The sequence below is a fragment of the Planococcus citri genome, chromosome 4, assembly GCF_950023065.1.
Source record: "Planococcus citri chromosome 4, ihPlaCitr1.1, whole genome shotgun sequence".
Lineage (NCBI taxonomy): Eukaryota > Metazoa > Arthropoda > Insecta > Hemiptera > Pseudococcidae > Planococcus > Planococcus citri.
The window spans coordinates 17,130,288-17,367,604 of NC_088680.1; the positions used below are offsets into that span (position 1 = coordinate 17,130,288).

The window sequence follows — 237,317 nt, forward strand, 5'->3', positions numbered from 1 at the left end:
TAACTGACAAAAAGCCCCTTTTTTGCTAAAATTTGCTAAAGTATTGCTTTTTGCTGAAAATTTTCAAAAATTGACAGAAATTATCGCTTCTTACCAAAATTGCTAAAAAGTCTTTCCCCTCGCAAAACGTTGCAAAATATGTAATGTAATACAAGTTAGCTCAACTTTTCAAAATTAAAAATCAGAACATTTATCTTTGCAGTGTTCTAGTTTTTTTTGTGATTTTTTCAGTATTTAAAATGTTTTGCTCGCGTTTTGTCACTTTTTCGGTCGCTAGGTAAAGTTATTTTTTTTGGGAAAAAATGGAGTATGGATCCATGATCCGCACGATTCAACTTTAGCACGTGAGTATTGGGTTAATTTGGACAGATATTTACGACGATTTTAAGAAAATTGAATTTATAAAAACACACTGACTCATCATATTTAAATTGAGGTATAGGTAAGTACTGCGATTATAATGTTAGCTTTCCGAATTCATGTCGGTAGAATTTTGTGAAAATATTCAAAAATCTGCTGGAGGCTCCAAAACTGCGTGCAGTGCTTGACAAGAAGGGGTTGAATGTGACGATGATACTAAAAAAACATCAAAATCATTAAAAATTACCACAACCACAAAATCTTACTTTTTTGCTGAAATTCCGATACACTCCAACTTTTTATAAAAACTGTAAAGAAGAATCAGTTTACGTTGAAGTGACGAAAAAAAGGTTTTTTTCAGTCAAATTTCCGGAAAGCCTTGCTTTCTTGTTGCAAAAAATCAGTTTTTTTAAAATCAAAATTACCCAAAATTCTTACATCTTTTGGCTTAAAATTGCGGAAAACTCCCCTATTTTGGTCAAAATTGTCAGAACCGTGCTTTTTGTCGCAAACACAATCTGCTTTTTTGGTAAAATTTCAAGAACAGCTTGATTTGCTTTTATAAATTACTTAGGTACCTACTTAATCAGAATTGACAAAAAAGGTTTGCTTTCTTCATTTGCCTAAATTGCAGGAAAATCCTCTTTTTTTTGGTCTGGAAATTAAATCAAAAAGTTTCAAGGAAAATAGCCAATTTTTTTGAAAATTTTAAAGAAGCAAAATCAACATTTCTCGAAGTAGGTAGACGTAGAGTAGAGGTTACATTTTTTGTCACGTCGAGAAAAAACGAATACAAGAGGCCAATTTTTGATCATACAGAACGAACGAGAAAAAAATCTAGTACCAGTGGACAAAAATTTTCCTAACGAAAGAACAAAATCAAATTAATAATTATGGAACGGATAAAATTGCAAATAAGTAACTTGAAAAATATCTCAGCAGAATTGAAAATTTATTTTCAACTTTACGAACACAGTCAGATTATTTTAATCTACGTTTGCATTTCAATGCATTAAAAAAATACAAAGATCCGAAATTTTTTACCATCACTCAGCGCATAATAATTAAAATTCCAAATAAAAAAACGTTAAAATACCATTTATCAAGAAAAACTTGGATTTTCAAAAATAAAGATAAAGAAAATAAACTTATTACTTAAAACAAAAGCTCAAGTCAAGACGAAACAAGCATGTCAACATGTCATTTCATAATTGTATGGACGGCAGAAATACTCTCGAAGTTATCCAATTTTTGATCGGCGATCCATTTTTTGTCAGTGGGAGAGTACAGCTGAGCTCCATTCTTGGTTGAAATGAACAAAATATCGTCAGCACGTTCAGTAAACGTAGTGAAGTCTTCATACAGATTATCAATACTACTCCAAGTTTGACTTTTCCAATGAAAAAAGAAAGTCTTTGATTTGAACAAGACGCAAAGGTCATTCTTGATAACATTCACTTTGATAGGTAAATTATCCCATTTTTCAGGTTCCTTTACCACGAGTGATGGCGTAACAGGCAAAATTGGCAACCATTTGGTTTTTTTTGTCTGGTAATCGTAAACATAGGCCCGAAGAACATTCGACCAACCTAGATTCTCTTGTTTTCTCAAGGATATTGCGAAGCGGAGTTTTCCATCACTCGTAAACCACTTTTTACCATCATCACTTCGCGGTTTCCGATGAGTAATCCATCGATTCAAATGAAAGCAATATTTATGTATATGTATCCCCGCAGAGTAAAACACTTCATCGTTGCAGGTAAAAATCGCGTACTCGACTGACGAATCCATTCTGGCATCGGTAGCCAACGAAATGAATTTTTGCGATTTCATTGCCGGAAGATAAACAGAAAAATAGAATTCTTCATCGATGTTGAAAAGTACGAATAATTTATCATCGATGATAGTCGCTGAATGACGATTAATTGAAGTACCAGGTTGTGTCGCATAAGTAGGCAAACCTTTCAGGTTTATGCAAACAATTTCGTTGAAATATTCATCCATAATGCTCAACGCTCCTTCGATTTTGACGCCAATAAAACGGGGTTTCTGATCATACTTGAAAAATGGATCGCAAGTCGATGGCACAAGAGCAGTGGACTGCAGGATCTCCGTGAAAGATTTTTTTACACAATCTAACGAATAATCGACAGAATTTTCAAGTGGTTCCGATTTTGGCAGATCAATTTTAACGGTATAATTTCGATTAGCAGCTTTGGCGATTTCGTACATGTGATGGCATCTTTTTTCCATATCGTGAAAGATCCATTTCGAACATACGTTAACTACTTCGTAGGATGTTTCCATTTCTAATTCGGGTATTGCGACAATTTCTTTCAGAACTTCCAAGGAGATGTTTTTGAAGGCATTATCTTCGAAGTTTGGCCATTCTTCAAGAATACGATTGACCACAACGACATGCAGATCTGAATTCCGTTCATTCTCATAGAGGTAATGAAATAAATCGAAAAAGTCACCAGTAATATCGAGCTCATTCTCAGCATCTAAGAGCCAGGAACGACATTTCTCATATAGATCATCTATTTTCAAAAAATCGCTAGCTTGGAGTAAATTAATTATAAGATCTTGCGAAGTGATCTCAATTTCTCCTTCGTAAATGTAGTCGATTATTTTTTCAAAAGCTACTGCGTCGATCTCATCAAATGTATGCGTCTCCATTATCGATTTATCTTTTTCAGACTTCTCGTTGACTGTGGAACCCAATGATTTGTTGTTTTTGGTGAAAAGATCGTAAAAGAACGGCGAGGCTGACAGCAATTTGATACGGTGCAATTTGCAAGGAAATCCATGGACGTCGATGATGACATCACAGAAGCGTCCTTCTTTCAGAAACGTAGCCCATCTGCTAGGTAGGTCGATGATGTTTATGATACGATACTGAAATTCGTCTGATATTTCATCGGCCAACTGTGAACAATCTGTAAACATAAACGAACAAAACTTGAGAATTTTTGTCGCAAATTTCAAGTACATACCTAAAGATACCTTATCTTATGAATTTAGGTTAATTTTTCAGTCGGCTCGATTTGCAAATCTGCAATTAAAATTTCACACTAATTTGTACAGTCAAAGTTAACGCTTGCTTTAGGAACAGATTTTCAATTTCAAGCTCACATCAATCTTCTCATTCTCAAGAGTATAATATTACCTATTGATTTTTAAAAAAAATATAAAGTGAAATAAATTTCAAAGGTTTAAAATCCAAATTTTAACAGACTTATATAACATCTATATGACTGATTCAAATTCTTTGTTTATCTGCAGTTGATTAATAAAGTAAAACATAGGTATATCCACTCACCAAACGTAATATCACCATAGTAATGATACAACTCGTTGAAATATTTTTTCAGTTGTTGCATCCTGAGATTCTCATCGATCTTCTTCAAAAAATCTATTGTAGATTGAGATTGTTCTTCATTCACATGGCAATAACGGAATACTCCATGACGATGTTTCGTTGCATTCACCAATTTAATCAACTGGTTAACACGATTTTTGAAGTCGTGACAAATCCATTCCGCACAAACACGGCCAACAAAATCTTCATCTTGGTATTTATCTTTGTTTCGATGCAACAGAATTCGGAGTAGTCCTTCGAAGGGCATGAATAAAAATTCCTTCACTTTGTACGCATCGAACAATCGATTAGAGAAATACTGGCTAACGGTTGGTAGTAAATAATCACATTTGCATTCTTCCACCACTCTTGAGCTGAGTAAAAAAAAGTACAATTCGATCATTTCGTGACAGAATTCCTTCTTCGGTATTATTGTATCCTCGATGAACTCTTTGAATACGTCTAAATCGATTTGCATCTCTAAATGACACATGTTCTTCAACAAATCGACGAAATTACTCTCGCATATCACGCTTTTCAAATCTTTTCCGTACATTACTTCGATGATGGGAGATAACATGTCGTCTTCATGAATTATACTCATAATCATTGCTCCCATGTCTACTTTTACGTTGCCTTCCGACAGCCTCGCAAGGTAGTTTGATTTAGAAGCCAAGACTGCTCGATCCAAGTAATATTTATCGCCTTTTTCGGTGCAAATCCAAGTATCGCCGAGAATACTTTTTCGTGGGGTTTCCAGTAAGAGTTTGAAATCGTGCTCGTTGTCGTTGGCATCTGTCGACTTGGTTATTTTAAAATTCTGCCACGAATCGTCGACAGGTGTGACAGCGGGGACATCGCCGCTAGAATGGTTATCGCTATCGGTTGTAGTAGTTGTATCGATCGTAGATTTATCCAACTGAGAATCCGCCATATCTGCAGATATTGCTCCTGAGAACATAACACACAATGGCATGGTTTTAGTAAAGTATAAGAAAAAGTTCGTCAAGTCACATGTTGAGCAGAGTATTACAAAATGATACAATTTATACCCTCTCATCTATTCGTTATTTTTAACAAAAAGCTTACACGATAATTGCTCTGAGAGGTAAACGCAAAAGTTACATGCCAGTTTTTAGCACTTTTCTTGGAATATCATGCCATATATGATAATATAATTATACGTACTTAAGTAATTGTTCGTACCTGTAAAACTGTGATCACCAGTTGATGGCTGTACAAGCTTAAACTCCTGTTATATATTTTCAACGAACAACGATCGATCACTTGGTAATGCGATGACTACCCAACTGCGAAAGAAACTTCTTCAACTTGCTTTACGATCTATGAAGCACGAAACAATTGTTTTCAGCGATCGGTCAAGAGTCATTTTAAATTGAACTCAAATTTTGGTAATTATTTTGATACATGCACACATAAAATCGTGAAAACGAGATGCTATGCTCATATTATGCTGTTCATGTTTCTTGAGATGGGCCAGCTGGGGCTAGCGGTACAATAAAATGCTGATAACTCTGATAAGCTAACGAAAGATCGGAGCATGCGCAGGTATTTTTCCTTCCATCCGCCACCTCACAACCGCCTGCCTGCTTCATTGAAATATTTTCTACAAAATATGCAGAACCTGAAGTACAGACGCTGCAGACAATATAGGTCTCAAATTGTATATTCAGTCTATACCTAGTATTTGAAATAAATTGTAACCAATCTTGATATTAATTGCGAATCTGTTGCGAATATTGATAGGTATTGAAAATTTGTAACTACCAAAACCACACATCCATTCATTGAGAAAAACATTGGATAAAATAAAATATCAAAAGAAATTATCAAAAAAATGTAGGTACATTATATTTTATAGCAAAACAAAATTGGTTGATTGAAATATTTCATAACTTATACCTTAAACATGGACAATAATCTCGTACTATACAAAAAAAAATCCCAACAAACACAAGAAAAACACGTGATTCCTATAATTACTCACAGGTAAAAGATACATTTCAATACAAATAGATAAGTAAGTATATAAACATGAACCAATATAAAATACCATTCAATCACATAACCATATGAATGGCTGAAACGCTGTTAAATTTGTTCAATTTCTGATCAGCGATCCATTCTTTCAGCACCGGAGAATACAAAAGAACTCCATGTTCGGCAGAAATAAACAGAATATTCTGATCACGTTCAGTGAACGTCGAGAAATCTTCGTATAAATTATCAATGCTACTCCAAGTTTGAGTCTTCCAATGAAAGAAGTAGGTTTTTCGTTTAAACAGCACACAAAAATCCTTACCAATAACATTCACACTGATTGGTAAATTATCGCATTTTTCACGTCCCTCCACATCCACGAGTGATGGCTGATCAACTGCAGGCACATCAGGTAACTCGGCCAACATTCCTTGTTTGAAATCGTAATATTCGATTTTAAGATCTTCCGACGACGAAACTTGTTGCGTAGATTTCTTAAGGAACATTTGATACATTATTTTTCCATCACTCGCCATCCATACTTTATTCGACTTGAGCTCAGAAAATGTAATCCATCGATTTAAATGGAAGCAATATTGCAGCACAGTTGCACCATCGACGTAGTATACCGAATTGTTGATATTCAAAATCACGTATTCGAAGGACGAATTCAGTCTGTCATCAGTAGCCAACGAAATGAACTTTTTCGATGCCAGCAAGTAAACATAGAAGTAAAACTTCACGCCGACGTTGAAAAGAACGAATAATTTATCATCGATCATAGCCGCTGATTGTCGATCGATCGAAATGCTCGTTTGGGTCGAATAAACAGGTAACGTTTTCGGACTTATTGAGACAATCTCGCTGAAATATTCATCCATAATGCATAACGATCCGTCCGTTCGTGTACCAATAAAACGGGGCCTTTGTTCGTTCTTCAAACCCGAATCGTATTTCAACGGTACAAATACAAGCGCAGTAGACTTCAAGATCGCGAGCAACTGTTCTTTAACCCATTTCACCGAATACTCGACTGAATTTTCAGGACTTATCAATTTCAACGGTTTCATTTTCATGGCGAAATTACGATTTATAGATTTGGCGATTTCGTACATCAGAGAGTATCTTTTTTCTATATCGTGAAAGATCCATTCCGAACACTGGTCGATAACTTCATCGGAGGTATTCATCGATAACTTGGGTAAAGCGACGATTTCCTTTAGAGCTTTCAAAGAGATACGTTTGAAAGCAGTTACGTCATATTTTGGCCACACAGCGTGAATGCGAAGAGTTACCAACTTATATAGCTTCGAATTCACGTCGTTTTCGCAGAGGAACTCGAATAAATCGAAAATAATGCTCGGAATTTTATGGCCGGAATTCAAAAACCACGAATAGCATTTTTCGTATAAATCGTCCATTTGCAAAAATTTACTGGCTTTGAGCAAATTAATCATCAGGTATCCTGAAGTGATCTCGATTTCACCTTCGTAAATGTAACGGATTATTTTTTCAAAAGCTTCAGCGTCGACTTCATCCAACGTGTATGTTTCCATTGGGATTTCGTCTGACTCTGATTTTCCGTCGATCGTGGAGTCAGGCGATTCGTTGTCTTTGGTAAACAAATCGTAAAAGAAGGGAGAAGACAACAACAGCTTGATTCGATGCAATTTATAAGGAAATCCTTGAACGTCGATGATCACGTCACAAAATCGTCCTTTTTCTAGAAGCATGGCCCATCTGCGAGGTTGATCGATAACATTTATGATACGAATTCGGGATTCATGTGGTACTACATCGTCGGTCAATTTGGAAGAATCTGTAAAAATATGAAGAATTTGAAATGATTAGTTCTGAAGTACCTAGATGGAAAAATACAATTAAAACGAATGATAATTTAACTCGAGCTCAATTAAGCTCAAAACCACGTACGAAAAATCATTACTCACCAAAAGTAATTTCACCATCGTAATAAAGCAATTCGTTGAAACATTCTTCCACTTTTTGTACTCGAAGACTTTTATCAATTTGCTTCAAAGAGCTCACTATCGATCCTTTTTCATCCGTACTGCAATAGTGGAAAATACCATAACGATGTTTCGTCGCATTCACCAACTTGATCAACTTGTCGATACGTTTCTTAAACTCGTGACAGATCCATTCGGCGCAAATACGACCAATTATTTTACTTTCGGCTTCATTTTGAGATTCATCTTCATTTCGATGCGACAGTATAAGAAAAATCCCTTCGTACGGTACGGATGAAAATGCCTTCATTTTACACGCTTCCAGTAATCGATCAGAAAAATATCGACTGACGGTTGGTAATAAATAATCGAAGCTTTCGTCGAACACTCTGCAGTTCAACATGAACGAGTACAATTTGAACATTTTACTGCAAACTTCTTTCTTCGGTTTTATGGTTTCTTCGATAAACTGCTTGAATACGTCGAAATCTATTTCCATTTCGAGATCGTACATGTTCATTAACAAATCGACAAAATTACTCTCGCTTATCACGTTTTTCAAATCCTTTCCGTACATGATTTGAAAAATTGGAGCGAACATGTCGGTTTCTTTGACTGTACTGGCAATAATATCTTCGAAGATTAATTTGTCAAAGTCTTGGGAGTATCTTTCGAGAAGATTCGATTTAGAAACAATAATTACTCGATCTAAGAAGTAACTATCGCCTTTTTCGGTGCGAACCCAGGTATCGCCGATAATACTTATTTGCGAGTCTTTCAGCGATACGTTGTATTCGTGCTCGTTATCATTTTTATGCGTCGATTTAATTATCTTGAAATTTTGCCACGATTCTTCATCATTTGGATTGGTATTGGAACTATCACCACTGGAATGTTCATCAGTTACTGTGCCAATCGCAGGAGAACCATCTAATTGGGAGTCTGCCATGTTTAACGTAGTTCCTGGGTAAAGAAAAACACAATAGAATGAGTATTAGAAACGATCAGAATACGAAAGAGTTGTAAAGCTCTTAAAACACAGCAGATTATTTCAAAATGGTTCATGGACCCGATATAGTAATACTTTTTCTACATAATGATCTGCAAATACCTGATTTCGATTTTCAGCAAAAATCCAACGAAAGGTTCTCTCGATCACGAACAATACCTTGGCAGATGACTTTTAAAGTTTCTTCTCATAACTATCCACGAAACACTATTCTTTGATTCACGAGAAAATTGGTCTATCACATATCAAAATAATTCATGCAATAAATAAATTCACAATTTGAAATCGCAATTTACGCAGATTTTACGTTTGATTTTTTATTTTTTTTTCAGAACTGTAATCTGCATGTAAACAAAAGAAATAAGCTGCATCGGCGCATGCGCAGTTTTCATTATGAATATTAAAAACTAGTTGCAACAGGAATTTTAAGTTTGAAGTTTGAACGATTTATGCAGGGAGTCATAATTTTCTACATCAGTTCTACAATAAAATTGCACTTAGGTACGTACTACGTAGGTATTTTTTAAAATTGATTCTCACTGTCTCACTGACCATGAGTCGTGAGATTTGAGTGGTGATCATGATTCAATTCACTGCGATGGGGATGGATACATTTTTTGGCTAAAACTCCCCTGCCGATCCTCCGAGACAAGATTTTTCTTAAAGGGGGAGTCCTAAGGAACATTTCTAGCCCTTGTCCTAAAAAAAAGTGGCCCTACTTACAAAATGGCGGCCATTTTGATTGACAGGTCAGCCGAAATTGTAGATTTTGCGTTCCAATATAGGACTAGCATAGAATTTTTAAACCGTACAAAGGTAGATCGAAAGAGCAGACAAAAATTCATTACCTGTCAAAATTTCAAGTGCTAAAGTGCCTTTTTAGCCTTTTTCGAGTTCGGGTGAATTTTCAAAAACCAAAGGGCCAAAAATGAGGGGAAAAAATCCAAAATTTTACCAAATTGGCTTAGCAAACTGAAATTTAGGATGTACTCTATTTTCGACCTGCCAAATCGATTGGAAACTGTTTCAAACCGTTTTAAGCAGTTCTGGAGCCTCCAGAAGATTTTTGAAACTCGAAATTCCCATAAAATTTCATCAAATGGAGTTGGAAAGTCAAAATTAATTCGACAAACTAATTTCAATACGCTATGAAGTCGACTGCAGGTAAATTTCAAGTCGTTCTGGAGCCACCAGTAAATTTTTGAAACTTGAAATTTCCCCAAAACTTCATCAAAATGGAGATGGAAAGCTGAAATTTACTAAGCACTCCAATTCAAACACACTTTGAAGACGACTTCAGGCGAGTTCAAGTCATTTTGGAGCCTCCAGCAACTTTTTGAAAATTACTGGAGCCTCCAGTAGATTTTTGAAACTTGAAATTTTCCCAAAATGTCATCAAATGAGGTTAGCAAGCCGAAATTTACTCTGCGGACTAATTTCAATACATTATGAAGTGAAGTCGACGGCATGGTGGTTTCAAAGCTTCCAGCTACTAATTAGAAATTTCAATTCTCCTAAAGACGCCATAAAACCTTTCAAAAATTCACTGGAGGCTTTAAAATTACTTCTCGCCTGAAGTCGTCTTCAGTGGGTGTTAAAATTGGAGTGCATAGTTAATTTCAGCTTTCCATCTCTATTTGATAAAATTTTTTTGCAGGGATGGAAGAGCCCTGAATTCAGGGCTCCAGCTCTTGGCTCTGGCTCAGCTCCCCACAAGTTTTAGCTCTGGCTCGCTCTTGGCTCTTGGCCCTTTTTCTTTACATGTGCTCTTTGGCTCCTTGCTCGCTCCTCAATTCCTTCTGGCTCCGCTCTTTGACTCTCAGCTCCCTCTTCCAATTTCTCGGCTCCCACTCCAGCTCCAGCTCTGGCTCTTGGCTCTTTAAATTAGAATATAAAATTCGTGAAAAATGATGAAAAAAATGAAAATATACTGCATTTATTTTCATTTTATTTCTCAATGAGAAAACAAACGTAGAAATTCTTCAATTTCTTCACAAATGTGAGTTAAAAGTTGAATTTTTGATGAAATTTTGCGCATTTTTTTACTTTTTTTTCTACTTTTTGGGAGCCAAAGAGCCTGAAAACTTTTGTGGGCTCCCACTCGGCTCTGGCTCTTTCCAGGTTAAAGACTCCTTATGATGATGGCTCTCTTGAGTAAAATAAGGAGCTCTTTTGCAAGAGAGCTCTTGATGTTTTTCTGCACTTTCATTTATTTGGCTCCTGGCTCTGGCTCTAGCTCCTAAAAAAATCCAGCTCTTTCAGACTCTGGCTCTGGCTCACTCCCGGCTCTTCCATCCCTGAATTTTTGTAAAATTTCAAGTTTCAAAAATTTTCTGAAGGCTCCAGTAATCTTCAGAAAATCACTGGAGCCTCCAATCCGACTTGAAATGTACCTGCAGTCGACTTCATAGCGTATTGAAATTATAGTTTGCAGAATTAATTTCGGCTTTCCAATTCCATTTGATGAAATTTTGTGGGAATTTCGAGTTTCAAAAATCTGCTGGAGGCTCTAAAATGACTTGAACTCGCCTGAAGTCGTCTTCAGAGTGTGTTTGAATTGGAGTGCATAGTTAAATTTCATCAAATGGAATTGGAAAGCCGAAATTAATTCTGCAAACTAATTTCAATACGCTATGAAGTCGACTGCAGGTACATTTTAAGTGGGTTTGGAGCCTCCAGCGGTTTTCTGAAGATTACTGGAGCCTCCAGTAAATTTTTGAAACTTGAAATTTCACAAAAATTTTATCAAATAGAGATGGAAAGCTAAAATTAACTGTGCATTCCAATTTGGAGGCTCCAGTAATTTTCAAAAAGTTTCTGGAGGCTCCAAAATGACTTGAAATTTATCTGCAGTTGACTTCTTAGCGTATTGAAATTGGTTTGCAGAATTAATTTTGGCTTTCCAACTCCATTTGATGAAATTTTGTGGGAATTTCGAGTTCCAAAAATCTGCTGGAGGCTCCAAAACTGTTCAAAACGGTTTGAAACAGTTTTAAATCGATTTGGCAGGTCGAAAATAGAGTATACCCCAAATTTCAGCTTTCTAGGTCAATTTGGTAAAATTTTTTTTTTCTCACATTTTTGGCCAAAATTTGATTTTTTGAAAATTCACCAAAACTTGAAAAAGGCACTTTAGCACTTGAAATTTTGAAAGGTGATGAATTTTTGCCTGCTCTTTCGATCTACCTTTGTACGGTTTAAAAAATGTTATGCTAGTTCCATGTTGGAACCCAAAATCTGCGATTTTGGCTAACCTGTTAATCAAAATGGCCGTCATTTTGTAAGTAGGGTCACTTTTTTTTTGAGGACAAGGGCTAGAAATATTCCTGAGGACTCCCCTTTTAAGAATAAAGTTGTTCCGGAGGTTCGGCAGGGAGGTGCATTTGACCCTTTTGCGAGCTCCTCGACTATAAAGAAAAAAATGCCGAATGTATCCAGCAGAATTTAAAAACAACAAACAAGATTGAGCATTTTTTTTAAATTCTTGATTCCACTCAGCAAATTGAACTGAATAAAAATTCAATAAGAATGTCGAGCTGATAAGTCAGATTTGGCTACCATAGTTCGTGTTCAATTTGTTCATTACACGAACTTTCAAGAGAAGTTGAAAATAGGTAGGTTGGTGACCCATGGAGTGTTTTTTTTCAAAAATTTCAAAAATCATGGTCCTGAAACTCTTTAAAACTGTATTAAAACGTTGATAGGATTTTTGATTTCTCCTGAAATTTTAACCTATTTTGAGATTCAAAATGTTTCAATAACGCTTAAAATCCATTTAATTTCGTTAAAATAGGTACGTATGGGATTTCAGTTTCTCGCAAAATTTTAATCCATTTTTAAAGGTCACGACACTTTTAAAAGTCTCAAAAATCATGATCTGTTGATCCGATTTTGACCTCAAAGTTCTTCAGAACTGTTTTAAAAAAATCTTGACGGAATTTTTGATTTTCTGTCGAAATTTAAACCAATTTCGATGGGTCAACTGACACCACCTTCAGCAGAAATTTCCAAATTCATGACCCAATTCCTGATTTTTTTTGCCCCATCTTCCCATCTATAAAACGCCAGATGAATTTTTCGGATTTCAAATTAGCCAGTTAAATCGACACTTTTTGCCAAGTGAACAGAAATTACTACTACTGACATACACGAAGGTAATTAAATTACAAACTAGGATATAAAAAATTCATTTATCGCGAAAAACATGCATAAAACATCGAAAGAATCAGCGCAATAAATCTTAGTATCAAAACAGAATTCAGTAAGTAATAAAAATATTTGAAAACAAAATAGATAAGGTATACTAATTAATGCAAAAAAAAATACACAGGAACTCACAAAAAAAATCAGCAGCTCGTAATAAATTTCAATATATACTTCTCGTAATAAGTATGATTATAACTTCGCTTGGACATTATTTCATGACCGTATGGATAGGAGTAATACTCTTGAAGTTATTCAGTTGTTGATCAGCGATCCATTGTTTTTGAACAGGCGAGTATAACTGAACTCCATTCTCGGCGGAAATATACAGAATATTTTGTTCACGCTCAGTGAACGTCAAAAAATCTTGGTACAAATTATCGATACTACTCCAAGTTTGAGTCTTCCAATGAAAGAAATAGGTTTTTCGTTTGAACAGAACACAGAAATCGTTCTCAATTACATTCACGCTGATGGGTAAATTTTCCCATTTGACAGGATCTAAGGACACAGCTGATGGCCGAACAGGAACATTAGGTAACTTGACCCACGTTTTCGCTTTAGCATCGAAGAACCACGCTTTCAATACTCCCAACGAATGCAAAGCTAGCTGCGGTGGTCTATGGCACGATACCTTGAACAAGATTTTTCCATTACTCGTATACCACTTCTGCGAATATCCACGTTCCAAAATTGTAATCCATCGATTCAAATGAAAGCAATATTTCAACGAAGAATAATCTTCAAGATAGGATACTTCACCGTTGAAATTTAAAATCACGTAATTGTCTAATGGATTCATTCTTACGTCGTCAGCCAATGAAATAAACTTTTTCGACGACGGTAGATAAACATAAAAATAGAATTTATCCTCGGTATTAAAAAGGATAAATAATTTATCGTCGATCATTGTAGCTGAATGTCGAATAATTGAAATTCTATCTTGAGAAGAATACACTGGCAACGTTTTCGGATTGATCGAGACAATTTCGTTGAAATATTCGTCCATAATGCTCAACGTTCCTTCTGTTTTCGTAGCCATGAAACGAGGTTTATGCTTGAATTCCAAATAACACGGATCGAAATTCGAAGACACGAGCGCCGAAGACGACAGGATCTCGGTTAAATGTTTCTTAATCGTTTCTATCGAACATTCGACCAAATTTTCAGCATCGGGTGTTTCTAATTTCATTCGTTTGATACAAGGTGCGAAATTCCGATTGACAGCTTTGGCGATTTTGTACATGTGAGGATATCTTTTTCCCAAATCGTGAAAGATCCATTTTGAACACAGGTCGACGACTTCATCGGTAGAATCCAGAGATAAATCGGGTAAAGCGACGAGCTCCTTTAGAACTTTCAACGAAATGTTTTTAAATGCATTATCGTTGAATTTCGGCCACATGCTAAGAATACGTTGAACCACATCGTCATACAGATCTGTATTCTTTTCTTTCTCGCTGGCGAACTGAAATAAGTCGAAAACAGCGCTAGTCATTTTACTAATTGAACGTAAGCACCACGCATTGCATTCGTCATACAAATCCTCCATTTTAAAAAAGTGGCTAGCTTTGAGCACGTTGATGATCAGATCTTCCGAAGTGATTTCAATTTCCTTTCCGTAAATATAGTTGACTATTTTTTCAAAAGCTGCTGGGTTAATTTCGTCAAATGTATACGTCTCAATGGTCAATTTTTCCGACTTGACGCTGACGTTGGAGTCGATCGATTTGCTGCTTTTGATGAATAGTTCCTGGAAGAACGTCGAAGACGTTAGTAATTTTATACGATGCAGTTTGTACGTAACTCCTCGAACGTTGATTACGACGTCGTGAAATAATCCTTTTTCCAGAAACATGCACCATCTGCCGGGTAAATCGATAGCATTTATAATACGATTTCTCGATTCATCGGATATTTCATCAGCCAACTGCGAAGGATCTGTAAACAAATTTGAAGATGATTAAAATCAATTTCCTCAGAGAATTTCCTTCCAAGTAAAATCAAAATACTTACCAAATTTAACATCTCCATAGTAAGAAAGCAATTCGTTGAAACGTTCTTCGACCTCTTCTACTCGATGATTTTCATCTATTTCTCTCAAAGAATCAATTATCGACTGCTCTTCAACCGCATTCGCACCCAAATAGTGAAAAATTCCATATCGATGTTTCGTGGCATTCACCAATTTAACCAATTTAACGACACGATCGTCGAAGTCGCGACAAATCCATTCGGCACAAATACGACCAATCAAGCCTTTATCTTCAGGTTCATAAACGTTCGTATTCAAAAGTATACGAAAGAGTCCTTCGAAGGGTACAGCTAGAAATTCCTTCATATTATACGCTTCCAACAAACGATTGGATAAATATCGACTGACGATTGGTAGCAAATAATCGCATCGACATTCTTAGATTACTCTGGAGCTCAACACGAATAAGTATAATTTGATCATTTCGTAACAGAATTCCGTCTTCGGTAAGATGATTTGTTTGATGAAACTTTCGAATACTTCTAAATCGATTTCCATCTCCAGATAACACATGTTTTTCAACAAGTCGACGAAATTATGCTCGTTTATCAAGCTTTTCAAATCGTTTTCGTACATTATTTGAAATATGAGAGCTAATACGTCTTCTTCTTGGATTGTTGTGCTGATTATATGATCAATATTTACTTCGGCATTGTTTTCACAGAGCTTTGCTAAAAGGTTCGATTTAGAGACTAAGATCGCTCGATCTAAGTGATATTCGTCGCCTCGTTCGGTGCAATAAATGAAAGTGTCGCCGAGAATGCTTTTTTGCGGGTGTTCCAGTAATAGTTTGTAATCGTGTTCTTTGTCGTCGGCATCCGTTGACTTGGTTATTTTGAGCGTTTGCCAAGATTCTTCTTCAGGAGTAATGGTTCTGGTACTGTAATTATGATCGTTGGTCGTGCCCATCGAAGAAGTACAGCTAACTGACTGGGATTCTGTCTCTGTCATGTTCGTAACGTCTCCTGTGAAAATAACACATAATATGGTAAGAACTAGCAGTAGACAAAGGTTCAATACCACTCGTACGAGACATTATAATTATCTGCTCTCATATTGTAAAGTTTCTGATTACTTGAAAAAAAAAACACCAATTGTACTTCTGTGATTTATTTCTGTACGATTTTGGATTTCCAGCGAAGATACCGTTGCCTTGAGGCATAATGTGGACAAACAGTTTACACAGTAAGAAATAATGAAATAAATCCAGAAGTACAAAATGTGTGTAACAAATTGAAGAGTAATAATAATTAGTATGTACCTGAAACTGTGCTAATGATAAACACCAGTTGGTATCCGTTGATAGACGAAATTCCTAGTTATAAATTGCTCACTTGAGAAATACTTTCAGGACTACGAGCTTCTGAATTGCTTTCGATTAATGCAGCAAGAATTAAGAAACGTATCTTTGATTAATCAATATACAATTTAAAATGATTAAAATATAAAAAATGCAACAAAGTTCTATTTTGTCTTATTCACACGTGTTTTGATTTTTTTATCATCAGAATTGATAAAAAATATGAGGGATTTGGAGAGAGGGAGAGAAGAGCATTGGTGCGGCGCATGCGTGAAAATTGAAATGATCAATTGCACCGGTGGATAAACTGGTTCTGCAACAACTGCAACATCTGCAAGACTTTTTATTCTTCGCATTTCCGATGGAAAAAGAAAAGAACATTGGCGTAATGAAAGTAATTCGTCAATTAAATTTTAATGGCCCATATTTCAGAATTCAGATGAAGTACTTTGCCAGTTTGCCTTTTGCCACGTTTTGGGTGTTGAGGTTAGGGTTAGGGTACAACCTTGAACCTACATGTTCACTAATCAACGAGAAATCTTCTGATATTAATTAATATTTATTTCATCAGTAGAGTAGAACTAGACTAGACTAGAACTTGCTTTAGATTTAGACTTCAGTTTTCGAATGAAATAACAAGTTTTTGAGTACCTAAAGCCTAAAGGCTAAGATCTAAATAAAATATAAGTCCAAGAGTCCAAGACACACCAATTGTTTCCAATTATTCCAATATAAGTACCTATAATACTTGAATTGAATGATTCAAACATTTACTTATTTTAGATGATTTTTTCAAAATTACTAAATTTTTTGAGTTCATTGAAGCATGTGGATGTGGCTCCTTCAATTCGCAAGATAGCAACCAGTCGTGATCATAATAATAACACAATCATGTACAATATGTATTTTGTTCGTCTCTTTATGTCTCCTCGAGTATCATCTACGGTTGTGTTGAATTTCAATTTTGGCAGACGATTTCCGGAACACCCTGTACCTATCATACATTATACACAAATGCAATCAAATTGGTTCCCATCTTATTTTTATGTATGTATGAAGCAAGCTTCCTTTATAGTGGCCATGGAATTTTTCTACAGTAAATTCAAATGTGTAGATTCAAATGGAGGCATTTAGGTATACTGGCTGTGGAATTTTATCAATTTTCTATGGAAAAGTCAACATTTTTCAACTTTTCAATAAAAAAGTGATGAATGAGATGAAGATTGAAAACGTTTTATTAAAGTGAATATTTATCAGAATTTATAAGAAATGTAAGAAATGTTATTATTTTACAAGTTTAGAGGTTCAAAAGTGCATAAAATTGAGTTTGAAAAAATTTCACGATTTTCTGTAGAAATTTTCTATTGCCAGCTTATTGCCACAGTGCCACTGTAAAGGAATCTTCATGCAGTTGAATGGATTCCGGTAGGTAGAGGGGAAAAGGAGATGGAGAGTGAATTAGTTCAGGTAAACATGAAAAAAAATCAATATTTATTTATAATAGGTATACGAGTACCTTTCTTTTTTTAACCAAATTCTAAAATGAATAGGTATATACCTGAAGATTTTAAAATTTTATTGAAAAAATAGAAAAGTACATAGACGCTATTTTTTTTATCAATTTTATCGATGGAACAGGGCTCTGAGTAGATATTTTTTCCAAGTGTTTCAAGGGGGAGGGGAGGATCAAAATGGATCTAAAACATCAGAAAAGATGTAGGATGTACCTACTATGTACCTACTTCGGATTTTCGCATTTTGTACCTGCAATAGGGCATTTGAATGTTTTTGAAGAATTTTGTGCGCAGAATTGGGTCACGAATCACGATTCTATGGATTTTTGAAAAGCAAACTGAATTTAAAATTTAAAAGAAGTCGAACCGATTAACTAGTTTTGCTTGCCATGTTTCAAACATTTGAAATTTTCAAGAAACGTTGGAAAATAGAAATACATAATTATTATTTTAATCATATAACTCCTGACTTTTCTTCATGTTACCTATTTTCGTGAGTCGCATATGACACTTTTTTGCAAGTACATAAGTTACCCGGAAAATGTTCAAAAATACTCAAAAAAACATTTTCGTTGAAATACCTACGAGTTGGCTAAAATCTCTCCAAAATTCCAATCATTTTGAATCCCTAAATCATGACCCAATTAATTTTGAACTGAAAATTCTTCAAAAGTAGGTAGGTACCTACTCCAAAAACTTTTAATGTAAATTTCTCATTTTCATTCGAAGTTTTGGCCTCATTTGATGAATCGTATGAAATCTTGGTCAAAAATTGAGAAAGACACGACCCAATTCTATGGCTTAAAATTCTTCAAAAACGCCCAAAAAACCATTTTTGTCGAAATATTCGAATCTTTGCAAAATTACAACCATTTTGATGCATCATAATATTACCTATGGCAATGTTTCAAGAAATTCTGCAAATCGTGATCCAGTTTTGGGCTCGAAATTCTTCAAAAGTTTTAGGTAGGTAGAGGTACTCAAAAATACTATTGATAGAAATTTTTGATTTTCTTCCGAAGTTTTAACCCATTTTGATGAGTCATCTCATGAAATCTTTGTCAAAAAACGCGAAAATTAAAAGACAGGTACCTTATGAATAATTTCTCTAATGGTGCAATTGCGATTGCAACAACTCAACAAGCGACAACACATTTTTTTTGAACTTGAATAAATTGGATGAAATTGAAGTACAAATTTTTTGCCATCGGAATCGAAAGTGAAAAATGATGTCTTTTGATTTGAAATTTACAATAACAAATCCTTGGGAATGGAAATTAAAATTTCAGTATCACAGCTGATGTACTTTCAAGTTTCAAGTAAATATTTCGCATTTTCGAATTTCGATTTCCAAGAAAACGAGGATATTACGCAGTAAAATCTCTTATCTTATTTCCAAGAATCGTATCTGTTCGATCTAGATAAAAACATCCTTACGCGAATGTTTGTTTACGGGTCTTCAAAGGCGTTTTATTAAACGAGGAATTCCATCAATCAAACAGTAGCAATATTTTCCACGAATCTGATTGGTCTACCGTTTACGTAATCAAAACTATAAGAACGCGCAACGGAGCGGTTTCAGGTCATAGTTTGTTTTCTGCTTCTGTTTAGTAAGTTGTGCGTTGTTTCTTGTTACGTTTTGAAGAGTTCGTGATTTTTTGTAAGTTAAGTTTTAGTTTCGTTGTGTGTGATCGTTTTAATTGTCATCATGTCTGGAAGAGGTAAAGGTGGTAAAACTCGTGCCAAGCCGAAGACTCTGGCATCGCGTGCTGGTCTCCAGTTCCCAGTCGGCAGAATTCGTCGATTTTTGAAGAAAGGCAAATACGGCAAGAAAATTGGCGTTGGTTCGTCGGTTTACCTATCCGCTGTATTGGAGTACCTCGTCGCTGAATTGTTGGAATTAGCCGGAAACGCTGCCAGTGATAACCACAAGAAGCGTATCATTCCTCGTCATTTGCTGTTGGCGATTAAAAACGATGAAGAATTGGGCCAATTACTGTCCGGTGTTACCATCTCGCAAGGTGGAGTATTGCCGTTTATCCATAAGGTGTTGTTACCGAAGAGACCCGATCCGAAGGTGAAGGAAAAGGAGCTGTCAACGGGTTCCGATTAAATTTCTACCACCGTTACCGTTAGTAATCCGATTACGAGGATGGCCTAGGTGTGGCCTGAGTTACCAAAACGGTCCTTTTCAGGGCCCATTATAAATTTGTTTCTTCGCAATGTGATGTGAAATTCACTAAGTTCAGACGTTGAGAAATCAAGGGTACTGGGTAGTAATAATTAGTATGTTTTGAGTAATTTTCTGAATCTGAGGTTAGTCTGTCTGTCTGTTCTTTTTCTTTAATCACTTATGACAATGATTATTAAATTGATATTTTTTAATTGGTAATGGTAATTAAGGAACCAGCTGGCAACTACCACATACCAATGATCGAAATTCTGAATTCCTATTTCCTAATGAAATACTGAAACAGCCAAATTATTCACAAAAACCAATGCAGGATTTCTGTCATTTTTTTCAGTTCTGAATAATTATGTCTTCTTTCTTCTTACTTTTAGTTATTTTTGCAATTTTTTTTTTTACTATTTAATAAACTTTATCCAATACAATAAATCTAAGAAGTAGATGTCTTTTCTGGGGAATTTTTTCAAGGTCACTAATTACTAATTAGATTAGACTTGAACGTAAATTTCTCTATGGTTGAGGGTTGAAATGAAATGATGACAGAGGAATCGCATTCGAGGGGGCGACTGGTGAACTTGTGAGTTAATATTGAAAATCTGAATCTGATTTAATTATCATTATAATAATCAATAAAATCAAAATTCATAAATTTTGAATAATATTTAATATTGTACGTTCACCTTCGAACCTAAGTCAAAATCGAAATTTGTTTGGCAATACCTATAATTGAGTTACAAAAAAAAAGTAATAAAAGCAATTCAAAATTTGATAATTTTAAAACGAATGTTTTCTTTTCTTTTCACCGCACCTAGGTCGGGGAGCCCGCTTGAGGATCTATTGCATCCCCCCCCGTCGATCCTCCGGGACAACTTTTTTCTTAAAGGGAGAGTCCTAAGAAACATTTCTAGCTTTGTACTCATACAAAAAGTGGCACTACTTACAAAATAGCAGCCATTATGATTGACAGGTCAGCTGAAAATCGCAGATTTGGCGTTCCAACATAGGACTTGCACAAAATTTTTCAAACCGTACAAAGGTAGATCGAAAGATCAGGCAACAATTTATCACCTGTCAAAATTTCAAGTGCTAAAGTGCATTTTTCCATTTTTGGTGAATTTTTGAAAATCAAATTTAGGCCAAACATGAGGGGAAAAAAATCAAAATTTTACCAAATTGACGAAGAATGTACGATAAATCGATCAAAATCGATAAATCTGACTCACAACAATATTAAACTTGCCTAACATTCGACAAATCGAAAACAAACTTTCAACAAAATAAATAGATATTTATTATTAACGGTCATTGACCTTAACGATCAATAAACCAGACAAATGAGACTGAGCAAAAAGCTCGATGACTTTACTTTACGACGACAAGAATAATATTAACGCGAACTAACTTAGTAACTAACGAAAACAACGAAAAAACAACGATATTTTAACAGCCAACAGTTTACGCGATTTTACGAAAAAAAAAAAAAAACAAAAATCCATTTAATACGTAACCAACAATATCTATATCGCGAAACCGAAATTTATTTTTTATTAAAAATAAAAACTAAAATTACCGAACACTTTTCGATACGTTACGGTTACAAGACCAATTTTGCCAACACCCCACCATAAAAATATTTTCCCTAACACGCGTACCACTTAAATAAACGTAAAACTTGTTGCTTCTTATCAATACCGGTGTTTGTAAACACTTTGAAACAAAATATTTTTACAGCAAAATTTCAGTTTAATTATACTTAAATTACATAAAAATCGACTCGAAAACTTAATTTAAGTGTTAAATAATGACTCACAGAGTCTGTCAAATACGGTACGTGTCGTAGCTTTGGTCAAAATATCGGCAAGTTGATCCGCCGAAGATATCTTTTGCAAGTAAATGATCTGTTTTGTGACTAAATCGCGTATATGATGATAACAGACATCTATATGTCTGGTACGTTTCGATTCGACCGTATTCGCAACGGCAATCGCTGCATTAGAATCGCAATACACCGGTACGGTGTCAATACGAACTTCTAATTCGACAAACAGATTTCGCCAAGCCAAGACTTCCTTTCCAGACGTACTTAACGCAACGTATTCAGCTTCACACGACGAAAGACTTACACAATTTTGTTTCTTGACTACCCAGTCAATTACATTGCCATAGTGCAATACAAAAATTCCAGACGTTGACTTTCTATCTAAACAATCACCAGCAAAGTCCGAATCTACGTACACTCTTACAGAGTGTTTATCGACTACTTTAGGTATTACGTAGGTAAGTTTCACGTCTAACGTACTACGTAGATACCTTAAGATACGCTTGCTGTATTCGAATAGCTCCTTATTTGCCAAGTGCTGGTATCTGCTTAGAAAGTTTACAGCAAAAGCAATATCAGGACGTGTTCCCCTTGCTATGTAACTCAAACTTCCTAAGAGACCACGCACTTTGGTTTCATAACTTTTATCGAGCTTGAGATTTGTAATCTTCAAGTTCGGTTCCATGGGAGTTGAAATACTATTCGAATTAGACAGCCCGTAATCACTAACTAATTGCTCGATATACGTGTTTTGATGAACTTCTAACTTGTCTTTACTACGATTAATTTCCATACCAATAAATTTCTTACATTGTTCCAGGTCTCTTATTCCAAAACGCTCATTCAAACGCTTGACCAACCACTCAATAAGACGATCGTCGCAACCTGTAATTAGAAAATCGTCCACGTAAACGACAAAAACGCAACGAAGAGGATTTTCAGCGTCGAAATACACACAAGGATCGACTTTACTCCTTACGAAACCGAGCGAAAGTAAGTACTCGTTCAATTTTACGTTCCACGATTTGGGACTTGTTTTTAACCCGTATAACGAACGTTTGAGAATATATACGACACCTTTCTCTTCATTAGTCCCTTTCGGTGGGTTGAACATAATACCTCGATTTATATCTCCATTGAGAAATGCAGTACTCACATCTAGCTGTCTCAACTGCCACTTGTTGACCATAGCTAGATTGAGCATCGAGCGTATTATCGGTTGATTAGGTGTTGGAGCGTATATTTCATCCAACTCATAGAAATGATTGTCTTTGAAACCACGCAACACCAATCTCGCCTTAAATTTCACCCCACCATTCGAGTTGATTTTTTTCTTTAGAACCCACTTACTGTCTACTTTCGAATAATTCTCTTTATTTACACTTTTTTCAGATGCTGAATACCAAACGTCTTTGATCTCCATCGCCTTTAACTCTTCATCTATCGCTACACGCCAAAATTTCGCCAACGCTTCTTCATACGTAAGGTCATCGACCCCAGCGAGTGCAAAGCAAGCAAAATCGTCGCTACGTTCATCTGAAGAAGATGTATCGATCAAACTACGATCTACCAAGTTATCACCGCTACGTTCGGCCTCAGTCAGCTCATCTGGGTTTATCCAATTGGAGCAACCAGGAGCTGAATCAGCGTTACCTACCGGTGTAACCGTAGGTACGATATTCACATCGCTTACACTCACTGATACCGATGTTTTTAACAAATGATCGTTAATAACATCGTGTATCTTACGCGTTTCGTCTATTTCTACACAACTCGAATTCGTAAATTTATTTCGTAAAACATCGTACAATACATAACCTGTCTCTGTAAAACCTAACAATACCATATCTATCGACTTCTCATCGGTTTTCTTTCTCTTTTCAGGCGGTACTAAAACTCGTGCAACGCTTCCAAACAATCTCACTCTCGATAAATCCGGCTTTCGGCGATTCCACAGCTCGTACGGTGACAGATCGTTCAAGGCAGAATGCGGTAAACGATTGTACACGTAGTTCGCCGTGTATGCAGCGTAAAGCCAGAATTTATTCGTTAAACCTCCTTCGTACAATAGAGCTCGCATTTTTTCTTGGATGGTTCGGAAGAAACGCTCGATGGTGCCATTATGCTGCTTTTCATAAGGCTCACTGTTCTGCATCGATATGCCTTTTTCATCAACGAACTCTTTAAAGGTACCTCCAATAAATTCACTAGCGTTATCGCACCTGATACGCTTCACTTTCGTACTCCATAACGTTTCACTAATATTTACAAATTTTTTCAGGTAGGTACCTACTTCGGCTTTACTTCTCATTCCGAACGTTACTCCCCATCTCGTACAGTCATCTACGAAGCCAATCAAATATCGCTCGCCTTCTAGTCCTTCTGTAATAGGACCCATTACGTCAATCAATATGAACGAGATCGAGCGGATTCGGATACCTATACCTACTCGAATCGTAGGTATGTTTCTTTTGTTTTGCTTTACAGCAAATTTGACACTGATTGAAAGGTGGGCAATCACATCCACGTAACTCAGGAATCTTATCTAGTACCGTTTTGCTCGTATGAGCCAACCTATGATGCCAGATGTCACCTTCACCTTTTAACCTATTTACTTTCTTTTTATTTTTCAGATTTACATCACTGTCACTGCACGTACTGGTATTTCCTATACCTACACTAGAAACATTCGAAACTACAACTCCAGAATCATTACCTATCGTCGTCGAAGTATTACCTACATTTGTCGAGTCACTACTATCGTCAGAAATTAACGCAGATGAATAATTGGAACAGGAGTACAAAATAGGAGGTATATTTATCATAAATTGAATCGTATACAATCCATTATCATTAAGTACTAATTTTGACACTAAATTTCCCGCAGGATCGACCAAACGAGGATCTTCATCGAAGAAGAAACGATAACCATTCGCTACGATTTTCGACACGGACAGAAGACTAAAAGAAAGACTAGGTACGTAGTATACCTCGTTCAACCAATAGACGTTTCCGTCATCGGCTAGAACTCTCAATCGACCTACTCCTTCTTTGATCAAAGAGACTTCACAATGAGCGGATTGTAAACTTTCGTTTATTTTCCTCTCATCGTGCAAGACTCCACGATGTTTCAGAAAATGCGACGTCGCACCACTATCGACGACAAACGTGATAAAATCGACGCCGTCGTCGTCGTTTGTCTCGACGTATGCATTTTCTTCACCGAGATTCAAAGCAGTCGAGTCACCTAAAAAAATAGTTCGACCCGATATTTACGTTACGCGAATTTCCGAAATTAGAAATCGCAACACTGTCACCGAAACTACTACGACCGACACTATTTTTAACGAATTCATCTACGATATTACGACTACGACCTTCATCTAACGAGAAATTTTCTTTTTTTCCAGATGTCGACGGAAAAAGACCTAACGCGATAGACGGACGAGGACCTGACAAACCGGACGAACCTGACGGACCAGACGTACCCGATGTACCACTCGACGAACCGTTACCACCATTATTACGCGACGAATCACCGTTCTGTGGGCAGTTTCGACCGATATGCCCAGTCAGATTGCAACGATAGCAAACGATACTTCCCCGAGGGTTGGTATCGTTTCTATAATTCCCTCCGGCGGATCGACAAGACTTGGCCATATGGCCCCGTTTATGACACTTATAGCAGGTACGATCTTTGGCTTGTACGAAGCCATTATTACCACTACGATCACCGTTACCGTTCGACGAATTACCGGACGAGTTCGAACTACGATTACGCGACTTATTACGATTACGATTACGACTATTATTATTTTTATTACCGGATTGATCGGATGCGGCCATTGCTGAACCGGTACTTGTCGAACTCTTCGAAGTCGAGGAGTTCTTCGAGGTATCTTCCAAACTCAAAAGCAACGACGAAATCACTTTTGGATTTGGGTCTCCAGCTGTGACGTGAACTAGTCCTCGAGCAGTCATACGCACTGACTCGTACTTAGGCGAGTTGCCTAACGCGTTGATCAGATACGTATAGATTTCCGATGGAGTCAATTTCACGTCCAAGCTCTCCATATCGTTGACTAGCGTATAAAATGCCTCCAAGAACTCCTTCGGACCTTTGTACATATTGATGACAATCTTCGAAATACGAGTTCGACAGTCGATAATTGCTGCTTGGTTTTCCGCCTGGTACAAGGAGTTGAGCTCCGTCCAGAATACGTACGGGTCCTCTGTCTCCTTGACCAGTCGGAAAACGTTCTCAGCTACGTGCCTAATTAAAATTTCTAAAGCTTTCGCTTTTTTACGCGGCGATAACGAATTTACTTGTACAATCGCGGTTTGTAATCCTTTGGCCGACAAAATGACCTTTATTTTTCTTTTCCAGGAAACGAAACCCGTACCGCGAAAGACCATCGACTCCATTACGCAATTATCACCGGCACCGAACATATTTTCACTCGACGAACTACTCGAATCGGATTCTACAGCTACGTCGTCGGACTCGTCGTCGCTACTTTCACTACCTTCGGACTCGTCGTCGGATGGACCAGGAGGTGGAGGAGGTGGAGGACCGGGTGGTGGATTAGACGGAGGAGGAACGGAGTCAACAGGGATCGTCGGATCGTCGGATGTCAAATCACCAAAACCTGCTGAACTTGGACCAGCTTCCGAATCGCCGGATGACTCAGATACGTGCTGTAACGTTACTTTACTTTTACCTTTCGACTTCGGTATACTTTGTTCTGGTTTTTCCTTTTCAGAAAAACCACGAAACTCGGCGCTCGATTTACGCTTATCTACACTACTGTCGTCGTCGTCTACGTTGACCGATTTTCCTGACCGCAAATAGGACAGGACTGTCGACATTTACTTCGTCGAACACTACACGAACCAATACGCTGAAGCTACACAAGCCAGAAAATTCCACACAGGACGTCGAATTGCGAAACAGAGCTTTCACGAACTACGCTCTACGCTACCATGTACGATAAATCGATCAAAATCGATAAATCTGACTCACAACAATATTAAACTTGCCTAACATTCGACAAATCGAAAACAAACTTTCAACAAAATAAATAGATATTTATTATTAACGGTCATTGACCTTAACGATCAATAAACCAGACAAATGAGACTGAGCAAAAAGCTCGATGACTTTACTTTACGACGACAAGAATAATATTAACGCGAACTAACTTAGTAACTAACGAAAACAACGAAAAAACAACGATATTTTAACAGCCAACAGTTTACGCGATTTTACGAAAAAAAAAAAAAAACAAAAATCCATTTAATACGTAACCAACAATATCTATATCGCGAAACCGAAATTTATTTTTTATTAAAAATAAAAACTAAAATTACCGAACACTTTTCGATACGTTACGGTTACAAGACCAATTTTGCCAACAAAGAAAGCTAAAATTTTGGATATACCCTATTTTCGACATGCCAAATTGATTGGGAACTGTTACAAACCGTTTTGAACAGTTCTGGAGCCTCCGGCAAATTTTTGAAACTCGGAATTCCCACAAAATTTCATCAAATGGAGTTGGATAGCCGAAATTTATTCAGCAAACTAATTTCAATACCCTACAAAGTCAACTGCGGGGGGATTTCAAGTCGTTTTGGAGCGTCCAGCGACTTTTTGAAAATTCCTGGAACCTCCAGCAGACTTTTGGAACTTTAAATTTACACAAAATTTCACCAAATGTAGATGTAAAGCTAAAATTTACTCTACACTCCAATTTTAACATTCTCTGAAGACGAATTCAGGTGGTTTCAAGTCATTTTGGAGCCTTTATTGACTTTTTGAAAATTACTGGAACCTCCAGTAGATTTTTGAAACTTGAAATTCCCGCAAAATTTTACCAAATGGAGTTGGAAGCAGAAATTTACTTCGCAAACTAATTTGTACCCATCCCCATCGCCGTGAATTGAATCATGATCACCACTGAAATCTCACGACTCATGGTCAGTGAGACAGAGATCAATTTTTAAAAATACCTACAAGCAGGTATGAAATTCGGTCACTTAAAAAGTGACTTAGTTACTCATTTCACTTGAAAATCATTTTTCATTTTGGTCTTTATTTTGGCAAAAATGGACAAAAAAAAAAGATTTGTCGTGTTAAAAAGAAACAGTGCAAAATTTTAGGAAATGATCAATATTTTTCATGAAAATCCTTCAAAATTATCATTTTTTGAAAAATTGAAAATCAACTGTTCAACATTAAAAATGTAAGACGATGTGATTGGATAGAGCCGACATTTCCTAAACCATACAAAAGTAGATCAAAAGATCAGGCAAAAATTTATCACCTGTCAGAATTTCAAGTGCTTAAGTGCCTTTTCCGATTTTTGGTGAATTTTTAAAAATTAAATTTTGGCCAAAAATGAGGGGAAAAATCCAAAATTTTACCAAATTGACCAAGAAAGCTGAAATTTCGGATACACCCTATTTTCGACTTGCCAAATCGATTAGGAAGTGTTTCAAACCGTTTTGAGCAGTTCTGGAGCCTCCAGCAGATTTTTGAAACTCGAAATTCCCACAAAATTTTATCAAACAGAGTAGGATAGCCGAAATTTATTCTGCAAACTAATTTCAATACGCTACAAAGTCGACTGAAGTGGAGTTTCAAGTCGTTTTGGAGCATCCAGCGACTTTTTGAAAATTCCTGGAGCCTCCAGCAGATTTTTGAAACCTGAAATTTCCCCAAAATTTCACCAAATGTAGATGTAAAGCTGAAAGTTACTCTACACTCAAATTTTAACACTCACTGAAGACGAATTCAGGTGGGTTCAAGTCATATTGGAGCCGAAAATTACTGGAGCCTCTACCAGATTTTTGAAACTTGAAATTCCCGCAACATTTTACCAAAGAAGTTGGCAAGCTGAAATTTACTACGCAAACTAATTTCAATACGATATGAAGTTGACTACATGGTGGTTTCAAATGGTATTTGAAGCTTCCAGCTACTTTTCGGAAATTTTAATTCTCCATAAAACGCCATACGACCTTTCAAAAAGTCGCTGGAGGCTCCAAAATGATTTGAACCCACCTGAAGTCGTCTTCACAGGGTGTTAAAATTGGAGTGTAGAATAAATTTCAGCTATCCATCTCCATTTGATGAAATTTTGTGAAAATTTAAAGTTTCAAAAATCTGCTGGAGGCTTCAGGAATTTTTAAAAAGTCGCTGGAGGATCCAAAACGATTTGAAATTCACCTGCAGTACTTCGTAGCGTATTGAAATTAGTTTTTAGAATAAATTTTAGCTTTACAACTCCAATTTGATGGCATTTTGTGGGAATTTCGAGTTTCAAAAATCTGCTGGAGGCTCCAGAACTGCTCAAAACGGGTTGAAACCGTTTCCAATCGATTTGGCAAGTCGAAAATAGGGTATTTCCCAAATTTAAGCTTTCTTGGTCAATTTGGTAAACTTTTGATTTTTTCTCCTCATTTTTGCCCCAAATTTGATTTTCAAAAATTTACCAAAAATCGAAAAACGCACTTTAGCACTTGAAATTTTGACAGGTGATAAATTTTTGCCTACCATTTTTTTTGAGTAAGTACAATTTTTTTCTAATTGAGTAGACAAGTAATTTGATCTTCTTTTCAAATTCTGGACCATGGTTGTTCAACTTCAATGTTCACTTATTTGTTTCAGTTTTCAGTTCTTTAAATAAACCTCTGAATAGTCAATTACGAGTACATTTACAACATTGCCACGAAAGCTTTTTTTTTATATTTCTCAAAGTAAGTACCTATACAGCAAAAATTTTATCATCATCGTGAGTTTTGAGTTTTCAAATTGGTTTTGACTGAGTTTTGAGTGTTTTTGTGAAAGCGCAGAAAAAGCATCAAAAACAGAAATGCAATGTGCATCACACGAACTGAAAAGGTCCTACGTGTGAGTAAAATAGATTCACGATTCAAAATTTCAAATATTTGTATATGGAACGAAAATCTGAAACTATGCTTGCGGTTGCCCCTTCGACTCTTTTTGAAAATTGAAGAGTGATGCTCAAAATCCCTGTATGATTTATTTCCATGAATTAGATTATTTTATTACAATTTGTGATAATAGTCGCATTTTAGTACATAATATATTTTATGAAGAACAAAATAACGTGTTCCTATTGGCCTTGGCCTAGTCAAAAGAACAAAGTAAAGTTTATTATTTTGAATTTTTTTAAGGGCACAAATACAAAGAATATGATTGAAATTACTTTTTTCAAATTCTGATTTTCATTTTCCAAATACGTGTATTGATTAATATTGCATGGTATCGACCGAAATAAAAACATCATTAGCGATGCATTATTGTACTGTTCTCAACGTTGTTTTACAAATCAGAAAATTCCATCAACTAATTTCAAATTTTGTAACACATTCTAGATCATATTCGTGTTGGATTATATTCAGATCAAGTTTCAAATTCTTATTATTCAACAATAATTACAAAACGGTATTCTTTTTAGTTTGAACTTGATTCATACGTTTAAAATAACATTTTCCCGAAGTCTTATTGGCTCAACTCAGAGAGTAAAGTATTCAAGGTCACGTTTATTGAAAAGTATTTTCTCAGTTTACCGCATTCCTGTTCATTTGTCGTTTATAAAACGTATAAAAATTCTTTAAATACAACCTATTGGATTATTTTCAAACACAGAAATCACACAGAGCATGCGGTGATCATTATTTTCATTTCAAATTATAAAAATTCCGAATTTTTCGAAGAATCGCATCGACCAAAATAAAAACATCATTAACCATGCCTGTTTCACTACGATCACAACGTTGTTTCGCGAAACAGATAATCCAACCAATCCCGTTACATTTTTAATTTCCACCCACGCGATTGGCTCAACGTCTGCGTAATCGAATTTGCGACCATATAAAGAGAAATCGCATCTCACATTCGATAAAATATTCATTATCGAAGTGTGTTTCAGTGCGTTTGGTAAAGCGAAGTTTACAATAACGTGTCTTATCTTATCATCCAATCCAATCTTTACTTTACATTACGATGTCTGGTCGTGGTAGAGTCAAAGGAGCCAAACTCAAGACAAAGCAGATAACTCGTTCAACTCGTGCCGGTTTGCAGTTTCCTGTCGGTCGCATTTTGACATATCTGCGTAAAGGGAATTACGCCAGTCGTATTGGAAGCGGAGCAGCCGTGTATTTAGCCGCAGTTTTGGAATATTTGGTCGCCGAAGTTGCGGAAATTGCCGGTAACGCCGCTCGTGATAATTCCAAGAAGCGTATCACCCCGAGACATCTGATGTTGGCTGTCAAAAACGATGAAGAATTGAGCGCATTGCTGCAAGGCGTTACTTTTGCCGAAGGAGGTGTGATGCCCAATATTCATCGTTCGCTTCTACCACCCAAGACTGAGAAGCTTGACAAAACGGCTCCTGCTACTGCAAGTTAGCCGCACCGGTTTCATTGAGAAAACCGATTCCCCCTTCACGTGACAAGAAGGCCGGAATTTGATTCCAATTAGCCCGAACTTCTGTTAAAACGGTCCTTTTTAGGACCCTAATTTTGTATTTCTTCATCGTTTGTGATTTAATGGTACATGTTGCGAATTATGATAATATTGGTAATACGTTTTGAAGTTTGATTTGAAATTGAATAAATTAGTGATTGTGTAGGAAATTAGAATTGGCTGAATTGTGTGAAATGAAAAGTGTGAAGTGTAAATAGTTGAGAGTCGAGTAGATCATAGCTTTAGCTCATCTGTTTAATGCTAGGATGCTACCTAAGTGAAAAATAAAAATGGCGAATAAAATAGCATGAGTGAGACAAGACAAAGAAATCAAGAACTGAATCTGAAATGTATCTCGAATGTAAATTGGCATTCTTGCGTTCATGCGTTAGATATGTTTTATTTTATTTAGACCTATTTTCAATCCAAAATTTTCGAAAAATCGAAATTTCAATTACTAATGATTACAGAATACATCTTGAATCATTAATCTTCATTTTCAACCAATCACCGAACAGTATTTTTTTGAAATGATTTTTGAGCTACATTCTCTCGTTTAAAAAATTTATTCATCATGCGAAGGAATTTATTAAAACAATGACATTAATATGATCCTTTGAATCATATTTCTGAAGAATATTTTTCCAGTTCTATATTCCAAAACCATTATAAACTTCCAGAATCCAGCTATACGTTTCAAGCTGATCTCTAACAACTTCGTGTAAAACATTTTTCAACCAATCACAGTAGAGTATTGCGTAATGAGCTTGAAAAAATTACCACGCATGTAGGATACATGTACAAGGTACATGAAAAGTATTTCTTTCTTTTCCAAATTCTGAAATTCATTTTCCAAATACGTATAAATTGATTAATATTGCATGGTATCGACCGAAACAAAAACATCATTAGCAATGCATTGTTGTATGGTGCTCAACGTTGTTTTGCAAAACAGACAATTTCATTACCCTTATTACACCTTTGTTTCGACTGAAATTAAAACATCATTAGTCGTGCCTTATTTCGCTGTTCTCAGCGTTGTTTTACAAATCAGAAAAATTCATATTCGTGTTAGGTTTTATTCATATTCAGACCAATTTTCAATCCAAAAATTTCGAAAAATCAAAATTTGAATTGCTAATGAAAACAGAATACTTACATCTTGAATCGCAATTTGCAATCATCATTTTCAACCAATCACCGAACAGTATTTTTTAAAAATGATTTTTGAGCTTCATTCCCTCGTTTAAATCATTGATTCATTATCATGCAAAGGAAGTTATTAAAACAATGACATTATAATTATGATCCTTTGAATCATATTTCAGAAGAATATTTTTCCAATTCTATATTCCAAGACAATTATAATAATTATAAACTTCCAGAATCCAGCTATTCGTTTCAAGGTGATCTCTAATTCTCAATCACTTCTTCCTCTAAAACATTTTTCAACCAATCACAGTCGAGTATTGGGTGATGAGCTTGAAAAAATTACCACGCATGTAGGGATACATGTACATGTAAAAAGTACATAAAATGTATTTCGTTCTTTTTTAAATTCTGAATTTCATTTTCCAAATACGTATATTGATTATTATTGCATGGTATCGACCGAAACAAAAACATCATTAACAATGCATTATTTTACGGTTCTCAACGTTGTTTTGCAAAACATACAATTTCATTACGCTTTTACTCCTTTAATTTTCTCCCGTAGTAATTATGGTCGGGGAGCCCACTTAAGGATACATTGAACACCCACCCCCCACCATCGAACCTCCGGGACAACTTTTTTCTCAAAGGGAGAGTCCTTGTACTAGAAAAAAAGGTGCGCCTACTTACAAAATGGCGGCCATTTTGATTGACAGGGCAGCCGAAATCGCAGATTTTGCGTTCCAACATAGGACTTGCACAAAATTTTTCAAACTGTACAAAGGTAGATCGAAAGATCAAGCAAAAATTTATCACATGTCAAAATTTCATGTGCTAAAGTTCGTTTTTCGATTTTTGGTGAATTTTTGAAAATCAAATTTAGGCCAAAAATGAGGGGGAAAAATCCAAAATTGTACGAAATTGACCAAGAAAGCTGAAGTTTGGGATACACCCTATTTTCGACATGCCAAATCGATTGGAAACTGTTTCAAACCGTTTTGAGCAGTTCTGGAGCCTCCAGCAGATTTTTGAAACACGAAAAATGGATTTGGAAAGCTGAAATTTATTCTCCAAACTAATTTTAATACGCTATGAAGTACTGCAGGTGAATTTCAAGTAGTTTTGGATCCTCCAGCGACTTTTTGAAAATTCCTGAAGCCTCCTGCAGATTTTTGAAACTTTAAATTTTCACAAAATTTCATCAAATGGAGAGGGAAAGCTGAAATTTACTCAACACTCCAATTTTAACAACCTCTGAAAACGACTTCTGGTGGATTTCAAGCCATTTTAGAGCCTCCAACGACTTTTTTGAAAATTACTGGAGCCTCCAGCAGATTTTTGAAACTTTAAATTTTCACAAAATTTCGTCAAGTGGAGTTGGAAATCTGAAATTTATTCTGCAAGCTACCTTCGATATGCTACGAAGTCGACTGCTGGTGGATTTCAAGTCGTTTTGGAGCCTCCAGCAACTTTTTGAATGGTCGTATGGCGTTTCTTGGAAAATTGAAATTTCCGAAAAGTAGCTGGAAGCTTAAAATACCATTTGAAACCACCATGTAGTCGACTTCATATCGTATTGAAATTAGTTTGCGAAGTAAATTTCAGCTGGCCAACTCCATTTGGTATAATGTTGCGGGAATTTCAAGTTTCAAAAATCTACTGGAGGTTCCAGTAATTTTCATAAAGTCGCTGGAGTCTCCAAAATTATTTGAATCCACCTGAAGTCGTCTTCAGAGGGTGTTAAAATCGGAGTATAGAGTAAATTTTCGCTTTCCATCTCCGTTTGATGTAATTTTGTGAAAATTTAAAGTTTCAAAAATCTGCTGGAGTCTCCAGTAATTTTCAAAAAGTTGCTGGAGTCTCCAAAATGATTTGAAATCCCTCTGCAGTTGACTTCGTAGCATATTGAAATTAGTTTGCAGAATAATTTTCAGCTTTCCACCTCCATTTTGGTGACATTTTGTGGGAATTTGGAGTTTCAAAAATCTGCTGGAGGCTCCAGAACTGCTCAAAACGGTTTGAAACAGTTCCCAATCGATTTGGCAAGTCAAAAATAGGCTGTATCCCAAATTTCAGCTCTTTTGGTCAATTTGGTGAAATTTTGGATTTTCCCCCCTGTTTTTTGGCCTAAATTTAATTTTCAAAAATTTACCAAAAATCGAAAAAGGCACTTAAGCAATTGAAATTTTGACATGTGATAAATTTTTGCTTGATCTTTCGATCTACCTTTGTAAAGTTTGAAAAATTTTGTGCAAGTCCTATGTTGGAACGCAAAATCAGCGACTTCGGCTGACCTGTCAATCAAAATGGCCGCCATTTTGTAAGTAGGGCCACTTTTTTCTGAGTACAAGGGCTAGAAATGTTGTTTAGGACTCCCCCTTTGAGAAAAAAGTTGTCCCAGTGGTTCGACGGGGGGGGGGGGTGCAGTTTATCCTTGAGTGGGCTCTCCGACTATCATCAACCGAAATGAAAACATCATTAGTCGTACCTTATTTTACTGGTCTCAACGTTGTTTTACAAATCAGATATTCCATTACCCATATTACACTTTCAATTTCCTCACAATTCCCATCGTATCGATCGAAATGAAAACATCATTAGTCGTACCTCAACCTCATCTTATCATTCTTAACGTTGTTTTACAAATCAGAAATTTCATTACTTATATCACACCTTCAATTTCCTACCATGGTATCGACCGAAATGAAAACTGTGTTACAAATTAGTTGATGGAATTGTCTGTTTTGCAAAACAACATTGAGAACAGCGAAATAAGGCACGACTAATGATGTTTTCATTTCGGTCGATAGCATAAAAGTAAATTGAGGACAATATGGGTAATGAAATCTCTGATTTGTAAAACAACGTTAAGAATGGTATAATAAGTCACGACTAATGATGTTTTCATTTTGATCGATACCATAAGAGGAAATTAAAGGTGTAATATGGGTAAGGAAATTTCTGATTTGTGAAACAACGTTGAGAACAGTAAAATAAGGTACGACTAATGATGTTTTCATTTCAGTCGATTCGATAGACCAAAATTAAAGGTGTAATAAAGATGATGAAATTTCCTGTTTTGCAAAACAACATTGAGAACGGGACAATTATGCATTGTTAATGATGTTTTTGTTTCAGTCGATACCATGCAATACTAATCAATATACGTATTTGGAAAATGGAAAACTCTATTTGAAAACTAGCTGTACTGTAAAACTTGGGAATTTGGGAACAATTTTGGTTACATTTCGACATTTATTATAATAGATTTTTTTTTCTGAATTTTGAAAAGGAACTTTGAAAAAATTGAGGTAAATTCTTGACATAATATCAGAAGGCGTTTGAAAACTTGAAAAAGGAGTAAACTTATGAAATATGCTATCAACCAATCACAGAAGAGCATTTTTAAATACCGAATTGAACGAAATATCTTCAACCTTCGTATCAGAAAATCGTAATTATTTGGTTTCACGTAGGTACCTCTACCTATACTTTGAAATAAATAATTGTTGATTAATGATAATCCATTTTTGAAAAATCTGTCTGCTTTATAATAAGTTCACATAAAAATAAAATACTCGAGTAGGGGAGTAGGTATAGGCGATAATTTGCTGAAATGAAGTCATTTTTGAAGTTTCACATTATTATAGCATTTGATATTCAAGAGATGACTGTTTCGATTTGAATTGAAATTTCAGAAATTGTTGACGATTTTTTTCAAACCAAGTTTGACATAATGTTAAGAATTCGTCACTATTTTTTCTACGTTTTTCAACGTCAAACAAAATATTGGAAATCAAAAGTACCTATTTGTCACTTAGTGCGAATGAAAGTAAATGCACTTTTTTCCTTACTAAAATAACTTCGGAAATTTATTCACTTTTTCCAAGTTTTTAAATGTCTGGCATATTGATCCAATTCCAAATAGGTAAGTATCAGAAGTTACTCCTATCTTCAAGTTTTCAAACTTCTGACTTGATGTCAAGAATTTACCTGAAATTTTTCAAAGTTTTCAAAATTCAGAAAAAAATTCCCATTATAGGTAATGAACGTCGAAATGTATCAGAATTGTTCCCAAGTTTATTAAAAAAGAGTCGAACAAAATATCAGTAAATTAGAAATGTACCTATTTGAGATATTAGGAATTGGTTAATTTATTTCAAAGTTTCCAAGTAGTCTGCTCGTATACCCAATTCCCATCAGGAACTCATGTAAGATGTTTTACCATCTCGTTACTAGCCAATGAGCGTATAGATACGAGATCCTTTGTGAAGACTCATTCATTAATTACAAGTTCGTAATTAAACATCACAGAAAGTTTTTTACGAAAAATAATCTAGCGAAATTAATTCAGAAAAGATGATCTTTAGTAGGTATATTTCAAAGTAATAACATGTCTAACTCGAATTTAACGAAATTATACTCGATGATTTGTATAAGATAAATGTAACGGATTGTTCAAGACCACCAAACTCTTCTACAAAATGCCTAAATACCGTTCTCATAAGCTGAATACTTGATTTCCGAAACTCAATTTAGATTCCACAATGTTAGAGGAACATGATAAAATAAATAAACTTCACGTTCATTCGTTTTATTCATCAAAAATATCAAAATAAAAGCACAAAATAAGAACATTCACGCGATTGCGTAATGGTAATTAGAAATATCGGTCTTCTATACGGTATTAGTTCGATACTGAGAATTTCGGTGGTCTTCGATACGGTATTACTTTTATCCATATATACTGCTATCGATTTCACTTTCAATCATTGTGAATTATTCGAGTGTTGCAGAATTGACGTGTTTTACGTTAGAGTTATTTTCGTTTATCTTATCGTGTTCGTCAGTTGTGTGGTCCAGTCATCATGGTTACTTCTACCGCAAAAGCCTCGTCGGCGTCTTCGCCCAAGAAAGCTGCTTCCAAGTCGAAACCTACCTCTGTGAAGGTTAAAACCGCTCCCCATCCGTCAACGGCCGCTATGGTCACTCACGTTCTTCAAATTCTAAACGAACGTGGTGGCTCTTCGCTTCAAGCTATCAAGAAAATGGTCAGCGGCACGTTTAAACTAGACATTGAGAAAATCTCGCCGTACATCAAGAAGTACGTTAAACAAGCCGTCGAGTCAGGTGAATTGGTTCAAACCAAAGGCGTCGGTGCGTCTGGTTCGTTCAAGCTTCCTCCGAAGTCGAAATCGAAAGCCAAAGCCAAAGGTGACGCTACTACGACTACGAAGAAACCCGCACCTAAGAAAAAATCCGCTTCGCCGAAGAAAGAAAAAACCGTTAAAACGACCAAGGCGAAAGTTTCACCGAAGAAAGCAAGTTCGCCCAAAGTAGCAGCTACGAAGAGGAAGGCATCTTTACCTACCAAACCGAAAAAAGCTCCGGGTAAAGCGATGACGAAATCTGCCAAAGCTCCTCCGGCGACGAAACCGAAATCGCCTAAACCAAAGACGATGACGAAGAAAGCAGCCAATCCAGCGAAAAAAACTGTGACCAAGAAATAAATTGAATTTATTTCCGTATTAAAACGGCCCTTTTCAGGGCCACCAATTTTGATTTCTTCTATACATATGTGAATTAAAAAGACGTTGTGTATTTTATTTCGATTTTACTATTACTACTAAAAGGTAAAGTGTGGTTGATTTTTAATGTGCCTATTTACTTTCAGATTCAGAAAACTTGAACCTTTTTTTTCGGATACTGATCCTTTTTAATTCATTTTCTATTTCTAGTTTTACCCAAAGATGTTTTTTGTCATTTTAATTTTCAAAATTTGATATTCAAGCTTCGAAGCCATAGAATTGGTATGTTCAAAATTACATTGTTTTTTGGGCAATGAGTGAAGTGAATTAAAATACTGGTTTGTGATTGTGATTGATTACTTACGATAAGTTTGTGCTTCATCTTTCAAGAACATTAATTATTTTTCATCATTCATTTTATTTCTTTGTGTTAGAATACAATTTAAGTATTTTTTTTTTCATCATCTTATTATCACAATTCGGGTTTTTTGAATTATTTTGATCGATAAAAATTTACCAAACCTGCAAAAAAAATGAGACTCGCAAATGCAACCATGTTTTTCATTGTCGCGTTTCTCGTACTCGTAACTTGATTCTGATTGGTCCACAGAGAATGATACGTTTCTTAGGTTTGTTTGGCGAATATTCAACGGTAAAAATACTCGCTTATAGGTTATTGGGAAAAATCTTTCAAATAGGTTCAAGTTCAAAGTAGAGAAGACTTGAATTTAACAAATTCTGAATTCTGATGTTTCGTAAAATAAATCAAAAATTCCAATTAAAATTACGAAAGGATTGACCAATCATCGACTCGATATTTCAATTTTCGATTCAATTATTGTAAGATGCGAAATGGAATGAACAAAGGTACGTAAAGTAATTGACATTCAAAGTAAGATACTCGTGTTTTGATTGGTTGCCTCGTAGCATGGTTCAAGGTCAAGGGAAAAGTGTATTCTAACGTTTGTTTTTCAACTTTTATGAGAGTATGGTTCAGATTTTCAAAATACTCGACTCTCATTGGCTAATCAAGATTTATGACAATAAATTTTGCAGGCCATAGACTTGCTAAGAAATGAAAGTATGCTCAAAAATACTCGACTCTCATTCTCTCATTGGCTAATCAAGATTTATGACAATAAATTTTCCATGCCATAGACTTGCTAAGAAATAAAACTTTGCTCAAAAACACTCGACTCTCATTGGCTAATCAAGATTTATAACGAAAGATTTTTCATGCCATATAGTCCGACATATGACAATAGGAGTAATTGCACCTCCCCCCCCCCCTCGGACGATCCTCCGGTACAACTTTTTTCTTAAAGGGGACATCCTAAGGAACACTTCTAGCCCTTGTACTCAAAAAAAAAAGTGGCCCTACTTACAAAATGGCGGCCATTTTGATTGACAGGTCAGCCGAAATCGCAGATTTTGCGTTCCAACAGAGGACTTGCACGAACTTTTTCAAACTTTACAAAGGTAGATCGAAAGATCATGCAAAAATTCATCACCTGTCAAAATTTCAAGTGCTAAAGTGCGTTTTTCGATTTTTGGTGAATTTTTGAAAATCGAATTTAGGCCAAAAATGAGGGGAAAAAATCAAAATTTTACCAAATTGACCAAGAAAGCTGAAATTTGAGATATACCCTATTTTTGACATGCCAAATCGATTGGAAACGGTTTCGACCCGTTTTGAGCAGTTCTGGAGCCTCCAGCAGATTTTTGAAACTCGAAATTCCCACAAAATTCCATCAAATTAGAGTTGTAAAGCTAAAATTTATTCTGCAAACTAATTTCAATACGCTACGAAGTACTGCAGGTGAATTTCAAGTCGTTTTGGATCCTCCAGCGACTTTTTAAAAATTCATGAAGCCTCCAGCAGATTTTTGAATCTTTAAATTTTCACAAAATTTCATCAAATGGAGATGGAAACCTGAAATTTACTCTACACTCCAATTTTAACACCCTCTGAAAACGACTTCTGGTGGATTTCAAGTCATTTTAGAGCCTCCAACGACTTTTTTTGAGAATTACTGGAGCCTCCAGCAGATTTTTGAAACTTGAAATTTCCCCAAAATTTCATCAAACTAAAATGGAGAGTAGAAATTCATTCTGCAAACTACTTTCAATACGCTACGAAGTTGACTTCTGGTGAATTTCAAGTCGTTTTGGAGCCTCCAGCAACTTTTTGAAAGGTTGTATAAAGTTTTTTTGGAAAATTGAAATTTCCTAAAAGTAGCTGGAAGCTCCAAAACGACTTGAAACCACCTTGTAGTCTGCGAAGTAAATTTCAGCTTGCCAACTCGCAACTCCATTTGATAAATTAATGTTGGGGAAATTTCAAGTTTCAAAAACCTACTGGAGGCTCCAGTAATTTTCAAAAAAGTCACTGGAGGCCCTAAAATGACTTGAACCCACCTGAAGTCGTCTTCATAGGGTATTAAAATTGGAGTGTAGAGTAAATTTCAGCTTTCCATCTTCATTCGATGAATTTTTGTGAAAATTTAAGTTTCAAAAATCTGCTAGAGGCTCCAGTAATTCTCAAAAAAAGTCGTTGGAGGCTCTAAAATGACTTGAATCCGCCTGAAGTCGTCTTCAGAGGGTGTTAAAATTGGAGTGTAGAGTAAATTTCAGCTTTCCATCTCCATTTGATGAAATTTTGTGGAAATTTAAAGATTCAAAAATCTGCTGGAGGCTTCAGGAATTTTCAAAAAGTCGCTGGAGGATCCAAAATGACTTGAAATTCACCTGCAGTACTTCGTAGCGTATTGAAATTAGTTTTTAGGATAAATTTTAGCTTTACAACTCCAATTTGATGGAATTTTGTGGGAATTTCGAGTTTCAAAAATCTGCTGGAGGCTCCAGATCTGCTCAAAACGGGTTGAAACCGTTTCCAATCGATTTGGCATGTCGAAAATAGGGTGTATCCCAAATTTCAGCTTTCTTGGTCAATTTGGTAAAATTTTGATTTTTTCCCTCATTTTTGGCCTAAATTCGATTTTCAAAAATTCACCAAAAATCGAAAAACGCACTTTAGCACTTGAAATTTTCACAGGTGATAAATTTTTGCATGATCTTTCGATCTACCTTTGTAAAATTTGAAAAAATTCGTGCAAGTCCTATGTTAAAACGCATAATTGAAATTGAGAACTTGCAACTCGACGAATCTAGATTTTCATCATTTTCTCTGTACGAAAAATTATCCTCAGGTACTTACTTGCATTTCTCGTGATGTTTAAAACCTCATATTTGAGACTGACTTTACGAAGGTTTAATTTCAATACAACGTCTAATTCTGCTACGAATATTATTTATCATCTTGCGGTGTCAATAATGAATCACATACTTCGAATATAATCTCGACTTGACGAATCTGGATTTTTATCATTTTCTCTATACGAAAAATTATTCTCAGGTACTTTCATTTCTCGTCACGTTGAAAACCTTATTATTTGAGATTCACTTCACGAAGGTACAATTTGAATACATCGTAGGTACAATTTCAGTTATACGTATATTTATTATATTGCAGAGTCAATAATGAATCACATAACGATGAAGAAAATATATTCTTTTTGAATCACATAAATATAAAGGTTTTAAAAAAGTACTATCGAAGTCCAAAATAGATAAATAAATAGGTAATTATAAAAGATATGTGTAATCTATAATTACGTCGACTCATTTAATGAAATCAAAAATAGGTACGTTTCCTTTATACTTGATCGAAGTTAAAAACTCAAAAACGAGCGAATAAATAAATAGGTAGCTATCATATTGAAAAAAGATTAGGTACTTTGCTTAAAGCTAGGTCAATACTTGATCAAAGTTAAAAACTCAAAAACGAGCGAATAAATAAAAAAGTATCATATTAAAAAAAAGTTTTGATGCTTAAAGCTAGGTCAATACTTGATCAAAGTTAAAATCTCAAAAACGAGCGAATAAATAAATTAAGTATCATATTAAAAAAAAGTTTCGTTGCTTAAAGCTAGGTCAAACTAAAAAAAAGAATAAATTACTAGACGTACCAAATAAGTTATTTAAAAAATCGTAAAATCGTTGTCTTATAAGACTAACTCGATGGAAAATTTAACGTCGTGCTATTCGATCAAAATTATACGTCGGTTTACTCTCCTCTTATCGTTCTGACTGCTTGAATATCATTTGGTCTGATTGTTACTCGTTTCGCATGTATTGCGAATAAATTAGCTGCTTCGAATAATTCTGTTAGGTATTGCTCGGCGGCTGTTTGTAAAGCTATGATCGCTTGCGATTGGAATCGAGGAGCTGCTAGAAAGTCTTGACTGATTTCTCGAACCAGCCTTTGAAAAGGTAATTTTCTGATAAGCAGATCCGTCGAACTTTGGTATTTTCGAATTTCTCTCTGAACGCGATTTTGTCTTTTTTTAATCGGCGACGGTTTAATGCGTCTTGGTCTTTTTCCATCCGGTCGCGATGATGGTTTTTTTGACTTAACGCGATCTCTTATTGGGCTGGTAACCGGCAACGCATTGGGATTATTTTGCTGATCTTCATATCCTGGAGCTTGAGGTCTAGCAGGTTCTCCTTCTCTGACCACGATCGCGTTTCTCAAATCGTAACGACTCTTCGAGCTCATGGTAAATTATTTTACGATACGAAACGAACAAAAAACACAGCCTGCTTTGTTTGATACAAAATACTACTTTTTAATTTTCAATACCGCCACCGCGCGATGAAACGAGTAACTGTCACTTAACAGACGATCAGATAGGAATAAAAACGAAGATCCGAACACCTATAGCCAAATACCTACTCGCATCATCTGCTGAATACATTGTTGTATATTTTGTATCCATTTGACCAATAGGGTTCGAGGAAAATTAACAAAGGAGGTTATCTAACGAAGCACTCGAGCTAGAGCTAGGTGTTTTTCACACAACAGAATAAACAGGCAAAAATATACTTGCATTTACGATTACTTACGTATTCTACATAAACGCTAGTTCAACTCTGAAAATGATTACAATGAGTATAAAAAAATGGAAATGCGCAGTATTTAAAACTTCTCGCCTTCTGAAAGAATGATCATGAGTTGAGTATAGGTATGTAGGTTAGGTACCTATCATAAAAAATGACGAAAAAAGTAGGTACCAATTCCAATTGAGGCTGAATTTTCAAAGATTTTCAACTCGATGAGAATTCAATTCTGTAATTTTTTTTCTTCAAATGTGAATCATACGAGTATAATTATGATATTTTTCTATGACAATCACGTTGAAGAAATTCGCCACCCAAATATTGTTGTTTTGAAGAAAAGAACGACTTACTGGTTTCTTTCTATACTCTCTCGTCTCTCTTTCCCAATGAGAGTTTACTCTTCTCAATTGTCAAAATACGTACACGTATCTTTGTCTTTTGCTCTCAAAAGCGAGATGCAAAAATATGAATTCACATTGATCGAAAAATCTATTATCGAATATTAATTACAATAATATATTAATATTAGGTACTTGATAGTTGATTTTTATTATTTCTTTTGCACTCAAAGGCGAGATGCAGAACTACGAATTCCTATTGGGAGTATTAAAGTGAAAAATTCAATATCATCACTTCATTGTAGGTAGGTAGAGGTACCTAATATTGTATAGGTAATTATGTTGGTTCTTTTCTCAACTTGATGACAATTTAAAACTCTTACTAGTTTCACTATTTATACAATAAACATAATCATTCAATGAAACCGTTGCCGATTGCAACAATTATTGATGTTGATGAAAAATACTTAACAATCTTTAATTTTTCATAGAATTTTGATCAAAATGCATACTTTTTACTTCCAAACGAACTTTTAAGTTTTAATATGACATTTTCATACATTGTTCCCATGAAAATACTTCTAGGTTTCTCGGAAAACTTGAACAAAACTTGGAAAACCTGTTCAGATTTAAAATTCAAATCGTTTCGATTTCAACTTTTCGAAAGATGTTGCTGCTGAATAAAAATTAGAAGTTCATTATCAAAATGAAACTTTCCCAAACAAAACCAATACCAGTGTTGAAAAAAAACGTGTTTTTTTGTATATTTAAAACAAATTTTTATTTGTTTTAAACCTAAATTCAAGTGTAAAATTTGACTTGTTTTAAACGTTTTTAAAACACGTTTAAAACAAAAAAAAATTCGTTTTTTCAATGCATGAATGTGGTTTCAGATTCAGTTTTTTTTCGGACTTTTTTGGTACTTTGTAACTTTGTTCGATTTTATTGTTATTGTTCAATCAAAAAATGTAAATAAAATTCAAAAAACATATTGCCCTTGGGTATGTTTTATACGTTTGACAGATATCAAATAAGTGATTTAAAGTATTATGTTTTTTACACGGATTTTGCATAATCTGGATTATGGATTGTCAGAATCTTTTTTTTTTTTTTTTTTTTTTTTACAAATAAGTAATATAAACAGTTTTTGAAAATCTGGCTGTTTTTTTTACCGGATTGTGAACAGATTAAAATTGAAAATCCATAATCTGGAATGGATTTTAGATTTTACTTCATCAGAAATAAACTGACAATCCACCCACAGTCCCAGAATTCTGATTATGGATTCTTGTAAAATCCGTGTAAAAAAACACAGTCATTTTTTTTAAAAACTTCTTGATAATTCTGTGGTCAAAAATCTCGAAATTAATTTTTAAAAAAACAAAACAAAACAAGTTTTAAACAATAAAATAAAAATAGTTTTGAATAGAAATTATTTTTTAAACACCAATGTTTTTTTCTCGGCATTTAAAATAACTGTTTTAAACAATGTTTTGAACAATCGAGTTTAAACAACCCCTCACTGACCAATACTAGTTTTTGATTGGCTGAAGAACTCAGTTTCTTATACCTACCTAGTGTTGTTTCTCAATTTTAAATACGACTTTTTCAATATTTAATATTTTATTTCCATAAAAAGGCTTTCGGTTTTTTCAAAAAAATTTATAATTAGAAAAGGTTAGAAAAACTTTTAAGAAAGATTTTATTTCAACTTTTTAAACGATGTTGCTGAAAATCTAAATTCTAAACCTTCGATTCTTCCAGACAGAAGTTCATTAGATATGTATATCAAAATGAAACTTTCCATGACTTTTTTCGGTACCTATTATTTTCTCTGCAAATGCTTTTAGTTTTTTCTGAAAAATTTAAAAAAAGCTTAGAATAACTGTTCAGAACGATTCGACTTGAATTTTTCAAAAAATAATGCTAAAAATTCTGCAGAGCTCAGATGCTTATGATAAAAATGAAATTTCTTTTTAAAATATTTGTCAACTACACTTACCTAGTGAAGAAAAGATCAGTATGCCGGATTCATCTCGAATTGGTTTAGTATCTATAAGTACATATTCAAGGAATATATTTTCTTCTTGAAATGGTATCACCCAGAAAGGTGAAAAATCAGGTAAGTAATTAGGAATCTTCATCTTTGTTATGAATTTTTTTTGTCATCTTGAAACAAGTTGTCTAGAAATGGGTGAAAAATGTTCGCAGAAAACCGGTCGATGGAGATTGGAGACATTGTTGTACAATCATTTTTTAATATAAATCGTGTAATGAAAATGTAATTTCAGATTGTTTCAATTTTAATTGGTTATACCTAATGTGGACATTGATCGAATTGCAAAAGAGCTTTTGAAAAGTACCAGATTATATCATTTTTGATTTGATTTTATTAAATACTTAGATTAGATATATGTACCTACTTACCTATTCAATTCATTGTACAATTTTTCCATCGTAAAACTGTAATTTTTCTGTACAGGTAGCAGCAGTTATCAAAATAATGCTGCAATTATGACCAACAATCAGGGAGCGTTCACCAATATTGATAAAGCTCCAAATTTTGACGATTTCAACTGACCGATGCGGAGAAGTTCGGAGAATTGAGAAATGTGCCGAATAAATTGCCTAAGCTGTCTTTCGAGTGGAGCATAATAATTGTTGCTTTGCGGTCGAAATGACGTTACGAGTATTATGACTTGAGTTATTTTTGATTGATTTGTTAAACGTTGTATCGATGAAAGATCATCAGTGCTCAGTGTCAACCGTAAAATCGATTATTTTATTTTTTTTAAAAATTGAATTATGGCAAAAAATGATCCTACTTTCAATTTTCCATCTCTGAAATTACTGCTAGTCGTTGCATAGAAATATTTCAAACTTACGTATTTTTTTTTTTTTTTTTTTTTTTGTGAGAACTGTCAACTTTTATTCCATTTTATTGCTTTATTTGCAAGTAGGAAATTCATTCAACTTTTTACTCTGTATTGATTAGAAAGATTGGTAGAGGTGAAATGCATTGTCGATTTCAATTTTATGAAGTAGGTATATGGAGTGAAATAAATTTTTCGAGGTGATTTAAATAGTTTTTTGTGGTGTTTTTAAATTAATTTTTTGACGGATATTTGTTGGAATAAAATGGACGTTTTTCTATTTTCAAAAAAAAAAAAAAATAGCTTCAAAAAGTGGTGAAATGTGAAATGAATGCTACTTTCGGAATATTCAGCAACATCGAAAGATAACAAATATCCTACAATATTCTCTGAAATAAGCCTGATTCCGTTTTCCGCATTCAAAATCAGCCAACTGGTTAGTTTGGTGTGTCATTTGAGTTGCATACCCTAACTGTAAGAGTCAAATTATGAACTTTTGAAAAAATTGAGCTTTTCGTCTTAATTAAAAGCTAATAAGCCGTACGAGGAGACGATTACTATTAATCAAGCGTCTCTGATCACGATAAGCTGATTTATTTTATTCGATGTTGCACTCTTTTATACCTGAAAGTTCAACTTTTTCGTAAAAAGCTTCATTATCCAGGAAACTCTGAGCTTTCTAGCTGAACCAACACCAGAAATGAATTCTCCGTGTTGCAAAAGTCCTCTGACAACAGATCGTGCATCGTAAAAAGCTTCCTAAAGCTCAAAAATGAATTCAAAAGTTCAAGTATTAAGAGTATAGAACACTCTAATATCCTATACTACCTACTTATACATATTCTCCTGAAGAAAAAAATCGACGAAATTGGTTTGTTCGGCACGTCGTTTGGGTTGCATACGTTAAAACTTTAAGGGGAAAATATACACTGTTGAAAAATTGAAAATTGAGCTTTTTGAGTTTTTCTGCAGAACCAACACCGGAAATGGATTCTTCGTGTCAAAAAAATGCACTTTTACACCTGAAAGTTGAACTTTTTTGTAAAAAGCTTCATCATGAAAAAAACTTTGATAGCCCTACGACGACGGTTCGTACATCCTAAAAAGCTCTCAAAATAAATTCAAAAGTTCAATAATACTCCATTAATACCTACAATTCGAATAATCTATCTAAAGATCAAAATATTACGATTTTTCATCATGAATGCTATTGCAGAAATATTCCATAGACAATTCGTATGTAAAACAAAAACATAGCTTCAACATCGAAGAAACCCATAGTTAGTACCTTCATTCAATTTTTAAAAAAATGGGCATTTTGTAGTTTTCTTTCCATTTTTTTTTTACAATTTTTCAGCCAAATCACGCCAGCCACATTATGGCCCCTTAAAAGCCAAGATCAGAACAGTGTAGTGTGATGAGTTGCATATCAACATTTTTGCAGGCATTTCGGATTTTCTGAAGTAAATATCGCTCATTGGAGTTTTTATTTCGTATTTTCAAAAGTGATTTATACGATACTTCTTCAGGAAGGCATTCGGCGATTTTGGCAGGAGCGTTTATCATCTACATACAGTAATTAAACACGTAGGTACTAGAAATGAAAAGTCGTTTAAAATAAAATACATTGTAATTTTGATATCAAAACATACATAAGTATAATATTCAACAGTTAAAATGAGTTACAGCAACCTAAAACAAAACCAAGTAAGTGATGCAAACAACAAAACAAAAAATTCATCATAAATGCAAGAAAAAAAATTATCATAAGGAAATAACGAAACCAATTAAAAAAATATGCAGTATAAAATATGTCATGTGTAGTGAAATTATTCCTCCAATATTCAACATCAACATTTTTACAATTTCAATGCACTTAATATTCACTAAAAATACATAAGTCACAAGGACGTAACAAAACTTTATGAATGGTAGGTACAAACAACAAATTTTAAAAATGGATAGTTACAGTACGTGCGAGTATGTATAGATTCATTTCTATCATTGCTTTTACTGCTTAAAAATACATGAAATATTTAAGTATTCAGCCAATATGACTGATCGAGAAACTTTATTGAAATAGGTACTTTGCACTGGCCAACCCTCATTATTGTGTGGTGCAAACAATACCTATGTGTAAAAATAAAAAATAAAATAACTTTATTTTTGTTTAAATAATGTTTAATAATATATTTTGTAAATTATGAAAGAAAGCCTATGAAAGTTTCAGATTTAGATAAATGAACGTTTGGCAAAATTTTCAACAGTATCGATCAGTATTCGACATTCGTATTGATAACCTGGAAAGTCCAGTGTGGTTAATTTCAAGTTTAACTTTAGATAGGTAATGTAAGTAAATAAATGTCTTGGTGCGTAATTTTAACGTTTTTCAAATTCTAGACACCAGTTTTCTCAAATATATCAATGTATAAAGGAGATTTGCTTGACAACTCATTCAGTAAGTAATTTTTTTATTTGCTTTCTTTGCGTCTTTTTGTTATTTAGTCTAAAGATTTTCTCTTTTTACTATTTAGTAGTTATAATTTTAATATACCTAGTTTTGATATGTATCAACTTTTTGCACATTTTCTCAAAAAAATTAACATTTCAAAATAATTATTTTAAAAAAACAAGAAGTAAAAAGCTAAAAAATTGAAAATTCAGTTTTTTTTTCTTTAATTTTTTTTTTACTTAGGTAGTTCAAATTTCAATTATTTAATTCTTTATTGTGTTGGGAAAAAAGTAAAAATATACCTACACAAAGAAATAAGAAATACTTTTTACTTTGCAACGGAATGTGAAATGTTTTTTTTTCCTGCAAAATAAACTTCCTAATATAAATGATTACTTACAAAGAATCCATTGTGCATTTAAAAAAAAAGTAATTTATACGTAGTAAAATTATATCTCCAATATTCAACTGTTTACAATTTTAATGCACTTAATATTCACTAAAAAATACATAAGTTAGAAGAAAATAACAAAACTTTGGTGCATACTTCATCATAATTTTGGAATTTTTTGATTCTACAATTACTGCTCAATTCAAGACACTACATATAATATACATATAGCTATGCACCAAGCAGATTTGCTTGACAACTCATTCAGAAAGATTCTTTGATTTGCTTTCTTTGAATTTTTCTGTTATTTAATCTAAAGATTTTCTCTTCTTACTAATGATTGCATGCTTTTTTAGTTGAAAATGTTTAAATCAGGGGCTGAAAACTGAAATTGAAATGATTTTTGATTATTGGTTTCAGTTCAGTTTTCACCTTTTGATAAAATTAGTTTTGACCGCTTTTTGTATTTGGTTTTTGGTGTTTAGCTTTTCCGTATTTTTATTTGGTTTTGTGGGTTTTTAGTTTCAGTTTTCAATTATTTTTTTTTATTGCCAATTACGGTAAGTAAATATTATTAATTCTGGGTAGTATTAGTAATATATTAATATGGTGACAATCAAGCCTTTTTTGTATTTCTTTCCAGTTTCCTAGGACCTGGCAAGTGGCCTCTCGATACAACCACATTTCAGATTTCAACCAAAAAAGTTAGCTTGACAACTCATTTAGTAAGTAATTCTTTGATTTGCTTTTTTGCGTCTTTCTGTTATTTTATTTAGTCTAAAGATTTTCTTTTCTTACTAATTAGTAATTATAATTTTCAAATTTTTTCAAATTTTTTCAATGTACTTAGTTTAAATTTAAATTATTCAATTCTTTGTTGTGTTGCGTTGGAAAAAAAGTAAAAATACCTCCGCAAAGAAATAAGAAACACCAATAATTTTACTTTGCAACGGAATGTGAAACGTTTTTTTTCTCCAAATAAACTTCCTTTGATTTTTTTAAAATTTTAATGAATTTTTGTCTTATATTTTCTAATTGGCAGCACCACTTGAAAACGCATTCTGCGAAATGTCAATAACATCAGATTTGGAGGTTTATTTTAAATCCTACAAGGCTTCGATGATAGTTGCAGTTTGTTTAGACTTTTCTGGTCTGAAAGTGAAATCCATCAAAAAATAGCTATATAAACAGAATCAAATTACCGACGAAAAATATTTAAGTCATGGATCTTATAAAATACTTAAAAATATTACCTATCTGTGTCTTCATACAACATCAGTCACTCAAACTTTCGATCAATATTACAGAATGAATCTTTAGAAAATCAACGTAGGTACCTCTACCTATATAATTATTCTTCTATGATAATATTCGAAAGGTTGGACGCTCATCCTTTTAATGGTTTTGAATCTTCATATCTGTCTTTGTGCTTTCCAACGTGAAATAATGTGTAAATTAAGTTGCAGGACGTCACTTTGTCGCATCAATAACTTAAAACTCATAAACGTATAGGTACTTCAACATCTGTCCATTTCAGTTGAGTAAATCAATTATAACCTAATTTAATAAAGCGAGCATTTCCGAGCAAATTTCCTTCAGGGTTTTCAGTATGGAACAGAACCATATCTTGAGTAATCCTAATCACATTCAAAGTGGGTCATCGTCGTTAGCTTTAGCTATCGATCATTTATTGACTTATGCTCTGAAACTAAAACAATACGTGTTACAATGCAATCGAATTATGTACGTTTATGTATAACACAAGTTTATTGGAAGCGTATTACCTCCTCGTCGATTCGACTTTTTCACCGAAGTCATATCAGGCTTTGATCTGTAGGTACATTTCATGGGCGATGACCCGAAGGAAGAGAAGAGAATAAAGGGGCCTTATCCGATTCAAATTCTGGTGGTCTGGTGAACATTGAAGAAAATAAAATTACATATACCACTTCAATAAAATTAATTACAGCAGGAAATAGAATATAGAAATACTGAAATAGTAATAAGAATTTGCTGATTGCTCTTGCCGCAACCGCCGCGAATTTGAATTTTGAATTTTAGGAAACCGGAAATGAAGTTCAAAGCCAGGTGAGCAGCAAAACCGGGCAGTAAATTAGTACCCAAAATCGTCACCAGGAGCGTGCGCTTCGTTTTCTTATCACAATCATGTTGTGGTGAAAATTGATAACAATTTTTTCAAAAATTGAACAGCGAGCACCGGTTTCTCATTTTAGTCTAATTTTCATTAAAAAATGCTGTGATATTCATCATATTTAACTCGTTAGAAAATTAAACGATGAACGTTATCAAAAGAATAAAAAAATTTATGGCGGTTTATCGTCTACCGTACGAAATCAAACCGCCTTACACTCACATAGTTCAAGCCGGAGATCCTGTCCTACGAAAACCGGCTGAATATCTCAAAAAACAAGACATCGAGACTCCTCAAGTTCAAGAAGTAATAATTTTTCATCTTTTCCACCACCATCGAACCATTCTTATTAATCTATTTCAACTTTTCGACAGCTTATAGAGCTGATGAAAAAAATCACGATAGATTACCAATTCGTAGGATTATCAGCTTGCCAAATCGGTATCCCTTTACGTATAATGACTCTGCATTTACCACGAGCCCAGATCGATAGACTTTTCACACCGGAGCAAATCCAAACGAAAGAAATAGAAGAAATACCTTTACAAGTATGTCGTTGTTCATCTAGTTCATAATTCTAGCCATACATTTTCACTGTAACAAGTTCTTCTGTATAGGTTTGGATAAATCCTGAAATGAAAGTAAACGATTATAAAAGCGTCATCGATACCGAACAATGTGGAAGTTTACTTAGTCTTTGTGCGGATGTTAAACGTTACTATAAAGTTACACTAAATGGTGAGTAGAATATTGGGGTAAAATTTGAATTAAATACCATCGATTTTCAGTTTTCACTAATGTATTACTCGATAATTTAATCGTCATGTTTCAGGGTTAGACGAAAACGGTAAAATAAAATCGTTAACTGCTCAAGGATGGACTGCCAGAATCATACAGCACGAGATGGATCATCTCAGCGGTGTACTTTATACCGATATAATGATTCCTAAATCGCTAAGAAACGTCGTGTGGAAAAAAATCAACGAATTCAACGGGTTCATAGAATTACGATACTATCCAAAATTCCAGTACAAGAAGAAAAAATGAAAACCGATCGAAATCCTCGTTGGAAACGAATACTTACCTCGTGAATCGCTATTTGTTGGAAGGATATTATGTCAAGTGTAGAATTGCCGGAAGTACAATTTTTTGTTTTCGTTTTTTAATTTTTTTATTTATATCGAAATGTATAGAGCTTTTTGATAGAACACAAATTTCGACAAGTTTTTCAACTAATGAGACGTGTAAAGTTACATTGTTTACCATGCAACATCTAAATTACTCTAATTTAAAGGTACAAGTACCTACGCGAGATGTTCGGAGGCTTGTCTCAAATTTCCATGTCAACACAACAACCAGATGAGAATGAAATACGATAAATACTGCGAATGATCGAAAATAACGTTAAAAATTTATCTAATGTCAAATTATAACGTAAACTTAGTCAACGTAATTCGACGTTCAAATTTTTTAATCAATTTTTCTACTTGTTTACTCGTATTTTTTTTTTTTCATTCTTTCGTCATTCGAGTAAAATGAGACACCCATTAGCTCGATAGCAATTAATTTGAAGCATCGATTATGCAACCTTCACCTTTCAAAATTTGGTAGTACAGGCTTTTATCGTGTATCTTGACATTTTACCCAGTATACATTGTTTTATACTCGAAGGACTAATTAGCTCAACGTTCAAATTGACGAAATTAATCATCATGTCGAAATTTAGTCACTTTAAATTATTATTCTGTGGTTTCGAAGCCTATTACAAGATGAATCATAGGGTAAGTGTACAAAGTGATTGGAAGAGCGTTAATGAATTTATTTTTCAGGGCTGCCTTTTACGAGTACGTTCCGTACATCCCGAAATCAACTTACCTTGATCAAACGAGTAGAAATGCAGTCCAATTGAAAGAGTTACGATTCGAAATTTTTTTCAAAAATTGTGATTTGATTTGAATCTGAAATCATAACAACATCACACGTGAATAATTTGTACACATATCAGAGATATTAAAAAAAAAAAATCACCTATTAATTTAGAACACAGCTATTCGTACATACGAATTCGAAAAAAGTTCATCTTCCATCTGCAAAGTTAATGTTCTTTATAAAATTGAACATCGATATTACTTTCATTTTACTATCGCTATTTTGTTGAGAATCACGAATTAAATATTCGTCTATGTGATAGGAATATGAAATTAAATGAAATGTGAAAAAATATTAGACTAATTTATAGGTACCTAAACAACTCAAACAAGATCATTATTTTTTTTTTTAAAGATTAGGAAAAATGAAAGACATTTCTTGTTTATTATTCTAGCTATGTTGTACCTAAACAATCTACTCTTTGAAACCGGTTTCAAAATAACGAAGGTATAGCCAGTTTTTTATGCAAAATTCACAACCTCAAATATGATTTTCGATACAGACAGGTGATCATGTAACCTTTTGATAATTCGGTGCACTCTTAATTCAAAATGTAGATAATCGTCTGATGAGCAAATATGTATCTATAGGCTACCTGGAATATGATGTCGAGTATGAGTAAACATATTATCTGGATAGATAAAAGCAGTTTACTCGCTGGGCGAACGAGTTGATTTATCACTTCATTTTTACGGAAAAATAAACTATAGATTTATACTATCAGAGTCAGTCCCTTATCATCCATGCACGTTTTTCCAGCTGTTTACGATTAATCTACCTATCTACAAGTATATGTATACTTGATACAGCCTTGGACTATTTTATTTAATTTGTTTACGCTTACGTACAATTAATTATTACTCGCGACGATGAATTATGGTTATATTAGACTGAACATGAGCCTAGTTAAAATTTCCAAACATTTCTAGATGTTTATGATCAAATTTTTAGTCAATGAAAACTTTACTTCTATTCCTTATTCTATTTCTCAAGGTTTGAAAAGTTGACAATTTCGTACATTTTTGGTCATTACTTCATCAGTTTAAAAAAAAAAAAAAAAAAAAAAAAAAGGAGGAGCATCAACGTTCCTCATACTGAAATGTATTGTGATTTTGAATCGTATACGCGAAATATGTAGCTAATTATTGGAAAATCGTTTCTGTATTTTCATTCCCTAAGATCGCAACAGTAGGCAACTTTATGCACACATATCATAACAAATGAGAAAAACCTCTTAATGCAGGGGCTTTTCAATATGTATGTACTTTTCATTTTCGATTTGAACACGTTGAAAACAAAAATGCAATTAGAAAACAAATTTTGGTTTTAGACCCATTTTAATAATTATGCATTTGAATTAAAAAACTATAAATTGAAATTCAAAATCAGCACCTCTAAAACCCAACTAATCATACCCCCACCGAATTCGGAATTTTTGAAAATTTGGATAGGTATTTTTGTCTGGGACAGGGGTTAGGGGATTGAATTCAAAAAAATAAGTTCCAATTTGAAATTATCGCTTCTATAAAAACTTAACAAGCCATAAGTCACCTGAATTTTGAACTTTTTAAAAGCTTGGGAGTCTCTGGGGGAGAGGGAGGGGATCCAGGGAGCTCGAGTAAAACCAATGAGTAAAAATTGGAAATCAGTACTCCTAAAAACTTGACAATCCATTCGTCACACAAATCCCTAAATTTTTTCAACTTTGAGAAAATTTTGACAATTTTCAAACAAATTAGAATTTTTTGCAATTTTTATTTTTTGGCAATTTTGAAAAAAATACAATTTTTGCACATTTGAAAAAGAAAAAAAAGAAGTAATTGATTTTTTGACAACTTTTAAATTTTTTACATTTTTTTTTAAATTGAGAAAAAATTTTAAAAAATTGCCATAATTTAATATTTTAAAAAAAATTGTTTTCCCCTGTTTCGTTTCTGGAAATTTTGTTGAATTTCATTTTGAAATTTTTCCTCTACACTTTTTTAAAAATTTGAGAATTTATGGTTACAGAAGGGGGAGGGGGTCAGGGGGACTCGAATCGAAAAAATAAAACGTAGAAATTTAGAAATTTGAAATATTAAGCTCAAGCTAAGCATTGCTAAAAACTTATCAAACCATACGTTACACGAATTTTTCGACATTTTGTGAGAGAGAAGGAGCAGCCAAACATTATTTAATTCGTTCGCGAATGATTCACCAAAAATTAATCAAAAGAATCGATTTGTTCGCGAACGAATGACTTACACAAATCGATTCGTTCGCGAATGATTCACTAAAAATTATTCAATTCGTTCATGAATGATTCACCAAAAATTAATTGAAAGAATCGATTCGTTCACGAACGAGTCACTTATACAAATCAATTCGTTCGCGAATGATTCACTAAAAATTATTCAAATTCGTTTGTGAATGATTCACCAAAAATTAATTCAATGAATCGATTCGTTCGCAAACGAGTCTTTTATACGAATCAATTTGTTCATTTCGTTCGCGAATGATTCACCAAAAATGATTCAATTCGTTCATGAATGATTCGCCAAAAATTAATTAAAAGAATCGATTCGTTCACGAACGAGAGTCACTTATACAAATCAATTCGTTCGCTAATGATTCACTAAAAATTATTCAATTCGTTCGCGAATGGTTCACTAAAAATTATTCAATTCGTTCGCGAATGGTTCACTAAAAATTATTCAATTCGTTCGTGAATGATTCACCAAAAATTAATTTAATGAATCGATTCGTTCCCGAACGAGTCTTTTATACGAGTCAGTTCGTTCATTTAGTTCGCGAACGATTCACCAAAAATTATTCGATTCGTTCGCGAATGATTCGCAAAAAATTATTCAATTCGTTTGCAATGATACATCAAAAATTAATTAAAAGAATCGATTTCTTCGCGTACGAGTCACTTATACAAATCAATTCGTTCGCAAATGATTCACTAAAAATTATTCCAAGTCGTTCGCGAATGATTCACCAAAAACTAATTTAATAAATCGATTCTTTCGCGAACGAGTCTTTTTCTATTATACGAATCGATTCGTTCGTGAATGATTCCCCAAAAATATAAATAATTCAATTCGTTTGCGAATGATTCATCAAAAATTAATTGAATAAATAAAAGAATCGATTCCTTCGCGTACCAGTCACTTAACTAAACAAATAAATTCGTTCGCGAATGATTCACTAAAAATTATTCCAAGTTGTTCGCGAATGATTCACCTAAAATAAAACTAATTTAATGAATCGATTCGTTCGCGAATGATTCATCAAAAATTAATTAAAAGAATCGATTCCGAAAATTTACGAAAATGGGATGTGACACGTCGATTCGTACTAATTTTAGGGCCCTAAATTCGAAAATTATTTTTTTTTTTGAATTCGGCCCCTCAGTGCCTTGCTGAACACACCAATTTAGAGAAAATTGAGGTACCAAAGGCCAATGGAGAACACCGGAAATAAAAACGAACAATATAAATTTTTCTGAAGGCTTCCGATCAGCTGGAATGGAAATGGTAAAATTTAATCCTGGAAAATTCATACAAGTACCTATTTATGTTCAATTATTGATTCTGGTATACGAATTTTCATTAGTTTCACTCCAAAAAGTAGTACCGGGTAACCAAAAAATTGTATACTTTCTGAACTTTTTGAAGGGCAAATTCAGTTTGGTGGTTCTGATTTGAATGCTCAAAAAAAACAAAGGGGCATATGTCGCTAAATTATTTTAATGTCACGAAATCTCAACAAAAAGTGCTGAGGGCTCTGAATTTTTTGATCATCCGGTACTTTATTTCAGAAATATCGCATTTTCGCTAAAAAAAAATCTAAAATTAACTCGAAAATTCCAAAAAATTCTACTAAAATCAAAAAATTACCTAACTAACAAAACTTTTGATCAATCGAGGAGTTTAAAACACGCTCGTTTAAAAATTCGAGCTTGAATAAAATTTTTGAGCGAATATCATCTTAAATTTCAGCCAAATACCCCATAATGAGAAGAGAAAAGGAAGCAAAAGTCAATGTTTATACCAATTTGGACTATCTTAAAAATATTTTTACATGATCTATCAAAGAATGCAAATTTCGAATCACTTGACTTGAATTTCGACTCAATTTTCAAACAGGAGCCTGTTCGATAAATTGACTTCAATACTTTCTTCAATTTTCACTTGAAAATACCTGGATTTTTTTGAAATGCATTTCCAAGTGTTTTTTGAATTTCCAAATTATTTTTACGATCGACAGATTTACCAATCAGAAACATCTAAGAAACAAAGAACAACACCAGCCTACGAAAACGTCTCGAGAACTCGCAAATTGCGACGTTTTATACGAAATGTGCACATCTACACATACAATAGCACCCCTTCCCTGCCATCGCGTATACAAATAAAATGATTATAATGGACAACAACACGAACTACTATCATATACTTTATGCGTAAATCTTTTAGTCGTCAAATTAGCTGATGAGTACGCTTCCTGTCCGGTTATTATATTGCGACTAATTCAATAACACACGTAAATTGCTAGCTGTCAAATACTCGTGACAGCTGATCTAATTACAAAATCATAACCATCGTAAGACCTGTGTACAATTCCGATGATCGTACGATACGGTCGTAAATTAGTCATCGAATATTGTAACCGATTCTATTTGTTCTGCGATGCCACGTAGGTAGGTAATCTGATCCTAAACGATGACATTAGTATAGAAAAATGGAACAGAACGTGGATAAGATAGGTAAACATCGAATAAAACAAATAGGTATACGAATAGCTAGCTCTTATGAGTCTCGAATCTCGTATCTCAATTCAATATGCAATGCAATTCTTAAAAAGCCAGTCCACTCCAGACGATGGCACCGGGTGACATGTCGACTATCGAGTCAGTTGAACTAGGCAAACCAGATATTCAAGAATCAAGATTTTCCATTATCATTAATTTTAGTTACCTTCGCGACACCGTATCCTGGCGCGATCCGTCCTCGTAGCCTTTACTTTATGGATAATCATAAATATTCGAAACTTATAATTCTTTCTTCTATATACCCGAACTTCTTCACGAGCATACGGATTAGCTTGGATTTAGTATCCGCAGAAGCAAACAAGCATGTTCGAACACAAACATCTTGGCCAAGTTTCAAATCGATAACAGATTAACATCGTCGGTCGCGATGGCGAGCTTCATCCATGTGCAAAAATCTAAGTAAACAAAACCATTCGAAAATCCATTATCAGCCTTTATGTGTAGGGATGTTTTTGCCGCACTTTTAGCCTAACGATACGTTAAAATAGCGCGCATAACTCTTCCTCTCGACTCGACGGCATGGCAATGTGCGTTGTATAAAATCCGAAATTTTGGTAAACAACCCAAGTAGGTACTACGCATTAGCAGAAGAAAATGCCACGATACTTTCGACGTTTACGTCTCATCGCACGTGAGACGTAGAAAAACTTTCACTCAACGAGACCATCCTGACTGCCATTCATGTTTAAGTATATATTCGAATCAAAAAATATATACCCGAAGTAACCATTTTATTACAATTTCAATTCGGGGCTCTTCGACGAGTAAAATTGTTTACCGAAGATTTTCCCATACGTACGACGAAGCAAATACTCGCATCGTCGTCGATTTAGTAAACAAAGAACCAATAATAACAATACACTTCGTTCTATCCTCTTTCTCGTATTTTTATACGACATTTTGAAGAAAAAAATACTCGTCGATGAAAGCAAAAAAATAATACCAATTTACTATAAGTACCTACCAAACTACGTAGTAGGTAATCTCGTTCTCATAATAGTGCTTACTTGCTCTCTTCATCGAATGTGGTGTAATTTTTCAACACATCACGATGCAAAATATAGTATCATAATATTTTCATTTTAACGCTGACATTGTAATTAGCAAACACGTTTGTTCGGCCATATTGTAATTAGTTGGCTATTGGTGTGACGTATCTACTAATGGGACTAATTTAATTTATTCTTCTAACTTCTTCCGGGTATTTTTCTCACCGTAGAGTTTTGGCAATGTTGATCGTTTGATGAAATTCATCTTCGGCGTACTCGTCGTCGTCGTCATCTTCATCGTCAACATAAAAATACGCGAGTCCTCTATTTTTGTTGTGTACTTCGATGAATACGTACTACCTACCTATGAGGTATGACCCAAGAACATAATATACGAATCATGTACCTTGAAATCGTCTAATTGGTTTCGGTGCTGTGTATCTGTAACATATAAACAGTGTTGTAGGTAATCAGGAAATTCATCTGGGATACTTTCATTTATTTTTTAATAATATTGAAAAACATTCGTCTTCGCCCGAAGAACAGCTAATTCAGAATATCTACTTACACTTCCTTTCTTTCTCGCTGAAATCCGTACGATTAGATTCGATTCGGCAAAAAAACATCTTGTTTTGCTTCTGGATCGATTTATTAACACCTGTAACATATAATTTATTATAGTCGAGTCGAAAGTGAGCAATAAACAACTAATTCTGCGGAAAGTTTAATGAAAATCTTTAAAAATTCAAATTCGTAATTACCAATATCGAAGTAATAGTTCCAATAAGGTATGGGTTTTTCTTCGCTTAGGTATTTTTCATAATAAAATATTGCACCAAATCAACTACCTAGATAATTTTAATTACTGTTTACCTTGCTGGCGATTACGTGATTATTAATTGATCGTTATTGCTGATTTGTATGTACCTCGCTACCTAACTTATTGTAACACTCGTTGATTTACGATTGTTCTTCGAGTGGGTAGATATACTTAGGTAGGTATCCGGATACGTGCGATTGAGTCAACGCTTACCTCATTTGTATCCAATCAAATTCTCACCTGCAATCAGAATAATGGATTTAAATTAATTAGTGTCGATTTTCTGCATTTATTTCTCGCTACTGATGTTTGATAAGCATTATAAGCAACGAATTAAATGATGGATTTATTGCTGCAGAACGATCTCAAAATAGAAATGGGTTACTGAAAAAAAGAAAAAAGATTAACGTACAGAAGGAGAAGGATAAGGAGATGGCTTTAGTACCGATTTTTAAGTATTTTTTTTTTTTTTTACAATTTTGGATTATTTTTACGATCTTCGAATTTGCTCATTTTTTTAAATAAATAATTATAGCTATTTTAAGAACTTGTGAAAAATTTATAATATTTTGGCACCATTTTGCTAAATTTTTAATTTTTTTTTCAATTCTTGTACAATTTTGAGCAATATTTTTGGTAATTTTCAAATGAAGTTGGGCTCTCGATTTTCATGTTGTGGAATGTTTGCCGTATCTATTCGATAGAATTTTAAAGTCACAATATTTTGAGACTGTTTACAATTATTCGTACAACAATTTTTTGTAAAAATTTGACCTTTTTAACAATAATGTTTCAATTTGCAATTTTCTACGAATTTTTTGCTCTTTTTATTCGACGTACAATTGGTGCATATTTTCAGCAATTTTACCTCAATTTTTACTCCCATTGTGGTTAACATATCCAAATTTCAGCTTCCTAGGTCATCCCCACTTCTTTTAAGGAGGAAAAAACCGAAAATAGGGGAAAAATGAGGGGTTTTCCACCTTAATTCCGCCTTAAATGAGGTGGGAATGACCTAGGAAGCTGAAATTTGGATATGTTGATCACAATGGGAGTACTGACCAATGATATGATTTTGGACCATTTTCATTCATTTGGGAGCATGTTATGGCCCTCCAAAAAAATGACCTTACCGTAATTTTCGAATCTGACCCTCCCCCACCCTAGGGGTCGACTTTAGGTCCCAAAATAATCTCATTCCCCAAGTTTGACTTTATTTGATCGATTAGAACAGGTTTCAAGTCCTAAAGTCATGAAATGTGAACTTATTGAAATCACATCACTTTGAGGGGTCGTAGCGCCCCCCTTGGGGCTAGGGAGTTGGTTGATAGCTCATTTGATAGGTATTTGAGGAGAGATTAAATAATCAGTGCTCATTTTACTCAAAAGTAATTTTTTGACAAAAAACTGATTTTGGGGGGCTTTGATCCACTGTGGGGGTGTGGGGGGATTAGCTCTAGAGGTAGGGGCGGGAGATTTTAGTATGTTGTTCACTACACCATCCTAGACAATATTCGCAAAAAAAAACCTTTGATCCCAATTATGTCCGGGTCAAATCATAATTTGACTGGGCTACTGGTATTTTTAAGACATTTATGTTGACACTTTACATGCAACGTGTCTGAAATATTTCATCAACTGTCAGTGAGTATATTATTATTTTCAATGAATTCTGGTGAAATTTGAATCATTTTTCAAACGAACTCCTCATCAAATTTTCATAGAAAAATATTAAATGAATGCAAAAAAAAAACTTACAACAATTTTCTTAGATCTTGACCATTTTTTAGAATAATTTCCAGGAATTTCTGCATCATTTTCAAAATTTTTATGATATTCGATCTCTGAGCGATACCATAAGATAAGTCGGAAATTTTCTTTTGAGAAAAGCATACTTTAGTGAAAAATTACAAAAATTATCGAACATTTTTTTTGTCGATTTATTTTCAAAGGAAAGTAAAGATCGAAAAAGATTTCAATTTTCTAAATTTTTTTTCTCATTTTATCGCATTTTTTTACGTTTTTATAATGTACCTAAACATGTTTTTATCATAAATTTAACTCATTCCATCTTATTCTACACACTTTCAGGAACCAGAATTCACTTTTACCTCAAATCTCATTTTTCAACACAATCTCAAAGTTATGCAAAAAGCTCAACTTTTAATTTTTCTTGAAAAGTTGAAGTTTAAATTCTAGCAAAAAAAATTGAACCGACGTTTTAAAGCAAATTCATTTTGGAACTTTCACACATTTGAATTTTTGCAAAAAAGCTCGACTTTTAATCGTTGCAAAAATGTCGGTCACATCGTTCAGGTTTGAGTTTTCACAAAAATAGTTTATCCTCATTGTTCAAAGTTTCACAAATTCATAACAAGTTGTAGGTAGACCTTCAACAAAAATTCAAGCTTCGAACTTTCATCAAAAGTCCAGCTTCAAACTTTCCTAAGAAAAGTTCATCTTTTAAATTTCCCGAAAGTTGAACTATGGATTTTTGCAAAAAATTTGACTGAATTTTCACATCAATGTTCAGGTTCAAGTTTTCTCAACAAGTTGAGCCTCAAAGCTCAAAGTTTGACCAACAGTTGCGCTTCAAACTTTCATAAAAAAATTGTGAGTTGGTCTTCATAGTCGGGGAGCCCGCACAAGGATTTATTGCACCCCCCCCCCCGTCGATCCTCCGTGACAACTTTTTTCTTAAAGGGTGAGTCCTAAGGAACATTTCTAGCCCTTGTCCTCAAAAAAAAAGTGGGCCTACTAACAAAATGGCGGCCATTTTGATTGACAGGTCAGCTGAAATCGCAGATTTTGTCGTTCCAACATAGGACTTGCACGAAATTTTTTATATCATACAAAGGTAGATCGAAAGATAAGAAAAAAATTTATCACCTGTCAAAATATCAATTGCTGAAGTGCATTTTTCGATTTTTGGCGAATTTTTGAAAATCAAAAGGCCAAAAACGAGCGAAAAAATCAAAATCTTATCAAATTGACCTAGAAAGCTGAAATTTGGGATATATCCTATTTTTGATACGCCAAATCGATTGGAAACAGTTTCAACCCGTTTTGAGCAGTTCTGGAGCCTGCAGCGGATTTTTGAAACTCGAAATTCCCACAAAATTTCATCAAATGTAGTTAGAAAGCCGAAATTCATTCTGCAAACTAATTTTAATACGCTACCAAGTCAATTTCAGGTGGATTTTAAGTCGTTTTGGAGCCTCCAGCGACTTTTTGAAAATTACTGGAGCCTCCAGCAGATTTTTGAAACTTGAAATTTCCCTAAAATTTCATCAAATGGAGATGGAAAGTCAAAATTCATTCTGCAAACTAATTTCAATACGCTACAAAGTCGTCTGCTGGTGGATTTCAAGTCGTTTTGGAGCCTCCAGCGACTTCTTGAAAGGTTGTACGGCGTTTTTTGGAAAATTGACATTTCCAAAAAGTACCTGGAGACTTCAAAACCATTTGAAACCACCATGCAGTCGACTTCATATCGTATTGAAATTAGTTTGCGAAGTAAATTTCAGCTTGCTAACTCCATTTGATAAAATGTTGTGGGAATTTCGAGTTTCAAAAATCTGGTGAAGACTCCAGGAATTTTCAAAAAGTCGCTGGACGCTCCAAAACGACTTGAAATGCCCCCGAAGTTGACTTTGTAGGGTATTGAAATTAGTTTGCTGAATAAATTTCGGCTATCCAACTCCATTTGATGACATTTTGTGGGAATTTCGAGTTTCAAAAATCTGCTGGAGGCTCCAGAACTGCTCAAAACGGTTTGAAACCGTTTCTAATCAATTTGGCGTGTCAAAAATAGGCTATATCCCAAATTTCGCCTTTCTAGGTCAATTTGGTAAGATTTTGATTTTTCCCCTCGTTTTTGGCCTAAATTTGATTTTCAAAAATTCGCCAAAAATCGAAAAAGGTACCTCAGCACTTGAAATTTTGACAGGTGATAAATGTTTTCCTGATCTTTCGATCTACCTTTGTATGATTTAAAAAATTTCGTGCAAGTCCTATGTTGGAACACAAAATTTACGATTTCGGCTGACCTGTCAATCAAAATGGCCGCCATTTTGTTAGTAGTGTGATAGCTGGGACTCTCCTTGGTATTCAGAGGGAGAGCCCAGTGCTATTCAGCATATAGTTAAGCCCAGGGAACCCAAACTCTACTGATGACCTTACGAAAGTACATCGAACAGCAAAGGTGACGAAACACCGCATAAATGATCATAGACCGCAAATGAAGTGTAATGCTTTAATGTATAAATCTCTGATATAAAACCGAATCGATATATTACAAAAAGACACACTAATCATTATAAAAAGACACTTGCAATGACGATTGCAAGTGGAAGCTCTGAAATGCATCCGTACCGGAACACCAGTGAAAAAATACCTAACGTTTGTAACGTCTCTAATGGCGGAAGTGGCTATACTCGAACTAAACCGACAGAGTGCACTACTTAAGCAGTGCAGCCACTCCGCAGGAACACATCTTCCCTTTAGGTGGAAGCTGTGGGCGCATCCCCTACCGTCACATATGCCCCGCTTCCATTTGAACAGCGTGGACATCGGAGATGCTGGAACATTGAAGCCAAAAAACTGGCCAACGGACAACGGACGGGAGGGCCCATCTGCCCCGCTTCATATGAACCCGCAGCTTCCAGATGTTGAACTATTGGGTCCTTCGGAATCTCATCTCAGCCTCCATCCGCTGATTTTAAAACGTCTCTGCTAATTTTTTACGGCACCAGCGACTTAAAATTACCTTACATGCGAACATTTTTGGAAAATAAATTAATTACATCCACATCTTAGTCGCTAAGTGCTACAAAAATTCACAAACACTTAAATATTTACATAAACAACAGAGAAAGTACAAAGTTCCAAAAATAAATCGAAATCCGTAATTACGCAAGTAGCTATTAGAGATGATTGAAAACCATTCCAAAACAAGGCTCCAGTACTTGAGAATAATAACAGGTACGTTGAATCACATTGAGTTCACATTGAGTTTGCTTCTTTCTCAATACTCGATCTAATTTTCATTTTTCTCTGTTATCAGCAAGCTGATATTTTCGTCAAGTTGAAGTTAGACGATACTGGAGCTGGAAACTGCTTTATTTCATCTCTACTATAGTAAGTACTCCGTTGACTAAATTGTTTTCGTGAACTCTGCTCTCATGTAGTTTCTTATTGGAGCCGCGTTACTGTCCCAGACAGCTAGCCACACGTCGCTATGTTCACACACAGCTGGGAATGTTTACGTTATTCCCACTGACAGCTGGGACGATGCTATTTTCCCAGACAGCTGGCCGGAACTGACTTTTTGCGCGTTTTCGAGTCGCATTTTCTCTGATTTTTCTGCAACGAAGTTTCAAGCCTCTCTGATTTCTGGAACTAGCTCATACAGCTTTCAACCTCTCTGTTTGATGATAAAAAAGTATTTACAATAAAATAATTCTATAACTAAGTCAAAATTAATCTAAAACTACAATAAATCAGTCATAAATTAACCATAAAAAAAAAAAATTTGCTCCGAGTGCAATTTTTCATAAATAAATCAACAATGTAAAAAATAACCAAATTGTACCACTAATTAGAAGCTAAACGCAATACAGTAATACGAATCGAACTATTCACTATGCTTTCACCAACTGTTGTGCATCAAAAGTTCTGGTAATAGATAAGTTTGCACAAAATGGCGTTTCTAGAGATAAACTTTTACGTAGCTACAGTTATCTAATTTACAATCTTATCTCTAACGTTGCACTCGGATGTTAGAATATAATTACACTGGTCTACATAAAAGTAGTTGGCCTTGAAAGTTTTCAAAGCTTCAAAACTTGCTTACTTCGTCGTTGAAACGATAACAATTGAAAGCCTGAACAAAATATGCTCTTTCGAAGTCGTCAAGCATTTCAAGCTGTATAAAATTCAAGGTTTTTCTGCGCTTTCTATTTCTCTGATTTCCAAGGTCATCCGGTGCATTCCGAGTATGCAAGTTTGAGCTTTCGAGGTTAGTAGGTACCTGCTTTGCTTTCGAACGCGTTTCGTACCTCTCCCGCGCCATCTCTCTCCTCTCCTTGTACTTTTTCTTATCAGGAAACGTCTGTTCAAGGCAATCTTCGAGCTTTCGCTCTTCGGAGGGGGGGAGTTTTCTGCGTAATCTCTTCTTTATTTCTCGGAACTCTGCATCGTGCTTTGAAATCTCTTTTTTAGGCATCTCTGATTGGCAAGTTTGGCGAATTTTTTCCAGGGTTTTTTCAGGTTGTTTTCGCGAACCTCTGGGCAAATACTCTGGATCCTTGGGGTCGTTGACCTCCTCCTCGTCCTCGCTTTCCTCTTCCAACTTCTCTGTTTGCTCGATGGTTTTCTGCTTTGAATAATCTCTGATTTTTTCCACCAAGTCTCTGTTATCGAATTTGGATCTCTGCTTCAAATCATTTTTCAACTCCTCCAGCTGGTTTTTGTTAAGATATGACGTCATTTGGCGAGTATTGACAATTTGCTCGTCAGTAGGGTCAGCCACATTTTTGACCATGTAACAATTGCTACCAACGTGCTGTTCTACCGTATAAGGACCATAGCGTTTTTGAAATAGCTTTTTGGACAGGCCTTTTTCATATGATGACAAGCGATGCGATGTTAACATGACCAATTCACCATTCTCGAAAATAGTGGGGGGCCCATGTAATTTGTTGAATGCAACTTCGTTGTTGATTCTTTGTTGCATTCTTTTTTCACGAATAAAATTCACCAACGCCTGCTGGTCAGTCATATTGTCAATATTTTCATCAATGACTTCTTGAGTATAGACTGCCTTTCTGGCCAGCTTGTCTGCTACGAAATTATTATGATCATATTTTCTCGCTCTGACATGTCTTAACTCGAACTCCTTGAATTTTTTGGACAGTTCAATGACCTGCTGGAAAGCTGCTTTATGATGAACTGGTTTTTTATTCGAATTTTTCCAGTTATTTTCAATCCACCTTTTCGAGTTGTGATTGACTGCAGTAACTAGGTAGTTGGAATCGGAAAATACTTTGAGCTTCTCTACTTCATTTTTTAAGGCAATTTCCATCGCTTTGATCAACGCAATGATTTCAGCCAAATTGTTGGAATTTTTATAATCAGGGTGCACGACTCGTTCGGAAATATTGAAATCTCCACTGGGTGTCCAACTGATTCCGATACCCGCAATTGCTTCGTCAGTGCCATTTTGAGAACAGGCGCCGTCTACTGCTACCCATACAAATCCTTTCTTATCAACAATGAGCTTTTTGGGGTCCATTTTCATTTTTAGAGCCTCTTCTGATGTTATAGATGGGACATTGTTGGCACGTTGCTCCTCTCGTAATTTTCTCAACTCGAATTTGGCATTTATGCCAACACTTGGCACTGGCAAATCCTGAGCTAAATCATCTCTGATTCCCCAAGCTTCATTTGGCTTTACTCCGAACTCCGTTGGTGTATTATTAATCTCCTTTTCGACTTGTTTGGCATATTTGTGCCAGCCATGATGAGTGTAATCGAAGTTCTCTGCTGACTGATTTATCTTGACTCTCAGTCTATCGCCGATTATTCTCATTGTTCTTTCCACTAGGCTTGATTGTGGATTATATTTTGTAGTGTGGCCAACTTTCACACCATAGGATTTGAGTAGGTCATTCCAAGCATCACTCACAAATTGAGTACCATTATCAGTAATGACTTTACGCACTTTGTGCCCCAGTTTCTTGATTTCTTCCAAGATTTCTTTCATTGCTTTAGAAACCTCTTCTTTGGTAGCCACAATCAGGGTTTTTAGCCAAACTTTGGCAGTGAATACACATTTCACAACTAACATGTATTTTGGATCACTGGCCTTGTTAGCAATTTGTCCAATTAGATCAGCTGATAGTACATCTGCTATGCCATAAGCTTCAATTTGAGCATACTCTAGCTTCTTTTTCTGCCCAAAGTTCTTGTTATGTTTACAATCAAGGCATTCGCTTGTGGCCAATTTGGCAGATTTTGGTACATTTGGCGAATAGTACATGCGTCGAAAAATAGCATCAATTTTGGCAGCTCCTACATGGCCGTATTCCTCATGTAGGTACATTATGGTATCTTTGTACAGCTCATCTGGCATACATGGCACTTTTGAGCCATCTTCTCTGATTCGATGAAGTACTCTGACACCTTCTTCTTCTTCCAAAATGACATATTTTTTCTCGAGCTGTCTCTTCGCTTTTCTCTGCTTTGAAGTCATGTCCAGTTCTTCAGCTTGAAGTCTTCGTATGACCTTGGACCAATTTTCATCTCTGTTTTGGTACAAGTCCAGCCTCTTCAGACAGTCTACCAACTGTTCTTTTACTAGGTCTTTGTAAACAACGCCAAGTGGCACCATTCTGGTCCAGTTCGTCTCATATAGGGTCAGCTCAGGTGCCTGCATTTCCCACCATTTACCAACTCTTTTTGGCAAATCATAAACCAAATCATGGCAATTGAAATGGGTAATCCATGCTGCTGCTTTGCGGTGTATTTGAGCCAAAGTATCAAATCTGTGCACAATTGACATGATATCTTTTCTGATGTGCACTTTGTAACCATGTAGCCACATTTCAAGTTTTTTTAATGCATTTGCTAGTGAATACATTTCTTTCTCTATTATAGTGTACCTCTTCTGATGGTCTTTAAATGTGTTGCTCACAAATAAAATTACATGATCTGTGCCATCTTCTCCTTTTTGGTACACTACAGCATTCATGGCATCATGTGTAAAACTGGTCTCAAGATAAAAATCTTGCCCCTCGATCGGAGATGCCAGCTCAAACTTCTTCCGGTACTCAGTTTCCAACTTCTCTAATGCATTCTGCTGCTCTTCTCCCCACTTGAAGTTTTCTTTTCGTATGACTTCATAAAGTGGCACTGCTAACTGCTGGTAATCCGCTATGAAGCGTTTGTAAAATCCAACGATGCCCAAAAATGCCATAACATCTTTTTCATTTTTGAGTCTGAATTCACCTTTCTTGTTGGTGTGCTTGGCTTTGAATTGATCAAGCTTTTCGAGTTTTTTATTCTGCTTCAATATTCTGCCAGGTTGGAGCTGGAATCCCAAATGGTTTATTTTACTCTTGAAAAACTTCGACTTCCTTGGATTAAGCCTAAGTCCATTATCTCTGATAATCTTGAGTGTGTCAACAAGTAGTTCCATCATCTCTTCGAAAGTTGCAGCTTTAAGTAGCACATCGTCAACGTACTTAGTTCTGCCTTTTTTTGCTGGCATAATTGTGTTCATCATTTTCACAAACAATGCAGATGACACCTTCAATCCATATGGCACTCTGATAAATTGGTGGACTTCTCCGTCAACAATGAAAGCACAATACTTTCTACATGCTTCATGTAGCACCATCTGCCAAAATCCTGCCACGAAATCCAAGCAGCAGTAAATTTTGGCACGTCCATCTGTCGTTATAATTCTATCAAGCAATCCAGCCTCATTGTAATCATTTTCGAGTATTGGATTTAATTCCATTGGATTGAGGCATAATCTCACGTCGCCATTTTTCTTAATATTGACAACCAATGCATTGATGTAAGGTGAACTGGAAGGTTCAACAATCTTTTTTGCAACCATCACTCTGAGAGCTTCTCTCACAAGTGGCATCTGCTTATTCGAAGGAGTGTACTTAGGACCGTGAAATCTCTTGATATTTTTAGGATCTTTAAATCTCAGCTTCATAGGTGGTCCTACCCATTTTCCTGGGTACTTGCTGAATATACAGGCAAACTCTTTAAGTATGTCAAAAGCTTTTTTTGCCTGTTTCTTCGTAATGGTTTCTTCATTAACAGCTTGCTCCAAATCTGCTCGCAGTGTTTCCAAAAATATTTCTGGACCATCGTCTACATCCTCAGGCTCGTCTGCCTGGTACTTCTCCGCAGTGTTGGCTTTTTTCGAGATACGATCAATTTGCTCAACATTCTTTTTCTTTACTCTGATTCGCCTGAGTGTAATTTTTTCTCTGTACTCCTGCTCTGACATAAATTTTAACGTCTCTGTTTTCTCCTCTCCTGGGGGGCAGCAGGTAGCTTGTTGGTTTTCCACATCAGGTTTTATTCCAAGCACTTTCATAGTTTTTGTGCCAATAATGAATATCTGATTACATCCCTTCAAGATGTAAAATGGGATTTTGAGCTCGCAATCTCCAAATTTGAGCTTCAGCACAATGACATAACGATATGACTCTACTTTTGAATCATCTGCCAAGTTACACACTATAGGTCTTTTCAGCATGATGTACTCAACATTGTCATAGTGATCTCTGAGCAGAATGTTGGCTGTTTCCTCTGATACTACGTTGGGAGTGGCACCTGTGTCGAGTTGAGCTGGATAGGCGGTGCCATTTACCGTTAGTGGCACCACACATGTATCAAATTTATCTTTTACTCTGAGAATCTGCTCTCTGACTCGAGCTTCAATTTCTTCTCTGCGCAGCGGTGGTTTCGGCGTAACAGGTGTTCTGAGCGAGTTCAACGAACTTTCGAGAGTCGGTTGCGCACCCTGCGCGTCTTCGGGGATATGCGTTGCCCCATTTACGTGATTAACATTAATTTTAATCGTCTCTGATGCCCCAGCAGGGCCTACAGGTGTTTCTAGCGTCTCTGATAAGTTTCGTTCCTCACCGGGAGGGGAGGGGATTCCTATCTTGTTGAGTAGCTTGTGGAGTGTCTGAGGTTTGATGAATTTTTTGAGCTTCTCTATTTTTTTAACAGCATCAGCGACTTCTTTTTCAATGTTTTTAGGATTCTCTGCTTTTTTCTTCTCTATCAGGGTCTTTTTTCTGATAATTTCGTATTGCAATCCATCTTCTTCTGTTACAACTTCTCTGCTCTCCTGAGTTTCAGCGCCATCTTGATCAGTGATGATTTCAGGAGGTGTCTTCTTATGCCAATCATAATTGTACATTTTATCCATTTCCTGAATCAGCTCTGTTTTGCGTGCAAATCTTGGATAATATCTACCATTTTTCTTGCTTAAATGGAATTTGTGCATCACTGGTATCATGTTGTAATGTTCATCCACTCTGAATTGACGCATAGCTTGATTTTGCTGGTCTCTTTTTAAGTCCAAAAATACAGCAGCAGGTGTCCACCAAAACGACACAATATCATCTTCGAGTGACTCCAGCGCTCTTCTGTACGCAAAGTATCTGTCCAGCGAAACTGGATTACTTGCAGCAACTTTTGGCTTAACCAGTGGAAACAATAAAATAATCTTCGTGAAGCCTTTCTTTTTTAACATCTCCAATATTTGCGACGCATAATTCTTCATAGCTTGTGAACTCATGTCAGAGTAGTTCAGCTTGTATTGAGCCAACGATACAATAGCTTTTTTCTTCGTAAAGTTGGCAGCTTTGGCAGCTTTTAACAGGTCACTGATGTTGAGTTGTTCCTTAAGGTAGGGCTGAGAAATTTCAGGCCTTCGTCGTGGTATTACATTCGCTAAAAATACAGCGAGTGAGTCTCCAATTAACTCAAATTCATCCTGCGGTAGCTCATGGAAATTCTCCACTTGTGCTAAATTGCACGCGTCAGCTACTCGTTTCCCGACGGGATACCTGTTGAATCGATGGACCCCTCTGGTGATGTAGGGGGGGTCTGTTCGTCTGAAACTTCAGTCTCTGATTGGGTTTCTTCTTTTCCAGTGACTGAATTCACTTGATGAGCGTTTTCTTTGTTAGGCTTTTTGTACCTAGGCTCATCTTTCTTCTCTTTCTGACCGTTTTTCATCGTCTCTGATTTGGACTGGTTTCTATACTTGTCGTACGATTTTTTCTGCTGATCAGTTGTGCGCTCATTTTTGCTCTCACTGTTGTTGTTGCGAGAATTGTACGAATTAGAGCGCCTATCATTGCCACCAAAACTAGCTCGACGATTTTCAGATCTCTGTTGAGTGTTTCGAGCCTGAGTAGGTCTTTCAGGTTCAGCCGGTCTCTGAGCAAACTCCTCCACCCGAGTCATTGCGTTCAGCCTTTTCTCAAAAATGTTGATATCTTGAAGTTCAATCTCAGTAAAGCGAGGTCTGAGACTGGATGTTAGCTTGTAATAAATCATCATTATTATGTCTTCGAATGGCGAGTTGGTGGTTTTCAGAACTTTCAACCAAATCATTAACTCAGAGCACTGAGTGGTGGATGATGTTTTGCACACTGACATATTCCTGAAGTGATTTCTTGCCTCATTCTGCCTCTGTGGACTCCAAGCGCAATCAATGAAATCCTTTCTGAGTTGATAATAATCAGTGCTGTTTTCCTGAAGATCTTTCCAGGGTGCCATATGTATCAGCTTATCATCGATAAGCACCATCAGAGCATCGCAATATTGACTTTGAGATACCTGATATGGCTGCATACGTCTCTCGAAGCGGTGGATGAAGTTGTAAACCTGGTACTTATTTTCTTCTGAATAACTAACACCAAATTCGCGCAATCTATCAGGCCTAATGTTGGTATTGGTACCGCCAAACTGGATTCGATAATTCAGCCTACGCTCTGGGGGGTGGTTTTGCTGCTCACGCTCAGCCTGAAGCCATCTTGGATCAATTTCGGGCTCTCGATCATCGTTTCGTCGACTGTTTCGATCATCTCTGTTGCCATTGTTGTTATTGGCATTGTAATTGCGATTACTGTTGTTATTATAATCGCTATTTCTTCGATCATCGCCACTACGATTATTTCGATCATCTCTGTTATCGCGATCGCGACTGTTGTAGCTGTCGCGTCGATCACGACGATCACTGTGATTACTGCTACCGTTACCGTCTCGCCTTTCGCGGCTGTCTCTGCTTTCGCATCGATCGCTGCTGCCTCGGCTGTCGCGGCTGTCGCGTCGCGGTGTGTTACTTCGCGAACGCGATCTACGGGATCTAGAATCTCTCGAAGATGATCTGTTTCGATTACCGTTACTCGGAGTGCGATGTCTATTGTTGTCGAAGTTGTTATTGTTCGAATTCGAGTTGCCCCTGGAGGGGGCGGGGGATCTAGATCGATCATTTGAGTCCCTTCTTCCTCGGAAGAGACCCGCTCCTTTACTGGTATTTGCACCGCTGCGACTGGCGGTGTTACCAACGATATTACTATTCACGTTGTGCACAACTGGTGGCACAACAGGGGGCTGGTAGGGTGGTTCATCCGGTTCATGGAGATTTTCGATAAATCCATCCACGTGTTCTTTCCATTCAAAATAAGCAGCGCGTTCTTCTTCCATATTTTCAATAAACTCAACATGTTGTAACTGCATCTGGTATAATAAGCCACCTTGGTACATATTTCTTTCCTTCATTTTATTCATAATGCGGACGTGAGATGTGAGTACTCTATCGGTGGTTTCTTTGTAAGCTTTAAAAATTGTTTTCATCTCTGATTTCAAATTTTCGATTTTTTTATCATTTTCTCTTTTCAACTCTGATTTCATAATCGCCATTTGAGCACGCAGCTCAAGATATAGGTTACCTACATCCTCTCTGGTTTTTGAGATGGCTTTTTCAGAATCAATGACTCGTTGAGCAATAACTTTATCGTTGCTATCGTGATTATCAGCAGATGAATAGGCCCATTTATGGAAAATTAGTTCCTCCTCTGTTAAAGTTTTCGGAAACAATTCTTCTGGCCTTTTTTCAATTTTTATTTCTATTTTCTTATCGAAATTTACCGGATCAAAATTGCAAATTTGAGCCATTTTGGACTCTGCTATATTTTTCATGTACTTATCCGACCGGGAAAGTTCACCTTCAAGTTCATAGTCAGGTTCATAGTGTAAAATCGACGCCTCAGGGATTTCTTCACCTGACGGTTGTGCACCGTTTCCAGCTTTCGCTTCATCAGCACCGCTTGCGTCGATCTCATCTTGATCATTATTCAGGAAAAATAAATCGCCTTCTTCGAGTGCTTCTTGATACTCGATCGAATCAATTTTTATTTCAGCACTGCGCCATTCTCTTCTCTGATCTAAAATATTCTCGTGCAATCTGCGCAATAATTTTCGATCCTTCATTTTAGGCTTGATTTTCGGCGTGGCTTGAATTCCCAATTGATTCCGGCGTTGAATATCAGCATTTTTTGCAGCATTTCTACTCGAACGTCGTAACTGCTGATTGTGAGTATTTTGATTTTTACAGCTTTCATGGTTTGTATTACTCTGATTTTGGAAACCATCGCTATCGTAATCTCTGTTATTTATTTCAGGTCTCAATTCGGTAACACGTGCATCCTGACTGACCAATGGGAAGCTGGATCTACGTGCATTGTCAATTCCAGGATTCGGAGAATTTCGATCAGCCGTCATCTCAAATAATCGTCGCATTCGATCAGGTAAGTGATCCAAAAATTCCTCTGATAAATATTCCGGTAACCGCATCGGCATGTCGAAGCTTTGTATTGTCTCTGTTAGGTACGTAACGTGGTACAAGCTTGCAACGAGCTTTCAACGCTTGACCTTGAACTTTGGTACGAGCTTGTTCCACTGTGCTCGGTTTTTCCAAACCAAAGCTTGTCGAACTTGGAACGAAAGCTCTAATGACGCGATTTTTCGGCACTTTTTCGCGATTCTTTCGAGAAATAAACTCTCACGTACCTTTTTAACGAACGTTGCAGTCGCCTAGTTGACTGATTGACACGATGTGGTCGCCTGGTTGACCAATTTTCGCCGTAGTCGCCTGGTTGACCAAATTTGACCGGAATTCTGGGGTTTGTAAGAACTCTGATAAGTAAAAAACTCTGGTTGGAATACGCGATTCCGCCTGTACTAGGTACAGTTTGCCTCTCTCGAGAGCAGTAATAGCGGTTAGGCTAGAGGTTAGGCTAGAGGTCGCGATACCTCGTGACTTTGCCCTAATTTGTGACACAAAAAGTGCACTGAAAAGCCCTGGGTACAGTTTACCACGTTTAGGGCGCCAAATATGTGATAGCTGGGACTCTCCTTGGTATTCAGAGGGAGAGCCCAGTGCTATTCAGCATATAGTTAAGCCCAGGGAACCCAAACTCTACTGATGACCTTACGAAAGTACATCGAACAGCAAAGGTGACGAAACACCGCATAAATGATCATAGACCGCAAATGAAGTGTAATGCTTTAATGTATAAATCTCTGATATAAAACCGAATCAATATATTACAAAAAGACACACTAATCATTATAAAAAGACACTTGCAATGACGATTGCAAGTGGAAGCTCTGAAATGCATCCGTACCGGAACACCAGTGAAAAAATACCTAACGTTTGTAACGTCTCTAATGGCGGAAGTGGCTATACTCGAACTAAACCGACAGAGTGCACTACTTAAGCAGTGCAGCCACTCCGCAGGAACACATCTTCCCTTTAGGTGGAAGCTGTGGGCGCATCCCCTACCGTCACAGTAGGGCCACTTTTTTTTTGAAAACAAGGGCTAGAAATGTTTCTTAGGACTCCCCTTCAAGAAAAAAGTTGTCCCGTAGGATCGACGGGGGGGGGGTGCAATAGATCCTTATGCGAGCTCCCCGACTATCAACAAAAATTCGAGCTTTGATCTTTCACTGGAAGTGCTTTGAAATGTCACTAAAATTGAACTTTTCATTTTTTGTAAAAATGAAAAGTTCAATTCTCAATTTTCACGTATAAAAGTTCAATTTTTTCAAAAAGCATAATTTTCAACTTTCACAAGAATGTGCTAAAGCCTCAAAGTTCTGCACAAGCCTCTCATTTTGTTTGATTCAAAAATTATTTTTTTTTTTTCAAATATTTCATTTAAATCATTTTCCTATAAATTGTGTAAAGCTATTTGAGAACCACTGAACATAGAACCTAGTTCAAAATTTTTTGACCGATTAATACTGCTTTAAAACATTCAATAAAGACTGAGTCAATCGAAGTATGTACTTTTTAAGAAAATCGTAAATTTTGGGATACCACCTCGCACGTGGTTTAAAATTTGTGACGTCATCACCATTAAAACTTTCGAGGCTCACTGTATAATGTGAAATTCTCTTAGATTAGAAAAGCTTTCATTATCATAGATAAAAATCACCGAGACAGGTAGCGGAAATCAGTAAGTTGTGCGCTCGTTTTATAGATATCTACTACCAACGCCAGCTCAGATCTCCTGCGATGATTCAAAGTAGCAACGTGGACAACACCAAAGATGTTATCGTAGGTCATGATATGTTAATCGGATCATATGTACATGTTCATTATACCTACGTAAACATATGGCTAATAGGTATAAGGCGTTAAACAAGTTTCAAATAGAGTACAGACTGATAAGAAAATAAAACCTCATCGAGTTACTTCATCGTTTGATATCTATAATTCCGCGCTCAAGTTCAATTTATCGAACACCTTGTTGGCGTATCACTCAGCCAAAGCGTGATATTTGTACCTACATTGCAAATTCTCGAGTAAAAAAAAAGGGTTTAAAAAAATCTATCCTTGGATTTCTTTATAGTTGGCGAAATGATTTTCATTCTAATCTCCTTTCTCGTATAATAACCTTGGGAACACGTTGACAGATTTTCTTTTCTTTGTGGTCCTATATATCTAAGTACCTACCTACTTACATATGTGCCATTGGTACTGAGAAATTTTCTTTCTCGTTCATACGAATTATACGAATTAAAATTTTTTTCTCCAACTACCTGGTTATACAGATGAACATGAACGATAAATATACGAAATAATTATAACTTACGAGTTTTCTTTAACATTGAATGTTTTTAATGTCCACCTTGTAACCTTATGTTAGGGTTTTATTACCTAGCGAAGAAAATTTGCAAACTGATCATTACCACACGACCAAGCTGTAATTTTCTACAGTCTTTGTATCAGTTTCAATTTGCATACTTCCGTCCGGCTTCGTTTAAAGTAAATTTTAGGGTCGTGGTAGTTTTTTTTGCGCAATTCATTTTTTAAAGACTACCTATACCTACGTCTTTGTATTATAGTCTTTCAATGAGATGGTTTTTTCGAAAGATAAAAATTCGCTCGATAACTCGAATTTTTCTATACTCCAAATGAAGAGCTCGATTTTATTAAGATTATTGTCACGTGTTTTATATCAAATTGAATGAAAAATGTAAACAATTCTCGATTCGATTTCCTTCGTAAATTCGTTTTTATTTCATTATCTTGATATTTTCATTTCGAATAAGTATACGAAGAGAAAATATTATGAAACTATACGAACCAAGTGTTTACAATGTGAAATGTACAAGTACACGTTATCAATTTATTAAATCCTCATAAACGGACAATTCAGGCGAATTGTTTTCAATTTAGAATACATTAACGATAGTCTTTTTTAAAGTGAGATTATCAACGCATACGGTACCGTTATTATACATACGTATACTATTCAATTTTGTTCATTAGTTTACGTCTTGTAGTTAGTAAATATGTAAGATGAAAAAGAAACGAGGGGGGAGAGAGGGGGGCAAAGAGAGAGTTTATTTTTAGAAAATGAATAACCATCGGGGTACCTCTACCTACAGCTATGTTTGAAACATCGACTTATGTGTTATGATTACTTTCTCGATAGACTTTTATTATGTAAATGCGATAAATGCTACACCATAGCCAAACTGTCTACTTCGTAACCTATTTTTCTTCGCAGGTAAACGATCCTTGGCCTTGGAGGTAATTCACGCTAGGCTAATTGTTTTTGGCTACTGTGATGTACTCGTATTCTCTTTTCATCGTATCATTATCGCTCAAGTTCTTATTTGTAGGTATTGTTTGATCATTTGCGCGGTAAACTGCGTAGGTAGGAAGCTAGGTAATGTACCTTGGTGGTTCTAGAGTGGTCATGTACGTACATAGGTAGGTGGTGCAGCTAACACGAGTAAATATACGTATGTGTTGGTGTGAATTTACGAGTAGGAAAATGTATTTAAAAGTACATGTGGATTGAAAAAAACCATAATATCGTTGTTTAATTGCGACGAATTTATTATTCTCATTCGTTGACGATTACCAGGCTTAAGAAGAGAACTTATGGCGAAAAAATGGCGTAATATTTTAGCTGCATATGTTGAAAATTATCAGATAACGATACTGATGTCGTTATTCGTGTATTTCGTCGTTCGTCGTCGCAAAATGTACTCTCAAGTGGGGCGTATTTAGCTGGAATTTTTTTTAAATACAAAAAAAAACTCCATTTGAAGGACGATACATCATCATAATTATGAAAAAAATTTCTAAAAAATTTCTCTGAATAAAATGAATAAGTACGTTTGGTATTTTATTTGTCAACAAATTAATTCGGATCGTCTCAAAAAACAAATATTTATGTAGGTATACGCAATTCAGAAGTATAGACTCGTTTTTACCACTATAATAAGTAGGTATCAAAAAAATTTCCAATTAATTTCATTTTCATATCACATTGATGTTTTCTTATCTCAACGAAACCTTCTGATAAAATGAGCAAATCAGAATTCGCTATGTGGTATGAGTATGACTTGGTATAGGTTAGTTGCTTACTGTATTGTGATTTGGTAGAAAAATGAAGTGCTCCTTTATTCAAATTTGTTTCATGTTTTTCACATCGATAATCATTTATTACAAACCTACTCACGAAGATATCGATAGCCATGAAATATTCCTTGGCAAATACGACAAATTATGCGAAGCGGCCCAAAATCTACTTCGTCTTCCGAAACCGATAGTACAAACATTCAATGAAAACCAACAAGCGAAAGCACTGATAGACGTTCAAATCAAAAAATTAAAGGGCAGCTTGGAAAAATAGATCCAGCAGTAGCACAACTAAACAATCTGTTTGAACGTCTATAGTTTACAACGACGGTAAGCTAGCGTAAAGTTTTCAATGTTGATAATACAAGTAGCATATAAATACATTAGGGTAAGGTAGCACAATATGGACCACGTTTTTGTTTTTGAATGACGTGGTTGCTGTTGTCATCGTTTGTGATCACAGCTCGTTTACAGGAGATGCGTACATCTGATTCTATCAGTTTATGGTATCAATCGGTTTCTAGCGTATTTAATAGTTTCTTTCAGGGTTTTGCAGGGAGAGTTAGCTGACAAGTTTGTTGTCAGCAGTTCCGGTCATCTTCTCCCTCTTGTCGTTTTTCCTTGAATTTTTCCCTATAAGTAAGTACATTGTAGTTTATCAGTGCTCCAAGGTATCTGAATTGGTTTAAATTTTCAATTTCTTTCTTGTGTTCTAATGTTGATTTTGACCTCTTCATCGTCTCCTTTTGTAAATCTCATCACCTTGGTCTTGCCTGTGTTTATTTTCATACCATATTTTAATCCTGCACTATTAATTTGGTGGATCATCTTCTGCATCTGCGCTTCTGTCCCAGCAAGGATCACTTTGTCAACTGTGTAACTTATTTAGTTTATTCTCTTGCTGTTGATCTTGAATCCCATTTGTTTGATTCACGCTTCTCTAATGGACATCCTTGCCCCGCACCTCTCTTTATACCAGATCTGTTCTCTGAGTATACTCAGTTCCAATCTTGATGTTTGCACTCTGCTCTCAGTACAGGTTCTTGATTATTTACAGGTCTTTATTGTCATAAATATTGTATTTTTTTCAAGATCTCCAACATCTTCTCACGGGTTGATACAATCAAATGCTTTCTCATAATCAAAGAAGCTGGCAATGATTTCCCTATTTACATTCAGTGCTCTTTGAATCTTCTTCCATGCTGCTTGAACCAGAACCCGGTATTGCGTATTACTAGATTGTGTCTTTCTGCAAACTCTACGAGCATTTCTCCTCTTTCATTCTGCTCTCCAACTTCTCCAAGTGTGTATCTCCCCACAACTTGGTTGCCATGATCCTTCCCAACTTTGGCATTGGAAGTCTCCCATTAAAGACACAACATTGTTGTTTTTCAAGCAGCTCATCACATTCACTTCTGACCAAGAGGTTGTTGATTGCTGCTATACTGCTTTCCGCTGTTGGCTCATAAACTTGAATTATTTATCACAATTGGTTTTGGCTTGACCTCCAATCTCACAAGTAGTATCCTCTCTGATTTTGGAATTATGGCATGGCACTGATTTTGTCACTGAATCTGGTAAGTATGTATTAATATACTTACCCACACCTAGTTTGTGTGTGTCTTTCCCAGCGTAAATCATTTCATAATCTTTATCTGCATGGTTTCTATCGGGTCTAGCTTATTCCTAATACATATGTCGATTTATAATCTCCTGGCTTCCATAATTACATTAGCAAGTTGTCCAATTTTAATTTTTATACAAAGTTCTTACATTCCAGGTTATGACATTGATGTTGTTCTTGTTTTGACTCCGCGTATTCTTAGCACCCTATCCGGCTACCTTGGCAGATGAGGATCAGCCTGACAGAGACTTGGGGCCATTGCTAAATTCGTCGTCATTGTGGTTCCTTGTCCTTTACAGGACATTGGAAATCGCATTTTTGTGGTACCCTAACAGGATGAGGCGAATGCCTATTGCCACTGCAATTATTCTGGAGAATCGACGTTGTTTCAAGCTTCCACTAGTATAGTTTCCCATTGCTTTCTAGTGACATCTACACAAGCACCTTGGAGCTAGCCGGGTAGTTTAGAGACCCTGAGCTCCTCAGTGTTGACCTCTATAGACGCTCAAACCAGTTTCAGCTTTTTGATTCTGCTAAGAGATGGTGTGCATTAAGGTACCTATCTGTTAGCTCGGCTAAACTGGTAGTCCCCTGGTACTAGGGAACTGTAACAGGGGGTATGCTGGACCGCCATTGTATTTCTTCCCAAAACGTAAACGAACGAAACGCCATAAGTACGCATACAATTTTTCGAGTAATAAACGCAATTTTTTCGATTGTTCGCGAGTTCGGGTGAACTTTTATGTGGTCTCAAATTAAAGACGATGAAATTCCCTATCGATTGATGTTAAATTTTCGTCATTTCGTGTAAAAATAACGATTTTATGAATACTTTTATTTTACGGATTTTTGCATACTACGTACGTCATCTTTAAACTAAAAATTCTCAAAATTTTCAGTGGACACATGCATGTTTCAAAGTACCAAAATGTTCGGATTTTTATCCTCTTTAAAATGAGCTATTAGCGAAAGCTCTAGATGCAACCGATCAAATCTTCTTGACGTTTAAAGTTGCGAAAACAAGCTGCGCGCGGTAAGTATTTAACTTTGAACTAAAATTACTCAAAATTTAGAGTGGACACATAGGTATTTTAATACATCAAAATGTTCGTTATTTTATCCTCTTTAAAATGGTTGTTTACCGAAAGCTCTACCTCCAACCGTTCAAAAGTTTTAGAAGATTGAAGTTGCGAAAAGTGGTTACTGATCAAAAATAGCTGACTGATAACAGTGATAACACGACTTGAACACTTTCCGCGAATTTGATCTTCAAAAACTTTTGAACGGTTGAAGGTAGAGCTTTCGGTAAACAACCATTTTAAAGAGGATAAAATTACGAACATTTTGATGTATTAAAATACCTATGTGTCCACTCTAAATTTTGAGTAATTTTAGTTCAAAGTTCAATACTTACCGCGCGCAGCTTGTTTTCGCAACTTTAAACGTCCAGAAGATTTGATCGGTTGCATCTAGAGCTTTCGCTAATAGCTCATTTTAAAGAGGATGAAAATCCGAACATTTTGGTACTTTGAAACATGCATGTGTCCACTGAAAATTTTGAGAATTTCCAGTTTAAAGATGACGTACGTAGTATGCAAAAATCCGTAGAATAGAAGTATTCATAAAATCGTTATTTTTACTCGAAATGACAAAAATTTAACATCAATCGATAGGAAATTTCATCGTCTTTAATTTGAGACCACATAGAAGTTCACCCGAACTCGCGAACATTTCAAAAAATTGCGTTTATTTCACGAAAAATTGTATGCGTAGGTACTTACGGCGTTTCGTTTGTTTACGTTCTGGGAAGAAAGAAAATGGCGGTCCAGCATACCCCATGTTACAGTTCCCTACTGGTACTTGGTGTGTAATGTTGATAATTGCACGAAAGATTTTTAATAACACGCACAAGCTTGCCTCTGTAGCTGGGTTTGAACCGGGTACCTTGTGAACGGAGGTCCGCGGCTCTACCTACTACGCCACCGAGGGACTTGCTAAATTAATGTCCATATAATTCTAGGGAAATGTAATGGTGTTGGTTTTGGTTTCACATTGCCTTTTACCATGATTTTTTGTTGGGGTTTACTCCCGTAGCCAAATTTGCTTTTTTTAGGTGCTGGTATTCACCTTCTCACTCTGAAGTTCTTGTGCTTCCCTGGGGCTGGACCAAGTCAGTTGTTGGTGTTCTGCAGCTCTTATGCATTCTAGTTCCTAATCCGTATCTATGTAGAGGCTTGGCCTTCAACTTGCCACTCCTCCCCATCCCTGTGATTCAACCAACTGGAGAATTCTGCTTTAGTCATGTTTATCAATTCTGAGTCCATTGAACAGCAACATGTTACCACCCTGCACTACATGGATGCACAGAATCCTGGTGTTGTCTTTGCCTTCTCATCTGTCCTGTCCTGGGGGACTGGCTCCTCTTGATGATCCGAGCTACTACCTAGAGAATACCTCTAGAGATAACAACCTGTGCCCTTGCGTGGATTATATTCTAAAGACCCAAAATTTTAAAGAAACTCTAAGTGGGTCAAAAAAAATTGTTTTCTGAAAAATATCAAAAGTTAAAAAGTGAATTTTGGGTTCCCTAATATGGACAACTTCAACGTGAAATTGTCTAATCCATAGCAGATTTACAGGTGGTCCATATTAGGCTACCACATAACTCTGATCTTTGAAAAAATTGTAACTACAAGTGGGTACCTTGAATAATTACTAGAATGTCTTGATCGATTCAAAAAACTGTAGCACTTTTCAATATTAAAAATAAATCACATAATAACGTTTCCCCAGAAAAATTTTTCAAGAATCGCGATTTTCATGATTTATGTGGAACAATTTTGACCTTATCAATTTTTTTTCTTCTCTGTAGCTTCGGGAATTCTGACTTGAGGGCTTTTGTTTTGGTCTCATTGTGTTTTTCTTTTTTCTGAGAAAAATAGTACCTACATCAGATTAACTTTGTTCGCGCCAGGTAGTACTCATAACCAGCGAAATCGGTCGGTAGTCCATATTAGGAAGTAGTTAGTCCATATTGGGATAGGGGATACTTTACCCTTAGTACTCAACAGTTGACATTTATTTTTTCTGATCAATTTTTCTGTATATTCTAGAGGATATCCCTGAAGCCCATGAACAGGATGTAATAGAATGGCTGAAAATAAAAATAATGACGGGTGTGACTGGACAAGGTGCTTGAATTAAAAGTTGATACCATAATTTAAAATAGTCTTAGTGTTCTGTACATACCTAACCTAATACATATACTACATTACTTACACATGTAGGTATGTACTATGTACCTTTACAGGTATTTAGGTATGTATATAGGAAAATATTCTTATGAAAGATTCTTCAGTCAAAATGGCAATGAGATTCTAATTTTATCAACATTGAAATTAATAATGCCTCATAAATTTTTAGTTTTCAAATAAGTATGTTACCATAACCTGGGGTAACATTGAAGGGTGCAGTTTTCCATTACGTTATGCTCCATGGCGGTGGAACTATGAAGTATGGAGCAATTCTGACACCGGGAATGGATAGAGTACACTTTGGCAGTTATTTTTCTTGTTTCATCATTTTCATCTAGTGGTTCCAACATCAGTAAAAAAGCAAGTGAAAAAAGTGGTGTTTTTATCAATTTTAATTAACGTGAGAAGCCTGGTGTCTGGAATTTTGAATTTTCAAATAATGAGTCAAGTGGCATTATAGATGTGTTGGTACATTTCCTGACTATAAATTAGCGCATTTGTTCATTTCATGAGCCAAAGTTCTTCCCTAAGGAGTAAGAAAATAACATTCAAACTGGGGTAACTTTGAAGGCTATAAATAAATCAAATTAGCCAAAAATGCATGAAAATGCTTGAAAACTTGTTAAAAATGATGTAAAAACTTGAAAAACAGCTCAAAATCATTGAAAAATTATCAAATTCGGTCAAATTGGTCAAAATGGTCAAAATGCATGAAAAACGACTGAAAACTAGAAAAATTTCAAATTATCATTTTGGAGCACTCTTTTGTAAATTCAATTGTGAATATGGATCATTTTGTAGGTGCTTGACGCGTATAAATTGACCAAGAAGTGAATATTCATGTTTTTGATAATTTTTGACCTTGAGTGAAGCACATTTCAAGGGGCCTTCAAAGTTACCCCAAACGCTGGGTAACTTTGAAGGGCACTTCTTTTGGCACTTGCGCTTGACAGGAAAAAGGTAGGCAACTTCTGTAACCGCCAAAACATAGTGCTGACATAGCTCTATCAAAAACACCACACACATTCCCCCTACCTCCACCATTCATACCTCTAAACATGAAAAATTCTGAAAAATCCTTCAATGTTACCCCAGTTTACGGTATAGGTACCTACCTAATTACTCGTATGTATTGGATTTTTGAAATTAGCCTCAATCACTATTCCAACACCTTATGTTTATTTTATGCAGTATGCACTGCCCTTATGGTATGACTGACGCCAAGGATCAATATTCCAAAGGGATCCTCCAATGGTATTTTTACTACATCTACTATTATGGCTAATACGTATACCAATTACCAAGTAGCTTATCAGCCACAATAGTATAAAAAAATGTCTTCAATTTCAACTTTTGGCTTGAAAAAACTTTCAATACCTAATAATTTTTTAAAAAAATAGAATTCCAAAGAAATTCAAGTCAAAAAATGTAAAATGATAAAATAAAAGCAGAGTTGAGGCGATTCAGAATCGAGAGTGGTGAATCAACAGAATTGGAGAACTGCGATTCTGAATCGCGATTTTTTTTTCATCGAATCGTCACGAGAAAGACTTTCAATTCTTTTTTTTTTTCAAAGTATCGCACTGTAGAACACTCTCAGTTCTTTTTGCGATTCGCAATTCTTTTATAGTTCTTAAGCAGGGGTGCTGTAATGGGGGTTTTGTGATGAGTAACTCATCAAATGAATTTTTGGGGGGGAAGTAAACAATTTTTCATTTTTTCTCTTCCCCCCCAAGTGAGAAAAAATATATAATTTACCATGCAAAAATTGATAATTGCTCGTAATATCAAAAAATTTTCTCACTCGCTTCGCTCGGGTGAACCATTGATTTTTCCTCATTGAAATAAATACCTATTCAAAACCTTTCGCTCGGGCTAGATCACTTCCCTTTCCTTTGACCAAAGTAAGGGGAAAGGGAAAGAAAAATTGACTTCTCCTATCAAAAATAATGATGTTTTTACTCTTGAAGAATTGCAAATTTTCAAAAGCTTCAGCCCTCGCTTCGCTGGGGCTTTTATGGTATTTGATTTACTCTCCCAAAGACAAAAAATTTTGAAGCCACGAAAACAAAGTTCATACCTCGTACATCATCAGAAATGGTATTATTTTGCACCTCATATTATTACTTTTTCACGGCTTTCGCTCGGGCTAGATCATTCTCCCTTTCTTTTTTCTGACCGAAGTTTGAGGGTAGAAAAATTGACTCCTCACACCAAAAATAATACTGTCTTACTTCTCAGGAATTGTGAATTTTTAAAAGTTTTTCCTCTCGCTTCGCTCAGGCTTTTACTCATATTTTTAAAAATATAGATACCTAAGTATATTATAATGTACATAATTTTTGAAAATTTTGAAGCAACGAAAATCAACTTTTTGAATAAAATATGACTTTGTTTTACATGTTGAATTATTAATTTTTCACAGCTTTCGCCCTCGCTTCGCTCGGGCAGATTTGAATTATACTTCATGCTCTAGTTTTCAAACATTTTCTAGAATGGAAAAAATTAACCCAAGAAATTTTAAAAACATATCTACTCCATTATTGAAAAATTTCAATTACACTTAAATAATTATTCAACATTTTTTTTCCAACTTCCGTTTTTAAAAAATGGTTCGAACAATCTCTGGCCAATTAGTTGGGAAAATTTTTGTGAAAGTATAGGGGGGTAAAGTTTTACTGAGAATAGGGGGGAGGGGGAACTCATCAAATGCTCAGGGGGATCACAGCACCCCTGTTCTTAAGTTATTGTTGTTTCTTTTTCGTTTCAATAAATCTGTTATTCTGTTGGAAATTTTGAATATTATTGTAATGTTAGAATTTTTCCAAGCCTTTTGTAGTGTACCAATTTCAACTGTCAAGAGACAATGAGGCATTTTTGGATGCAGAGTACAAAATAACCCCCAAAAATGCAGCTATAGAGCTCAATTTTTGTACAAATATTAATTCTGAGACGAAAAAAGTGCCTTTTAATGTGTTGGACCCATTTTGAAAATTTTTGGAGTCCCAAAAAGGGTAGTGCAGGGTCAATTTTCGAAATTTTAGCATCTTTGACAAAAGACAGGGTATTTGAAACTTCGCGATATTTCATCACTAGAAATCGTTCTTAATTATTCTGAAAAGCCTTTAGGTCGGATCAAAAAATCGAATTTGAAATTTGAAATAAGTTCATTTGGAAACCCAACAAAGCATAAAGAATATTAAGACAAGACTTTTTCATATTCATTTTCTTCTGGTAAATTAGAAATGTTGGCACAGTTTCACGAATGACAATGCAACAGACGCTCTCAATGTCGATTGCAGCTGCAATTTTCTAAGAAGTGTCTTAAAATTTTCATCTAAAATAATATTCCGGGTCGAGAGGCGAAACATTGTGTAAGTTTAATTTTTCACTCTTCTAACCTCCGGAAAGAAACTGGAAATATCAATTTTCCCCCGAACAATTCAAGATCCTGTTACATAAATTTTTCTTCGCAGCTGATATTCTATTCCAAACACGCCGACCGTATTGTGTTCGAAATAAAATATACTAAAGACTGAAAAAAAAACACTTCTTGGCAAATATAATAATAGAGCATTTTTGAAAAACACACTATCACGTCGTCAAGACGTACACATAATATAAAAGGCACCCAGAAACGTGCTCGGGCTCATGTTACCCTCATTTTCTCATCTCCCATTTGCAAAAAAGAGGCAAAAATACGTTCACGACTCACGATAAATTATTCGCAAGTTCTCGAGTCTCGCGAACGAAAATTTGCAAACAAATTGTTCATTGTGTAAATATTAGAAATTTTTTCAAATTGAAAATTTAATTTATTACCGAATCGTAAAATTACGTTAATCCTTTATAAAAGTGACATTCTCTTTTGTATTATAGGTTGTTGCATCTACGTCATCGTTCGCTTACAATTCTACGAATTCAAAATAAGGTATCTAAAAAATAAACAGCTCGGTATTGTTCGCTCAATTGGCTATGAAAAACTAAAATTAACGATTTAAAAAGTTACGAATAGGTACTTAAATACCGTGAAACGGATGGATTCTTTTACAAGAGTCAATTAAGGGTATAAAAAATATGGCTGCGGGTTTATTGAAGATATAGGTATACAACTACGGTCTCTGTGTAAAATTGATTACGAGTGGAGAAATTGAAATTTTTTTTTTCGTTAAAACGTCATCGAGACTGATCACATGTACAAGTTATGAATGCTACCTGCGTCAACGTAGATCGAGTGCATTACCTACACGGGGTGTAGGTACCTAGGTAGTTAGATATAACTTTGGTCGTAAAATTTCACCTACTTGAAATTATCTATCATTTCGCAAGCATATGATTGAGCTAATGATACGTAGACTCAATAAGAGTACTCACAGCATGCAGGAAATGTGCTGTTTTCAATTTGTTCTCGTGGATTTTTTATTTATGAATTGGAAAATTGGTAAAAAGGAAAATATGTAACTACAGTTCTACATGCGCCAGCATGCGGGTCATTTATTGCCGAGCGTTTTGCCCTTGGGATCGGCGATTTTTTGACAGACCCCGATGAGAGATGAGATGATAAAAGTGCATTTGTAGGAGAGATTGGAGAGGTGGTGAAAATCAAGGTTGAAGCCTTTCAAAGCACTAAAAATTGGCCAGAAAAGTTAAACAATGACATTTCATTACATCTCCAAAAAGTTCTTCAATAGCCTCATAATTTCGAAAAAGTTCCAAATTCGCAATTTCCGTCACAAAAAGTGAAACCATTTTGCAAAGGAGAAGTCCCAATAAGGCCATTTTTTGGCCCCACGACAGTTATCGACTGGACCATCTCTTAGAATATTGTAATAAATATCCAAAATACGAATCGGTGGTTGGTTAACCCAAAATGAATATTTTTTGGGCTCCAGGGGTTCCCAAAGTTGTGATTACAAAACGAATTATAGGAACCACTGAGTATTGTTTTCAAATTTTTTTTAGCGTAAAATATCTGTTTGAACTTGATAAACGTTATGCGAGGTGATTTTCCTATTTTCGACCCTCGTGGACAGAAATTGGGAGGGGGGGTGATTTTTGGAAAATTTTGGAACCACCATTTTGAACCTACCCCTTTGAGCCCCCCTAAAAAGATTTATACAGTTTATTTGTATCTGAAAGACCTTCATCCTACCAAATTTTGAGCTCAATAAAATTTTCCGATGGAACTCAAAAATCCAGTTTTCCATTTTTTTCGCAATTTCGAAATTTTGAGAATCCCTGGAAAACTAGAAACCTGCGATTTGCGCCAAACTTAACGTTTTGAGGTACTATATTCAATTATCTTGATGAAAAAGTTTAATTAGACTCCCTGTATATTCGTAATTTTGAACCCTTTTTTTAGAGCCCTCCACTTTAGGTAGGCACCCCTAAAAAAGGTGGTGAAGCAAATTTTTTCAAATGACTTGAAGAATTTACATTTGAACCACACTGACAAGTGCTCGATAATTTTTCATTTGATTTTTCCTGTAACTTTCAAAATTAAGCTTTTTTGGGCCAAATTCTGAGATTTTACTTTTAAAAAGAACGCCAAAATCACGTTTTAAAGATTTCAATTTTCGACGAAGTAAAAATGCCAGAATTTGACCTAAAATAGCTCAATTTTGACTCAAGCAATTTTTGAAAAAAGAAAGCGACTTCTTTGATCTAGAAAAAAGTGAGACTTTTCAATTTTTTTTTGTCAAACCTGCGAAAATGTTCAGCAATTTTTTGCAAAAAAAAGGAGATATTTTGATAATTTCGACGAAAGTGAAACTTTTTACTGTTATTTTGGCAGAAAACAAGGCTTTGACAATATTAGCAAACCAATTTTCAGGGTGTACACTCATTTCTGAAAATGAGTTTTCCTGACTTTTTTTTAGTTTTTCCAGACCTTTTTTTCAAAATAAAAACACCGCATTTTTAAAAGTACCCCTCCCTTGCATTGAAAAAAATCACATTTTTCAATGCGTTCGGTTCCATTCCCGAACTAAACAAAATTACCCGAGCGATGCGAGGGAAATTTTTTTCCAAAATAAATTCAATAAAACTACTAGAATTATTAAAAAATTACAGATGAACACTTTCAAAAAATTTCCAATTTCCTGACTTTTGAGGGAAAATTGCTCGAAATTTCTGAAATTCTCTGACTTTTCCAGGTTTTCCAGAAGTGTGGACACCCTGATTTTGGTAAAAAAAAAAAAGAGAAACTATTTTGAACACAAAAGCGATGCTTTTAAGAAATTTTTGAAAAAAGCAATAAAACTGAAAAATTTTAGCAAGAAAGTGAGAGTTTTTAGCGCTTTTTTTTTTACTAAAAAAATGATACTTCTGGAATTTTTTGCAATTAAGTGAACATTTTTTAGCAATTTTTCGTAAAAACACTAAACTTTTTAGCAAGCGTGAGCAGAAAAGGTAGGTAATATTTACCTTGATTGCGATTTCTGGTAATTTTCGGCAAGAGAGTCGAGACTTTTTCGGAATTTTTTAAAATCAAATACGAAGTATTTTGCGATTCCTTCAGTTAAAAAGCAAGACTTTTTGAGAAAAAGATGAGAATTTTTGGAAATTTTCAATAATATAGCGAGACTTTCTCAAATTAACCAAAAATCAGAGAGCTATTTAACAACTTCTAGAAAAGGAAAAAAACATAATATTTTTGAAAAAATTATGGTTTGAAATTTTTGGCCGAAAAGAGATAATTTTTAGCAATTTTTTTGGGGAAAACCGAGACTTTTTGGTGATTTGGACGAAAGCGAGACTTTTTGTCATTTTCCGATCGACAGAAAACGAAACTACAATGATAATGATAATTGTACCAAAAGGCAATTCTTTATAGGAAAATTTTGGCAAAACAATGAATCCTGCAGCAATTTATGGCAAAATAGTAAATGCCAAAAAAAAAGAATTATCTAAATTGTGAAATTTTCTGCCAAAAATGAGAATTTTGTGTATTTTTTTTGAGCAAAAATGATATTTTTTTGCATTATGACAGAAGGCAAGACTTTTTGCTGTTCTCGGCAGAAAGCGAGACTTTGACAATTTCAGCAAAAGGTGAAGCTATCTAGTCGGAAAACAATAGAAAAAAGTGTATATTTTCGCGAATTATCAGTTTGTTGATAATTTATTGTTGTTTTTTTCTTTGAGAGGTAAGACCAAAATTTGGAAAAATGAAATTTTTGAAAATTGTCATAAAAATTAAGTCTAGTAATTTTGGAAAAGTGACTTATGTATTCCCAATTAAATTCGATCCAATTTGAAGTTTTAACAATTTTAATTTTTCCAAAAGGAATAAAAATTCATAAAATCAAATAAAAATAAAAAGAGCCTTTCAGTATAAAAGGTAGTGAAATCCGCACTTTCTCCAATTTTAACAAAACTCACCCAAAATGTTAGTTTTGATGTAAAACTATCCCAAAATTTATTTTGAGTCGACCCCCCTCCCCCACCCCAACTTGAGAAATGTGCCCACGTGCTCAAAATTCAAAATTCTCGTTCTCTGGAGAGCATGATCCAAAAATTGTGAAACTTTCATAAAAATAGTCAATACGTAGGTACGTGTGTGGAATCTTTTTCAAAAAAATTTTCATATTTGTATTTTGGGAGGGGGAGAGGGGAGTTGAAAACTTCAAAAATTCGTAGAAAAAACAGGGGGGGTCTCTGCGAAATTTAGTTACACCCTAAGGTATAACACATATTTTTTGTGGAGCTCAAAAATCGGCGCAACATGCTCAACAAAATCAAAATCTTGCAAAAAACGTGATTTTTCGTCATTTTTTGCCGTGTTCGGAGTTTAAAATATGTAAAAATTTTTAGGGAAAAAAATGAAATTTCGAGCAAAGTAGGTAAGTAAAAATATACGTAAATGACCATTTTCCATTTTTGAGCCTCAAACGTAGGTAAAAACCGTTCATAGATAACAGGTCAGCATACCTGCATTATTATTGTCTTCAACCCTTCCCCTTTGCAACCTGAAAGAAAACAAATCCATCCTCGACACCCAGGACTACGTATTTTTCTAAATTAGGTAGTAAACAAATTCTACCATCAGATAAACATGGTGAGGGTAAAAAACTACGCGATAACCTGCCTAACGTAAAATGAAACAAACAAAACTATAAATTGTAGTAAAAACACGACAAAATGCTTCCGTGTTTTCGAACCTTTTGGGTTCGCGGTGCATGGCAAGAGCAGGAGCAAGACCAGCAGAAAATAAGGTATTTTATTATTCTCATTCATGTACTACGTCGTAGAAAATTTCGTTTCCGTAAACAACATCGTATTCAGGGTGGATTCGCGGTACAGGGCGTGAAAATTCGATAATGCGTCACAGCTAGCCATAAAGTTACGTTTTCCCTGTTTACGTATAGCTTTTTCAGCGAGATATGGTGCATAGTGAAAATTTACCCAACTACTCGTACAAGTTACTCGGGTCGGGTCACGTTGTTTCGAGAATAACCGAATCGAGACGATGAATTTTTTTCTTTGCTTAAATGGTTTGGGCGAAACCGACGATAAAATATAATTAAAGAATAATTAGCTTTATCGCTGCCTTGGTTTTATCACATATTGAGAACTGCGGAATGTGAAGATTCACCCACATATGTAGCTATATAGAGAGAGACGATTTTCAATCATGTGAAGTTCAAGTGTCTGATGGCCGATGGGGGAATTAAATGAGACCTTTGAAGCGTACAAAACCGTATTTTAAAATGAGTCAATTCAAGGTCTATGTACGCGTCTGCATTTACCGAGCGAAGGATCTATCTCGCTTTTATTTTTATTAGAAAAATGATTAAAACCTGATAAAATGGCAGAGCTATTGATAATATGAACATACTGATGGATAGAGTTTCCTTTTTGAAAACGAATAGGTCCCTACGTGTATATTTTGAAGTATGTAATTTGCAATATTGATGTTTGAAAGGTCATAGTTCAAGATGATGACGTTTTTCGAAGAATGATAAGGATACGAATCATATTTGCTCGTAATAGTTATCAGCAAATGTTCACTATTTTGTACTTACGCATCTCTCGTCAATAAATTTTTTAAGCGAGCACATCTCGTTCGTAGTTAGTTTACAGAAAAGTTATTAGTTGATGGGTTAATGTCTCGTGCGATCACGTGCAAAAATCATCTGCACGTTACTACGAATTTGTCGAAAATATTTTCATCGCACGCCTTGATTAGAGGCATCGATTTGACCACCCAGATTCCATTCGTGAAATTATAAAATGGGTAATTGAAAACGAAAAGTATGACGTAATTATTTCATCATTTTAAATATGAAAAGTAAAAGTGCGGAAATTTTGTGAAAGACCAAGAGAAATAAATTTAAAAAAAAAAACATTTAAAAATTCACTATTAAGTAATATTATAGAAATTGAACTTCATTTTGTTGATTTTTAGTGAATATTTTGAAAATTCTAGTTTGATCAACTTTCAGAACTAGAAAGTCACAAAATTATCAAATTGGGGTAAAAAGCTAAAATTTGGTTGAAAACTCATTTTTGAACTCTCGAATCGTTGGATGGGGGGGGGGGGGGGTTGAGCCCATCAAGAAGCACCAGAAGGTTTTGAAAGTAAAAAACGTACCTACTTTTTTTTGGTAATTTTTTGCAACAAAAAATTGATTGGGAGGTCTATTTTTGAGGCTCCACAATATTGATATTTTTCATTTCGGACACGATGATTATTCAAATATTGATTGTAAGGATTTTTTTTTTAAAGCTGAAATTTATTTGGGATTTCAAACATGGTCGATAATATGGGATCAAAAATAGCAAATAAATCGATTTTTCGAGGTTTGATTGGCCGAATTTTGATTGCAAAGATTTTTTTCTGAAGCTAAAATTTATTTTCGATTTCAAACAGTGGTCGATAAATGGGATCAAAAATGGCAAATAAATCGATTTTTTGAGTTTTGATTGCAAAAATGTTTTTCTGAAGTTGAATAAAAATTAATTTATGATTTCAAACACGGTCGATTTCTCGATTAGATGGGATCAAAAATCGCAAACCAATCGATTTTTTGAAGTTCGATTATTCGAATTTAAATCAAGATTGAATTTTCATTGCAAGGATTTTTTTTTTGAAACTAAAATTGATTTTTGATTTCAAACATGGTCGATAATATGGGATTAAAAATCGCAAATGAATCGATTTTTTGAGGTTCGATTAATCGAATTTAGATCATGATCGAATTTTTATTGCAAGAATTTTGTTCTGAAATCAAAATTGATTTTTGATTTTGAACACGGTCAATTTCTCGATTAGATGGGATCAAAAATCGCACATAAATCGATTTTTTGAGATTTGATCGAATTTTGATTTCAAGAATTTTTTCCTGAAGCTAAATTTAGATGGGATCAAAAATCACAAATAGATCGATTTTTGAGGTTTGATTAATCGAATTTTGACCATGATCAAATTTTAATAGCGAGGATTTTTTTCTGAAATTACAATTGATTTTTGATTTCAAACATGGTCGATAAGATGGGATCAAAAATCGCAAATAAATTTATTTTTTGAGGTTTTATTAATCGAATTTTCATGATGGTCGAATTTGGATTGAGAGGATTTTTTCTGAAGCTGAAATCGATTTTTGATTTCAAACATTGTCGATAAAATGAGATCAAATAAATCGATTTTTTGAGGTTCGATTAATCGAATTTCGATCATAATCAAATTTGGATTGAGGAAATTTTTCCTGAAGCTGAAATCGACATTTGATTTCAAACATGGTCGATAATATGAGATCAAAAATCGCAAATAAATCGATTTTTTGAGGTTCGATAAATCGAATATCGATTATGGTCGTATTTGGATTGAGAGGATTTTTTCTGAAGCTGAAATCGATTTTCGATTTCAAACATTGTCGATAAGATGAGATCAAAAATCTCAAATTAAATTGATTTTTTGAGGTTCGATTAATCGAATTTCGATCATTGTCGAATTTGGATTGAGAAGATTTTTTCTGAATCTGAAATAGATTTTGATTTCAAACATTGTTGATAAATCGATTTTTTGAGATTCGATTAATCGAATTTCGATCATAATAGTCAAATTTGGATTGAGAAAATTTTTTCTGAATCTGAGATCGATTTTTGATTTTAAACATGGTCGATAAGATGAGATCAAAAATCTCAAATAAAACGATTTTTTGGGGTTTGATTAATCGAATTTCGATCATAGTCGAATTTGGATTGAGAAGATTTTTTTCTAAAGCTGAAATCGATTTTTGATTTCAAACATAATCAATAAGATGAGAACAAAAATCTCAAATAAATCGATTTTTTGAGGTTTGATTAATCGAATTTCGATAATGGTCGTATTTGGATTGAGAGTATTTTTTCTGAAGCTGAAATCGATTTTTGATTTCAAACACTGTCGATAAGATGAGATAAAAAATCTCAAATAAATCGATTTTTTGGGGTTTGATTAATCGAATTTCGATCATAGTCGAATTTGGATTAAGAGGATTTTTTTTGAAGCTGAAATCGATTTTCGATTTCAAACATTGTCGTTAAGATGAGATCAAAAATCTCAAATAAATTGATTTTTTGAGGTTCGATTAATCGAATTTCGATCATTGTTGAATTTGGATTGAGAAAATTTTTTCTGAATCTGAAATAGATTTTTGAATTCAAACATGGTCGATAAGATAGGACCAAAACAGCAAATAAATCGATTTTTTGAAGTTCGATTAATCGAATTTGGATTGCAAGGTTTTTTTCTGAAGCTTTAGTCGATTTTTGATTTCAAACATTGTCGATAAGATGGGATCAAAAATCGCAAATAATCGATTTTTTCAGGTTCAATAAATCGATTATCAATTGTTATCGATTTTTGATAGGGAGGCGTTTTTCGATGGTATTTATATTTCATTTCGATCATGGTCCATCACATGGGGTCCAATAATTGCAAAAAAAAAATGATTGAAGTTCAATTGCCTAATTTTCGTTGTTATTGATTTTTGATCAAGAGCTCTTGACTGTTGAGCCCCTCCCCACCCTTTTTAGAACTACAAAAAAGTTAATTTTCAAGCTCTTCACATCGTGAAAAAAAATGACATTACATTTCTAGATTATCCTTCCTCCTCAAGAAAAAGAGAAAAAGTGGCAACTTCTTTCAAGAGGGTAAAGAAAGAGAATTTTTTAAAAATCGATCCATTTTTGATATACCTCCCTAAATCTTTAAATACTTCAATAACACAACAATAACACACATCATCTTATAGATTTTCCCATATTATGTTTACAATGTGTTTTTTTCTGGGTTTCAAAAGGTATAAACATTTTCCCACATGTATTATCATGATTTACGTACAAAATCGAATAATGATTCATCTGTAGCTAATTCTTCCCAGAAGAGCTCTCGAAGTCTCAAATAAGTCATTTCCTGCCTTCCATGAAATCAAATGAAAAAATACATTATTTTCAAGAACTAGGTCATTTCTTGATGTGCTGGTTAGTTTCAAAATTAAGCTACCTAACCCTATATTTCAGTTCGAATGCCATCAGCCATCATAAAGACAGAGATATAGGTAGGTACCTATCTGTCTCATAATAGAAAGAAAAGTAAGTATTCTCACAAAAGCTTATTCAAAATAGCCCGCGAACTGTCAGAACAAATTATCACGCAAACGACCTCTAAAATTTTACTTCAATATAAAATCTGTTTTGACGTAACAATGTAATTGAACCGAAACTGATTAAAGTTACATTCTAACCTAAGTATCGATGAGTCGTGTGAAGTTTGTCTCGATTCAAAAAAGGGACCCTTTTTGATACCAAGTGTCGTTCTTCGATCACGAAAAAAGTACTATAAAGGGGAAATGTGCGCTAATAACGTATTGTTGCTGACTTTTTTATTGGATAAAGGTAAGTTGACTGGCAAAATTTTATAGGATTAAATTAATTACATTTATATTCACAATTACTAATTTGCAAATATTATTATCTAAATCTAAATCAAATCCACGATAACAACTAACACCACCTTGCACCATAAAAAGGAGCCCTTGAACCGCAATACTTATCTATACAATGCTACAAATGCATAAAATCTCAAACCATAATATAGTATTACTATGCTCATATAAAAATGAACAATGCTGATTCATGCATTGTATTTAATTCACAACTCCATCCACGTGGGCCTCGACTATTCCGCAAACAACACTAGAGCATTTTAATGCCACGTTTCATTCATTGATAACTCGGTTTCTTGACCCGTTCGATTAATTTGTTTGCTTCAGTTCACATCACTCTCTCGAAGAAATATATTCATCATCACAGGCAAAATGACTCGTATATAAAATTACTCTCCAACTTGTCGAGCAATGGCGATGCATTACTCGTTCAAACAACGAGACAAAAATATGCTAAATCCTTTGTCATCAACCAATGGTAACGCGAACATTTTGCAAATAGCCAGAAATTAAGCTATTTGCATCCTCCAGGGTCATTTCCATTTCTCGTCTAATAATCCATATTTCAACCAGTTAACCTCATAAAGTCAACGAAGATAAAAGTTGAATAACGATAATCGAGCTCATTACGAAAGCTTTCAATATACAAAGTACTCTTTTTTTTGTTCAAACGTCTCGCTAAATTATATTTTGAACTGACTAAAATTTAAATACAAAATACGAGATAATTTGAAACAAATAAATCAGAAAACGCAGCAACCAAGGTACAGTGTGCCTATTACTTCCTTGTTGGTAAACTACAAATATCAACAATTGAGTCACGTTGGTTGGACTGTTGTTGGTTTTCTTGATTGTTTACATACACGTTGTTGACGGTTAAGCAAGAAGCCATAATAATAATTTTTTTTAAATGTATTACTATTCTTACAATTGACCCAAATTAGCTCCGATTACGGAAATTGAAGAAGCTGAGAAGTTGTGGGTGCGAAATTCGCTCAAGCTAATACTGAAAATGCTACGTAGGCATGTTCAAAATGGACATATTGTGTCCAGTCAGCAATATTAATCAGTTTTCTGAGGTTGTAGGGATTTGAGAAATTCCCTTCGTGCAGAAAATGTAGGATTCAACTAACTGAAGTGGAAATCCCAGTTACACAATACACATACACGTATCAAATCTGGTGGTAAGATTCCAAGAATATTCTGTATAGGGTTTTACCCAAAAGCAACCCTTCGTGTGATGAAATTGACTGCGATAGTCTGGCTTCTTCAATCACAATCTGACCATTCAATTTTCTTGGGAATTTCATTTTCAAAAATCAAATCATTAAATTTCAAATTTTTTTCCTAATTCTGATCCCTTCCAAGCTCATCACTGACCATTTCAGAAAAAATCTATCGATAAATCAACCTCAAAAATACTTAAAGAGCTTATAAAAGCAGCAAATTCGTCGAAAAATTTGCATTCACTCGACGAATTCTATATAGTTTTTCACACGTCGACGATATTTTTAGCCACATCGGATGACATTATCTAACTCGTATAAACGAATCTATTCTTAATTATCGTAAAACAAATACGGCGAATAATTTTACACTTGTCTCTTATCTGCAAACCGCCGCCAGCCAGCGCAGCGTTTACGATATTAAAAATAAAAACACCAGCGCCGGTGTAAAAACATGTGATTACAGCATGAAAGTTTTCATTTCCACATCATAATTTTCAAAAATGACATCGCGTGAGCTACAGTAGGTAGTAGGTACCTATACTTTCTGTAAACGTCAAAATATTACACAAGAACACTCTTTCGACCAATTTTGTTTCACTTTTTTTAAGCTGCTACACAACTCGAAGTTTCTCTCATTCTCTATGTCCATATAGCTTTACATAATAATATTTAAAAAAGCATATAATATTAATCCTATCGTGAGCGACGCGTAAACAAGTATATAGCGATGCTTCCCCATCCCCCATGAAATGAAAAAAACAATGTTCGAAATGTCTTCCATAAATACAACATGTCACTGAACTGTACCGGCCATCTTTGCGCGAGAAAGAGAATTTTAAATTAGCTCGGTTGTCGTGTACGAGAGAAAAAAAAACATAGTCGATATCAAAAGGAATTATTTAAATCACGTTCGAGCCAATTTTTCTATGAAGTCATCTTCTATAGGGTCTCGGGTTATCTATTTGTTGTTTTGACGAACAACATGCGATCAATCAATCAAAGTCAGACATAAAATAATGGGAAATCTTTCAAACTTTTAACAATCGATAAATAAGCTTGTTTTGCATTTTTAAAATAGGTAGGTAAGAGAGAGAGGTGAAAGACAGAAATATTTGAAAGTGAAATGGAAGGAAAGACAAAAGAGGAAAGGTAGCATAAGAAATGATGAAGAAAATAAGTTGTGATGAGAAAGATAATAAGGTAGGTAACCTTAGATTTGAGAAAGACTGAACAAATGCAAACTTTCATTCGAAGTAGTGATCATAATATTGGGGTGTTTTCCCACACTTTGATTTGCAGCGAATAATGAGGCTTAGAGCGGTGGGTGGGGGAGGGGAAAATGAGATGAGGTAAAGGCAAAAGAGACAAAATTTATAATTTTGACTCATTGAAACCACTGCACAATTTTTGAATCGAGCTACTCTTGTGGTAAAATATGAGAGAATTTTCACTCACCGAAAATTCTTTCCGCAGGAACTTTCCAAATCAAATTCATGATCCTTCTCTTGAAAGGCGACGTTGTCAGATGTTACCAAAGTTTTTCAATATCAAAGCACGATTTTCTAAAGTGAAGAAACTAGAAAAACTTGACTTTGTTTAGCTTCACAGAATACCTGAAACAAGCAAAAAATAAATTTGAAAGGTTAATAAATTAATAAAAACGAATTCAATCAAACAAAATAGGTATAGGTAGGTATTAAATATAGGCATATGTATTCATGGGTGATGCATTTTTTCTACATAGCCTACTGGTTAATGTTTCGGATAGGTATAGTATTTGGTCTTTCTGTATGTGAAAATAATTTTTTTCATTTCATCAATTTTTGAAAAATATAGTCTTCAATTTTTTTGTTTTTTTTTTTTAAATTTAAAACAGGTTGTTATCTTAGAATTGATAATGATCGGCGAAGAATGTATTATTGGTAATGATTAAGTTGATGGTTTCTCTCATAAATATCACCTTAAGGGGGAGATTTATTCGACTCCTAGCTAGCTCAGATGGGAGTTCCCTTGAGTAATCAATACGAATTCTAAGTCATCAAGTACATGAATAATCAACATTTAAATATTATTTATGTACAAAGGATTTATTCGGTCAAGACATTCACTACATTTACGTTATTTATAACATATTGTAATATGTTATTTATTCATTAAAATGTGCTCAATCTAGACAAATAGGATAGTGCTTAAGGCACTTTTCCTGGCATATCATGGCAATTATACGTGGAATTGACACCTTACTAACCAAGCAATTTACTAAAGTTATGTATGCGAATTAGGTTCATTTATGCCTAAGTGAGGAATCCATGCTCCATCCCTTACAGCGAATGACGTCATCTATTAATTACGATAAAACTATAATTAATATAGTGGAGACACCACCATGTAAGTACCCACTTACCGAACACTGCTCATTGTCACACCACCTCTTTTCCTTAGCCTACCCCAATAATAGTGGCTGTTGGTGGCTGCCTTACGAAGAGACACACATATCGCACGCATCATTCAAGATACCTAGGAATATCTTGATATGACCGCAAAAGGTAAGTATAATCGTCGGATTATCACCTCAGAGTAATAATTAATGACTACCAACGATTACGATTAAATCAAAATATTATCTTAAACACACACGTGGTGGGTTATCCTGAAAATAATACTACTTAGGCCTAGGCCTGTTTTCGTATACAAATTACTCCTTGACCACATACTTCGACGAGGATCTTGCCACGGTCGATTGCAAAAACCAAGTGAAGATACCTTTCAATCGACAGAAGCTCGTGCCTCCTTAACTATTGAAAGGTATCATTCACTCCCTATCTTATAATATTTTCCCACGTTACAGGAACCCTATTTACTAAATAGCAATAAATCACATCGCGTAAAGGGTTACCCTAAAATTTATCACCTAGCAGGTGGAGGCAGATTGCACCATAACAAGGTCACTTTCATTTTTTTCAATTTTGTCGACTTTTTTTTAGACTTTTCAAATTTTCCTATTTTCGACGCTCGTGGGCAGAAATGGGGGGGGGGGGTTGGTTTTTGGAAAATTTTGGAACCACCATTCTGAACCTACCCCTTTGAGCCCACCCTAAAAAACTTTTTACAGTTCATTAGTATCTGAAAGACCTTCATCCTACCAAATTTTGAGCTCAATAAAATTTTCCGCTGGTACTCAAAAATCCAGTTTTCCATTTTTTCGAAATTTTGGGAACTCCTGGAAAACTAGAAACCTGTGATTTGCGCCACACGTAACGTTTTGAGGTGTATATTCAATTATCTTGATGAAAAAGTTTAATTAAGCTTCCTGTATGTTTGTAATTTTGAGCCCTTTTTTTAGACCCCCCCCCCCACTTTGGGCACCCCTAAAAAAGTGTTTAAGCAAATTTTTTAAAATCAATTGAAGAATTTACATTTGAACTACACTGGCAAGTGCTCGATAATTTTTCATTTGATTTTTCCAGTAACTTTCAAAATTAAGCTTTTTTGGGCCAAATTCTGAGATTTTACTTCGTTGAAATCGTGATTTTTTTTTTAAAGAATAAAATCTCAGAATTTGGCCCACGGTGGTTCCAAAATTTTCCAAAAACCACCCCCCCCCCCCCCATTTCTGCCCACGAGGGTCGAAAATAGGAAAATCACCCCGCATAACGTCCATCAAGTTCAAACGAATATTTTACGCTAAAAAAGTTTTTGAAAATAATACTGAGTGATTCCTAAAATTCTTTTTGTCATCACAACTTTGGGAACCCCTCGAGCCCAAAAAAATGGTCATTTTGGGTTAACCAACCACCGATTCGTATTTTGGATATTTTATTACAATATTTTAAGAGTGGTCCAGTCGATAACTGTCGAGGGGTCAAAAAATGGCATTATCGGGACTCCTCCTTTTTAAATTATAGCCCTAAAATTGGGCAAGTTCTAGAAAAGTAGGCTTTCAAAAAGAGCTCAATTTCGATTTTTTTTTGAAATTTATTGGCATCCAAACTTTGAAGGTTCATCGTCACTGGTTGGACTCGAAGTAAATCGATTTGGGTGGCGAAGTGGAGTAAAGCGAAGGAGGGAAGGAGAATTGGGTTCCAAAAAAATGAATACGACATTCAAAATATAATTTTAAAAGCTCAATATCGAACTTTCATAGTAAAAGCTCAACTTTTCATATTGCAAAATTTGAACACATTGTATTTGGCAATGAAGAGCATTTACTTAAAAACAATTTTTGGGGGGAAGGGGGTTGAGAATTTCAAAAATGTATGGAAAAAATGGAGAATCCCACCACGAAATTTTTTAGAGCTCAAAAGTCGGTGCGACATGCTTAAAAAATTTCCACATACGCCCCCATCATATAGTGACAATTTTCTGTGAATTTTCAAGCCATCCCCTCCCATGGTAAAAAATATTGAAGTTTGTGCTGTGGTCAAGGGGGGGGGGGGTTTGACTGAAAAAAGTTGAGATGCTTCCACATCAAAACTAACCTTTTGGCTTTTAGACGAGAAGAGAGTGCGGATTTTCTACCTGAGACCTGAGTTGACGGATTGTTGACAACAAGTAGGTATTTTGGATTGCACATATATTTGCATTATATTAAGCTCGGAACTTGTTACTTATTTACAAATTACCAATGAAATCCGCAAAATTGTACCATCCAAGTACATATCACAGATACAGGTCAGGATTTTGATTTATTGAGGTTACAGTATCTGGTTTTCTGTATACGTAAAACTTCCCAAGTTGAATTTAGGTTTCAAGTTCACACTTAAGAGCCCAGATACACAAATCATAAATGAGTGGCCAGAGAAATAAGTAGCCTACAGAGACAACAGAGTAGATCTTTCCTAAAGAAATCGATAAATCGTATGCAAAGAGATGAAAAACAGTTTTTCAAAAAGCCCCAGCTTATGTTTAATTTTTCCTTGTTTTCAATTAAGAAACACTCTTGCTCAAGTAGGTAAATACACATTTGCCTAGTAGAAAATTGATACAGATCTTATCTTCGTCAAACATCTTATCTTTTTTCTATATTTATTTTCAAGTGATAGATGCGTGAATGATTAAACCAATCACTGAGAGAAAACATAATTTCAAAACTTCACGATCTATGTAGTAGCTTGTAAAATTTTTGGCATCTGAACAAAATTATCTACTAGAGATGTTCACGTTTGTAACCAGACATGATCACGCATCGCATCCAGGAAAACTGCCACGATAATAATTATTAAATTATTTAACCGCGAACGAAATTATCCGATCATGGGATTTGATTTACTTAATAACGTTATGTAGCTTCTATACGATTACTCGACGTAGACAAGAAAACCAGTTCGTAATCATATCAAGTATGGTGCGAAACATTGCCCTTCATGAGATGATACCTTTATATACCTATTACCTATACCGTATTCTGCATTAGACAAGACGTGAAACCGATAGAATCGTTATATAACACCTATATAATAAATATGCTAATGAGATAGTCTACTAGACGTTGAGATTGATAGCTTTGTATGGCAATAATTCGTACAATAAATATTTTGCCTTCTTGTTTTCAATGCGGAGACAAAGCTGATTGATGACGTACATTTGTCGTACGCAGATTTCTCTGCTTTATGTCTTGAAAAACGGTGACACTTCGGAGTGTAATTCGACTGTGTATAACCTTGGGTGACCTTGTTAAAAGAGCGAAAATTGAAAAAAAATTTGAATAGTTGTTTTCAAAACGTCGAACTTTAGGTACCTACCTATTTGGAGTTTGATTGCTCGAGGAAAGTTTCTCGTGTAATTAACGAACTCGAATTTACCTACGATAATTACAGCAGTGCCTATTTCGTATTTATACACATAGGATGAGAGAACAAAAATAGAGTTCAATGCGCTATGGCTAAAATGTTGACCTAAATACGAAGAGATAGCTTTAACGTGCGAAATGTAATACACATTGTACTACAATATTGGTACTTACTCGTTCCCTCTGTATTGATTTTTTCATCATGAAGTGTCAAGGATTCATGTAACAATAAAGACAATGCATCTGAAAATATTGTTGATTTTGATAAAGATTCGTATAGTCTTATGGTTGATCTTATTCCCAAGTTCTTATAATGCTTGGATCTTTTTTAAACGCAGATCTGCGTTAAGTGGTATGATTCTGTGCACACGAGTAAAAATAATTCGCTCGTAAATTCTTCGAATTGATATATACTACAAATGTCCCTACGCCAGAGCCAAATTTCTTACTTACAAGAGTACAAGACGCGAACACGTGATGTGTACATTGTAGACTGAATAATAAGACAGCATAACATATTTACTACCATGATGATGATGATGATATCGTATAGGTAGTCTATGTCTACTGCTACACCAAGTTGGTGTTTGATGCTCGGGTATGTGGGTTTTCTTCGGAAGAGAATGTTTGTTTTGAAAATCGATGAGGGCGAAGTGAGAAGAGAGCTTTGGGAAGTGGAGTAGGTCAAGAAAACGACACTTTGGTTCATACGAAGCGGAAATAATCAGGACCTGATTTTTAACTCGGGGTTTTCAAATTTTTTAAAATTAGGATGGAGTATTAAAAATATTAGCATCATTAGAAAAGGTTGAACGGACAGTTTGTTTACACTCTAATTTGGAACAGGTCATTGCTCCTGAATTTTCTCGTTCCATTTACTCGCAATCATTTCATATTCCTGGAAACATTTTTTTGATGGGGGGGGGGAGGAGGAGGGAGATACGAAGATGAAGAATGTGATTGAATAAATTTAATGGAAGAGGGGAAAACAGTTTCATAAATTTTGTACTTCTTCAGAATGCTCGAATCCAAAAAATAAATATTTGATCCCACCCAGGATTCCCCCTTCAAACAAATAAAAATGAAATGAAGGGAATCGACGTCTTATATCACACTTTCATAATTCCTCAGACGTTTTCCCCCTCAACATTGAGAGGGGGCTGGGGTAAAGAGAAGTTGTATACCCAGAAAAATTGATGATATTTGAATTCAGAGCTCTCGAAAACCTGTCAAGACGACTTCTCTTCAATTTTTTTATGTATTTCAACCATGCTAAAGGACATTGACCGGGCGAGGGGAGGATTCAGAAAGATCGGATCGAAAAAATAAACCGATATTCGTCATCAGCGCTTGCAAATTTGACCTTGAGCTTCAGTCCAAATCGAAAAAATTTAGACACAAAAAAAAATATGAAAAGGGTAAAATCGTCGAAAAATTGGAAAATAAAATCTATGAGAAATAAAACTTGAAAAAAATCAAAAAATTTAAGCAGAAAAAATTACTAAAATTTGGGGCTAAATTAGGAGAAAATTTTATAAAAAATCTCAAAAATTCAAGAAAACCGGTTTCGCCGAAATTAAGAACAACAATTCAGGCAGAGAAAAACGAATCAATAAAATTTAAAACAAAATTATGGAAATGATGAAAATAAAAAACTCTCGAAAATTCAGTTCAGCAAAAATCATTAAGAATTCAGAACAAAGAACTCGCGAGAATTAAAATTAAGTATAAATTCGGAAACGAATCGAAATTTTTTTTAGAAAAATTATCGAAAAATTTCTAGCAAAACTGAAGAGGATTCAACAGAGAAAAATAATTGCAACCTGAAAAAAAATTGCTCAAATAGAGAGGCAATCCGGAGGACTGGAAGGTAAGAGGAAAAGAGAGGAGAGAGGGATCAACGAATGAAAGATATCGAGATGCAGAAAAATCCATCACAAAAGGTGAAAAAAAAAAAAAAACAAAGTCATCAAATCTTGAAGAAGCTTCCCTCCTTTCTCGAAGAAAAAAAAAATATCGAAATTTAAAGGAAATCATGATTTTTGAAAGAAAAAAAATTACAATTCCACAAAAATGTGAGCAAAGAAATCACTTGTTTTTTTTAATTACAAAACTCAAAAAAAAATTGCGAAAATAAAAAAAATGCGGTCAAAATTCAGGTAAAAAATTACCACAATTTAGAACAAAACTATAGAATCGTGAAATTTAAAATTTAAAAAAGTCTGTCAAAACTGGAGAAACTGAAACGAGAAAAAAATGGAAATTTCGAGAAAAATCATCATAAAACTAGAAAAAAGAGAACTCGCGAAAATTCAAAAAATCATACCCATCAGAATAGGGAAAAATCTACAAAAATTCAAAAGAAAACTCACCAAATCGGCGAAGAAAAAAATTCACAAAATGCAAAAAAAATAGCCATCGAACCGAAATGAGGAGGAATCCTGACTATTTGAGCAATAAAATCACACAAGCTCGAAGCAAAATCATGGAAAAATTATTTTGGAAAAAAATCACCACCAAAATTCAAGATGTAAAAATCAATCAAAACAGGAGAAAATCCATAGTTGAAGAGCCCGCTTAAGGATCTATTGCACCCCCCCCCCCCAGTCGATCCTCCGGGACAACTTTTTTCTGAAAGGGGGAGTCCTAAGGAACATTTCTAGCCCTTGTACTGAAAAAAAAAGTGGCCCTATACTTACAAAATGGCGACCATTAGGTATGATTGACAGGTCAGCTGAAATCGCAGATTTTGCGTTCCAACACAAGACTTGCACAACATTTTTTAAACCGTACTCAGGTAGATCGAAAGATCAGGCAAAAATTTATCACCTCTCAAAATTTTAAATGCTAAAGTGCGTTTTTCGATTTTTGGTGAATTTTTGAAAATCAAATTTAGGTCAAAAATGAGGAGAAAAATCAAAAATGTTACCAAATTGACCAAGAAATCAGAAATTTGGAATATACCCTATTTTTGACCTGCCAAATCGATTGGAAACGGGTTCAAACCGTTTTGAGCAGTTCTGGAGCCTCCAGCAGATTTTTGAAACTCGAAATTTCCACATTTCATCAAAATGTAGTTGGATAGTCGAAATTTACTCTGCAAACTAATTTCAATACGCTACGAAGTCAACTGTAGGGGTATTTCAAGTCGTTTTGGAGCCTCTAGCGACGTTTTGAAAATTCCTGGAGCCTCCAGCAGATTTTTGAAACTTTAAATTTTCACAAAATTTCATTAAAATGGAGATGGAAAGCTGAAATTTACTCCACACTCCAATTTTAACACCCTCTAAAGACGACCTCAGCAGAGTTCAAGTCATTTTGGAACCGTCAGCGACTTTTTGAAAATTACTGGAGCCTCCAGTAGATTTTTGAAACTTGAAATTCCCGCAACATTTTACCAAATGGAGTTGGCAAGCTGAAATTTACTTCGCAAACTAATTTCAATACGATATGAAGTCGACTACGTCGTGGTTTCCAATGGTTTTGAAGCTTCCAGCAACTTTTTGGAAATTTAAATTTTCCAATAAACGCCATACGACCTTTCCAAAAGTCGCTGGAGGCTCCAAAACGACTTGAAATCCACCAGCAGTCGACTTCGTAACGTATTGAAATTAGTTTGCAGAATGGATTTCGACTTTCCATCTCCGTTTGATGAAATTTTGTGGAAATTTCGATTTTCAAAAATCTGCTGGAGGCTCCAGAACTGCTGAAAACGGTTTGAAACAGTATCCAATCGATTTGGTATGTCGAAAATGAGGTATATCCCAAATTTCAGCTTTTTTGGTCAATTTGGTAAAATTTTGATTTTTCCCTCATTTTTGGCCTAAATTTGATTTTCAAAAATTCACCAAAAATCGAAAAACGCACTTTAGCCCTTGAAATTTTGTCAGGTGATAAATTTTTGCCTGATCTATCGATCTACCTTTGTACAGTTTGAAAAATTTTGCGCAAGTCCTATGTTGGAACGCAATATCTGCGATTTCGGCTGACCTGTCAATCAAAATGGCCCCATTTTGTAAGTAGGGCCACTTTTTTTTAGTACAAGGGCTAGAAATGTTCCAGTTGTGGCGGAGGATCTACGGGGGGGGGTGCAATAGATCCTTAAGTGGACTCCCCGACTACACTAAAAACCATCGAGAAATTCAAAGATAATAATACCTGTCGAAATTAGAAAACCCCTCTAAGTACATTTCAAAAGAAAAATCATCAAAACTGAAAAAATAAAATTTGTAACGCTGAAAAAGCAGTGATGCCATTTAAATGATAGCCTTGTTTTTTTCTTAGAATTTTGGATCAATTTTTGAAAAAAAAAAGAAATTGGTGAAAAAAAACTCGAAAAAAGTAGGTAACTTTTAGTGACCAACATTTTCAAAAAGTAACCAAAAGTTACTATTAGTAACTTTGGTGTACAGTCCCTGTCAAAAATTGAAGGGCTCTCCTTATATCACTTCGATAAAATGTTTGCAATTTTTCTAAGAAGCAATCAGAGAAAATTTTTCCTAAAGGAGAAAATTTCGAATCATCTTTAACATAACAAAGAACGTTAGACTATACCTAATGTTCTTTTTTATAAGGAAGACATCCCTTCCCTCTCTCCTATTCTATATTCTTTCGAAATTTCGATACACCATTTCACATTTGTCATGTATCCAATATCTCTTCTTTCTTCCTTTATCTGATAAACGTAAACGTAAATCCTCGCAAAAGTGAAAATACTCGCATCTCGATCGATACCAACAAAAAATCTTACAAAAACATCTCCTCGAGAGGAGTTCTCTTTCTCGTAGAACGTCAAATACCCTCTGGTCAAAAAAAAAAGGTACACATCTGGTAATCTGAACCGGTTCTCAAAACCAGACCATCGAAGATTCCAGATCATTTGGATGAGAAGATAGGCGTATATTCATCTCGAATAGTTACATTACATCTTATTGTAAAAACAATTCGACGACAAAATTTCCTCATTCAAAAAAAAAACATCCAATCCAAAGAGGATCAATTTTTCCGCACTCGAAAAAATTCTCATTATTTTCAAAGCTCATCGGCTCAACAGACAGAGAAGACAGAAATTTGACGTAAAAATTTGGGCTTATCTTTATGGCACTTTACACCTGGGTTATCACTATAAGCCAGCGTCGAAAAATTTTCCCAACGTCGCGTCTCACGTAAGAAAACGAGTGAAAATATTCGCGAAAAAATAATCAAAGCTCGCGATAATATAATTACCTAAAGCTAAAGATTACACAGAAGCTATCGATGGTTGAATAAAAATGAAATAATACCAGCGACCAGGCATCGTAGATGGCGAACTGCGCATGCTGAATGGCGCACATCTGTACACTTCAAATAACAAATACGTCGGTCTTTCTAGCACAGTTTGGGTTTCACTTCGTAATTGCCACAAACGCTTTTTACGTTCCACATAGTTCGATTTTTTACTTACTCTTTAAATTTTCTCGGTGTTATTTAAATCAGCTGTTTATTATTTTATAATTCGATCCTCGCGTTGAAAAAGTATTATTTTCTATTATTTTTTACGGTAATATTAAAATGGTGCTTTGTTTCGTGTACAATTCGATTTTCAAATTTAATTCGGTTAAAAATAAATTCACGCAATTTATCAACAAATAACTCGACATTCCGTATTATTACGTATACGCGAGGTGGTCTGTGATCCAACTTTCGTAATAAAAGACAATATTATTTTTCATCCGTTGAATTTTCGTCGTTCGTCGCGTTAAAGTTCAACTTTCGTGTGTGAACGTTACATAGAAAAAACAGCAGCGTCGAAGGCAAAGTGGATTTTAGAAGAAAATTATCCTTCATCCTGGAATTTCTTCTGTCAAAAAATCACCGATTAGTTGTAATGAGGAGAGTTGATTTGCAATCCTTGATCAAACACACTTCTTCAGATCACTTCTCAGAATATTCAACTGTCGTTGATAAGGTTACCATAACCATACCTATAACTAACTTGTAGCCTAGAAGCTCGCAGTATCTCCTCGCAACATAGAAATTCTCCTTCATTGGCATATCCATCCATAAACACGCAAAATGGCACCTACCAGCTCGGTTATGGAATTTAGAAATCGTAAAGATTCCGAATCCGACGAAGACGAATTCAAGTATTTGAACTTGAATGATTCGCCTACCAAAACAGGTACACAACCTAATTGCTATATTAACTTTCGTAGGTAGTAAATAGGCACATTACATAAGGATTCTTTCACTCTTTTTTTTTAAATCCGTTTTGGGAATCGACTGAAATTGTCCTTATTTTGAAAAAATAGGCTTATACTAAGATTCCTTTTTGTTGGGTGTGTTATAGGACCACGTCGTTTTGGACCCCTCGTCGTGATATTTGTTGGTTTACCAGGAAGAGGCAAGACAGTGTTAGCCCATAAATTGGAACGTTATTTGATATGGACAAATAGAAAAGCTCAAGGTGAGTTTTCATCTTATATATACCTAGGTACCTATTTGTATTTCATTCTTATGTACCTACCTATTTACACACGTGAGTCGAATACCTCTTATACGTACTTTATTTTATTTGCATTTATTTCTCAATGCATCTACCGACACCAGCTTACTTTACCTACGTCATCATTCGAATCATTAATCAAGCACGTGGATTTTTTTAAGAAGCAATTATCGATAAATAAAGATAAAATTGATTCGAAATTGAAAACGAGCTTCTTTCATTAAAATTATGAAGTTGTATCGTGGTTGTTTTTTACAAACCTATGCTTATAAAGCCTTTGATTAGAATTTTGGTCTCAGCTACATATTTTGATTAGTTTCAAATTCGAGAATTGGCCTAAAATTTCAATTAATTATTTAAACATAAATATTTTTTCATTTTGAAAAAAAAAAATTGAAAAACGAAAAACAAAGTTGAATGGAGACTCTTGCTTTCCTTTCAGAATTTCATAAACAAATATTTTCAAGTAGGCCTGCTTTTGAACTGAATATTAATAAGAGGGGAAATTCTAGTGCAAAGTCAGACGAAATTTTCAGAAAAATTAACATTGACCTGAGATTATTAGACGCATAATTAATTACCTCATCTGGTTTACAAATCAATTCAAAAAATAAAAAGGAAGACGATGAAATCCCCTCTCCATTCTATGAAATATTTTAAATTAATTTCCAATCAAATAAGTTCGAGTAATATTTTCAAAAAAGGGCTTAAAATTTGACATCCTACAAAAAGTTGGATTATTTTTTCAAAAAAGGATCCTCCTAAATCCTCACCCCATAAACTGAAATAATTAAATTGAAATTAGTACCTAATTTCGACGTTTTCAAGAAATCCAAAACTGAGTTTTTAGACGGTACCTCTAATGATTTTTTCCCTCGAATGCCACGTTATTTAAATACTTAGTTGAATCAGCCTGCGTGTTCTATCGATCCGTTTTCTCGGTCATTATCGGTAATTTATCAAAGTTCAACATTGAAGAGAGTATTTTTTTTTTGAAATTAATGACTCAATTTTCTTTTTAAAAAAGTATTTTTAAAATTCCGAAAACTATTGCAATAACGATCGAAGTAAAACACTGAAAATGCAGGTCAACATTAAAATAATGTTAATGATGGGGAAGAGGGGGCAATAAACTCTTATGTGTAAATTTTAATGAATTTACCTGTTGCGATAATACTTGTTTTTATTCTACAAATTTTACAGAACATGAATAATAATAAGTAACACTCCCTTCTCTTGCCTTCCTTCTGGCTTCTATCTCACAAAACAAGTGGAAAATAAACTTTTTTTTTTTACTGAAAACTTGAAAGTTGAAAATTGATCATTTGGGAATTCCCTAATTTTAGTTGGAAATGTTCGCTTATGACTCTTGATTTTTAACTGAATGATTGAATTAAATTAATTTAAATTGAATTGGACGAAAGCGTAATCTAATACATGCTGAGCTTTTGCTTTCATAATTTCTTTGGAGATAGTTATGGAAGGGCAGTTTATGAGAAATATAAAAAAAGAACCAATATTTCCAAAAAAAGAACTCTCGAAGAAGAAGGAAGAAAAAAATTGACAAAAAAATTCAGAGTATTTACCTTTGCGAAAAATCAACTTTTGAAATTTTATTTCCTATATCTACTTACTTAATCGTCTTTTTTCTTCTAAATTTTTCAATTTTTTGCCCCTTCCATTCCCCTCTCCTCACCATCCTCTAAAATAGACGCATGATTTTCAGATGAAAAAATATTTAGATGATTCATCACATCAGAACAAAAATCGATTTTAGTTCGATTAAATTTTAGAACAATTCCTCCAATTTTGATGGTGAACTTGGACATTTCAAAAATGCCTTGAAAAAACTATAAATTTTTCATAATTTGGTAGAATTTAATAAAAGAATATTATTATCTACCTCATTTTTGACTAAAAATAAGTTTTTTTAAAAAAAAAAAGTGCAATGGATGAAAAAGTTTTATCGCAGATTCCTCTCCCCCTTCCACTGTCCTTTTCAAATTTGAACTCGATTGATGCCTAAAGATTTTTTTGAAGAGCCAAATTTCGGATTTTTTCTGAGAATGTAATCAAAATTTCAACTACACCTATTTCACCATCCGGCATCCACCCATTTTGAAAAAAAAATGAGCGATTTGAAGAACATTGAGGGACTGGATCCAAAAAATGAATAGATATTTGAACTCAGCGACTTCAAAATAGTGGAAATCGATATGTTACACCATTTTTTTCATTGGGTTTACGAATTTTTTTTTCAAAAATGGAGGGGGAGGGGCATTTTTGAACTATAATATAAAAATTAATGAATACCTATCTACTCGTAAGTACTATAAGCCCGCTCGAAAATTTGACAACATGTCACCTTAAACAATTTTTTAGCTATTTCAAATTTTTTAAAGTTACGAATCAATTCGTTCGCGAATGATTCACGAGAAATTATTCAATTCGTTCGTGAATGATTCGCCAAAAATTGAGTGAATGAATCGATTCGTTCGTGAACGAGTAACTTATACAAATCAATTCGTTCGCGAACGATTCACCAAAAATTATTCAATTCGTTCGCGAATGATTCACGAAAAATTATTCAATCCGTTCGCGAATGATTCACCAAAAATTATTCAATTCGTTCGTGAATGATTCACCAAAAATCAAGTAAATGAATCGATTCGTTCGTGAACGAGTCACTTACACAAATCAATTCGTTCGCGAACGATTCACCAAAAATTATTCAATTCGTTCGCGAATGATTAACCAAAAATTATTCAATTCGTTCGCGAATGATTCACTAAAAAATTCAATTCGTTCGCGAATGATTCACGAAAAATTATCCAATTCGTTCGTGAATGATTCGCCAAAAGTTGAGTAAATGAATCGATTCGTTCGTGAACGAGTCCCTTATACGAATAAATTCGTTCGCGAATGATTCACCAAAAATTATTCAATTCGTTCGCGAATGATTCGCCAAAAATTATTCAATTTGTTCGCGAATGATTCACCAACCATTAATCAATTCGTTCGCAAGTGATTCATCTAGAAATTAATTAATTTGTCCAATCGCCAATCGGTTGTGAATGATTCGATTCGATTCGATTCACTTCGACCAAATCAATCGTAAATTAAGGGGATCGAGAAGGGGAAAAAATCATCCATAATTTGAACTCGACATCTCTAAAATAATAGGTAACAATAAAAATGTCACTTTTACATTTTTTTTCAAAAAAGGAGGCCTCTGTTGCTCAGGGTGAAAGGATTGCCGGAAGGGAGGGGGGAGCTAGTTGAGATCTCATTTTGAAAAATATATTATTACCAAGAATATGACTAAGTATCTCCATTGTCATTTTTTCAATTTTTAAAATTGTAGTTTTCAGCTTTTGTATTCATCATAAAAAGTTGAAATTCAAACGTAAGCTCTAAAAATGTTGATCAATTATTAATTTTTAAATGAATTTTTTATTCATTTTTTTTTGTGAAATCCCACTAATAGGTTCACTGTAAATTCAACCAATTTAAGTTTGAGTGTTTTTCAAGAAATCACACATGCTGAAAATTACGATGCATTCCCCCCTACCTCTCTCCTTCCCTCCCCTCCCTTTTCGTGATTCCAAAAAAATTGAGCGACATCGAAAGGCTTAAGCTTTTTTATGCTCAGATTTGATGTGACATAAGCCAGTATTTTTAGTATTTTCCAAAAACCGGTTTTTGTGATCGAAAACTTTTGATTTTTGGAAAATTTCCCAACGAAGAAATCAATTTTTGGAGAAATAATTAGTCCCATTGAAAAAAAAATCAAAGCTGAAAATTTTCTACCATAACAATTCTCTTGTTTTCAAGACATTTTTTAAAATGAGAAACCCTCATATTTTGATCCAAAATTAGAAAACCTCAACTGCACTGAACGATTTTTCCAAGCATTGAAATAAGTACCTAAGTATATTCAAATACGATACACACAACGAATACCTATACATCAGGAATCCATAAATTGAGAGAAAAATTCTATCTTTGACAAAAGAGTCGATCAATTAAAATTCTTCTCGTATTGAAAATTTTCGAACGTAGTTACAAAGAAATAACCGACACAATAGGTCATACATACATAGGATGGGATTCAGTTTCATAATGGTTAATTTTCTATTCATGCCATTCAGTCAGGATAGGTAGAACCTTTTCAGACCTTGTATAATATTGTTGCGATATTTATATTTTTATCGAAACGACCTTCAAAGTAATATTTGGCACAACAAAGGCATCCAGACAGGGCTCATTAATAGGTATACGTTCACAATGTGTGTGCACTTGATATTGGTTCAATATCAATAAAAGAGTAGGTACATATATCTGCAAGCTGGTGAAATAGATCTCTCAATACTTCATAAATTCTTAATATTATACTCATGTATAGCGACATTGCCAAAACGAAAGTCATTTCGATAATTAACCCCGACGTCGGTTTTCTTTTTTTTTTTGTTTGCCCGCAGTTTTCAATGTGAGTTCGTACCGTCGCAAGCACATTGAATCTTACGACAGCCACGATCTATTCCGAGTCGATAACATCGAGGCGTTCGAGATTCGTCAACTCAGCATTCATGAGGCGCAACAAGACGCAGTGAAATGGCTTAAATCAGGCGGCGAAGTAGCGGTAAGTAACCCTACACTTGGGCTGCTGCAGCTAGCCATACGATTTGAGCCCATGAGCCTTGACTCTTGAGTACTCGTATATTGACTCGAGCGTGTGGTTTTGTCCTTATACTTATAGATCATGGATGGTCCACACGCCACGAATGATATACGTCAAAATGCTTATAATTATTTCTGGAAGAAGAACGGGTACAAGGTGTTATTTGTGGAATGTCTGTGCGATGATGAAGAATTATTAGAACGGAATGAAAAGGTAAGAGTATAAGATAGGCCATCGATCCTCTTCTTGAAGGATACGAGAACCACTAGAGGAAGGAAGAGAGAAGAGAAGTCAGCATATTTGACGATAACTATACTATGTATTATTGTGTATTCGCAGGAGATACTGCAATTTAGCAAAGACTACCGCCAAATGAGTACGGAAAAAGCGTCCATAGATTTTCATTATAAAATCGAGCATTACAAGGAACAGTACGAATCTATGGATTCTAAAATTGAACCGGATCATGGTTTCATCAAGGTTTTTAATGGCGGTATGTTTATTGCGATTATTTTTTATTCGCTTTGTTTTAAGTAAAATGGATATAATACGCGTGCTCGTGTCGTAATTATTTCAATTTTACGATTAGTTTTACGATCGAAAATTTTTGCAATTTACAGGTCAGAGTTTATTAGCACATCGTTTAGAAGGTCCAACCGCCAGAGATGTGCTACAGTATATTTCGTGCTTGAAAACGGAGGAAAAGACGTATTATTTCTCCAGGGTAAGCATGATTTTCCATTATTTTGCAGCTTTTTTTTCAGGGCGAACTGTGCTAAAGAATCGATATTTTAACTGAATGAAAGTCGATCTTGTTCTGTGCGAGAAATTGTTTTAGTTTGCAAAAAGGATTTGTAAGGTTGATCATTACCTATTGAGACATTGGTGAGAAGGGTTGATGCACAATTTTCAGTAAGGAACTGAGGATGGCCACATTCTGAATTTTTCAAAGTTGAGCTACCTATATGGACTCCTTTCACAACTGGGGTTGTCGAAGATTAATGATTATTGAAGTTTTGAATCTCAGACTCTGGTTTCTGATCCAAGTTCAGTGATCCATATTCTTCAAAAATTCTCCTCGTTCTCAATTGAAAAGAGCATGAGAGAGTCCTTTCCAATATAACCAAGGAGTTCTGTCAAGGATGGAGGACGGTTTAAATTGATTGAATGAGGTGTTTCCCTGGCTTTTCTTCGTGCCTCGTTTTTGTGAATGCATATAGAAGGACCCATTTCTGTGAACCTGTTCAGTGTTCCCTCCTCAGTCCTTTCTGCTGACATGATTTTTCCATTCTTTTCTGTAAAATTGAATTTTATTCATGATAAGTGTGACTCCAGAGTTCAATGACACTGCTTTTGGCTTCATGATTTATTTGATGAATTTCATTTCTGCCACTCGACCTCATTCTTGTAAAACTTCTTTGATGTCAAAAATCCACCTTCCACGTTCAATAAATAGGACTCCAGAGCTCTCGAAGGTCTTTTTATCGCTGTAAAAATCATTTAACAGTAACAACTTTTAAAGAATCAGATTCTCAGGGATCGTACTTAATCCCCCCCCCCCCCAACAAAACATTGTAGTAACCAAAAAAACTTGAAAAAAAATAACAAAAAATAACAAAACGTAAGTAAAACATTTTAGTGTAGATAAAAAGGCAAAAAAAGTTAGAATTTCAGAAATTGGACTGTTTTGTAACTGGCAAAAAAAGCGAAATTTTTTAAAGCAATTTTTGGTAACAAAGTGAGAATTTTGCAATTTTTGACCACAAAGTAAGAATTTCTGCAGTTTATAGTAAAAAAAAAACAATTTTTTGAAAAACAAAAACTGACAATTTTAGCAAAAGGAAGGGCTTTTTGGCAATTCTGTCAAAAAAAGAAAAAGCGAGAATTTGGAAAAATATGAGACCTTTGGGAATTTTTCTAGCAGAAAAACGACTATTTTTAGCCATTTTGCTAAAGAGCAATGAGAATTTTTTTTGAAAATTTGAGGCAAAAAGCAAGACTTTGACAATCGTTACCAAAAGAAATGGCTTTTTGGTGATTTCTGGCAAAAAATCTATAGTCTTCTGAATAGTTTTCGGAAAACATGAAAATCTTTTGGAATATTTGGAAAGAAAGTGAAATTTTTTACCAATTTTGCCAAAAAGTGCAAGTTTTTGTCAATTTTTTGCAAAAAGCAAAACTATTAATGACAATTTTAGCAAAAAGCAGTAACTAAGTAGAACTACTTTTTGACAATAATTGACAAAAAATTATATTTTTTTGTAATTTTTGTTTTAGTAAAAAAACAAAACTATAAAATACCTAATTTTTTGAAAAAAAGTAAAATTTTTTAGCAATTTTTTTCTAAAATACGAGCGAGGCTTTTTTCTAACTTTTTGGAAATTTCTGGCTCAAAATCGATACTTTAGGGCAATTTTAAGAAAAAATTGAGATTTTTTGGAATTTTTTTCAAAAAAAACAATGGAGAATTAGTCTTGAAACTCTTAGATTTTTTTTTTCAATTGTCAACCGCCCTCCCCTAGTTTTTTTTGCTCAAAAACATTTGATTTTTCTGCATTTCTTAGAGATGTATGAAAAATGAATTTTTGTTGCGAAAGAAGGGGGCTGCATGTTGACTGAGAAATCTAAAAAACATCGACAATTTTTTGCTAGGCTCCTTAAATTTTGACTATAGAATTTCAATTCATCCACATAACCCCCCCCCCTCCAGCATATTTCAAAACTCAAATTTTATTCCATTAAATTCATCATACATTTTTTCCAAAAAGCAAGACTTGATGAAAATTCTAGCAAACCCAACTTCTTCATGCAAAAAATACTTTTTGGCAATTTTTGGCACAAATAGGTACTTTTGGGTTATTTCTAAAAAAAATTGAGATTTTTTTGTAATTTTTTACCAAAAAGTGACACGGATTGAGTCTTGAAACTCTTGTACTTTTTCCATTTTTCAAACTCCCCCCCCCTACCTCTTCACTAGAACTTTTTTTTGCTAAAAAAAATTGTTTTTTCTGCATTTTTAGAGACGCATGAAAAATAAATTTTTGTCGCGAGAAAAATTGGGCCGTTTGTTGATTGGAAAATCTAAAAACATCGACAATTTTTTGCCAGGCTCCTTAAATTGTGACTCTAATAGAATTTCAATTCATCCAAACAAGCCCCCTATTTCAAAACTCAATTTTATGCCATTAAATTCATCGTCAACTCATCCTCATCTCTCCTAACACATCTTAAAAGAGGAAATTTACAACATAATTGAAATCCATTCCGCCATAAAACCTCCACTATTATCCCTATCCCATAACATAACACTCGAACAGTTTGGCGAATTTAATAACTCAAGGGCCACAAAATCAATCTGTAAACATCCCAATCATCTCGCTTATGAACTTTAAAATTGACGTCATTCGCAGCATTCTCGATTTATTTTATTCTGGAATGGAAATACGCGAACGAATGCGTTATAGCGAAAAAGAAAGCGAGAAAAAATAAATTATCGACCTTTGAAACCGTGGCGAGTATTTTGATTAAATATTCTAATAAGAGAATCAATAACAAACAGCACAGAATTAATAATTAATTTGTCTCCCGATGTACGAGGTTCGTTGTCTTTTCAAATAAGATTTCTATTCTCTATTCTACCCCTGCAAAGTTTGAGTATACAGCTAAGTTGGACTTTCCTTATGATTGTACGTATTTAGCTTTGCTACTTAGAAAAAAAAAACTGATAAGAGAGAGTAGCTCTCAAATCCTCTCGATGTCGAGATTACCACGTGATACTAAAATACATAAATTTATGAGTGCTCTTTGAAGTAGTAGGTACGAGTCGAGTGTTGTATAAGGGAAGGTCAATCAAGTTATCTGCAATTCATCGAGTAGGGTATTTTGTTCGGATGGATGGTTCCTTCTTCTGTACTCGTGTATTATTTTTTCACCTTGAAAGTCTTTCAAAGTATATAGGCAGTATACTACGATGTGCGTAGAAAAGGGTACACGGAAGAGGGTGTCATGAGCTGGTGATAATTGTCACGTAGGTTGAAGTAACTTTCACCGGAATCGGCTGTTCACCAACGTTGAGTAAACTATAGGTACCTACCTATGTGTACATAAAGACTCGCTAAACGGATTATTTTATCGATAAAATAGTTGAATTAATAATTAACGAGCAAATACTTGTACACATAGGTTCATATTTTCCTTTATTACTTTATCTATTTTTTTTTTTTTACCGTAAACGTTTCTGGAACATCGCGATCATACCGTACATTGGTACCTACGTCAATTTAATTCAGAACTTTCTAGATTATTCAAACAAGTAATAAAATTTATCGATGAACCAATATTATGTAGATATAAATTAGGCAACGATTCGACTCGACTTTAGCTGCGTTAATATCTCGTTCTCAATTTACTTTATAAACAAAAGAGGTTATCACCGCATCGAAATTATGTATTTTTCTCACCGAAAAATTATCATAGAATTGATATAAAGAGCCAATTGAACCGCGAAGGAGTAGATTCGTTTATTTACTCTCAGCCTATCGAATAATTTCGATGATAATAACTCTTAAAGTCATTATGTACCTACCTACCTACCTATCCTATAATACTAAGCATAGAGGAATTTGCCTTTTCTGCATTGCTAAATGAACGGTAGTTCGTTCGTGTCTTGGCTATCGTTCAATTTCGTTCATAAATAACGGATTTAATATTTTATAATAATTACGAGCACTCGTATTTTAAAAGCACTACGTAGTTGATTACGTGAACATCTATACGTAGGTATTTTTCATTTCACTGCGCAGTTGTAAGGTTTCATTTTGGTCAACAAATCGTACCGCGGCGTTTTCATTTTGGAGGATTTTTTTTTTCTATTTTCATTTCTTCCTGGTTACGTTTAACAGATTGTGTGGGCGATTACATCTTCGTCTAAAAAAAAAAGTACACACTTATGAATCTTTCAAACGTGTGGTTTTTTGATGCACTTAAAACGTGAAACAACAAAATTTCTACAATTTATAGCTGTTAAATTAACACCCTGTTCCCTTTCTCCTCCTTTCCAATGAATAGAATGGTATTAGAAAATTATAAACGTTATAACTACTGTTATACAGAAGAAATTTAAATTTAGATTGCGAAATGCTTTTCAGTTCAAGGCTACCCTACTTCTTATTATCGCAACTTGAGGACCAATGAATTATGTTTTTTTAGTTATCTATATTTTTCTTCCTCGTAGGAAATAATCCCAAATAAAACAAAATGAGAAATACTCGTAAACAACTGAATGTTTCGATATGCGAGTGACGTACTGGAGGGGGATCTTGAGGCGAATCCAAAAAGTAGGCAGACATGATTGTATTTGAAATCAGTAGCTTTGAAAACTATGTGATATTTTGAACATGTTCAGAGGCACTGAAGGGAGGGGGAGGGGGGCTTCAGAAGGGTTAGATCGAGAAAAAATGAGCTAATATTCGAACTAAAAAGTGAACCTCTCGAGGTGTGCGCCTCAGATTTGAACAAGAATGATTAAAAAAAAAAAAAAAAAAAACTCCAGCTGTCCACATTGATTTTTCGATTTTTGGAGGATTTTTTAGAATTCAAAATTGGTCATTTTCGGCATTTGAAGTGAATTTTTTTCAAAATGAAAAAAAAATATTCGGTAAAAATAATAGAAAGTAGTCCTGAAACTAATATAAATTTCCTCGAATCGAATTTCACCATTTTTAATCATTCTGGAGGCTGCAGCGAGATTCTCGATTTCTCCAGAATTCATAAATTTTTCCAGAAGGCATGGAAATTGATTTAGACAGCTCAAAATCAAGTTGTGGCTTATTCATAATCTAATTAACGAGTTTATCCACATTTGGTACAATTTCCAGGTGGATACCTCAAAAAACCTTTTCTTAGACCAGAAAGAGGAAACAATTCAAAAAATCAAAAATTTTCTGTTCTTAGGGAAGCTTTTGAAAATTTCACAGATTCCTTTGATTTCGTCTGAAAGTTAAAATCAACCCCGCCCCCTCCAAAAAGTCTAAATTTCACTCAAAATTTTGAAATTCCTCCAAAAAGTGTGGAAATTCATTTAGGCAGCTAAAAATCGAGTTGTGGCTTATTCTCGACTTAATTAACGAGCTCATCCACATTTGGTACAATTTCCAGGTGGACACCTCCAAAACTTTTTTTTGACCAGAATGAGGAAAAAATTCAAAAAAATCCAAAATTTTCTGTCCGAAGGGAATGCTTTTGAAATTTGCACGAATTCCTTTGCTTCTTCTGAAAGTTGAAATCAACCTCCCCTCCTCCTCCAAAAAATCCAAATTTCACTATTTCGAGCTGTTTTGGAGCCTCCTGGGTTATTTTCAATTTTCTCAAAACTTTCAAATTCTCCCAAAAGGTGTGGAAATTCATTTAGGCAGCTAAAAACCGAGTTGAGGCTTATTCTCGACCTAATTAACGAGTTTATCCACATTTGCTACAATTTCCAGGTGGATACCTCAAAAAACCTTTTCTTAGACCAGAATGAGGAAAAAATCCAAAAAAATCCAAAATTTTCTGTCCGAAGGGAATGCTTTTGAAATTTGCACGAATTCGTTTGATTTCGTCTGAAAGTTGAAATCACCCCCCCCCCATCCAAATGTCACTATTTCGAGCTGTTTTGGAGCCTCCAGGGCAATTTTCAATTTCCCAAAAATTTTAAAATTCCCCCAAAAGGCGTGAAATTGATTTGGGTAGCTGAAAATCGAATTGTGGTTTATTCTCCACTTTTTAAACAAATTCATTTCCATTTGGCCGATTTCCAAAGGGGCATCTTTCGACAAGAATTTTTAAGTGTAGATAAGAAAAAAATCTAATAAAAAAAAAATCAAAAAATTTCCGTTTTTGGAAATTTTTTTCAAATTTGAACGAATGACTTATTCTTGTTTGAAACCAACCTTTCAAATAATCCGAATTTCACAATTTCGAGCCATTCTGGAGCCTCCAGAGTGATTTTCGATTTCTCCAGAAATTTAAAATTTCTTTATAATGTGTAAAAATTACCTTGGGCAGATAAAAATCATGTTGGGGTTTATTCTCGACTTATTAAACGAGTTTATCTTACATTTGGCTTTTGGCTCGATTTCCAGTTTTGATCAGAATATTAATTTTTTAATAAGTGGAAAATGCTGGTCAAAAATACCCTCGAGGTGTCCATCTGGAAATCGGTTCAAATCAGGAATTTTTAGCTGCCTAAATTAATTTCTACGCCTTCTGGAAAAATTCTGAAGTTCTGGATAAATCGAAAATCGCGCTGCAGGAGTCTCCAGAATGTCCGAGAGCGGTGAAATTCGGTTTGAGGACGAGTTGATATCAGTTTCAGGACTAATTTGCATCATTTTTACTGCAGAAATTTATATATACGAGTATTTTGAAAAAAGTACGAATCGTCGAAAAAATTGTCAACTTTGATGCTTCAAAAATTTTTAGCTGCCTAAATTAATTTCTACGCCTTCTGGAAAAATTCTGAAATTCTGGATAAATTGAAAATCGCGCTGCAGGAGTCTCCAGAATGTCCGAGAGCGGTGAAATTCGGTTTGAGGACGAGTTGATATCAGTTTCAGGACTAATTTGCATCATTTTTACTGCAGAAATTTATATATACGAGTATTTTGAAAAAAGTACGAATCGTCGAAAAAATTGTCAACTTTGATGCTTCAAAAATCCTCCAAAAATCGAAAAACTGATTTAGGCAGCTGAAATTTTGGTTACGGGGGTTTCAGACTATGCTCGTTCCAAAAATCACAATCCCGTTCAAAATTGAGGGCAGATACTTTGAAAAAAAAAATCAACCTACTTCACTCTCAAATTTTTTTTTCAATTTTTACCAAAATTGGAGGCTTTTGTTACCCTGGGAGGTTCACAAAGAATCCCACTACGATCCCACTCCTTCTAGCATCGCACCAAAAAGTAATTTTCTCACTGCAACTAAATCAAGAACACGAATAAGTAATCATTCACAACATCATTATCACTTATCTCGACTCGACAACACTCAACATTTGTTTTTCAACCAACCATCATCGCTTAACCAATGAGCATTCAGAGCATTAAACTATTATCACGTATAGTTTCGAAACAATAGGGAAAGACAAATAAAGAAACGTACCGTACGTGTAGAGCAAACAATAACATAGAAATTCGATAAAAACAAAACAATTATTCGAGATAACCAATTAACGAATGAGAAATCACGTGGCATGGCAGGCTAGAAATCTTATATGTATCGACTAGGTATATACCTATACGTACATGACTCGCGGGTGATAAGTCATCAACATTTTAGCACGGTTCGCTTCGTATTTGCGATCTCTTAACCTACTCGGAAGTCACGTTTCCGGTACCTATCTATGTACCTATCTAATGATTGGAATTTTTTTCACCTTTGCAGCACGGAGAAAGCGAGAACAACATGTTAGGAAAAATTGGCGGAGACGCGAATTTATCAGCTCGAGGTAGGATGTACGCGGCTGCATTGGCTCGTTACTTCAACGAAGCCGATATACCCGATTTTCGCGTCTGGACCAGCGAAAAGAAACGTACTAAGCAAACAGCTCAAGAGATCGACGCTCCCAAGGAACATATAACCGCTTTAAATGAATTGGACGCAGGTGTATGCGAAGGACTGAGCTACGAAGAGATGCAGGAACAGTATCCGCAAGAGTTCGCTTGGCGTGATCAGGATAAACTGCGTTATCGTTACCCTTGGGGCGAATCATACGTCGATATAATGACTCGTCTGCATCCAGTTCTCACCGAACTAGAATCAGAGAATAATCTTCTAGTCATTAGCCATCAGGCAGTACTCAGATGCATTTTGGGATATTTTCTCAATAAAAGAATTGGTAATTATCACCCACACCCTCCATCCATGTACCTACACTGAAAAATCTCTCAATATGTACTCATTTCGGTATCATTTTTCCAGACGAACTTCCATACATAAACGTACCACTACATACAATTATCAAGTTGACCACATACGGATATAAATATAAAATGGAAATCATCAAATTGAACGTAGAATGCGTCGACACATACCGTAAAAAACCACAGGTGAGTGAAACGATTCTTTTTCAAAATTCAATTTCGCCAAATTCTCGATACTCGATGGGTATAGGAATGAAAAGGAACCGCAGCTGTATTATTGGCAGCGTGGTGCGCAAGTTCGGTAATAATTCGTGTGCCAAATTTTCCAACTCGCTTGTTTGCGTGCTCTTTACTTTTCGTTCTATTTGTATAGGTGAAGTAATACATATCTGAAATACAAAGTAGGAAATATCCGGAATAATTAGGTTAGAGGTTGTTTTTCTTATATACCAGTTTTCGAGGGAAAATTGTACAGTAATTGAGGCATTGTTACGATAATTTAAGCGTATTTTTTTAAAATTTAGGTCACGTAATAATCAATTTTTTGGGGGTTTCTTATATATTAGGTACACTCGATTAAATTTTATACTTAATTTACTCGTCGATTCAATTCGTGCTTTTTTGATACATGAAAACAAATTCACAGTAATAAGGTACTTGGATATTCACAATTTATATAATTTGGTTCGAAGCTGGTGGGATATAAGAACGTTTGTTGAATTCGAAATTTGTGCCTGCAAATTCAAGGTCTCAGTAGAGAAGGATTTCCTTCAATTGTCCTTCAAAAGTATACCTAGCTTGATAGGCTGTATATCGATTATAATTTACTATAAATTTTGTGATGATGCAATAATTCGAGTTACACAAGCGCGGGTTGAGTTGGTTAGTCGAATATTGATTAAAATATATTAGGCAGATATCATTTTGATAAAATTTTTGATTTACAGAAAAATTAAAGGAATTAATTTAAGGAAATATGAATTCATGTAGATGTCCTTGAAATCGAAAAATGACCTGTGAAAAATTATTTTCACGTTTTTGATTTTTAAAATTTCAAGTATCAAATCTGCCTTTTAAAGAGAGACGCTTCTAATTTTCAAGCCCTAGATTTTATGGATTTTAAACAGTAAAAAAAAAAATTGTTCCATTAGAAGTTTTGATGATCAAATTTCTCCAATTTTGAAAAAACTGACTAAGGGGTTAAAACCCTAAACAATACATTCAGTATTTTTCTTTTAGAATATTCGTGTAGGTCGATCTATTGGGGTCGGGTTCTAAAAACAAGAAAATGATAAAATGTAGTTTTTTGGGGTTGAAAATTGGAAGGGGGCGGAGAGGGGCTGGAAGTCCAGGTGGGGGGGGGGTAACTGGTTCTGGACTCGTACCCAATTCTTTAAAAAAAAAAAAAAAAAAAAAAATGCATTAGTCAACAAAAAAGCTTGAAAAAGTAACCAAAAAAATTACAAGTGAGCAAAATATTTTAAGGTAGAAAAAAATTGAAAAAAAAACTCTATCGAGATTTCAATAATTTCCCCAAAAAGCAGAACTATATGTACATATTACTTGCTTAGTAGCTTTTGACGAGAAAGTGAGACTTTATGACTGTCTCTAACAAAAAAGTTGGACTTTTTGCCAATTTTCGAGGAAAAAAGCCAGATTAAAAATTTTTGCAAAAAGTATGACTCTTTGTCAATTTCTGGCAGAATAACAAGATTTGAACAACTGAAAAAAATGAGACTTTGATTTTTGGCAGAAAGCGAAACGTTACAATTCTAGCAAAATGCGTGGCTTTTCGCAAAAAAGTAAAAATTTGTAATTTTTGGTAAAAATCAACTACTTAAGCAAAAAATAAATTTTTTCGAGAAGAAAGTGACAATTCTTCGAAAAAATGTATGATTTTTTTTTGATTTTACAGTAAAAATAAGGCAAGATTTTTGGGCAACTTGTGTCAAAAAACCGAGACTTCTGACTGATTTTTAGGAAAAAGTGAGACCTTCTGACAACTTTTAGCACAGAAGTGGGACATTATTGAAAGTTTTTGGTAAAGGAAAATTTTTGGTAATTCTAAGCAAAAAGCATAGCAAGTCTTTCAAGTTTTATGCAAAATTAATGGCCAAAAGTTGGACGTTTTCGAAATTTTTGTCAAAGGACAAGACCTTTTTTCAATTTTTTTGGTAAAAAACGAGAATTTTGTCAATTTTTGGTAAAATACGCAAGACTTTGAAAATTCTAGAAAAAGACGGTTTTTTTGCTGTTTTTGGAAAAAAACGAGATTTTTAAGAAATTTTTTAAAAAGTGACTTTTTGGAAATTTTTTGCGAAAAAGTGACTAGGTATTTAAATTTTTTATTGCAAAAAAGTGACTTTTTAGATTTTTTTGCAAAAAGTGACTTTTTAGAATTATTTTTTTTTCCAAAAAAGTGACTTTTTAGATTTTTTATTGCAAAAAAGGTGACTTTTTAAAATTTTTTGCCAAAAAATGACTTTTTAGAATTTTTTTTGGAAAAAAGTGACTTCTTAGAATTTTTTTGCAAAAAAGTGACTTTTTAGATTTTTTGCAAAAGAGCGAAAATTTTAAGCAGTTTTTGCCAAAAACAACCCTTTTTAACGATTTTGACTGAAGTTGATACTTTTTGCTCTTTATTATTATTGACAGAAAAATGAGACATTTCTGAAATTTTGGGCAAAAAAGTGTCAGATAATGTTGTTGGAAGAACTTTTTTGGCAACTTCTGGCAGAAAAGTGAAACTTTTGGGCACCATTTTCACAAAAAAAGTGAAACCATTTGAATTTTTTTTTGCAAAAATAAATGGACTATTTTCAGAAATTTTTTTAATGAAACGAGATACATATTTTTTCTCAAAACGTTATGCCAAGATTGGGAAAAAATGATTTTTGAGAATTTGAAAAAAAAATTAATTTTAGTAAGCAACATTTTGAAAAAGTACGAGTTGAAAAGTTTTTTCAAGCAAAAAAATCCGATTTCTACGCAAATCAAAACGACAGTACGAGTCTACGAGTAGGCTATATGTTATCAAAGATGTCATACGATGAATTGCGCTTATCAAAATGTCACATTGGTCACCGTCAAAAATATCTGTTATCTCGAGTGCGCGATAATGCTCTTCGCACATCGCAGAAATACCTACTCACCTCAATTCGAAATTAAAATTTCCTTTTTCTATTCCACAAGTTGTTTCTTTCTTCAAACGAATATACTCGTAGGTAGGTAGGTTCAGGTTAGCATCAGCTGTCGTTAAATAACTGCATTTTGCGAGCAATACCTAGGAAAAAAATAGAGTTTATTACTCGATATAAATATTTCCAAAATAGACGAATTATTACCTTGAATACCCGTCGAGAGTTCTAAATATACTCCGATAATAAGTTAACTAACGCTGGCCAAACGTAGGTAAAATGAGTAAACAAGCCTTGTTTACCATGTGCTCGTGGCTAAGGCGAATTCTGCGTTGGTGTTGTTCGTTTAGCTCAAACACATGCTGGATGAACTAAACAGAAAATTTCAATTAGTAAAAAAAAAAAACGATGGCTATTTCTATTTTACTAATTAACGTGTTGGTTTTATTTACAGAACTGCTCAGTCACTCGAGCACCAGATGATGCTTTGAAAACGGTACCATCTCATTTTGATAATTTGAAACCAGCGTGGATTTGTACAGCTCCATTGATACCTCAGCATTAAAATGTATGCGACAAAATCTGTAAACAGAAACAAAAAAAAATGGATGTGTTGGTTAATTTAAAATATAGGTACGCGAAGAGAATAAAACTCAATTAATACGATAACCTTATATATAGTTAGTAGAGGGTATAGCCTCTTTAAATTTATATAAGTTGTAGTATTTTTTAAAACGCATTTTAACACATGGCATCTTCCAAAAAAAAAAAACAGAATTTTTAAATTTATATATCTTAGCGATTTGTCATTTGTTTTTTTTTTCTTTCGTTGGTTGTTATTATTACCCGATCTTCCGTATTTTGTTTTTTGTTTTTTTGTACCTGTACAAATTTTTATTTTATTAGTAGCTCGTTTCAGCATTTCAGATTTCTTTACCTATAGTCGTTTTGTAAAAACGAGCACTGTAAAATAATACCTAATACAATAATAACGGCGTTGCAGGTTAAATGAGCGTACAAATTTACGGGTATATAGTTTTTAATTTGGAGATATTATTTGCTGGACCTTAATGTACTGTATAATATTACATCATTCCTATATAATTTTTCAAGCGAATGTATTTTATATTACATTACAGAAGAAAGCAATAATTTATATTTTCAAGTTGAAAATTATTATCTCGAAATTGTAACTAGATTATACCGCAGCATGCTTTTATTATACTTATACGTTCTACGTTGTGTTTTTATACCTATGAATTTGGTCGCCCCTATATGTTTGTAAGTTTGTTAAAGCTTAATCAGTTTTGTTCTTGTTTCATACATATAACTCGAGTGAATGAGACTATAATTATACATTCTTCCCAGTATAATAGGATAACAATTATTATCGTTTCTTTCTTATTTTTTATGTGTACTACTACGTAGATGGTAATAATTTTTATACAATTGTGGAAAATATCTCTACATAATGTATCTGCATTCAGTGAGTGTATTTTTTAAGTTTACTGTTGATCTGTATCCAATTTTTCTTTTTCTTTTTTTCTAGTTATAGTTTTTAGTAGTTTGATAAAAAAAAAAAAATATGTTTTATATGAAGTGTTAAGAATTACTCTTTATATATGGTTAATTGTTCGCTAAAAAAAGAAATAAAAAATTTAGAATTCAAGATTATCGAGCATTTCATTGTTGTTGAAAAGTTGTATGAGAGAAGATCTAGATCTATTGACAGCGAAAATCGTTTAATTTTAGCACAAAACATCAAAACATATGGAAATTTTTTAAACTTTTGAACAACAATTTGTCAAAAATAGTACCAATTGACAAAAAATGAGAACGCTGTAAGATGCGATAAGAAACGCAAGAAAAATTTTTCAAGAATGATACAATTGTGCAACAGCATAAAAAAAACTTAGAACTAAGCTGGAAATAATCAACAAAACATGAGACATAATTTTAATTTCAGTAAAAATTGTCAAAAAAAAAACAAAAAAAAAGTGAAAAAGTAGGGTAGTAAAAATTTAGCATGAATTGCAGAAAGATCTTTGAAATCGAAACTCCCACAAAACACAAGTAAAACTAGTAAAAACATTAAAATACTAAAACTGCCAAAAAGTCATGACATAAAATTTCAGGTACCTACACCAGGGGATGAAATATGACTTGTCAATGTTCTGGTGAATCCTGGTGACTTCTGGTGAATCAGTCACCAAGATTCACCAGAAGTCACGAGGTTTATAAAATTGCTCAAATATGGCCACATCTTGGTGGATATGTCACCATGAAGTCACCAGGCTATTCAATATGACTTTTCTATGTTCTGGTGAATCCTGGTGAATCTTGGTGACAGATTCACCAGAATTCACCAGAAGTAACAAAAGTGAGTTTTTGACTTGTTTTGTGGTGACCTTATGATGAAAAAATCATGAAAATCACCTCAGAGCCATTGAAAATGAGGAGCTCATTGCAAAAATAGCCCTTGTCACTTTGAAAAAAAACTGGGGAGGTTCTTTTCTCCACTGCATTGCATGAATGCATCAGTATGGTAGCCCCCTAAAGTTTTTCTGAGAGTAACAGGAATTATTCAAGTTGATAAAAAAATCACTTTGAATACACTATACCAATTTATCAGGACTTTACAGTGGTTTTTTGTCTCGCTTGTTTTTTATTTTCATTTTGGACAAGGGCTATTTTTGCAATGAGCTCCTCAAATATTTTTGAGAGTCTGGTTAATCCTGGTGACTTCATGGTGAATAAGTCACCAAGATTCACCAGAAGTCACCAGGTTTATAAAATCGCTCAAATATGGCCACTGCTTGGTGGATATGTGACCAAGAAGTCACCAGGGTTTTCAATATGTCTTTTCCATGTTCTGGTGAATCCTGGAGACTTCTGCTGAATCTTGGTGACTGATTCACCAGAAGTCACCAGGATTCACCAGAACATAGAAAAGTCATATCTTATATGCCGGTGACTTTTTGGAGACAGATTCGACCTAATTTGAGCGATTTTGAACACAGGATTCACCAGAACATAGAAAAGTAACATTTCATACTGTGGTGACTTTTTGGACACAGATTCGACCTTATTTGAGCAATTTTGAACACCTGGTGACTTCTGGTGAATCTTGGTGACTGATTCATCAGAAGTCACCGGAATTCACCAGAACATAGAAAAGTCATAAATTTCATACCATGGTGACTTTTTGGAGACAGATTCGACCTTATTTGAGCGATTTTGGCAATGGAAAATTTCTACAGAAAATCGTGGAATTTTTTTAAACTCAATTTTAAGCACTTTTGAAGCTCTAAACTTGTAAAATAAGAACATTTCTTATAAATTCAGATGATTCTTCACTTTAATAAAAAGTTTTCAATCTTCATCTCATTCATCACTTTTCTACGGAAAAATTAAAAAATTGATAAAATTCCATAGCCAGTATAAATGCTTTCATTTGAATCTACAGATTTGACTTTTCTGCAGAAAAATTCCACGGCCACTATAAATGAAGCTTTAGGCATATTTAAGGTGATTTCCAGTGCTTTTAATGCTTAATGCATTCAGAAATGATACTTTTCCATCACCTTTTCAAGCATTTTGGGAAAATTTCATTAAAATTTTGACACCCTGTGATAATTTTCAGTCATGTTATTGATATTTTGAGCGTTTTTACAACATTGCAAAAGTTTTTCTGAACTTTTTCAAGCTTTCTGAACTAATCCTGAAATTTGTACCACTTCTTCAAAATTTCCACTGATTTTAGTGCTGTTTTTGAGTGTCTTTAATACATTATTTCAACACGTTGTGAACGCTTCATTTTGAATTTTCGACAAATTTTACTGAAAGTTTGATTATTTGAGCAATTTTTAGTGTTAGCAAGTTTTCTACGAATTTTCGTGCATTTTTGACGAATTTGACAGGGTTATTTTTATTGATTTAATGCTTTTTTTTTGAGTGTTTTCAACTTCATGACGCGTTTCCAACTTTTTTCTGCAGGTATATACATTTTTGACAAATTACTGCATTGATTTTGGACAATTTTTAGTTATTTCAATTTAACTTCGACAGTTTTTACAACATTTTAACACGTTTTAAACATTATTTTCTTCATATTTCGATAATTTTCAGTTATCTTGATGATTTTCAATTTTCTTACATCACTTAAACAATTTATTGTTTCCTACACTTTTTCGTGCATTTTAGGTATAATTTTTTACTGAAATTTAATCATTCATCAATTTTGGTAACTGGTAAGTTTCAGTGATTTCGCCGCGTGGCTATAGCCCTTTTTCCCTTTCTGTCATGGGTTGAATTTGCCTCTACCTAATTACCTGTCAGGCTGTCATTCCATTTCTAAAACTTTTATTCAATTGATTTGTCATGGAATGTAATATTATTGCGTAGCAAATGGCAACACTGTTGATTCAAAACAACTTAAAGCTCTTTAATACAAGTATGGAAATAGATTCATGCTCTTAAGTAGTGATGGCAAACTATCGATAGTTTTTCAATAGTATCGATAGTTTTTTTTAACTATCGATAGTTTGTCCGATAGTTTTTTTTAAAAGTATTGAAAAAACTATCGATAGTTTTTGGATGCTATCGAACTATCGAAAATCCAATGTTTTATTGAATTTTTAACCAAATTTTTGTAAAAAAGGATCGCTATTGTTCATTTTTTCAATAAAAAAAAGTGTTGTTTCTTTTTTTCTCTCTCAAAATGATGTCCCTTGATTTTTTCAGATAAAAAACGTAATAATGAACCTCCAACCTCGTGGAATTAGTGATGCGGAAAATCGATATTTTTGAACTATCGATATTTTCACTATCGTTTTTTTGGTCTATCGATAGGCATCGATAGGCGGCGGTGGACTATCGATACTATCGATAGTCTATCGATTGTTTTTTGAACCTAGAATCCAATGTTTTTCTGCAAACCGGACTAGAGAAGAAACTCAAATTTCCCAATTTATGCTTCAAAAAAGGGAAAAAGCAACGAAAAACGGGAAAATTTTAAGAATCGATTTTCCGGAGACCACTATCGATAGCATCGATAGATCAAAAAGTTCAAAACTATCGATTTTTTTCGCTATCGATAGGCATTACTATCGATACTATCGATAGTCACATCGATTTTCCGCATCACTACGTGGAATCACATCCATTATCAGTTTTTAATGAAAATTGAAAACTATCGAAAAAACTATCGATAGTATCGATAGTTTTTGTTACTACCGAAAAAACTATCGATAGTAAAAACTATTGAAATTTTCACTCGAAAACACTATCGATAGTAAAAACTATCGATCGTTGCCATCACTACTCTTAAGAAAGTCTTAGGATTTTACGTAAGTTTTAGGTACTGCGCACGCGCCGATCTGTTGCTCGACCATAGACCCCGACCCGTACCCAAACAATCAGCCATCCTTATCACGATGTTGGACTTGTAAAAATTTACTTCGTTGATCGTTGATCTAATCACAAGCAATAAATAAGATGAGTTCTGAGTAATTTTATCAAATTCAATCGCTAAATCATACTAAAAGAAAGAAAAAACGAAGAAAAATCCTACATGTAAGGTAATTCCATCTTTGGAAGTTTTGAAAAACACTCAGTTTGCTCAGCAGCAAATGATACTCGTATGTAATATCTACAACTACAACAAAGAACTTTGAAATTGCAATACAATGAATAAACACTAGAAAGAATTTTTCCCTTCAAAATACAAAGTTTTCTCTTCCAGTTGTACATTGCGTTGTGTTATTTCGAAGATTCAACGGCGAGTCTTCGCATTGGCACATACTACATGACCATATAGTCAAATTTTTTTAAACAATTGCTGGGAAATCATGAAATTTTCGCATAATGACGATTCGACTACAGTTTTAAGCGAATTCAACACCACAGATCGCACATAACATAAAACTGTCATTTCCCAAGTTTCATTTACCTACTACTCGTACTCATTATAGGATTTTTCATTATTTTCGTATGATTTAGCGATTGAATTTAATAAAATAACTTGGAACTCATCTTATTTATCGCTTAGAATGCTTATGATTGGATTAACGATCAACGATCAACAACGTAAATTTTTACCAAGTCCAAAATTTGTGATAAGGATGGCTGATTTGTTTGGGTACGGGTCGGGGTCTATGGTCGAGCCGATCTGTTCACATTGTAACACGTTGCACGCCATTGGTTGCTCCACCGCGTGACGACACCAACCTGCCATGCGCAGTACATAACTTATCGTAAAATGCTATGACTTTCTTAAGAGCATGAATCTATTTCCATACTTGTATTAAAGAGCTTTAAAACAACTGAACAACTCTCTAAACAAATCAAATAAAACAAAATCCTTGTTTCCTGGTTTCCTGTGAGGTGCGGTGGAAAATTGGGTGAACGACCGGCAAGCTGGAAGTTTGCAGAAAAATGAAAATAGTACAGCCTCGGTGTGATAATGATAAGATTCCACATCGATTAATCAAAATCGAATACCTTTACCTTACTGATTTACATACTTATGTACATCTAATCTACTCATCTACATACCCATCAGGCCATCAACATTAGGTACTTACTTAATTATAATTCTTCAAATTTAAAATGAATAGACCAAAATCTTGTATCAAGTAGGTAGTGATGTGAGTGACCAGCAGCTCACAGTCCAGTTTCTAAGATTACCGAACAGTGTTTCTTATTTCGAAACTCATCTTGACTTAAGGAAGTAGATAATTCATCACAGGTGTGACGATACCAGAGAGTATTCAGGCATTATAAACAAGTGATACAAATTCTCAGAACAGCATTTTTGCCAATCTTGCAATCAACGAAGCTCATAGTAAAGCATGATCATTCTTTCCGATGACTTAGTTCCTGTAAGTACAAATGATGTGGGGAATTTGGCCAAGTTCTGCTAAATTATCCGTAACGAGATGCTCGCCATATGAATTATTCGTAGAATTAATACCGCAAAGATGAATATACACTCACATTTGGATACGGTTCAAAAGATAAAATGAATCAACTCAGTTTATTCCACTTACCTTCAAGATACCGGTGATTAAGCAGCAATTGGATATCTTCATCACTTCATCAAATAAATGACCATTCAATTAATGAAATCGTACGATGAGATGGCAAATTGATATTCTAATGATTGAAAAACAAAGTAAGCAACACAATCGGCTCATTGTTCAAGAAAATTAGACATTAATCATCGGAAACCACGCGGAAAATTATTGCAGAAATGTAGATTGCAGATTATTTTTGTTTAAAGGAGGGGCTATACTGAATTTAACCGTAAACTTAAACTTAACCCTAGAAGTTACACAAAGGCAAATTTTAGGTTAACGTCATCGACCTTTTAGTTAACCTAGACGACTACTCCAATGCAAACTAAGGCCACTGGTTATGTCGCCAACTCTGTGGATTTCAAATTAGAAACAAACGCATCTGCGCATGTCTCAGGAATTGATGCTTGTGAACAGTAAACGGAAACACCACCAGCACCCCCACTTCCACCCCTAATCCACTAACAACAAAATACACACACACGTTTCCTGAGACATGCGCAGATGCGTTTGTTTCTAATTTGAAATCCACAGAGTTGGCGACATAACCAGTGGGATAATTTTGCGTATGAGTAGCCGTCTAGGTTAACTAAAAGGTCGATGGTTAACGTACGTTAAATTCAGTATAAACCAAGCTAAAGTATAAGTTAAGGGAATAAGTATCCCCTTAAATTCAGTATAGCCCATCCTTTAGTCGAATTTCTCCATCTTCTGAAATTATCAGTGCTGCCAGTTTATCAAATCCGGAACCGAAAAAGATAAAAAACTGGTTTCACTTCAGTTAAATCAGTTTTATTCTGATCATTTTTTACGTGAATTGACCCTTGATGCTAATTTTTTCATCATTCAGCGTTGAACAGAAAGACTTGAAAGACTTCCCTCTCTTATCAATAAAACTAATGTTGAAATCTGCATACAATTTCGTTTTATCTACATTCATTTCACTTTTTTATTGCATCTTATAAAAATTACGAAAAATAAAGACCTTCGCAATGCAATTTTGCATCAGATATCGATACCTAGTAGCTTAATTAGTATTTCACCTTGCTTTATTTATCATAATTACAACCATTAAGGAACGAAATCTCGATCGAATGCTGAATTTTATTCGTAACAAAGCTACGAATACTCTCCAGCTCATGTTTATAAATTTTGCCATTCAGAATATATACCCAGGTAAAATATTTCTTACGAAAAAAAAAAAAACAAAAAAAAAACAATCAACATAATATGTTCATAATTTGTACCAAAACCATGAGGTATTCATATTGTTCGTAGTATCGTTCGAATTCTCTCAATAATTTCTGTCAACCAAACGCACACCATTATCACAACCTCCAATCAGAATTTCAATGCCGACGAGATAACAATTTTGTTTTTCAATCCAACGTTCACACGTCAAATTAATTAATCAACAATTCCTTCCAATCAAAACCGTGTTCGTACTCGAACTCCTCAATCGAATCTATTCTCATCACTGAAATCATTACAACGAGTAGGTATCGCTATACGTGACTCAAATCAAGTAACAACATTTTACTTTCAAATTATCCAATTTACTGTTCGAAAATAAAATAACTTACTAAAATAATTTGAGCATACGCGTTAAATTAAAAAAAAAAATAATAATAATAAATTAAAGACAGACAGAAACTCAAAAATAACTACGTTATTTCACGATTACGATTCTACATTATTATAATATCACTTTCAGACTTGTCAATATACTCGGCTTAGTCGCGACGCATAAAACGCGTCACCGAAAAAAAAAGTGATCAACACGACGCCCGCTAATACTCGAGCACAAAACAATTGAATCTACATATACAATACATACATAAATGATTCAATAAAATTACAAGGGATAAGGGGGGAGGGGGCTTCGACGATCATCATCGATCGTATTCGTAATACCTAAAAATAATACACAATACAGATTACAGAGACACAAACAAAAAAATACAAAATTGTAACATACACGCGTTACTAATTAAGTTACAAATTAATTAGGCCCGGGTTAAACTACTCAATGTACATGGCCGTATATATGTACTTTAAAAAGAATTCATTTTCTTCGTCGTTCGTTCGTTGTCTTCATTAATATGTAAATTAACGAATCTAATAACTAGATATACGAATGGATTGGGATTGGGCAGTGTACACTGTACATCTATACTGTAAAATTGTCACCACTTTCCTCAACTTTCGTCATTATTTCCGGCCACTTTAACGTAGGAAAATTTCCGCTAACTTTTAAATATCTATATGTACGTATTACAAAATATACAAAGTCAACGCAGGTACACGATTACATAATACAAGAAAAAAAACTTTATAGGGAAAAACCCTCTCGTTTCCGACTACGAATCGGCTTAAATAATATAAAATGGACGATATCTCATTACGTAAAAACACGCACAAATAATACTATATATCTTCTCGTCGAAGGAAGGGTAATACCACTTAATGATATTGTCATTACGTTAGTGTTGTCGTTTATTTACTCGAAATCGAACGAGATTTATCAAAAATAAATTAAAGAAGAGAAAAAAGAAAAAAAACGAATACAAATAGGTAACTTTTCGATGCTAATAAATTATTACGACTGTCTCGGAAACCATAACCGTTCGACTACGAGTCATTTTTTCTTTTTGTTCTCAAATTACGACGACCAATCTAATAAATCAACAGTACTCTTCTCGTAGCCAATCTCACATCGATGATGAGCTAGCAAGACATATCGAATTTACAATCTCCAACAGCGGTAGAAATCTCACCATTGTTTTGTTTGGAAGACTATAACACGTAAAATATACGAACGTTCGTTTGAATATGTAAATTAATTTCCATAATTTTTACGATCAAATTTAACCGAAGGGGGTTTTGTTTTAGCTCACTTTGGAGTTGGACGTGTAATCGTCGCAAGTTCTTCGTTGCTTGGTCGTCAAACCGGCCGAAGAGTATTTTCGTACGAACGTATTACGTAATTTAACCAAAAAAATTACCCTTTTAAATTTACCATCCATGATAACGCGAGAAATATATAAGTACACTACGATGTAGAAGAAGAAGAAAAACACAAGTAACACGATGTCGAAGAATACAAAAGAAGAAAGGTTAGCTTAGAATATAGACAAATGTACGAAAATAATTAAAATGTAATATGTCGGCTTCGGCGAAAGTAAAATATTAAGACGATTTTTCGATTCGATCGTAGAACAAAATCGTCTATTGTCGGGTTAATGTTTACGTGATCTTAGTAAGTACGTTTTGCTCGGTACAACCGCTGAATATCTAGAACGATAGCGTGGCTTAGCGGTGAACGATGCTTTGGGTTTGGTTAGACTGGCTGGCGATTTGTACAAGCTGTAAGAAAGAAACGTCTGGATTAGAGATATTTGTCAAACAAAAACCAGGCACAGATTAATGCAGGATGCTAATTGAGATTTCTTGACAATTTTGAAAAAAATCAGGACTTGGTGAAAACTGGGACTTTTCGTCAATTTTGGCCAAAAATTAGGATTTCTTGGCAATTTTAGTAAGAATGAGGACTTTTTCACAACTTGAGCAAAAATCAGGACTTCCTGTCAACTTTTCAATTCTGACCAAAAATCAAGATTTCTTGCCAATTTGGCAGAAATCAGGACTATTTGACAACTTTGGTACAAACTGGGACTTTTTGTCAATTTTGGCCAAAACTTGGAATTTTTTGGCAATTTTGGTAAAATGAGGATTGTATGTCAATTTTGACCGAAAATTATAATTTTTTGACAATTTTAGGAAAAATTGAGACTTTTTCACAACATTGGAACTTCCTGTCAATTTAAGACAAAAATTAGGATTTCATTACAATTTTGGTAAAAATCAGGATTTTTTTGTCAATTTTGACCAAAATTAAGCTTTCTTGACAATTTTGGCAATAATCGAGAAATTTTGACAAATTTATCCAAAATTGGGATTTTTTGTCAATTTTGCCCAAAAATAACGATTTTTGGAAAAATCAGAACTTTTTGACTACCTTACTAAAAGTTGGGTCTTTTTATCAGTTTTGACCAAAAATTGAGAATTCTTGATAATTTTGGCAAAAATTGGAAGGTTTTATCAAAATTGGGACTTTTTGTAGATTTTGGCCAAAAATTAGAATTTTTTTGAAAATTTTGGAAAAAATCAGACATTTTGACAATTTTGGGAAAAATTATGTCGACTTGGCAAAAATTCAGACAAATTAAAAATTTCGGCAAGAATTGGGACTTTTTTTCAATTCTGAAAAAAATTGTGTCTTTTTGACAAAAATGAGGACTTTTGGACAATTCGGGCAAAAATGATGTCTTTTCGACAGTTTGGCAAAATAAAACTTTTACCTACCCAATTTTGACAAAATTTAGGCCTTTCTGACAACAATGGAAAAAATTGGAATTTTTCATCAATTTTGGCCAACAATTTGGATTTTATGACAATTTTTGCAAAAATCTGGACATTTTGGCAATTTTAGGAAAATGCTGTCTATTTATCAAAAATCAGGGCTTTTTGACATGTTATCAAAAATGAGAAGATGGCTAACTCACCACAGCGGATAATCGTTAGAGGTGTTATTTTGATTTTTGACGTGGAACTGTAGACACTTTTGGTGGATCTCGCAAATCTGTAAGAATAAAAAATTACATTATTATTTTCTCTCGTCTTTAAAACAATAATTTTCAAATTCTAAAATACGATATTACTACTGTAGTGAAATATTACTAATACAACTCTTTCGGATATTTTATTTTTCCCACTCCTCGATCGATCAAAATTATCACACATTTTTATACAAATTTCAAATTCAAATCAAATTTGAACTCCTTTACTTCGAACAAACGGTTCATTTTAGATCCAATCCTCTATCCGAAAGAGTCAAACCACCATTTACAGATCGATATCGACGATCTATCCACTAAAATCACTACCCCTGAATAAACCTATGAATCTACGAATAGGTAACTAAACTATAAGCTCAAAACACCCACACAACAAAACGTACAGTACGTGTGAAAAAAAATCATCTAAAATACGATCAACGAACACAACAATACAATATGAAAAAAAAAAATGAAAAAATACTAGAAAAAAAAAGAAATGATAGCTTACATGTTAGAAAGCACAGCGATGACTTTTTTTAAAGCGGTTTTTTTTACCCGGATTCGACGTTAGTATTGCCGTTTTTCTTATCCTACGCAAGCAAACATCAACAAGATGGTACATTTATAAAGAGTATTTTTCTTTCTTCATTCGTGGTGAATTTTTCAAAAAAATTATACGTAGTAAAATAGGCGAAGAAAACCGAACGAGTAAAATGCTAAATATGTACGAGTATTTCTTATTACTATTAAAATAACTCCTTCGTTATAATATGATCCAACATACGATGAAAAATTGAACAATATACGTCAAAGTTTATTACGTATGTTGCTAATCGGCGCTATTCCGGAAAATAAAAGCTTATCGGCTCTTTCCGGTATTCGACAGTCGAAAAACTATGGTAAAGATTTATGTATATGTATTTCTATGTAAGTATGTCGTGATAAATTTATCGTAAAAAAATACAGACAAAATTCCAACAATCGACGAATATATGGCTATAGTATTTTTTTACATTTTAATGTCCCAAAGATTAACTATCATGTTAATTAAAGAAACCATAACACGTACTCAACACTTTGGGGTAAATATAGCCTAACATTATTAATGTGTAATTTTTTTATTATTATTTTAAAAAAAGAGTGTCAGTGAAACGATCGACTTAAATACGTGGATGAATTATTCGTAGAGGTGCTGATGCTGGCGAGTGTAGATAAAAATGCATAAAACTGGAGCAAAAATAACAAATGAGCCACGCACCTTGGACAATAACATCACTACTTCTTCAAAAATGACTCTTCAAAATTCCTTAATCGTTTACCTTTTTTAAATAAGTAGAGGGGAGGAAGGCTGGAAGGACACCAAGAGGTCAAATTCGAAAAATGAGCACAAATTTGAACTCAGCGACCCCGAATCAGTAGAAATCGATATGTCACACGACTCACTTTACATAATGGTATTTCAACTCTCTGAAGGATACAACCCCCCCCCCCCTTCAACACACATTTTGAGTAAAATTTCAAAGTGAAGTGACGTGTATAGATTATTACTAATTTGATGATGCAGAATTCGAATATCGATTTGTTTTTTCGATCTAACCCCTCCGGACCCCTCCCTCTTGTCTTCAACAACAACCCTCTCCCCCCAAATCCAAATAATCAAAACACCAAAAAATTGAAAATGAACAGTGTCGCTTTGGTGGTTAGATTTTCGAGTTTGCTGAGTTAGAATCTTCATTTTCAGCTCCTCAGTGCCTCACTAACCCCTCTGAACCCCCTCCCCCCGAATTTGCAAAAATTAGTGTGACATGTCACTTTATATTAATTCGAAGGTGCCGAGTTTTTAAATACCTATTCAATTCACTTTTTGAATTCAGGTTCTTGATAATCCTCCCCTCCTCTCTCCTCCATCCTCACCAACCCTGAACCCTAATTTATGATTAACTGGTGCTGGAGGTATTTATAACGAAAAATTTTAGTTTTTAGAGGACGTGAAAAAGAACATGGAGATGAAATGTAGACAGTTAAGCCTATTTTTTTGAGCATTTCGAGCAATTTTCGTACAATTTCATCAGATTTTTATAAAAAATTCAATTTTGATTATTTTGGCATGAATGCTGCAGTCATTTTTAACAATTTTGACATGTTCAGAAAATGTTAGCAATATCTTGTGAATTTTTTCGCTTCTTTGATTAGTGTTTTCAAAATTTTTCGAATATTTTTTTCATTACCTATTTTACATCATTTTGACGGTATTTTTTTCGAGAAATTCAATTTAATTTTCGATATCAACCAGTCAGGTTTTCTAATTTTACAAGTTGAAGCCATTTTTAAATTTTGGGGCAAATTTTCATTTCATTTTTTTTTCATTACATATTTTACCTAAATGAATTTCTTGTTAATTTTTTCAAATTTTGACGTGAATTGATCATCTTTTTTACAATTTTTGATCAATTTTTCTCGAGAATTTTGTCGGGTTTCTATCAAATTTTAGGTGCTTTCTCAAGTTCAATTCCCATTTTGCATCATTTTTCAAAATTTTTGGTTCAACTTTAAAATAGAATGTAGGTAAATTTCTTCGATTTTTTTTTCAATTTTTCAAGGAATTTAAAAAATGTTCTTAGCAGCTTTTCAAATTTTTCAACCTATTTTTCTTTGATTAAAAAAAATTATTTCGACTATTTTTATTTCAACTTGACTCGATTTGTGACAAAGCTGTCAAATTTTTTAAGTTTTTATGGGGCAAATTTTTTCAATGCTGCGCAAAATTTTGGCAACAAAATCAATTTTTTTACGACTTAGCTAGAATTTTTCGCCAATTTTCATTATTACGAGTATCTGCAATAAAATAGGCCATTTCTTTCAAATTTTCAAAAAAAAGTCGAATATTTCAAGCAATTTTTCAATTTTTGGTTGTACTTTCATCATTTTGAAGGAATTTTTTGCAAGAATTTCTCTCAAATTCCAGATGTTTTTTCGACTTTAACACCAAATTTTTCATGCTTAATTTTTCACAATTCTGCTGATTTTGTAATCTGTTCAATTTGCAATAAAATCGGCCATTTTCTCCAAATTTCCTCAATATTTTTTTTTAAAAATGATTTTAAATCAACTTTTTGTCATTTTCATCGGGTTATTATCAAATTTTTGGATGTTTTTTTTCGGCTTCAACAGCAATTTGCATATTTTACAACAATTCTGAAGATTCATTTTTTTTCGATTTGTAATCAAATGCATTTTCCCAATATTTACAGCAATTTTTTCAAATGGCAGCATTTCTTAAACTTTTTCATAAATTCAAATAAATTAATTATTCTTTTTTTGTTTTTTTTTTCAAAAAAAAATTTTAAAAAACACTTGGAACTTTTTTGAGTTTTGATCCAATTTTGCACACTTTTAAAAAACAGATTTTTCAATTTTGGAAAATTTGCAATGAAGATGAAATTTTTCAACAATTTAAAAACTGTTTCATTTTTATTTTCAGGACAATTTCTGAGTTGAACGAAATTTTGGAAATAATTCATCAACTTTTTTTTTTTTAGCAATTTCAACTTCAGACAAACAGAATAAGTTGAACAATTTGTAGTGAAAATCTCGAAAATTGAAAAATAATTTCCCAAAAATTTAATTCAGAAATTCACAAACCATTTACCGAAGATCACTTTAATTTACAAATAATTCAAAATTATGCACAAATCGTTCAAAAAAAAAATCAAAATTCAATCATTCACGAACGATTCACTCGAAGTATCAACTTACACGTAATGAATCGATTAAAAAAACAAAATATCACGAAAAGGAGCATAAAAATCAATAAATTTTAAAACTTACAAATTCATGAAATCCGAAACAAAAATTCTTCGCACAAATGTTACTCGAAAAATGTCACCATTCAACAACACAAAACTGCCCGAGTAGATATTAAAGGGATGAGTATACTGAGATAACTACAGGAGTGCACAGTGAATATAAAAAAATTGGATCCGGTGCTCAAGGTTTCCTACCAGGCAATAATGATTCAACACACTACATCCGAACCAAACTGACCGTTAAATACTGAGAAAATGCACGAGGGAGTGATTCGATACATCGATACAATAATAATACTCGTAATTGTGCATTTACGTAAGTCTATGAGTCATTTTTCAATAAATTTCAATTGAGAATTTACGTTCGTATAGCGAGAAAATTGCCCAGCTGTGTGATTTCGTTCCTGAATCATCCGGTTTGAGCCACTCTGTAATCGGAAATCCACCAAATGGAGGTAATTTAACCCTAACCAGTAACCATTGATTACTCGACAGCTGGCTTCTTCATATCTACGAAGAAAAAAACTACTTCAGGGTCAATTTCAGTACCTACCACTTCTATCCAGTATCCAGTATCCCTCCCCATTGCCTTAAGTAGGTATTCTTCGTGTCAACTATTTTCTAGGTATCTAAATTTCTCACAACCAGTCCTATAGACTCCAGCTCGAATTCTAAACTGCTACTTCTATAAATAATGAATTTCCATCGAGCTGATGGTTTTGGTACCCTATGGATTAATAGTAAAACTAAGTATTCCGATCACATCTGGTGTTAGGAATGCTAATAAAAATTAACCCAAGCTATTCTAGTACTTAAATTTAAGTGTATATCGGTGCATAGTCATGCTTTGGTAAGTGCAACATGTCAAACAACTCACCAAATACGACTCCCAGCACCAATACCCTATTTCTAAGAAATTATTTCGAAATTAAATCTATTCGCGAATTTTCCTATAATAATAATAATAATACCGTAAAACGATCGAGAAAAAAAAACACCACCATGCAAAAACCTATGAAACTCTCTAACCCTATCATAATAATATCCATCTAGACGATTCAAAATCCTGTCTAAAAATAGAAAAAAAAATTCACCTAAAAAAACTTCTATCCTTAAATTGACAATTACAACTTACAAGATTCCACTTTTTTATACTGACAATAAATAGTCCTTACGCCGTTCCAAAATGTACTCTTCACGTAGTACGTAATTCGAACACAAGAAGTCACAACAACGATGCGATCATAAAAAAATAACACATTCAAAAAAAAAAAAGAAAACACAAAATGAGAAACAAATCCTCAATTTGCAAATTCGCATGAACACAACCACACGTTTGAAAAAACCTTACGAATATAAAAATATAAAAAAGCTTTTAAAAACAGGTAAGGAAAAAAAATAAAATAACACCAATAAGCGTGCCGGGTATCAGAGAGTCTTTAGTACATATACGGAGGAAGCTGAATACAACGTTTCTTTTTATTTTCAATTAACCAACTGTAAAGCTTATCGGATGCTACTACTTGAAAATAAAAAATTCAATTAACGCGCTCAACATAAAGAACTCCTTGTCCAATATACAGGTGTTTATAGGTTTCTCGATAATCGTAGCAAATTACCAGCTACGATAGACGATTGATTCATATCTTACATATTCAACCTAAATAATAAACTTTTTTGTCGTTTTTTTTTACACAGGCCACACGATGTACAAACAAATTAAAATTAATTACTCAACGAAACGGTACACTTACTTTTGACGAGTTCGCATTCGTTTTGGCAACCTTCAGATGGAAATTTTCTTCGCATTTGGCGCGCAATAATTCGATACCTGGGTAATCACATACAAAAGATATATTGTCAGACGGGTGAAAAAATCCAATAAATGAATAAAACGCGTCGCTTTGCTCGCCACGTTAACTCTAGACTATCGAATCGATCGTTCGGTACAAATTTTACTTCACAAAATTCCAATCAAGATCAAAGTCTAATAATACGAAGCAAATAGGTCAATTAGATATCGCCGGATATTATTTCTCATCTCGAAATGGCTGCTTCGGTCGTATCTCGCGCACAAAATGTACCAATTACGAAAACAATACCGAATACCAAGATGAAGAAGACGAACCGAGTAATTATCAAATCAAAACCGCTTTTAGCGAGATTTTCATTCCTCCGACTCTTTTCCCTATTCTCGGCAGTTATTTCCGGCGTAGATTTCTCGATTCGCCTTTGCCATCTTTCCACTTTTTTTTTTTTTTTTTTTTATGGGGATTCGTGTTTCGAAACGGCGTGAATTTTTTCTTTATCAATTCGATTCGGTCGAGTTGAAATCTTTTTTTCTCTCCTTTTTATATTCTCGTGAAAAAATTTATAAATAACTCGTCTTGAAAGAAACGTGAGCATAAATGGTGTATTTTAACTGTCGTTTCGTTCGATCGTGTAAGTTCCGCCGATGATTTCGTAAGATATGATAAAGACGAGCTTGCATTTTTTTTTCGCCACTTCTGCTGGTCGAAAATGAACAAAATATTAAAGGAAAATGTTAAGACGAAAATCAAGAATATTTTTTATAAAAGAAAGCGTCGCAATAATTCTGAAATATTTTTGATTTGTAAATTGAAACACGAGGGACTTGAAGCTGGTTGAGGAAGGGATAATTTTTTGAAATTCTGAAGCTTCTTCGGTCTTCTCTTCGAGAAAGATACCCAGTTTTCAAGCTAAAAACATCAATGGCGAAACAAAATGCTCGAAAATGAAAGAAATAGACTCCTGATCTTCGAAATTCTGCACATTTTGACCCCCCCCCCCCTCCAACTTGTCAATAGTTCTTCATACCAGAACTTCCAAATGATTTATTTCAATTTTTCGGCCAAAAAAATTTTCAATAGGAAAATGTTTATTTTCTTTAGAAATTTTGGCTCACAAAATCTCTCAACGTCGAAATCATTTTTTGACTTTTTTTTAATACACGATGACAAAAAGAAGAAACACGACCAACTAAGAAAAAATTTTCATAATTCTGGAGGCAACAATCTCCCCCCCCCCCCCCAAAAAAAAAAGGCTTTCAAGCTCCAAATATGATTCAGGTCTCAACTTTAATTATTTCAATAGAAACATTTTTGAAATACGGAAATGTTGACCATTTTGGACAAATTTTGAAGCACATCTCCCCCTTCATGAATCTTCTATTCCTGAAAATCCTCATCAAGTAAAAGGGACTCTAAATTTTGAGAATTTTAACCCCCCCCTCCCCCAACTATTTCACCAGATATCCTACATTTTGATTTTTGAATTTGAAAAAATCTTTATTACACAAATTTTTACCATTATTCTCCTTAAACGAGCCCCTGTCAGGTCAAATAGCTCATTTCTGGTGACAAAATGTGCAGGAAACATGGCTGAATGTCAATTTTCGAAATTTTCGGGGGGGGGGGGGTCGTCATTCAAGCCCAGTCTTTCCCCCACCCCCCTCAAAACTCTCAATCATGCTCCAACAATCAAATTCAATTTTTTTAATAAAAAAGATCTTGAATAAGACAAATTTTTATCAAGTATGAGTTTCGAAAAAAATTGAGGCAGGTCTTTCCTCCTCCTCTCCCCTCCATTGGACCTTTTTATAGCAAAATTATTCTTCTTTGAACACTTTGCATGAAGTTTCTACTGACAGGATCAAAAAATTTAACAAGACTGGAATTTTTGAAAAATAGGTTTTTTTTCTATTTTGGTTTTGAATTTTGATTTTGAGAAGCTCTGAGTTCTGTCATTTACCTCAATCAAATTTCTAGGATATTATTTTTCAACCAGAATGAACCGATTTAAACGTTGAGAGCAATAAAATTCTGAAAAAAGAAAAACATCGAGTGTAAATAAGAGCTTTCCAAATTTTGGGCATTTCGATCCCCTCCACCTCCAGCTCATCGAGATAATTTAGGCCCAAACCAATTCCAGACGATTCATTTTGATTTTTCAATTTAAAAAAAATCTTCAATAAGGCAAATTTTTGCATAATTTGAAAACTTTGAGACATATAAGCCTCCTTAAACGAGCCCCTTTGAAGTCAACATGATTCTCTATGGTTTGTATGATATGCATTTCCTGGTTTTCGGGTCAGAGATTTTACTGCGATGACATAATCTGCAAGAAATACGACTGAATAGTAATTTTAAAAATTTTAGGAATCATTTAACCCCCTCCTCTGCCCCTCCCACAAGACCCTCGAACCTCAAAATAGGATTTAAGTACCAAATTCAATTATTGAAATGAAAAAGCTCAACATAAATTTTGGACCTCGCTTTGAGGGTTTTCAATTCTCCCTAAAATTATCAGGATCCCTTTTTAAAATGAATCTCAACTATTAAGAGCGATAAAATTCTAAAAAAAAAAACACAACAAAAACAGTATAAATGAGATTTCCCCCCCCCCTCACGCCTCTTCTAATTAAAAAAGTCAAAGTACATTTTTGAATTTCGGACTGTCAAGTTGATAGTAGTTCGAAAAAACCAAAAACTTATTCTTACGAACACAGTTCAATCAACTCCCATTTCCGGTTGAAGAATCTACCGAATTTTTTTCTCAGCAAACAAGATTTTACCCTTGACCCTACATTGTGAATTTGACGCTCAACTTGTTAATTGCATTTTCGTAATTGCACATCATTTTCAATCTGTTTCAAGGTCAACGAATCGAACTAAGGAACTTAAACGAACGTAATTTCTGTAATTTTCATTTTTTCTGTCGTCATTCGTCGTCAATTAATTTCTTCCGAAGCGGATTTCAAGAGGAGAGAAGGGATATGTTCCCTTGGCCTAGTTAAAAACCAAAAATGAAGCGATATATTATTTCGAACTGATCGACTGGCAATGAGACTGAAGATATGGGATCATTTTTTCAACTCCCCCCCCCTCAAAAAATCCTTCAACGAATGCAAAATCAGTTTCTTAATTTGGCATCTGATAGCCGGAAAATTCAATGAAATAATTTTTGGTAATTTTTGAAGACCGGAAAAAGAAAAAGAGCCTTCAAAAAATAGACAAATTATGCACGAACGACTCGATACACAGTGTTGATAAGCTCTTCATAAAACATACCTTCTTCGCGTTTACTGTGGTGCGCGGACTCCCACGCATCGAACAACATGTTATAGTATCTAGGCGCATCAAAATACTGTAAATATTCGTGAGTATTCGGAGTGGGAAATATTTTCTGGAATCTGCGGAACGATAAACAACATAAATTACGGATACCTGTTCGTTTGGTTTGAATTTTGAAACGAGACGACAGGTACACTTACGATCCGAGCTGTGTGAGCTCATCTTCGTATTGAATAAGATGACGAACATCGTCAGGCGTCAAATCTTCTAAAATTTTTCTCAAATACTGCAAAAACGAAATAAACAAAATGATCTCGTATCCGGCGCGCTGCTCCGCGGTCCTCCGAACTCGTCTGTTAATGAGTACTCACTTCTGTTCGTATCCTACTCGCAAACGAATGATGCTTGTACTTCTCGGAAGGTGATAACGTTCTCGAATACAGACGACTATCGTAGCATAGCCTAGTAACCGGTAATTTGCCCATGTCTCTGGCCAATTGTTCCTGTAATTGGAATACAATACAGGTTAGTCAATTAGATCTGTGTAATATGTTAGGTGGGATTATGATGACGGAGCCAGGTACTCACTTCGGTGAACTTTTTACTGGTTGGTATTTGAAAACCAGCGATATTCATCAGGTCGTAGACCATTGGAGCTTTCACAGCTAAATCTAAAGGCGAAGACGAATGAAGCGATGGCGATATGTTGACCTAAGGAGGATTAAAATCATCAATTCACATGTTACCGATGGTTTTACGAGCAAGTAGGCTGGTAGGTTACTTCTAATAGCCAAGGTTTCAGATCAGTATCGAATAAAACGTCGATACCAAACAATTCGTACGAATTGTATCGAGATCCTAGATTAGAATTTGAGAGCTGATTCACGGTGAATTCTCCGCTAATTATAGTCTTGATCACGAGGTCGATTAAACGGGCTTGAAGCTTTGATACGTTTACGTTCAACTCTCGTTCCATGTAACTCCATAATGTTTTCAAAGTCCTAAATCAAGAACGACAAAATTAAAACAGAGTGCTACTGCGAGTGGGGAATGAAAGTCTGAAAATATACCATTTGTGACCCTGGCAAGCGCTCGCGTCTTCGTTTTGCTTATATTTCGAGCTGAGCTTATTTATACTGTAATTGGTAAGATGCATATAACGATCACCTAACGTATTCAACTCGGTTGAGTATTTGACTAGAAAAAAAAAATATAATATACAGAAATTTAACAACATGGAATTTGAAAAAAAATCAACAGAAAGAAGCAGCGAAATTACCTGAAGCGAATCTAACTAATCCATCATCATATAAATATATCCTCAATGGATTCATCGACGTGACTAATACATATAAGCGCAGATCGAATTTCGTATCATTAATAAGGAAAGGATTTGATATGTATTTTTGTACGATTACAGGCGTATTATCTGGTATCTGATTCCATTTATGAACCACTTTAATACCGGTACCACGAGCTGATGCGGGCTAAACAATTCGTACAAAAAATTACGATTGAATTATTCACTGAAAATGATCATCTCAAGATTCGGCTTCATCTGATCGAGAATAATTACCGGTTTCACGATCCAAGGCTCCTCTTTGGACGTATTTTTCTTCCAAGCCATTCTCAATCGTTTTTTATCCTGAGGTAGAATGTAAGTAGTTGGCATCAAATCAAACCTGCGAAATAATATCGTAATTAATATCAACGATTATTCAACTCTTGTTTTGAGAAATGTCAGGAAATTGAACTTACTTTGATTTACCATGTTTCAACATTAATTTCTGCATACTTTTCCATAATCGGTCTTTACGGCCGATTTGAAAGGTACCGGGGAAATGATTCATTTTTTGGTAATCGTACAACGTTTTGAAACCAGCTGATCGAGTATGTTTTCCCCATGTTCCACCCCAATATGTGGAATCTATGAATGAAAAAAAATATCAGGATATGAATCATCAAGGTGCTTGAAATTTGCTCCATTTAGAGCTCAAAATTTAGAAAAAGTAGAAAAAAATCACAATTTAGACTATCAATAATACGAATGTCAACTAAAAATTCTACAAGGCAATATGATTGACGTAAAATTGAAGTCTATATATTCTTTCAAAACGTCAAAAATACATATACCTTTGTCCCTAATTTTTTTTTTTTGTGAAAACGAGCTCAAACCATCTTTAACATTTTCAATGCAATACCTCACGTGACCGATTCAAAAATAAAACGCGATAAATTCAAAATATTCGATTACATCGTTACAAATCAGCAGAGGAAAAAAAACTTATTCACGCATATTATCATAATTCAATCAAGGTTCACGAGTTGAACCTTCAACTTACTTTTCAATAATCTATATCCCGTATTAGCGACAACTTTACGAACAACTACAGGAGTAATATTGCTCAACTTCCACCTGAGCAGTTTATGAATATGGATAGGGAATTGTTCACCTGAGAGAAAAAAAAGTAATCTTATCAATACTAACGAAACGAACTGTAAAACATCTAAAATATTTGACAAGATAACGCAGCAGCTGTCACCTTTCACATCGTGCGTTGAAAATTTCACATAAGGTGGTACATTGGGAAACAAACTCATTCTTAATCCAGAGTGTACGTAATTATCGTCATGATGTTCGAAATTACTTATCGACATATCTGTAAAAAGAAATCAATTCTTAGGGCAGGTGCAAATCACCACAACATGCGACCGGTTTGAAATTTAGTTACTTACTTTCCAAAACATCTTTGTTGTAACATTGACATTCTTCTTCAGTTTCTTCGCTAGCTTCTGGAAACGTATCGCCAGCCGATCTAAATTACAAACATAAGTTACTCGTTAACGAATAAAACACTCGATATTTGTTTACTTATGAAAAGCAACAAGCGTACCCACAGATACACAAACGATGTAGAATTCCAAACGTGAATTTTTTAACCATAATTCCGAATTAAATGATACATTTTAAATGTATCACTCGAACGATTCTCACTCGTTAATACAAAAAATTACTCGATTACTGATAATTTTTACATCGGTCGAGTGATAATTTCATCGTCATAGGTGTATCTTTGTTTACTCGAATTCCATCTACAGTAGCCAATAATAACTTACTCGTCTGGACTGTTCGTATCGCAGGAATCTTGGCGATTTTTTAATCTGACCGAAGATACACGTACGAGATCACATTCACAAGCAGATGAATCTAACGATTCTGGAGTATGTTTCGATGTACCATTCGTAGTATACTCTGTCGAGCCATTACAATGCGTCGGTGGCGGCGTTTTCTCTCGATTGTGTTTGGGATCAACAACACCGATACACGATTCGTATTCTTTTCCCAGCATACTTCTCGTATTTATCTGCGAATATGAGTTAGAAATTAGTCGAATACGGCGAAACAACGCAAATAAAGGATCGATTAACTTACTTTCTTAGGAATACCATCGCTATTAGTGGTATCTACAAAATTAGGTGATTTTTCTCGTGATCTTTTAACACCGACTAACCGTTCGCGTTGATTAAAATCGTAATCGTGTTTAAAAATCGTCGAAAAAGTTCCATTCAAAGGAACCTGGTCCAGCAGCGGTTGCTGAGAATCGAATTTCTCGGGTGTTTTGGTTTTTTTGGTACCGTTCATACCATTCTGCCAATTATTAATATCAGTCTTCTCGTAACCGTCCAATAACAAATCTTGCATGTTATTCGGCATCATACAAACGTTCATCGCTTTATCGTGCATATTTCTCACACTATCTGTGTACGTCCTATGTCTACGATACTCGTTTGGTTTGCAATTCCACCATTTACAACTCTGACTTTCGCTCTTCGATCTGGTACGATTAGCGAGGGTGTTTTCTTTACATAATAACGCGCAGCATTTAGGTTTTTTACTACCAAACGGATCGGTGTTTAAATCATAATTATTATTCAGCAATACTCTCGGTACTGGAGGTTCGTTCGATTGCCATTCATCAATACCGCATGCAACATGCAATGATGCCATTCACAAGTAATCTTTGTTAGTAAAACACGTCTCATAAGTAATGGTGTATCTGTAAAAACACATACCAATCGACATTAATAAAATTCGACTACAATACACATGGAAAAAATCACAACTAACTTGACGATTATACTCGTAAAACAATGAATTACAAGGTATCAAAATTTTTCTAACTACACAAATATCCATCAAATATCGTATAAACCGCCATTTTTCAAACTTGTAAAAAAACAACATTCATAACTGACAAAATCGAAGTGATTTTTCTCAACGAAGGTAGGGTTTGAACGTTAAACTCATTAAACTAAAATACGAGGGTGTTAAATATCGATTAAATTAGGAATAAATTCAACTCACCTTATAATATTCTATAATCTGCTTCATACACGTTTTTTCAACCATTTTTCAACAAATCGTTTTACGACTTCACAAACACATATCATTGATGAGATTCATGTGCGAGTGCGAGTACGATGCCTGATTTTCATGGCTTCGGTAGCTTTGAAGCGTAAAAACGTGGATCGACATCAAAGAGTTTACTTTGTTGTACTCGAGTCTCGAATAAACGCTTTTGGGTAGTTTTTTCTTTTTTCTTTTCATTAAAATACCAAGTAAAATAATGGAAAAATAACTGAATGAGAATAAAATAGGTATTTAAAATAAACACGACGAGATAACGGTACTGCCTTTGGAGTCCGACCCGGGCCGTCCGGGACTTACTATTGGCAACGCAGCAGCCATGATTATCAGTCATATGGTTCAGGGTTACCACTACAGGATTGACGCAAATAAATGTAAATTGTTGAATACAGCCAGTGCATGTTCCCTTTCAAAATAAAAACTTCTTTTTTTGATCAGGCGAAAAGTATAACCAGTTTTTTCGTCGTGTTTTTCATGGAATGTGGTGGATGATTTGTCCATACGCAACAGCTGTTCTTTACGACTTTACCAAGGCAAGTGACTGGCACCAGCATTATTGTATTATAACAATGAATAGGATGACGAATGATAAAGTTGACCTGACCATACCCCTTACATCAAGACATCCGAACTCCGATAAAACTGAAAGGGAATGAATACTAGTGCCTTTCCTACATTTCTTTTATTGTAAATCACTGTTCTTCTTCATTTGACTAAAAAATACTATGTTATGGATACAATTATCTTGACATCTTGACTTTGATGCCTGAAGGTGGTTTAAAACATTGTTCTAAAGTTTCTGACGAATTTTTTCACTGTCTTTTTCACGCACTTCTAATCAAAAATTCCCCCAGGCATTTATTTTATTTTCAATAAAAAATCCAAACGTACACAATTACCTGTATCAAAGTACCTAACAAGCGAAAATTGTTTTTACACTCTTCAAATTATTCATCTAATTAATAAGTAATCGTAGGTACCTATACCTACCCAGTTTTGCGCCGTTCTGAAGCTTTCGGCGGATTTAAAATTTTAGAATTTGAATGAGGTTTTTTGAAGGAAGTTCATTTTGAAAAAGAAACAGAACAAGCCCAAGCGAATCGAGGGCATAAAAACGATGTTTTTTTTTATGTAGTGAGACGAAAAGTGTATTTTTAAACTTGATTTCTTTTTTGGAAATTTCCATCTTGATCTCGAAAAAGAAAAGAATACAAACCCGAGCGAAGTGAGGTCAAAAGTTTTCGAAAATTTGTGTTTCAAGAAGTAAAAAATAATAAATCTTGCCGAATATTACCCAGTACCAATTTGCCGAATCGTCGAATGAAAGGGTACCCCCTGATAAGATAGGCAAAATGCCCTTAACCTCGGATTTCGATGAAACTCACAGGGTATGTTTAGTACCCCCAAAAACTAATTTTGGGCCCATAGCCCGCTCCCCACCCCACCCCCTCATCCGGGGGGCTAAAAAACGCGTTTTTCAGGAGAAAAATTCTACTTCAGCGCGTGTTTGAGATAAATTTATTCTGTAAACGAATATAGTTACAGGATACATATTAGGGGTACTTCCCTGATTTTTTTCAGAATTTTTCATCAAATCGGGGGGAGAAGGGGTACACAAGAAAACTTAATCGACATTACTGTGGAACGAAAAAACATACTAAAACGATTTTTTCGTCAAATAGGCCTATGTATCTTTAGGTCTACTTTCTATAGAAGTCATCACCCGGCCATTTGAAATGGTGGGTCAAAGGGTATACCTGGGTAAAATAGGTGAAATGCCCTTGTCCTCGGATTTCTGAAATTTTGATGAAACATTGTTGGGTACCTTTAAAAAAATGTTAAAAAACGCCTTTTTCAAGGGAAAAAAATCATGCTTCAACAAGTTTTGAAGAAAAATCTGTATTCACTCAAAATATATGGATGAAACAGTATAATGAAAGTACATATAGGTATTTGAGATTCTGCGTCGATCTATGCTATTGTCACCAAAATCCAAGGCCACTTTTAAAGTTCTACTGAGCGATTGAAAATTTGCAAATCTTTTTTTTTAATGGGGCGGGGGTATTAGTAGTTGGTGTTTTGAAAATATTTTCTTCGCAAAAGTTTCGGTACAGTGACGAAAAAATATTGAAAAATAATATATGTATTTCTGAAACTGGGGAATATTGTGGAACGCAGTAATGCCAATATTTTAGGTTTCAAAAAATCGAGAAAGATTGGTGATTTCTCGAAATTGGCAATAACAATTAAAAATAATAGCATAGAATGGACGCAGAATCTCAAATATATTGATTTAGGACTGGGTCGTAATTTTTCTCAAAACTACTTGCGTGGGCTACAGTAAAAAAAAAACACGGTTTTATTTCGAAAATACCCCAACTTCGAGGGCACATGTTTTCCCTTTAGGGGCACTTTTGGAGCTAGAATTTTGCAGTACAACTTTCAACTCAAAATGACGGTTTTTGGTGAAATTGGTGAAAATCGGCAGTTTTTTTCTTTTTTTTTTTCGTGATCTACCCTCAATATACCTAGTTCGAGGCTCTAAGTTCTGCATTAATGCTCGCGATAAATTTTCGTCGAAATATTTCAGTTTCCCGCGAAATTTTAACCCATTTTAATTGGTCCCATGATGTTTTCAAAAATCTTAAAAATCACGACTCGATTTTGAGCTTAAAATTCTTCAAAAAACTGCTGTAAAATAATTTTCGTTGAAATATTTGTAATTCTCGCGAAATTCACACCCATTTTGATAGGTCGCTAGGGAACTTTTGAATTACAGTAGGTATTTCGAGAGGCATAAAAACGATATTTTTTTTAATGTGATGGCGAAGAGTTTATTTTTCGGATTTTAAAATTTGAGAATTTGAATGAGGTTTATTTTTAGAAGGAAATTCATTTTGAAAAAGGAAACAGAACAAGCCCAAGCGATTCGTATTTTGAGAGGTATAAAAACTATGTTTTTTTTATGTGAGGATGAAGAGTTTATTTTTCGGATTTGAAAATTTGAGAATTTGAATGAGGTTTTTTGAAGGAAGTTCATTTTGAAAAAGGAAACAGAACAAGCCCAAGCGATTTGTATTTCGAGGGCATAAAAACGAATGTTTTTTTTTTTATGTGAGATGAAAAGTGTAAGTATTTTTAAACTTGATTTTTTTGTTGGAAATTTCCATCTTGACTTCGAAAAAAAAAGAATACAAACCTGAGCGAAGCGAGGGCAAAAGTCTTTGAAAATTTGTGTTTCAAGAAGTAAAAAATAATGTTTTTCTTTTATCTCAGGCTCTTATCCGAAATTTTGCTGAATTTTACGGTTTTACCCAGTACCAATTTGCCGAATTGTAGAATGAAATTCTGGTGACATAATCGTAGTTAGTTTACATGTTATTTTATGCACTGATTGGCAATTAATTTAGGCAGTTAAAAATAAAGTTGTGGCTTATTACATCGTTGAAGTGTTGTACAAAATAGACAACAAAAAATAAATGTAGGTGAGAGGCGGTTCTTGGCGTCAACTTGATCATGGCGGTGTTAAATTCATATTTGAAATAAAATTGTCCTCAAATTCGAGTTCAATAGCCTCAAATTAGTATGGGAAAAATATATATTTTCAGTTATCTATCTTAATTGCAGTTTTCCCCCAAAATTGATGAATTTTAATTTTTTTCAAAAGAACTTTTGGCTTTAAGAAAATGGTCAAGTACGAGCTATTGGTTTTTCACATGTCAATCGCTCACCTATCTTTCCATTGACATTATACCTCTTTGATATGGACTGCTAATGTAAATCACAAGTTTCCGCACAAGTACCTATTAAGCGAGAAGTAGGCAGTTCACATTCAATGCAAAACAGAATTTTGAAAAAATCAAAATTCATTAATCTTGGGCGGAATAAGATTGAATATAACCAGAAAATAAATGCGAAACAGGTCTACCCACTAATTCAAGGTCGCTAAACTCGAATTTTGATTCCATTTTTATGCAATTGTAAACCCTGCCCCCTCAAGCGCATTTTACTACAAAATTCACCCCCACTCTTGACAATTTTATTTTTGTTGAAAAAAAAATCTACAGGCCTATCAATGGTGTATTGATTCGGCCATATACAAAAATTCAGCTCATTCGGTGGGTTTGCGACCAAAATAACCCCAAAAAACGCATTTTTGGTACATTTCTCACCTAAGCGAGAAATATCCATGTGCTGTGTATGAGCTGTAGTACACTTTGTATCGTGATCTTAAAAACGAGTAAAAATAGGAAAAAAATTCATTTTCTGAGGTTGTAATCGTCGGAAGAAGCTGAAATCTGGTACATGACTGTTTCAGTACTTCATTGATGCGTGTGTACAAAAATTTTTCCAAAAAAAAAATTCAATAGGAGGGGGGCGGGTCTTGAGATACACTTTGTGGTGAGAGTTCTGGGTTGAAATTTGGGCTGAAATGGAATCATAATTCGAGTTCCGCGATCTCGAATTAGGAGGGGGGGCTGTTTGGGGTTAATTTTCTGCTCATATTTAGCTCAAAATGGACAAATTTTGATTTTTTTCAAAATTCTTTTTTGTCTATTTTTAAGTAAACGATTCGTATAATCGAAAAAATTATAAGAGCTAAACTTCTTCAGCATATGGAGCTCTACAGGAACATAAGGTTTGAAAATGTTGAGTTCCCAATTTCTTCACCCCATTCGAGTTGATAGGAAATAGGAATGAGAAAGTAGGTAGTTAACATTTCAAACTTTGTGTTACTGCAGAGCTTCATGCGCTGAAGAAGTTTAGCTCTTATAATTTTTTTGATTTTTCGAATCGTTTACTTAAAAATAGACAAAAAAGAATTTTGAAAAAAATCAAAATTTGTCCATTTTGAGCTAAATATGAGCAGAAAATTAACCCCAAACAGCCCCCCCTCCTAATTCGAGATCGCGGAACTCGAATTATGATTCCATTTCAGCCCAAATTTCAACCCAGAACTCTCACCACAAAGTGTATCTCAAGACCCGCCCCCCTCCTATTGAATTTTTTTTTTTGGAAAAATTTTTGTACACACGCATCAATGAGGTACTGAAACAGTCATGTACCAGATTTCAGCTTCTTCCGACGATTACAACTTCAGAAAATGAATTTTTTTCCTATTTTTACTCGTTTTTAAGATCACGATACAAAGTGTACTACAGCTCATACACAGCACATGGATATTTCTCGCTTAGGTGAGAAATGTACCAAAAATGCGTTTTTTGGGGTTATTTTGGTCACAAACCTACCGAATGAGCTGAATTTTTGTATATGGCCGAATCAATACACCATTGATAGGCCTGTAGATTTTTTTTTCAACAAAAATAAAATTGTCAAGAGTGGGGGTGAATTTTGTAGTAAAATGCGCTTGAGGGGGCAGGGTTTACAATTGCATAAAAATGGAATCAAAATTCGAGTTTAGCGACCTCGAATGAGTGGGTAGGCCTGTTTCGAATTTATTTTCTGGGTATACCTATGTATTTAGTTCAAAATGGACGAATTTTGATTTTTTTTCTACATTTTTTTTTGTCTTTTTTAAGTTAACGATTCGTATGGTAAAAAAAGTGATCAGAACTAAACGTCTTCAACGTATGGATGTGAATAATAAAATATAAACTGTGAAAAAATCATTTTTTCGCGTTGTAACTATTAGATCAAAAATTTGAAATAAGAATCTAGCAATAATATACCTACATTAGCGATATTTTGGTACCTATACCTACTGTTTCTTCAAAAAAAAAAAAAATTTTGGGGTGAAATTTGACAATGTAAGGGTTTGGTTCATATTGGAGAATTGAGGATTAAATTGACTTCAAATTCGAGCTCAGTGACCACGAATTAGGAGGGAAATAAATTTTTGTTTGGGTAGGTATAGTTACCTATATCGTGCAGTTATTATTATTACCTCGTTATTCTGTTCAAAGTTGATGAATTTTGATCAATTTACTCCCAAAATGGATGTTTTGAAGAAATAATGCACTAACATATCGCTTATATAGGTATTGCTAGATTCATGTTCCAAATTTTAGCTTAATGTAGTGGTTACAACTCGAAAAAATGATTTTTTCACAGTTTATATTAATTTTTTACATGGCGAAAGTCCGAAAGAAATACAACCCAATACTTACAGCTAACACTAATACGCCGCGATGTTTTTCGCGTAAGTAGTACCTAGGTGAAAATCTAATGAAAACTTCATCACCATTTCAATAGCTGTCTTATACATTTCTCTTTTTCCAAACAACTGCTTCTGTTTTTTAAATTTTTTCCCAACTGTTAGGTACTTATTTTTGAAAACAAAACATGAGGAAAATATTCAAAAGAATACAGCATTTTGTTCTATAAGTATATGATTTGATATGTTTTTTAAAAAAATTTTTTGATCATCATTTTAAAAAGCTCTAAAAGCAACTATGGCATCGTGCAAGACTAGTTAGACTAACAAGAGAACCTTTCGAGGTGTCCACCACTGATTTGAACGAGGCCACGATTTTCGGAAAGAGCATGGTCTAAAACCCCCAACACCAAATTTTCAGCTGCCCAACTTCATTTTTCGATTTTTGGCGAACGTTTGAAAATTCAAAATTGACTTTTTTTGGTGATTTATGCTTTCTTCAAAAACGTACGTATTTGAGTAAAAATGATCAAAACAAGTCCTAAAACTGATATTATTCCCCAAATCCAAATTTAACCATTTCCAGCCATTCTGGAGCCTTCAGCGCGACTTTTCAATTTCTCCAGAATTTTGCTCCAGAAGACGTGAATATGAAGTTGGGCATCTGAAAATCGAGTTGTGTGTTATGCTCGACCTGTTTACGAATGTGTTCACATTAGAGCCGATTCTGGAAGGGACACCTCAAGAGTGGTTTTTTGGCCAGCTTTTTTCATAATAAAAATACCTATCCAAAAATCAAAAATTTCTCGTTTGCGAGAAAATTATCGAAATATGCGCGAATCGCTGTATTTCGTCATTAATCAAGCCCACAAGAGTAAATTTCCTCATTTTCAGCCTTTCTGGAGCCCCTGGAGAAATTGAAAAATAGTTCTGGAGGCTCCAGAATGGTTGGAAATGGTTAAGTTTGGATTTGGGGAATAATATCAGTTTTAGGACTTGTTTTGATCATTTTTACTCATTACTCATCAAATACGTACGTTTTTGAAGAAAGCATAAATCACCAAAAACAGTCAATTTTGAATTTTCAAACGTTCGCCAAAAATCGAAAAATGAAATTGGGCAGCTGAAAATTTGGTTTTGGGGGTTTTAGACCATGCTCTTTCCGAAAATTGGAGGCGGACACTTCAAGAGGTTCCCTTGTAAGTAGGCTACTTAAAATTAGGGGTATTACGTATCACATTCGTATAAATAATACGTATAACGCCGGGGGAAAACATCAACACAGGTCTCGTCTCTGTCTAATCCATCCAACTGACGTTAATTTATAAAAATGAATGCTTAAAATAACGATCCGCTATTCAACCATTCGCGACTTCGCGTCTTCCTATTTCATTCATTCATGGGTGGAGATCGGGGGGGAGGGGTGAAGTCGGAAGGGTCTTTAGCAGTTTACTGTTACATGTGTTACATGGTTAGTATAGAGCAGGTAGAGGGTGTACAGAGGGAAGTAGCTGTACCATAGCTACGCATTTCCGTCTGTCGCATTTATAAATGAACAATTGAACAATGAACCAGTTTGAAAAAAAAAATCAGGATCGACCCACCCGCTGACCGCTACCATCTAAAATCAAATCAAGTATTTTAAAAAGGGAGACATTCGTGTTAGTTGCATACACTGACAACTCGCATCCTTGGTAAATTCAACGTTTCAAAAATCTATAGGTTGGCAGCGGCTCTGCATTACCTGGATCTTGCCTCACACACAACGTTCCGTCATTCTATTTTCACAATAAAACTGGTTATACGGTCGGGCTTCAAAGGTAGAGCCGAGATAACCTATATTTTTTTAATCGATTATTTTGAATTACTCGACGATTACCAAATAATTTACAGTAAATTACTTTTATCGAGCAAAAAATGGCAAAAATTAAAATTTGGAAATGATTTTTTTTTCATCGAGTGATTTTCCAATTTTAAAACGATAATTTATTCAAAATACTTGATTCATGAACCTATGGAATATCCCCATTCAAAAATAAATTTCTCCGCCATATCTTTGAAAGGTGCATGAAATTTTTTTTCGTACGGAGGACGGGAGGAAAAATTTTAAAAAATCTACAGCAAATTTAAATTATGATGGACAGATGGAGAAAAATTGAAAAATGTCTCTCTAGAACGACCCCCCCCTCCCTCATTTCATTTCACTCAACTCTCCACAACATTGAGTTAAATTAAATAGGTCAAATTGAAATTTTCTGGGTTTGAGTCAAAAGGCCTCAAAACTGATATTAGATGGTCAGAAATAATTTGAGACAAATTGAAAGAACATTAATAAAACGTTACACAAAATTATAATAGAAAATTTGATTTTTCTGCTTCCTAGTTTTCATTTTTATCACTTCAAAGGTGCTGCGTTGCCTCAAAAATGCATTGAAATCAAATTTCGTTGGCATATTCGAAAAGAGCATGAAATTCCCCTTCAGCCGGCTGAAAAAATTCTACAGTTTTTTACCTAAGAATTTTTCAAGTCAGCAATTCAATGTAGGTAGTTAGGTACCTACCTGATGTTAGTCTTAGTTTATGTAGAATTTTTCTCAAAACTCAGAAGTGAGTTTTTCTGGAAAAATTTCAGCACCCGAATAGGAAAATCGTGGCTGTGAGCAATTTATTGGGCGGATTTGGATGATTTAGGTACCTAACCTACCTATTTATCATTGTGTGGGGCGTGAAATTTCTTATAATATGTAATGGTGCCTTTAAAAAATCGTCATCGATTGATTATACCATACTTAATTTTCCTCATAATAGGGGCCATTTTCTCAAATTAGTCAAATTTGTTGACATATTTTTATTCAACTAAAATACCTCGGAAGTCAAAACTGAAAGAAAAACAAACTGAAGAGACGACCATGAAATTAAGACCATTCAGAAAAACATTGAATATTATTCTTTCAATAATGATGTATGCCAATTTTTCTTCAAATTCATTTTTTTAAATTTATGTACAAACAAAATGTAGGTACCTATATTTTGTAAAATCGTCACTTCGTCAGTTCCTCATAAAAATAAAAATACTTAAATAAAATGAAAAAGTTTTGGGGTCCTAGAGAGAGATGAGAATGAGATGGATTTTGAGAAAAATGCGTCGAAAAATAGTGATGAATGATGATCATCACATTCATCACTGGCGAGTGGCGACTTTTTCCTTTTGACGTCTTGACTTTGACTTCTTCAGAAGTTTTTAGCTGAAAAATTCCTTTTTCAAGCAGGACTGTGAATGCGAATCTTGAAAATAATAATTATGCCAAATGGAAAGAAATTGAAATTTATTTTATTACGGTATAAAAAAGTTATGGCATTATGGGGTCCTCGTCCTGGGAAATTCTCCGCTTGGAATTAATTTAAATTTTTATCCATTATTCGCCTGTTTCAGTGAGTGATTTGATTCGCCTGCATTTTGAATTGTCTAAATTATTACAATCAATGTCCACGAATCCACGAATTCCACGATAATGGAGATTTCGACATTCTTCAATAATAAGGCGCAAAATGTTTCATTTCTATAATACAAAATACAACCAACAAGTAACAACCATCAAAATTCAAATTAATTAAATCAAATTAAAAAAAAAAAAAAAAAATATTTAAGAATTTTTCGGCACCTCCTCCCAAAATAACATACTGAAAAGAAATACCAATAGCATGCGCTGTGTCTGTGGAAATACCACCGATAAGGTAAACTCCGCCAAATCGCCTTCCTAGATTACAAAGGACAAAATTTGAAAAACGCTCGAAGCTCGAATGCTTGTTGTCGTAGGTTGTTCATTGTTTGAAGAATTCAAATTTCTTTTTTTTTTGTAAAATTTTAAACGTAATTTCATTCTTCCATTCGAGCAACTAGTTTCATTAACGTGCGTTGAGTCAAGTTGTTCATCAGTTGTAATTTCAGTTCAGTTTTGTGTTGAAGAAACAGTCTCAATTTCTACAGCGTCGACTGACACTCGATCGAGATCAATGCAGAATATTGGGAGTAACTTTACATAGTACGTATACGTAATATTTTCAACTTTATTTTTTCAAAATACGTCAATCATGAGAATAACTCAACCATTTCCAAATCATAAAAAATATTCTCAACTTTATCCATATTCCACATGTATGAGTATACTTTTTTATTCCATCGTTCTGTTTTTCTTTCTTAGATTCAATTTCCTTGCAACGATTATGTTTCTGTATTGCTTTTGATCTTTGTATCGTTTCCAGCTTATTAAATTTTAATTTCGATTTCAGGATGGTTTGCTCGAATTGTGAGAAAAAACTCGGCCGTGTTATCACCCCAGATCCTTGGAAAGCTGGAGCACGCAACACAGTTGAAAGCGGCGGACGAAAAGTAGCTGAAAATAAAGCTTTGACAGCGAAGAATGCTCGATTCAATCCATTGACTGCCACATTTCAGCAATGCCGAATTTGTCGAACCAAAGTTCATCAAGTTGGCTCGTATTATTGTCAAGCTTGCGCGTACAAGAAAGGAATTTGCGCTATGTGTGGTAAAAAATTAATCGACACTAAAAACTACAGACAATCATCGACGTGAATTTCGATCATCGCATCTTCTTCTACATAGATTTACGCTGTACGCGTATCAACTATAGTACAAAGTATTATTCAAAATGGTGAAACGAAAATCACAGGCTGTCGTCGATTCTAGCGACAGTAGCAGTCAAGAAAGTGATAATCCAGATTCAGATTCGGAATTTTTAAAGCTTGCCAAAAAGAAAAAACCTCAGGTACGCAGCGACAGGTCGACGAGCAGTTCCAGCGATAGTTCGGGTTCCGATAGCGATCAGCAAGCTCGAAAGAAACCCATCGCGAAGAAACAAGACAGTAAACAAAATGACAAGAAAGCGAAAAATGATTCCGAATTGGAAGAAGGTGAAGTGACCGACTCTGATTCTTCTGATTTAAGCCAAGAAGAATTCAACGACGGTTACGGTTCTGATCTTATGGGTGACGAAGAAGATAGAGCTAAATTAGCCCAGATGACCGAGAAGGAAAGAGAACAAGAAATTTTCAAACGGATCGAAGCCAGAGAAGTGATGAAAACGCGATTCAATATCGAAAAAAAATTGAAAAAAGCGAAAAAACGAGAAATGAAAAAGCAGAAATCAACAACGCAAGACCGCAACAAAACCGAACAACCGACGTTAGATTTGAAAGAACGTATCTTGGAACGTAAGAAAACAGTCGAAGAGAATAGAGGTAAATCTGACAAGAAATTCCACGCGATGTCATTGTTGAAAGCTCGCCGTGAAGAGAAAAAAGAACGCGAAGAGAAAGAGAAACAACAGAAAATAGAACAAGAAAAGCTGAAAGAAGAAAACGCCGCGAATTCGGGAAAAGATTCGGCCAACGAAGATAATTCCATTACGTCAAAAAAATCCAAGACGAAATTAAAAGCTTCCGACGTTTATTCGGACGATAGTGGCAGCTCTTCCGAAGACGATGCTCCTGTGAAACCGAAACAAAAAACGAGAAACGAAGTTGTTTCATCGCGCTCAAGTTTCAGTTCCGATTCAGATTCCGAATCACAAAGCAGAAATAGTAGAATTCAGTATATTACCAGTCGAGACCAATTAAATCAAATACGGTTATCGAGACATAAATTAGAACGATTCGTTCATTTACCATTTTTCAATAAAGTCGCAGTTGGCTGTTTTGTACGCGTTGGCGTCGGATCTCGGAACGGTCAGGCTGTTTATAAAGTGTGGGAGATCACCGACGTATGCGAAACGGCCAAGGTTTATCAATTAAACAAAACCAGAACCAACAAAGGATTACGCTTGAGACATGCCACACAAGAACGAGTTATTCGTTTAGAATTCGTTAGCAATTCAGAATTCATCGAACCCGAATTTATTAAATGGCGAGAAGCTTGCGGATTACACGGTATATCAGTTCCTACCGTAGACGGAGTCGATTCCAAAATGAAAGATATTAAACACGCGATGTCTTACGAGTTCGAGGAAGCGGATATTGAAAAAATCGTCAGAGAAAAAGAGCGTTTTAAAAGCACCCCGTATAACTACGCTATGAAAAAAACGCAGTTAATGAAAGACAGAGATTCAGCTCAAGCCGACGGCGACACAGCAAAAGCTAGTAAATTGCAAGAAGAACTCAATCAGCTGGAAGAAAGAGCTGTGAAACTCGATAGGCTTCGAACATCTACCATTTCCAGTATTAGTTATATCAACGATAGAAATAGGAAGAAAAACGTCGAGGAAGCGGAGAAAGCTATTATGGCCGAACTTAGAGCTACTAAAGGTCAAAAAGTTGACGATCCTTTTACGCGAAGGCATACCAAACCCAGTATGGTGACCAAGAAAAAAGATCCTGCTAAAGAACAGCCAGCCCCGGTGACTAATTCTGAAAAACCCGTTGATCAAAAAACTGATAATAAAGTTGCCGAATCAGCACCTCCTGTTAAAAAAGTCAATCCGCAGAAACAAGGAGAAGATATGTATTCAGCTCACGATTTCGATATTACGATAGATTTCGATGTTCCTCCTCCGGTAAATACAGTACAGCCTACTGTAGTTGAACAACCAGTACGAGAAGGACCACCTAGAAGATCGTTGAATCTCGAAGATTACAAAAGAAGGAAAGGTTTCATATAATTTTATTTTTGCTTCTTTTTTTTGAATTTTTTATATTATGATTTGTAGTCTGTACATTAATGTAATTATTATTAATTCATTCTGAATTTATTTTGTAAACCTGTTTAAATGTATTAAAAATTTAATTATAGCTGAATCGTGATCGTTATTTATGTGTATGAATTTGAATTGGTAATGTAATTCACTCGCTGTCTCTTCCTTATTTATTTTCGTAATTGATATTATTAAACTGTGTATGTATTTTTAATCGATCATTTGAATTACCTACTCGATGAGTACCGATAATTTACAGTAAATTATTTTTGTCGAGCGAATTTGCAATTGATTTTTTTCATCGAGTGATTTTCCGATTTTAAAATGGCAATTTGTTCAAAATAGGTACTTGAGTTTCGAACCTACGAAATATTTCCATTTAAAAGTTTTCAGATGAATGAAAACACCCTAAGTTGACTGAAGAAAAGAGAGGTTTTTGGAAAGAGTTTTAATTTCAGGAAACGCAAAGTGTTTTGAATAGGAGGTGTTCAATTTGTCATCCAGATTTCAGAACTTTGATACCAATTCGAAGCTTCATTTCTACTTGGAAATATAATAAAATTGCTCATCAACGTCACTTTTATACATTTCAAAGAAGTTTGCACATTTATAACAGCATAAATTCTGTGCCATCGTCGTGTAAATTCATAAACTTCTTGTTATTGGAAATATTTCAAAATTCCATCAACATTATGAATATGAGGAAATGATTTTTCAAAAAAATATCATTTCATTCGTTTTTAAAACAAGGAGTATTGAATTATGAATAGAATTACTTGGGATATTTCTGTCCCTACCAATCGAGATTACAAAATCGTTCTCAGTTATAAAAATCAAAAAAGAATCAGAATTTCTCATGTGAGGTATTTCCTTCTCGGAATTACTTGCAGATAAACGAGAAACTGAATCGAAATGATTCATCAAGTAGCGTTTTAAATAGATTTTATCAAATTATTTGTAACATTTTGAGCACAAATTAATCTAAAACAACAATTTTTTATTTAAAAAAATAAGTAACATCACAGCAAATATAAAAAAATAGCATCTGACAAGGTAACCTCTTGAGGTGTCAGGTGTCACACTCCGATTTGAATGGGACCACGATTTTTGGATAGAGCATGAGCATAGTCTAAAACCCCCAAAACCAAATTTTCAGCAGCCCAAGTTCATTTTTTGATTTTTGGCGAATTTTTGAAAATTCTAAATTGACTGTTTTTTTGGCGATTTATGCTTTTTTATTAAAAGTACGTACTTGATCAGTAAACATGGTCAGAATAAGTCCCGAAACTAATATTATTTACCCAAATCCAAATTTTACCGTTTCCAGCGATTCTGGAGCCTCCAGCGCGATTTTTCAATTTCTCCAGAATTTTGAATTTGCTCCAGAAGGCGTGAATATGAAGTTGGGCAGCTAAAAATCGAGTTGTATACTACACTCGACCTGTTTAACGAGTTTATTCACATTTGAGGCGATTTTGAGAGTGACACCTCAAAAGTGGCTTTTTGACCAGCTTTTTTCAAAATTAAAAAATCCAAAAAATCAAAAGTTTCCCGTTTGTGTGGAAATTTTTGAAATTCGCGCGAATCACTGTATTTTGTTCGTAACTAACCCCCCAAATCCAAATTTCACAATTTCCAGCCATTCTGGAGCCTCCAGCGCGATTTTTCAATTTCTCCAGAATTTTGAATTTGCTCCAGAAGGCGTGAATATGAAGTTGGGCATCTAAAAATCGAGTTGTATATTACACTAGACCTGTTTAACGAGTTTATCCACATTTGAGCCGATTTTGAGAGTGACACCTCAAGAGTGGTTTTTTGAGGTGTCACCCGCTCGCTCCAAAACGGCTGGAAATGGTATAATTTGCGCTCCGGGGGGTTAGTTCTTGAAGAAATACAGAGATTCGCACAAATTTCAAGAATTTCCTCACAAACGGGAAACTTTTGATTTTTTTGATTTTTCAATTTTGAAAAAAACTGGTCAAAAAATCACTCTTGAGATGTCACTCTCGAAATCGGCTCAAATGTGGATAAACTCGTTAAACAGGTCGAGTGTAATATACAACTCGATTTTTAGCTGCCCAACTTCATATTCACGTCTTCTGGAGCAAATTCAAAATTCTGGAGAAATTGAAAAATCGCGCTGGAGGCTCCAGAATGGCTGGAAATTGTGAAATTTGGATTTGGGGGGTTAGTTTGGGATAAAATACAGCGATTTGCGTGAATTTTGAAAATTTCCACACAAACGGGAAACTTTTGATTTTTTGGATTTTTTAACTTTGAAAAAAGCTGGTCAAAAATCCACTTTTGAAGCGTCACTCTCAAAATCGGCTCAAATGTGGTTAAACTCGTTAAACAGGTCGAGTGTAATATACAACTCAATTTTTAGCTGCCCAACTTCATATTCTCACGCCTTCTGGAGCAAATTCAAAATTCTGGAGAAATTGAAAAATCGCGCGGGAGGCTCCAGAATGGCTGGAAATGGTAAAATTTGGATTTGGGTAATTAATATTAGTTTTGGGACCTATTTTGACCATTTTTACTGATCAAGTTCATACTTTTAAAAAAACATAAATCGCCAAAAACAGTCAATTTTGAATTTTCAAAAATTCGCCAAAAATCGAAAAATGAACTTGGGTAGCTGAAAATTTGGTTTTGGGGGTTTTAGACTATGCTCCTTCCAAAAATCACGGTCCCGTTCAAATCGGAGTGTGACACCTCTTGAGGTTCCCTTGTGAGTAGAATTATTCTTTCTTCAAAAACACGAGCTTCGAACAAAATTTCATTTTGCGTAGTTCTTTTTTCATTTTTCTGCATTATCAACATAACACTGGTTCTAAAATTGTACGCCTTAAAGCATCGAGCTACAATATTAAAGGAACGGTTTACACAGGGCCATTGTATGATCAGCTCCACAGTTGACTTTTAAAACTTTGCCACCGATAGCAACCTGAAAGGAAAAAAAATTAACATATGATTAAAAGTATTTGTTGACGTAGAAATCGTAGTATAAATCAAATTCGGGTTTACTTACTCTAAAGGGAAAATACTGATGGTTCTCGTGACCGATACCCAACTGTCCATACTGATTTTTGCCCCACATGTATAATTCGTTCTTATTATTAATCGCAGCTAAGGTATTGATTCCACAATGAATAGATTCAACGAATACGTCAGAATTGAATTGATTTAGACCAAATAATGTCTCCGGGATCTGTTGAGGAATTATAGACTGTTTCAAATCGGGTCCTTTTCCCAAGATTCCAAATCCCCAAACGAATACTTCTCTTTTTTCTGTAAAAGTTGAAAATAATTACAATAGTTGAAAGTTTCGATAAGGGAGGATAATGTGCTCTACATATAAACTACGTACCAGTTAAAACCAAGCTAAAAGTACTACCAGAAGCGATATCTATAATTTTTCCTAATTTTGATAATTTTTTAATGTGCATAGGAGTCGCTATCTGCTGCGATTCGGTATCATTAGGAATTTGAAAGTATTCTGAATTTCCCCAGCCGAATACGTCGCCTTTATCTAGGAAAAAATTACAAGCACGTCAGTCGTCAGTACCTAATTGAATAAATTCAATTCGAATATACAAACGAGAATAAATAAAATACCATTCAATGCTAAAACAGAGTCAGCGCTGGAGGAAAGTTTCACAATATTTTCTCCTTTGATATCTCCTTCTACTAAAGTAGGAGTATTGGTGCACTTCAAGTTGCCCAGACCAGTTTGACCATCTGAGCCACATCCGCAACTATACACTTCTCCATTTTCGGTTAAAAATAGACTGAAAATGAAACGAAATTCGACGTTAAAATAAATATAAAACATTTTACAAGACAAAAAATGATTGAAAACTTACGTATGATCTTGTCCGCAAACCACATCGACGATAGACAAATTATCCAATTCTTTGATTTTATGCGTGTCTCTGAACATGGAGTAATCTTCGTCTTCGACAACTGGTCGACCACATTGCCCGAAAGCATTATTTCCTAGTGAAAATACTCCTTCTTTATCTGTCAATGCTATCGAGTGAGCTCGTCCAGCGCCTACTTTGATGATATTGGTCGAACGAGGGTTTTTCAAAGGTACTCTGATTGGTTGTATAGAGAATACCATTTTCAAAGGTTGGTCTTTTCTCACGGCATGGTAACCTGAAAGTTATAATATTAGAACTTTAATTCGAAATAAATTTTAGTTCCTTTCCATTCGAATATACCAACCAACTTGACTATCTGTGTTTAATCCGCTACCATATAGTTGTTTCGCTGTATCGCTTTTCACAGCGTATAACGTGAAGCCATATCCGCAAGAAAAATCAATAATCTGAAAACTCATCTTATTAGTATGGTATGGTTAAATCTTATAATATTCGTAAATAGACAAAATTCACTCACACGATGAGAAAAAGCGAAAATTTTTCGAATTGGCCTGTGAGTAAATTTTTGTTTATTCTTCTGCGAACGAATTTTTATTTCTCCTAGAGCTCCAAGCTCGGCCAATCCCCAGACATAGAGGCGTTGTTCCTTGGGATCGGATCGGCTGCTCACAATATCTAATCATACAAAATGTTACATCATACAGTTGAAAAGTAAAACTATGGGAATAAATTAATTTGGCCAAGTATGGTTCATATTTACCTCGAGGATTATCTTCCTTGATTTTTATACTGGCATTTCTCTGGACAGATGAACATATTCCTGGACTGTTTATTCTAATGACACCGTTTCTGGTTAATTTATTAAGAATATTCATGCTTTTAGAACCTTATTTCATGAAAAAAGTAAAAATCCGCACCGGTGTTTGGTACTTTCCTCACACTTTTTCTCAAAAATTCAAAAATTGATAAAAATTTTTCAAAATAAATCGCAGTGCTTCAAAGCCTTTCAAAATAGCTAAAAAGTAAAATGACAACACTGTTTGTCATTTTAATTAGTTTTTTTTCAGTCATCTTTCGTTATTTATTATGTTAGAGTAATTTATTTTATTTAAATACGTCTTTTAAATAATTAAAAATTAACGTTTAATCCGCCAAAAGTGAAATAAAACTGAAAAATTGCGTAAGCGAAAACTCATTGAAAAATTATTCAAGAATTTTTTCGCCGACACGCCTGGCAACATTGAATTTTTTTGAAATCAACTTCACGTTTGTGATATCAATTTCCAAACACTCTGAATGTGTATGTGTGTAAAGTAAGTGCAGCGAGAATTGTGTTTCGAGGTAGATTTTTTGTATTTTACTCAATTTTTATTACATATCTATCAGTATTTCGCATTATATAACACGATCATAATATTCCTAAAAGACTCGCTCAGTATTAAAAGCAGCGTAGGTGTCGTTTCATCGGTTGCTAAGTGTGCCATTCGTACCAGCACTCAACCTCATTAAAACCGTAGAATTATAATCGTATATTGAGTTTTGGTAGCATTTAGAGGTTAGTTTTTGCTAGAAATTTACCTTTTATAGTGGTATTTTGTTACTCAGCTTTTGCCACGTTGGGTAAGCCCGATGGCAAGAGGACACCAGAAACTACAGTCTCAGGCGAAAGCCAACGAGAAAGCTGCTAAAATGAAAAAGCAGCAAGGTCACAATGCTAACGAACAGAAAAAAGCTGCACAAAAAGCACTCGTACACGTTTGTGTTGTTTGTAAGGTACGTATAAAATCAAATCGAATCATATAATATCACAATTTGCAGCTACGTTTACTTATAATTGTTTTGCTATTTCTGTATAGGCGCAGATGCCTGATCCTAAAACGTACAAACAACACTTTGAAAACAAGCATCCGAAAAATGATATGCCTGATGACCTGAAATCTGTAACGGCTTGACGCTGCTTCAATATTGTTGAAACTATTCTTACGGTTTGTTGAATAATAATTTGTTTACTTTTTCATTTATATACCTACGTATTTTTTTTTTTTTTTTGTTAAAAATTAGTATTGTATTTTCCCCTCATTTTTTTTATTTGTATTTCGTGAAATTCGTCATGTAACCGACTATGTTTCAATTTGCTGATGCTTATCCCACATTACCTCATTCGAAATTTGTACGACTCGAACATGTAGTATGTATTAAATTTAAATCATTTCCTAGGTACAAATTTTTTCGTATGTAAACTAATTGAAATATTTTCGCATTGTAATTATCAAAATTTATTGTGTGATACTTTAATTAAATCGAATATGTGTAACGGTGTCTCATTTTCATTCATATTTTGGTGTTGGTTATATATTGAATTACTCGGTTAACATTTCGTACGCTTTGTTCGTGCGGTCATTGACATCGTAATTCAAAAATCCATCCATCTATGTAGTGGCTTTGCACTTTGTACATTCGTGAATGATATGATCGATCAAAATTCTTCTTTTGAATTGTTTGAAGAAATTTAATCGTATTTATTTTTAATTTTGCATGATAACTATACGCTAATTGCTTACACCCTGTTGAAATTCTCAGCATAATTCTTCTTGACTCTTGAGTGAGACGAATTTCAAAAATTAATTCAATGGTTTTGACTGAAAGACATCAAACATCAAACGACTTTTTTTGCTGATACATATACTATTTCCTCTTTTTTGTTGAAAATACGATTGCAATTTGCATAAATGCATTTGAGTTCTGGCAGTACAGGGTGCCCAGAAATATCGTGAACCCCTAAAAAAGTTTTCTGCTAAATATTTCGGTTGATCACACTGAATGATAATAATGATAGCACTTGATTGGTTGTTAGACTAAGGTGATAATAAGTGCACCAATCATACATCTATTTCATGTTACCAACCTATATTTTTAATTAAAAAAATTCTTTGGAGTTCATGATATTTCTGGGCACCCTGTATACATTTTTTCAAACATGCTCAAATTCGAATCATTTAGTTGAAAATTTGAGTTGAAAACTATTATCAAAAATTCATAATAAAAAATATCGCGTATCACGATTTGCTCGCCCCTTTTCAGTAAATAACATTAAAGTAAACTGAAAAATCCACCAGATGTCAGCCACTTTGCATATGGTGATGTGAAAGATGCACAGATCGATGAATATTGATTAAATAACAAAAATTTATCACATTTTTCGATTTTTTTCAACAAATTTCTCATTTCTTGAAAATAAGATTAGTAGCAGTAGGACATATTATAATGTGGTTCGAAGGGAGACAGGTAATGTAAAATGTAATACCTACACAAATTAATTTTTTTTTAGGTTCATTGAACTAGGTAAGTAGGTAAGTATGGATTGATCAATGATGACGCTGAAAAGGCACAAAGTAGGTAAACCAGATACCTACCAACTATGAATGAACCAGGATTGATGTTTAAATTTTTCGATCTAATGGGTAAATATCATATCGAGTGAAGTGATATGATTTTCAAAGTACCAGCAGATAAACGAGAAACTAAATCGAAATGATTCATATCCAGAGAGTCACAAACTGCTACTGCTTTCGATGAAAAATTTCCACGATCAATAAAATTTCAAGGTATAAAACCGAGTCATAAAATTAGTAATACAACGAAATGAAACACGAATTGTTAAAATACTTTATTATAATTTATGTAACTAATGTTTATATTGCCATCCCTGTTCGGAAAAAAAAGAGAAAGAAAATAATAAAATCAACATTGATCATCGCACATACGAAAAAAAAAAATAACAAAGTTAACAAAGCTTTAAGTTATGTGTTTCTAAACACCGATGTAGCAGATCTCTAAATAAAATTAATTACACGTTAACGCGATCACCGTTATATTTCACAGAACCGTGATCGATGACTAATCTCAAAGTAAAAAAAAAAAAATCACGAACGAGTTAAAAAAGAAATGTTTAATAAATGCATTGGCACTTGCTCTAGTTTCTGCCACTCAGCGCGATTCGTTGTTTAGCGACGACTACGACGACGACGTTACATAATTTCAACTAAAGATGGAAATTATTTTTCAACAAACATAAAGGCTCCGATAGAAACACAAATATATAACGATTATACTGCTTCACTGCTTGTGTGAAGATTGTGAAAAATGAAATATAACAATTAAAACAATATCAATTACGTATCAACAATAGCAATAATTAATTGCAACAATTCGCTACATTATTACATTACTAATATGTATAAGGTCTACGTTATTTACATAGATAACTTGGTAATTGTAAGGTTTCATAATAAATTATCTAACAATATGCATGAATATATACATATGAACATTTTTTATTTTCAATATTAATAATAAAAAAAAAAATACAACGAAATATTGGAAGAACCATATCATATAGGTAAAAATTGAACTCGCAGCATTTTATACGGATATTTTTAAGCTCAAAAGTTGTTCAACTTTTGGATGGTGAGTTCTACTCCCGTCTGACGAATGTTCGACCGCTGAAACACAGAGAAAAATAATCTCATTATAGCGGAAGTGAATTTTTATTAACAGGATGTTTTCGAATATGATTCATAATGGAACGTAATGAAATAGTAGAATGGAATGACGAATAGTGAATACTCACGTAATAGTTTTCTTTTCGGTGGTTTTTGCTTCTGGTCGGGCTCTGTTCAAAACTTTCAAAAATTCAGAGGTTTTTGCTCGCATTCTCGAATGAATATATACTTTAGAGCATTTTATATGATAATGCAGATAATTACGAAACGTGTGGATTAAATTTATCGTGTTATCACGAGCTACCCTGTTCGTATGTCTTGGAAACAAAACTGCGAAAAGTAAAACGAATAAATCAATTAAGATAGACGTTAGGGGTGAATGAAAAAAATGAGCCCAAAACAATAAAATACTCACTAAAGGTGATATAACCGATATTTTCACCAACTCTAGCATTAGTATTTAATAATTCAAGAGGCGGATCTCGGTGAGTAAATAACACTTGAGGCGCTGTCTGACTCGCCCTTCGACCTTCTTTAAATTCTTGCATAAATACTTTTCCAATAATGATGTCATCTTCATCTTTGAAAATCGTACTGAACACAACAGTTACCCGATCGGATTTCGCTTCTATGTACCTATCGAATAGATAACAGCGAATTAACAACCGTACCGCCAAAGCTCGACGAGTAATAATTCATCGAGTACTCAGCTACAACTTACATCGTTTCGTCGCTACGATAATTGATAACAGCTCTTTGATGGCCTTCTTCGCCTCGTTCTTGAAAATCGAAATATTTATTAAAAACAGCCGCGAAACAGTTACGCTTGAGCAAACCTATTTTTTTCACTATTTCTTCCCAATTGGATGGAATGTTCTCTAAATCGAGTAGTAAAGAAACACTGTAACCTGAAAAACGAACGCCGGTCAAGTACTCATTTTTTTTTTACATTTTCGAACGTTTCAGCGATTAATGGGTATACGAACCATCTTCAGTATTGGTGATTAAGGAACCATAGATGTCTTTTAATAATTGATCTGTACCGTGTTGTTGCAAATCTTTGAAAAATTTCAGGCAGATGCTCACCTACGGAAAATCATCTCGTAAAATTTGATCGTATTTCGTTAGTAGGGAAATTCAAGCAAATTACCATTAATTTTGATTTATTAGCGTTAGGACTGGAAATATGAAACAGGACGCCATCGAAATCTGCCACTAATACATCGGTGAATTCGAATTTAAGCCTGTAATCAGATAACCAACATTATTACAACGGATTAATTACGAAAGGAATTCGCTGACAAGGTGAACAATCGCAACATTCCGTTCGAACTAACGCACATACAGAGATATCAAGCTGAGAAAGTTAATTATGGAAATTTTTATGTGTTTGTTGTCTTCACAAGCTCTGTGTGTGAGTGATATCACAAGCGATTATTGCGGTCCCTTTTTCGTACAAATGGTCTTTCTGCGATGGTTAGGAATACCCGAATTTGATAGAATATTTTGGTTAATTGTAGCACAAAATACTATACAAAACTTACCCTGCCAATGCATTTTTAAATTTGACAGTTAGAGTATCTTCGACGATTTGATTATTGATCTCTAACAAGATCATTGTGGTGGCTTGTTGACAATTGACTGAACGACAGAATTAACTATTCCATTTGACGGTGATTATTTTAATTAACTAATTATCGAAATTATCCGCCTTAAAACTAAAACTTAAACTCTACAAAAGGAGAATTTGGATGAGTAACACCCGTGCATTGTAGTGGAATACGCCGAAAACACACGTACCACACGTAGCTTTTCCCAAGGACCACAAACACGCAAGGTTGGTTGTTTTTGATCATCTGGTAGGTAAAGAAGTAGGTAAAATAGGCTAGTATGGCTAAGGCGGAGGTTATACTGAAGATGAAAGATGCGGACGAAGCAGGGTTGTAAGGTAATTTATGTCGGTAAATTACGGCGGTATTTTACCGTATTTTACGGTATTTTACCAAAAGTTTATTACCGTATTTTACCGTAAATTACCAAAAAGCATTTTTTTGCCACATTATTTTATTTGAAAGTTGAAAGGATGAATCAACAGCTGAAGATGATTGGCATCAAAATTCACAATTTATTTGCATCAATGCTAATAATAATTGATACATGCTACATATAAACAGGAAAATATCTTGAAAATTACCAAACAATTGCCAGAAAATTATTCACAATTGGTCAAAAATCAGAAAAAATTGCATCAAATCGTGAAAACATGTTGAAATGTCATTAAAATGTACTTCAAAATCATTAAATTTTGGTTATTTCAATCATTTTATTTAAAATAACCAAATAGGTCAATTTTTTATTTTTTGACAATGTTGAATGATTTAAAATTTTAATTTTAATCCATGCATGGTTATTGGTTATACAATTAATTTTTCCCCATTGCCATTGGCATTGGCCATCTTTCATCACTTTTTAGTTTTTACTTTTTAGTAATTTTCAGTAACTTCAATGTTTTTCAATTTCATGTGTTGTTAACTTGTTAATGTAATTTTTAATTTTAACCCTTTTATAGTTTCATATTGTTTTCAAATTTCAAGCAGAAAATTATTGAAATTCAGTGGCGTAGCCAAGGGGGGGGGCGAAGGGGGCCATGGCCCCCCTTGCGAGCAAAAATTTGTAAGAAAACATGCCAAAATGGACGTTTTTTCGTTGTTTGGACCCATTTTTTCTAAAAATTTTCGCTCAAGCAATAATTTTGCTTTCTTTTTCATGAAATCACCACACATCACAATAGATTTTCAGAAAATTACCCCTGATTTCGATTTTTCATGCCTAAAAATCTGGTTTTGCCCCCTCCTTGAGAAAATCCTGGCTACGCCACTGTTGAAATTTCCACCCATTACATAATATACAATAATTTTATATGTTTGAACTTTTGAAGGTTTGAAGTTTGAACTTTGAACACTATAAGTTCATTATATTCAAGTTGGTAAAATACGGTAAAATACCGTATTTTACCGTATTTTACCGCCGTATTTTACCAGCGAATAAATTACGGTAATTTAACAACCCTGGGACGAAGATGAAAAGTAAAATCAAATTTACTTTTCATCGCCGCATCTTTCATCTGATTGGTCAATTTACTATCACTAACCAATCAGGTGCGACTAGACATCTTCATCCGCATCTTACATCGTCAGTATAACCTCCGCCTAATACCTAATAAAGGAATCAGTAAAAAGCCAATAAATAAAAACTCAACAACATGGATTTTTCTTTTCAGTTTTCGTGAGTTTTTCTTCGAAAATTCGACGAATTTTTGAGTAATAAATGTAATAATCCATAAATTTTCGATAATGGTGTCATTTTTAATTTAGGGCAAGTTATTTATTGAAGCTACACACCGGACACACTATTTTCGTAAGTATTCTCAATCTATTTCGTGAAATATTCCTTCGTAATTCTATTCCACGTCTTATCACTTTCAGGAAAATGACTCGTTACACCAATAAACCCAGTGGTCGTCGGATACCGGAGAAAGCTACCCCTTGGAACGAGCTAAAAAACCCAGAACGATCCAATGTCGAAGAACAACCCGTCGCTAAACAACCGAAAGTAGTGAAGAAAATATCTTGGAAATGCGCCACCGAAGAACCTCTCGAGATCAACCGAAAAGCCACTCAGTCTGTGCCGAAAAAAGAAAAGAATAAGGATAATAAGGAATACAAACGTCGTAAACCGCTCACAGATATTCCTTCGATTTACAAAGATGGCACTGAAATCGGTATAGTACGTTTTCGCGGATTTCCCGTCAAGAAGAGTGATTGCGAACGTTTGAAAGCCCTTGAGAAAAAACTCAAAGCTTCCGGTGTGCCTCGTGAAGAAATCGATAAAACGTTGAAAATGGAACGTAGACGTGCCGAAAAAGCTCTCGCCAGAGAACGACGTACGCTATGTTTTCATTGTCGTAACTCGGGCCATATGTTATCCGAATGTCCCGAGCTGCAGAAAAAGGATACCGAAATGATCGAATCCGGTATCTGCTTCAAATGCGGATCTACCGAACATCAACATATGGAATGCCACATTAAAGGAGACGTCTATAAACACGCTACTTGTTTTATTTGTAAACAAGAAGGACATATATCGAAACAGTGTCCCGATAATCCCAGAGGATTATATCCTGAGGGTGGTGGCTGCAGAGTATGTGGCGATGTTACCCATCTAAAGAAGGATTGTCCTAAAATGAGCAAAAGAAAGAAACAGGATTACGAAGTGACCATTAAAACGATGAATAGTCGAGTTTCAGATGCGTTAGATGAAGATTTAGATAGTGGGAAAATACGCTCGCCTCCTAAGAAAAAGAAAAAGGTGATCACTATGTAAATCGATGTGTTTGTGATGTATTGTTTCTTATGGTCAATAAATATTTATTTAGATTGTTTTTCTTTGCGTATTTAACTTTTATTGAGAGTCGAATAAATTCAAAGTGAGAGTGATCGCTGAACTTTGAATTGAACCAGCACTGAATGAAACGTACGAAAAATAATAAATATCTATGGGTGTCGAAATGGTAGCACAAAAATTTGAGAACCCCTGAATCGAACCGGTAGCTTTTTTTGTGGATTTCAGTTTCATTAGTTCGCATATTTTCAAACGAAATCGTGTTATTGTCTGTTATCACTCATAAATATTTTGTTTTTGACATTTGTGGTCTAAAGTCAAAAGTGTGACGGTTTTAGTAACAATTCTTTCATTTTCTGTTGGTTAAATAAGTACTATAGTTGCGTTATGAGATGGTGGATTTGTTACATCTTGCATCGTCGAAGGACAACATCGCATCTTACTTCGAAATTATAACTCAAATTAAATCTGCATTCTGTTCTACTTCGAAAAAGCTAAGCGGTAAGTTCACGATTCATTTGTACATATAAGTAGGTTCTGCAAGGTTTCAAAATACCAATACTAAAAACACAATTGCTAATATTGCAGCTTTGGCTGATCAACTCCATGATGAGCTTTGCATTGAATTTTCAAAAGCCACTCGTCAGCTGACTGATGTTGATATCATCAAGTTCCTATTCTTCAGATACTGCCAGAATGAAGGTGTGCAAATGTTCCTTTCGGATCCACAAGAAGATTTAGTACCGATCAATATGAACAATTGGGTCGATTTAGATCCCGATGATATCGTTTTTCTCATCAAAGAATTAGAGTACGAAGTTGACATTTATAGCAATGAATTCGCACAAGTCATGATTTTTATGATGGTAAGCGACTAAGCGTTCATCTCTCATGTTCATATTGAATAATTAGGTCAATTTCTAAACAAAACGCTTTTTTTGTAGAGTTCTTCGGAGGATGTTGATAGTACGGCCATGATATCTACTATTCCTGTTCCAACTATGGAATTGGAGAGACGTAAAATGGCAATCAAAGCCATTATCGCAGAATTTTCTGGAAAATTTGAAAGAAGAATGTAAGCGTCGTGTTCTAAATTGATTCATTTCTTCTTGGTGTTTGAATTCTAAAGCAATTTGGTGTTTTATTGCAGTATCTGGCGCGGACGTAATAGATCACCATGTCATCGTAGTTTGAGCACCCCTGGTTAATTTAAGCTGCGCTTAAAAGGTACATCTTTACTCAGTATGAAGTATCTCAACAACGAGTTTTTCATTCTCTCGAAACTGTTATCGAATTGTGATATAATAAGTATTCATATTATAAAAAAAATCATTTTTTAAAACAACTGCGTTTGCGTAAAAAAATAATATATTTTTCATTTTTCAATAAAATATTCTATCAATTGTGACTTTTTCTTCGTTATGGAACGAAAATTAATAGGAAAATAATCGGTATAAAAATAATAAATTCATACGAATGACGAATAAATAACAAATTACATAATAAATAATGGATAAATGATGTAAGAATTCTACGAAAGAACGAATCAAGCGAACGGATTCAACCGTTTATCGTATCCATCGTCGTCTTGCTCTTCTTCGTCGCCGAAAAATGGATTCTTTTCTTCGTCATATTCGTCGAAAGGATTCGTACTTGTAGCAGGTTGAGTAGATTTATTCTCCACAGCACCCATCAGACTATCACCAGCGTACATATGGACAGGGGATTCTCTTAGAGGAGAAATATTTGCTTCCAAAGTTGACATTTTTGATTTATCTTCTTTATTAGTCTTGAATTCATCTTTAAATTCGCAAGTAAAAAAATTTATGAAATCAGATAAGACTAATAGAAAAATAAAAAGAAGGTGTAAAATGAAAACAGCTACTAACTTGTATTTTTATTCTCTTCAGCAGTATCTCTGGGAGCTCTTGAAATTGAGGGTTGTTCTGGTTTTGATCTGAGCATAGCTTTGAAAGGTTTTTGAAGCTCTGAAAATCACAAAATTAATAACACGTTGAATGCAATACGTGCAACGACCTCATCCCCCAAAAAATTTGCCTTTTTCCTCCATCAGTAGTAAAATTATATAAAAGGGGCTTACGTCTAGTGAGTTCAGGATCAACAGTAACTTTACTGAAAATATTACGTCCGATATAATCGGCAATCAACGAAAAAGGATCCTCTGCTCTCTCCAGTTGACTATGGAATGTTTCGTGCAAATCTCTACCTTGTTCCTGAAACATTCAACGATAAATTTGAATAGGTGTTCAGATAATTGATTGTAGTGGCCTTGTGGTATTTTCTAAACGTACTTGAGACTTGATAACTCCGAGAATTTTCTGATTATTTGGTAAACACACAATGCATTCGTTTTCTCTATCCATATAAGTTTGATAACAACTGCAAAAAAAAAACATTCACGAATAAATTGAATGATTTCAGCATCCTATCCTTAAAAATTTCACGTACTGTTGATGGAACGAATGTTGACAAAGAAAATGCACAGATGGTAACTCCAGACGACTCTTGCACATACTACAAAAAGCTCCTTGAAACAAAATCGAACTATTCTTGATCTTTTCAATATGCTCTCTCATATTTTGAGTCTCCACTTGGTACTTTTTGATGAGTGAGTCTTCTTCATCGATGACTTTGGACTCAGTTTTCAACACACTGAGGAAATAATTCTTAACGTCTCCGACGCTCAAGCTCTTAGATTTCGATACAATTTCGACTACTTGTAATGGTGCGAGTAAATGTTCTTTTTCTACAACGAAATCTCCGTTTTAAAATGGATTATTTGACACAACGAGTTAATTCACGACTTACCTATCACAGCGAGAATTTCACAAAGTATATCAGAAGGGAAAAATGAGTCGTTGGAGGCGGATCTCAACGCGGTAACCCATAACGATGGTTCTTGGTAGCCGAACCGTCGACAACAGCTGAGCACATCTTGGTAATTTCCGCTATTCAATTGATATCGAAGGATTTCTTTATACCTGCGGAGCAAAAATTAGAAACTGAATCCAAACTACGTGATTGATTTTGAAAATTTTCAAATTTCAACTTACTGTTTGTTTTCTTCTAATAAAAATAAAAGCCCTGCTTTGAAGTTACGTATCGTACACAACAACAGAGCTTGATTTTTATCGTAATTTATCTCAGGAGACTGCAACGTAGCCATGATTTTTTGTTCGTTGAGTAATTTCTCTGAGATATCCGTTGAACTGAACCATAAATGGAGATAGTGCTCGATCAGAGTGTTATACACCGAACTACTCCATTTGGAAGAAAACTAATACAACAATAAAAGTAATTATTAGCATATTTTTCAAATTAACTTCTAAATACGCTATCCAAGACGTACCTGCGTGAGATATTCTAAAAATTCAACCATTTTATCAGAATGGTTTAGAAATAAATGAATAAAATCTTGCGGATTTGCTTGATGAGCAGTCTCTTGGTCATCCTATAATAAAATACACGAATTAGGTGGCAATAATTTTTATAGATAGGTCAAGATTCTATTTACTATACCTGATCAAGCAATAGAGTATCTGAAGGATAATAACAAGTGCATAATTTCTTCAGAAATAACGTAAAATCTGAAGGGATATGTTGAATCAACGTGTCGCCGAATTTCATAATCATTTCATAAGCCTAGAAAAAATAGAACAGTATTAAAACATCAAGAAAGACTCGTGTTCATTCTCACCAATTTGGCTATTACCTCAATGAATTCCAATTTGGCGATATACTGCAAAGCAGCAGAATAATTACGTTGATCTTCTAGCAGTATTTTAATGTACCATAAATGCAAACCGTGCTTTTCTGCCAAAATCAGAGCATCCTCGCTAGATGACTTTCGACATACAGAGATCGCTATATTGATATCAAAATCGATATCTCTATCTTTGGTCTGAAAACAGACAATAAAGAATTATTTCATCGGAAACGTTTCGAATAATTTCTGCGAGCAAATGCTTACAAGAATGAACTCCTTTAATTTATGGATATCGTTCAATTTGGTATAACAATTCAACAACAAAGTGGTATGATCTCCGGTAGCAAGTCCTTGCTTATGTAAAGCTGATAAATATCTGATCAAGTTATCGATATGCTGAGAATCCAGAAACTGCGAACAGAATTTTCTATCAATGGACCGAAATGTCTCGATGATCATAGGATAAAAAATTAATCAAACGTACTTTACGTATAACGTAAGATGGTTCAAGTTTACCAATGGTCTTGATATATTGATCCATGGCTCCGTTATGATCTCCTTTCGAATACAAGTGATCGCCATATTGACGAAATATCTCAGTTAGACTATCAGTGTCGTATTGCTGATTTTTAGCGATTCTGCAACACATGAAAGAGTATTAAAAAGAGTCCACTATGAGAATAAAATCAGCCGAACGTGAATTATTACCGAATGGAAACATCGTAAAGGTTCTTCTTAAACAACAAAGCTAATTTTGATTGTAGATCTTTTTCTTGAAAATGGTGCAAATTATGATCTTTGGTAAGAATATAAAATGATCCCCATTCCGAAAACACAGCCACTATTTCTTTCAGAATCGAAGAGAACACGATGAATTTGTTTTGAATATCTAGAACGGTAATGGCGTATCGACCTTTCTCTGAGATTCCATTTTCGTTGCTGCGATAAAACAGATTTTACGAATGAAAAACAATAATTACAATGGAAAAACTCATTTATAAACAGAATAAGTATACCTGTTGGTAGAAGAAACGGTAACTGGGGATTGATTAGCATCTGTATTATCCTGAGCAACGATAATTAAATAATTTCGAAACCACTGTAAGCATACTTTGATACCATCTACGGCATAACAAGGCCCTCTACCGTCCACCGAATAACAGTATATTGCCTAAAATGAAAATATCGATTAATTTTTTTTTTAAAACAAACTCAAAGTCTCAAAGATCACACATTTACATCATTTCGAGCCACCATAAAAGGGCAATCTATGGTAGAATCAGCTAAAACTGAACATTTCAACGAACATCCACAATTATCCAGTAGCACCTGTAAAAATCAACCAATTAGTCATAATTATAGGCAAGAGAATAAAATATAAAACACAGCTAGTGATATTTTTACCTCTTCCTCTCGATCCTTAATCGTAATATTGTACTGAAGAACCGATTCTTCGGTGGAGACGAATAGATGAGAGTATTTACCAACACTTTTGAAAGCTAATCCGGTAATACGATCGTTTCCATTTCTGATCAATCTCTGCTTTACAGCTCTGTCTCTTATCAAGTTACCTAGAAATCAAATACGAGAATAAGTTTCGAACAAATACGAATCAATCACCAAAGTTGATCCGTTACCTCGAAATAAAATAATAGCGCCATTCGTGAATCCGACAGCCATAACGTGAGCCGAATCCGAAACACATAATGCAGAAGCTTTGACTTGCTTGCTAATCGAAGAACCTCTAAGATTCTTCAAACATACCGGATTTCCTTGACGATCTTGTTTTTCTAAATCCCATACCTTTATTAAAGGTTCATTTCCTTCTTCATCTTCCTAAAATACAATAAGCATTCGTCTCAAGAAACCTATACACATGAGTACATTCACTCTGAAACTTACCCCTATGGTAACTAAAATAGGCACAGATTTCGGTTGAGCAGCCAGATAAACACCGATCAAATACCCTTGGAATGTTGTCACTTGGAAACTACGATTCACCAGATGAATTACCCCTTCGCTATCGCAAATTGTCAGCGTACCGTGTCCTGCGCTAATAGCGGTGATGCTGGTGTTCTGAAAAACGCGCAGAATGAATAAGGTTGTTCTGACGGTAACGAAATTGAACGAAAAATAGGGCGTAACTTACTCCGAGAACTCGTTCGATGTTTCCATTGTCGACTTTCCTCTTCAGGTCGAAGAAGTTGAAACGTCTCCACTGCATAACAAACGAATTTTAGTTGAAAATTGTACAAGGAAGATTCATTTCGAGTTAGACATGGATGAAATTATCACAGGAGAAGTGAAATTAATTCGTACTTACTTCGAGAAACGACATTGCCTACTGATCAAGTGAACTGTCGTAGGGGAAACGAAGTACTTGTTTTTTAAATCATTCGAAAAACTGATTTAAAAATTTCTTTCGAGTTCACCAACTCAATTTTTTTGACAAAAATTTGATCATTCAAAAAATTTACTGATAAGAAATCCGCCAAGTCGTCGTTTTGATCGATCATCGCCTCGTTAGTACCGAATAAGGTACACAGAGCGCGTACCTAATGATATTCGAACACCTGATTGGTTGATTCAGAAAATTACGTCTTCTCATTGGATGAAATCATTACCTACCTAAAATACGGTAACCTACCAACACGCTGGAAAAGTCGATAATCGAAATAAAACATCGCAAAAAATACACGCATGGATTCTGCTGCAAATACGAAAACACTAAAAAGGCGCTAACGCTGTGTTTCTGTGTTTTATTTTTGATAGACAAATTTTTTAATTTTTCAAATCGTCGAAATATATTATAATCATGTTAATATATCAATTATTCGTGTAATATTCCTTGTTTACGATAAATTCGCGTTGTATAAATCGATCATGTGTAGTTGATCTTGGTATCAAGATGATATTGTGAATATCTGCCAGAGACAGTGAACGCAAATTTTGAAAAATGCCAACTCCAAATTCAGGTTTGTATTTAGTTATTTCGATTTAGGTATCTTTAAGTATCGCTCGATTATATTCCTAAAACCCATTTCGAGACTAGTACGTTGCTATAGGGCTTTAGGTATTCCTAGATCTTTCAAAATGTGTAATTAAACCAAATTGGAAAATCATACATAGATAACAGTAGATTATAGCGGGAAACCTTTATATCTTTGAAATCCATTATCACGTAAGCTATTCTAATAGTAATTATTGTCTTATAAAACGCCTAAATTATTATACCTCTTCCTACTTAACTTTTAATGCTAATTTATGCATCGATAATATACCTAGTTCGAATGTAGGTTGTATCCACGTATATTATCAATACTCAAGTACAAATATTTGACCATAACAGTAAATTAATTATTGTTATTTTATTCGTTTTAGATTCAAATAGCAGTATGGAAATTAGTTCTGCACCTTTAAACGTCGATAGTACGGATGGACTATCTGATTTAATTATGATCAATTCCGGCGATCCTAACCTCGATACATTTTCCGCTTTACCAATCGAATTCGAAACTTCGGATAGTTCGATAGGAACTATAGAATCGGTAGAAGAAACAATCAACATCGAATCAAATATACCAATGTTGACTGATATAGCCGAAGAAACCATTTACGAAACTGAATTCTTCGACGAAAACGTCAGATCGGAAAGTGACAACTGTGATACAAGTTCCAAAACCCAACAAATAGATATCGGTGATATACCCATCGAAGTGATCAGAAGTGACGATAGTATCGAAGAGATTACCGACTTAACCCAATTGAACGATTTTAGTAAATGTAGCGGAACGTCCGATGAATCAGATTCAAAGAATACGTTCATGCTGCGAAATGAAGAATCCATCTGTGATGATAGCAGTAGTGTGAACGAAGAACATATTTATGTTACTTTGTCTTCGGATAATACCACCATCGAAACGACCAATACCATCACTTTGGCTGATACGAAAGATACTTCCAAAAGTACCTACGTTATGGAAAATGTAACCCTTCATAATAATTCTACCGTCGCTGATTCTACGTCCGATACGGTGGAAGTTGTAGTGGGAAACTCTAAACCCAACAATACGTCTATATTCAATATTAGTCCAGTTGTTAGAAAAGTTCCCACATTGGCACCGTTATCTGTTCAGAATACTTCGAAACTTGTGCCAATCAATATCGCTCCGAATTCGCTGAAAAGGCCTGCAGCTATTTCTATCGGGCAACCTTCGCCAAATGTAATTACATACTACAGGTTTATCTACTGTATTCGTGTTAGGATTGACTGAAACGAATCTGTTTTACTTTTCAGCTTCTTACCAAAGTATTGGTGAGCCAAAACTCACGATCGCTGTGCTTGATTCAAAATACCTGCGCGAATCAAAGTCCAGTCAAGTCAATTACATTTGCTCAAGCTCAACAAATGGGTTTAATAGCTGCTGGTGGTAAACTTCACCCTATTAGACCATCAATAACCAAGGTCAGTATACTTGGAATATCGTATCATTCATTTTTGTAACTTGTAATCTACGTTACGAACTTCCTTCTTTAGCCACAGGTCAAACCAAAAGTGGTCGTTAGCAGTGTATCAACAGTCCCTCCAGCTCTTAAGAAAATTCAACCAGTTATAACGAAACCTTCAACGCCTACAAAGATATTACCAGCTCCTCTAGTCTCAACAAATTCTACTACTGCCAGTCAGCCTCAAAAAATCTTCATACGACAGGTTCCTTCGCAATTAATACCTAAGCAACAGACAGGTCAGATGATAACCATATCAAATCTGCAAACTCCCGTCATCTCAAATCACGTCTCACCAAAGAAGCAGGTAAATCATCGTCAGCATCTTCCTTTGAAATTGAATTCGAATCATTTTGTAATTATTCAATTTGTCTAGGTGCAATATATTAAACTGGTGAACAACATAGGCAGCACGAATATGCCAACGGTGACCACAGCTAAGACTAAAATACCTCCATTGGTGCCTACGATGACTAAAATAGATAAAGATACGCCTATTATAGTCGCCTCGTCTAATTTCACGACGGCCAGTTTAAATGTTAAAAATGCCACTACTGTTCAAACCTCCAGTACCAGCGGAACTTCCGGTATTACAGTTGTACCCATGTTAACTACAAATGTTGTAAGTCCAAGTCAATTTTTCTTCTCGTTTTCATCGACTCGGATCTCTCAAACTGTAATATTTTTCATCAATTTCACAGAAAACAACTCCTGGACAAAGGTTACTGTTACCGGCTGTCTCTAAATCTAAGGATACTCCTACGCAATCTCTATTGACTGAGTCGAAACAGCAGAAACCTGCTGGAAATATAGTTGTACTTCCCGATGACGTGCTGGAAAAAGTAATTATCATTATCGGATCTTTCCTGTCAACGAAATTCGTGTTTAATTCAAGTCCTCGTATTTTCAGATTAAAGGAGAATTGCTACAAACTCCTATCAAACCTAAAGACGAGATCAAGGTCGAACCTGGAAAAACAGACGTTCAAGAACCTGTACCAGATCTAAGATCTATCACCAAATCTCCTACGAAGCCTCTGGAAACTGGCAATGGGCTGAGATCGAGGAAACCCTGCAACTGTACGAGATCTCAGTGCCTTAAATTGTGAGTAATGTTGAGATTCGTGGAAAGGTCGTTTTTTTCTCTTTTTGCAGAAGCAGGCGTAATTCTGGGTTGCTTTTTTGTGGGGTTTCAAAATTGTAGATTGAAAATATCCTATTTCTGTTCCCAAAAATTTCATATTTTCAGTACAAAATCAGCTGGAGAAAAAAAAACTCGAAAATAACTACTTCATTGATGGATTTTGTTGAATACCCTTCTTTTTTCGGAAAAAATCAGCAAAATGCCAATGTTTAAACGTTACAAGACCATGCGAAGACACTCAGACGAATTTTAGGATACCCTTCCCCTCCCCTCTCCCACCTCTACAAATTTTTATTGAAATTGGAGAGAGGAGAATGTATCTTCGAATGATATTTTAAAATGAATAATGATGGTCAAGTTCACCCCTCCCCCTCCCTCTACGTTTGTTTTTTTTCATTTTTTTTGAATAAATTAGATTTTTTTCTCAAAAATTCGTCGTAAGGTCAAAAACAACAATACTACGTCGGCCAAAAAAAAAAGCGGGATGAATCATAGCTGTTTTTAGTCTATTGACGTGTTAACGCGCGCACGACCGACCGACCGAAACCGTTCAAAAACCGGTTCGTCAAAGGTACAACGGGTACAACGTACTCGTGTTAACTTCCGTTTCCTCCCGAAAGCGAACGAATTTCGTATTCGCGCGCCCTAACATGTTCCTAGCACGTGTTTCCGCCTTATAGAAGTTCACGCTCATCGAATAGGGAAGATTTCAAATCTCTCTGAACCAGTTTTTTTTGCTTGATTTCAGATATTGCGAATGTTTCGCCAACGGAGAATTCTGTAATAATTGCAACTGCGTTAGTTGCCATAATAATATAAGTCACGAAGAGAATAGGCAGCATGCAATACGTTCGTGTTTAGATCGGAATCCTCAAGCGTTTAGGCCAAAGATAGGTAAAGGATTGGTGGGTTTGAGTGATCGTCGCCATACCAAAGGATGCCACTGCAAAAGATCTGGCTGTTTGAAAAATTACTGCGAATGTTACGAGGTAAGGAAATACATACTCGACTCGCGAATGGTGGTAATTTTTTTGCACTATTTCATCTATGTATGATTTATTTTACAGGCTCAAATACCTTGTTCGGAAAACTGCAAATGTATAGGATGTAAAAATGTCGACGACATGTTGTTCGCTACCTCGTTTACGAATAGTTTCGAAAAATCTGACTCCCAAGTGGAATTCCAGAACTTGACGAAAAATAAATTAACAGCCGAGATCAACGATGCGGTTGGCCAGAGTGGTAATAGCGCCAATCCGAGGTAAATCATCACTCGAGTCAAAACTTCACGATGAAAAAATTGGAATTATCATTTTCTAAATACACGTTTGTCGTTTATGGTTCCAGGCATGCTTTCAGCTTCGTTAAAGATCAAGTCGTTGAAGCCACTTGCCAATGTTTACTCGCTCAAGCCGAAGAGGTCAAAAGACGAAACATAAATGTCGAAGATGGAAAAAAATACATCATCGAAGAATTCGGACGGTGCCTTATACAAATAATCGACTGCGCTAAAAAATCCTGCGATAATGTTTCCGACAGATACGTCAGTAGCTGAAATTATACGATGGCTGATTTCGCTATCGATCGCGTAGTACAATTTTTCTTATTATTCATTTTCCCAAGGTTAATAATTTTAAGCATCATTACGTTTTCGGTTTCTTCATGTACCTGACAGGACCGAGTGTAGTGAATTTTGTATATATCTTGATATTGAACTTTTTTCCTCTCTTTTTTTTGGTGACTGTATTTAATATGTATGACATATTTGCATTTTTTTTGCGGTGTGAATATTTGTAATATTATCGTGTGCAAAAGTAAAAAAATGGGCGTACCATTCGAGTTTAAATTTTGACCATGGTTTTTTCACTTCCGTTCTCCCATTTTAGGGCGGTATGGTGGAATATTTATTTATTCTTTTATTATCGTTAAATTTATTATGTAGAGTATTGGACATATGTATATAAAATAAATTATTTTACTAGTTCGGGTTGTTTTTTTGTCAACTCGAAGGAAGGTTAGAACGAGTACATGTTTTTTTTTCGAAAAAGCGATTGAAAAATTAAAAAATACACGTATGTATTTATTCAGAAAAATTGAGACCATTCTGGAGCCTCCAGTGCGATTTTAGATTTCTCCAGAATTTTAAAATTTTCACAACTTCTTGGAAAATTTCAAGTCTTGTACTCAACCCACTGCCCAAAAAATGCAACTTGGGTAACCAAAAAATCATTCGGTTTTTAATTTTAAAAAGTTGGATTATTTTGCAACATTTTGGTTGAAAAGCGAGGATTTTCAACGTTTTTTTTGGCAACAAATTGAAAATTATCGCAGTTTTTGGCAAAAAAGACTTAATTTTCAGAAGAAAGCGAGACTTTGAGAATTTCAGCAAAAGAAAGAGCTTTCTGGCAAAAAAACAAGTATTTTCAGCCTTCTGAACATTTTTTCAAAAAAAATTAGTCTTGTTGGAATTTTTTGCACAAAAACAAAAATTTTTAGCCATTTTGTTGAAACGCAAGAACTTCTGTCATTTTTTGGCTAAAACAAAAAGCAAGACTGACAATTTTTAAAAAGCAAGATTTTTTGACTATTTTGCAAATTTTGTCAAAAAAGCGAGTTTTGAATATTTAAAAAAAAAAAACTCAAAAATGACTTCTTGGATTTTTTTTGCAAAAAAATGTTTCAAAAAAAATTGGTCTTTCTGAAATTTTTTGCACAAAACGAAAATGTTTAGCCATTTTGTTAAAACGCGAGAATTTTTGTCATATCCTGACAAAAACAAAAGGCAAGACTGACACCAAGATTTTTTGACTATTTTGCAAACATTGTCAAAAAAGCGAGTTTTGAAAATTTTTTAGAAAAAATTCAAAAATGACTTCTTGAATTTTATTTGCAAAAAATTTTTCAAAACAAGTTGGTCTTTTCGGAATTTTTTGCACAAGAACAATTTTTAGCCATTTTCTTAAACGCGAAAATTTTTGTCATTTTTTGGCAAAAACAAAAAGAGAAGACTGACAATTTTTAAAAAGCAGAATTTTTTGACTATTTTGCAAATTTTGTCAAAAAAACGAGTTTTGAATATTTTTTAGAAAAAACTCAAAAATGACGTCTTGGATTTTTTTTTGCAAAAAAAGAAAAATTTTTACAGTAATTTTAATTTTTGAAGAAGAGAGAATTTTTGATATTGTTTTGCAAAAAACAAGTCTTTGACAATTTTAGCATAAAGCAGGTTTTTGTAACATGGCAAAAAAATACACTTCTTTGCAATTTTTGTTAAAAAACTGAGACTTGAATAATTTTTGGGTAAAAAGTTACTTCGTGGGATTTTTTTAACAAAAAAAAAAAAACAATTTTAGCCACTTTGTTAAAAATTGAAATTTTTTTGTCAATTTCTGAATAAGCGAGAATTTTGGGTACCTAATTTTTGGCAAAAAGTTTTTACTTTTTTACATGGTAATTATCGGTTAAAAAAATAATATTTCTCCGCAACTTTTGTCGGAAAGCTTGAATATTTGTAACTTTTTGCCATGGTATAAAAACGAGACTTTTGGGTAGATAAATTGAAAGAAATTAATTTTTTTAGCAATTTTGTTACACTTACAAGGCTAGAATTTTTGGTAAAAAATAAGACTTTGGCAATTTTAGCTGAAGAAAAACTGTTTCTTTTTCATAACTTTTGCCAAAAAAATGATACCTTTTCATAACTTTTGTCGAAAAAATGATATTTTTTCATAATTTTTGTAGAAAAATTGAGACTGTTCTTAAATTTTTGAAGAAAAAGGGGAGTTTTTTTTGGCAAGTTCAGTAAGAAAAGCAAGAAAAGCAATACTTTTGGGTCATTCTTTTTTGGAGGGAGAGAGAAGGGAGGGATTCAAGATTTTTTGGAACTTTCTGCTAATTTTTTGAAGAAAAAGGGGAGTTTTTTTTTGGCAATTTCAGTAAGAAAAGCAAGAAAAACAATACTTTTGGGTCATTTTTTTTGGAGGGAGAGAGAAGGGAAGGATTCGAGATTTTTGGAACTTTTTGCCAGAAAGCGACAATTCTCAACAATTTTTTTTTTTAGCAAGAAACAAATCTTTTTGTCAATTTTGACAAAATGCCCAATTTTTGGCTATTTTTGACAGAAAGCAATACGTTTACAATTTCTGAAAAAGGGTGAGCTTTTTAACCGTAACGTTGAAAAGGCAGCGTAAGCAGCAGAGAAAAATTGAAACCAATTTTGGAAAATTAGCAAAAAAGTGGGAAATTTTTTGTTTTTGATTTTTTTTACCCCTCTGGAAATCGGTTGAGATATGAATAGACTTCCTAAATAGGTCGAAAGTCAGCTACAATTTCATTTTTAGCAGGCCAAATTGATTTCTACTCTTTCTGGAGAAATTTTACAAACCTGGAAAAATCAAAAATCGCGCTGGAGGCTCCAAAATGACTGGAAATGATGAAATTCAGTACAGAGGGGGAGGGGGGGTTGATATTAATTTCAAAAGAAATCTCCTACTTTTCACTGAAAAAAATCGCCCAAAATGGTCAATTTTTAATTTTCAAAAATTCATCAAAATTCGAAAAATCGATTTGGACAGACTGAAATTTTGGTTGTGGGTATTTCAGGTTATGCTCTTTGGGAAAATTGCGGACCCCTTCAAATCGGAGGCGGAAAACCTCATAAGCAGATGTGAAAAAAAGACATCGAATCGATAACAAAACCAAATCTGCAACTCAAAACTCGATTAAGTAAATCACCATCCACCGAAATTAGAAAAAAAATCTTTATAAATGGAAAATCTCATACATTACGATCGAAGATGACAGCGAAACAAAACTTAGTTATAGAAAAAATAATTATCACAACAACACAAAGTACTAGGATATTATCCGCGGAATTTCTTAAACAACGGATGCTTCGTTGGTTTTTTATACTCTAAGTACACAGAATCATCAGCTCCAGACATGGAACTCATCGATCCAACCACTCTCCTGATTCCAGATCCCGACGGACCACTTTCTCCGGGTAATTTTTCTTCATCGGCATCCGTATCTGTGGCTTTTAATACTTCTTGGAGTAATTGACCTTGCTCTTCTCGAGTGCTGTACATCATATCAGTTTCCTAAAACGGATCGAACGATTAATAATTGCATTTTTTTCCTCCTCAAAACCAATCTGTACGGAGAATATTGAGGAGTACCTCTTCGATTCCAGCTAATTTAGTGATGACTTTATAACTGTATCCTTGATTGATCAAGAAACGTTGACGTTTACGAGAATAACTCATTTCTAAGGTATCTTGAGATACCAACGTGTAAAAGAACGCATTGTATTCTTCGGCCACAGCGCCTAAGAAAACACATCATTAATTGAAAATCGCTCTTTCAAAATGGATTACTTGATTTAAAAACAAAACCCGATCGATTACCTTTTTTAGCTCTCAAAATACGTCCAAGTCGTTGAGCCTCTTGTCGGCGAGATCCTCCGTGAGATGAAATCTGAATCAAGACGTTAGCTTCGGGTAAATCGAACGACGTATCGGCTACTTTACTGACGAAAATCGTGTTCACTTTGGGATTATATTTGAAATTCTGTAATACTTGAAGTCGTTCGGCTTGCGAAGTTGGTCCGTGAATGTAGAATTTCTTCAAAGCTTTCGCATAATGTATCAAAGCGAATACGTTATCGGAGAATACGATCGTTTTATCACCTCTTCGTTCGTGGTAACGAATCAAATACTGACAAGCTCTGAATTTATTCGGATTCAGAACGTAGAGTAGCTGAAATTACGACAATATTTAGACATGGAATACAAAAAAAAAAAAAAAAAAAAAAAAATGAAAATTCTAAAAATGAAATACGTACGAGTTTCTTGCTAGTTTTCGTATTCAAGTATTCGCGATAAAATTCCGGAGTCATTGGACACCATACTTCGGCACATTGTACTTTCGCAATAAATCCTCTCTTTTGTAACTCGAGCCAGTTAGCTTCGTACAATTTAGGACCAATTAAAAAATTCAAATCGGCTATTTTATCATCTTCTCTCAATAAGGTCGCAGTTAAACCTAATTTACAATGGCTCTGGACGATGGTTAAAACACGTCGGAACATTTTAGCAGGAATCGTATGCACCTCTGCGAATTACCAACGAGTTAGAATACGATTTATGAACACGAATCAAGTTTTTACCACTGAGATACCGACCATCTAGAACCATTATACCCCATTCTTGATCCTGAAGCCATTTCATCGTTTGTTCAGCTTCCCACGAACGTTTCTGCATGTGAGTGATCATAGAATACGTCGTCACTAAAATAGCGCAATTGTTCGGTTTATCTTTAGCTTCGGAAGTAAAACGACAAATCATACTGTCATCAGCTGCAGAAAAAACACACAATTAGTAAGATTCCAGAGAGCATTGAAAACAATCGACAAAATGCACATACCTGTAGACCACATTTTAAACTGCTGTTTCCATTGTTCGACTGAAACTCCGGAGTTGCACAAAACCAAAGCTCTCTTTCGAACTGTGCAACAGGCGGTCACACCGACTAAACTTTTACCAGCACCGCAAGGTAATACTATAACTCCCGATCGAGCTCTTCCGTTACCGAACATCTTACGTAAACATTTCTCTTGATACGGTCTCAACATAGCTGTAGGTTTCAAATCGATACTGAAATACACGAAGAATTAAATACCTAAAAATACCGAAGATTACTGACGAGATGGGTATTTCAAAGATGTACTTTATATCTGGATTAACGGTATCGTTCCTAAAATCATATTCGGTCAACAATGGGTATTCCATTTCGATACATCTTTTTTGAATAACTTCGATTTTTTCTTGATTCACTTCGAACGATACAGTTTCAGTGACCTCTTCTTCTTTGTCTTCGTCTTCTTTATCCATTTTATTGTAAAAATCGGAAATATCTTCAGGAACAATAGGTTCTTCTTCGATCTCGGCTACTTTAGTTCCGTCAGTTTCTGGTTTGACTAGATTTTTACCAGCGAACTACGAAATTAAACGTTCAAACGTTAATTTTGAATCGAATATAAAGTAGAATGTAAACGAATAAATAAACTACCGATAATTGAATTTTCTTATTTTCAACAACGGTTAAAGCTTCTGATTCGGCGTCTTTCTTTAAACGACATTCTTGTACTACTGGATCTTTCAAAAGTTTTTGAATAACATCCGGGTATGGAGATTCGATGAAGTATTTATTGTGTTTCAGGACAAGTTTAACCTTCAAAATGAACGAAATTAGTATTTCAAAGGATGAATTGAATATCAGTGATACGATATTACTCACTTTCCCGTAAGATAATGTACATAGAGTGATGAATTCAACGATCCCATCAGGAACACTAGTTTTACTAAGTCGTTTCAAATACTCTATTATATCGTTGGTTTGAATACCAACACTCACAGCCGCATATAACGAGTAAGCTGTAAGCTTATACTGGAAAAATAAAACACTCGATGTAATAATGTTGAACTTATATATTCAAACGACCGTAAGTTGAACACAGATGTAATGTTTACCTCGTGAATGAATTCAGGTCTACACACCGGTTCAGCAATAGCGATCAAGAAATCATGAGCATGTCTGTACACCGGAGAGAATGATTCTAAGAATATATGCCCGTTTGGAGCCTGTAACAGGTACATTTGATCATCATTTATCATCATAATACACGAACGAAGAGTGTTTCAAACACGAGTTCAACCCTTACCACCCATAAAGGTCGCGATTCATGATCAGGTTTTAGTAACATCTGAGATCGATAGTCTTTAGCTCCGAATTCATCTTCCTGCACACCTTTATCATTAGTTTCGACGTTCTTTTTAGCTGCATCTGGTACTGCACCTCCTATAGAAAATATAACTTTGTGTTTAGAATGGTACCACAACACGACAAAGGTACGGATGTATGAACTGCTACCTTCATCGAAATTATCAGGTTCGACGTACTCTTCTTCCTCTTCTTTCTTCTTACGTTTACTACGCTTTTCTACAAATAAATTGAGAATTTCGTAAACATGATGCAATGATTATCACAAGTGATGGAAGATAGATGAAAGTACAGACGAACCTGAATCTTTCTTGCTGCGTTTCGGTCCACCCATTGTTTAATGCTTTAGCTAGAACATGGAGAGGAAATGAGACGAAGAATGAGGACGAGAGGATTGAAATGCACCGAAGCAGTGGACAACGGAACGTAATTAAATGGTAATTGTTCCTCGTTCCTCGGATTCAGATTCAGAAGTGTGTTTCGGTGTTTTCTTGTTTATTGCCGATGTTGTGTTATCACCACACCGATCGAGAAAAAAAAACAGCTCATTTCACAGATAATATCACAGCTGAAATTGAGTATTACGTCATTTATGTGTGAAAATTTTCATTTTTTTAAATTCTTGAATATTTTTTGAAGGTTCCTTTATGAAGTTATTGAAGTTACCAGTTAGTTACGTTACCTATTTATTTATTTATGGAATTTTTTTAAGTAAAAAGTTGAAATACATTTCAATTTCCAACTTTCAACTGGACTGGTGAACAAAATAAATATAAAAATTGAGAACGTTCTATCAAAGTATTCAAAGTGAATATTCTTACTTAGATGAAATTGAAAACATGACTCGAAGTCGAAGAACGAAATCGAAATTGAATGGTTATTTATTTCTATTGATTGATACTTCAAATTTCAAATTAGAAATGAAAGAATCTGAGAACAGTGAGAACAGAAAATGAAAGCGAGAAATAGAAACGCCGTGAAGGAAATTGGGGATTCAAGTCTAAAACCAGATTCAAAACGACGATTCAAAATCAAAACAATAACGTCCTGTAAGACAAAGAATTGATTTTTATGTTCCTTCTTATTCAGTTTTACATAGTTTCAGACTTCAGTATTGAGTATTCCTTTCCACTCGAGATTCGAAGTTCGAAAGTGAAGTTGATTACTCAGTTCTCAGTTGAAAAAAATGATCCAAAAATCACAGGTGGTGAGGTGAGGAGGAATACAGTGACGCCAGTGACGGAGAAGGATCATAGGGAAGGTGGGAATGGGTTAAAATGCATCTGAAACAAAATTTTTCTGTTCTCAACGACGGTTCTCAAAAACCAGAAAAATTTCCAACAGATTCAAAATTCTGAAGTATTGAGAAAATAAATGAAACGCGAAAGCTTCATAATTTGATTGAAAAAAATGTAAAAAACCTGAACTTTTTTCGTAGTATTGGAAAAATTTAGGTAAATTAGTATTTTTTAAAACTTTGTTAGGTAAGTAAGTACCTACGTCAGAAATTCCTTGCAATTTCGACAAAAAAGATTTTTTAGGAATTTTGATGTACAACACTGTGATTGGGTACAAAAATCCTTGTTTGTAATTTTAGCAAAAATTAGGTACCCAAATGTTTAAATAATTTTAATAAGACAGAAATCCCTGAAATTTTGTAAAAAAAAAAAAAAACAAACAAGATCGAGTCGATCCAAAACAATTTTTTTCAATCAAAATGTTTCTATTTTTAAGAACAAGGAAAATTTCCACTTCCCTAAAGCCGATTACTATGGTGTAACGTTAATGTATTATAATGACTATGATTCACACAGGTGGTTTGAATGTTCGAAAGGTATGCAAAAATACATCGTATGAAAACTATTAAGTCGAAAACTTAATGGGAAAATATGGCCAGATGTTCCATAAATACTTTTGAAAATCAAAATACGTTGGTAAGAATGTCAAGGTACCAAAGAAATCTATTTTTAATTGCGATTCTTTCATCAAAGCACTTGTTGTCTCGTCAATACAGCGCATTTTTTTCTCTTATAAATACACAACATTTTGGCAGTGGAAAATCAATTGATATTTTGTACACCGAATGAGCCATTGCAGAAAATTCTTCTTCCTTCAATTCATCACCATTTTTGAACGATATGTTTCGTGTGATTGCTCTATGTATCCTGTTTATGGGTAAGAAACGGAGTTCAGTTTTACTTTTAGTTTTCTTCAATGCTACCTACATACATAAACGCTAAAAGATTAGAAAGATGAAAACTTGAAATTTTTCCAGTGAATTTTCGTAAAAAATGAGACCGAAGTTCGTCGGACCTTTCGCTTGTATGTATCCTTTAATTTGCAGCGATAAAGGTAGGCAGGCACTAGGCAGGAAGGATGCAGCTTGAAAAAAAAATCATCGGTAGATATAATATTCGTAACTTGAAAATTCAGCGATTTTTTTGAAAAAATTGTTATTTGGGAAGGTTGCTTGAATATTCACATGTACTGTATAGGTAAATAAAGTACATGTTGTATTGAGCCAAGAAAGCAAATACATATTTTATGTTTGCACAATACAATACGTAGGTACCTAGGTACTTGTATCACCAACTGCAAGCGTCAGCGCTGAATCATCCAAATACAATAGGTACCTATGAACGACAATAGTGAGTAAAACAGCAGCATATGATTTGATTATTAAATGTTGAAGGAACCACTCGTTTTTCTTCCGTTATAATTTTGTAAAATCAGAAGTTTAACATCAGTATAGTAATTCGTACGTAGACTATAGGTACCCATCTAGGTACCTACGCGAAGAACGTTGCAACAGACACTTTTGATTTGTTCCTTGAAATCTCTAAGTCTCCCTAGCAAATTTACAACTTGAAACGAAATGTTTTATTTAGCTACTTTGTTCATTATAATATTCGGTAAAAAAGTTAATTTTTGTTGATAAATTTAAGTTATAGGTATTTTATTGCTGCTACCGACCTAATTTCAAATGTTCAGTTCACCCATTTTTAAAATTGCATAATTCTGTACCTCATGAAGGCGTCTATATTTTATGAAGAATCATTCGGGTGGTTTTAAACATTCAGGGGATGGCCCTCTGAAACATTTTTATTTAATCGGTGCTTATTTTTTCAATTTCAGTTAATGTAATCCTGCATACCGATGGAAAACTTCCATTTACTGAGGATACTTTGAAGGATAAGTACGGGGACATTATTTTTTCAACTGTGGTGAGTTATTATTTTTACTCTATGATGAATAAAATGAAAATTTCTTATCAAGGTTTTTTTTTCTGTTAGATTTTCCGCCACGGACATCGAACGCCAGTAACTCAATACCGGTATGCTGAAAAGGATCCTCAAGCTGAGGAATATTGGAAGGAGAATTGGCCTGAAGGGATAGGACAATTAACTAAAGTTGGTTTTATAACTTCTGTTTCATTTCTCAGTATAATCTAATCTCACAACCATATCATATAATAAAAGAGTGGGTACCTACCTTATTTAAATATATATTCTGTTTGTGTCACTCTGAAGCAAGGGAAACAGCAGATGTACTCATTAGGAAAATGGTATCACGAAAGATACGAGTCCCTGGTTTCTGAAGGATACAAACCCGATCTTCTCAAAGAAGAAAGTTCAGATGTAGATCGTACAATAATGAGTGGTCTAACTTTTCTGGCTGGATTTTTATACCCTAATGAAAACGAAATGTGGGCCGATGATGGTCTGAAGTGGCAGCCGGTACCAGTACGACAAATACCATTGGATCAAGATTATGTAAGATCATCAATTGTATATTTTTTTAAGGCAGCAAAATGGTTCGAAGTTAGGGTCAAGTACTTAGAAACGATGTTACCATATTTATCGAATTTGGAGTGACAAGAATTGATCTGCTCTCGATGGCACCATCTAGAAAAATAAAAAATCAGCTTTCTAGCTGAAATATTAGGGATTAGATAAAAATCTGTTGAACCATTGGACTTTGATGTAGGTACCTAGCTTAAGTACAGTATTAGGTACCACCTACCTGTATGATGACAATGATAATGATGTTTTTGATTATAGACTCTCGCTCTCTATGGAGTCAAATGCGATAGATACGACCTGGAGAAGAAAAGATTAAAAGAGCATGAATTAATGAAAACTTATTATGAAAACGAAAAGTATCGAAAAGTTTTTGATATCATCAACGCCAAATCTGGATTAAAAGCGACACCGGATGATATGATTCAAGCAATTAAAAACGCTTTCATGTTGTATGATATTTTTTCCTTAGAGGTAGGTAATGCTAAAACTTGATACCTACCTAATTTCATTGTTGATTATAAGATAGGTATGGTTATACTTACCTCTTCGGAAAAAATTTCCCTCTACGGTTCATTTCATAAAAGTTTCATAATTTATTCTAAGGCTAGTCGTGTAGGTAGGTACTAAGTAGGTACTCTGTCATCGACTCAAAATACCTACTTTTTATTTTCACAGAGAGCAAGAAACATAGACTTACCAGATTGGGCTGCAGAAATATATCCAGAACCATTAACAGAGATCGCAGGTCTTAATTTTACATTAAGAGTGCATACAGACCAAATGAAAAAAATTAAAGCTGGTAAATTACTGTATTTTTTAAGATTATGGAAATCAAAAATTTCTCAACTAGATCATTCATCATTCAAACTGATCTCTATCAAATCCTAAATCAAACATACATAACTAACCTACCTATACTTATTATGTTTAGGTGTATTAATTGGAAAAATAATTAAGGAAATGGAGGCGAAAGTTGAAGGAAAAGAACCTCGTACATTTCATCTTTATTCCGCTCACGATTTCACTGTTGTTGCATTACTCAAGTCACTAAACGTTGAAAACTACGATGGGCATGTAGCTGCTCACAGTTCATCTGTAATGATCGAGTTGAGACAAAAAAACAAAGATCACGTTGTGACGGTAAAAATTTACGTAAAATAATATCAATCGCCATACTTATGGTAATCATTAATTTTAAAAATGATAATGGCGATAATAATAGGTATGTACTTAATGCATTGCCATAGATTTTATACAAAACTTCGGATACCTCGGAACCGCAGTTTTTGCATGTGAAAGAGTGTACTGATTATTGTACATTGGATACATTTAAATCATTAACCAAACATTTGATATTGGAACAGAAGGATTGGAACACAGAATGCACTATTACACCGGCGGAAAAAGCATATCTTGATGAAAAGTAAATTAAAATAATATTTTATTTGATCTGTTGCTGAATGATTTGGCAAACTGCGGATAATTTAATCTCATATTATCGATTTTAGGGTGCCTGAGGCTGAATCAAGCCAAGCAAAATCAACTTCTGATTAAATCATTGAGCAGAAAGGTAAGACGAACGGTATCTATACCTACTAGATCAGAAATACATTCCACAGTAACATAAATATTAACCTGTTTTTTTTCTCTCTTTTTTTTCGAAGCATAATCCTGAGAGCTATATAGGTAGTGTAGGTATTTGAATATACCTAATACCTTTTTAAATTACTTTTACATGTACCTACTATTTAAGAGAATATAGAATAATGATTAGATAATAAATTAATCCTCATCATGTATTGTTTATATAGAGTTTAAGTCCGCATATTTCTCCAATAAATACCTAGATATTTTAGCAAAATTTTATTCAACTATGTACTTACCTACACATTTTAAAAGAATACTTTATTGTTTTACTATTTACTCCTTCAATTTCAAACTTTTGAAAACTTTACCCTTGCTGTTTTCGGACTGAATTCCCTACACCTATTTCATTTTTTGAACTGCTAGGTATGCTTTGGAATTGGAAAAATTTGTTCACACATTTGAAAATGTCAAAGTCAAGAAAATAAACTTCTCTGATCAAAAATTATGATTTCTTACTTTCTTTAGTTAATCCCAAGTTTTCAAGAGCTTTTGCTTTTGTTTCGCTCTGGCTAATCTAGTTTTCTTTGTCGAAATTGGAATTTTGAAAAATTTGTATTCGAATTCAAAAACTCCTTCTCTCATCAATCATCAAAAATATGGTTTCTTATTTTTTCAAATTATTAATTGACGAGAGCTTTTGTCCTCAGCCTCGTTTTGCTCAGGCCACTCTACTTTTTTCTTTGTAATTGAAATTTCCAAAAATCAATTTTCAAACTTGAACAATTTCCAAACCAGTAAAATGATTTTTTTACCTACACATAAAATTCGAAAAGCGTTTGCCCTCGTTTCGCTGAGGCTGATTTTTTTTTTTTGTTAAATGAAACCACTAGACCGAATACGAGTATTTAGCAGTTTTTTATAAAAATTAATTTAAAAAAAATAGGTAGGTCTGTACAATTTTTTACAATATGTACTCTTGACAATTGCATTACCCCAAAAACTTCATTATTTTGAATACTAGTTTTGTTTTGTGTTCAATTGGACTTTTGAATTCAAATTTTAATTTTTTTTACGTAATACACACTCGTAATCTCATCATTACACCTCTGTCGCTAGATGCAAAATGTACGTCATTATGAGCGACCTAATGTCGGGTCAAACACGTACATAATGAGCGTATTATATCCCTAGTGTTATGTGGCAACGCCGCGAAACTCGCCATTACGTACGTGTTACGTTTGGACATAATTTAACAAATTTAACCGGTGAAGTTTGGTCACTCATAGACGCACATTTTTTGCATCTAAACAACAGAAGTGTAAAATGGTGAGGTTACGAGTGTTTATTATGTAAAGCACCTTACACTACGCGATTAATAAAGTGGGTGATTATGAACTCGTGCAAAGTTACAGCGCTCGTCTTCGACTCGCGCAGTAACTTTGCACTCGTTCATAATCACCCACTTTATTAATCTAGTAATGTAATGTACTATTACCGTTGACTTGGGGAAAAATATTTATCCGAAGAGAAAGTGACAAATTTAAATTTTCAGGGGTGTTACACTTAAAACTGAATTGAATCCGAAAACCTTAAAAACTGAAGTAAAACCGATTGATTTTTGATCAGAACTGAAAATCTAACCAATAGATGGGTACTGAGCGACAGTAATCTGAAAATTCAATCTACTTAAAAAATTGATATAGTTTCTAATGTATTTTTCGAGTTCGAAGTTTGACAGAAACTCAAGTATAGGTATAGGTAAGCACATAATGTTTTATTTGAAAAAAAATCTCGTACAGTACATTGAAAATAGGTATCCAAAATAACTGAATTATGACTTATGAGTATGGTATGTACACTGACACTGCTTCCCAATCACGATGATTCGAATTTGTGATTTTTTGTAAAAAATATTAGCTTGGTCTAGGTACCTACTTTTATTGACCAAAAGGCAAGAATCGAATCAGAAAACCAAAAGGAAAATTGAAACTGAAATCACTGATAAGGGTGTGAACGGGTTACTCGAACTGAAACCGAACTGAATATTTACCTAATCGGTTTCAAGACCGTTGAAAATTTTAAATTTTCATCCACTAGGGGAGAAGTAAAATCACTCCTGGCCTTATAAGATGCACTTTATGCAATTTGGATTTTATAATTTAATTTCGGATCGGATAGAAAAAAAAACCGAAATGGTTTTTTTTTCAGGGGTTGTGACGTTGCGACTGTTACAATAAAAAACAAAAACAAAAATTTATCAAAATTCAATAGGTACCTAGAAAATTTTAACAAATTCAAATGCCAATCAATACCCAATTTTTCAATTTTCCTGCTGCTAACACCTCCAACACGTTCAACTGACCACCCTGGAAGTGAATGTGATTCGCTGATTTTCTCAGAACTCACACAAAAACCCAAAGTTCGATTTTGGTTCATTTTTGGACCGCCTCTAAACTCAAGTTAACACTGTACTAAATTATTACCAAAAACTATACTGAAATTTCCATAAAATTTGTCATAGGTGATTAACTATTCCTTAGGTACCTAAGTTAAAAATTCAAAATTGTTTTGAAAAAATTCAAATAAAAAAAAAATGACGTCGAATAAAATAGGTATTTAACTAAAAAGTAAAAAAACAAATAACATGTTCAAAAAAAAAGGTAAGAAACTAAGAAAAAAACAAGTTAGTTAAGCTTAAAACTTAAATTGTTAAAATCGCATGCCTATCAAAAAAACCAACACTCACGCATTCAAATTTCAAACACTGACCAAAAAGTGTAACAACTCAAGAACTCTACTAAGTAACTCAACCAAAAACCAAAAAAAAAAAAAAAAAACTCTAAAATGAAAATCATTTCAGTCAGGACTTTAGCTAAACTTCAGGAGTCACAAGAGTATCACAACCCCTGCCCCTGCCCATGCGACATGATTTTTTTCTCAAAGGCCGAGCCCGAGAATCAGAAAGTGGTAGATAATTCCATCCAAACTCAAATCGAAATGGAATATGATTGAAATGAAATAAAACTTGAAAGATTTTTGCTTAATTTTCGTCTTTCGATTTCGAAGTTTGAAATTTGAATTGAATTTGTAGAATTGTCAAACCAACACCCCCCCCTGAGGTGTTGGTCAAACACCCTTATTCTTCGACCCCGATGGATCGACAATGACACAAATGACCGCAAATGACTGAAAAGTGAAATGACACAATATGGACACTAGGGTGGAGTGGAAAAAATTTATAGTCTTCGATTTCGCTGAAATTGAAGTATGTTGGAGATTTTGAGTTGAAATGACCCCCAAAAAATTTTCAGCCCCCCACGTGCCCCTGCGGTGGATCTGTGGCCCCCCAAAGTAGGGTCATTTTGGAAAAAAACGCTGTTTTTCGAATTTAAAAGTAGTAATAACCATTTTTTTCGAAAACGGGTAGCACTCTAAAGTTGCGATTTGAGATGACGAATCGAATGACGTAATTGGTTTTTCGATTTGACCCCCGCTAACCCTCCCCAGTTTCGTTTGAAAAGTCGCGAATCGGCGTTTTTTTGCTATTTTAATTGAAAATACAGTCGATTTAGGATTCGAATGCGATTTTATGATTGATTATTACTTTTCACATTGAAACAAGTGAATCTAGCTCGTATTCCAATCTCTACCCCTCCCCTTTTCTTGAGCCCCCCTCCCACATTAAAAACTCCCCTGCCACCTTGAATATCGTTCCAACAAGAAAAATCACGGGATAAAAGTTGTTTCTTGAACATTTTTCTACATTTTGGTTCTAACAAAAATTTTATTTGGCGCCACCCTTGGGCCCAAAATTCCCAAAAACCATTTCCAAAAAAATTCAAAATTGCGTTTTTAACGTTTTTATTAAAAATTTGTAATCGAGAAATGTGGACGTGCTCAGAACTAAGTATTAGGTACTTATTCATTTCTCTTTTTCCCATGCCTCGCTTATGCAGCCCTCTTCACGCATATCACATTAACATTTTCAACTGTTCATTTCAAAATTACTTCTAAATCTTCATTATCTTCAGAAAATCAGCAAAATTATAAATGGGAAATATTTTTTTATGGTGAAGCACCTTCAATACACGACTAAAATAATGAAGAATAAAAAAACAGAATTCACCGAATTCGGAGCTAAACATCATGGATCTGAATTAATGCATATGAGAAGTTTGAAATTAAATTACAATTATAATACAAAACTGAGTAAAGGAAGTGGGAGGATTCAAATTCCTAAAAGGGGGAAATGTCTGTAATAGGCCACTATTATTTGTATCTTGAACGTAATTTACAACGTACTTCCATTTTTTTGCGATCAATCAGTAAGGTACGTAATTAAAAATTCTCTTTATGAAAACTGAAAAAAAATAAATAATAACATCTTCATTCATTCATTCAAAATTTTAAACTTATAGTCCAGTAACTTTAGCAAAAAAATAGGGGCTATAGTGAATCTCTAGGCGGCAAGCTGATTTTTGGTATACTGGTCCATTTTGATGTCCTGAAAACGAATCCGAGGAGTCCCCAACTGTCCGAGGTGAGCTTTCCCCAAATTGTGGATCTTAGCCCCCCAAAATAGGTTTTTGGCCAATATATCGACAAATATCGACTCTAGCGCAAAAATGATTGAAGAATGTTGTTCTACGTTAAATTTCCGATCTATTGATATATCAACTGTCTTTCTCCCCCCCAAGGGGGGTGGAACTACAACCATTCAAAAAAGGGGGGTTTCCTGAAAAATACATAAAGGATATAGGCGCCTGAGGGGGGTGAAATGGTCCCCGAAAGCGTTCGAGTTGATATCAGCATGGAAGGTGGGTCCCATCGAGAAACTTCCGCGTGAAAAATTTCAGATCGACACCACCTCCCCTTTTTGGGGAACCCCCCTTTTCTGTAATTTCAGTACCAATTTTCTCAGCCCCATTTCAACCGATTTTAAAAATTTTTCAGTATGTTATGTATATTCATAGTAGGTATCCCCACAAAAATTTTCAACCCCCTCTCCTCATATTTACCCCTCAAAACAGTGTGAAAATGTGCCTGGGGAGGGTTGGGGGTAAAATGGAAATTTCGGGGAAAATAACCAAGTATTAATGAGTAGGGTGTCGTTTTCTTATGATTCGATACCGCTGAGCACGAATATGACGTCAGATTTTTTGCTACACTCATCTAGCCCTCTCCACAGCACATAGCCCCCTCAATTTATACTATTTGAAATAAGTTGAAAAACGCTATTTTGAGGAGTAAATATCAGGGGAGGGGGTTGCAAATTTTTGTGGGGATACCTACTATGAATATACATAACATACCTACTGAAAAATTTTTAAAATCGGTTGAAATGGGGCTGAGAAAATTGGTATTGAAATTACAGAAAAGGGGGGTTCCCCAAAAAGGGGAGGTGGTGCCGATCTGAAATTTTTCACGCGGAAGTTTCTCGATGGGACCCACCTTCCATGCTGACATCAACTCGAACACTTTCGGGGACCATTTCACCCCCCTCAGGCGCCTATATCCTTCATGTATTTTTCAGGAAACCCCCCTTTTTTGAATGGTTGTAGTTCCACCCCCCCTTGGGGGGAGAAAGACAGTTGATATATCAATAGATCGGAAATTTAACGTAGAACAACATTCTTCAATCATTTTTGCGCTAGAGTCGAAATTTTTCGATATATTGGCCAAAAACCTATTTTGGGGGGCTAAAATCCACAATTTGGGGGAAAGCTCACCCGGCACAGTAGGGGACTCCTCGGATTCGTTTTCAGGACATCAAAATGGACCAGTATACCAAAAATCAGCTTACCACCTAGAGATTCACTATTCAATGCTAAAGTTACTGGACTATTAACCGAGTATGTAAAATCTAACAAGGGTAGTCTGTAATGGAAACTGTTGAAATTGAACATTTTCACGCTTCATTGATTACAAATTTTTCGTAAAAACGTTAAAAACGCAATTTTGAGTTTTTTTTGGAAATGGTTTTTGGGAATTTTGGGCCCAAGGGTGGCGTCAAATAAAATTTTTGTTAGAACCAAAATGTAGAAAAATGTTCAAGAAACAACTTTTATCCCGTGATGTTTCTTGTTGGAACGATATTCAAGGTGGCAGGGGAGTTTTTAATGTGGGAGGGGGGGCTCAAGAAAAGGGGAGGGGTAGAGATTGGAATACGAGCTAGATTCACTTGTTTCAATGTGAAAAGTAATAATCAATCATAAAATCGCATTCGAATCCTAAATCGACTGTATTTTCAATTAAAATAGCAAAAAAACGCCGATTCGCGACTTTTCAAACGAAACTGGGGAGGGTTAGCGGGGGTCAAATCGAAAAACCAATTACGTCATTCGATTCGTCATCTCAAATCGCAACTTTAGAGTGCTACCCGTTTTCGAAAAAAATGGTTATTACTACTTTTAAATTCGAAAAACAGCGTTTTTTTCCAAAATGACCCTACTTTGGGGGGCCACAGATCCACCGCAGGGGCACGTGGGGGGCTGAAAATTTTTTGGGGGTCATTTCAACTCAAAATCTCCAACATACTTCAATTTCAGCGAAATCGAAGACTATAAATTTTTTCCACTCCACCCTAATGGACACTCTCAGTAGTCTCAGTCCACAGTCCCTCACCTTTTAATATGACTGATAAGAGTTAAGAGATAAGATAATATGAAACATGGAATGGAACTAATGGGTAATGGAAGCAACGAAGCATTAATTAATTAATTAATTACATGACTAGCGCTCCACAGAACACAGATGGCAAGTTCTGCTTTGAGGACAACGATGACTCTGCAACTCTGCATTCTGCTTCTGCAACCTGCAACATCAACTTCCACCACCACTTCGCAGTTCGCCCCTCCATCAAATCTGCGAATCCTCCGCCATTATGTGTTTTGGTGATAGATAGGTGATTACTCATTACTGATTAGTGATTAGATGTATTTTACATTGATTACGATCTTACGATGATTAGTGTTCGGTTCGATTATTCATAATATTCGTCTATTCGTGTATGTAATTATTTATTGCGGGCATAACACATGAATAAGTTTGCGATCAACTTATCAAGTATTAGTACTTAGTGAATTATGGCGAACTGGTGATGTGTTGTCTAATTAGTAATTACCTTGATCGTCGGATCGGTCATCGGTGCGAAATCTAATGATTAGTCATGACTATGATCAATGCCAATGAATTGATAATCGGGTAATACCAAGTATTGTTTAACCAATCTTATTACTGTATGAAGTAGAACATCCGAAATAGTTAATGCAGTAAGAAACTTATCAGGTACTGCACCACCTCATTCATTCAAAGCTCCAATGGTACTTAGACTTACTACATATTTTGTTTGTTTATATTATTTTATTTTCATTTCATTTCTTTTTGTCTACAGATGACAAAGAATGCAGACAATCGTCGATCGGTTACATACCATCATTATGATTGTTCCTGGAACGAAAATAGCTAAATATGTTATCAGCTGTCATTGGTGAGTTACTTTTTTTTTTTTTTCATTTTCTTCGAGGTAAAATTCAAGAATGAAGATTTTCAAAACAAATGAGTAAAAAACCCAGTGAGTTGAAAACATGAAAGTTCGTCGAAGATCCCCAGGAACAGCTGGATCGCCAAATCGAAACCGAAGCTGTATTAGGACCGTTGATAACCAGAAAAACCGGTTAATCAGCATTTTTGGCGGTAGGCGGTAGATAATCAAAACCGGAAACATTCAACTTAATACTTAACAGTTTCCGAAATCGAAACCGTAACCGTAAAATACAATTTTATGAATTATTCCATCCCAGAGACCGAAATTGTTATTTTTCGGTTTGGCGAGCCCTGCCTGGGAAAACTCGAGATGAAACTATTCATGCAGTGAAGATGAAGTTGCAGTCTATGAGTGCCTGAGCGTACAATAGGTACCTAAAGAGCTGCACCATGATAAGCTTAAAACTACAAACAGTACAGTATTAAAATGCTCAATTTTGAATTGAGATTTCTTCGATCCCATTTCTATATTATTAGATTACCCGTCTACTGATTACCTATTCATATAAATGAAAATTAATTCAAACTTGACAGATGATTCAAAAGAGGAAAAATAATGGCGTCAATCATGATTTAAAAATCGCATACATATTTATCGGCTTAGCTAGAATATACCTACGTCATATTATTATACGAATAAATGTTTTAGGTATAGCTAATATAAGTTTATACAGCCTGAAATGTACATAGCGTTCGGTTAGATCGAAAAGTGCATAAGTATACCATAAAGTATGTACACAAAAAAATATTATTAAAAATTAATCCATTTATCATGTCGGAACATGCATTCGAGGGCGAATTATACATTCAAAGAGATTCCGTGTTCGACGCACAAGCAGGCAGGCACACAGGAGACGGTTAATTTAACAACGCCAACTCGCCATTCCAGTATTTACAATTCTGATGGAAGATTATTGACCAATATGTAAATATATTCAAAATATATACATTTTGCCATACAGCAAAGGGCATTTTAGAAAAACCCTTTACGTTTGATTCATGGGCTAAAAAGTTAGGTTTTCCGTTTTAGCGTTATGCGAAATAAATCTAATTAAATGACGGCGATCTGTTTCGGTTTTTTTTTCTGTATTCACGAAGGGGTTAATTTTTTCTGTGAAGCGAATCAGCTTGTACATATTTTATGGCGATTTTGCAGAAATATGGAAGCGTATGCTGCGTAGGTAGGCGCAAAGCTTCGTGCGAATTAAAAATAAAAACCTTGTTTTGCATAAATAACCTCTTAAAAGGCGTAATATTGATTAAACTATTGGATCGCATTTAAAAAGTAAATAAATTCCAGTCTGTATTTTTTCGAATATACGTACAATTCGCTTTTTGACCGGTAAAGGCAGACTTGCTACATGTTCATGAACTTTCCCCATTTGTTAGTGTGTACCAGATTGTTTACGGAAATAATTGAATTTTCTCGCCAACTTGTAATTTCTTTTAGCAATTATAAATATCTGTACATTAAATGAGAGAAAATACCGTAACGTGAAATGTTATTTTAAAATGAAATTTTTAATTAAACGTCGAAACACCTTTTTAGAATTCGTCGAATTGTGAAATAATTTTCGTTTCTGATTTTAGTTATATATTTTCTACGTCGCGAATGCGTTTCCTTTCATAAGCTAATACGCTCCGGCACAACGCTCGAATTTGATTAAAAATAAATAAGTAACAGTTTTCAGTTCGTTAAGTTTTATTTGTATATTTTATTGTCGGTTTTAATTTAGTTTAACCGTTTTTCGCTATACACTATACAGCCTCGATGCCTCGCGTCAAACACCATGCAAAAGAGGGGTGCAACTTATTAACGAGGATAAATTCTAAATATCATTCATTTTGCAGTATACACGGCAGCACAAGTGAAGTGAAGTGAACTCAGTCTATGGTGTTTTTCTACAAAATCGTTAATTGGTAAATCGCAGCGGGAGTTGCAGACCCAGACTCTCTACCGGCGCTTTTCACTTTTCTGTGTAAACAACTAGACTGATGCAGCTTTACCTACCTATCTACTCTTCTATATGAACATACCAAAAAGCACTCCATCGTTATGTGGTTATTTCCCAATGGTTTGCTGTGTATTTACTTTGAATTCCTATTGGTTTTGTCACATCAAAAGCACGTTTTTAATACACTCTATGTGAAAACTCTGCTTTGCAGTTGTACAGATATACCATAGTAATCGTGTTATCGCTGCTTTAATCGTATACCTATACTGCTCCAGGTAGAGGTACACAGTGTTTCATAAAGTGTTGAAGTTGAACATTTCGTTGATTTAATTCGTTCGATGTGTTTTAATATTGGATACTTGTCCCTTTGGCAAACATTTTGATTTTTTTTGTTTTTTTAAAAAATAATTTTTATGTTATTTGATGCCAATGCTCAATTTACAATCTCTCAATATTGATATTGCTTCAATTATTTACAACTTTTTTGTTACCTCTCTTTCTGAATTGAAAAATTAGTACCTATAGGTACATTATTATGTGCTTGAAAGTGAAGTTCACGAAGAAGTTTTCTTAGGTATACCTAGTTGGGGTTAATCTGTATGCAGAATCCATTCTCCAAGAGTTTACCCACCACTTGGAAAATGATGACCGCACGTTACCATTCTACATCGTCATGTGGAAAAGACATTTTCATTACGGATCCGATGGAAATGAATCGAGGTTTATGGTTTCATATCAATTTAATCTGCGCTCCGGCTGATTGTTTAAAAAACACTGGTACATGAAAGGCCGCAGTTTGCATTGCAATATTGTGGTTTGGTTAGTGAAATGGGCTCCGATGTAGGTACCTCAAATGTTGAGAGTTTAGATTTAGAACCGAAATAATGGTTTTGCATTACTAATGGTAATGGTTATAGGTATAAGAGAATATATTAGCTTTGTTTTGTACGGTCAACGTTTTTTCATTCGTCTTCGACTTCCTTTCATTTTAATAAGATCATTGTTTGCGAAATTTCGGCTGTTGTGCTACGTAATTCGGATTTTAGATTAGCGCCAGTTGTAGGGGATAACGAAAACGAAAACGACCAATTCGAGTTTTTAGAAGCTGGATTTCAACGAGGTTTTCTTGATGGAATTTTTTGAAAAAACAGAATGTAAAAAATTTTTGAAGGATCAAGTGGGCTTGGAACATTATTTTCTCCAAAAATTAGTTTTAGAAAAATATGGTTTTAGATTACCAGAAACTGTTTTTAAAAAGTTGTCTCTATATCGATTGAGAGAACCACGAGAACTGTTGATACAAATTTTCAAGTGCTAAATTTTATTCTGCTCATAATATTTTTATAGATTTTTTTTTTTAAATGAAAAAATGTATTTATCTGACGTAGGTTTTAAAACAAATTAAAATGCTATTAGGTAGATAGGTACCTACTTTCTTTGAAAGGTCAACAATTAGAACCTAAACCCTCAATTTCAGCGTCCTATAATACTTCAACTCGTATGCAATAAAGATTAATTTTATAATTTAAAAACAATTGATCGCTGTTCTTGAAGATTAAAAAAATTCAGCAAGATTCCAGATTTACTCGAAATTGTCACCAATAGACTCAGAAGTCTAAAAATAGGAGTAGGATTTTGATCATTAATGATTTACCCTTGTTTTGCATCATCTGATGTATCTTTGGATTGATGAAATCCAAAATTGAACGACTTCCCATTCCTCACATTTTTCAAAATTCCGCTCTTTCAATTCATTTTGCATATTTATGTCGGACGTTCAACTCTCATTCTGATCATTTCATCACCGCTTGGGGATGGTTTGAAGGAGCGATTTCATTCAAATCCATTCTGACTGAAAATTAATGATTCATATAACGAAGTACCAGAAAATGTCATCCCAATTATTTTGAATGATTGAAAAAATTGATGAAGTTTTGTGACATAACTAGTTTTCTACATTTTCGGCGAACTTTAATTTTGAATTATTTACAAATCAAACTACTAGATCTGCCCCTCTCTAAATAAATGTTTAAGGAACATGCAAGTCAATGATGCCACCGTTTCGAAATCTTAGATTTCATAATTTTGAATGGGATATTTTTAGATGTTTTTTCAGTTTTTAACAGCATTTTTTCTGACTTTGAACGAATTTATTTACAATTCTGTAGGAATTTTTGGTGAGTTTTTCAATATTACAGGATTTTTTTTCATACTATGTACATATATTGTACAAGTATACCTACTTTTGTGTATGTTTTTTTGAAAATTATTCCTGTTTTGATTGATTTTTTGAGACCATTCTGGTGTAGTAAGGTTTCTGTGTTTTTGGAAACATTTTTGGATCAGATTTTGTAATAGAAATTATACTCTTTGTTTCGAACAAACCTAAGTACGAGCCCTGCCCTCGCTTCACCCGGGTCTGTTTACTTTTCATTTTTTAAATTTTTAAATTTTTAAAAACTCATCATTCGAATACTAAAATTTTGGATCAAAAGAAATGAACAAATTTTTTCAAAGATTGTTTTTAGGTACCTCTCGAAACCAGAATTTTTGACAGATTTTGCCCTTACTTCGCTGGAGTCAATTCTTATGTCTAAACTTAAAAAAATCTCAGTTTAAAACTAAAATTTTTTTAAAAATGAAAATAATAATTTTTCAAAAAGGCTATAGGTGGATAAGTATGGCGAATTTGTCCCCGAGAGCTTCAGGGTTGATATTTGCATGGAAGGTGGGTACCCTTGAGCACGTTCCGTCAGGAAAGTTTCAGACCCCCAGACCCCCCCCCGTTTTTGAGAAACCCCCCTTTTCTGAAATTACAATAAAAAATGTTTTTCTCAGCCCCATGTGAACCGATTTTTTTCAATTTTTTAGTATGTTGTAAACATCCATAAGAGGTAGCCCCACAAAAATTGTCACCCCCTTCCCCCCATATTTGCCCCTCAAAATGGAGTTTTTTTTAGCTTTGTTTACCCGTTTTAGCGATGACCATGAATCGGCACAAAAATGCGAATAGCATTTTTAAGTGTGTTTTTGATCCCTAAAAAACATATTTTTTTCAAAAACGGGGGTGGGTCTGGGGGTCTGAAACTTTCCTGACGGAAGGTGCTCAAGGGTACCCACCTTCCATGCAAATATCAACCCCGAAGGTCTCTGGGGCAAATTCGCCATACTTATCCACCTATATAGCCTTTACCTTTTTTTCTCATACTAGTGGGCAAATGTTCAGTCAGACCCCTCTCCACTCCTTCCAAACAAACTCCAGTCATTTTCGCAAAAGTGAATAAAAATTTTAAAAAAACAAATTAGGAAAAAAAAGTAGGAGAAAGTTTCGGTGGGGGTAGTGTAAAAGTTTGAGGGCCCCATTCGATACATCCACCAGGGGCCTCTAACTGACGACCCAGTCCGCGCCTGATCGGCATTTTTGAACAAAGACCCGCGATAACCATAATAACAATATTCCATCGACGATACGACCACGACGACGACGACAACAGGGCCATTAACAAGCATTAAATTTTATATAGATAAGTGAAATTACACTTGAAGATTTTTCCACCCTTGCCAGGATACGTTTAATTGCACTAGACGATCATTCGGAAGAATCGCGTACAAATATCTATGTATACAAATCATAATTCAACTCGTACTGCTCGTTACTCGGACGTATATAGTAGACGATAAAAACGACATTGCTTGATTTACTACGTATATTGAGGAAAAAGCTGTAACACGAAATTAGTTCAGTTTCGGAATTATCTTGTTGCCAAACGTAGCCATTTTTATACACTTTTAAAGAGATGATAAACTCCGTGCGGCGATCAATTTCCTTCTATACAGCTTTTTCGGGCTTTTATTAAAATAAAAACAAGCGTTCTTCGCGTAGTACAGTATCACGCTAAGGCTATAATTTTCAAATGCAAAAACGTGCTGAACAGTTCAGCTCGCGACAAGGTACAGGCAGGTATAGATGGGTAAAAAAACGAGAGGAAATTACTCAAAAAAAAAAAAAAAAAAAGGTACATAATGATGAAAATGAACAAAAGCGTACAGCGCGAAGAGTGCTTTAATAAATTTACCTTAGAACATTGTAGAAAGAGAGAACTCGCAGTTCCAACTTTCAGAATAATAAATAATTCCTTTGGGCGGGCAATTATTCGCAATTTTACCATCAAAGGAATTCCTTTACTTAGCGTTTGCATCTCGCCTCCTTCAGGGTTTATTGAATTACTTATATTAATGGGTATAAAGCAACGAAAAGCCTTATCTTTTTCTATCTTTATCGAAGCTTTTAATATATTCGCAGCACGCAACTTTTAGCGTGTTATTGAATTTTAAATTATATCGTATATTACGAGAGTATGTATAGTGTGTTGTATAAGTAATTGCGATGAGTTGTCTCTGTCTAAATTTTATGGTTTCGAGTATAACACTAATACGAGTATATTCGTTGTTCTATTTGCAAATATTATAGCGCGCGAGATAATTATTTAAAGCGAGTTAGTATACGAAAATCAGCTAATGACATACGGATTGCGAATTTACATTTTACAGATTACATTAGTGAACCGATGATTGCCATAATTATTTAAATGCGAGCGATAAATGGCTGCGGATTTATATTTGCGTCGAGAAATTCGCGTGAAAATTCGGGTTACGATTTGACAATTATTATTTTTGACGATGTGCCTGACAGAAATATTAGATACCAAATTTGTATTCTACCTGTGGCCTCGATAGCTTACATTTGAAGTAATCGATTGAAAAAATTAAAAAATCAATTTTTTTTTTTGTATACATCTTGCACCCCCCCCCCATTACCAAAATTCTGAAAAAGTGCTGTACCCTAGGTATGTACAAGTGCATCTTTACAAATGAGTAAAAGTTCTCCAGAATCGTGTGAAGAAAAAGAAAAAAAACAACACCGAAAATGTTACCCTCATCAATCATTTATTTATCCCAAAGATCAGAAATAACCCAGGGGCCAAAACTGCTTTCAAAAATAAATTCTGCACCCTTAAAAACCTGCATTTTGATACTCATATTGTACTTTTTCAAAATTTTCAGTTTTGTCCCCTGCTTCCCTCTCTTCTTGGGAGCTTATTTTGGGAAAGTTTGGGGTCAAATTGCCTTCAAAAATGACATCTGCGACCTCAAAGACCCCCATTTTGATACAATATTGTAGGTACATTTTTTTTGAGGATTTTCAATTTTGTACTCTCTTTTTGGTTTTTGAGGTTCAGATTATCGAAAATGAAATTGACATCCTTGAAAATTCCTTGGTTGAAAAACAAGACATGTTCAATTTCTGTCAAAAAGTGAGCATTTTTTGTCAATTTGTCAAAAAGTGAGCGTTTTTTGTCAATTTGTCAAAAAAGTGAGAAATTTGGCTTGGACAATTTCAGCAAAAGGCAGAGTTTTTGACAATTTCTGGCAAAAAAAAACACAAGATTTTTGGTCAATTTTTGGTTAAAAATGAAACATTTCGGCAGCAGAGGATAATTTTTGAAGATCATGAAAATTTTATTAAAAGATGGGTCTTTTTCAGAAAATTTTGGCTAAAATGTGAAAATTAAAGTTTTGACTTTTATACCTATGATTGACTCTGGGTTTAATCGAGTGAAAAATCATCGAGCTCTTGCTGGCGTGTTCCAAATGTAAATTCTTCAATTTATTTGAAAAAATATGCATAATCGCCTTTTTCAGGGGTTCCTAATATGGGGGCTCTGAAAAAAGGGTTCAAAATTACAAATGTACACGGAGCTTAATTAAACTTTTTCATCTGGTTAATTGATACCTCAAAACGTTACGTTTGGCGCAAATCGCAAGTTTCTAGTTTTACAGGGGTTCCCAAAAAATCCAAATTACGAAAAATTGGAAAATTGGATTTTTGAGTAGGTACCAGCGAAAATTTTTATTGAGCTGAAAATTTGGTAGGATGAACGTCTTTCAGGTACTAATAAGCCGTGAAAAGCTTTTTAGCGGGGTTCAAAGGGGTAGGTTCAAAATGGTAGTTTCAAAATTATCCAAAAATCAAAACCCTCCCAATTTCTGCCCACGAGGGCCGAAAATAGGAAAATCACCCCGCATAACGTTTATCAAGTTCAAACAGATATTTTACGCTAAAAAAGTTTTTGAAAATGACACTCAGTGGTTCCTAAAATCTTTTTTAATTCGCAACTTTGGGGACCTCTGGAGCCTAAAAAATGGTCATTTTGGGTCAACTAACCACGGATTCGTATTTGGGGCATTTATTACAACAATTTAAGAATGGTTCAGTCTATAACTGCCTGGGGCCAAAAAATGGCCTTATCGATACTCCTCCTTAAATTAGCAAATAACAAAAATATAACAACAAAATAATCTCAACAAAAGTATAGCAAAATTTATAAAAATATATCAACTGTTCAACAAAAATATAACAAAATTTAACAAAGCAAAACAAATAGGTAAGTTATCACAAATCATAAATCCCTGCACAAATTAGGAACAAGAACAACTTTACACACATTTCTTCTTAATCTTCATGTACTTGACTGTATTTGAAATTTACTCCCAAGTGTTTTGTGTTTGATTTTTTCATATACTTTACATGATTCCAAGTATAATGTGGTGGATTGTCACATTCACATTACATGTGTCACATTTTTTTAGGGATTTTTCAGTAAAAAGTGATCTGTGAGTTATTGCTATATCTGATTCAAATTCTGGCTAGAATCAAGAATGTCGACTGTATATAATGGACGAATAATTCAAATCGGAGAATATGATGGCCACATTTTGGATGCAGAACTGGAAATCTTCTGCACATGCGCCAGTTTACTAGTGTTGGTAAAGTAGTTGGTTGTGTTACAAGTTGACGTCGACTGTGTAGCAACTGCAACGCTGAACTGTCTCTCTCCACTGGCGCCTAACCAATCACAACACTATAAACATCATGTTTGGCGCATGAGCAGAAGGTTTCCTAGATTCTGCATCCAAAATATAGCCGTCACATTTTGCCTCATTTTCAATGCAGAATTATTCGTCCATTATATGTACACGGTTGATGGGCTAGAATCACCTCTTCTCTTCTACATTTTTGTTTGGTAGGCTATTTGTTCTGTAGGAAGTATTTTTAGTTGTTACAATAAATTGATACTGTTTACATACAGTAAAAATCGCTTAATGTTATAACGTTTGTCCCAGCCCATTTTAATAACATTTAGCGACTTATAACACAAACCGATTGAACAAAAAAGTGATTTTTTCCGCAACAATTTTTATATGGTTGATGTTTTTACTAAATATGTAGTCATTGAACTAAAATTTCGCAAAAATTGCGAGAAAAAGTGTTGAAAATAGGTTGAAACTTCATAAAGTGATGAAAAAAGTATCAAAAAATGATGTCAAACAGAAAAAAGTCTGAAATTTCAAAAAAAAATTAGGTAAAAACTGGGTGAGAAAGTGTTAAAAATATTTTAAAGTTACATAAAAATGGGAAAAGCGCTTAAAAATCACTTAAAAATTATAACATTATCCGATTCTCTAATTACAATAACTGATGGAATTTCAATGTAATGACTAATGAGATATAAAAGATTGGGACCGGACGATTTTAATAACATAAATCGATTTATAACATTAACCGTTATAATATGTAATAACAATAAGCGATTTTTACTGTATCATCATCATCATCATCAAGTTGTATAACTGCTCAAGGTGGTATTGCATACAAATCAACGCATACCCTTATACCAAATTGGGTATTTGGGCTACCATCCTTTATGTTGGTATTGCATCTATTGCATTGATTACATATCTCATGGAAATTTATTTTCAAGCTTCCACTAGTAGTTTCCCACTTGCTTACTACTGATATCTACGAGTACACAAGCACCTTGGAGCTAGATGGGTTGTTTGGAGACCCTGAGCTCTTCAGTGTTGACCTCTATAGACGCTCAAACCAGTTTCAGCTTTTTGATTCTGCTAACAGATGGTGTGCATGATCTGTTAGCTCAGTTAATAACTGGTGGTCCCCAGTACTTGGAGTGTAATGTTGATAAGTGCACATAATATTTTTTAATCACATGCACAAGCTTGCCTCTGTAGCTGGGTTTGAAGTGAACCAGGTACCTCGTGAACTGAGGTTTGCAGCTCGCTACCTACTACACCACCTAGGGACTAACTGTTTACATATAATAGCTGTCAATCTGAGGTATGTTGAGATTGTTGAGTGGATCAAGTCCCAATGAAACTATCAGCTCTTTTGTTCTGTGTCCAAATGGTTTGTATATGACATATTTTTGTGTTGAAGATAAGAGTGAAACATTTTGAAATGATTTAAGTAAGGTAAAGTACCAGTTGTGGTTATACTTTTTTCAACATGCTCTGAGAAGCCCAAATTTCAACTTTTTTCAAATTTTTTTGATTTTGTTGTGTAGTGTAACTGTTGAACTACATAATACTTGGGAGGAAAAAAAAAAATCAAGAATATTTCATTTCTTAGTAGAGAATCTTAAAAACTTCCAATTATCCGCTAACCGGGCCCCCTGGCCCGGTTGCGGACAAAGACTGCTCTAAATAGTACTAAATGAAATCAAAAATTCTCAAAAATATGCAGAGGTGGTTATTTCATCTTATTACTATCCAAAAACTTCCGCAGTTATGAAAAATTACATATTTGACTCGCTTTTCTCCATCATTGAAATTTTCCTTCTAAAAAATTTTAAAATCTGCATTTTTATCATTTTGAAACTTCAATGCTTTTGTACATAGACTTCATGGGTGAATTTTCATGTTGTCATGAATGCAAGGAAATGATTAAATGTTAAAGAAAAAGATACGAGCGATAATTTTTTTTTTTAGCCCATAGGAACGATTATCCACAACCGGGACCCCTATCCACAACTGGTACTTTACCTTATATGACTAGTATTTTTGGCAATGTGACATATTGTTTTAAAGCTAAATAGTTTCTTCTTTCTTATAGAGAAGTAATTCCAGATTCCTCAGCAAGTTTGATTATTGGGCTGGGTTGGAACACCCCTTGATAGAGGTAATGCATAGTTGGTGATCGGAGTTAATTTCATTAGGTCAGTTTTTGAAACAGTACTGTAAATGATGGATCCATAGCCCATTGTTGATTTCAGATGACTTCACTTCCTGATAGGTAGGTATTATTAGCATTTTTCCCCCACGAGATGCATGCAAAAATAAAATTTTGGAAATTTGTTTAAAAGTAACTTTTGTAACCAAAACTGTAAAAAAAAGTAACCAAAAGTTACTTTTAGTAACACTTGAGTAACATTGTTACTGAAACGATGACCAAGTACGAGCCCTGATCCAGTGCAAACGCTTGTTTCAAAATTCAATTTTTTTTTTAAACATAGAAGTTCAAACGGAGGGAAGGCAAAAGCTTTCAAAAATTCGTATTTTGGGAGATGAAAAATAATGTTTTTTTTTTTATGACGAGTTTACTTATTTTTTGACTCCGCAATTTTAAAATTTAAGTCATTATAGGGTGATTAAAAATTTCAATTATGAAATAAAAGAAAGCAAACAAGCCCGAGTCATGTTTAAGTAGAGTGAAAATAGTATGATTTTGGTTTTAACATGGGGATCCTTGGTGTTTCGGGGCCCCTGACCATCACCAGTCTACATCATAGGCCAGTCCGCCACTGATACCGATCTATGTACATTATCGCGCGAGTACGAAAGAAACAAAAAATGCACCATAGACTTACCGAATTGTGTACAAGCACACTTAACTAACAGTTGCGGTTCATTTTGGGAGCATAGAAGAGAAGAAGAAGAAGAAGTAATTGTAAAGAGTTGTCAGAAAAGTAGGAGAAAAAAATAAATTGTCCATAGATCGGAAGACCGGATAAGGAAAACTGTCGTAATCTGACATATAATACGTGCCTGGTTTGTTAAAGAAGCTCTTCCACTAGTACGTGGCAAGATTGTAGCGACATTTTCCTTATTCCATTTTCAGCCACCGGCAGCGAGGCGGCAGCGGCTCCAGCCTCAACTACTGGGTAACCAAGCGAGCGTTTCGAATTCAATGAAAGTTTTACTTGTTGCTTTAAACCTTGACAAAACATGGAAGAATTACAACCTAGATTTCACCCTTAATAATAAACTATTCGCTTTTTTAACACTATACATGTACACTCGAGCGTCATTAAAATTCTGGTCACTCGCAAACGCCGCCGCCCGTTAAAACCTTTTTCAAGCTTCCGCAACATTTATAGCTTGTTTCGGGTGCGCTTTTTTTTCCACCCTGAAAGATGAAAAAAAAAAGAACGAATAAACGACTGTGTAAATTCATTACTATAAATGCATAGTTATACGAGAGTGGTAGCTTGGCTGCTGCCTTCCTTCGTTCGTGAAAAACGCGAATAAAAACGAGTATAATTTTAATTGCGGTTGCTGAAATTTTTTACCTTTTTTTCTTACTTACCTACTTTATAATTCCATTATGAATTTTGGTACAATGGATAGAGGTTTACATTGTTATCTTACGCATTGATCCGAAGCCGGTAATTTTGTTGAGCTGTTCGTCTGCATTAACATTAACCCGACGAATATAAAAGCTAACTTGATTTCAATGTGTGGTATTTTCTTCAACGTTGGTGTATTAATCTAAGATAGGTAGCTACGAACAAAACAGCTAAATTTTACCAACTCGATTTTAGAAATGAAATATGACTATAGAATTACTGTCTTGGTAACTGAGAAAGATTATTTCTGCAAAAATTAATATCTTTTGTGTATGAATTCAACCTTGTTCGGAGTTTGCTTCTATATAAAACTCGAAGAAAACCGTACTTTGGGATTAGAACGATGAATATTCAATATTGATCTAACTTAGCTGCCTTCGAACTACATAATTACAATTACATTGCGTCTTTTCAGCATTTCGGTCAATACGAAACTCAGCCTTTGGTTAAAATTTTCAAAGTCTAGCTTTCTGCCAAAAATTGCTGAAAATTATCACTTGTTTCGAAAAATTCCAAATGTCTCCCGCCAAAAATGACTAAAAATTGTGGCTTATTTTGCAAAAAATTCTAAATGTCAGAATTTTTCTTCAAACATTTTTTCAAAAAAGCTCTAATTTTCGTTAAAATGTCATTTTTTTTAAAGCTAAAATTGCCAAAAAGTTTTACTTTATTAAGTAATATAATGGGTAGGTACATACTAGAAAGTTTCAAAATAGTCTCACTTTTTCAACAAAAAATTCAGAAAAGGTATCATTTTTTGCCAATAGTTGCCAACAAGGTCTATTTCTTACCAAAATTATGAAAGTCTCAATCAAGTTTGATTAGGTATCAAATTGGATTGTTATGTTTAGGTATTGTTTCGTAATTTCATAATTTTTTTTTACATTTTTCAATTTTGAAACAAACGTCTTTTTAAATTTTTTTTTTAAATTTTGAACTCGCCAGCAGTTGACTTAACACCGTGTTCAAGTTGAAGTTTATCCTGAATTTTGAATTTTCAACTTCATGTGAAGAAATTTTGTGGAATTCCAAGTTTCAAAAATGTGCTGGAGGCTCCACAACTGCTCAAAACGGGTTGAAATCGTTTTCAACCGATTTGACAGGTCAAAAATAGGGTATATCGCAAATTTTAGCTTTCTATAGGTCAATTTGATAACATTTTAATTTTTTTTCTCATTTTTGACCTAAATTTGATGTTAAAAAATTTACCAAAAATCGAAGAATGCACTTTAGAACTTGAAATTTTGGCTGGTGATAAATTTTTACATGCTCTTTCGATCTAACTTTGTCCAGTTTTTCAAAAAAAATCGTGCAAGTCCTATGCTTGAAAGAAAAATCTGCGATAAAAAAATGGCCACCGTTTAGTTAGGAGTTGCAACTTTTTTTTGGCAAGTTTGCTTTAAAATGTTCCTTACATGGGAACCTCTTGAGGTGTCACACTCCGGTCTGAACGGGAATACGATTTTCGGAAAGAGCATAGTCTAAAACCCCCAAAACCAAATTTTCAGTTGCCCAAGTTCATTTTTCGATTTTTGGCGAATTTTTGAAAATTCAAAATTGACTCTTTTTGGCGATTTATGCTTTTTTTAAAAAAGTACGTACTTGATCAATGAAAATGGTCAAAATAAGTCACAAAACTAATATTAACTACCCAAATCCAAATTTCACCATTCCCAGCTATTCTGGAGCCTCCAGCGCGATTTTTCAATTTCTCCAGAATTTTGAATTTGCTCCAGAAGGCGTGAATATGAAGTTGGGCAGCTAAAAATCGAGTTGTATATTACACTCGACCTGTTTAACGAGTTTATCCACATTTGAGCCGATTTTGAGAGTGACACTTCAAAAGTGGATTTTGACCAGCTTTTTTCAAAATTCAAAAACCCAAAAAATCAAAAGATAACGGTTTGTGAGGAAATTTTTGAAATTTACACGAATCGCTATATGTTTTCAAGAACTAACCCCCGGGAGCGCAAATTCTACCATTTCTAGCCATTTTGGAGCGAGAGTGACACCTTAAAAAACCACTCTTGAGGTGTCACTCTAAAAATCGGCTCAAATGTGGATAAACTCTTTAAACAGGTCGAGTGTAATGTACAACTCGATTTTTAGCTGCCTAACTTCGTATTCACGCCTTCTGGAGCAAATTCAAAATTTTGAAGAAATTGAAAAATCGAGCTGGAGGCTCCAGAATGGCTGGGAATGGTGAAATTTTGATTTGAGGGGGTTAGTTACGGACAAAATACGGCGATTCGCGCAAATTTCAAAAATTTCCTAACAAACGGTTATCTTTTGATTTTTTAATTTTGAAAAAAGCTGGTCAAAAAACCATTTTTGAGGTGTCACTCCCAAAATCAGCTCAAATGTGGATAAACTCGTTAAACAGGTCGAGTATAATACACAACTCGATTTTTAACTGCCCAACTGCATATTCACGCCTTCTGGAGCAAATTCAAAATTCTGGAGAAATTGATAAATCTCGCTGGAGGCTCCAGAATGGCTGGAAATTGTGAAATTTGGATTTGTGTAATTAATATTAGTTTTGGGACTTATTTTGACCATTTTCATTGATCAAGTACGTACTTTTTAAAAAAAAGCATAAATCGCCAAAAATCGAAAAATGAACTTGAGCAGCTGAAAATTTGGTTTTGGGGGTTTTAGACTATGCTCTTTCCAAAATTCGCGGTCCGGTTCAAATCAGAATGTGACACCTCAAGAGGTTCCCTTGTTAGTACATTATATCCTTTAAGAAAAAAGTTGTCCCAGAGGATCGGAGGAGGTGTTGCAATTATTCCTATTGTCACATGTATGCCGGATTATGAGAGGAAGGGAATAAAATCAAGGGACAATCCCAAAACGCAACTCGAGAACTTGATCAATGAAATTAAAATTAAAATCTAAATTGAATGTAGCTAAAGTTCAAACCCACAAAGAAAAACTTCGCCATCAGGAAACACGTGTAAATGTTTTTGACAGTTTTTCATTCACCTATTTCAAAATCATATTCGCGTATAACGCCACGTCAAAGCATAGAAAACCCAGCATTAAAATCTCGCTTAAAATCCAAACAGGCGAATGCAGAAAAATTTGTGAAAAAAAGCTAAAATATACGCGCGTTAAAATTAAGTTTATTACAAAATAATGACCAAAGCGACCAAACACGAGCGAATTTATCACACCCTAAGGTGCAATTTGGCTGTCTACGAGTGTAAAAAAAAATAAAAAATCATCACGAATGACAACAATAATACGTTTTTGAACGCTGTTAAAATAATTACAATTCGACGTTGCCATACTTACGGTATCCCACGCCTCACTCAAAAAAAAAAAACACTCCTCACGACGTTGAAATTCTCCATAGGCTGTATCCTTTGACGAAAGGGAAACATAGGTACCTAGCGATATAGTAATTTCCGCGTATGATTTACAACACGACGGTGAAAACCGACACGAAAATATTTACTTTAATAGAAATAGGGAGAAAAATAAGAGATTGTTTTCCATTAAGAATGAATAAAGGTGCTTTTTAGAGAAAAAACATACCAGCCTGCGAATACACTCTTACAACGTTAGCGAAATGCAACTTACTTTTTTTTAAATCTTAGCTTTGAGGTTTTTTTTTTCAAAAGTATTTGACAAATTGTTTGTACTTATGTGGAATACGTTTTTGTTTTCCTTTTGCCAGCTACAGCGACATTTCCTTTCGCTTTTTTTTCTCTCCAGCTCGTAGGGATTTTTTCAGTGCCCTTTTTTTTCTTTTAAACGACTCGAACGAATATACATGTTTTGCCAACATTGCCAGCACCAGTAGCAACGACAACAATGACACCGAAATTAAACTAAATTGAAATCTTGAATCGTCAAATTACGATTTTCTTCGGTCTTCGCCATTTAAAAACAATGTAAAAGAAAGTTTTTTTAAAAGTTTTGCACCGATGATAAGCGACAAGGGAGAAGCGAAAGCTTGGTGGGAGGTTAGGAAAAAAACGAGAACGTTAACGAGATTAAAAAAGTTTGCTTGAAAATGTCAAAACTATTTAACTAGTCTTTCTCTTTCATGCTCATCTCCTCACACCTACCCCAGGGGTCGACTTTATTGCCGGCTGCTTCTTTCCTGAATATACGTGTAACGTTACACTTAAAGTCGATAAAATCACATCATCCTGAACTGATTGATGAGCTCGTTAAATACTTTCCACTAAGGGGTTTCTGTCTTCCACCCTTCTATCCGATCCATACAGTTATCGTATTATGTACAGCTAACACGTATTGGTGGTGTGAATATGATGCGACGAAAGATTGACTTTTTTTTTTCATCATTATATAAACATGGCAGAATTTGATAACGTGGGACGTGTATTTCTACAGCATAAGTGGTTATAGCTGGTGCTTTTTTCTTTTTTTTTTCTTCCAAGTGATGAATTAATTTTTAATGGATGTAAAGTAAAATTAAAGAAAGATGGAAATTTCACCGATGGGGCTTAGTAAAAATAAGGAAGCGACTAGGCCTGGGTAAGTTTGAAAATAAGAAAACATTTTGAGCCAGCAGCAGCAATACTGTTCTTTCTCTGTTTCTGTTCAGTTTTATGTTTGACTATAAAATGCAACGAGAGGAGAGAGCAGCGAAGCAGTCCCTCAGGCACGAACCTTTTAAGGATAACTTTTCACAAAATGATCCGTACAATTCCCTTCTGGGGGTCTGATTAAATACTACAATCTTGGTATAGCATAACGACTCCCACCGCTACAGCTAAAGCGACAGTCTTCTGCCGTTGATCTAACGTAAGAATAGTGTATAAAGTTTTCTCACAGATGGCAAAAGGGGAACGAGTGAAATGAACTTGAAAAAATTTCTTGAGCGAGGAATTGTACGTCACTTTGCAATATCGCGTGTCGATTTTCTCATGATAACAGTTGGATTACGGGGTTGAAAATTTTTTACAATCTTGAAGATTCTCTTCTCGGTAAGGAAATGCTATACCTACTCTTGTTAAATGATGCCTCTCAGACAATTTTGAGAAAATAGGTATTCAAAATGAGCTTTGGAAAAATTCCAAGTCACTAAATCTCGCGACCTTGCAGCCCGATCGATATGCAACTGCATCAACATGGTATAATTTGATAGCATATTTTCTCATTCGAAGGAACCAATCATTTTGTAGCCAAAAACCTGATAAAATGTGATCAAAACTTATGCAAGAATTATTTGTTAAAAAGGCATAGGTGCATTACATTAAACGTAAGTGCCTTTTTCGATTTTTGGCGAATTTTTGAAAATCAAATTTTAGACCTGAGGGAAAAAGTCAAAATTTTACCAAATTGACCTAGAAAGCTGAAATTTGGAATATACCCTATTTTCAACCTCCCAAATCGTTTGGAAACCATTTCAACTAGTTTTGAGCAGTTCTGGAGCTTCCAGTAGATTTTTGAAACTTGAAATTCTCCCAAAATTTCATCAAATGAGAGTTGGAAAGCCGAAATTCATTCTTCAAACTAATTTCAATTCGCTATGAAGTCGACTGCAGATAAATTTCAAGTCGTTTTGGAGTCTCCAGCGACTTTTTGAGAATTTACTGGACCCTTCAGTAGATCTTTCAAATTTTAAATTTCCACAAAATTTCATCAAATGGAGATGGAAAGCCAAAATTTACACTGTACTCAAATTTTAATACCCTCTGAAGACGACTTCAGAAGGGTTCAAGTCATTTTAGAGCTTCCAGCGAATTTTTGAAAATTACGGGAGTCTGCAGCAGATTTTTCAAACTTAAATACGATTTGAAGTCGACTGCAAGTGGTTTCAAGTAGTTTTAGATCTTCCAGCTACTTTTTGGAAATTTCAATTATCCAAAAACCGTCATAAAACCTGTTCAATTAATCGTAATCACGCGTGCTCGAGATTAGTGCTTGTTAATAACTTTAATGACCGATAAATTGACTACCTATTCGCTGTTTTAAAAAAAATCAGTGTTAGTCGGGGAGCCCACTTAAGGATAAATTGCACCCCCCCATCGATCTTCCAGTAGATTTTTGAAATTTGAAATTCCCGCAATATTTTACCAAATGGAGTTGGCAAGCTGAAATTTACTTTGCAAACTAATTTCAATACGATATAAAGTCGACTACATGGTGTTTTTAAATGGTTTTGAAGCTTCCAGCTACTTCTTGGAAATTTCAATTTTCTAAAAAACACCATAAGACCTCTCAAAAAGTGGCTGGAGGCTCCTAAACGACTTGAAATCCACCAGCAGACGACTTCGTAGCGTATTAAAATTAGTTTGCAGAATGAATTTTGACTTTCTATCTCCGTTTGATGAAATTTTTAGGAAATTTAAAGTTTCAAAAATTTACTGGAGGCTCCAGTAATTTTCAAAAAATCGCTGGATGCTCCAAAACGACTTGAAATTTCCCCTGCAGTTGACTTCGTAGCGTATTGAAATTAGTTTGCAGAATACATTTCAGCTTTTCAACTCTATTTGGGTGAAATGTTGTGGGAATTTCGAGTTTCAAAAATCTGCTGGAGGCTCCAGAACTGCTCAAAACGGTTTGAAACAGTTTCCAATCGATTTGGCATGTCGAAAATAGGGTGTATCCCAAATTTCAGATTTCTTGGTCAATTTGGTAAAATTTTGATTTTTTTCCTCATTTTTGGCCTAAATTTGATTTTTGAAAATTCACCAAAAATCGAAAAACGCACTTTAGCACTTGAAATTTTGACGGTTGATAAATCTGTGCTTGATCTTTCGATCTACCTTTGTACAGTTTGAAAAATTTTGTGCAAGTCCTATGTTGGAACGCAAAATCTGCGATTTCGACTGACCTGTCAATCAAAATGGCCGCCATTTTGTAAGTAGGGCAACTTTTTTTTTGAGTACAAGGGCTAGAAATGTTCCTTAGGACTCCCCCTTTAAGAAAAAAGTTGTCCCGGAGGATCGACGAGGGAGGTGCAATTTATCCTTAAGTGGGCTCCCCGACTATGTATTTCAGTTTGAAACATACGTACTTAATTATTTTTGTGCATCGATTTTTGTATTTGAAAATTTAAACTCCATTTTTGACATTATTCCGAAGTTGTCCTAATAACTTGAGCACAAATAGTCTACTGTGCCCATGTGATGAAATTACGTTGAAATTTCAAATTTCAGAAATCTACTGGAGGGTACAGTAATTCTAAAACAGTTTCTGGAGGCTCCAAAACGACTTGAAATTCACCTACAGTCGACTTCGTAGCGAATTGAAATTAGTTTGGAGAATGAATTTCGGTTTTCCAACTCCATTTAATGAAATTTTGTGTGAATTTCAAGTTTCAAAAATCTACTGGAGGCTCCAGAACTGCTCAAAAAAGGTTGAAACAGTTTCCAATCGATTTAGCAGGTCGAAAATAGGGTATATTCCAAATTTCAGCTTTCTAGGTCAATTTGGTAAAATTTTGATTTTTTCCCTCATTTTTGGCTTAAATTTGATTTCCAAAAATTCACCAAAAATCGCAAAGTAGTAAAACACGACCAAAATATTTTATTGCACAAAAAATCGCAAACAATTCAATTCAATTTAGGTGTAGAAAATTTTCGAACCAAAACATTTCAATTAAAATCCAACTACATATTTTGTAAGTAATTAAACACTAGATTAAAACTTTGATAATTTTAGCAGCAATTGGAACTGTTTTGTCATCGGCAAAAAAGTGAGGCTATTTTGCATTTTGTGAAATTTGTTGTTGAAAAATAAGACATGCTGTTCAATTTCTGTCAAAAAATGAGAATTTTTGTCAATTTTTGGTTGAGAAGCGTGACTTTTTGTTCAACTTGTCAAAAAAGTGAGAATTTTTGGTGATTTCTGGCTCAAAGCGATACCTAGTTGGCTATTACTGGGCAAAAACAGAGACTTGGACAATTTCAGCAAACAGATAAATTTTTGGTATATTCTAAAAAAAAAAAATATTTTTGAGCAGTTTTCGCATTTTGAAAAAAAATGGGACATTTTAGCTTTGTACAATTTAAAGAATTTCGTACGAGTTCTATGTTGAAAAGCAAATCTGTGATTTTGGCAGACTTGTCGATCCAAATAGTCGTCATTTTTTTAGTAGGGCCAATTTTTTTGTGGCAAGTTTGCTTTGAAATGTTCTTTTGGATCTTTTAAGAAAAAAGTTGTCTCAGAGGATCTGAGGGTGACGGGGGTGCAATTATTCCAATTGTCATATGTTGGACTATCACGATTCTTCAAGAATTACATCAGTAGTTGTTTCAGTTTTTAGATTATTATATCAATTTCAATTTCCAGTATCGCTCAGCCCTCTCTTACCTATTTTGTATTTCTTGTCTCAGATGTTCATTTGTAGAAAACTATTCTGCTGTACGAGCATCGTCAACGTGGAAATTACCCTGCACTAAGTGAATTTCCAAGTTCTGTCTCGTTTCATCTCTGCATAAAATGTCTCAAAAATTAAGTCATTTACGAAAATTAAACAGCGATAAATACACAACTGCGAGGCAGAGTATTTTCTTTCAGTACCTACTAAACAGACGAGTTTTCAGTGTCTCGTTTCATTACGTACACGATACCGCACAACTCACAAGTCTACCACCTTCCTAAGTTAATGCAGCTGGGTGAACTATGAACATCGAGTGAACAGACACGAGTTTAACCCTTGGATATTTCTACCCTGTTATGCCAGGAAAGCAGACGAAAGACGACCACACGACGAGGTATGAGGTATGAGGTAACCTTATCTTTAAAAAAAAAGAGAAGTTCTTCTTTGATACGTTTTATTAAGTTTTCTCGTGTTGCGAACCGTGACTATATACAGACACCGACACACCACCGCCTCCTTCGAAGTATATAAATTAGGGATGGTGTAGGTTTTGCTTTAATTATGATACAAGTTTTTTTTTTGGCTCTTTTACCGAGAAAATGGTTGTAACGCGTTGCATTCTAAAATGAGCTTCGTTTTATTGGAAAATCGCGTTTGATGGTGGAGATAAGAAGGAAACAGGGAAAAGGATAAGGAAAGAAGGGAGAAGTTTAACGACAAAGTTTTAAATGGTTGCTGGGGTGATTGAGATTTTGGAATGGAAAGTACCTACAAGTTTAGGAGATGAAATCTGTCTTTTAGTTATTTTTTGTGGTTCCTGTGAAGAAGGGATGAATTGTCGACTTACGAGTAGTAGAAATTTTGAATAAGAGACCGGTGGGAAATTCTGGTCGTTGCGGGAACGAATTTGTGAAGATGTGTTTGAACTTGGAATCCGTTTTTTCAATTTGACCGTATTTTAGATTTTCATCAATTTCTTCAGAAATCTATTTTCATAGACATAAAATTATATTTTTTGGTGAAAATGAACCTTCTCAAGGAATACTTCACAACTTTGATTTCCTTTCGTAAAAAAAGGTCATCCGTAACCCTCACACATTTGAAAGGTATGAGGCGTAAAAAACGGCAGGAATAAGGGAGTGACGCTTTGGAATAACAAAAAAAAAATACACTTTCAACAATTTGTGCGATTCGTAGACAATTTTTCAACAATTCCACTATACCCATAGGTACTAAAAATCAATTTTTCAAACGTCTAATCAGCTTGTTACCATTCACATCGTAGTGAGCGTACGATGGATGGTATTTTTATTGTAAAAATTGGCTAATTTACATACTAACATCGTTTATTCGCAGCAACAAAATGACTATACAGCTACACGAAGGAATTGAAACGACGAATCTGACAAGAGTATGAAAATTACAACGGTACACATGCTCTACGTATACTATGAAAGACTATACACACAGATACGTATGGCAGATTGTTAGAAATTATGCCTATATAACTACGAGTCTCGCGTGTAATTTCAAATGAACCGTGTATTTCTCGCTTCATTTTTCCCGTCAACGAGCGCTTTCTCTGTCTGCTTCCCTGTCTCTTTCTACGACGTTAATAGTTTATTAGCTTTTCAACTTATGCTTCTCTAGTTTGGTTTAAATTTACGAGATCGTTGGTTGTTAACCGAACGGAAACCTTCGATTGTATAATAATTTAGCGAAGACGAATTCGCATCGCACTTTCGTCGAGGCAATTCAGACGTGTAGCCACAGCCACGATATACTACCAGGTTTATTTTAATTTCACCTATCATCGCGTTAAGCTTGATTTATTCGAGATAATATCTACGAAATGAAGTCTCTGTCTACCAGTATATACCAAGACACCAAGCTGCAGAGACCTGCTCAATGCTCATTATGAGATATCCCACACTGCAAGAGCCAAATCTACCCTTGGAATCTGCGAAATAGCGTAACGCATCGACGACGTTAGACGGTAGTCTTTTCGTTTTAATGAAAATTCAACCAGACGAAACGTTTAGGCTCAGGGATGCACCCGAAGTGCAGTTTTTTTCCATTTACTCGCATAAAAGTAAGCGAAGTATAATAAGCGGCAGTCTTGTAATGAGGGTGAGATATTGGAAGTTTCTTGGCTGGGTGCACAGTGCACACCGGGGTCTCGTTTGGGTATAGGGTGGATTGATTAAGTAATGGTGATATCAGTCGTTCGTCGGTATTTGGTTTGGGGATAATTAACCTATACGATACGTGTATCGATTCGGTTTAATGAGCGGACGGTCATTAAGAGCACGATGCTAATGACAGTGATTGCGTCTCGTATTTTAGTCAGTGGTAGAAATTCATTTTTAAAAACTTGGACACTCGTAAAAAAATCACTAGTCGATGAGTTACTAGTGAACTGTGATGAGAATTGCCTATTAGAGAAGGCAGCGGGTTCTGCGCCAGGAAGAAAATTCAACCAATTGGCAGACAAATTTTTGAACCGGAGAAAGCAAAATTGAAAAAGCATGCGCAAAATACGTCACCAGTCAAAATTTCAGAGCAGAAATGCATTTTTGGGGAATTTTTGGAAATCAAATTTTTATCTACATAAAATGAGAAAAAAACCAAAATTTTACTGGATTGACTTAGAAGGCTAAAATTTGTTATGGATATTTTTTTTTTCAAGTTATAAACCTCCTGCATTGTTTGAAAACAGTTTCGAACCGTTTGTTGCGGTTCTGGAGCCTCCATTAGATTTTTGGAAAATTGAAATTTCCACAAAATTTTATCCCACGAAATTTGCTAGAAATCCAAAATTTACATTATACTATACGCTAATTTCAGCATGCTGAGTCGATTGATCAATTCCTGAATATGAATGATTTTTGAATGGAGGTCTCATTTAGGCGAGAGGGGGGTAGGGATGGCGGTCCCGAACGATTTTGTTCGAGATCACAGGAAAGGATCAGGATCAAGGGTCGGGATTCGGGTTCAGGGTATAAAGGTTCAGGTTCCATTCCGATTCGGGATTATGAAGGATCGGATTGGGATCAGGTTCAACTTTTTTCTCTGCGTCTTTGAGAAATCGAGACACAACAAATGGATTCAGAATTAACAAACAATTTTTCATAAACGGTTTCGTTGCCTTTAAGGGTCGTGAAATTGTGAACAGATCAGTCTAAAAAATACTAAATTTTACCTTGAAAGTATTATCTTCCAAAATTTCAATTTGTACTGTCCTAGAAAAAAAATATCGTACTTTCATTATTTTTTTTTAAATTGTAAAAATTCAAATTTCGATGTGGCCAAATGACAGGGTGTCTACAAGCCTGGAAAACCTGGAAAAGTCAGGGAATTTCGTAATTTTTACTATAATCCCTGGAATTTTGAAAAAACGATCCTTTGAAAATTTTGGATAAGGACCTGTGATGAAAAAAAAACATTATTTTTTACTTCTCGATCTAGGAAGACAAATTTTCAAAAGCTTTTGCCCTCGCTTCGCTCGGGCTTATTTTCTTTTTTTTTTCACAGCAAGATGAACATTTCTAGATAATAAAAATCAAGTTTTGAAACCTAAAAATAAACTCACAAAAAAACATCGTTTTTATGCCTCTCGAAATATGTACAAATTTACAAAAGCTTTCGTCCTCACTTGGGTCTGTTGTGTTTTCTTTGTCAAAATCAACTTCCTTCGAAAAAATATCATTAAAATTATAAAATTTTAAAAGCTAAAGAAAACTACTTGTCCTCACATGAAAAAACCTCGTTTTTATGCCTCTCAAAATGCAAAATTTTCAGAAGCTTTCGCTGGAGCCTGTTCTCTTTTCTTTTTCAAAAGTAACTTCTTTCAGAAAAACATCATTCCAATATTAAAATTTGAGAAACCAAAAAATAAACTCTTTGCATTAAAAAAAATCTCGTTTTCAGGCATCTTGAAATGAAAATTTTCAAAAGTTCCAGCCCTCGCTTATTCGCTCGGGCCAATTTGTTTCTCATTTTAAAAAGAACAAATTTCACATTTTCAGGCCTCCAAAAATCCGAAAAACAGAAGAAAATTTTTCATAAGTCATATGAATATTGTATCAATTGGCCAAAATTGATGCATGTTTTATTTATTTATTTATTTTTAATTTAAAAAGTTGATAATCAATGTTTAGCTGTTTTTTACATCCAAAGATGTATCCAGTTCGAAGAAAAGGTTATGAAATGAAATTATACCCCCCCCCCTCCAATCATCTTTAATTGAAGTGTGGGGTAAGCATAGAAAATAACAAAATATGGTCTGGAAAAATGGAAAAATTGGTCTGGAAAACCTGGAAAAGTCAGGGAAAAGCATTTCCAGAAATGAGTGGACACCCTGTATGGGCTCGAATGAACAAGCCAAAAATTTCAAACCTTCAACTTTTAGAGATCTGAGTTCCATTCCGCAGCTTCCCGATACTTTCAATTTTCTAAATCGTATTTCGGATTCATAACTACCTACCCTTCCACCTTGAAAAGCCGAAACAATTCGAAAAAATGCATTTAGTGGTTCCAATTATTCCTCGTAGATGAGAATGTCTTGGGAACACCTCAAATTATATTTTTTAAACGCAGTTTTCTTTCTTCTGTTTTTTTTAAAACTATTTTTGAAAAAAAAATAAAAAGGACCCCTCTCCTTCCCCCTAAAAAAAAGTTCTTGAAATTGTTCTAGTTTCAGTATTTTTATCAACCAATTCGTTTCCAGAAATTCTGACCTTGAACCTGAAAGATCCCGAATTACGATCAGGATTATAGGGATCGGGATCAGAGTTTTGAGGTTCAGCTTCAAGGGATGTGGTTTTGTTCTGGTTTAGGTTCATTGGAAATGATCGGGATCTTTCGGGGTCAGGGATCAGGATCGGATTCGGGCCAGGCCACCATCTCTGGGGGAGGGGGAAGGGAGGGGTCGGTCAACAACAGGCAACACAGAAAAATGAAAATTTTGATTTTTTGATTTCAAATGCCATAAAATTTGGCAGCTGAAATTTTAATGGGGGGGGGGGGGTTATTGAGAGACTAAGACAGATGGGTCAGTGACCTCCAGAGGCCAGACAGGCAGACAGGTCAATGACCTTGAGTAGTCAGACACGAATACGGACGACCTTGAGCACTCAGGAAGACATGTCGATGACCTTGAGAAACCACACTGACAGACAGACGACCTTGGAAAGTCATACGGACGGGTCAATGACCTTAGGAGGCCAGACATGGAATACAGAGGTCTTTTAGAGGCCAGACAAACGGATCAATGACCTCAAGAAACGAGCCAGGCAAGCAGGCAGGCATCATTGGACAGTTAGACAGACACTCAGACAACCTCGAGAGGCCAGAAAGGCAGACAGACGACTAAGAAGTGCCAGAGAGACGGGTCAGTGACCTTACGAGGTCAGTCAGACGGGCCAACTCAGACATACGACCTTGAAAAGCTATACATGTAGGTCAGTGACCTTGCGACTCCAGAACATTACTAGTTAATGACCTTAAAGAGGCCAGACAAACGAACCTTGCGAAGCTAGAAAGGTAGTCCAGGCAGACGGGTCAATGACCTTGAGTGGATAGACAGGTAGACAGACGACCATGAGATAGTTCAGTGACTTCACTGGTCAATGACCTTTAAAGGCTGAGACTATAGTTACATACTTTTCTGATATATTTTCGCTTGGACCCGAAATTTTTTACAACTTTAGAAAGTTTTTTTGTACTAAGAAAAAAAAGCATTTCAGATCCAAACAAAACCTCAAATCCTCAAAAATGATAAAATCTAAGCCATCACATCCGGATCTAATTTTTTCAAAATTTTGGATCCCCTTATCTAACTTAAACTCATTTCATATCACACATACTCGTAGCTTTTCTCTTCGACCTTTCCCACCCAGCAAACCTCATCAGACACTCCAACCTCTACCTACATCCGCGTTCGACGAACAAACACACGAATTCTCCAAATCAAACAAACATGCCACACGATTCGTTCATTTCCTATACGTACGCCGCGCAAGAACTGCTTATTTTTATTCGCCATAATTGTAAACGTTTACAGGTGAACTAGGTCTTGTGAAAACTTAATTACAAACTTCCGTAATAAAGTTTTTCAATCTTATGAAAGAAACTGCGGTGACGACGAGGCGACGACGACGACGGCTCCTGGCGCAGAACACGCCGATGGGAGACGCACGTTAGGTAAACAGAAGCGCGCGGTTTTCTTCGAGAAGTTAAAATGTCGTATAATAGTAAACTCTGTTAAAAGTTTCTCAATATCTCTCGACGCGACGTTATATACTTTGAAATTGTAATAATATTTACTTTTGTTAAGCACTCGTCAATTTTTTTCCTTTTTTCTCTTCCAAAAAAAAAAAAGAAATCGAAAAGAAAAGAAGAAAAAAGTGTATACTGGAATAAAAAAGAAAACTCTTTCGATATTTTTTGTCGGCTTGTCATTCGTTTCTCACGTCAGCCAGGTATTTTTGTTTATTTTCAAAGAGAAAAACTCCGCAATTTCCAATTCTAATTTATGACGTTTGCAGAAAACGCGAATACTACGGACTGGAAGGGGGAGGGGGAGTTGTATTTCGCAAAAATTGCTCCGATATGCCGTAAAGAATAAATAAATAGTACGAAATTAATATAAAAACTCGGGTAGATATGTTTTTCCAGCGCGTTGCCGATAAGAAAGTGCTTTCTCTTTCTATATTCGCGATTGTTTACTTTGTACTCGCGTCTCAAAATAGAAATGCACGATCGCGGCGGGACTTTAGCGTACAAATAATTATTAATGTCGGAAATACGGCGGCGGCGGCGCCATCTGAAATTCCGAATTCGATAGATGGATTTTTTTCTCGCTGAAAAACCTCGTCGTACAACTATACGGAGCTAAGGCCATATCGTACGATAATCAGTCTTACATTATTCGCTCGTAGCCTAATAAAATCACTTCATATTCAAATCACTACGAACCGATAAGGCTAATAAATCAAGCGAGTTTAAATAAATTTCATACATATACGTCGAAACAACGAATCCTCATACATTTTAAAACATTCCTTCTCTTCGCCCTTCGCCCTTCTTGGCCACGAAACGAAAGACTCACCCAGAGCACGTCGTTTATGTGTTTCAAACGAACACAAATATGAAAATTTTTACCTACTTTGAGCACACCTCGCGCTCGGTTTCATATTTTTCCTACGAAACACAAAAATATGAAATATTTCGACGACGCAGACGGCCCTGCTCGCTTCGGCTCATCGTCGTCCTCGTCGTCGTCGCGTTCGCGTTGGGTACATTCAATGAAAATGTAATGAAGTGGCATAGAAAGATAACACCGGCGACGTAATTTAGTTGACGCAATAAAAGCTATTCAATGAGCCGTATTTTTGAATTTTTTTTCGCGCTTTGTTTCCACCCTCGTACGTCCTCCGCGCGGCCTTCTGAACCCCCAGGAACTTTCCCAACACAGCTCCGCTCTCTCGACGCGTAGGCAAAATTAAATACGCGCCAGCAGCCCCGCGAAGGCGAAAAAAAAAGTCTAAAAAACATTTCGGAACTGTTTTTATAATTACCGCAGATATTAATGAATAATGAGCTCGGATAACGTTATTAAATCCGCAAGCTCTAACGCCCGAAATGTTTTTAATTGCGTGACTACGATGACGTCGGGGAGAGGAGGCTGACGATGGTGGCGGAGTTATGTTCATTAATTAAGCGTCCATATAAGCGCGAATCGACAATTTTTTCGAACGTTTATTATTAAATATTTTTGGGTGAAAAAAGTATAATATGGTTCGCAGGAAAACTACACATATATACTCGCGTGTGTGGCTTTACTTGTTGTCTCTGCTGCATTGTGTGACACGTGTGGGGGCGCTCTTGGGGAGGGAAATGAGGGAGTGTGGGGCTGTATGTATTTTCGATGATAATAAAATCCATGGAGGTACGATTACGGGAGCAGACTATAATAATGATGGCTCTTTTGCTGTGGCCAGTGTAACAACTTTTACTTTCTTTTTTTGCTTCTTATGTGTACCTACATTCCCTTGAGCTAGTGTTTCTTTTTAGAAAGTGGGTGCATCAAACCGTCCATGTACCAAAAGAAGGAGAGGATCGTACGTAAAACTCAAAAAAATGAAGAAGAAAAAGAAATAATTACATCGCTGCGGATCGTCCCATAGGTCTTTTGTTGCTGCCTGCCTGTTTGAAATAACGTTGGGGACTACCAATTTGTCAATAAAGAACGAAGCGAGGCCGAATGATTGATTGATATTATAACGAACGATTCGAGTACGCGTTTATATTTTGTTAATTATACTAAAACGAATCCGTATTTTATTTAGTATAATTCCGTCGCAATCAAAAAGATGAATTAACCCTTAAAGACCCAGGCTAATCCTGAGATGTTGTGTGAAAATGCTTTCAATTTCCTGAATTAGATCATCACAAGCATCACTTTAACCCACAGTTTGCCCCCCAGCCCCTTAAAGCCGTCTCGTAAAAGCCGTACCAATTTATTCAATTTTCCTTGAAAACCGAGAAAGCAAAAACCCCAATGAGGTCAATCATGGAACTGAATGATATAGTATCATTAGGTGTACTGAATGAGTGAAAGCATATCCCCAAAGAACACCCCACCCCTTTTTGGGGGGCAAATTTTCAAAAAAGTTGGGATAAAAAAATTGGACCCATGCTCCATTTTTGGATAAACATATTGATGGTAGACCCTTCACAAAATGAAATCATGAAAGGTGTGAAAATGGTGGACCAGAGCGATTTTTTGAAAATTTGATTCGCTTGTCTCGATAAAAACCCGAAAAAACAGAGCATGAATACGCAAAGTACATAATATGGGAAATATTATCAAGTAGGCTTGAAATGACAGAAACAAGAATTGAAAGGAACACAGATGCTTTTAACAGCACATAAGTTCAGATAATCTACAATCCACCCATCAAATCTGTTTATCACTCCGTGGATATTCTTTCTCGATATTTGTCACCAAATAGTTACATCCTACAAAGGTTAGCAGTACGATTGTTTTTCTGCAGAAATATCGAAATGGGTTTATCAACCACTTTGAAAAGCTTTACACAGTCAAATTGCAGCTGTCTCTGGCATTTCATAATGTTGAAGCATTCATGAAGAAGTCACTATCCCTCCTCGATCATTGATAGTGTAGTTCAACATCATGAAATATTATGATTGTAAATAACGAATTCTGCTCAAGCAATTTTCAAGATGTACCTACAACTTCACTATCAATGATCGAAGAGGGATAGTGACTTCTTCATGAATGCTTCAACATTATGAAATGCCAGAGACAGCTGCAATTTGACAGTGTAAAGCTTTTCAAAGTGGTAGATTAGCCTATTTCGATACTTCTGCAGAAAAACAATCGTACCACTAACCTTTTGCGGGATGTAACTATTTGTTGACAAATATCGAGAAAGAATATCAACTTCAGCAGGAATTTCTCAAAACATTCAAAAGTTCAGAGTTGTGGTTGAGCAACAGTTGAAAGCTTTTTACTGAATCTCAAATCCCCTGAATCCTGTAGTCATAAGCTGGACACAATCTCATGATTGTAAACCTCGACTTCTGCTTGTGCAATTTTCATGATGTAGAACTACATTATCTATGATCGAGAAGGGATAGTGACTTCTTC

The 237,317-nt window shown here is 34.6% G+C and overlaps 21 protein-coding genes and 2 long non-coding RNA genes across 32 annotated transcripts; 12 read left to right on the forward strand and 11 right to left on the reverse strand.

Annotated features, from left to right (window-relative positions):
• Positions 1-1,293: 1,293 nt before the first annotated feature.
• On the reverse strand, positions 1,294-5,251 carry LOC135842476 (uncharacterized). The gene is made up of 3 exons (XM_065359957.1): positions 4,928-5,251; positions 3,683-4,672; positions 1,294-3,299 (listed from the first exon to the last, which is right to left on the reverse strand). Exons 2-3 carry the CDS (start codon positions 4,653-4,655, stop codon positions 1,561-1,563), a joined length of 2,712 nt encoding a protein of 903 aa, XP_065216029.1. The 5' UTR covers positions 4,656-4,672; positions 4,928-5,251; the 3' UTR covers positions 1,294-1,560.
• A 317-nt stretch (positions 5,252-5,568) lies between these two features.
• On the reverse strand, positions 5,569-9,089 carry LOC135843579 (uncharacterized). Its single transcript, XM_065361509.1, has 3 exons — positions 8,801-9,089; positions 7,672-8,652; positions 5,569-7,541 (listed from the first exon to the last, which is right to left on the reverse strand). The coding sequence occupies exons 2-3, from the start codon at positions 8,636-8,638 to the stop codon at positions 5,803-5,805; spliced, it is 2,706 nt and encodes a 901-aa protein (XP_065217581.1). The 5' UTR covers positions 8,639-8,652; positions 8,801-9,089; the 3' UTR covers positions 5,569-5,802.
• A 3,780-nt stretch (positions 9,090-12,869) lies between these two features.
• Positions 12,870-16,490, reverse strand: LOC135843811 (uncharacterized). Its single transcript, XM_065361827.1, has 3 exons — positions 16,198-16,490; positions 14,918-15,901; positions 12,870-14,842 (listed from the first exon to the last, which is right to left on the reverse strand). Exons 2-3 carry the CDS (start codon positions 15,240-15,242, stop codon positions 13,113-13,115), a joined length of 2,055 nt encoding a protein of 684 aa, XP_065217899.1. The 5' UTR covers positions 15,243-15,901; positions 16,198-16,490; the 3' UTR covers positions 12,870-13,112.
• Positions 16,491-19,356: 2,866 nt separating this feature from the next.
• Positions 19,357-20,492, forward strand: LOC135844812 (histone H2A-like). The gene has a single exon (XM_065363167.1). The coding sequence runs from the start codon at positions 19,459-19,461 to the stop codon at positions 19,861-19,863; it is 405 nt and encodes a 134-aa protein (XP_065219239.1). The 5' UTR covers positions 19,357-19,458; the 3' UTR covers positions 19,864-20,492.
• Positions 20,493-30,687: 10,195 nt separating this feature from the next.
• LOC135843973 (late histone H2A.2.2-like) lies at positions 30,688-31,385 on the forward strand. The gene has a single exon (XM_065362044.1). The coding sequence runs from the start codon at positions 30,792-30,794 to the stop codon at positions 31,194-31,196; it is 405 nt and encodes a 134-aa protein (XP_065218116.1). The 5' UTR covers positions 30,688-30,791; the 3' UTR covers positions 31,197-31,385.
• A 5,779-nt stretch (positions 31,386-37,164) lies between these two features.
• Positions 37,165-37,997, forward strand: LOC135843972 (histone H1B-like). The gene has a single exon (XM_065362043.1). It carries the CDS (start codon positions 37,274-37,276, stop codon positions 37,913-37,915), a length of 642 nt encoding a protein of 213 aa, XP_065218115.1. The 5' UTR covers positions 37,165-37,273; the 3' UTR covers positions 37,916-37,997.
• Positions 37,998-42,059: 4,062 nt separating this feature from the next.
• On the reverse strand, positions 42,060-42,551 carry LOC135845115 (uncharacterized). Its single transcript, XM_065363580.1, has one exon. It carries the CDS (start codon positions 42,549-42,551, stop codon positions 42,060-42,062), a length of 492 nt encoding a protein of 163 aa, XP_065219652.1.
• Positions 42,552-47,732: 5,181 nt separating this feature from the next.
• On the reverse strand, positions 47,733-104,458 carry LOC135842833 (uncharacterized). Of its 4 annotated transcripts, XR_010558197.1 has the most exons (11): positions 103,144-104,458; positions 98,637-98,794; positions 59,760-59,892; positions 59,594-59,680; positions 59,401-59,490; positions 59,058-59,273; positions 57,989-58,238; positions 52,974-53,056; positions 51,509-51,728; positions 50,731-50,857; positions 47,739-50,654 (listed from the first exon to the last, which is right to left on the reverse strand). It is a non-coding gene; the product is annotated as an uncharacterized LOC135842833 (long non-coding RNA). The 4 variants fall into 4 exon arrangements; XR_010558199.1 differs by having other exon boundaries at positions 47,733-50,654; positions 51,639-51,728; positions 59,594-59,892; XR_010558198.1 differs by lacking the exon at positions 59,594-59,680 and having other exon boundaries at positions 59,706-59,892.
• On the forward strand, positions 51,131-52,259 carry LOC135842832 (peptide deformylase, mitochondrial-like). The gene is made up of 4 exons (XM_065360487.1): positions 51,131-51,404; positions 51,473-51,646; positions 51,716-51,836; positions 51,931-52,259. The coding sequence occupies exons 1-4, from the start codon at positions 51,243-51,245 to the stop codon at positions 52,143-52,145; spliced, it is 672 nt and encodes a 223-aa protein (XP_065216559.1). The 5' UTR covers positions 51,131-51,242; the 3' UTR covers positions 52,146-52,259.
• Positions 104,459-108,337: 3,879 nt separating the features above from the next.
• Positions 108,338-127,841, forward strand: LOC135842831 (6-phosphofructo-2-kinase/fructose-2,6-bisphosphatase-like). Its single transcript, XM_065360486.1, has 9 exons — positions 108,338-109,129; positions 109,298-109,414; positions 113,935-114,095; positions 114,213-114,347; positions 114,474-114,627; positions 114,755-114,858; positions 122,557-123,010; positions 123,094-123,221; positions 126,627-127,841. Exons 1-9 carry the CDS (start codon positions 109,024-109,026, stop codon positions 126,735-126,737), a joined length of 1,470 nt encoding a protein of 489 aa, XP_065216558.1. The 5' UTR covers positions 108,338-109,023; the 3' UTR covers positions 126,738-127,841.
• On the reverse strand, positions 122,965-126,629 carry LOC135842834 (uncharacterized). The gene is made up of 2 exons (XR_010558200.1): positions 126,188-126,629; positions 122,965-123,424 (listed from the first exon to the last, which is right to left on the reverse strand). It is a non-coding gene; the product is annotated as an uncharacterized LOC135842834 (long non-coding RNA).
• Positions 127,842-134,782: 6,941 nt separating the features above from the next.
• On the reverse strand, positions 134,783-151,432 carry LOC135842830 (tubulin monoglutamylase TTLL4-like). 5 transcript variants are annotated; one of them, XR_010558194.1, is made up of 19 exons: positions 151,133-151,432; positions 150,200-150,824; positions 149,884-150,131; positions 149,503-149,582; positions 149,310-149,426; positions 149,109-149,219; positions 148,525-148,693; positions 148,343-148,448; positions 148,046-148,253; positions 147,837-147,963; positions 147,548-147,767; positions 147,355-147,477; positions 147,138-147,269; positions 146,967-147,052; positions 146,764-146,885; positions 143,428-143,504; positions 138,376-138,457; positions 137,814-137,890; positions 136,553-136,614 (listed from the first exon to the last, which is right to left on the reverse strand). XR_010558194.1 is itself a non-coding variant. In XM_065360482.1 (18 exons), the coding sequence occupies exons 2-18, from the start codon at positions 150,773-150,775 to the stop codon at positions 136,488-136,490; spliced, it is 2,706 nt and encodes a 901-aa protein (XP_065216554.1). In that variant the 5' UTR covers positions 150,776-150,824; positions 151,133-151,426; the 3' UTR covers positions 134,783-136,487. The 5 variants fall into 5 exon arrangements, 3 of the variants coding, with proteins under 3 accessions (XP_065216554.1, XP_065216555.1, XP_065216556.1); XM_065360482.1 differs by lacking the exon at positions 138,376-138,457 and having other exon boundaries at positions 134,783-136,614; positions 151,133-151,426; XM_065360483.1 differs by lacking the exons at positions 138,376-138,457; positions 151,133-151,432 and adding an exon at positions 150,896-151,045 and having other exon boundaries at positions 134,783-136,614.
• A 9,644-nt stretch (positions 151,433-161,076) lies between these two features.
• On the forward strand, positions 161,077-161,904 carry LOC135844130 (cysteine-rich PDZ-binding protein-like). Its single transcript, XM_065362249.1, has 2 exons — positions 161,077-161,353; positions 161,601-161,904. The coding sequence occupies exon 2, from the start codon at positions 161,602-161,604 to the stop codon at positions 161,902-161,904; it is 303 nt and encodes a 100-aa protein (XP_065218321.1). The 5' UTR covers positions 161,077-161,353; position 161,601.
• A 76-nt stretch (positions 161,905-161,980) lies between these two features.
• Positions 161,981-164,298, forward strand: LOC135844125 (RNA polymerase-associated protein RTF1 homolog). Its single transcript, XM_065362244.1, has one exon. The coding sequence runs from the start codon at positions 161,981-161,983 to the stop codon at positions 163,982-163,984; it is 2,004 nt and encodes a 667-aa protein (XP_065218316.1). The 3' UTR covers positions 163,985-164,298.
• Positions 164,299-164,993: 695 nt separating this feature from the next.
• On the reverse strand, positions 164,994-168,870 carry LOC135844126 (RCC1-like G exchanging factor-like protein). The gene is made up of 8 exons (XM_065362245.1): positions 168,665-168,870; positions 168,422-168,579; positions 168,248-168,350; positions 167,884-168,178; positions 167,636-167,808; positions 167,388-167,549; positions 167,049-167,308; positions 164,994-166,964 (listed from the first exon to the last, which is right to left on the reverse strand). Exons 1-8 carry the CDS (start codon positions 168,777-168,779, stop codon positions 166,887-166,889), a joined length of 1,344 nt encoding a protein of 447 aa, XP_065218317.1. The 5' UTR covers positions 168,780-168,870; the 3' UTR covers positions 164,994-166,886.
• Positions 168,871-169,114: 244 nt separating this feature from the next.
• LOC135844131 (zinc finger protein 706-like) lies at positions 169,115-170,218 on the forward strand. 2 transcript variants are annotated; one of them, XM_065362251.1, is made up of 3 exons: positions 169,115-169,245; positions 169,510-169,677; positions 169,761-170,218. In XM_065362251.1, exons 2-3 carry the CDS (start codon positions 169,534-169,536, stop codon positions 169,854-169,856), a joined length of 240 nt encoding a protein of 79 aa, XP_065218323.1. In that variant the 5' UTR covers positions 169,115-169,245; positions 169,510-169,533; the 3' UTR covers positions 169,857-170,218. The 2 variants fall into 2 exon arrangements, with proteins under 2 accessions (XP_065218323.1, XP_065218322.1); XM_065362250.1 differs by having other exon boundaries at positions 169,175-169,677.
• A 1,338-nt stretch (positions 170,219-171,556) lies between these two features.
• On the reverse strand, positions 171,557-174,213 carry Arpc2 (Actin-related protein 2/3 complex, subunit 2). Its single transcript, XM_065362246.1, has 7 exons — positions 173,951-174,213; positions 173,557-173,650; positions 173,393-173,492; positions 173,128-173,314; positions 172,822-173,042; positions 172,535-172,736; positions 171,557-172,406 (listed from the first exon to the last, which is right to left on the reverse strand). Exons 1-7 carry the CDS (start codon positions 174,022-174,024, stop codon positions 172,379-172,381), a joined length of 906 nt encoding a protein of 301 aa, XP_065218318.1. The 5' UTR covers positions 174,025-174,213; the 3' UTR covers positions 171,557-172,378.
• A 1,451-nt stretch (positions 174,214-175,664) lies between these two features.
• Positions 175,665-176,847, forward strand: LOC135844128 (zinc finger CCHC domain-containing protein 9-like). The gene is made up of 2 exons (XM_065362247.1): positions 175,665-175,823; positions 175,892-176,847. Exon 2 carries the CDS (start codon positions 175,896-175,898, stop codon positions 176,787-176,789), a length of 894 nt encoding a protein of 297 aa, XP_065218319.1. The 5' UTR covers positions 175,665-175,823; positions 175,892-175,895; the 3' UTR covers positions 176,790-176,847.
• Positions 176,848-177,027: 180 nt separating this feature from the next.
• LOC135844129 (uncharacterized) lies at positions 177,028-178,215 on the forward strand. The gene is made up of 4 exons (XM_065362248.1): positions 177,028-177,308; positions 177,396-177,673; positions 177,752-177,882; positions 177,958-178,215. Exons 1-4 carry the CDS (start codon positions 177,200-177,202, stop codon positions 178,013-178,015), a joined length of 576 nt encoding a protein of 191 aa, XP_065218320.1. The 5' UTR covers positions 177,028-177,199; the 3' UTR covers positions 178,016-178,215.
• Positions 178,158-183,018, reverse strand: Vps11 (vacuolar protein sorting 11). The gene is made up of 20 exons (XM_065362242.1): positions 182,858-183,018; positions 182,684-182,752; positions 182,437-182,610; positions 182,172-182,370; positions 181,939-182,105; positions 181,774-181,863; positions 181,551-181,705; positions 181,243-181,473; positions 181,019-181,172; positions 180,799-180,945; positions 180,541-180,729; positions 180,348-180,470; positions 180,178-180,279; positions 179,882-180,105; positions 179,637-179,809; positions 179,277-179,574; positions 179,120-179,207; positions 178,909-179,041; positions 178,697-178,795; positions 178,158-178,607 (listed from the first exon to the last, which is right to left on the reverse strand). Exons 1-20 carry the CDS (start codon positions 182,870-182,872, stop codon positions 178,354-178,356), a joined length of 3,084 nt encoding a protein of 1,027 aa, XP_065218314.1. The 5' UTR covers positions 182,873-183,018; the 3' UTR covers positions 178,158-178,353.
• A 229-nt stretch (positions 183,019-183,247) lies between these two features.
• LOC135844124 (protein lin-54 homolog) lies at positions 183,248-188,167 on the forward strand. Its single transcript, XM_065362243.1, has 10 exons — positions 183,248-183,509; positions 183,916-184,757; positions 184,832-184,999; positions 185,072-185,347; positions 185,417-185,662; positions 185,742-185,882; positions 185,951-186,144; positions 186,932-187,172; positions 187,251-187,444; positions 187,531-188,167. Exons 1-10 carry the CDS (start codon positions 183,491-183,493, stop codon positions 187,736-187,738), a joined length of 2,529 nt encoding a protein of 842 aa, XP_065218315.1. The 5' UTR covers positions 183,248-183,490; the 3' UTR covers positions 187,739-188,167.
• A 2,762-nt stretch (positions 188,168-190,929) lies between these two features.
• hay (ATP-dependent DNA helicase hay) lies at positions 190,930-194,494 on the reverse strand. Its single transcript, XM_065360962.1, has 13 exons — positions 194,263-194,494; positions 194,113-194,181; positions 193,904-194,040; positions 193,713-193,823; positions 193,480-193,629; positions 193,252-193,413; positions 192,910-193,178; positions 192,607-192,836; positions 192,365-192,538; positions 192,026-192,294; positions 191,589-191,940; positions 191,361-191,509; positions 190,930-191,282 (listed from the first exon to the last, which is right to left on the reverse strand). Exons 1-13 carry the CDS (start codon positions 194,294-194,296, stop codon positions 191,046-191,048), a joined length of 2,343 nt encoding a protein of 780 aa, XP_065217034.1. The 5' UTR covers positions 194,297-194,494; the 3' UTR covers positions 190,930-191,045.
• Positions 194,495-196,041: 1,547 nt separating this feature from the next.
• Positions 196,042-199,620, forward strand: LOC135844761 (prostatic acid phosphatase-like). Of its 2 annotated transcripts, none has more exons than XM_065363096.1 (10): positions 196,042-196,137; positions 197,098-197,186; positions 197,256-197,372; positions 197,493-197,735; positions 198,024-198,236; positions 198,441-198,564; positions 198,697-198,905; positions 199,013-199,188; positions 199,274-199,335; positions 199,430-199,620. In XM_065363096.1, the coding sequence occupies exons 1-9, from the start codon at positions 196,101-196,103 to the stop codon at positions 199,317-199,319; spliced, it is 1,254 nt and encodes a 417-aa protein (XP_065219168.1). In that variant the 5' UTR covers positions 196,042-196,100; the 3' UTR covers positions 199,320-199,335; positions 199,430-199,620. The 2 variants fall into 2 exon arrangements, with proteins under 2 accessions (XP_065219168.1, XP_065219166.1); XM_065363094.1 differs by lacking the exon at positions 196,042-196,137 and adding an exon at positions 196,443-196,874.
• Positions 199,621-237,317: the final 37,697 nt, after the last annotated feature.

Bases quoted from the DNA above. Each gene is read 5' to 3' on its own strand.
- LOC135842476 (XM_065359957.1), bottom strand. From the start codon at position 4,655: ATGGCGGATTCTCAGTTGGATAAATCTACGATCGATACAACTACTACA. The intron at 3,300-3,682 runs GTGAGTGGATAT...TTATGTTTACAG, and splicing joins CTATGGTGATATTACGTTTG to ATTGTTCACAGTTGGCCGAT.
- LOC135843579 (XM_065361509.1), bottom strand. From the start codon at position 8,638: ATGGCAGACTCCCAATTAGATGGTTCTCCTGCGATTGGCACAGTAACT. The intron at 7,542-7,671 runs GTGAGTAATGAT...ATATTTTTACAG, and splicing joins CGATGGTGAAATTACTTTTG to ATTCTTCCAAATTGACCGAC.
- LOC135843811 (XM_065361827.1), bottom strand. From the start codon at position 15,242: ATGAAGGAATTTCTAGCTGTACCCTTCGAAGGACTCTTTCGTATACTT. The intron at 14,843-14,917 runs GTAAGTATTTTG...ATTTGTTTACAG, and splicing joins CTATGGAGATGTTAAATTTG to ATCCTTCGCAGTTGGCTGAT.
- LOC135844812 (XM_065363167.1), top strand. From the start codon at position 19,459: ATGTCTGGAAGAGGTAAAGGTGGTAAAACTCGTGCCAAGCCGAAGACT.
- LOC135843973 (XM_065362044.1), top strand. From the start codon at position 30,792: ATGTCTGGTCGTGGTAGAGTCAAAGGAGCCAAACTCAAGACAAAGCAG.
- LOC135843972 (XM_065362043.1), top strand. From the start codon at position 37,274: ATGGTTACTTCTACCGCAAAAGCCTCGTCGGCGTCTTCGCCCAAGAAA.
- LOC135845115 (XM_065363580.1), bottom strand. From the start codon at position 42,551: ATGAGCTCGAAGAGTCGTTACGATTTGAGAAACGCGATCGTGGTCAGA.
- LOC135842832 (XM_065360487.1), top strand. From the start codon at position 51,243: ATGAACGTTATCAAAAGAATAAAAAAATTTATGGCGGTTTATCGTCTA. The intron at 51,647-51,715 runs GTATGTCGTTGT...TCTTCTGTATAG, and splicing joins TAGAAGAAATACCTTTACAA to GTTTGGATAAATCCTGAAAT. The intron at 51,837-51,930 runs GTGAGTAGAATA...GTCATGTTTCAG, and splicing joins CTATAAAGTTACACTAAATG to GGTTAGACGAAAACGGTAAA.
- LOC135842831 (XM_065360486.1), top strand. From the start codon at position 109,024: ATGGCACCTACCAGCTCGGTTATGGAATTTAGAAATCGTAAAGATTCC. The intron at 109,130-109,297 runs GTACACAACCTA...GGTGTGTTATAG, and splicing joins TGATTCGCCTACCAAAACAG to GACCACGTCGTTTTGGACCC. The intron at 114,348-114,473 runs GTAAGAGTATAA...GTGTATTCGCAG, and splicing joins TATTAGAACGGAATGAAAAG to GAGATACTGCAATTTAGCAA.
- LOC135842830 (XM_065360482.1), bottom strand. From the start codon at position 150,775: ATGGCATCATTGCATGTTGCATGCGGTATTGATGAATGGCAATCGAAC. The intron at 147,270-147,354 runs GTGAGTACCTGG...TTCCAATTACAG, and splicing joins CCAGTAAAAAGTTCACCGAA to GAACAATTGGCCAGAGACAT. The intron at 146,886-146,966 runs GTAAGTGTACCT...ATCGTTCCGCAG, and splicing joins GAGCTCACACAGCTCGGATC to ATTCCAGAAAATATTTCCCA.
- LOC135844130 (XM_065362249.1), top strand. From the start codon at position 161,602: ATGGTTTGCTCGAATTGTGAGAAAAAACTCGGCCGTGTTATCACCCCA.
- LOC135844125 (XM_065362244.1), top strand. From the start codon at position 161,981: ATGGTGAAACGAAAATCACAGGCTGTCGTCGATTCTAGCGACAGTAGC.
- LOC135844126 (XM_065362245.1), bottom strand. From the start codon at position 168,779: ATGAATATTCTTAATAAATTAACCAGAAACGGTGTCATTAGAATAAAC. The intron at 168,179-168,247 runs GTTGGTATATTC...TATAACTTTCAG, and splicing joins AAACACAGATAGTCAAGTTG to GTTACCATGCCGTGAGAAAA. The intron at 166,965-167,048 runs GTAAGTAAACCC...TTTTCCTTTCAG, and splicing joins ATCAGTATTTTCCCTTTAGA to GTTGCTATCGGTGGCAAAGT.
- LOC135844131 (XM_065362251.1), top strand. From the start codon at position 169,534: ATGGCAAGAGGACACCAGAAACTACAGTCTCAGGCGAAAGCCAACGAG. The intron at 169,678-169,760 runs GTACGTATAAAA...ATTTCTGTATAG, and splicing joins ACGTTTGTGTTGTTTGTAAG to GCGCAGATGCCTGATCCTAA.
- Arpc2 (XM_065362246.1), bottom strand. From the start codon at position 174,024: ATGATCTTGTTAGAGATCAATAATCAAATCGTCGAAGATACTCTAACT. The intron at 173,315-173,392 runs GTTCGTATACCC...TTCGTTTTTCAG, and splicing joins AATCACCAATACTGAAGATG to GTTACAGTGTTTCTTTACTA. The intron at 173,043-173,127 runs GTAAGTTGTAGC...TCTATTCGATAG, and splicing joins TATCGTAGCGACGAAACGAT to GTACATAGAAGCGAAATCCG.
- LOC135844128 (XM_065362247.1), top strand. From the start codon at position 175,896: ATGACTCGTTACACCAATAAACCCAGTGGTCGTCGGATACCGGAGAAA.
- LOC135844129 (XM_065362248.1), top strand. From the start codon at position 177,200: ATGGTGGATTTGTTACATCTTGCATCGTCGAAGGACAACATCGCATCT. The intron at 177,309-177,395 runs GTAAGTTCACGA...CTAATATTGCAG, and splicing joins TACTTCGAAAAAGCTAAGCG to CTTTGGCTGATCAACTCCAT. The intron at 177,883-177,957 runs GTAAGCGTCGTG...GTTTTATTGCAG, and splicing joins GGAAAATTTGAAAGAAGAAT to TATCTGGCGCGGACGTAATA.
- Vps11 (XM_065362242.1), bottom strand. The intron at 180,280-180,347 runs GTATAGTAAATA...ATTTTATTATAG, and splicing joins ATACTCTATTGCTTGATCAG to GATGACCAAGAGACTGCTCA. The intron at 179,042-179,119 runs GTACGTTTAGAA...TGAATGTTTCAG, and splicing joins TCGGAGTTATCAAGTCTCAA to GAACAAGGTAGAGATTTGCA.
- LOC135844124 (XM_065362243.1), top strand. The intron at 185,000-185,071 runs GTCAGTATACTT...TTCCTTCTTTAG, and splicing joins TTAGACCATCAATAACCAAG to CCACAGGTCAAACCAAAAGT. The intron at 186,145-186,931 runs GTGAGTAATGTT...GCTTGATTTCAG, and splicing joins AGATCTCAGTGCCTTAAATT to ATATTGCGAATGTTTCGCCA.
- hay (XM_065360962.1), bottom strand. From the start codon at position 194,296: ATGGGTGGACCGAAACGCAGCAAGAAAGATTCAG. The intron at 193,414-193,479 runs GTGAGTAATATC...TTCATTTTGAAG, and splicing joins GTACATTATCTTACGGGAAA to GTTAAACTTGTCCTGAAACA. The intron at 192,295-192,364 runs GTCGGTATCTCA...GGTAATTCGCAG, and splicing joins GGGTATAATGGTTCTAGATG to AGGTGCATACGATTCCTGCT.
- LOC135844761 (XM_065363096.1), top strand. From the start codon at position 196,101: ATGTTTCGTGTGATTGCTCTATGTATCCTGTTTATGG. The intron at 197,373-197,492 runs GTTGGTTTTATA...GTCACTCTGAAG, and splicing joins GGATAGGACAATTAACTAAA to CAAGGGAAACAGCAGATGTA. The intron at 198,906-199,012 runs GTAAAAATTTAC...GCATTGCCATAG, and splicing joins ACAAAGATCACGTTGTGACG to ATTTTATACAAAACTTCGGA.